The 239,586-nt window shown below is 52.2% G+C and overlaps 1 protein-coding gene across 6 annotated transcripts; it reads right to left on the bottom strand.

Moving 5' to 3' along the window:
* Positions 1-3,976: 3,976 nt before the first annotated feature.
* On the bottom strand, positions 3,977-136,646 carry CADM1 (cell adhesion molecule 1). Of its 6 annotated transcripts, XM_066203311.1 has the most exons (12): positions 136,526-136,646; positions 46,409-46,555; positions 45,375-45,527; positions 42,868-43,005; positions 41,033-41,188; positions 33,259-33,358; positions 30,580-30,752; positions 26,988-27,059; positions 18,168-18,200; positions 12,894-12,947; positions 4,506-4,637; positions 3,977-4,314 (listed from the first exon to the last, which is right to left on the bottom strand). In XM_066203311.1, exons 1-12 carry the CDS (start codon positions 136,626-136,628, stop codon positions 4,196-4,198), a joined length of 1,380 nt encoding a protein of 459 aa, XP_066059408.1. In that variant the 5' UTR covers positions 136,629-136,646; the 3' UTR covers positions 3,977-4,195. The 6 variants fall into 6 exon arrangements, with proteins under 6 accessions (XP_066059408.1, XP_066059409.1, XP_066059410.1 ...); XM_066203312.1 differs by lacking the exon at positions 12,894-12,947; XM_066203313.1 differs by lacking the exon at positions 26,988-27,059.
* Between the last annotated feature and the right edge of the window lie 102,940 nt (positions 136,647-239,586).

Raw genomic sequence — 239,586 nt, 5'->3', positions numbered from 1 at the left:
CGGCTGACTCTGGAAACAAGACAAGCCCAGTTCAAACCCTTAGTGGTCAGTGGACTGGAATTCTTTTCCCGGTTACACTAACTCAGATGTAAAATTTTAAAGCCAGGTGTTGGGCTTTAGATGGAATTCGGGCTTTCCCTTCACTGAAATGACACAGCCAGATGAAGCTGCTGGGACACAGCACTGGGGTGTCGCACGTGCCCCCGCCCGATCGATGCCACCTGGAGCAGGCGTTATCCCAGGCGGCACAGCACCAGCCGCTGCCTAGAAAATGGGATTGGATCTTCAGAAAAAGCTATTAGCCCCTTGTCAGGACCCTCTGATGAGAACTGACTGGCCAGCACAGATCGATGCTGCCAGCTCACGCCTCGTCCCTGCTCCCGTGTATTTCAATCACCCAGCCCAGGATCCAGGTACATGTTACCTGATGTGAGTTTAAGTGTCATTCATTGCTAATTACTTTAAGTGGCATAAGGTTTTTGGCAACTTCAGCCTAGCAGAACAGGCTGTAATTATACAAGTCAGACTCAGACACCCAGTTAAAATAATTCCTCACTGTATTTGCTTAAAAAGGGAAGAAAATTAAGAACTCTATTACTGACCTAATAAAATAATATTGCAATTAGGACCAAATGACTTCTGGAACTTGTGAAAATGTGAAATTCAGGGCAAAGATTACATTCTTATTTGAAGTAATGATGATTTTCTTCATTTTCATAAAGTCCTGGCAGTTTCCTCAGCTCTGTGTAATGGACCAGGCTCAGCAGCTGTTGGGGTCATGCCTGGGGAGACCATTTCTGCAGTTGGACACAGGATATAGGGGTCACTAAGTCTTGTTGCTCAACTGTTACTCTTCCCAGCTTTCCCCATTCTTTGTATCTCAGTCTCCGAGAAGTTAACGCAAAGGGTTTCATCAGGTACCTGGTCCTGCATGCTACAGGTACGGTTTCCTGCCACCTACTTGTAATGCCTGTGTATGGAGAGAAAAGGACTGGAGTGTTTAGATTCAATGGGAAGAAAAGCACCACTAAACAACCTTAAAACCCTGACAGACGTGGACCCCTGAGAGGATAAATTACAGACACCACAAGTGTGAGACACAATTAGTGCTGGCTTGAGGAGAAAAACCATCGTGATCTGGCATCGGGGGCCTGTGAGCTGCAAACCTCTTCTGCGCTGAAATAATTGCAATAGCCATGGAAACCATCAAAGCTGCTCTGCTCATTTCAGGTAAGAAAAGACCGAGCTGCTTTTTTGGCTCTGCCCTACGCTTTTTCCCTCAGTGTCGTGATTCCTCTCAGAAAAATGTTATTTGTGACATAACCACGAGATGCACCGAGTGCTCAAGAGCTGGGCAGTGGCCTTGGTCTGGCACACACACCCTGGTCCATGCAGCCCCTCCGGTGCCACGCACGCTGCTTCTGCACGGTTGTTCCTGGTGCGATCTCCTCAAAAAGCAATTGTCTTTCTCCTCATCCTTTGTGCAAAACATAAAAGATTAATGATTCTAATTTCAGTGCTGCAGCTGCCTCGCAGCCTGATTTGGGGGGCTGAGGTGGAGGGAAAGGCGGGAGGAGGAGCGCGCTGCCGCCGTCCACGGCTGCCCCAGGCTGAGCGGAGCCAAACGGATCCTTCCCAGCAGCACTGGCTCCTGGAGCTGGGTGTCCTGAGGCAAACAGACATCGTGTGTCACAACCTGGAAATGCCAAGTGTTTTAAGGACAGATGCCAAGAAATCTGCCAGCACCGGGACAGAACGGGAGACAAGAACGGGGTGAATGAGGTCACATATTTCAACACTCACCTTCCAAGGGAGGATTTAAATATTTGTCTGCTATTAAGAACTTGTGTGCTGACTTACCCCAGCTAGGGAAGGTTGGATTAGCAGTGTCAAATCAATTTTCTCCAAGGCATTACTTCTCAAAGAAAACAATTTAGCAATTATAAACAAGAAACTTATAAAATCTGCCCTATATTGTATGCAGCAGGTTCAATACATCGGGTTTAACTGCTTTTGTCCTAGGCAGTGCTGGGTGTGACCTGCTTGGCCTCAGCTCCTCCTGCCCATATTGCTGGTGGAGCTCCGATAGCGGACTCTCTAACAGCCAGGATAAAAAGTGCAAAACAAGATCTAGTTTCGTAACATTAACTTTTTTTTATTAAGAAGACAGATATTTTATAGTACTTCTTTTCCTTTGTAAAAATGGGATACATGAACCAATACAAAATGTGAATGGGAACAGATGGATATGTATTTTCTTACACTGTAACATCTTCCATGGACACCCTAAAACAGAACTGGCCTAAGGGGAAAAAAATAAAAAGGCCGGGTAAATAAAGAACAAGGTTGTTTATCATCAGTTCCGCGTTCTTCATTTGTGATCCTCCTTTAAACAAGGTTGTTCTTTCTTCACGCTTCAAAGTCCTAATGATCTAAAGCTGTACAAAGTAATACTCAACAATACATTTCAACAGTGCACTGTATACTGAAGAAAAAATACATAAACCGATATACAACTAAAATTAATAATCTCCTGTTTTTTTTTCTCCTGTTTTTATGTGGTTTTTTTTTTCCTTATTTTTCCAATGCGTGGGGCCGAAATTTTGCAATCTACCTGAGACGGAAAACACCAATCAAACACATGAACCTGAGACATGTCAACATTGTAAGTCAAAGTTACATCGGTAACACTGCACTACGGTACACTTCCAAACAAATATGGGCTGCTCAAGGCCAGGATGCCCGTCCCGTGCCGCCGCCGCCGGGACACGGAGCCCCCGGCTCCAACCTGGCTGCTTCTCACCACGATGGGGTTTGGCAATGGTGCAGAGGGCTCAGAAAAGAGCTGCGCTCGACAAAAGCTGCTCGGGGAAAAAAAAAAAAGGGTGTTTTTTCCTCCACGAGGTTCTGCTCGTGAAGAAGGGAAAGACGGAATACTGCTGGGGAACGGGCCCCGCTTGCTGTGCCCCGTTCCCAAAGGAATCCCACATTGTAATGGTTCTGCCAAAAAAACAGCAATTAAAAAACAAACAGACAAAAATGGCCCCCAACCCAACCCCCTAAAAAAATCCCCAAACCTGACACTAAGATTAATGCTTTCCTTAAATAAATCAGATACATTTGCCACATAAACTCAATAAAAAAAGTATCGCTCGAAATCCATGATTACTCACCAAAAAAAAAGTCAGCATACATAACTTTATACCGTCTTCCCGCTGCGGTTTGCTACCTGTCGCTTACAATTCTGATTGAGCCAGAGTCTCCTGTGCACCTATGGCTTTAGTGGTCATTAGCACGCTCGTTTCAACACAAATTCCCGCGTTTTACTCAGCAGGTAGAAAAAAAAGGCAGTTTTGTTCATCCAGCCGCCCTCCGGGTCTGGGCTCACACGTCAGAGGGGCTTCACCTGCTGCCCCCATGGCTGCCAAGCGGGGAGAGGATGAGGAGAAGCCCCCACACCCGGGAGGGCTCTGCCTGCCCAGCAAGGACCCTGCTCCTGCATCCCCACGGCCGAGCAGCGCCTCTGCCGAGCTCCAGCCCATTTCCCAGCCGCCACCATCGAAAGCACCTGAAACAGCCACAAAAGGGAGCTCGGGGGGTGTTATCCGAGCCCTGACGGCAACAGGGGAACGGGACATGGCCACACTGAACTGCAAACTACGCATCTAAAATGTGCTGGTTCTCCTCCGATGAGCTCGAGTTCTGAACGGAAACCGGTGAAGAGAAAAAAGGGGAAACATCTTCAGAGAAATGCACCTACTCCACGGGGTCCCAGCTGGCAACTCCAGAAACAGGAAAGGGGAAACGAAGAGCCACAGAAACCTGAAGGGAACTAACGCACAGAAGCCCCTCTTCTTCCCAGCCTCCCCCCGACCCGAACGAACAGAAATTAAACAAGGCACAGAATCTTCTGCAAATGACTTCACTAAACTAAATCCAAGCTGGACTTGGCCAAAAAAAGAAAACCCAAACGAACTGAGGTGTCGAACAGCAGAGTGTACTTTACGAGGAATATTTTTACACAGCAAATCCCAGACCATCCCGGCCTCACCGCTCTCCACCCATTTGCTTTTTTTTCCTTAAAAAAAAAAGACACAAGCTGGTTGCAACTTCCAAGATCACTGTCTTTGTAGCGTTTAAATAGGGCCAGTAGTAACCGTCCACGGTTGGACACCTCATGGGAACCAAGGCTGCTCTAGATGAAGTACTCTTTCTTTTCCTCGGAGTTGTTTTGTCCCCCCTCTGCGTTGATGATGGCTGTGTCTGCGTCGGCTGCATCATCTGCTCCTTTGGCTTCGTGAGTGAAGTATGTACCTGCAAGGGAAGCGGAGCTGCGTGACTCTTTGAGGGTCTTGGTGTGGTGCTGAGGAGGCGATTGACAAAGAAAACAAAAGTGCCACTGGGAGAGAAACTGGGGGGGGCTGTCCCACCAGACATGACAACACCATGACTGAGGGGACACATGTGCCTGGCCTTTCATCCTCCAGCTTTGGTCTCCGTCTTACCTTTATGTCTGGCAAAATATCGCCCTAAAATGATGAGCAGGCAAAGCATCGCAAAGACGACGACGGCCACGACGCCACCAACCACGGCATGGTCCACGCTCCGGATGGCCCCTTCCTCACCTGCGCGGGAATCTGTTGAGATCAGAAAAGGAATAAGAACTGGGGACTCATTACAATGCTCTCGGAAGGCTCTGGCTGCAGCTGCTCTCAGGATGGGAAGCGCTGCCCTCGGGCTCTCCAGAAGAGCAGGGGTGAAGCACGGAGCTAACTAGGCAGATGAGTTCGGGCAGAGGAGCTTTGTCCGGAGCCGAACTGATCTGGCCGCTTGACTCGCGAGGTGTTCTCCTCTAAAAGCAGCAGCACTATGACTACGCACGTGGGAGACAGCTGGGAGAGGGGAGGAAGGGCACATGGAGTCGTTGGTGGGGATCTATTTTGGGAAATTTCCCTATAGTGCTCCCCAAATCTCAGCCTTCCTGGCGGATGGGGCATGGAGAAGAGCAGTACAACACGGGAATATTAACCGTTAGCTCTGAGAAACGTCATTAACGAGTGCCCTCTTGAAAACATTTCAATCTCCCAAAACACTCCTTGCCCAAAACCCAACCCACCCAGCATGGAAAACGTATTTACAACCGTCCTCTGCTCCAACTGAACTGGGTTCCACCATGAACCCCCACCTTTACTGTTCAATGCAAGCCACAAGGACACAGCACTCCTGACCCAAAAGCTAACACCCAGTCTGAGGCCGACAGTAAGCAGTAACTGTACAGTGCCTCTGACTGCTTTACTGCGTTTATTTAACTCCTCACCACACAATTAGTTTCCTTTCAGAGGCGCCTCTCCCTCGGGACGCCGTCACCTGGGAGAGGGATGACTGATGTGGCGGAGGAACAGCTCCGGAATCAACCCCAGATGAGCTATGGCCATGTAAAATGAATGTATAGCAGTGTAAACAATTTTAATTTAAGAACGCAGCTACATCAACCCTTGCTGCAATCCTAATGGCAACTGAGATTTATAATGCAGTAAAAAACAATTATTCTCCCGCTGATTAATACATTAACATTTTGGAATAGAAGCTAAACCATTGTCTCTTTTTTTCAGTGAGTCAAGCGCGACACCTCTATTAAAATGATTTACCGGCCATACCTTACAATTTAAGCACAGCAGCAACAGAAACGGTAAAAATCTTTTAACTTTACATGATTTGTGAAGTCATATGTGAAGGATTTACCATTTAAATCTTTCACTACAAGAAGCACATGGCCCATAAATCTGCCCTGCCTGCGCCTGCCTGGACACCTCGGAGAAATGCGTTTTGCCAGGACGACTGAGAGAGCAAATGCAAGTCAATTTTTAAGAAAGATTTATCTCCGTCTCCCTCCAAAGAACAGAGCAAATCTCTGAAGCCTCCACCTCTAATAATATTTGAAGTTTATCGATCAAGCGTACAGATCTGTGACAGCTAAAGGTAATGGGGCTCTTTTGAGCCGAGACCTGATACAAAGCTTTCGAGCAGCAGCTGGGATTTACGCTTTCTATCGATATTTCCAATTCTGCTCCAAGATTAAGGACTGAAGGACCCAAGTAAATAACTCGGGACCAAGAGCACCATAAAGCGCCTCTTAATTAAAGCAATTTAAGAAAAAAATGCCCCTTTGAGTGACCTCTGAGAGCAGGGCCCCAGTGTGGGCAGGGAGATGCTGGGATGAGCTGGGGCATGGTGAGGGACACTGTGGAGACCCTTCTGGCAGCTTGGCTGATGAGGTAAGAACTGCAGCCAAAAAAGATTATTCCTCTGCAAACCAAAAGCCTTCACTGTCACATCCCTGAACTCCAAGCCACGGCACTGTGGTGACAGTGTGCCAAGGAATCCAAAAACAAAGCAAAGGGAGACCTTCTGTCTCATCTCCAGTGGGAACAGACCATGCTGTGATCACTTCCCAGCATCTGCTCTGTGGCGAGTGGCTGAACATCCCTGCATGCTGAGGGAAAGGTGTCCATGGACACTCACGGGGGGCTGAGCTGACCCCGTGCCCAGGCACAGGCTCTGCTGCTTGCCCAGGGTGGCAGCTGGGGAAAACCAGTCACACTGGGCATCCTGAGAGCTCCCAGTCCGACACAGCCTTCCCGCTGCTGCTCCCGCTCAGCTGATCTGGCCTCCGTGAACCTGCTCTCTGCAAAGCAACTAAACTGGCTCATTTGCTGCAGCAGCTGCTTTAGGCACGCTTCACTCTGTTTCTTTCTTATTTTTTTAGAAACTTTGCGTCCAGTTCCGCTCGGTTGCATTTGGAGCAGCCAGCAGCATCCCAGCCGGGGCGGATGAGTGCCTTGTTGACATCTGGAACAGCTGAGGGGCATAAACACGCTGAGTTACGGCTCTGTAATGTGCTTCCAGCAGGATTTTGCATCAAGAGGCATTTTTTCTTCATCATCATAAATTAAGGTTCTGGAAAGACGAAGCCGTGTGTTCGTGCTGGCGGCGGCAGCCTCCACACTGTCCCACCGACCACTGCCGCGGAGACGGGGCTGCGCCAGAGCCTCCTGCCTGACACATCCCTCATGTCATCCCTCCGACTGGCATCGTGCCAAGAGCAGGGGGACAGGGTTCCCCTGGAAGGGACTTTGGCTTAAAGCCTTGCCAGGTTTGCTCAGCAGAGTTTGTTAAGCGGGAGTTCCTCTGCTGAGATGCGCAGGGCCATTTTTCTCAATTGTTCCTCTTAAGGAAGATCCCTGCGAGGCGCCGGCCCCAAGTTCACACTGTTATACACGTGGCTAAATACATCTTCAAGCTAAATACATCTTTACACACGGCCTAAAACATTCCTCCTGCAGCATCTCCTCTCCTTGCCTCCAGCACCTCGTCAAATCCCGTGTGCTCCAGCACCAAGAGCTCTTCCTGCCAGCACGGCAAAGCCCAAATCCGCCGCCAGTGATTCCGACACTGCTCCCAGCAAACCTGTCTGTGTGCCACCAGCACAGGAACAGCCCCTCCACATCCTGTCCCTTGCTATTTCTTTGGTAATTAACAAAGTGTCAGGTCTATGGAACAAGGAATAATTCCCCAAAGCCAAGAAGAGACTTGACCTTAACAACCGGAATCTGCTTTAAATGCTGTCTCCAATTCACCCGAGCTATTCCTGCCTCCTATCTCTGATTAAACCAGAAATCACAACTTTATTGCTGAAGAGGGAACAGTCGAGATGGCAGGAACTGACAAAATGCCACATTATTCGCTAATCCTAATATGTTATTCTTCCTCAAGATTTGCTTTTCTCAGCACCAATTCAATTACAGATGCTACAAATCCTTCTGACATTTAATTCCCTCTTGTCAGGGCGCAGTAAATGTATACATGCAGAGCTTTCCCATTAGGATGTTAATATATATTGGAGCAAGCTGGATCCCGGCCTCTCCAGCGAATCATCAGGAATTTTCCTGTTAGGGTTTTGTTTTGGGTTTGCTTATGAGTTTTTGTGGGTGGGGCAGAAGGAGGGAGGGAAAGGCAGGGAAGGAGGAGACATCACAGCATGTTGTCACCAACATGCCCCCTCAGGGCTACTCTGCAGCTACGGCGCACCTTAGCTGAACCGTTTTTGGGTCGATGCTTTGCTTGGCACCAAAGCACCTTAAAGGAAAACTGCAGTGGTAATCGTACAATCCACTTGCCAGACCTGACCTCATGCAGGAAAAAAAAAAAAAATCAATTTGTCTTTCGAAGTGCTGTGCTGCTCCTCCAAGGGATTGGCACGGCTGAGCCCCACAACAGGGGATGCCAGGTTTCACGGGATGCAGTACTGGGCCCGTCTGCCCGTGGTGCAGATCACTGTACAGCAGCAGGAGTGCTCCAGACCATCTTCTAGGGTGGCCAGCAAAAGACTTGAAATTTATTTTTGCTGATTATTTTTACCAACTGCTCATGTAATCAACAAAATAGTGATTACACTGCTGGAATGGCAACCTTGAAGTTTTCCTTTAAACAAAAAGTGCGGCTCAGCAAACAGCACATAGACAGGAGAGAAAGGGGTTTGGGACTGGTTCCTGCTCATCACAGAATGAAGGAACTAATTCCAAAGGTCAGGAGCAGTACGGAGCAGATGCTGAGCTGGGGACTGTCCATCTAAGTATTGATAATCATCATCTGCGACTCACACCTGCAGCTTCTCAGCTATGGGGGCTCTTGAAAAGTGAATGTATTAATGATCTCTAACATTTCTGCCAATATAAGTGCTAAAACCAGCTTTCTGTGGGCTCTCAAGAAAAATACTGGTAAGAGCAGCACTCTGACAGTGGGTCAGTGCTTAGACTGAGGTTTAGCAGAGGGAAGACTTTTCTGCTCCCAGGTTCTCAGGGAAAAGCTTCCACTCCATTCCATTTTAATGAAGCTTTAAATATACATGTATCTACGAATATTCCACTCCTTTTGTCAGCAGCAGCATCTCGAGACTAAAAGCAAGACCGGGTTGGACCGGGCTGCCTGTATTTTAAATCTCCTTCCTACCCACACTAACAGCCTCAGACCTATTTGGGTCAAACCCCTCCAGGTTTACCTTCAGCGCTGCCCACGCTCTCACAGCGGGTCCCGCGGGGCTCGAAGCGGCGGCTTTGGGCTCACCTTGGTGACGGGAGCCCCCTGCACACACGAGCATCCTGGAGCGCCCGGAGGCAGCGGCTCCTTCCAGGGACCTCCTGCAGCCGGGACCAGCCGGCGCCGCCTCTCCACCGCCGCTGGCACGGCTCCTGACATTGCTGCTGCTGCAAACTGCTCCTTCCCTGCGTGCTCCAGCCCCCTCCAGCCGCTTACGGCTCTCCCTCGGCTCAGTGCCAGAGGTGTGCAGCAAAGGCAGCACTGGGAGATGCAGCCTGTCCTGCTGTGCGGTGGGAAAGCCCAGGCTGTACGGAACCCCTGCTGTGTGCTGCTCCTGCCTCCTGTCCTTCCCCCTCACCTCCCTCCAGCTTCACATTCTATAGCTCAACTGCAACGTTCTGGGGTATCTCTGGACAGCCCTGACCTTCCTCTATGCACATTTCTCCTGTAAAAGCAGAGAACAGGGGGAGATTTTTATGAAAATGTAGTTTAGACATTAATTTTGGCATATTGGGATTTATTGCTGCACTTGCACAAAAATTTACCTTCCGTTTCTGGGTGAAAATTGATGTCAAGCTCCTGACATTGGACAGTGTGGGCTGAACTTGTGGGCAGGAGCAAGCTTATACACACTGACCCCACCGACAGCTCCTGAGCTTCCCAGATGTGCAGTAACATCTGCATGACAGCAGGGGAAAGGAAACCTACACCAATGGCTTTGAAGAATTCCTAAACAAGTGATCTCTTCTAAATCTGACTACAGTTTAGTTTATTAAATGATTATCATATCAGTATGCCTGAAGATCCCACAGGTCATGATTTGGGTGCTTAATGGCCTTAAGTCACTCGAGCACTCCTGAAAACCTGGTGAGCCAATTATTCCTTTTCCCTGGAGGTAGGAAACATCAGGATTGCACTCCCAACTGAATCTGGGGTCAATTCTTTTGTGGAATAAAGTTTTTGGAATGATGGAGCAGCACTAGAGGTTGGACTTGGCAGGGAGTGCTGGTGGAAGAACAGGCTGTCGTTACTCCATGAACACTATAAACCACTTAGCCATGACATGGGACGAGAGAAATCACTGCCTGTCTATGACAGGATGAGCAATAATGTTATTCATTCCCACAGCGTGGCATGGAGCAGGCTACCCCTCCTCAAATTTATTGAGGGCCCGTTAAAGAGCAGCGTTAACCTGCCTGTCGTATCGTAATTGAATTTGGTCTAATTTAAACCAGAGAAATTTGAGGAGTTCATCCTCCTTCAATCAATAAGCTCCCCTTCAGAGACCCATTTCAAGATCGCTGCATAAAAAACAACGGGCTTTGTTTGAATGGGTGTGCTCACCCTGGAAGAGCTCAGAGCAGCACGGCTGCGTCCACAGACTCCTCTCTGGAGCAGGGAACCCCGCTCGCAGCCGATGGCATCGATCCACCAGCACCCCTCTGCAAAGGTGCTGATGGGGAACTGTTCCCTGTTTTACAGGAGGTGCTGATGCTCTGCAACAGAGCCAGGAGAGCTCAGGGAGTGCTGGGGCAGGTCCCGTGCTCAGAGCTCAGGGCAGTGTCTGTATGTGTGCGCCTGCACGCACAGGTGTGCACAGCACACACACAGACACGCTCAGGTCTGCCCTCGCCGTTCCCTGCAGGTGCTGCAGGAACCCCGCCTGCCGGACTGGAGTGAGGAACTGAGAGGTGCCAGGCCAGCCCTCTCCGTACCCTAAGGGCTCAGGATGTGAGGAACAAGAGGAGGATTGCAAGAGGCACGGACACACAGAGCTCGGCCGGGAAGAGCGAGGACGGCTCTGGACTCAGGCTACCTGGGTGGGAGGCAAGGGATGCATTACTTAATTGCACAGTCGGCAGAGCCTCGGTTGGAGCTGTGGGCGGGACAGATGTACCTGGAAGGAACAGCACACTGAGCAAACACGGCAGCAGCCCCCACGCCCCGGTCCCCCGTGGTTGTGGGCATGTGCCCTGCATCCCTCAGGGTGGTGCCCAGGACTCCCAGTGTCCGTTCCTGCTGCTCCCGATGGAGAGCTCAACTCCAGCACTCACCTGGACCACCCATCTGAGAGCCCCAATGTGCTGAACCTGGGCCAGAAATGTGACCTGGTTTGTTTCCCAGCAATCTGAGCAGAGGCTATGGGGCAGAGGCCACTCTGTTTGTAGCACAGAAGGGCCTGAGGCTTTCTCTAGTGCCTCCCCCATACCTGACCCCGTATGATCCTGACCACACCTGACCAGGAATGATCACCCTTTGGGCGGGCAGGAGTAACCTAAAGAGCAACAGGCAAAATTTTCAAATTCCTAGGGAAAAAATCAGTGGCCAAACCAGATGCTCCAAAAAGGGTGTTTGGCAGCACACAAGAGGTGCTTGCTGTGGGCAGCAGCTCTGCCTGAATTCTGTAAAGGTGGGGGAAATTTTGGCTTCCATTTCAGACTCAGAAAAAGGACTACACTGAGCTGTGTGTCCTGGGAAAAGGTGTGAGCCCCTCTGGGCAGCACAGGCTGGGGAGCAAACACCCATTCTGGGCAATTCCTTTGAGGAATTTTTTCAGGTTCTTCTTTTCATTCACCAAGAAGTGTATTTTTCCTTAAAAAAACAGAGCTTTAAAAAGTAAGAGAACTTACTAGAGCAAAACAATTTCCCCCATCCACTCAGGGATGCTCACCAGAGCCCTGGTGCATCTTACCTATGGGATCTGTCCAGGGCCTGCAATAACAATTGTTAGCATCGCTCAGTGTCAGAAAACATCCGGAATGAATCCATCATTTCTGCCCTCTTGGCCAAAGCACTCCTGTAGTGGCTTATGGGATGGGACGTTCCTGATTTGATCGGGTGAGAGGGAACCATTTGATGGAGTAAGATGAGGACTCGAGGGTTTTTTGGGGTACTTTTTTGCTCCGTGCTGAACCCCCGAGAGAAACAGCACCAGGCTCCAACCCCCCTGGGCTGTGCTCTTCCCAGGGGGACACATGGCTGTGGTCAGGACTGTGCACTCTGTGTTGGAGTGGTGGCACGCAGCCAGAGCCCAGCAGGTACCAGGAGTCTGCAGGGATGCTCTGCAAGGGGGGGGCAAAAAAAAAGAAGAAAAAAAAAAAAGGGTGCATTCCTATAGGAAAACATGAAGAACAGAGATTTAGGTTCGCACCACTGGTACAGGCTCTGCTCTGAATGCACCCAACTGCATCCACTGAAGATGCTGTTATGCTTTAATCTCAATCAGCACTAATTGGCAAGGACCAGCCATGAGGATGCATTTATGCCCCTTTCAGTTCAGTGTGGCTAAAAAGAGGCTTGAACCATTTACTTGGTTTGGCCTCACTGATGAAACAACCACCTCCTTTTTACCCCCAGTCTGATGTTGGTATGATGGGAAATCCCCGAGCAGCCAAGAGTTAGTGCTGGCCACCTGTTTTAAGGGGGGTTTCACACAACACGGCAGAGCCAAGTGTTTTACAAACAGAGATTCAACTCAACCGGTCTCCAAATCAGCGTTCAAAAAATCCCAGCCAGGAGGGAACCACAATGGTTGGCCTCGGTGCCCTGCACCTCCTGCCCCATGTCCGAGGATGCCACACAGAAATGGGTGCCAAAACCAAAAATTAAAAAAAAAAAAAAAAAAAAAAAAAGGAGAACCCCAACAGAAAGGAGCGCGCTTCCAAGCTGCGAGAGCGTGGGGGGGAATGGCTGCGCCACAGCGACTGCACAATGCAACATGGCCAGGATGCAGAAATCAGAGTGGAACCAGTGTCTAGCGAAGGAGAGCAGCGGGTTACCTACAGACTAGCCCTTACCTGAGAGATCCCCATAGTCCAGCTCCTCGGCCGAATTGGGCAACTGAGTAAAGCCTTACAAGTAAAAACAGACTCGTTTTTCTCTGCGTTTCTCAAGCGACAAAAAACAACACACTTAAAGAACTGAGGATGAATTTCTTGGGGGGGAAAAAGAGAATGCGTCAGTCACTTGCCACCGTCTGCCAGTGCGGGCAGAGCCATCGTGTGACACCAGTGCAATCGTGGCCTTCATTACAGACAGAAACGCTCCTCGCTCTACACTGCTGGCACACGAAACATGGCATTGAGACCAGTCATAACAGCATGCAGAGCCCCCCAGACTCTGCCTTTCGGCCGTCACGGGGACAATCTCCCAATTTAGTCCAGGCAGATTTTGGTCCTGCATACAGAGAGCAATGGAAAAACCTGCCTCCAATTTTGCACCCAATCCAATTAGTTTTGGTCACGGTGACAAGTCTGGACATTTATCGATGACAGGATACGAATACTGGCAGTGCATGTCATGGCCTGTTTGCAGGCTGCGGGCTGTGTCCTCTGCCAAACTATCCGACAAACCGGCTTTTTTTCATTTGCCCAAATGCGATGGATTTATGGGAAAAGCATCTGTTCTCAAAGCTATAAAACAATCAGGGAGGCACATGGCTGCGGCCACCACAGGCAGCCAGTGCTGTCTGTGAGGGCACTAGTGCTGCTTGCATTGGGAGTCTGAGGAAGTGCTGGGGTCTGCAGGCAGAGCATCCCCGGGGGTGGACATCTCAGCTCCAGTGACAGGGCAAACCTGTGCCAGGAGGCCACCCAGACTGACTGAAATGTGGGGTGGGGCAGTGTTACCCTGTGGGCTGCGACTTCCAGGACTCACTCTTGCTGCTGGCCACTGAGAGCAAATGCATAAGCAAAGAAAAAAAATTCCCATGAAAAGATCCCGCATCCCTGGGCACTGGGGAACCTGGGATTGTCAGCTCATGGACAGCTTCCAGAGCTGACTGTCTGTTAAATAGCCAAGCTGTGAGTGCAGTATGGTCAATGCGCAGACTTGGCCCCCACTGCAGAGCAGCAATATGTATATTTATATATATACACTGCTCTTTAAAAATGAAACTCATTTTCAGTGACTGGTTTTTAAATGCATCAAATCACCAGGAAGCTACGCTGGAATTACCTCCTGAAGTGGGAAGCCATTTAGATTAATAGCAGGAAATTTGCTTGTGTGCCACTCTCAGGTTTAAGGGAGCCCTTTTCAGATTTTCAGGGGCCTTCTTCCTATAAATGATCTGTAAATACTACAGTTGACTCACAGAAGCATTGGCCATGCAAGGCTGCACTTGGCAGAGGAGCCCTTCACAACTTTTCTCTCCCCAAAATTGCTTCTGTAGAGAGCTCCCTTTAAAGGAACTACATTTTCTCACTGATGAAAAAGGGCAATGTTGCATTTTTTATGAAGCAAAAAAAAAAAAAAAAAAAATCCTTTTCAGAATAAAATTTTCAACAATTCCACAATTCTGTTTCTCCCTGCACCTGGGACACTCACAAATGCCACCAGCCAGTGTTAGAACCTGTTGTGAGGCATTTAAATAGGTGGTAAATTACTTCTTGATTTTTCTCATTAAACTTTCATACTGGCTACTAAAGCCCCTTCTTTTCCCTTCTGAGGGGATGAACTCGAAGTCTGCCACTGCTCCTGTCAGAGAAATGAAAGGGAACTTTCCACTCTGCTCCATTTCCCTGGAAATGATAAATCCTTGGCAGGCAGAGCCGGCACAGCGAGCACGTCCTGCAGCTCAAGCAGGTGCCCACACGAGGACCAGGCACCCCGGCTATATTTAGGTTTCTGGGGTTCCCACGCTACATCCATTTTTTTAAGGAAAAGCCAATTTCTCTCCCATCTCAGGCCCTAAATAAGCAATTAGGGATTCCGTTTCATGCGCAGACCCGCAGCGCGCGCAGACGGCGCTGTGATGTTTTATTCAACCGCCCCAAGGACGGGAGCTGTAAAATACAGCGAGGAACGGGTTTACTATTAGCTGCACTTTTAAGTAGGGCATTTCCAAGAGGGAAGGAGGCAGTTGGACTGGCAGAGCTGCTTGCTGATGGCAATGCAGAAAGCTCTGAGGCTTTTTCCGTGGCACCTGGAGAGGTGTACGAGTGGCTGGTGCTCTGGTGCGGCCGGGCTTTGGCTTCAGCCAAGCAAAACTCCTTTTCAGGGACTGAACACTACCAGAAAAAGGAACAAGGGCGTAAAACAATAGTGCTACCTACTCTTGTACCGAACCTGCTAAGGCCACAATTAAAAATCCACACGGGCCTTCAGGGAAGAAATTTCCAGCCTGTAAAATAATTTACCTGCTGCATTATGGGCCAAGTATTTTCTTATCACTCTTCCTTTGTGATTGGGGTGTTTTCCTTTTTTAAACCTTCACTCCAGGCTTCCTGCTTTGCCAGCTTCAGAGGAGGCTTTTTCAAATGGCTCAGACCCCTACCTTTCCATGAGAATGGGCAGAAATTCTGCCTGTGCTGAGGCACCACAGCCTGGTTCTTGCCTTGCCAGGGGAGTGGGGAGCAGCCCTGAGCCCCCCATTGCTGGGCAGACAGATGGTCGGACACAGCCTCAAGCACAATGCCCTGTGTGGGCAGCACCCACATCCTGGGGAATCACTCTGAGCATTTAAAGCTCTCTGCTTACAACAGGGTAGGGGCAGAATTTGGAAAAAACAGGACACAAGGTCAGCGTGTCCGAGGTCACGGTCCTGCTTGCGTAGGGGGCAAATGTGAGCTGGGTGTCTCACCTGGGGGCTCCACAAAGGCCAGCACCTTGTAAGGGCCAAGCTCTCTGGCCACCGAGGGGCAACAGGGGCCAGGACATTAAAAACTGATTATGGTGGGGAGAGGGGCAGGGAGGAAAACTGAAAGGGCATGGCAGAAAAAGTGCTTTCTCCCCAGACCGAGTGGTGCAGACACTCCAGGCTGTCACACTCCCGGCTCCAAGTTCTGCCCGTATTCCAGCTCAAACAGCGGGACCTGCGACTCCAGCCCCACGGGCACCCTGACCCCACGGGGCACACCGAGAGGGAGGAGGGCTGAAGCTGGGAAACCCCAGCCTCGTGGGGTGCAGCGGAAGCACAAGCCTTCCTGCCGGCCATGACCATGCTGTTATTGGAGCTCTGGCAATGAACAGTGCAGAGAAAGGAGAAAGTGCATCAGAAAATTCACAGTTAAGCTCTCATTTTTCAACAAAAGAGTTAACAACGTTCGTGCGTTAGGTCACTCATGCATCGCTGCCGTCAACTCCATTCCGTGAGGAAACGGGAATGGCAGGGCCTTGGCTACTGCTGGGACATGCACACACACACAGGACTCCTTCCCCCCAGTCCTCTAGGATACACTCCAAAACTTTCAATGGCTCAAAACCCTCTTTCCCCGATTGAAGCATTGTGCTGGCTCCACACTGGCCTTACATTCCATTTTCTTTGCTAGCAAGCTCTTTTTTGGGTTGGTTTTTGGTTTTGTGTTTTTTTTTTTTTCTTTTTGTTTGTTTGGTTTCTTTTCTTTTTTCTTCCCCCAATTCATTTTAAATTGTTTTTGGAGAAAATCCATTTGGCTGTATTCATGCCCATGCATTTCTAGTCATTCACAGACATGCTCACTCCCATCGGACATCGGAAAGAACAAATGGCCAACATACAGAAACACCTGGTATACTCCATACACACTCCAGCAACACAAGCTTGGAAAGAAATCCAGAGTCTTCACGGGAAAAGCACCCCACAAGGACAAGCACGGGGGAATTCAGAACAAACTGGCTGGTTTTAAGGCAGGAAAGTTTGTGGCAGCTCGTTTGACTGGGATAGGTTGTCATTTCAGCTGGCCACCTCCCTGGCAGTGATCCTCCCCATGGAAGGGGGAAGTCCTCAAGTTAAAAACAGGCTTCCTATGGCTTCCTCAGAACAAAGAAAAAGAAGGAAAGACATCAGGAATTGCTTTTAAAAATGGGGCAAAGGCTCACCACGGAGCATCTTCCCAGTGTGTCCTCACTGCAGTGTTTAATACATGCCTACACTGAGCCTTTCCCCGATGCAGAGACACCTAGAAAGGATGTTGGGAGCTGTGCTATCATCAGGGCTACCCAAACTTTTTCAAATTTAGTGATCAACATCTAGCCACAAACAGGTAGCTACAAAATCAGCAATGTGGCTCCTGACATTTAACACACACAGGAAGATTGTCACGCAGACAAAACACAAGTGTGCCCCAAGATTTCTGATCTTTATGCCAAGTGGGAAAATGCACCCAGGTAGGTAAGTTATCTGTGATAAGAAGTGCAAGCCCCTCCACTTGATATGGCACTTTGCTACTGAATAATTGCTTCATTCAGTCCTGCCTCTGACCTCGCCCAAGAAATGCCTCCAGGGGAGCAGGCAGGAGAACGGGGTGCTCTGGGCGAGGGATTTCTGTCAGTAAAAACTCAATCAATTTATCAGAGTTAAAAGAAACTAGAACAGCGAAGTCCAACATGAATTAGCTGTAATTAAAAATTGTCAGAGGTTTCGGTTCTTCAGCTGAAAAGTAAGCTTGTGCCAAAAAACGGGATGCTCAACTTCCAGCCTGCAGTGTGTACGTAGGCTTGCTGGGGAATGGAGGAAGCTCAGGAAGCTGTCAAGCTGTTAGCTAGACTGCCTCGAGCAGACGAGAAGGGTTACTTTGCTAGACTGCTATGCTGAGAGGAAAGTGTTGCTGTTTGTTTTCCCAATCTCCTTCTGCAGTGTAATAACGCAAACTTCCCTGCCGACCTTGGAGGCGAGCGCTCCTCTGTGGAGCATCCCAGAATCCCCAGTGCTGCCCTATGCCAGCAGACCCACTGGATGCCCTGTCTTAGAAACTACCTCAAAATGCAAGAAAAATGCTCCAAAAGAAATCCCCACAAAAACCCCCAAAACAAACAAAAAAACACCCCCAACAGACCCAAACTTTTTCATGTGTAAAGCGACTTTCTCAGTCAATGGGTGGAGAGCCACTTGGTATTGCTTGGAACTGGACGCCACTTCCATGGGACTTGTGCTTGCCCGGCACCAGGATGATCAGCTGGGGAGCTCACAGCAGAAATGACAAGAGCAGACAGACTTTCCAGCCTTAGAACCCACGTTGTATTTATGAGATGAGTCCACCTGAAACACAGTTTTCCCTTGAAGACTCCAGTTCCCTTTCTGGCTTCCCCTTCCCAGGCTTGTCTTGCCACTCAGCAGCGCTGAGAAATAAGATAAACAGGAATGTGATACCAACCGTGAACTGCCGGTTCTGTCGTCGCCGTTGTGTCTACACACGGGAACAGAGGATTGGAGGAAGGGAAGAAACAGGAGGAACAGCATGCAAAAAAAGGGAAAATGGAAAAAATGGAACAGATAATATATGAGCAAGCTTTCAAAGAACATTGCGTGACAAGCAATAATAAAATGAAAGGCAAAAAGCATTTGAAGTGAGTTGCACTGTTTAGAAGACATGCCTCCAGTTCAAAAGCTATGAGCCTGAGGAAAACAGTAAATTTTTCTCTTTTTCCAGGTCCTTGCCAGAACAATTACTGGTGGTTGCAAAGTAAGGGGAACAGGAGACAGGAGAGAACACTGACACCAACGGTTTGGTTGGCGGGGACAAAACAGAAGCTCCAGAGCAGGATGAGGAGCTGAGGCTCGGCACGTCACTGTTACACACTCAAACACTGCCTCACTGGAGCACCCATGGCCAGGGAACTGTCTGCTCCTGCCTCTCCTCCAGCTTCCCAGCCACCACCTCCATGATGGACCGTTTTTTTCAGCATAAAATATGTTCTAGAACTGGCAACTGTGGACAAATATTACCAGTCCCTCTGCTGCAGCAGGTACCTGGTTGAACAGCTAAGGGTAATTAAAACACCCAGGATGTTTTTTTTGCTGGTTAGTTTGAAGCTGACTCTACTCCGTATGGACTACATCCCACTGGAAATTTCTTGGGGGGGCACTGCCTTGCCCATGGAGAGACGCTTTGTCTCTTCCAGGTGTTTGCAACAGGCAGTTTTAAAAGACTGACCCAAATCCGAAGGCTTTTTCTGACAGCTATTTCCTCCACACCAATAGGTCTAAACCAAATGCAACCACATTACCCAAATTTACTGGCTTATTCAGTTGTTGGAGGTGTCTACTCTCCATCTGGAGGGAGGTATTCCGTGGCAGGGGTCAGTGGCTGGGGCGGGCTGGCTCCTTAGGACGTGTCACAGAAATAAATCCCTGGAGCCAGGGGCCCAGCCCAGGTTTGGGCCGGCCCTGCCCGGCTGGAGGCAGGAATGTTTGGGTGAGTAACAGCGGAGGGAGCACACAGCAGTGCTGCACTGCCTGGCCCTGCACAGCAGCCTGGAGCTTGGGTTTTGCAGCAACGACAGACAATTCACAGCGGCGTTTCCCCTCGGTGACATGCTGGCAGACAACCCGGGGACGGGTCCCCTGTGTGGGCAGAGGCAGCAGTGGAAAAAGGAGGACCTGTTTCTTGGCAATTTAGCTGAGGACAGCCCAGGGCTGAATTCCTGAAGCAGCAGCAGAGACAAGAATCATACAAGGAATACACAATACTTACAGATACAAGGTCTACATGCTTTAATTATAGAAGGAAAACAAATAAACCCTGCACAGTTTAACAAACTGCACCAAGATTTGCATAACAGATTATCAAGCCGTCATTAGCCTGTTTCCACTGCCAACAGAGGCTGTTCTCATCTTGGCAACCAAATCTAAGGCATCCTCAAGGAGGCCAGCCCTTGTTCTCCTGTGGGAGCTCTGGGGGCTACAAGGGAAACCTTCCAAAGCCACCAAGGAGACCAAGAGCGGGGCTTTGTTTTGGTTTTGGGTAGCAATCCCCATTTGTTTTAACCAAGCAAATGATAGAAGGGGAAATGGTGGTGGAGGTGGGGGGAAAGCCATTGTTTTGAAGGGGTTGTTAAAACTGAGTATTAATTCCTGAGATAGCATCTTGGCATCTATAAATAGTCTCAATTTACTGTCTTCCTGAAATAGAAAAAGTTATGTCAGCTTTTACACTAAATAGAGAATCTGCTGGAAGCAAACTTGTATTGATGTGCTGGAAGAGATTATTAGTCAAGAAACAGTGCAAACTGGACAGTGCATCTCGCTTCCCCGTCCGGGGACAGAGACCGACAGGTTACACAAAATAAAGTTCTCAAGCGGTTGTAAGTGCGAACAAATATCCACGTCAAACAACATGTTGGCTGCAGCTGGAATGACAAAGTTATGATTAGCAAATGGTTTGGATGGTTGCAATAGGAAACACAGACCGGTTAAAGTTTAGAGTGAGCTTTTGGGGAGTCCTGTTCAGTCCCAGTCTCCTTTGGGAAGAAGGGCTGTACACACCGGTGCTCCGGAGGGAAAGACCCCGTGTCAAAGACATGAACGTGCTGACACTGGAGAGTGTCTGCAACATCACGTGGCAAAGGAGAGAAAACGGTCACTGGTGCTGTGGTACCAAACCAGTGCATCCCTGTAAATCCCTGTGTGCCCCGGCCCCGCCACTGCCACTCCTCACCCGGGAAGGGACATCCTGGCCCTGCAGGGCTGCTGCTCACACAATCCATAACTTCTGGCTGACTTGGAAGGTGCTTTCCTGAATCCTGGCTAGTTGCCGCCAGCTTCTGCTTTGCTTTCAAGAACAGCCAAACTTCCATGTCAGAGCAGGCACACAGCACCCCAGGGATCAGCCTTCTGCCCCATGTCCTACAACAAAAACCATCTCTTCTCCACAAATGCTGACCTACAAGAAGTCTTTGATGCACTCCTGACTTAACCAATGTTGACCAAAGCAAAGGAAAGGCTCTGCTATGACAAAAAAGCACTGTTCTGGTCCCAAGCCATCAACATGCAGAACAGCTACACAATCACCCAAGGCTGATAGCTATAATTTAAAATGGAAAGCTGGTGATGAAGAAAGGGCTGGTTTACCAGGTGCAGCGAAGCCAAGATACAGAAATCACATAACCAAACAGACTCAACTCAACGTGGGATTTTCTATCTTAATATCAAGGCTTCTCTTCCCAGTGCCAATCAGGAAGAGAACCAAACACGCTGTTCAGGAAAAGCAGAACAATGCCAAGGCCTTCCAAAATCTTCGTGTACAAAAGCTCCTCAGAGGCCTGGGTTATAGTTACAGAAGGCACCCTAGGGAGTAACTATTGGCTTCTACAAAGCTGCAAATTTCACTTTATGGGGATTTCTGTGTAGCACTGGCCGTAAGAAATAAATATCTGCCAGCTAAGACAACTCAGATGACACCCAAGCTCTAGGCACTCACCACCTCATTAGGCAGCTACACAAGGGCACACACACATATACACACACATATTTATAAAATTACTGCGTGGAGGCAGCTGGGCAACATTTCTCAGAGTTACGAGCTCCACCGCTGAGCCCCCTCGTTTTCTCAAATGGATTCTCTCCAACTTCAAACTGTTTGCAGAGTGTGACAGACCAGGCCCTTTAAACTCGGCCGTAATTAGTCCACAGTCTCAAACAGAACAAGCACGATGGAGGAATATTAAAACCCCAGCAGCAAAATTAAATTCCCCTGGTTGAATGCTGCAGCTGCAGTGCTGCAGCCTCGCAGGGGTACTCGGAGCTGGGGCTGAGGAGCACACACAGAATTACAGCAGCACATCCACAAAACAACAGCAAAACATGCTGCTGCCTTTTAAATTTGAAGAGGCTTTAGCAAGTATAGATATCCATTCAATATATTGCTTTTTAAATTGCCTTCTGAACTGAAACCAAAAGCCAATCTGATCCCTGACGCGTGGAGCTCTTATTCTTCCCGATTTTCCAGACTACTTCACATGTACTGACCGGGGCGAGTGTGAATTCCTGCACGTTGCTGCCTTTGCAGCAGCCTGAGGAACAGCGTGCAGCACTGCAAACTGCTTGGGTTCAGCTCCTTGGGGCTGATGAAAAGGCCTCCAAAACCCTTCCTTGGCATTCCCCTGGATCAAACTTCTGTGGGACACCAGCACAGATGACACATCCCACAGCAATGGGAAAGCTGAGGGATGATGGGGCTCAAACACCAGAGTGCAGTGGCACATCCATCCTCTCCCTCACCTCAGCCCTCCTCTCCCTCACCACATGCTTCCCAAGGATGGGTGGGGATCTCCTTTGTCCTCCAAAGCCCCCCGATCTGCTCCGTACAGTGCTCCAGCTTGGCGCTGAGTGCCCCGGTCCAGGCGTGCTGCAATGGGCCCTGGGGACAACTTGATTAGTGGACCAGATGTTTCACAAAAATCATCACAATCTGTATGGATGCTGTGTGTGACCGGAACAGAAATAGTCTGGAATTAGCACAGTGGCTCCAGCCATGCTTTTGCATGTTTCTCCATAGAGACTTGGGAGGATTTGGGTTTGACTTCAAGCCCAAGCTTGCACACACCCCACGCTTCTGCTCAGCAAGATGATGGTTTGTGCACAGCTTATGCTGTGTCACCAAAGGTAAAGCCACGTATGACAGGTCCTGCCTACTACTGGCTGGACGTGGGACTGAAAGACTGAATTTTGTTTCATTTTCTGTCCCAGGTCTGTCAGCTCTGCCTTGAGCCCCTTTAATGCGGACACATCCTGGATGAAAATGTCAGAAAGGCGTAGAATCATCTTTAAATTAACTTGACATTTTACCAGGGACAGGGAGAACCTTCAACAGAACGCAGAAGTTAAATAATAAATAATTTGGGGGAACAAATCCCTGGGCTGCGTCCCTGCACAGCGGCTTCAAGCACCTGAACATGAGACAGCTCGACAGCGGACTGGGAATGCCGAGAGCAAACTGGGAGCCCTGGCTGCTCCTGCTGACGTGCCCATCTCCTGTTGGCAGTGCGGGCACCTCCACAACCCCGGAAAAGCCAGAGACTGTAAGAGAGTCCAGACAGCTGAGCTGAAGCTGATCACTCTGAGCTGGCTGGGGAGAAAATGTGCTTTTATGATTAAATTCCATGTCAGCACCAGCAGCAGTCCCAGGCAGAAGTGGCCATACCTGAGCTGATGTCACGGTCCTGCCAGGACACAGAGCTTTGGGCACCCCCACGCTGCCTCTTTGCCTCCCACAAACCCACTGCAAGGAAATCTGACAAAAGGATGACTGGGACTGCATTCTTCCTGCCCATCAGCCACTGGGATTACTGCTGGAATAAACCCCCTGCAACTGCAGTTTTCACACCACCGCCTGTAATTAGGAAAGGACAAACTCCTACTGAGGATAAAATAATTTTTCTTGAGGAAGTTTTTTGGCACATGAAATGCTCTGAAAACCTGCAACACTATTTTAGCTCACAGAGTTCACATTTCCATGTGCTAATATTTCTGAAGCAGCTGGGGTGGCACAAAGGTGCTTCTCAGGAGACAGTGCCTGCCCCCGGGGTGACAGGAGAGTTCCACCATCATGTGCCCCTGCTCAAATGCTGATATTCCTACTCAGCATCAATTCTCAGCTCCTGCTGTGGAGCTCAAACCAAAGACAGCTTGCTCCTGCTTGTACAAATCCTGAGCCTCAGGAAGGAACTCGGCTGTTTCCACAGGATGGGCTCAGTGCTTTCCACATGTACTCACTGAGGAGGCTGGAGAATCTCTGGGAATTCCCAAGTGAAAAGCACTGCCTGCAATGTTACAGCCCCCTGAAATACACACACACACACACCTGCTACTCCGAGGGATCAGTGGGACTTAAAATATGCTCTAAATGGGCATTGCAGGGAGGACAGAGGGAGCCCCAGCCTGCTGCTGCAGAGGATGGAGAGCAGTGCCTTTGCAGAGTCAGCAGCATCCGCTGCAGGGCAACCTGCACGTGTCACCCCCAGGTCTTCACCAAAACTGCTGCCAAGACACCTGTGCCATTCCACCTGCGGAGAAAGCGTGGGAAATGCAAATGTGCACCTAGGAATGATGCTGTGGATCCTGGGAGGCAGGCAGCAGCAAGGAGGCTGGGAAAGGCAGGCGAACGCTCCGCGCCGTGCCCCGAGATGAGGCTGGGCTGTGATTAAGGACCTTTATTTCCCAGGAAACAACAGCTGCCCAAGCCCAGCATTTCAAGGAGCGACTCCAGGGTAATTCAAATGATGCTGCTTGCTCTGCTGTATCGTATTGTACATCTTAATGAAGAAAGCCACAAGGACAATTTAACTGATAAAAAAGGGCTCGGCAGCGATAACGGCTGAAACACCAAAGGATGGCCGGAATATCAATGCTGTTGGAGGATACATGGAAAAGATCAAGCTGTCACGCTGGAAATCTTTTCAAGCACCTACACTGAAGTGACAGAGGGAAAGCTCTAAAGGTCATGGTGTCTGGAAACTTCACCACCGCTCAGCTTGTCCTTCGCTGGAGAAAGCATCAGGTCAGCTTTCCAAGAGCTCCCCCAGAAACTCCCTGAACCAATAAATCAAAAGGACAACTCCAAGGGCAGAATTTTCTAGGGTCACCTGCTAGAAACTGCTTCAGTGCAGCCTCTCTCCCCATGTTTTATTCAATTAAAGCAAGACAACTGTTTTTCAGAACTATTCCATGGTTCCAGGGGACATGAACTAGGTCAGGGTTATACTAAAAGTAGGGGTCGAAAAGAAAAATAAAACTAATTTCAAGCCCACCTCATCCTAAGGATTGGATTCCACTGGGCTGGCTCCAGATGCCTGGATTGCCAGCAGCTCAGAGAACACCCCGTTGGCTCCCACCTCTCCTCTGCAGACAGGAAGAATGCTAGAGCATTTGGGTGAGGACGGGAATTAAGGTATCAGGTGTCTCTCCAGGCTTTGGAAAGTGTTCCAACACTACTCTGCTATGTAATTCTGGAGATTATGTTAATTTGATCTGATTTTTTTTCCAGCCACAAAGTCTCTTAAATACTGAAGGGCAGAAGTTGGTGTGGCTCCGTGCTCCTGAGCACTGACTGGAGAGGATACACATGCACATCTCTGCACGACTGAGGGAGGAGAAGCCTCGGCTGCTCTGGGTGGGAAAAGCACACTGAACACGGGCAGAGGATGGTAAGACACGTGTCAAGAGGACTCAGTGCCAGGGAAGAAAATAACAATTTCTCTTATCAGCATTAGCGAATCTTCTTCCGACAAATCACGAGCAGGAACTGCTGGAATCAGGGAGCAATATCACATTTTCATCACTTTTCCAGCCTCCCCAGCAGTTCAAAGCCAACACAGAAAAGCATCAAGAAGGCAATGGAGAGCCACTGGGTTCTGCCACCAGAGTCTGAGATCCTCCACCACTGCAAACAAAGGTGAGAGAACAACGCTGGACAGCCACATGCTCCTTACCCCAAAGGACCTCTGCCAGGTTGATGACACAGCCATTTCCAACTGCAAGAACCACCTCCCTCCCCTTCTTATTTTTAATATAAAAAAGCTGGAAAACTACATGAAGGAAAGCCCAAAGGCTACCGAGCATCCACAGATGAGCTGCAGCACTTGCAGCAGGACAGCAAACAACCAAACTGCTATTTACTGGGAAGAACCAACCACTACTGTGGCACCTGACACAGCAGGGGAGGACACGCGAGGACAGCACAGGCTTTGGGAGGCAGTGCTGGGGCAGTCCCTAAAGTGACAGGCTGGCAACAACCCGGTTCCCAGAAAAAGGACAATCATTAAGGTTTGCAGGCACCAAGATTAACTGAAGGGGTTATCCAAGCATCAAGACACATTGTTCCTTTTAGCCTTCCAAAATTCACTGAAAGCACGAGCATTTACCGTCAAAGAAAGAAACCTGTGAGCGTTTCCACGTACAGCCCGTGGGACACACACGGCCGAGCTTCTCTGCCAACAGCTCTTAGGGAGGCTTTGAGAAAGCTTCAAACCTCCTCTGAAACGAAAGCGGGTTAAGTCCAGAAATCAAAACCACGGAAGAAGGGAGAGTGGTCACGGCAGAGCACCCCGAGGTGGGTGTGTGGAGCTGGGGTTACCGGTAAGCACCTGCAGGAGGAAGCAGAGCACGGCGAGGGCTGGCAGGGCGATGGTGGCCGCCGGTGCGTGGTAAGGCACGTTGGGAGAGAGGCTTCGTGTCCGTGCCAGCGGGGCCTGCCCTGGGTGCAAAAACCTCGAAAGGAAAAGAAGCCACGAAACGCCCTGGGCAGGGTGGTGAGAGTCAGCTGAGCAGCGTCATAAAAGCAAATAAAACGTGAAGGCATTTACACAAGGGGTGGTTTTACAGCAACAGTAAACGTTGTGCCATTAGCTATTCAATGGTCCATCCTCACCTGCCGTTTGTCACCTCTGCCTCAAAAAAAAACCACCAAAAAAAACCCAAAAAAAAAAAAAAAAAAAAGAACACCACAAAAAGCAGCAAGCAAAAGCAAAAGCAGCGGTTGGAAAAGGAAAGGTCAGAGAAATGACAATGCGAATGGTTACAAATAAATCAGAAGGGTTTTCCTGATGAGTCAGGTCTGTGAGGAGGTATGAGGATGTGTCAGAGAGAGGTGTCATGATCTTGCTGGTTGTTTTTATTCATCTTTTCTCGCAAGACACGGAAAATCTCACAAGTGAAAGGCAGCTCCTCAAGAAGGGGCCTATGGATGGCATTCACTCAATAAAAACGACTGGTGGAATTCCCTTTTCTGGGAGAGTGAGGGAGAAGCTTATCACAGAGAAAGATCAACACCTTGGCATGAGAAAAAGCATCTTGAGTCACATCAGGCAAATCGAATTGCCGAAGACCAAACTTTCTATAAATTGCTCAGAAATTGATACTGACGGGAAGGAGGCTGAAACGACTGCCCGTGCTAAGGGAGCTCTAAGGCTGTTGGCACCCTGTGTTTAAAGTACCCAATGTTGGCCACCAGTAACTGAATTAATCACTTTTCCTACCATGACAATTCCCACATTTCAGGAACACCCACAGCAAGGACCGTCTGACACGTCGAACTGCCAGACCAGGGCTCCTGCTGTGGGTGGTTGTATTCGAGGGAAAAAAAAAAAATACTTCAAGTGATTGGTTTGTTGTTTTTCCCCAGGCTTCATGCTCTGCTTATATACATAAAAGACAATAAACATTCAGGACATTTCCAATGGTTATGAAGGTACCATACCTGTGATGGTGGTAGGGATGGTGGTGGTAGTGGTGGTGGTTGTTGTGGGAGGAGGGATAGTTGTGGGGGGATCTGGATAAAATATAAAAAGGAAAATAATAAAAAAGCAAATTAAGCAAAAAAACAAGCAGAACACAACAGCGGTCAATCGTGATCAGAGGAAAACAAGGATGCTAAGAAGCAGCGCGGGGGTTGGGGGCCTTTCCTTGGCTAAATCCCAGGGGAGAGCCCGGCAGCTGCAGGGACAGCGGGGCCAGGTCCCCCGCTCACGCTTACTCGGGCTGGAGAACCTGGCCCCAGCCTCTCCCCGCCCTTTCTGCCTTCTACAATGCTAAAAAAAATAAATAAAACCCAGCATAAATTAGTCAATGAGAGAGAGAAATGGAATGGGAGAGGCATAAGGAAAATAAACTGCACGATTTCCACAACAAAAAGACCGGTTTGCACATACAAGGAGAGACACGGTGGTGCTTCGGTGGTTGTCTACGGATACATTTGCAAACCCAGGTGGGAGGGTTGTGTGAGGGGCCCTGCTGTGCTTCACAGCCTGAACATTAACAGCACATGAACAGAGCTCACTGTCTTCCCAGGGCCGTGAACCTCACTGCTCTTCATCTATAAACACACGGCAGCAGGATGTTAAAAGCTACTTCAAAGATGGTAGGGAATACAGAGAAACGACAACATCATTGCTGAATATCAATTTCCAGGTATGAGGAATTCCACCAAGATCTTTTAATTAAAAAAAAAAAAAAAGTCAATGTTTTTCTGACAATTTCAGTTGCACACTCTTGTTTTTGCTACTAGGGCATCGTTAATGAGATGTTTCTCTCTGTGACCATTTCTCAGACGGACTGGACCTGTTGAGATTCAAACCCTGCTGCTCGTCACGGGATTGATGTTACACACAGGGACACATCCTTATCAAAACTATCGGGCAGGAGAAGGTAGATATGAGAAGATGTAAAAGAAAAAATATGTATCAATGCCCAGATGATCAAACTGAATGCACTAAGTAGTCAGAAAGACTTTGAACTACGGATTCATTCGGCAATAATAGAGCATGAAACCTTTCATGGGCTTTTGATTTTAGGTTTCCTCCGTAGCACGTCAGCTGTTCCTCACTAATACATCTGCTACTCTTTTATCTCTGAGCTAGCTCCCTTGGATCCCCTAATTAAGATATCTGAACTTTAATTATATACTGCACCTTTATTATACTCCATCCAACTTCCCAAGAGTTCAGGAACATCACCTCATAGCTCGCTGTGCTATGAGCGGTCACTGTCTTCCCTCTGCATCCCAAGGATCTCAGCCCCTGTGCTCCTCTCTTGCTCCTGACCCACACATCTCCCCAGGAGCAGTGGGGACCCTCCCAGCTGAGGCACAGCAGCTCTTGGGGAAGGGCCCCCAGACTCACACTGACCAGCCCAGGACTGGCTGTGCCATGGGCTCTTCCTCCATAAAAACAAACAAAAAAAAACAAAATAAAAAGAAAAAGCTGGAGTGCTGATGGAGCTGGAAGTTTCTAGAAATGTATCTGCCCATGCCCATGGGGAGGAAAAGCATAAAATGAATTTTAGAAATGAGCACGTTTCCAGTGTGTGTCAACGTGGTTATACATCCCCATCCCACGTGGGCAGCCGGGAAGGCTGGGCACAGCTCAGCTGCTGGAAGCCACGTCAAACCCCTGACCTGCAGAGATGTCCCTCTGGAATGCCTGAATGCTGCCTCTCCCAGGGCCGTGCCAGCCCCTGCTCCGTGTCTGTAGCCCCCCAGCTCCCACCCCAACGTGGCCTGGGGAGCTCCGCACCATGAGCAGCACAGAGGTGTAAGGGTTCCACCACTGAGTGGGGTGAGACCCCCATGCTGAACCTCCCCTCAGCGGCAGCTCCAGCTGGGCTCTGTACCGGGAGGCTTCAGCTGACAGCCACAGCCCAACCACTCCCTCCCCGCTCTGGACTTGTCCTTTTTAAATCAAGGGTTAAAAGGATTCCTTGTGCCGTCCAGAGTGGCAGAGCCTAGCAGGATGCTCCCAAAAGAGCTCAGATTGGAGATGGTGGGGTGTGTAAAAGCCTTCTCTGCCCACCAGCAGCCTTCCTCTACATGGGCAAACACATCTGCCAGATGCCTAAGCTGGAACCCACAGGTCTCCATCTCCTGGGAACCTGCATCTCCTTCCAAGTAATGCTATCTTGGGTCTGCTCCTGGGGATTTAATCCCAAGAGGAAGCAACCCCAAGGAAGTTCTGCGCTGTCTATTCCCACTCACATCCAAAATGCAGAGTAATTATGTGAGATTTCCCACGAGTTCTACACCTCAGGTCAGTAACGCTGGGAGGCTCCCCCAGCCCTGCCTTGGCCCAGGATGGGTGCACAGAACTAACCTGCCCCACAGCTGCTTTATGGCAGCAGCTTTCATCATTTTCATCTCATGGAGAGCTGCCTGTGTCCTATTCCAGCTGCTCTGCTCCCTGCAACATTCACTGTTTCTTTCAACACTGATGTAAACAAGTGGGGTTTTTATATTGTGAACATGCAAATTACCAATCATAAATGGGTATCTGACTTCATTTTCTGATCTGGAGTCTTGTGGAGTGAGAGGCACTAGAAAAACTACCTATATGATGGGGTACATGAGTTTTGTATAAGCTCAAAGCTGTCACCACCTTGAGTCCTTAGGTGAGTTTCTAAGACTGGGCTTAAAATCACTCCTGCAGAGGTGTCATTTGGAGAGGTATGGGAGGTTCTCCACTCTTTGACTGGATCAGAGCAACTACCAGAGAGCTCACACTGCAGAGCTTCAGGTGGCTGTTGCATGGAACAAACTTCAAACCAAGTTTCTGTCCCATCTGAGTGGAACCTGAGCATCGTTCAGGTCAGAAGGGACCAAGACCCACCAGGAACTCAGCCCAGCCACACATAACCGCCCTGAACAGAGGAAGTTTAAAGGAACAGCTCATCATTAAACTGGGGGATTGCTCTGCAAGTGCCTCCTGAATCTCCATTCCATGCAACACCTCACGGCAGGAGCATGAGGTTTACAGCAATGCCGAAGTAACCCAGAGGAAACAAAGAATTAAAGCAGGTACTTAACAGTGCTTTAAAAGATGCTGAGGCATGTTTTAGTGTCTGCCCAGCCACACAGACAGGCTGAAGGCATCTCATTTCTCCAGTTTATTTACTGGTTTGTAATTATCTGGGGATGCTGGCTGATTAACTTGCTAGTGAAAGGCTCAGAACCCCTCGGACCATAGTTCAGGCCGCTGGAGGTGTTACCAGAAGGACAAGGAGAACAGCACAGTTCTCCCCACACCCCTGCTCTGGCTTTTCCTTAGGCTTCACCTGGCAGCACGGGGTGGGAGCTCCGCAGAGCGGGGACAGGCTCTGTGCCCGATGCACACACCGAGAGCCCCAGCAGCACCCCAGAGCTCTCCCAGCCCCTACCCCAGCCCAGCACAGCCTCGGGGCGTCAGGAGCTGCCTGCAAATCTGGCATTGAGCAAATGTTAAGTTCTGTCACAGCTTTCCGAGCAGGGCATGTTGCAATTACGTGTAAACGAGTCTAGAAGAACGGTGGTTTTTCTCACGTACCGTATACAAACAGCATGTAATCCGCATGTGATTTCCCCACCGCGTTGGAAGCCTCACAGCGGTATGTACCATTATCTGTTTTGTTTAGGTTACTAATGAGAAGGTTTGAACCAGACACTACAACGTGTTGAGGCATCTCATCATCTACTCTTAACCACCTCATGTCCGTAGGCCTACAGAGGAGGGAGAAAAAGAAACAGTCACATTACTATTTTCCTATGGTCAAGATGGCATCTTCAAAAGTTCATCCACAGACAGAAAGCCCAAACCAAGAAAAACTGTAAAGAAACAACACATACTTTTTTGCACTACTCAAGCCCAGATGCTGTCGGGCTTCCTCAATTTAAATTTATTTTAACCCAACAGGAAACTGTATCCAGAGCTTAAATTTTCTGAAAACACTAATGCAAGCAGGAAGAAAGTTCATTAGTGGTTAATCATTCGCTTACTCAGCAAACCTGAAAGCTCTGAGGCTACAGACTCAGTGTTCATCCACGGGGTGCTCTGAGGGCAGAGCTGGACAGCAGAACAAGTAAGGTTTTGTCAAGTTTCAACCCTTCCACAAGCTGCCAGGGACCCGGTGACCTCAGCAGGGGCTGTGCCGTGCACCGAGGGATTCCAGCCCTTCTCCTGTCCCCCAGCCCGCCTGGCAGCCCCTTCCTGCACCCCACACTGAGGGAACCCACGTGGGCAGGGGGTCTGCACCATTCAGGGAATGAAATGAGCCTGGTTTGTTAGAGCTGGTAAAGACTGGAAGTGCTGAAGGGCTTTGGGAGGGGGGGATCTTTCGAGTTTGGGGGGTGTTTCTTGTCTATTATTATGATGTCTTTAAGCAGCAGTGAGGGGACAGATCAGCTCTTTCTCACCAAGAAAATTCCGGCATCCTTCAAGCCACTCAACTCCTCTTAAAGGGGAGTTTCCTGCAGCACAGCATTTCTCAGCCTGCCTGGCTCCAAGGCTGGCAATTGGGACTCCATGTTGCCAGAGGTATCCCATGGCTCAGGCCTTTTGTGCTGTGGAGTCCTCAGGTTTCCCAGCTGGTACATGACACAGCAGCCACTGCTCAGAGAAGTGTGTCCCTGGATGCCCCACAAGTGACCACTTCAGCATCTTCCCACTCCTGTCACAGTTTTAGGGGGATGTGTCTAATCTAACAAAATATCTGTATTAATACCAAATAGAAATTTCTCCTCTCTGGTCTTTTTTCCCCTCTGAGCTTCCTTCCCCCAATATTTATGTTGCCAAATTTTGCAGAGAAATTACTTTGCTTAACTGGAGAAACCTCCCCCTTCATCTAAAACCTCTGTAAAAGACTTCATGAAACCTCTTTGCCTTAAGAAGATGGAGCCAAACCCAGCTCATTATTTTACTGTGTGTTTTCTTAGCTTCGGGAGACCCAGGTGAAGTGACCTAGAGAAGCCAATTCCCAGCACATCACCAGCACCACGCATCGTGCAGCGGCAAGCTGCCAGGGAGATGTGTCTGTCCTATTTAACATGGGAATGTCTTACTCATAGCCTGCAAGGAAAAAATGTAGAGAAGCCTGATCATTAGATTCCCAGTTGAGAGCAAATGGGAGGCACTGCAGGTACCAGGGGAGCAGGAATGCAAAGGGGCTTGGCAGGCTCTGAGCAGGGAATAGCTACTAAACGGAATTCAGCAGGGACGTGCCAGCCTCCGATGCTCAGGGAAGGGATTGGCCTCGTGCCCAACAGAACAAACTTGGGAAGTGGGAATCAAGCAAGTACTATGGGAATCAAGAAAATACTGTGGAAGGGGATGTAGGCTACCAGGGAGGATGAGGGCAGCCTGAGCCTCCTCGGCGCTGGGTGCCCACAACACCGAGCTGGACGGGGTCCAGCTCCCCACGCCCCAGCTCTGGGCACACTGCCAAGGAGGCACTGACAGATCTCAGGGATGTTTGCAGAAATCTTATGGACATGATGAAAATAAAGAAGGATAGTAAATACTTGACAGCCATAAATCCAAGTGGAAGAGAAAGTATTTTGAAAAAAAAAATAAAGCCGACAAAACTTAAATTAGAACAGCAATGAAAGTGTGAGAAAATCTACCCTCCCTTGCCAGGATTTTCCTGATGCATAAATTTCTTCAACTGCCTAAGAAAGCCTCAAGGGCTTGGCAAGAAGAGGAGAGAAAATAAAACTGGTATTCTATAAAAACCACACGGGGCACCAAGGGGGAGGAAAACCATCACACAGTACGAGCAGAAGGATGGACTGCCTTACCTGGGGATCCATCCCACTTCCCCAGTGCTGCGGTGCCGGGTGGTGTCCACACACCGGCACCTCCTGGGGCCACAACTGCAGCCCCTGACCTTGCTTTTTCAGATTAACCAAACCCAAGATTAATTGCAGATAAATGCCACCCAAGCCATTCCCTGGGGGAAGAGGTGTCCAGCTGGGAGCCTTTCCCTTCTGCACCCAAAGGCTGCTGCACGGTAGCCTTGTGGAAATCCCTTGGCCGTTAGGTGCACAGGAATAAATGCAAATCAAACCAGATGTCTTCAGTGGTCAGCAGATGTTTGGGTGCAGGAAGCATCTCTCTCCTTCACTCTGGGACATCGTCTCCGCAGCAGAGAATGGCAACAGCAACAGTGGCCACGCACCGTCCCGTCACCTCCGGCCACCCTGGGCCATCCCTGGGAAGTGTCCAACTTACTGTGGCTTTCCAAAGGCTGTGCACGTCAGCTCCAGCGGCTCCCCTTCTCTCGTCAGGCCTTGCAAGGGGTAATTCTGAGAAACCCGCACTTGAGGCTTATCTGCAGGACACAAAACACGGCTCTGTGAGCCCCGGGTCGCCCCCGCGCTCCCCCTCGCCCGCCCGGTGCCGGCAGCAGCAGCAGGTGGGGCTGGCGGCACCACACATCCCCCGTGCTTCCCGGGAAGGGCCTCTTGCTGCACAGCTCATCCCCGAGCTCGCTCCAGCTAAAAGGAACTCATTTGCCTCCATGCTGAGGGGAAGCTGGAGAGACGCGTGGTGCCCAGAAGGGAAGGGTTTTGTGGTGTGCCGGCGATTCCTGCACCACGAGCGCCGGAGTCCGTGAGTGTCAACACGCTGGGCTGGACAAGAGATGCTCGTTAGAGACACAAACAGAGCCACAGCCACTGCTGCCTCTGCGTAAACAACAGGAGGCTGCATTTCGTCCAGACGAAGCGCCTCTAAATCCTACAATAAACAGAGAATTACAGCGTGGATAGTTAGGGAGCCAGCTCAAAAACACTTTAGTAAGACCCTGCAGGAAAAAAGGAGCCGAACCACAAACCTAGAGTCCACAATTAAAAAATTCATTACCTCCCATGACTGAAACAGAGATTAAAAACGCAATCTGAGCTGTAGCTAAAACATTATCAGCGCAGGAAATCAATTCAAGGCTACAAGTGCCATTAAGCCATAGATATTTTTCAGGAATTTACTCAACTGTAAGGAACAAAGGAATGAAAAAAAATCAGTATGCATAAAGGTTGAAACCATTTAAATGTTTCTATTTCCTTTGAGAGTAACTGCTACCCAAAATATTGGCTGGCTGCATTTTATTAACTGTGTTTAACTCATTAACATGCCTCCTATGGAATAATAGAGATTAGGAAAAAAAACCCGCGTGTCAGGATTTAACCAATTTAAACTCTCATAATTTTCAGTAATGGAATAAGCTACACAAGTAAATCCTCTCCCGAGATGACTCTACCACAACATTTCATCAACTAATCCCGGTTACAGATGCTTCCTGCAGCTCTGGAACCGGGGTCTCCTCGTGGGCTGGGCTGTGGGATGGCAGCGCTTTGAGGTGTCACTGGCTGAGGGGACAAGTCCCAATCCCACAGGAAATGGGGCAGCTTCGGTGTGCCTGGAAACGCACTCCAGCCCTGGAGTGGCAATAGCTCTGCACAAGGAGCACGGGAGGACAAGTTCACCCCGGTGTCACGCAGCAACTACATCACCCGCCACATCCTCGGCACTGCGCTCACCGCTCCCGTCCACAGTTCCCACCCCCACAGCCATCTGCTCCCCATTCCTGGTGTTCTTCGTGGCAGCACCACCAGCCCATGCCAGGAACATGGATGGTGCTTATATCCATGCTGTGGAAGGAGCGGGAAACCTTCCCAGCCCAGTTTACTCGGCGCACGGGGACTGAAACACCTTTTGCTGTTTGCCTCTCCCGCTGCATCCCCTTTCCATTAGGTGAGTTTAGTATTTCTAATGAGCTGTTTACTGATGACAATTACTTATGGAAATCAGGAGGAATACACCCAGGCTCACTGTATGAGAACAAACTGCCAACTCCATGAGCTCCCACCAAGCTGGGTGAGCCCTTCCACTGGCACTTTCCAGCCCCAAAGGCTTTATTAGATTGATGATGGCAGTGGACACATCCCTTTTGGACCCAGGCACTGCCGAGCTGTCACCCGGGACACGACTCTGGGTTTATCAGCACATGTGCCGGCACTGCTGAGGCCAAGAGCTTCCCAAGGGAGTTACCACAGCAAAGGGAATTACAGAGGCCACTTAGGAAAATGCACCTGAGCCTGAAGGATTCAGTGGGGTGGCTGGACACTCCAGAGAACCGGCTGGCAATGGGCTCATGGCATGCAAAAAAAAATTTCACTCAAGAATCTGGAGGGGCAGTGGTGCCTCTTTCCCTTTGTTTAAGGACGTGCCTTTTGACAACCTTAAATCCTACTTCCAGTGCTCACACCCTGCCTCACACCAAGTCAGTGTATTTCCTGCAGATTATGGACTCCGAGTGCAGGTCTGTGAAATGCCGAGCGCTGTGGGACCCCGAGCCCGGCTCCTGTGACATTTAGCAGCGCACACGGACAGCACTGATGGCTCCAAGGCTCGCTGCAGACGTCTGCCACCGCCCTGCCACGAGGGACACGTGCCAGCAGTGATGACTGTGCTCTGTGACGTGGGGGGATGACCACCTCGGATGGTAACGCAGCACACGAGGCAGGAAGTGGCAATTTTCAGTACCAAGTGCATTCCAGTACCCTGAAATCCTCAACTTGGAACTTCATAACACCACACCACTGGACTGCTACATAAAAATAAACACTTGCATCTGTGCACCCGAGGCCCTGCGTGCTCCATGGCAGCCAATTAGACCAAACAACCCACAGCTATTTCCTACTATGCCTCTTTCCAGCGGCTTAAAAAAAACAGCCTCGTAATTTAATAAGGCACCTTTATTAAGCTAAATTCATTCAAAAGCTCAGAGTGATATACAAGGTTAAATACCAGTCATCTAAAGGTTACACTGTAGCAGCAGCCAATTTGAAAAACTTATTACAAAGCCATTCTGCATTTGATGAGATTTCTCTCACAACAGGCACGGCAGGTGCCCGTGCACCAGGGCTGGGGCTGCAGCCCCCAGAGGGGCCATGCACCCCAAACCCCTCACGATGCCACAGGCCACTGAAGCCTGCACCCGTTGACTTTCACAGCTCTCAAGCTCCATGCTTGGGAACTTACCACACCACTCCAGTTATTCTGCATTTGTCCCAGTTCTTCCTTTTTTAGCTGCTCGCCCCATTTTTGTGCCATCAGCAAAGATTATTAACAGTCACTTTTTAAGAACTTCAAATGCTTCAACTGAACAGCATCAGGCCAAGCACCCAGGCCCCTGTGTTCCCTCTAAAAATACCAGCACTGCTGATTACTCCCTAATGACTATCCTTTGAGATCTGCCAGTTAGTGATTTCTTAATCCATTTAAACATGCACTTCATCGATAATGCTTAGATGTCATTAATCAGCCGAGATAAAACATTACACCGAGTTCGGGGCCTTACAAAAGCCTAAGCCTATTATTTCCACCCATTTCCTTTCATCAGGCCAGCCCAGGGTCTGAAGGCAGGCGAGCTCACTGCCCCACAGCCCGCACTGGGCACATTTGGCAAGCGCAGCTCCTCGTGTGCCCAGCGTGCCGCGGTGCGCCGGGGGCTCGGCCGTGGGACCCTCGCTGACCACCCCGCCAACAGCCCAGCCTTCCCAAAGCACACGCTCCCTGCTGAGGCTGGAAACAGCCAAAAGGCTTCTTCTTCCCAAGCGCTGGGAAAGCAGCACGTGGTGTTTTTGGCAGCGCCAGACCCCAGCCAAGAGAAGCCGGCAACACGGACTCTGCCAGAGATTCAGCCGAGCACGCTCTGGCCTCTGCCAGGCGAGGAGGTGCCGGGTCCAAGTTTAAAATCCGTTTTCTGATCGCTGCATGAATTGCTGACGCACCTCTTGGCAAACCTGACGCCAGATGGCATCCCCGGGAGCAGGATCCGCGGGCCAAGCCGTGTTCCTGCCTGCTCTAGGTAAATCCAGCCTCAGCGTTTCCCAGATAATGCTTTACACATCTCCCTGCAGGTGGGCATTGCTTCATCCAGCTCCTCATCCCTGCTCTTTTTTGTGCCCGAGAGAGCTGCTCAAAAAACTGACTTGTGGGAGTCTCTGCTCTCACTCAGGGAAGAGCAGGAAAAATGCGTTTTTCAATATTAAAAGAAGTCAGCAAAGTTAACGCTGATCCTCAGGTGTAAACAACAGCTACCTTTATTCCCAAATCCAGTGGGGCCGCTCATCAGGAATGCACTCTGCATCAGAGGCAGCCCAGCCTGGCAATCCCCTGCCTGCTCCTCACCTCTGACAAGGACGAGAGGCTGCACTGCTGATTTTCAGCCAAAATACAGAAATCTATTCAATAAATAGATCTCGTGTCTAAAATAAGGAATGAGCAGGACTGGCAGATCACAGCTTGTCTGGAAGAGCCTGTCAACCCCAAACACAACTCTGCAAAATTCACCCTTAACAAAAGCAATTTAATCATTTCGCTTGTTGCGGGAAAAGGAATGCCAGAGCCCGACAGGCATTTTGGGGATAAACACTTCTCTTTTAATATTTAAGCACACTCTGCTGCTTAATGCCTGCAAATGGCAGAACCCCGGCCACCCCACACGCTCCGTGCTCCCAACAACATTCCTCTGAGAAAATCTTATTAATGAGCTCACAAACGAGCACCCAACTGGGAAATGTCACAAACAAGAGTGGCTAATGCCCCAGAAAATCAAATAACTGAACACTCGGCTGATTGTGGTGCTTTTCATATTCACTAAAAGAAGAAAAATAGCTTTAAATCAAAGTTTCTGAAGGGGTCAACACCTCGCTGAACAAAACAACTCATTTATTCGCTTTTAGCGATCTCCAGATGATAAATTACATTGATGTTAATAACTTCACCGCAAACTATGCAATTAATATTTGTACTGGGCGGAAATGTAAGGATTAGTGGAGATGCGGCAGCAAACGTATGTGGCCGATTTTAAACGTAATTGGGCACAAGGAGTTCTCCTATCGCAACAGCAGAGGCTGCAACGAGACTCCACTGGGGCAGGCTTAAAAGGTACATGTGTAGGTATTACAAAAATGAACGCGCAGTTAATTATAACTTCAGAAGAGGACAAAAATCCAGCCCAGAGAAAAGGCCAAAATCCAGGCTCTGACGCTCGCTCCCAGAATCACGTAGTGACAGCGGCAAACGCACCACAAGGGCTCAACTCGCACGTCTCCCAGAATATCTGGTTCCATTCAGTTCCTTAATGATATTTTAATGCATTTTGTTGCTTCATTTCCTTTCTAAAATTACACCCAGTGCACTGGTCTCCCATCGCTCACTGACGGATCTGAGCCACAGAGAGAGCAGCAGACCTGGGGACATTTCCACTCCAGTGCCACGGACTGTGGCTGCCACAGCACAGGGGTGTTCCTCAGGCATGGAAGTGTTGTGGCCACTGTGAGTGCACAGCACTCTTGGTCCAACCCTGCTTTGCTTTTGAGGAGTGTTAGGGGAGGGTTTCACATGTTACACTGCTTCTTTGCAGAGACTTCTTTCCAGTAACACACCCTACAGCCATGTGAAAGCATTCACCTCAAACTTCACCACGGCCACGCCGTGCCAGGGTAGATATGCAACAACTGGCTTACTCCCTGAGTAGAGCAAGTTAACACCCAGCGTTGTTTTCTGTCTTTTATTTTTTTTTCTTGGAAAACAAACCCCACAACTTTTGAGCTGCATCTTGGAAAAAATATCTCCCTATTCCGAAATTTAGTCAGACAAAAAAATACCTCATTATCCGAACAGCCTCCATCCATCATCCTCCTGTCCTTCCCCAACACATTTCATGCTCCAGTTGGATACATTAAGTGCAGAGAAATACGACATCTGCTGAGAAAAACATTTTCTTGTGCCCCGCTGATGTTCTGAAAGGGCGGATCTGCTGTGCCTGTGAGGGGAACGGGCAGGATTTGTGGGGAGAGGACGTCAGAGCAGAGAGTGGAACACGCAGCCCAGGTAACTGACCTGCTGCAGGGAAAGCAGCTACATCCACATGGGGTGAGCAAGGAATTCTGAGTGTCACTGCAGCAGAGACCTGGGAGCTGGGTGCCTGCAAGGACACACCATGGACAGTGGCAGGCAGGGACAGGAGCTGGAGAAGCATCCTCTGCTGCACATTCCACAGCTACAATCAACGGAGAAGGTGTCAGAGCAGGAGCCTGGCTCCCCCCGGGGCCGAGCTCCTTGGGAGCACTGATGGAGACGCCTGTGTGCAAGGACAAGAGGCTCTTCCTCCTGCCCACACTCTCCCACTGGCCAACAAATCATCACCAGGAGAAGCTCAAGGGTAGGAGTTTGCTCTGAAATTGCCTTTTCTTTAAGCTAAAGCCCTGCAGCAGGTATGAAATGCAGGTGTCTGGCTACGCTCCAGCCCATCGAGTCCTGGAGCCACAAGGTCACAATGCAGGACAAGTTCTTGGGCCGGGGCTCCTCTCTGGCCATCTGCTGCTGCCCACTCAAGGAACAGACTGGGCTAACGGGGTCAAGTCCCCACATTGGAACATAATCACTTTTAACAAGCTCAGAGTTTAATTCAGAACATAAAACCAAGACAGTCTGAACTCTGTTCTCCTGCTCATCCCCATTCCCTCCCGAGGAGGCTCCGTGCCTCATTCCCACAAACAGCTCTGGAACAGCCCAAGGAGATGCAAAAATCAGCAATGAGGGCAGAAACCTGTGCAGGAGCTGAACAAAGAACTGTGATTTAGGGGTGCTTTGCCCTGATCACCTGGGCAACCCCTAAGGCTGCAAACCAAAGTGGCCGAGGAGAACAGATTTATTTGAGGAAGAAGAGAAAAAAATGTTAGCTTTTGTTTTTTTCCCCACGAAACAGTGGCTCTCTCCTATTCCATCAAATCCCCAGGATTCCAGAGAGACTTCTGAAAGGAAGCCTCAAGGTTGTCCAACGCCCTTTCAACCCAGCAAGTTCCAATCCCCTCACACAACAGGGTAGATGGCATTTTTTGCTCTTCTCCGTTAAGTATTTGATCAAGCCTCACAAAGGTGCTAATGTATTATTAAAGCTAATGGAGCTCTACAAGAAATGTTAATGGACATTAAGTTTGCATAAATGAATTACACATTAGCACAGTCACAAGAAATCTCGTATCTGTCAATTTAGGCAGTATCTGATCATTCCTGTTTTCCTCATTACAGGAACATTACTTCCCGCTAGTTTCAGAGATACGAGAATTGTAACCAAGATGTTCATAATGAAACTACATAATGAAGCAGATGAAATAAATTAATACAAAACTTCTCTCCTCCTTTCCGTGTTGAAGGGGCCCTGCAAAAACAAGGAGTTTGAATTGTCTCAGGGCTTGGTTTTCCAAGCACACAGCCTTGCTGTAGGGACCATCCCACTTTGCTTTTGGGAGATGTTTCAGAACACAGGGATGCATGTACACAGCTCCAAAATTTACACCAGGTGCATTTGGGACCACAGATATTTCCAGGCACCTGCTTGCTGCTGTCATGTACAGTGGAGCAGCTCCTAAGGGAAGTGAGATGCATTATTAACAACCAACATGTCAGGAACAGCACAGGAAATAGTCTGGCTTCAATCAGTGCTGCTACTACAGATTCCACAGAACTCCATATTCTGATGTACAAATCCAGTCCACGCTGTATGTTCGTAGTGCACAACACTGGGTTTCTCTTGCAGAATACCCAGTTTTTGCCAGTAAATCTGCCACGGTGGCCAGTTGCTTTGAAGAGGGACTAGAGAAGCACTTTTCAGAGATAAGGAGGTTGCTAGAAGAAAAACACTCAGATTTAATCTGTTCTGACAATTAAAAAGCCTGGCCAGAAACCTTTGATGCAAACGCTGTGTATAGAGACTTATTCCAACAGAGAACAAAGGTAAGTATTTATGGTATCACAGAGGGCTGGGAAAGTCGTGGCTTCACCCATGAAGTGTTACCTTACATTGTGATTATGATTTGAATGTAACAGGATATAACCCTCATCGACGCTGGAATTTTAACACGTAGGGAATGGCTCCTGAACTCCCCAGCACACAATTCTATATATTAAGAGAATTAAAGGTTCTGCTACTCACACATAACTTCCAGGTAACGCTGTGTCTGCAAGTCTTTGACCGCAGGGTGATCCACCAGGCAGATGACAGGGACCCCATCGTCCTCCCGCCCCACCTTCAGCAGGAGCTGGCTGGTCACCGTGTACATGTCGGACCACCGCTCCACCTCCGACTTGCCTGGGGCAGGGAACAGAGAGAGGGGACTGAGGACAGGGTGGAGCACCCTGCAGCCAGGCCACCTCCCTCCTGTCCACGTTCCCTTTGGACACCCATCCCGTCCTCCTCTCCGCCAGGTTCTGGCCAAGTGAAGTCCGCCCGATGTTACTGCAATGGTTAACGCCATCCCCGGATCCCCAAACTCTTCAGTCAATGAGCTACAAATCCCCTCCCACTCCTGAATCAACAATTAGCTACAAAAGTGATTTAACAGATTGAATTAATTAAAAGTAGGAAGGATAGGTGGGAGCATTCAGCAGTGCTCTGTTTGAGGGGGGGAGCCCAGCTCCGGACCGGCTGCCTGAGGGATGCTGTGATGGAAACGAGCAGGGAGACAAGACAAAACGAGACAAGACAAGACAGGAGAAAAAGGATTTTTCCAGGAACTCAGCAAGCACCTGCTGACAGCGCAGCTCCACTCTGATCTGTGCCTTTTTATTTAAGAATTCACAGGCAAAATGCTAAGAGTAACTTCTGTAGCAGAGTTTTTCCAGACACCAAATATTGCTGTATAATATATGAGAGTGAAACAGGTGACACACGCAGACACCCCTTGATATTTGGAGGAAAAGCTTTCCTCTGGGCAAAGCCACACATCCTGTCATTCACAAACTCACAGCCAAGTGTTTCAGTCTCTACTCCATTAAAAAAAATATCTGAAGACTGAGCAGGGGGTGAGGTGATATTACATGAAGCTCAGCATTCTTCCCAGAGAACTCAAAGCTGGGATTTGACTGCTAACACAAGAAAACTCAGTCAAGAAGCTGGACAGGTCAGGCAGAAAGGGACAAACACTTTGCCCCCTGGTACGGGGAGGGGAACCAGAACAGGATCATTATCTCCCTGTGCTGGCACTCAGCAGGGCACCACTTCACCAGGCAGCAGTTTTGCATCCCACCTGTATCAGCATCCTCCCAGCATGTGGCCTGCTCAAATGCTCTGAAGTGTTTGGCTTAAAGAGAGGATTTTATCCTGTCCTTGCAGGAGGGTGGGTTTGAAGTAATGAGTCTGGACTTCTGCAGAGAGTCCGTCAGCGTCTCAGACTGGGTAAAGCACAAAGGTGTTGTCAACCAAGCTCACATCTACATGCAGACTTAAACTAACAGCGTGTCACATGCAATCAGAGTCAGTGACTTGAATGTGCAAGTACTGGGAGCCACCAGACTTCAGGGAGTCGGAGAAACCCATCTTAGATGAATATTCAACTGAACGCAGGGAAAACGCTCTACAAACAAGGGAGCTAGACGTGAAGGTGAATTGCAAATCTTTACAGCCCGAAGCACAGACGATCCCTCTTGTACCTAAAACAGGGCAGAAAGCTACACAAGCCATGCAGAAATGAATTCAGTGCACAGCTCTGGGCTCCGCAAGGTCACCTGCAGTTACAGCAGGACTCCAGAACCCGGCACTCGAGGCTGGCAGGTAGGCAGAGGACCAAATGGAGTTCAGCCCCCTGCGTTAGGGAATAATCTGTCTGCCCACACAGTCCTTTGTTCCTCAGCTGGCGCTCAAAGAAGCTCACTGTACTTTTTTTTTCCTTTTTTTTCCCCCTTAAACTGGCAGCAGAGAACAAACACCCAGCGTTACATAAATCACTTCAGCTCCCTGAACAAAGCAAGGGACTGAGAGGACACATCTACCGGTTAGCTCCTTGTTGCCTTTGAACCATCTGATGGTGGTGGCTGGTCTGCTGGCCATGGCAGTGCAGTTCAGCTCGATCTCCTCTCCCTCCACGGCCGTCTCCTTCTCGATATCAATTACCAAATTGCGGGGTGGGACTGCAGTGGGAAACACAACACACACCGGATGAAAAAAACATCTTTTGATCACTAGCACAAGACAAAACCTTGAGGAAAACCTGCAAAATCTACTGAAGGAAACAAGCAACCAGGATTTATTTGATCTTTCAATCAATCGAACCCTTTGATAGGTGGTTTTGCAGTAATTGGAGTGAGCACTTTCACTCTCCACCTAATAATCACCGCAGTCTCACAAATTATTACTTATCAGGGTTGTAACTTTCTGTTCCCTCTCCTGAGCAGGCACCATTCCAGGGAGAGCCGCAGCCTCCTATGCTGCTTGGGTGTGTGCTGCTATTTAAAAATCCAGCTTGACTCCATGCACATTTCCTGACTTCTCTGACAAGGAGAGGAAACACAAAAGCTGACACTTGGCACTGCATTACTTACCAAGTCTCTAACCTCCACGGCAATTTTTCTCTCCTGCTGTTCAGCTCCAAGGCTCAGCCGTGAGCATGGAAGCAGGCCAGCAAACATCAACCTCATTTAAGACGCTCGAAAAGCCACTGAGCACAAGCCTGGAGTGGAACACCATCCCTTGGGAACAGCCCTGCCTCCCATCACACCCCCACAAACCACCCCAAAACCATCCCAAAGAGAGGAGGGAGCTGGCTCTGCACCCAGCCGCAAGTGCCATGTCCTTTGGGGTGGAGATCCGCTGCCCTGCCCAGGCACACATCTTCCCTAGATCAGGAGTCTCCCAAAACACAAAGCTGGAGGATGGTACCCAATAAAAAAATCACCCAGTAATCCTGAGAAACAGGCTGTAACATCAGGGGTAACAACCACCGCAGCACAGCCCAGAAATGGGACAAATGAGCTTAAAAATTAAGACACGGGAACAAGGGAATCTCCTTCCCATGAAAGCACCAGCAGCAAGGCAAAACCCAGGAAAAAGTGAACAGCGAGAGTTCTTATGGCAGAGTCACGGCTTCAGAAATTCCCAGAACTTTCAAAGGAAACTCAACTTTGCTCTGATCAATGTGATTAAGCAACTGCACAGTTCAGATGTGACTCACAGGTCTTCAAGCTAATGAAGAACAAATATGTATAAATACCATCCAGATGATCAAATGGACTAATTAGTCACTTGTGGCTTCTCTCTAAAAAGAACAGAATGGGCTACATATTTGAGACTTTCACATGTTCCAATTAAGCATGAATAAATCTACATATTGTGTCACAGAAGACATGGAAGTGCTGAAGCAAATGTGCAGCTCCCTCGGAACGCCGGCTGCAGAGGGGGACACCTCAGCACCTCCCTCTGCTCTCCCCAGCTGGCAGCATGAGAGGCAGGCCAGAAAAATCAGTCTTCGATAGAGCTTCAGATCTATCAAAGGCTGGGTGACGGCCACGAGATTTCTGGTGGGGAACAAGTTCCTGGGAGGACCAGCCAACGCCAACACGGAGTACCACTCCCCTGCCCTGGCTCATTAGTTCCCCTAATTAGGGAGCCAATAATAGAAAAGACAGGCAAGACAAGCCATCCCTGGCATCGCAGTGCCCAATCTATCCATGCAAGCACTAAGACCCCTCCTTCATCTTCTGCTAATAAATCTCCCTCACCCTTGCCTGCTTCCTGAGCTATGTTTGACCCCAGTACACAATGAAGGCGACAAGAAACCACCTCCTTTATGGATGTGGGGGAAAGGCAGCACACCCACTGCCATGCCACAAAGGCTTCTCAAAAACAAATGAAGCACAAGGCAAGAAAATAGACTTTTTCCTCAGTTCTAAAGCACGATTCATGCTTAAAAAAACTAACAAAAACCTGCATTATGTCTCCCACGTGAAAGATATGCAGTGCTGGCTTACAGGTGAATGAAATAAGCATTCTCATTTCAAACACCTTCTCAGCATTGCCAGCAGTGAAATTAAATCCAATGAACTGTTTTTGTCTGTGCACGATTAGAGGCAGGAGCTGGAAGAGCTTCCCATGCCTGTGAGCGCTGGAAAGTGCATGGAAACTTTGAAGGTGTTGATAACTGTAATAGCTGGAGTCAAACTGCTTACAAACATCACTTAACAACGTATAAAAACCTAAGACCCAAATCTCATTAAGCAGAAGAAGGAAGATTTAAACTAATCAGCAAGTGGGATCTCACATTAAGTCACCCTCCCCGATTCAGGTTCTCCCATTAAGAGAGCCTTAAAAGCTGCTGCTAATCGGCAGGAACCGCTCGAACAGAGGAGCTGCTGTCACTGCCAGCACGTCACTCAGGGTTCAAATCCTTGCTTTGAATCCCTCTCCAGGTGGCTGGAGCTCTCCCAGTGCCACACAGAACCCCATCCCACTGCCCCATGCGCCCAGGGACTGCAGGGATCCCCGTGGGCACCGCCCCACGTACCGAGCACCGTGATGGTGGTGTAGATCTCCTGGGGGGGGTCGGTGTAGAGCTGGCAGAAGTACCTCCCTTCATCAGAGATGGACACGTTCGTCAGGGACACTCGCAGCTCGCTGTTGGAAAAGTTCACCAGCTGGAACCTGCTGTCCTTCAGCGCTGTGGGGCAAGCACAGCCCGGGTGACTGCATGGAGAGAGGCAACGTCCCCTTCCCGCCACACCACAACCCCAAAGATCCTACAGACAGCAGCACATCGAGGTGAGCACCCCTGGGCTTCCATCCTGCTTCCTACCTTGAAGCTGGACCTATAAAATCTTTTGTTTCTCAGATCATTTTAAATAATCACCAGGCGCAGTTCCAAATCTTTGGACGTGGTTTCATTACCACGTGGCTTAGGGATGTGTAGGTAAAATGCTTATGGTGTCTACACAGCCCCATCACTGACTGTATGCATTCCTGGACAGCCGGAATGAGGAAGGAATTGGGAACAGTGGAATTTAAAGTTTGTTCCCTGTCCTGTTGTTTCCTGGGCAAGGAGTACAGCTGCGTCCCCACAGTGACACCGACACAGACCATTTAAAGTGTCCCACTGCAGCCACCATGGCACTGTCACCACAGGACAGATGTATCCATCAGACGTGCGGGTGATGAGAAATTTCAGTTTGGGTATAAAGCAGCAGAGATTGTCCTGAAATTTCCAGTTTTCGGTCTGAAGAGATTACCCCTGAGAACACTGCGCTGTCTTGATGTCGCCCTGTTCAATTTGTTTGTGTCAGCTAAATATTTGGCACTCAATTGCAATTCACCCTGAATTACAACAATCAATTCCCATTGCAAAGTAAGATGCTCTGACTTTTAGAGGGGACTGTGAAGTCTTCCATTAAGGAGAAGATTATGATTGTCTATCTCACCCAGCTCCACAGGACCAGCTGAACTGTAAATGCCCAGCATTGCACAAACAGGGGAGATCTCCGCAAATGCTGTGGCCTGAGCGCAAGGGAGGCCCAGGAGGAGTCACGGGAGGAACCACAAACTCACGTCTGAAATCTCTGAAGTAGATGGTCTGCCTGTTGGGGTTCAGCAGCTGGATCACCGAGTCGTCGCTGTTCTTGACGCGGCAGCTGATGGTGGCCACGTCCCCCTCCACCACCGTCACATCCTCCGTCACCAGGTTCTGACCATCGCCTGCAGGACAGAGCAAAGGCAGGACTCAGGGTCAGAAAGGGCACCGGTGGGTTTCACGTGGGAATGAAAAGTTCCACTGCCACCAAGGGAGGAACACCAGCCAGCGAGCCACTGACTCTGGGTCCCCCACCAGCTGCCAGAGGAGCAGTGAGAAGGAGCTCTGTGATGGGAATAAAGGAGGACTACTGCCCCACAGAGAAACACCCCAAATTCCCTTCCTCTCCCAACAGACACGTCAAATTACCTTGAAAGAACAACTCTCTGTAAGAACACTTATGCTTTGGAGCAGACAGACTTCAGGGAACCAGGCGTTACTCACTCTGTGTAATCAGTAGCTGCTATTAAAGTCCAGAGGCAGGGGGAAAAAAGGATCCCATGCAATTATGCCGTGGGAGCCTTGTAATCATTTACAGGTCATCACCCCGAAAACTCTCCTCCTAATGAATCCAAGCACAGCATCACCCTCACGCTGAGACATTCGACTGCAACACCAATGGACGCAGGGGATGGCAGTGGGAACTGTGCCCTGCATTTCAATTTTTCCATAACTCCTGGGAATCAGTGGGGGAGAAACATTGAGACTTTGATTGGCAATGTTCCAAACGAAGCCAGGATACCTGGGCACTTGGCCACGGGCTGGGTGGTCAGAGAATCCTCTGCTGCTCTACAGCTGCCTTTGTGTTCTTCTGACACGAGAAACACAAAAATGCAGGAAAAGGACAAAGCTTGCACACAGGAAATCTGGGAATCATATTTAAACCCCAGTTTTTCTCTCACCCTGCATCTTCTTCATTTTTCTTTCTTTCCAACTAGCCTTTATTATTTGACATCCCTTGGAAACAAATGTTTGACAAAAAGGTGCATTGTTTGGAAAGAGAAAGATTGATAAACCATCAGACTCCTCTCCACGCCTGATGGGCAGCGAGCTGAAGTCTGGGCACATTTTTCTGCCCTCTCAGTATAAATTTTAGATAGATTCCCCAGATTGATGAACTTTGAGGAGCAACAAGAAGATTTACTATCAAACAGTAACACCTGCATTGGAGCACAGACCCCCAGCCCTGCTCAAGAGGGGCAAAGAGCCTGTCCCTGGCATCAGCCTGGCTCCTGCTCCACACTCCGTGGATCAGGATGAAGCTGGTCCTGCTCAAAGCCCTCTGAGCAGAAGATGAGCATTCAGCCACCCCACCATGCTGTCAGCACCCTCAATGTGGTGTTCTTGAACCTTGGGGACACACGTTAATAGCTGGACTTGATAATCTTAGAGGGCTTTTCCAACCTAAATGATTCTGTTCTCAAATCCCAAACCACTGTGCAGACCCAAAGGCTGTCATAGCAGAGCCCTGCCCTGCCTGTGCCACGTGCTGCTGTGGAGGTGCCAGAGCAGCCCTGCACAGCCACAGCCAGGCCCCGGCATCAGTGAAATCAAACATCCCAAAAGTGGTTCAAGCAAAAATATTAAACATTACTAACTGCATCTGGGGAATAATTTTATCAAACCCATTCAAAACAAGGTTCTTGCACAAGGATCAGCTTGATATGTTCTCATAAACGCAATATTCCCTACAAATCATTAACAAAGCTATTAAGATTCGATTTCCATCTAAGCAATTATTGCCAGCATATTTTTTTTACATTTACTTTAAAAGACTCAATCCTATTTTCAATTCATTAAACTGTTCCTTGCGTTTACTGAATTTTACATCAGCTTAGAAGACTATTTGAATTAATAAGAATTACAGTAGAAGTAATTTAGAAATAAATTATTTGAAGTTCAAGCCACTGAAGCTTTTCACGCGGCGGTGCTGCTGCATTAAACCTGCCGATGGATGGCTGCAGAGTCCAGCACCTCGGCCTGGGCTGGCACCAGATCCCTCTGCACGAGGCTTTTATCCGGGTTAATGACGGGCAGGGAGCACGTAAGGACACGCTGAGCCCCTCCACGGCTCTCAGCGGCCGCAGCCTCCTGGGCTTTGCCTCTTTGTTCTTCATCAAAGGGCGTCTGACCGGCCGCCGTCTGCTCCGCTGACCCCAACGTGCCTCTGCCCAGCCAAGGCGAGCCCCCCTCCACATTCTGGGGCATCTACTCCTATCTGCTCACAGGACAGCTCTCTCCACCAGCAGCAGCAATTACAAGCTCTAAATTAAATAAAACTGCAACACAAAGCAGGAACTCTTCAGACCCATCCCCGTCCTCGACACCTCGGTAAGTTTCTCCATAAATATTTGCTCTCAGTGTGTACGTATTTTGAGGAGCGTTAAAGTACACACAGAGGATGACAACATTTTGGAACAGAAAAGGACAGGCTGGGGAGGGGAGAGGAAATTTATGGACTCAACAAGGACTCTCAGGAGCTAAGAGAAGCAAAGGAAAATTGCTGTTGAGAGCCAACATTAAATCCCTGGCAACGCTTTGGAGGGGCACAGCACAAGCAGATCCAACGGAGAGCCCCCGACAGAACAATGTGGGACGGATTTTCATCTATTACACGTGAAGGGACTGTGACAGCACCGTGTCCACGTATCAGACCAAAGCTTCTGTTGGGACTCCAACACGAGGGACAAATCCTCATCCCAGTGTGGGACGTGCTGGACAGACACCAGGACAGACGGACTCCAGGACTGGACCTGGAGCCTTGAAAATCTGGACCTGGAGTACAAAGGATTGCTCCAGAGGGAGTGGAACAGGAACAGCAAGGAAGCCACTTTCTGGGAGGGGTCTCTGGGTGAGCTCCTGTGTAACACATGCACCGGTGTTAACAAGCACAGGAAACAGCAAAATGGGTGTCTGCAGTGCCAGGAGGAGGGAAAATCCAATCTGTGCTTCCTTCATTACCCAAAGCAATTCTCCAGCCTCATTTACTGAATCTCCCTTCGCAAGGTGAAAAATGACACCTTGTTTTATACTTACTGGAAGAGGGGGTGAGGGGGGGACACAGTGCTTGAGGGACGCTTTGGCTGCAACCTACACAATTAATTTTTGCACTTGTCTTCCTGCCTTAGACCACTGCAGTCTCTCCTCTTAGGGCTGCAGACAGACAGAGACGAGTAAATTGTGTTTCAAACAAGTTCCCCCCAGCTGGACACAGCCCAGGGACCTTGGCTCATATGCAGCGGTCACATTTAAAATCAATTCTTTCTCCGCTTGTAGGACACCAGGCTAGAGGGAAGTGTCAGGGAGAGAACAGGAAAGATTAAAAATACGTGCTGGGGAGCATGGTTTTTCAATTCCTATGGAATTTCTAACTACAGGAGCCCCAGCGTGAGCTGCTGCACTGCTGGCTCAGTCTGCAGGATCCCGACACAAATGCTTTCCAGGGAAGAGGGGTTTTCATTACACCTGAACTATGTAAGCCCATAAACCTAAACAAAATTCCTCTTAATAGATTGAGTTAGAAGAAACAACTCACACAGATACACAAACTGTCCCTGTGCCCAAGGAAAAAAGCGACACAATGCTCCATCCCCAGAATTAACACAATTTGAATGTCAACATTGATCTATCAGTTTCAAGTACCTAAAAGGAACGTGGTGGTTAGAGCAGAGACAAGTGGGTTTATAAACACTGAGCATCCACCTCCCCAGAAGCTTTGTCTCTTTTGTGTTCCTTCTCTTCCCCGAGCTGAGCAGCTCCTCTGCTTTCTTACCCATCACTGAGAGCTTCATCTCTTCCCTTTAACACAAATATAACAATTGACTTTTCAGGAAGAGAACCAGAACCAGAGACTCTTGGTCATGGATCGGATACAGGAAAAAGGAGGGAACCCAGAGGCCATTTAACTACTCTGCAGAGCTGCTTCTAGGAGGGAGAGAAGAACTGCCAAGGCAGTGCTGGGAGAAGTCATTGGAACTGTGCATCCAGGCTCCAAGTCTTGAGAGACTGTTTTAAAAAGCTGCAGTTGTCACACTTGAACTTTGGAAGAGAACAGACAATCCACACTGATTGCGCTGGCATGGAAAGGGAATTGCTGCCGATGGAGTTAATTTCATGGCATCTTTTCACGGGCAACAGCTGGAGACCAGGCTGCCCACGAAGCACATGGACACACGTGTGCCCCTGCAGCAGGGCAGAGCTGCAGGGGAGGGAACAGGACGGGTCAGAATGCAACGCTCGTACAGCCCCACCAAAGCCAGCCGGGATTCCTCCACGGGTGCTCAAAGCACACCACGACAGAGGCGTTCTCACCCACTCACAGAAAGGTTCCTGAGAGAGGCTGGGGTGCAGGGAGGGCAGGAGAAGAGGCAGCTGCTGCTCCTTCCACTCGTGCACAGTTCCTAAGGGAAACCCTCTGAGGCCACGGAGCCTGGAGCCAGATGTGGCACCTCCGAGCAATTCTTCTGTCAGTGTGGCCCTCACCCCAAAGGAAAATGTTGTTTTCCACCAAGATTCTCAACTAACCTTTTTCAACAGCAACTTTCTCTTCTATTTAGATGTAATTACCAGCTTTGTGACCCTGAGTCAAGCCTCTCTGAGATTTTCCTGCATTCAAGTAGCTCTTATTCCCTCTTCAGCATCTTCTCCATGGCCAGTAACAGACTCAGCAACTCCAATTCCCAGGCAAAGAGCTCTTCAAAAAAAGTGATGGTGGCAAACAAATAGAATTCTAGAAAGATCTCCCTTTTGAGTTAGTTCTCTGCAGGTCTATCAGCTGCAATTCAGCACTGGGGAGTCTTGCCCATGAAAATTCCTGGCCGAGCACCAAGAGGAACAGGAACTTTCCAGCAAGGTGCAGCTGAGCCGAACAAGCAAATCTTGCTCAGTGATGATGGGAATGGGGTACGGCAGCTCCATGTCTCCCTCTGAGGCAGACACCACAGCAAATTGATACGGTAACGCTCACCTGGTACTTGGATTTTTACTTTCAGATTTAATGCATGTTATCCTTTCTTTATGCTGCAGCCAAGTTTAAGAGAACTGCTCTGAGGAAGGGCACTGCCAACAGACAGCTTTGCTGTGCCAGGTTTGGGATCCCCTGGTGATGCTCAAAAACCCCAGTTCCCATTGAGAAGAGGAAAAAAAAGGAGCGGTGGGAGGAATTAGCATTCACAGAAACTGCTCTCAAAACGTTGATTTCCTTGAGTCTCCCTGGCGCTGTCTGCAGGGACAGAGCTGCTCCTGCCGCCAGGATCTCATCCCTGTCACAGGCTGTGCTCAGCCCCAGCAGTCCCAGGGACCTCCTTCCCCTCCTTCTCAGCACAGATTTTCGCGAGCGAGCACTCTCGGCACCTTTCCGCAGCGCCCGCTCCTCTCCCCGCTCGCAGTCACACTTCCCCTGAATTACCCTCCACACTCGGAGAGAACGTGCAAGATGGTGCTAAAAATTACTTATTGTGAGGAGCAAGTTTACACTATGAAACAGCCACTTCAGAGAAATATACGGCAAATTCAAGCGAGTTGAGCACTGATATTAAATTTGTGGAGGAAAAAAATGCCACTGCCACCTTTATGGCTTTTCTGGCTTAAAGAGTAAGAATAAAAGATGACAATAGCTCCGAAATTACACTGGAGGCTGCACTGACTTTAAACATAGTGAATATCTATGCGATGCAATGGCATCAGGGAATTCTTTCCACCGGCTGAAACCAAAATGGTACAAGAACAAAAATCCTGTGCTATGCCCCAATTAAAATATTTCTTTGGATTTTAGGGACAAAAATTTTTTTTTTCCTGCCATGAAGGCCTCTGCAGCTGCAGCCAAAGCGTGTTTCAGACTGAAGCAGCTCCTTCGCCCTCCCCTCACCCTCCTGTTGCCGCCAATCGCCCCGTCTGCGCAGATTTATGATGTGTCACCTGTGCTGGGATTAGATGTCACCCTTGTCTTTCTATTACCCAGATATTGATAGATCAAACTCCCTGGCCATACGTCGCCTGTCCCTTCAAAGGTTACTGCTGGCGGACACCGAGGATCAATATCCATCTGCTCTGTCACTGACCACAGCGGGCTCGGCAGCCCGGCGAGGGAGAATTCGCAATGGCAGCACAGGGCGGCTGCTCTGCACAGCTCAGGCTTTTGTTCCACATTTCTCATATGTTTCTAAGAAACAGAAGCAGCTGGTCTCTGGCTTTGGCTCCAGCAGTTGATGGTCCATTGCCTAGGCAGTAAAAGGTCACTTACTAAAGACTGTCCTTCTCCCGTAAGGTCAGAGGTTTATCCAAGCGTCCCCCAAGGACACTGGCGTGAGCGGCTGCACCAGGGAGACAGAAAATCTTCTGTGGGAGGGTCTGAGAAGGGAAGGCTGCTGAGGACTCTCAGGGGGCTCTCAGGGGACACTGAGGGACAGAAGCGAGGAAGACAAAGGGCAGGAAAGGGCAAAGCTGTGAGCGGCCCCTCAGCAGAAACAGAGCCAGGTGCCCTTCCCTCGTGTTCCCCGTCACTGGCAGCCAACACCCGCCAAGGACACCACCCAAAATCCACCACTGCCATGCCCCAGCACCGCTTGGAAGCAGCATCGGCAAGGGAGAAGGCTTGACAACACCAGACAGTCCCAGCAGGCTGCTGCCTCCATTCAGTGTGTTTAAATAACGCTCAGTTAGCATCAACACACGTTTATTATTAATGGAGCCCTAATACAGAATTCCTTATCTGCATTTATCTTCCAGCTACATCACTACCAAGGACACCCACAGCTCAGATCCAAGGAAGGAGACCTTGATTAAACCCCAGTTTCACACACAGGTGGAATTTCCTTTCCCTGCCTTGACTTGCTCCATGGGGAGCTAAACCCTGATGAGGAGCAGGTCACTGCAGGTAAGAGGAGGAAGCACAGATCAAATACTCAGTTTTCACAACCAAAGAGCATGTTCTGTGCATTTCCCTGACCAGAACAACACCTCCTGCCTCACACTCCTTTCGGTCTCTGCCACAGGGGTAAAGCTGCAGCAGCCCCTGCCAAAACCTGAGCACAGGAGGAGAGAATTTACATGTTTGCAGGTTTGTCACCATCGTTGTCACCTCTGTTTTTGCCCTGCGGTGGCCAGCAGCTGCCACCTGCCTCGCACCGAGCACGGCACTGCTCACACCCCGAGCTGGCACGTGGATCTGTGCAGGGAGCTCCCCATCTGCTCTGTGCCCACCTTCCCCTCAGCACAGATCCCAGCTCCGGGGGTGTCAGTCGGGGACTGCGGATGGACAGGGACACAACGGGGGAACATCCTCGGCTTTGTCCTGCAGCAGGGAGCCCTTCCACGGACCCCACATTCCAGCCCCTCAGAGCCCCAGACACTCGCTGTCCCCTCCAAGCCCTCCGGGATGACGCCACTGCTACTAAAGTCTGCCCTGGTCCACACTGAATTCCTGGATCCGACGGCGCCTGCCCCGGTTGCACCCCAGAACACCAATTCCCATTAGTCAGAGCGACAGGGTTCCCAGTAACAAGGAATCCTGTTTCAAGTCAGATGATGGGTTTCATTTTACTCTAATGAGCAGATATGTCTTATATCCATACCTGTAACCCATTTCTTGCAGACTTTTTCACATCCTTTTTATTTTTTACTGTCAGTAGCATCTGTCACAACGTGCGGCTTAATAATCTCTTTTAAACCCAAGAAATCTGTATTTCCATAAAGCACCCACAATGAATTCTGATCAACATCAGCCTGGTCTCTTCCCTATAAAAAGGACCTCCTTTCAACTGCATGCATATTTAAGTCTGAAATCTTTAGCTTACCACTAAAATAAGCAAGAAATAAATGACAAAATCAATAACAAATGTGCAAACCGGTAGAAAATGTCCTCAAAGCAAAGGACCAACAAAGAATGCACGAGAATACCGAGGTTTTTTGGGGCATCCTGGCCTGTTCCCCCCTTGGCTCAGCATGCGGCCAGCCTTAAATCGCAGCACTGTCCTTGCCATGTCATAACAGGAGCAATTCTGTGAGCCTTTGACAAAACACCTGCCCAGCTGTTATCCCAAAACTGTGGTGTAAAAGCAGAAGGTGAAACATTTACCAGCTGCAATGACCAAGAGCTTGCACATGGGAGTGACCCGTTTGCTACCAGCCCATCGAACACTGAACACCCGAGGATGAGCCCTCCTCCAAAGATTAGGGCGAGTTTCTTTCACCTTCTGAAGTTAATTCCCGGTTTGCCACCAGGGGAGGAAGGCTGATCTCGCTTTCCATGAATTCCCAGCCTTTGGAGTGGCTCTGCTCACAGGTGTTACCTGTCCACTCTCCATCTCCCTGGGCAGGAGCGCAGATGAGGATGCCTCAGTCCAGGATTTTGCATCCCTGCTGTGCCCACAGTCATCTCCCTGCCCACCCACCACCTGTAGGGACTCCAAGCCACCAAGAAGGGCACTGCCTTTAGGGGTCTTTTCCTTCCCTTTCTGTTTTTTTTTTCAAGGCTGTCCCCCATTTCAATTTTTTTAGAGACGGCAGGCAAGATCTTTCCTCAAAGAACAACAGACCCCCACCAGCGACAGACGCTCCCCCCAAAACAGGTGAAAGAATCTCAGCAGCAACATTACAATCAAGGTGAGGACTCCTTACAATTTCTACTTCCCAGGAAGGATAAAAAGGTGTAAGAGAAGCCTTTAGTCTAGATCCTAGATCAGACATAATGATGAATGCTCACCTAAAGGGCAACATATTTGTAAGTTTTAAGTCTCTTGCAACACCAACTGTCCTGATTCATCCCCATGATAAAGGCAGCTCTGAGAGCTATTTTACCATATTTATTATTTTACAGAGGAGGAAGAAAAAACGTGGAATCAGCCCTCAATCTGCCACCCGTCGGATTTATGAATGTTAGTATAGGACCAGTGCTAATATCTTTAAACATTAATCTTCTCATAGCAGATCCTGCACGTCCCCCCTCAGCCTCCGCCGGGTGGCTTGTCCAGGCTTGGGGAAATAAAATGCATTTTGGTATTTTTTTTTTCCCTTCATCTATGGGATTTGTTTTGACTAAACCCATGAAAAGAAGAGAAAGGGCAGATGCTCCTGAACACATTCCTGCCTGCTGTCAGTGCTTTGCCAGCTGAGTGGAAGGCACAAAGCTCTGCTCCAGTGTTTATTTTTAAAGATGCAGCTTGCCTGATCCACACTCATTCCTCACGCCTTGTTTTCAATAGAGGCTCTGTTCTCTTTGCTGGCTGCCAGGACAAAGGCAGAGCTGGGAGGAAGGGAAGAGAAACCGTGTTGTGCACACGAAAATAAACCCTTGGGTCTATAAACCGCATTAGCCCAATCCCTCTCACTGCCTCTGCAGGTGCAGCAATAGGACTGGAAAGAGTATGACCAAAAAAATACAGCAATGAAGAGAGAGAAAACAACTCTGGATATGGTCCTCATCCCACCTTCCTCAAATCTGCACCCAAACCCCCTCAGACACCCGCCCCATCCCACAGCAGACACACCGAGCACAGCACTCCTCTCTCAGCAAGCTCTTTGTAAATTTTATCACTTATTTCTTAAAGTTGCAATTGCCTTTTAAAATTAGATTGTATTTAGTTCTTAATTAAATCGTCATCGTTCTACAAAACCCCACAGGCTTTGAGGTTTAGATTGTCATTTTAAACAAAAGTAAAATGGTAAATGCCTTTTCCATCCAACACCATTAGGTATAATTAAGCGATGGGTAAAGCATACATCGTGCTATAAATGTCATTTAGTTTTACAGTGAAACTCATCAACATTTATCAAAACACTGCCTCGAGAAAGAACGAGACAGCTCCAGAGAGTGACTTCCATTCGCTGCTGCCTTTGAAGCGTCTGCTCCGAGGGAGAGCTGCGGCAAGAAAAGCCTTCCCATTACATATTTTTATCTTTTGGGCTGAAATGTTCATTTTCTGCCACGTTCCCATATGTGGCAGGATGGGTGGAGTGCAGCCATCGTGCACCAATGTTTGGGAAGGGTGTCCTGGAGAGCCCCAAAGGCAGGGGTGGGATAATCTCCGGTAGAACGGAGCCCAGGGAATCACCAAAGCCCAAGGGGATTTATGGTGGGGGCAGGACGGTGCCAGTGCTCCTCCCTGGGGACAGCGTCCCTGTCACAGCACCGCGGGGCACTGGGCTGCCCAGCAGACTCACACCTGTCCCCACAGCCCTGTACCTCGGTCTTCTGCAGGTTGGAAGGCCGAGATAAATGGGATTTCATTCCTGCTTTCAGGTGAGGCGCCTCTGAGCCGCCACCAAAGGGATGTGAACTGTAAAGAAAGACAAACACCACCAGGCACCGCCGTGCCGCTTCTATTTTAAAATCTCAACATTTCCTGTGTTCTCCGGAGAAGCATTAAAACAGTCAAACTGAGCCCATTTAGGAGCAATTTTCAATTTACTGCTCCTCCTTGATCCCCACACGGCAAACACCAGCAGGCACCGGCTCCATCCACAGGGATCTGGGCACCCTGTTCCCTGTGCCTGCGCCGAGCCTGACGCCGCAGCTCCAGGCACCAGTCGGAAAAACAGATTCGAAATTGATGCTTCATCATTACCCATCATTAAAAAATTATGCTGTTGTACAATCTCAGAAGCAGCAAGGAGTGAACGCTGAATGCCTCTGCAAGTGTTATTAATTCTCCCTCCCCGCCGTGTTGCAGAGGGGTGGTTTTTTCGGGCGGTGAGGCTCTCTCCTCCTCCCTTCTCTTCCTCCTCCTGCTCTCCCCGCCGCCCCGAGCCCCCGGCATCTCGGCTGTGCCGCAGCCGCTCTCTGCTCCGACATCTCCTGCTCGCACCGTGTTGGCAAGGCAACGGGAGCTCCGGGGAGCGGGGAAGGGCTGCGGGTACCCGGCGGCGCCCCGAGCGGCCGGCACTGCCCCGGGCACGGCCCCGCCGCACGGCCGGACCCCCCGGGACCCCCCGGGACCCCCCGGGACCCCCGGGGCCGCCCCGGCACGGGGCTGGGCGCTGCTGCACCCAGGGACCACCGGCAGCATCCACGGGGAGCCGTCCGCAGCTCCCTCCGGACGCCGCGCACCAGTCACCGTCCGGGGCTGGCCACAACTCGGAAAATTCCCACCCCAGCCCTTTGGCTTGTGAGCTTGCCCTCGCTGCGTGCCTGTAGACCATGTGCTGCGAACAGCCGTGGCTACAAAGCAAAGGTGACACCAGACATGTGAGCTGTGCAGTGCTGGCCATCTTATAGAAAACCCCCCAAAACCAGTGGAAATACACAAGAAACTCATTCTTCCCCGATTTTTTTCCCCCCTTCTTGCTCTCAAGCAAGTATTTTCCACCTCTTATGCTCTCTCATGCCTGTGGGAAGCCCCTGCTGGCAGCCTGCACCGGGATGTCCTTAAGCTAAGATCAGGCCAGGCAGGGGGGACAGCAGGAGGACACACCGTGTGCTGCTCCTCTGCCACCTTTCCAGGCTCAGATGCAAATGAATTTTGGTCAGCACACACCTGCACTTCCCCTCAACAACACTCCTGTCCACAGGCAGTGTCAGAACTACCAGCAGGAAAACAAACTCCTGATCTCCAGCCCACTGCAGCGCCCTGAAGGAGAAGGGAGTGTGGATTTACAGGTGGAAGGAGCAGTACAGCCAGGGATTTCGGAAATGGACACTACATCCAGCACCGATCCTCCAGGTCACCTTGTTTGAAAACTGCAAATACAGAGAGGCCACTCCACCAAAAATCCGTCTTCTTAACTGCTTGAAACTAAATTTAAAATGCATGTATGCAGTGTTCCTCTCTGCTCGCTATTCTGAGCTTCTCCTTTGGCCTTATGATAAAAGAATGCAGGAAATTATAGCCAACCTTCCCCCAGCCCGGAAAAGGGAATTAATTACTGCAAGCACAAAGTCAGCGCTCTTCCAATAAACCAATGCAATCCATCCAGGCACTGAAAAGCAAGGAAAACATCCTGGGGGCTCGATACCTTGCTAGCCATTCACAGCATGCGCCGCCGTGGATATTGCAGAACAGCTGTGCCCGGGACTATCACAAAGCCAACATTATCTCTGCCATTATTAGAATTAAATAAAGCCTCTCCTCCTCGATGTGCCCAGGATTACAAACCACCTCAAACCCTGCAGGCTCTCACCACGCCTGGCCCCACGGTGGCTTTTCCGCTTTTAGCCAGGATTAGATGGACTGCAGTGATCAGTGACAAAGTTCCTCCCCGTGCCAAGCTGCCACCACCCCTCAGTGCCCCCCACAGCAGCTCTCTGGAACATTCTGAGGAGCCCAGTGTGGGCACACGGGAGGGATGTGGGGCTGGGGGGGATCACTGCTCACATCCCAACTCCGGCTTTTTCAACCCTGCCCTCCTGGGCACAAACCTGGGCAATACCCCCGGGAAAATCTGGAACACCTGCACTTTTTTGCTGCAGTTTTGGACAAGCCTGCTCTGTCGTGCCCACCAGGGAGCAGCTGGGCAGCGCAGGGCGGGTGACTCCCCAGGCCAAGGTGCTCAGTCACCCAGCACGAAGCTGGCACTGAGCGCTGCCGCAGGTGGAAGCGGGCGGAGCAGCCCATCACACACACACACAACCTCCCTTCTTTCTACTGCACACACAGGGAGTGTATTTCAAATAAAAACACACTCCAACCATCAAAGCCAGGCAGGCTCCAACCCTCCTGCTGCCATGTCACAGGAGACACGAGACCTTTTACAGATGTTGCCAACAGCAGCTGAAAATCTACCAGACATTTGCTTAGCATTTCTTGAAAGAACAGTTTCAATTAGACACATTCTTCACAGTTCTCTTCTCAAACCCCAACAGTTTGAAGAGATCTGCTTGTTTTTGCCAAGTTTTCGCGAACTGTAAGCCTGGCCCCCTCGCACTCAGCACATCAAGGGTAGGATATTTAAAACACGGCTCATTTTCAATGGAAATGCTCCACAATAAATAACCCAGCAGTGCTGTTGTGAAAATTTCAGATTTCAGCAGTTGACTTTTAATCAGGAGCTGAATTTGCACCTGAGAGCAAGAAAAATCCTCCCCTTAATCACTTGCATTTAAAACCACTTTATAAAACCTGCTCTAACTCAGAGCACGGTCCATCCAGAATACCCTTCCTTAAGCCCCAGCAACTACAACCTTCCAGTAAATGCTGCTCTCACCAAACTGGATGACACACCACGTTTTGGAGCTACAAATGAAGGACAATTCCTCATGGGTATTTTTCTAGCAAGGCACTGAAATGACAGTCTGGCTTTTAAAAGTGGTTTATAAACTTTGAAAGGGTTTTTGCTGAGGAGCCACTTGGGCAGATCCTGTAGTGAAGGGATTTTTTTTTTAATTTTTTCTTTTTTTTGCTAAACCTGCCAGGGCTCTGTGTTACTGAAAGGTTTGCAGGCAGGCAGCTACTCTGAGGCAGGGGTGTCATCAGCCACTGGAGTCAGGCAGTCACGGGGTTCTGCCTCTGGAGTTACACCAACACCTCACCCAGGCCCGAGCCCCAGCACCCTCCCTGCGAGCAGCACTCCTCCCTCAGCTCACCTCCTCAGGCTGCGCCTTGGAATCACTACCCTGGGATAACCACCCTGTGAATGGAATGTATTAAGCTCAGCTGATGACATGAAACACTCAAGTTTTGTGGAAAAATGCTTTGACACAGACACCATATGCTCAACACCCACAATGAGGCAGGTGACTTCAACCAGCAAAATTTCCTCTTCCTACTGCCTGTACTTAATTTGGGAGCAGCTCATCCTGCTCTCATACCCTGAGCACAGGGATCTTAAGCAGTGTGCAAGGGAACGGATCATGGAGCACAACAGGCTCTGCTCCAACTGGGGCTGAATCCTCCCTGTGGATACCCCGCGGCAGCCGCGCAGGGTGATGAACGGCTGTGGAGCTTGGGCTACTTAAGGGAACAAAACAAGCCATCTTGAATCTGAAGGTTTTATGGGTATGCAGTTTCATGTAATTTCCCAAAAAAACGAATTACATTCTGCTCATTAGCAAACGCCGCTGCACAAAGCGGAGGGCTCTGCAAGCGGATTACACACGGCAGCGCGGGGACAGCGGATAACGACTCCAGTCAAATTCTATTTTAATGTGCCCAAAGAAACAATAGCGCAATCAAACGGGGGGAGGGAATCAGAAAAGAAGGAAATTCATCTGCCGTACTCTTCCCTTCCATCCGAAATGCAATACAAGGAATTAAACTTGTCACTCTTGACTGAAAACCGCACAACAGAGTGGAACCACGTGCAGTTGCCCCTGGCACCAGTGAGCCCAGGAATCTGTCCTTGCACTGCCAACCAGAACGTTCGGGAGTGCTGGCTTGCAGGATGGGGAGCACTGGTTCCCTGGACCTTGCACCAACAGTTTTCTGGAGGGAATTTTCAAGTTTGCAATTGTTTATCCCAAACTGGCAGAGCCTTGTGGAGACACGAGGACACGCAATGTTATTACAGCACTGTACTGGTGCCGTGCCTCAGACTGAGTCACAGTCCACACTGCACCTGTCGTCTTACTCAAAATCCAAGGGACAACTGTTTCACTCAGGCTCAGAGGGTTTTTGTTTGTCTCTTAAACAAACACCAACAAAATGTTCTCTGATAGTTACCCACACAGACACGAACAGCCTGACTCCGGGCAGCCTCAGCAATAACTCACTGCAGAAGCCAAAGCGGTTCTTACTCAAACTTCCCTTCTCATTTGGAACCTACCAAGCTCTAGAGGAAATATTCAACATAAGGAAGCTTTGAAACACTCCAATACAAATCCCAGGTTTGTAAATAAACAGGAGCTCGGCCACGAGGACGGTCACCTGCCTGCATGACATGGTGCCTGTCACCAGCACCAGCCTGCACCCACTGTCCCACTGCTGCTCCCTAAAGACCCGCTGGGGTGGGCACCTTTGGGAACAAGCTCAGTCAGAGCAGCTCCTCCATCCCCTGCCACCCCACAGCTACTGAGGATGGTGCTGCTGGCCGAGGAAGCAGAACCTTCCGAAGCAGCAGGCAAGCGTTTTGCTAAGCTGAGACTCGCTCAGCTGAGAACACCACTTGCAGCACTTCTCTGGTCCAAAAAAGGCTCAGTTGCGCCTTGTCCCCAGCGCCAGGAATCAGTAATGGTGAAACCCCAAAGAGCCGCAGCTTCTCAGCCCTCTTCCCTCGCTGCCACCCCGCTCCCCCGGCCGGAGCCCGGTCACACTGCCAGAGCCAGAGGGAGCAGGGAATGTTCCCAATGGTGATCCCAATTAACAAGCCCACAGCTATTCACGTTCAAAGGCTTCGCAGCTTCCATTGAACGTTTCCCTTTTGTCTTCCTGTCCCTTCCCAAAGCGAGGGCTCATTACTGCTGCAGCCCCGGCTGTAATTGCTTGGGAATGCGGCTCTCGGCACAATACCCCAGAGAAGCTGCTTTATGAGGCTCCTCATGCTACTGAAGAATGCCATGAAAACCCCAATCCCAGATGTCTGGCTCCGAACCAGGGAACTTGGCCGGCCTGACGAGATTTCCATCGTGCTGCTGCAGCATCGCGCTTATGTAAGGGCGGCACTCACAAAGGGACAGTGTGGACCAGGGACTGCCCTGGGCCGGCTCTCCTCACAGGGAAACAGCTTTCACCTTTTACCTTTCGTGCTCTACACAGGACCCAGAGCGGAATTCAGCACCTGCACTTAAGTTTTGCCCAAGTGAGACCACGAAGGCACCTTCCGCCCACAGGGAATGAGCAGTCAGAGCATCTTAAAACAGGGCAGGGTCAAGAAACACCCCGCTGCCTGCCCAGAGTGGCCAGATGTGCCAAACTTGGGGCAATTTGGGCAGTGTGGATGGTCAGAGTCATGGGGCAGCCTGTCGGCTGTTCCTCACAGGAGACCAACACATTACAGCTAGGAAAAACACCTTATGTGTGAGCTCTTCAGCATCACAGAGGCAAAGTGACAACAATCTTCTTGGAACAGAGAAGCAGGTCAGAAACAGCCTCACAACTGTGGCAAGAGAATTACTTGTGCACGAACACATCCCTCCCCGGTAACGGGCAACCAAATGACACGGTGGAATTATCCACGTTAACAGCTCTCACGTGGCTTGGAGCATTTAGAGCAGGGTTTGGACCAAAGCCACATGCTCCAGTTTCTGCCTGAACTGGAAGGGATGACCAAGGGCAACGGGAGGCAGTATCACCAGAAAAACACTGATTTCTCTGCAGCAAATTGTCACCTGGTAAGAATCCTGCTCCTGCCAGGACAGCACCAGACTGACTGTGTCATTCACCCAGGAGAGTGCTGCCACAGGAGCTGCACTACCCGGGGTGTCTGCAGCCGCAGCACTTCGGTGCCAGCAGCACTCTAGGAACAGAAAATCAACACAGTGAAGCCTCTCAGAGAGACTGCCAAGCTCAGAAAGCCGGACCTCTGTGCAGCACCAGGAGCTTCCTCTGCACGCCCAGGATGCTTTGGCACACCTGGACACACACAACTGCTGTCCACCACTAAGAAAAGGATTTTTCTGAGTTCAGCCCATCTTGTGCTGCCATTATTTCTGTCACCAAACACAACCCATGTCAGACGTGCCGATGTGTCACAGGGACCATGTGCTACCTGCAATCACACGGGGCTCTCCAAACCATCACTCCCCAGCCCCAAAATGCACCTCCTCAGCAGCAGAGGAGGGAAAGCAGCTCACCTGGCGCAGGGGGCAAAGCCAACTTTCCCGAACCACTCCCCCTGTCCCACCAGGCAGGAGCACTGCAACCCTGCCAAGGACAGGGGAAAAGGAGAAAGTAGAATTGAGGTAGGGAATGTCCTTAGCCAGAGGCTCCAGACCACAGGAAATGCAGGTCGTTACTCATTGAAGACAACGCTGAACTTTCCTTGTTTGTCAGCTCGGGTCCTGCCGCCACATCCCCCAGGGGTTTACAGAGAGGAAGGTTTTCTGCGAGTGACACCCATGGCGTTTGACAGATTGTCCTTCTGCGAGAGGGAAATGGAGGATCGGGTTGCTAAAAGCATCAGCCTGCTTATCAATCTACGAGCAGCATCTTTAAAGGTCACAAGTGGGGAAAAAAATAAAAAATCAGCTACTCATTCTAATTCCTCGCAAACAGGAGCTCGTTTTTCACAAATCCACCCTGCCGTGCTCGGTAACGTGACCTTTCACTTACAAAGAGAACAGCCAATTTCTGACTCTCATGCGTTGCCCTCCCTTCTTTTCCATAAATTAAACACAGCCTTTGTACCTCCTAACAGGCTTTTCCAGCAGTCCCCTAAAGCTGCCACAGCTGTTTGGTTTTGGTCCTGCTGAGGGTCTGGAGCCCACTCAATGGGCAAATAGAGAAAAACAAAACTTCACTGAAAAATGGGTTCTGTCACCACAGGAGTGCTGGATGCCACTCCAATCCCCAACTCTGCCAACACTATCAGCGTGATATTGGCCTCTTAATGGGAATTTTTAATGGTACCTGGTATGTATGAAGACAATACAAAGCAAGGAAACTTGACAATAAGAACATGACCTGTCCTCTCCATTTCTCAACAGTTGCAAAAAAAACCAGATCAAAACTGGAGTCAAGTTGGAAGACATATGGAAGTGGAGCCAAGCACAACCTGGAGGGCTTGTGGAGCCCTCAGGGGAGATCACAACATGCCTTTCTTCAATCCTTGTCTGTTTTTAACTACTGCAGACTGCCAAACCCAAACCAGAAGCACCCCAAAGAGCCACTTTAGAGCTGGGGGTGCTGACCTGGGCTCCCACCCAAGGAGGCAAAGGAACAGAGTCATCACCTCCTACAACACAGTACACACCCACAAAGAGGTTTAACAGGATTTGCTTGAAAAGCCACGTATTTAACACAGTCGCTACATTTTGGCAGCAATAGATGTTGGCAATGGGAGGAGAGGTTGATCTTCAACTCCCGTACTTACTCATAAGAACCTTCATTGCTTGTGTGCTCTTTGCCCACTTGCCTGCACAGCTTCAACTCTCACAGGAGCAGAACCCACGACATTTACCACAGCTGCTCTGCAATTATCCCTGATTTCAATTATCTCAGCATTCTGATGCTGAAGGTATCTGAAATGTCAGCATGGGATTCCACCCACACCCACCGCTGCCCAGCTTCATTTTGGCCAGAAATGTTCCTGCATCTCCAGCCAGCCTGACAGCTCCTCCTGCCTGACAGATCAGCTTGAGAAGGGGCTCACGCTGTCCAAGAAACCATCCTCCAGCCTGGAGATGACCAAGGCTCCCGAGGTGTGAGATCACCTCCACCATCTCCGGGAAAGCTTTGTCCTGTCAGCGCATGCCAGGCTGGACAGCAGGAGAGCACCAGAAGTGAAGCTGCAGCTGTTCACCTCGCACGCGTGTAAGGCAGAGTGAAGGGAAAGACCATCCTGGTGCACCCAGATTGTGCCAACGAGCAGATTCTGTAAAAATACCCCGTATTCCTCCCATCACCAGGAATGGGAAGGTAGTAGCAGCCCTCCCTCGGCTCTGCTGGCGGAGGAGGGCGGTGAGTGGGTTCTGCTGAGCCATCAGGACCAACACCATTGGAGTGCTGATGAGCGACGCGGTTACAGCCCAAGGCAGCGCGTAAGGAGCTGTGGGAGGGGAACAGATACATTTGCATCGAGTTGTGGGAGCTCTTGAAGGGGATCTGGCAGATGACTGCGGTTCTCTCCACCCCCAGTCCTCTGGAGGTGAGTCAAAGATGAGTCAAGGGCTGCGGGCAGAGGGGAGCACGTAACGACCACGCCGGGCTGAGGCTGGCCAGCAACATCAGCATCCTCCCCAAGCCATTGAGCAGCCTCGTCTCCAGAGCTAATGCTGTTCCATACGTCCATGAATTATTGATCCCAGTTGCTCTATCAATTGCAGGAGGCAGAAGAGATCACAGGCAATGCACCCTGTACAAAAGCAATGCTGGAAAACTCAGTACAAAAGGAAAAGCCTCATTTTACAGATTTCAGTTTAGTTGTGCGTTGCCAGCAACTCCCTTCATCCATATCGTTATCACTGGTATTTTATATCGGCTCTCTGCTTTTAATCCTAACTTTGTGTGGAAAATATTTCTGAGAGCAGCCTTTGTTTGCCACCCACCACTGCAAGGCTGCTGCCAGCTCCCATAGCGGCACCGCCGACAGCATGTGCCAGATGAAGAGAATGGCACGTACCTGTCAGTCTTTGTCAGAGCAGCTATTTCTGGCTTAGGTTTACATGCACAGCCTCCTGCAAGCTGCTTGAAATCTCCATTTTATAGAGGGATCTGATGCTACCTGAATGCTGGCAGGTATCGGCACGCTGACGGTGAGCGGCCAGCACCGTGGGGTCCAGGCTCAGGTTGGAAAGGGCTGACTACAATACTCAGCTCACAGCTCATTTCTTCATAGATTTAATTAACTCAAAAGCCTTTTGCCTCCACACTTGCAAAAAAAAGCATTTTACATCTAAAACTAGGGATAACAAGGGTAGTAGGGCTAAATCTCCAATCAATGTACAGACGCCGCAACGCTTACGAAGAACTGATGAGAAACCAAATAAAAATGCTCTTTTGTGTTCATCAGCCTTGTTATGCTCCAGTGTTTCATCCTCTGTTGTGCTTCAGAGCTCCAGCACAGTGGTCTGTCCTGGGGAAGCCTTTTGGACCAGATCTTTTGATGTACCTTCCAGAAACATGGCCTTGAATGACTAAATACTGTATGGAGAAACACAACCACACCCCGATGCCTGCCCAGGGAAGGTCCAAGGACGAACGCCTTCCCCAGACAGTGCTCAGCTGCTGCTGAGGCACAGCCTACTCTGGCTACCAAAAAATAAAAACGGGAAAACACTAAAGATTTGGGAACCAGCCCTTTTGATGAAGGTGATATCCAGCACTGCAGTGTGCTCACCCTCACCCTCCCAGAATGATTCTCTTCTGAAGATAGAAACAGGCTCCTGTCTGCAATTGGAAACACTTTAAAACAGGCGGAGGCAAAGCTTGTTTTTGTGTTTAAGCACGTGCAAAGTGTGCATAAGGATTCAAACCTGGCTGAGACGCCTGTGTTACCAAACCAGGAAAAACTTCTCTCAGGACAAAGCTCCCCACCTCACAGAGCCATCACAACTTGTGCCCACCCCAGCGGGTTCTGCGGCTCACATGTGGCCCTGCAGGGCCCGATGTCAGCTCCTGTTTGGAGGAGGACTCCTGCACACAGATGCCTCATGCTTTCCAAAGTCCATTCCCAGCTGTGACACTTCCCAAAGCAGGACCTGGGGACACAGAGCGCGGCAGCCCTGGGACAGCTCAGCTGAGCACCAGTGCCAGGGACGCTGCCTTGGAGGTACCAACAGCCACATCCCACGGAGCAAACACAGTGTCATGAACAAGAGAGATGTCTCAAAGTCCATCCCCTCATATGCCCAAGGAGAGAAGTCATGCAGCTCATGGGTAACACTGGCACGGTCAGTAGAACTTGGGGTTGCTGCAATTTCCACTTAGGGAAGCCAAGTGCTTTCACAAAGTTCCCACCCTAGGAAAAGTAACCAGATTCTGGTTTTCCCAGTACAGTGATAATGCTCTGTTCCATTTGCACAAGAGCTACTTCTCTTCAGTAATGGCTACAAACTCTGATCCTTACCACAATCCGCCAGCTCACCCGCACCAGCATCATTTCAGGATGAAAGCTGCAAAGGTGAAAGAGTTTCCCAACTGAAATTGTCAGAGCAGCCTCGAAAATAGCATCACACTAAATCCCGCAGCCAGTGAAAAGCCTCAAAAGGCATTTGCTGCACGTGGATTCTTTGAATCCAGTGACTTCCCTTTTCATCCCCTCGAGTACACGGAGCAGTGAGAGAAAAGTCTTCCAAACGCAGTAAAATAAAGTTCAGAGGAAGGTGCTGAATGATTTTTAGCGCCCCAGTCAGACATTCCGACACTGGAGCTGGAACATCCTTTAAGTAATTGTAAGAATTCTTTCTCCCACCTTCCCTCAAAGGCTAGAGGCCGCTGCTGAGGGGTATGGCTGATCCCCTGGAGTACACACACAACTGCTCATCACATATGTGTTTTTTAAATTATATGACACCAGGAATGGCTGAAACCATTATACAGTACAGAAGGTGCTGCTGAAAGCCAGAAACTCCCTGGTTTCCATCTGGAGCAGAGCTTTAAGAGAGGCTGTTAAAGAACTAATCCACCTTTCTGCAGCAGTTGGGTATCTGGGACAGTGGCAGACTGGCAGCTGCGGGCTCTGCCACTGCCACATCCCCAGATGCCCAACTCCCGGAGCCGTTAATCCCAGGAACGTCAGCAACTCGCGCAGGGATGTTTTATGCTTCGCTCTATCCCAGCTGGGACTGCTCTTGCAGCCCTCAAGACCACAACTGTTTACAGGCTGGAAAAAGATTCATCTGCTGGTCTGAAACTGGAGGACAGCAACAACAAAGGACAGAAGACGAAGCCAGGGTGCTGCGGCTGAGGTGGGAGCGGGTGCTGAGAGCACCAGAAAGGCACGAGGGGAACACAGAGACTGCTGTGGCTCCCTGTTCCCTCCCGCAGGCAGGGAAGAGCCCACCAGGCAGCGGGACAGGGCACACGCTCAACGAATTATCAGGTCTGAGAGCATTCCTTCCCCTATGGAAGCCAAACACGGGATTCCAGGGTAAGATAACAGGGATCAGGGCATCCCCGGGGTGGGGGAACCATCCTCAGCACGGCACCCCCCAGCTGGGAATATCCCCGTGCACTGAGCGGCGTCAGGGAGCCTTTTATCAGGGATACGCCGGATAAAAGCTCTGCTTCTGTACGAGAGTGACCGAATCTACAGGGATATTCCGTGCAAATTGTCTGGTTAGAATAATAAATAGTGGCTTCGCCTTATAATGTCGGCCGCGCACAACACGTTCATTTGTGATCCGAGGCTCCGATTTAAGGGAGGAAGAAAGGATCCTCGCCTGCCTGGAGATAAACTTAAGTAAATAATGTTTGCCATCAACTCCAAATGAAGAATGACAGTTAAATTTTATAATCATCTTCACAGCTCCAGGACTTACTTTATATTTTCTCAGGCTCATGACCCAGGGGTTGTCATAGCAACTAGGAAATCCTACCTTATCAGCCTCTTACATTTACATTCCTTACGGCTGCTTCCCTTTATGAATTAAATCCATCACGGTCTTCTATTCTCCAAATAAGAAGTTCTTAGGATTATCTCGCAGAAACAAGGATCAAATGCTTTGATTGAAACACTATGCAAAAGCTAATTCACTGGTGGTTTTCTTTAAGGGAAGATTGACTGTGCTACAAATAAATGGCTCCCATCCAAGCGTGCAGTTGGCAGGCACTCGCAAAAAAAAGTTTAGAGAGCAAACACGGTTTCTGCAGCGTGTTCATGTCACTGGAGAATGTTTCTACATCTGGACACTAAGAAGGGCACCTGCTTGGCCAGGCACTCTCTCGTTTACAGAATGTAGCAAAGATTATTCACTGCTCCAGAGGAACAAATCTAAACATACCAAATACACGTGGCCAGCCAGCACGGGACAGATCCTGGGCACTGCTGAGAGCCCGGATACAACATGCACGCACCAAGAAACAAGAGGTGGCTGGCTTACAGACCCTGAGCCCATCAGCCTAGGGGTCTGTTCAAAGACAAGATGCTGCCAACAAACAGCAGAAAGTCCCATCACACACAGATATACGTATATCTATATCTATATCTATTGGGTGGGGGGCGAGACCATTTAACTGCTTAAATTTCCACATTCAACGGGCCCAGGTTCAGAGCCCAGCTCAGTATTCAGAGAGACCAGCAGCAACATCACTTGTCTCTGTCCTAAACAACACAGAAATAAAATAAACTTTAATTCCCAGAATGTTTTCCGCAGGAGTCTCTTGATTAACAGAACTCCTATAAACTGTAATGAATTTCAGAAAGGCAACTCTGCAGTTACAGACCTACAGGCATCAAGAGTTTAATTTACTTAATGTACTTTTTATTCATTACTGGTCCTCCACGAGAAGCTGATCACCAACTTGCAGAGTGCATTGCTTAATTATCCATGCTGCACTTCTTCAGATGAGAACTATCGGAGCTGCCTGTCAATACGGCGGGCGGGGATCGATTGATGCAGGCAGGGCCACGCCGCTGGAATGCCAAAGACCGGCAGCGGCCCCGTGGAGTCTGCACGGAGCAAAACAATCAGGAACTCATCTCACAGACTGAAAACCCTTTCTGTTCCCAGCGATGGTATCTGCTGCATTCACAGCTGCTGAGCAGAGCCCAGCACTCTTCTTCATGCGCCGTACGTCTCACTCAGTGCAAACAGCTCCTCAACACCTTGTCCGGGCAGCCTGCAGCCGGTGGTACCCGTGTTTTTGCTTTATCTCTGTCCTCCACACGGGGAGGACAACAGAAATGTGTGCTCCAGTCTCTGCCTGCTCCCTCAGTGCCCCAGGGAACAGGTCCTGAAGTCTCAGAATTGGTCCCTCAAGAGGTCTCCTCACCTACAGAGGACTGTGAGGCTGAGATTCAGAACAGCACACAATGTCAGCACACCTCAATGCCAGCAACTCAATAAACACAAACTACGGTTTCTTTGGCATCAGCAAACACAGACAAAATCTGCATTTCCAAGGAGTAAAGGCCCGAGGAAGCTCCAGGGCTGACCTAGGGGGCCATTCTGCAGAGATCTCCCCATCCAGACTGAAATGCTGCCCACCCTCACCAGCTGCAAGGTTTCATATCTCACCTCTTCCTTCCCAGCAGCAGCAGCAGCGATGCTGATTTCAGGGAGAACTGTGACAACCTGAAGGGTGGTTGAGGATCTGTGCCCTTGGAGTCACGTCCCAAGGACGATGCCCAAGGAGCTGAGATGTGGCAGTGTGAGCCTGGGACAGGAGAGACTGCTCAGCCGAGGGCAGGGCTGGATCTGCCGGTGGCAGCTCCATCGGCGCGCCTTCCCCAGATTATTCACAATCAGCGGATCAATAATTCATTATATAATGTGATAAAAGGTAATCCACTGTTTGAAGTCGAAGCTTAAACAAACTCCACTCAGTTACAGCACGACGAGGTCTCACTGAGCTCAAGATACCCAGCAAAAGGCAGGGAGAGGCAGTGGGAAGGGACAGATACATCCCTGCTCCAAAACCTCCTCATCTCCGCTGAACAGAAACCATTCACAGCTCCAAGTTAAGCCAGAAGCCCTTTGCAAAGGGATGTTAATTCAATATGAAGTAACATAAGTCAATATTCTTGTTTCCCCTTTCATCCTTACAGCCAATATAAACTAATACAAATGATAATGACATGGCACCCATGACCCCTTCAATACGCTGCTCATGTTGGCAGCTGGGTGTTGATTCTCCCCTTAAGCAGACAACTCAATTTGAGTGAAAATTAACTCTGGGGGAAGGAATACCTAAATTGTGCCAGTGTGGAGCTGCTGACATGCCCCAAACAGCAGCACCACGTGTAATGCCCCTTTCTGAGACTATACACTGGATTTTCAATGCCAACCAGATGCTTTGCTTGAGCAGCCAAGGCTGGAACTCAAGGACATAAAGCAGGGACACAAAGCTGATTCTGAGGGGATCGGATCAGCCTTGCTGTCATTTCTGGACCATTTGCCAAAGGTGTCAGAACTGGGAATATGAAAGGTGCTGAAGCAACCAGACCCTCAAGTCCCAGATTGTCAGAGGCGAACGCAGCCTGCGCTTCCCCTTGGGCTCCTCATCTGCCTCGGTGCATCAGGCAAACCTTAAAAAGGTAAACATCTGTACCAAAAAGGGTCTCTACATTCCCAAGCACCTCACAGGCACAGTAAGTGCCAATTGAGAGATGCATGTGAAAGGGAAAATCAAGCCTCCCACCTTTGCTGGCATCCTCCGAGCATCACAAATGCTTCAGCAAAGCTGGTGGCCGCAACAGGGGCTTGTTCTTTGCATAAAAGGCCACAACAGCACACAAGAAACCCTGCTGATAGTTAAAAGGCATAGATCCAAGGTCAGCCAGGCTGAGAGCCAAGGTTCCAGCAATAAACCGCCAGATCTGTTCTGAAGTGGGGAAAGCAAAAGACCTTTTAATTGCAGAGCTCTAGAAGTCTTCCATATTAATTTAATGTTCACCTTGAAAGGTGATCTGGCTGCAGACCCTCCGCAGAGCACAGAGGATGGGGGAGACCACTGGCAGCAAGGAGGAATGCTTCTCCCCGGTGTTTAATCACGTGATAATCAAGATTATAAGAGAAAGGCCACCAAATTGATGTCCCAAAGCCAGCCATCACGAAGACAGCATGCCCGAAGTTCCTGCAAGCCAGCTCATACCTTCACACCCTGCCCCATCCATTCCAAACATGAACATCAATCCCGCACCTGAGGATCTGTACGTTCTACAAAAATAGTTACCGTGGGAGAGGCTTTGTTCGTAAACTGAGTGAGAAAGTTCATTACATGATAAAAATTCCAACCGTGCCACCGGGATGTAAATTGCCTTCGTACCCAGAGCTGACATCTTAAACAGTTTAATTTAGGTACCGCTCTCAGCAGCGTTGGGTGTCTGCAACAGAAACAGATGCCTTGAATCATTTCAAAGTATGCTCCTGTCAGAAATGTCCTTTCTGACACCAAAATCAATTTCCTTCTCCTTTACTAACTACTTTTCCAAAAATAGAAGGGGAAAAGTTGCCTCATTTTATCTATTGTGAGCGGCACAAGACGTGCTTTAGGCTCCAAGGAGGAAGATGGCAGCGCGCGGCACGTGCGGCTGCGGTAATTAGTGCTATTTTGATAGAGCAACTGGCAACGAGAATGAACCTGATCCATCTTCATTATGGAGATCTATAAAACCTTTGACAAGCCCCGTGTAGAGGCAGACAGGCTGCTTCCTCGCAGCCACAGCGGCGTTCCCGCACGGGCGGTGGGTCCGCGGCGGCTCCGGCAGGGACACAGCTCCCCGCTCCCCCTCTTCACTTCACGGAGCTCATCCTGAGCAAACGGAATGCACGGGGCCGGAATGATTTTCCACTGATGGTCAGATGAACACCTCAGCAGTCCCCAAGACCTCGCTGTGCATATTTGAGCAGCTGTTGTAAATCACGGCTCTTCAGCAGGCTGCAAATCCAATTAAAACAAGAGGCACTGCTACCCAGCGATGTGCCGGGCACAAAAACATCCTTCCACCTCTAACAAGATGCACCAATGAAAGCCTTTCCTTGCTCTGCAGAAGGCTGGCTGCTGCCCTGTGGCTATGGAGCACAGGGATGGGGACAAGTGCCACCACTCCTCCACAGCTGCAGCCCAACACAAAACATCCCCCTGCGTGTGGGGATGGTGCTACACAGCACCACCAGCAGCCTCCCTGCTCTTCACATCTGAAACCTGCCCCATTACCGTCTTCCCACAAGTTCCCTCACCTCTGCTCCCACCTGGTCTAAGTCAATGGCTCTGACCACCTCCCAGGGAAAGCCCTTCAGCAGCTGGAATTGAAATTCACCAGGAATTTGGCTCGCTCAGTGCCAACCTGGCACCCAGACATCAGCAGGGCGACTTGGTGCCTTGGGAAAGCCACCCTCCTCTTAGGGGCAATGTGAGGCCAAACCCCACCTCGTCTCCCATGCTGGAAAATCTGCTCATGAGCCCCACAAAGAGCCAAGAGCCACAAACACCGAGGGTTTGGGTCGCACAGAAAACAAGGGAGGCTCCTAAAAATGACTTCCCTGAGAATGGCAGCACTGCCATCACTTCACAGGTTACTGGTGGACTTGGCAGTGCTAGGGAAATGGATGGAGTCAATGATCCTACAGGTCTTTTCCAATCTAAACAACTCCATACGATTCTGTGATACCGGCTTCAGGAAATGCTCACAGATCCTCAGCCCGTGGACAATGTGTCCGTTGCCAGCTGCCTCCTCCAGCAATTTAAAATGCTCCATTAGTTTGACTCCTGCCCAAACACACCAAAGTATTTCCAAGGCTGCTTCCCTGCAAACACGCTGTGCCAGGGTCTACAGCCAGAGTTCCTGCCGCACTCAGACGTGCAAACAGGGCAACGTTACCTAACAGCAATTTTTTTAAAGCGATACAAAGGAGAAATCTGCGAGGATTTGTGTTCCGAGAGGAAACGCGATGTGGAAAAACAAGCTCAAAACAAGTAAAGTGACAAAAACGCAGCCCGTAGCTCATATTCCTGACAAATGGCTTCCGAGGCTCGGAATTGCAGGATGGATCAGCTGGGTGAGGGCATCTGCATATCCCATTATCGCGGCCGGGAGAAGGGGCCTTGGGCAGCCACAGCGCTCGCCGTCATATTTTAAGTTTATTTTTCCTTGTCCGCCCGGCTCCCGCGGGGCAGGGGGGTAATGACGGCACTTCATCACCGGCCGTGGCGGGTGTTTACATCCATCCTGCCGGCGACAGCTGTGTCCCCGCGTCCCCAGCCGGCCCCGCCGGGCCGCGGATGGAGCGCCCCGCAGCCATCGCTCACCCAGCGCCTTCATTAACAAACTGCCCTTAATTACAGCCGTAATTGCGGAATTATTTCATAGCGGCAATTATTCTTCTCGGCCCAATCCGGGCTATTTAGGCAGGGCATTGTCTCCGAAAATGGCACCCGGCCAGCTCATCTACAGCCCAGGGTTCTCGTGGTGTGCGGCCCCAAAAGCAGCACCCTGGGATGGCAGCTCCAGGGGGAACGCTGCCGTGCCCGTGGGGGTCCAGCCTCAGCGTGGGACCCTCTGTGTGTTGGGGACAGTGTCCCACCACAGGTGACCACCCTGTGACCAGGGGGAACGAGGAACTGGCTCACGAAACCAGAGCAAAGAAAGGTCAAGAAGGGACAAGGCTCTTTGAAACCACAACTTGGAGCTTTCCTGCGTAACTGCTGGTTTTCAAAGTTCACCGTTTAAAGAATGATCCCAGATCATCTTGTAACAGCACAAGATCAAGACAAATGGGAGGTTTTCCTCCAAAAAAGACTACAGCTTTGTTAAAAACTTCTCATAGATCATCCTTGTAACAACTTTACAGCCAGGAAGCGAATCTATTTCGTTTTGATCATTTCAAATACTCCATTAACGAGAAAAATTGAGGCATATTAGTCAGTGATCTGAAATACTGAGAAAGCACAAGTTCAGGGTGAGGCTGTGAGCAATTCCCAGGTCTGACAAGTCGGGGGAAAGAACAGGGGATGATGAGGATGCACCAGTGGGAGAAACTGCCAGAGGCAGGGTTAGATGGGATACTGGGAAGAAATTCTTCCCTGTGAGGGTGCCGAGTGCCCAGGGCAGCTGTGGCTGCCCCATCCCTGGAAGTGTCCAAGGCCAGGCTGGACAGGGGTTGGAGCAACCTGGAACAGTGGCAGGGGGTTGGAATGATGTCTCAAGCCCCTTCCAACCCAACCCATTCTGTGATTCACTGCCTGAACCCTGCTGCAAAAGCCTCGGACTGGTCAGATTTGCTCAATTAATTCCACACTCCTCCTTGCTTCTGCTGCTTTCTAACATCTGAAGTAACTATGGCAGCTGCCAGCGAGCAGAGGAACACCCAGCATAGACAAATTCATGCAAAGTTTTCATGTAATAGAGGGGGAAAAAAAATCAAACAGCAAATCAACCTGCCATGACCTCAGCTCCTCTCAGCTTCCCGAGCCCTACACGCCAGCCGTGCTACAATGCATCTTTAATGCCTGACCTGGTTATGTATATGCAAATATTGGAACAGCACCATCTCCAGTGCCCTGGGTGTACCTGATCTGCAGACACAGGAGCTGGCTGCTGCTTTGGGTTTCCAGCCCATTGCGTTTCTCAGTCCCTCCTTGCTGTGCTGCCGCCAACGCCATCTCATCAGGCTGGAGATCCCCACAGAGAGATGTTTCTGCAGATTGAATGCTGGGGTTTGGGGGCTCTTTGAATCCGTGTAATTTTGGAAATTCTAGGGTAATTTCGGAAATTCTAGGGTAATTTGTTTGTCAATTTTATTAGAAGAGCAGAACACAGACCCGCCTCTGCTCAGGGCAGTTGGTACAAGAAGAACATTTCCCTGCAGAATCTCACACTTGGAAACTGCTGACGGAGGCAGAGGGGGAGCAGGTGACTCTGCGCTCACAGCCAGGCAGCCGAGCCACGGGAGGTGGCAGCTTGGCCAGTGCCACCCAAGCACCTTGGCCAGACAGGATGGAAAGTGCCATCACCCACAGGGTGAAACCCTGCAGCAAGCACAGGAGGGGCAGGTCGGACACACAGCCACCAACACGTGCTCTCCAAGAGCTCAGATATTCCAAATCACAAGACATTTATGACCACGGTGTGACTGCACTTCTCAGTCAAAGCAGAGACATTCAATAATCACCCAGAAAAGCACCATCTGTTATGCCTTATAGCTTAATTAAACTAAAATACGGAACTCCTTAATTCTCCCAGCTCATAAAGATAAAGGTCATCCCACAGCTTTACTGTCAGCTATCCTGTACAGAAAATGCAGGGGTTGGAATTTCTCTCACCCAGACATAAGTCAAACGTGGCACCATCCCCCCAACGCACACAAATATCATTCCAGCAGTGTGACAATGGACTGATGTGTGGCTGCTGGACTGACAGCCAGGGTGGACGGGCACAAGTCACTCCTTCAGTGCAAGGGGCCTGCCTGGCTGGACCAGGCCAGGGTGGGCACCCCCTCCCTGCCATCCAGACCCCTCCTCATCCTGGCCCCCAGCACCTGGGGAACACTGCTCCAAAGTGCTGCAACACCAGCACAAGGACTGCGCCCATCCACGAGATCCTGTCAAAGGCTTTTGCCCTGCTGTCCCATGGAAGTGCCCACAGAAGCAACACGGAAATCTGAAAGTGCCCAGCACCCCGGTGTGCCCCATCCTACAAGTCCTCCATACCAGGATGTCCCAGGCAGAGGTCCCTTAGAGAAAACCTCCAATACTGAAATGAGAACCAAACACTGAGCATCCAAACAGGCGCCAAGGCAGCAGTGGGATGGGAGGAAGTGACAGAGCCACTCACCAACTGGGGAGTGAAACAGGAACCGAAAGATTCCCTATGAAGAGGCCTTGGAGAAGCCACCCAAGCTCTGCTTTTTTTCTCTTCTGCATTCACATGCAGGGAGAAGGTAAACAAAACTGAATACAGAACGTGACTGAATGGATACAGCACAGCCCAGCCTCAGCCCCACGGCAGGCACTGCCGGTGCTCCTCCACCAGCTGGGTCCATGTCAATGGGAAATTCCAGCCCCTTCCCTGCCCTGAGGGCCTGCCCAGCCTGCCTGGTGTGCCACCATGGATATCAACCCTGCTGCTGTTTTCCTGTACCCTTGGTGGCCAATGACTCCACGCTCAAAGCTCCACTCTCCCCAAAGCTGACTCCCCAAACCTTCCTGCACCATTACTGCTCTCCTCGGAGAGATCCGCTTTGTCTTTCGGCACAAACCCCAGCAGAAGCCTCGCTAACGCAACCAAAATTCAATTATTGGCTTGTCAGCTTTCACGCGTTTCCTTGTCGAGGCCAGGGTATGAGGAACAGGGAATTAAAACCTGAGAGGCTCGGAGCCTTCAGGCTGCCAGAGCACCTCCAGGAGCAGGGCCATGTGCTGCAAGGAGAGGGAAGAGCTGCTCCTCCGAAAGACGAGGGCTAACAGAGACTGTTGTGTGACTGTGGGGGTTTTTCTTGCTTTCTGCTTCCTGTAGGTGGAGGCAAACTCCTTGCTGAAAAGAAGACAGACAGGAAAACAGCCGAGAGGTACCTGCAGCAGCTGCCAGAGAAGAGCCTGCACATCCCTCCTGCAGTGTGATGGCTCCTGCAGAGGAGCACTCTCACCATGTCACCTGCCCCCAAAACCAGCTCCCAGCCCTGGGATTTGTGCAGCCCCAGCCACGGTGCAACAGCCCCCACGGCTCCAAACTGTCCCCATGGGGTGGCTGCCCCACAGCACTCTCTGCAGAACACCCTGAATGCTGTTTTTGCCAGCCCGTGGGTCACCAAGGCGCCGGGGCAGGTGTCATTAACTTGCCCATCTTTTGCCTCCCTGAGGTTTTCCAGCTGCCCAGTCTGTGCAGGGGTGTTGTGCCCTCGCCCCCTGGCCCCTGGCACAGGCAGGTTTTCAGCAGCAGAGACATCCCATCCACCAGCCCCAACCTCCAGCTGCACCAGATCCTCAGCACCCTGCACAAGGGAGGGATGGCCAACAGAGCAGGCTCAGCCACAGGGATATTGCCAAATCCCTGGGATGGAAGGCTCCCTCCCCTCAGAGCCATTCAGCCGCCTGTGAGCACCACCACAGCCTCTAACGAGCTGCCTAACCTTGCCCCTCTTCTCCACCCAGGCTTTAAAATTTAAAGCTCCAGCCAGCTCAACATGAATAGATGAGCAAGAACATCACACTGCTCTCAGTGTAGGTGCAGTGCTTTATATCTTCATTAATATTTCAGTCTCTCCCATCTCCTCCTCCTCCTGCAACTGGCCTCATTTTATTTATATCTGCAGGATACCACTCTTACTTCTTCCAAGTTCTTGTTTGCTTGGAGGAAGGCTCCCTGCCGAGGGACTGCGCCTTCCCGGCACTGCCTCCGTGTTCTGGCACGGGGAGAACTCCAGCCCCAAGGCCCGGGCACCAACGTGGTGCCTCTGCCACCATATGGATCCCCACATTACTGCCAAGTAAGTGACATTTGGGGTGGCAGGAGCGGGGTGTGGGTCAGCCCAAACCCGAGGACAGATCCAGGTATCCAAGGTCATGCCCCACACATCGAGGCCGGTCAGATGGATGGCACAGCGGAGCTCTCTGAGCCCTGTGGTCAGTTGATACTTTTCTGGCTTGATTATGGAGAAATTAAATTATACAAATATTTCATTAAATATCTTTTTAAGCCTATTAATATTAATATCAATTCCGCCTCTTATGTGCCTGGCATTTAAAAACCCATTTTAAAATCTCAAACTAATTTAAGATTTACATCTAGAATACAAATCAGCGAGCAAGACTCCCCACTCTCTATTTTGCCTGGCACCCATATCTGCCCAGTTACTCTTAGATGTCACTCGGTGACACTCACAGAAGATGAATATTCAAGGCGTGCTCTCGCCTGCAAATGTTTTACAGCTTTCCGGCCACTGAATTTGTTTAAAGCTGCAATTATACCGAGCAGCCAGCCCCTGGAAGACCAAAGTATTCTGTTTGTCTGCACGTCACCACATCACTCGCACACTGATACGGTTTCAAATTAATAATCAGAATTCTGTGCTGAGGGAAATAAGTGGTGTTGCAGGCGCGGGTGAGTTTGCTTTCCTGTCAGATGGAACCTTGCAGGGAGGCAGCCAGAGATGCCACCACCTGCTCCCCATGCGATAGCCTCGCCTTTTCTCCTTCCCTACTGAACTGCCTCCGACTTACGGGTGTTCCATTTATTTATTCCAAGAGCCACTCTTTCTGCAACCATCTTGCACGACACACAGCTCCTTTCTAACCATCCAGAAGCCCGGGGAAAATGAAAAAAATTATCTTTTCTGAGCAGCCATCCAACAAATGAAAGGCGAACAGAAAATTAGCGTCGTTTAAACACTGGTACATCAAGGGGGACAACTGGGAGAGGCTTCTCATGCTGGCCAAGCTCTCTGAGCCCCTGCCCAGGTTCTCTCTGAGGTCAATCCTGCCTAGCTGGCACAAAAAAAGAAAGAGCTATTAGTGGCCCAGGCACTTCCCCTGACCCTTGTCTGTCCCACGGGTGCTCCAGGCACGGGTGAGGAGCATTCCCAGGGGAGCAGATGCTGAACAGTGCAAAACCCAGCAGGGTTATCTGAGTTCACGTCCTCTGGTGGCAGCCCATCCACGGCAATTCCTGTGGTGACAAATGATGATGGAAGAACGCTGCAGGCCACGTTTTCTGAAGACCACACCTGTACAGACCAGGAGGGGACTGCAGGGCGGTCACCCATCCTTAGGGACAGCACCTGGCTATTGCACAGGGAGGGAGCCTGCCCCAGGTGTGACCAAGAGATGCTCAGCACCGACCCACAGGGCTCAGTGTCAGCCCACAGCTGATGCTGCAGCCCCGCTCACTGGACAGGCAATGGGGAACCCCATGGGTCCCACATTTCCCCTGGTCTGGGGGCACTGCAGGGTGACTGAGCTGCTTCTCCCACCACGGCCCCGTATTTCAGACTTGGCTGCCTGGGAAGCCGCAGGCAGCTCTTGTGCTCAGACTTCCTCCCTTTTACCTCCGATGACTCACGAGCTTGTATCAAAATATTTTCTTTATAGCTGGCAAAATCTGAAGCCAAATTTTCCTTCCCTCTTACAAATGCAAGTGTAAGTGCTGCAGATGCAGTCAGGGAGCTGCTCCTCTCCCATCCAGCTTGCAAACCTAAAGGATCACACGACATATTCTGAAGGGCAACACCCAATTAACATCACACTAAATAAAACCTCCTTTCATGCAGAAAAAACGGCACATCAGCAAACCTATGGACCTCACACCAGCACTGCCTGGCTCACAGTCAAGGCAGAACACAAGCAGGAACGCTGTGGGAGAGGCTGGATCTGTACCCTGAGCTCGGTGCTGACCACGTCTACTGGCACTTTGGCAAAGGAGAAGGAGCCAGGCAGGAGAGCACGGAGCCAGCCCAGGGCTGAGGGAAGGAGCTTATTCCCATGAGCACTGCTGGCAATCCTTAAGACATGGCTCTGCAGGTTCATGCCAAGCCACTCTGGTTTCTGGATGTCCTTCCTGCAGCTCCTGTCCGTACCAGTTAGCCAAGAGACAGCAAAGGAAGGCCCTTCCCCGCATGATCTGTACCTTAAACCAAACATCGTTATCCTTTTGAACCAGAGACACGCAGCTAAAAGAGATACTGCTGGAGAGAAGACTCAGATAGCACTCTGCTATTTGCTTGATACAACAAGGGCTCCCCAGGGCCTGGTGACATCTCAGTGTGTGTGCCCTGCCCCAGAACCACCCTGAACTTCACCAATGCCGTCACCTACTGCGCCCAAAACACACGGGATGCCCCATCCCAGGTGAGAGGCAGCATCCCTGATGGAGCATCCCTGTCAGACTGCCACTGCACGCCCTGCCCCAAGCACCCTGTGAGATACACACGCCTGCTGCAGCGGCTGGACCCCACAGCTCCATTCTCATGGCAGGAAAGGCAAAACAAACCCCAGTGATCCTTATCTCCTGGATTATTTCTCCTCCCATCTAAATTACACAGCAACAAGAAGCTGCCGACGAGGTTCACCAACTGAGTTTCCTTTTATGGCACCAACAAGATCAGAAAACAATTCTCTGTCTCCTTGTCACGTTAAGTGTTTCAATATCCAACTCTGTGTTTCCAGTCTAAAAATTTATGAATTCAGTGAGCAGCCTGTGCAATATCTTCCCTTTCTATCCATCTACTAAGGAAAGAAATTACACTGGCCATTTGTCATGATCGTCATTCCGAAGATAAGTAACAACTGAAATAACTTTAACTTACCTTAAGACCTGCAGCTACCATAAAAAACAGCTGCATGTGCAGGTTCTGCCATGCTGTAATAAGAGATTACTTTAATTTGATTACTCAGAACAAAGGTAGTAGAGGACCTAAAAACCAGGGCCAATTTATCATACTGCAGAGCCACTGTTATGTTTGGCTCATGAACCTTATCAGTGTGTAGCTAAAAATCACATCAACTGTGTAAGAGAATAAACAGGACTTGTAATTTTCATCTGAACAGCACTGAGGAAATGTGATTTGGGTTGGGGAAACTCGAGTTTCATTCCCAACTGGAAACAGCACACACATCCCTTTGGTTTTGCAAGTAAAGGGCACAGGTACTTGTTTCTCATAAGTAAAAAGCAGAAGGGAATATGCAACGTGCTGTTATTTAAGAAGAAAATTGCTGGGAGCGTTTTTGCTCACCCAAAGAACCTGCTGGCATCTGGCACATCCCAGCCCACAGCACAAGGGCCACATTTGCCCCCTGGGCAGCTCAGCCGGGCTGTGCCCACGCTCTGCACCACGTGGAGCTGATGGCACTTGCACAGATGTGTTTGGGTCCAGGGCACACACGGGCAAGGTCAAGCGGCTCCAGGAGGAGGTAACGGGACAGCCAGTCTGGTTCTTCAGCTGCATGTTTAAGTCTAATAACAGAAACGCTCACCTGCCATCGGGCAGCATTTCAACACTCAAGAGGGCTTAATTTCACAAGCGATGGGGGTTAGCTAATCCTGGGATGTCACCAATCTCTCCTCATTAGATATGCACACCAACTGATGCGGGGTGAAGGGCTGGAGAACAAGGAACAACCAGGCAGCAGAGACAGGAGGAGCTGAGGGAGATGCCAGGGGTTTGCCAGACAGAGCCCCCAGCCAGATGGGGACAGAGCCCTCGGTTCATCAGGATCCCTTTGGAAAGGACCAGAGGGGACCAGAGCCACACTCATCATCTCCAGACACTCAGCTCCCCTTCCCAGCAGGACAAGGGGGGTTTGAGTGTCCCACCTCACACATCCCAGCCGTTTATCTGCCCACGCACAGGCGCAGTGGAAGCAGCTGGGATTTGTTCATTTGGAGCAGAGCCCACACCTATCAAGGGTCAATTAATCTGCTTGTCCAAATGCAGAGACAGGAGTTCAAATTAAATCTTGAGGCTCAACTGCCTTAAAAAATTCCTTCCCCCGAGGGCTCAGCTTCGAACAGCCATCACAACACAGCAAAATAATTAATCTCTGCTCAAACAGGGACTAAATGAGACTATGGGACTAAATGAGTTGGGGAATGTCTGAGGAGGGTTCTCGGAGGAGCAGCAAGGAGGACCAGCACGCACACAGTCTGTCAACACCGATGCTCACCAGTACCAGCTACGAAATTTCTCCAGATCAGTGGCTCCATCCTGCACCAAGAGATACAGAAAATCCACCTCTCTGAAGCACAAATAAGGCAGAAGGGCCAAGACAGGAAGAGAGCAGGGCGCAGCCCAGCAAGGGGAAACAGAGTCTCCAGATTGACTTCTGCAAAGGACTGAAGACATGCCATGCCGAGGGCTCACTTCATAAAAAACCCAGGCTTCTCTTCGGCATCACTTTGCAAAACTTCACATCTGAAGCAGAAACCAAGGGCAAAACTAATCAAAAGGATACGGATGCTACGCATGGAATGGGTAGGGTGGGGAGGGAAGGAGGGATGGGGGCTCTGCTCCCTGCTAAATTTAGTCTGATTTTCATCTGCCTTGAAAGTGTCAGCACTAGGCAAGGAATAAAACAAGGTTAAAGAATGTGAAGTTGAAAGCGGGTGTCTTCGTGTTTATCTACAAAAGCAGCACAACTTTTAAGAGCATCATCCCAAGCGAGCGCGACGCAACGCTCAGCCGCCAATTTGCATAGCAAACCAGCTCAGAGAGAGACTCTGCCAGCATGTCCACAGCCCACGGCCTCCCAAACACCCCCAGAACCCTCCTGTCCTCAGTGGAATCCTCCTGACACCCCCAGTGCAGCACAGTTTAACCGGAGCAGCTCCCCATCCGAGCAGGGTTTGGTCCGTGACCTCCCAGAACGGTGCAAAGGCACTAAAATAAACACCAAGAAAACAAACTGCTCCTCAGGTTGCCTTGGGACTTTTAGGAAATTCAAGGGACTTTTAAGTCCCTGTCACTGACTCACTGCAGGGCCTCCAGCACATCAGCACTGCAGAGCCAAGGAAACTCCAACAAGACTTGGAAGAGTTTCACTCTACAGCTTCTCCCAACTTTCGACAAGACTAGACTACATATGGCTACTATTTTCTTCGCAGCGTGTCTCATACCACCGCTTGAGAGAAACCCAAAAATCCCACATAAAATCTGTGGACAGGCTCTAAGTCGTGGTTAACCACCGAGGATCATCTCAGAAAGAAGTCTTGGGGGATTTGGCAAAGGAGGCGGAGAACCACCAGGAATCAAAACAGGCTTGTGATTCATCTGTGGCATATAACTGGCAAGAGGCACCACGTACAAGTGGAACAGTCCTGGAGCCTTAATGAGCTTGGCACAAGACAGGAATACCAGCACTTCTTTCCTGGGAAAAACGACACCAGCTACAATAAAGGTGCCCAAAATAAAGAGGCTCCCAGCGTTATTGATAAGTTCTACAAGTTTGTTAATAAAGGCTGCAAATTACCAGGCTGAAACCTGTCATTTACTAATCAAATTTAAGACTCATTTTCCTCCTACAGACACAAGATGAATTATTAATTCCTTCATATCACTGGTTGAGGAGCAGCCTCCAATACTGCAGAAGAAGAGATCTTGGAAGCTTCCCACCAGTAGCACTCGGGGGTAGTCACTGCAGCTGACACTGTGGTGAGCCTGGGGTCTGACAGGGTGGCACTGGGGGGTCCACGACATCAGTTTTCATTGGATGAAAATTTCACTTGGATTTATAGCCAGAATCCAATGCAAACATGAAGTGCCAAGAAGGAATTCCCCCACCTGTGTACTTTAACACTGCCAAGGATTTGGGAGTCATCAGGCTTTGGAGGCTGTTCTATTCCAGCCTCTAATGAGCATCCTGACATTGTAACACCAGGATTATCTACCCCACACAGATCTCCCTGAGCACTTCTGAGGAAAATGAAGGCAACTACTACCCAAGGATTTCCCACCAAATGGCACACAGAGGCACAGCTTTAACCAAGACTCTGCTGTGGCAAAGCCATCGGATCCTGACGTTCAGGGAAGCCCAAACCACGGCCTCGGCACCGGTGTTTGTTCCCAGCGTATTAGACAGAAAGTTCCATGCTAATGTGACATTTTACTATCGTGAAGAAAGCCCAATACTAAAATTAGAACATAAATCAGGCACAAATATTCTTCCAGACATGCAATCAAGTCGGCTTTCCACTCATCCTCCTTTATCCACCGGGGGGTCACAGTGAATTCCGTTCCGTATCCGTTTGCTGCGAGCGCAGCTCCCTCCGAGCCCCGGCGGAGGCGCCCAGGCAGCCACAGAACGCTGCAAACCACACCAGTTGGCTGCAGATAAAGCCAGTGATTAGAGAGCTTGGAAATATCCCTTTAAAATCGAGATTGGAAGATAAATCCTGCAGAGTCTGGGATATTTATCCCGACGCGTTCCAACCGCAAGGCACGCCGGGGAAGGAACGACTTTAAATGCAGCATCAGCTTGTAAAAACAACAGTGTTTGCCCCGGAAAGGCCAGGGCGAGCCCAGGGGCTGTTTGGTGAGCAGGAGGCAGCCTTGAGGACAGCCTGCACACAGAGAAATTAATCTTTCAACTAATCCAGTCAACCTGTGCCAAGCCCTATAAAGTATCATCCATTTGTGTCCAGATCCGCCCAGCCAGCGCGGCCGTGCCCGGATCTGACGACGGTGTCCACGCCAGGGGGAAAAGCCCACAAATCCAGCTGAAATTCCCTGGCTATCAGGGACAACCACCAAACCACATACAAACACAAACTTTGAATCAATATGCAACGAAATATAAGCAGGCCACCACAGGCCTTGCAAATTAAGCAGCACGTTCGCAGCGCATCACAACTCGGCGCATTAATAATTAGCATGTTCTTTGTTTCGAATTCAATGAATTTATATCATCCTTCAACACTGTTTAGCCAAAGCAAATAAAAAACAAGAAAATCACATTACTTTTTCCCATCCAAACAGAATGATCTGGATATTCACATTCAAATTTGCCATCGTGGATTAGCTGAAGGCAATTACTCGACTTGCTGAATTCTTTTACAATAATTTAAAAAGAGAACTCCAGTCTGTTCTAATAAGAAAAATGAAATCCCATTAGCTGCGTCTCCCATGTATATTAACATTTCTTTTGTTTAGAAAGGTTAATATCCCCCAAATAAAGGAGCACAGACTGCCTGTTAAAATAATTACATCATGACATTTCCAAAGGGTTGGCAGATAGACATGGCTTCCAGCAGACACAAACAAAATAAGAGGGCTTTTATAAAATTATCCAGACTTAAAGTATGGGAGGAATCAGTGTCTCTGGATGCTCCAACAGCTTTTGGGCAGTGGGACTTACCTAAAGGAAACACTTTCCAATCCCTGCTCCCATGATACGCAATCAGGGTCTCATCTAGTTCTGTGGTTTGGGGAGGTTGGACCTTCAGCAGGACACTCAAAAGCCCCAGCTCCACCCGTTTTCTATAAAACTGTTCAAGGGCAGAGAGAGCCAGGCTGAGCTCCTGCTCACTGGGGAACGGAGTCTGGGATCCCGTCAACACAGCAGAACTTCGGAGCAGCACGAGCCAAACACTTCATAGTCACAAACCCAGCAATATTTAAAACACTGTGACCCCAGGAATTCCTGGATGGAGGGGTCAGAGCCTGCGAGGCAGCTGAAGGCAGCGCCAGCCCCTCCTGGCTGATGCACAGCAGCACACCCCTGAGAAACCCCCTGCACATCCCTTCATCTGCAACTGGGAACGCTTCCTGGTCATCTTCCCACTACTTGTTTAACAAATTCCAGACGAAGAGAGCAAACAACCTCTCCACCTGCTCGCTTCTCACCTGTGATTAGACACTGGCACCAACCACGGAACCCTCCCCGTCCTCCTCCTCCCCGCTCCTGTAAGGGCACCCAGTGGATTTGCTTTGGGCCACCTCTAAAATCACATTTGGCTGTAACACCATTTGTGGCTTCTTGCAAAAATCAGCTCTCTTCATTGCATGAAATATTTGCATATTTTAAAGCGCTTGAAAAGCAACAAATGTTACAGCTTCCAAATGATTTTGGAACAAGCACATGTAATTAGCCCTGTCTAACAAATCTGCTCCCGACTGCGGTAGTAAACAAGTGAATTTAAGCCAAAACCTGTTTCAGAGACATCAAATGTCAAGGTCTGACTCCTGTTCTAACGCCCCAGCCGGAGCCTGGCAGGTAATACCTCCTTGGGGCTTATTTGCTTTGACTAAGCCGTTTTAGAGGATGAGACACCCTCAATGCTGCGGGTTCCTCGTGCAGTAAAACGCACCCTGGGGTTCCTGCAGCCTCCCACGGCAATTCCACTGTGGCTTGCATGGTACAAACGTGATTCCTGGGCTACAAAAACCACCCCAAAACTTCCCAAAGTGCCACCCCTTGCGCCGGGGCCGCCCTCCTCTTTGGGCTCCGGCACCAAGGCAGCAGCAAGCCGTGAGTACAGTGCTCTGAGTTAACTTATCCTGGCAAATTCTGGAAGTTCCTTAAACAAATCTGCTTATGATGACAGCAGTCAGCTAGGGATCTGAAGCCTGCCCTGTTTGTGAGCCCTGCAGTCAGGCTCCCACTCCCACGCGCAGCACCTCGGGTGGCAAAGCAGGGTGACAGAAGGTGGCCCACTCCCACACGCGGTGACAGCACGGCCTCCCACCTGCCACGGGTGTCTGTGCCCAACAGGGCGCGGAGATGAAGAGCTGCAGCTCCCCAGCCAAGCCCCAGCTCCAGCAGGCAGTGGGAATGCAGCTCTGAAACGAGACAACCTCCACGCTGGAGACACCCAAACAGCCACCACGAGACTGGCTCCTCATCCACAAGCAGCCAAAACTGCTCCACAGCTTCCTCCTGCAGGAGCCTGCAGGGAGAGGGGGCTCCCCTCAGCACGGCATTCGTGACACAGGCAGGAAACCAAGCCCTCTATCTCATTTAACCAAGGGGCTCCAGGGTGGGCAGAAACACTCTGCTCCCAGGGCAGGACGCTCTGGGAAAGGTCAGACCCAGCTCCAGGTGAGAAAAACTTCTCAAGGCAGTGCCAAACCCAAGCCTTGGGACAGAAGGTGACATGTGGGGCAAGAATCAGGACACCACCGTTGGCTCCCTCCCCTTTCTGCTCTGAAACGAGGAGACAAAATTGGTTTTTGGCAGAACCCTCTTCAACATGATTTCCGTGAGAGCATTGGACCACAATACTGCACAGTAAAGAGGTTTAATGCTGCTGATGAAAATCCATCTTTTGTTATTGCCTCTTCCATGGGCTGGGAATAAAGACTGCCTTCATCCCGAAAAGGTCATGTTTGCATTTCTGGTAAACACAACACTTTGTTTTTTTCCTCTCCACCCAATATGCTCAAGTGAGTCACATCTGGCTGACTTGTCAAAAGATAGTGAAAGTTTGAGGAAATGGTGTTCCACAGATGTTACTGCCTAAAAATAGCCTTGCCACAACTGATAACAATTTTCCAGCTCAGTGGCCAAATATTCTGCTCCAAGGCATGTATTGCCAATCGAGATTATTGCAGATGCCAAGTTCAGCAACTTGTTTCTTGTCCTGTAAAAACTTTTCTCTCCTACCATCTCCTGTCAGCACAACCACAGGAAATCATTGCAGGATTTCCACACTCCTACTGTTATATCACAGAACTGAGACCTATCTATCACAAATATAAATTCAACGCTGCTTAATCTTCATCTTCCAAAGGAATAATTTTCAAATCAGGTGCCTGTAATAAACAGTTGTTCTCTCACAAATTCATATGAAGAAAAGTGCAGATTTGGCATCTTGGGGTAGCATCTTTCCAAGCTGTGTCTTTAGCAGGGACACAGAGAAATAATCACATTAGAGTGTCAGCCAATAAATACCGGAGGAGCAAAGCACAGACAAAGCAATTTCTGCAAACTCTGCTCGGATTGCTTCTACAGTTATTGATAACAGAAGAACTGAATGCAAACGACGTCAGGCTGGCAAAAATAAGAAAAAAACATCTTCTGGAAAAAATTCTATAAAATGAATACCGATATCCCATTGCCATCTAAGTCAAAACTCTGCAGAGGATAAAGAAACTTCAAAAGCTGGTGCATTTACTGTTGAAAATTCTTTACATTCCATGACTAAATCACCAACGCCACGGAGGTATTTCCATCTCCGATTCTGCTGATGTTCACAAACCGAGCTGTGCTCGCGTGGTTCACGCTGTCAGCAGAACCCCGACTGAATGAACACCGTGTCATCCACGAGATAAAGTGTCCAAGAGGCAATTCACCAGGTCTTAAACAGGAAAGAGCGATGACCTCAATCCCCTTAGGAAGAATCTCTCCCTAAAATGCCTTCAAAAAGCGAGAAAAAAGGATTCTGCAGGAATCCATCATCTCTTCCTTAAGTAGCCAGCCTTATGTCTCGCCCACTGCACTCCTGGCCTTCAATTATTCAGCATTTAAACGGATCCCTGTCCTCTCTAACAGTGGCAGGACACCGGTGCCAGCGACACCCACTCTGTGTCCCTGCCCTGCCAGCAGCACAGAGCCAGAGCTGCAGTTAATAGCACAGCCCCCCAAAAGCCAACTTCGCTCCATCTGATTTTATTCTCAGGACAGCAAACATGCTCTGGATGGCACCACAGCCACCAAGATGACTGAAACCTAACCAGGGCGGACTTTACACTCAACACGATCCTTTCTGTTTGGTTTCCTGATTACTGCTTAAATTCAGAAGCCTAATAAACAGATGGAAAGAAGGTATTTGCTACGCCTTTCACAAGCACCACTTTAACTGATGGAACCAAGAAGATCTTTTTCCTCAGCGCTGCTGAAAGAAAACATAAAAGAATTTTAAAATCCCACAGCAGTTCCTTCCCTCCAGGGGAGATGGATATTTGATATTCTAAGTCCCCCTACGGCAGGACTGTAGGGAAAGAAGAAGGCAATGTTCTCAGGGGTGCTGCGTGTGCTGCAGGGCAGAGGGAAACACCCTGCAGCCCCAGCTCTGGGGTCAGCCCATCCAGGCATCCCGACAGGAAGGGAGGGATGGGAAAGGGGCAGGACCTGCTGCAAGTCCTCAGCAGACACTGCGGCAATCCTGATGGGATACTCTGCCTCCCACCCCAAAATCCTGATGGGATACTCTGCTTCCCACCCCAAAATCCTGATGGGATACTCTGCCTCCCACCCCAAAATCCTGATGGGATACTCTGCTTCCCGCCCCGTGGCCTCAGACGGACACTCAGCATTGTTGCTAAGATGTGGCAAAAGCTCAGAGGGTTTCTGGGAGGCTGTCTGCAAGTTAAAGAGAATTTAAGAGGCACGGAAGCAGCACTCATAGCTCCTGGGACACACGGGGACACCCTGGCATCCCAGCCAGCTCCCTGCAGCAGCTGCCCAGCTCCAGAGCTGCTCGTCCGCTGCGGGAGGCACGGGGACAACACGACCAGAACACGCCAGAAATAAACATCTCGCAGAGAAAGTTTTGTAACATCTCCTATGCCTGTCACATCCAAATGTTCTCTGCAGAGACAGATGGTCCAGGCTTCTATTAGCAATGAATAATGAGATGTGAAGTGGAAGGTGTGAGATGCTGCTTAACCTTGCTTCCCCCCAGCACCCTCAGTCCTGAACCGTGCAGCATTTGATATTTTTGTATTGTAAACCACCAAGAAACACCACAATAATCACAAGTTTGCCATGCACCGGTTGTTTCACTCCTTAAAAACAAACCTGTTCCTATTTTAGCCTTCCTCAAGACTGGCAAAGCTGAACCATCTGCCACGAAATCACACCAGAGCCAGGCACAAACCGAAGGAGGCACCCAGCGAGCATCCCTCTGTCCTGCCAAGCCACACCAGCACCTCCTCACACAAACTTATCCTGGATAAACAGGGGGTGCTGGACTTCACCACGGGCTGGGGGATGAGCTGAAGTCGTGAGCCATGGTGCCCCACGGTCCTGCTGGCTCCTGGGTCCCAGCCCTGCGGGGCTGTGCGGTGGGACAGACACTGTGCGCAGAGAGGGAACCTGGCAGGAGCTCAGAGCCAGGTGCTGCTCCCAGCTGGAGCTGGGCCCGCGCTGGGCGCTGCAGGCTCCCCGAGACACACAGAGACTGAGAACACTCCTCAGGCCCCTGAAAGGCAGCTGTGGAGCAGGGAAAACACAGCCCTCAGCACAGACAGCACGGGCCTGGCAAGCTGCAACAGGTGAGGCTGCAGCGTGGGATGTTCCTGCAGGTCCAGGGGAGTGGAACACCAAAACACACGGCTGAGGCAGTCCGGGCTGATGGAAAGGTCACTGCTGGCTGTGCCAGGAGCAGATCAGGCACTGACCTGAGCTCAGTGCCCCATTCACCCAGAGCTGCCCTCTCAAGCCCATCCCCACCGGAGGGGAGCAGCAGCTGCTCTGTTCATCCTCCACTCCTCGTGCTGGAGCAACGGAGCTTTTAGAAAGAATCATCTAAAACTATTTAAAACATTTTGTTCAAATTAATGGGCTATTTCACACAAAAGTGCATTCCCTAGAGCCGTGCGCATTTGCAAACGTGCTTGCTTAACCGGTTTTAGCAATTTGTAGACAAAAGTTTGGCAACATGATACACCCATCTGGGGAATACACATTATGTCTTACTTAGATAAACAGACATAATAGCTATTCTCTTTCCAGCACCTCTGCTACCGCTTGAACGGAGTAATACCCACATAGGGTTGCTACCTGCACAGGGAGGGAGGTCAGAGCAGACACGAGGGACCTGGTGTTTCATCCTTGAAGCGCAGAGAGGCTTCAGCAGAATTTCTGGGATCCCCAGAAACGCAGACACGGCTCTAAATAATCTAAGTTGCCTTCAAAATCCACTTATAATGATGCTGCCCACAGCATCCTCACTGCCCTTTCTCTCTCCGTGACAGTAATCCGCAGGGTCTGTTGTGTTTTGTCCTGTCTTCATCAAGAAGTGCTGGTGTACAGGAGCAAGTGGAATTTCTGCGGGAAACCAAAGGATTGCCTCGATTCCATCAGGGCACTGACACTGGTGAGAAGCTGCACAGGGAGTGCCCTTTGTCCAAGGAACTTTTCCTACTGGACAATTACAGCAAAATCGAAGGGGACATGGAATGAAGAGTCGACCTTGGGTTATAACTACACCATTAGCATCAGCACGTCTTGTTTCCTTCCCAAATGAGACGAGATATGAATCTGATGCCAATGAATGACCAGCAGGAGCTCCACACTGAAATCGGGACACACCGAGACTGGGGACTGTTCCTGCCTGAGCAACCTGCATCCCAAATTCTTACAAAACATTGGAACAAACAGATCTCGCATTCGTCTTCTCTGTCCAGACACACAAACACAATGTATGTGTGTCTGTGTGTGTTTGTGTGAGGGGAGGGAGGGCCCAGCAACTATAGCAAATCCTTTCTTCAGGGCACATAAAACCCTCTCGCAGGAGCAAGTGCTTTAAATCCAATTTGCCACAACAAACAAAGGCATGAAATGCTGTGTAACCCTCACGCAGGCATTTACATTCCTTATTGTTAATTTGAAAAGGGAAACCACATTTCTCCCGGGCAGATGAAGCCGAGGTCTCGTGATCTGAAGCTGAGATGCTCTGCCAGGAGGACGCTTCCTAAATGCTGCACTCAGTATTAATAGGTTTGGAAGCCTCACGGGATCAGAAGCAAAAATTAATCCAGTTTAACAAAGTCTGAGGGCACACCGTGCTGCTATAAACTCCTGGAAGTTCATCTGAAGGTAATCAATAACTTAACAAGGCCCCCCCTACCTGTTCCGTGTCAGAAACCGCAAAAACGCCAAACAAAATGATTTTTTCCCTGCAGTATCTTCACTGACACAATGCTGCAGAAATTTTATTTCCAGGTATTCGCCACTGAGATGCTCAGATCTGACCGGCCCTTTTCAAAGCAATCTCCCTGCTAAGGCACCTCCCTGTGCCTCACCCCCTTCCCACAAAGTCGCTCATGATTCAGGCAGATAATTTCTTTTTTAATCGGGACCCCAGCAGAAACTAAATTAACTCCTCAGGGCATCCAGTGGACGATGCCGCCCTGGAGAACTCACACCTGAGAGTTAAGGCTGTCAGATTTACTGGAATTTCATGAGAAGGTATTTACAGAAGGATCTGAATGCCCCCGATGGATGCAGGGACAAATCCCCATGAGGAGTGAGGGCTGGGAGAGGCAGAGACTGTGGCCTTTCACTGCTGGGGAATGAGAAGTGGCAGCCTGGTCAGGACCAGCAGTGGCCAGGCTCCCCACCGAGCCAAAATAAAACCAAAATTCTAAGCCACAATTTTAAGTGAAAAGTTAAGCCTGAACTCATTCCAGCTCCTCGAGTACAAAAGCCAAGCGAAAACCCCCAGGGAGCACAACCTGTGAGTGCACCCCGGACAGGAGATGCTGCATTCAGGATTCCAAGGTGGGAGGGGAGACAAGCATCCATCAATCCTGCCTGCCAGGGCACACGCCAGCCTTGGCACAGCCGGAGCATTCGCACACCCTCACCGGCCGAGGAGAAGCCCCCAGGCCCCAGGATCTGAGGCTCCTCCTGACACCCAGCTGCTGTTTTGACAATAGCTTTTTTTTCCACGAGACATTTGTCATTAACAAACTTTAGACAAGGTTAATGAAAGTTCTGTCACTTTAATGTCTCGCCTGCTTTAAATTACAGATGTCATCTGCCATGACTAAAGAAAGGGCACCGAGCAATAATACCATAAACTATCATCTCCAGGGACACACAGGTAATTGCATAGCTCATTAAAAAACTGTTTTAATTATTAATTGACCGTGTCAGAGTTGTCCTTTGAAGTCAGTTTTAATTTTTTTCCTTGCAAGCGCGATGGTTCCAAGCTGACCTACACAACTTTCTCCATCACCTCCAGGAACTGGAGGGAAGGCTTGGGACCTGGCTCACAGCACGGCGACTGTGGCTCGACAGCACAAGCGTGGCACACACTCAAACATTCCCAAATCACACGGGTAATGGTGCGAAATGAAAAGACTTGAGCAATGAAGTGAAAAAAAAACCATCCTAAATGTTGGCTGGCCACCAAACCTGAAAGAAGAAAAAAAAAAAAAATCTGAATGGCTGACAGGCCACAGACACAACAAAAAAAAATGCAGGAAGGCTTTTGGTAGTTCCTATGGCTGCAAAAACATCCGAGTCACCTTCTCCTGGGTGGCTCCAACTCTGTCCCAAGCTGTGGGCTGCACTGCGAGGTCCCTCCCACCTCAGTGACCCTGTGACAGGCACAGCAACAAGGATCAAAAATGGGCTGGAAAACTAAATTGGGAATCCACACAGCTGAATTAAAAGTTTCACCCAAGAGAGCTTATCCTGATGTTGCCACCCTGGGAGAGCCCCAGGGATCCAGGGAAGGTGTCTGGAAACACAAACACACAGAGGCAGCTCTGCAGGACGCTCGGCTCGTGGGTCAGTCGAAGCTGTAAGGAAATTAAACAGAAACCACCACCTCCATGAAAAAGACACCTGCACAAACCCTGTCTTAAATACAGAAAGAGAGCAAGACACAGAGCCAAGTTATCCCACAGAGGCCGTGCATCCAGGAGAACTCCAGGAGGGGAGAAATCCCAGGCGAACGCGTGTGTGGGTTGGGGTTTTTCAGCTTCTGTGTTGTTTTTTGCTAAACAGCCAAGTGAAAAAGCCCCAGAGAAAGCAGAATGAGCTCACAAGTCTCAGCAACCTACTGGGGCCTCTTGTCCTACAGCCCATGAGCTGATAGGAGATGTTTGTACTGCAGGGAGGACTCGAGCACAAAACCATGTTCTGCAACCCCTGGGATGAATCACAGCCACCTCGGCTACTCACCCATTCCCTGCACCTTACCTTCATCCTGATCTCACCCGGCATTCAACCCTGGGCAGCCACCTGGATCTCCATACCTGCCCAAGCAAGGGCAAATCAACTGAACGGGAATTTGGAAAGGAAAATCGCCTATTTTCAACGAAAAGGACCACAACAGAGAACGCAACCATGTTAACTCTTCCCTGCACTGTAATTCCCCCCCAAAGAGGAGCATTAGCAGAGAATTGAGTCTTTTGAGGACGGGAGTTTCACCCCAGCAGGTTTGGGGGGATTGTTTTTCGCAGAGGGAGCACAGTGAGCACACACCACCACTGAAACACTGACAGCAAAATGCCACGCGAGGCACTGGTCACAGCAGTGACCAACTTCTCTGAATCACAGCAACACCAGGGACTGCACAAGCAGGTAAAGATCAAAGTACAGGCATCACACGGTTCCTTAATTGCCAAGTGCCAGACTCAAAGAGTTTCAGCTCAAGATAAGAAAACACCTTGCCTGCAAGCACCAGGTAATTGCACACCTCAAGGAACGCTGCAGGAAAAGGGGTTTACAGTGGCAGTGCTGGCAAGTCCCACTGCTGCTCCTCTGAACCTCACACCGAGGCAGAATATACAGTTAACTGTTCATATTTGTCTTGGGCACCAATTAATTGTACAAGGAAGCCCTGTAACACAGCCACCTTGATGCCTTGGCCTTTTCAAACACGTCCTTTACACGTCAGGGATACAACTTATTTCTTTCTGGGCATAACCAGCAGACTCACCCTTCCCGTCCTGACTGCATTAAAGCAGCTCAGGAGAACACCCTGTGAGCCAACACTGAGATTACCAGAGGGCTGGGTCGGGTTCCTCCCTCTCCCAATTCCGTGTACCTAAGGCTGGGAATGCCAGCATCACCTCTCAGTCACCCCAAGGCACCAGCACAGAAAGTGTTTCCCAGCAATAACACAGCCAACCCAAACTCCCGAGCTGGAAGGAGCCTCACTTTGGAATGCCACCCATGTACATAAACTATCACAGATATCAACAGCTGCACAGCACAGAGCCACCCCCTGCAGCAGCTCCCAGGTACGTCTCCATGCAGTACAAATGTGAGGGGAACGGGAGGGTTTAATGGAAGCGATGTTTTTATCGCACAGCTCCATAAATCCGCATCCCACTGCCCCACCAGCTCCCTTCCTACCCGGCTCTTGCTCAAGCTATTTGCCAGTGTAATTGAATCCTTCTCCCAGACTCTTTATATTCCGCTCTGGTTTGGGGACAATGCTGCTGAAATACGTTTACCATCCATCTTTCTTAACGTGTTTAATCTAAATAGAAGACTCAAATCCAAGATTGTGCAGTTGATGGATAGCTCACCTTCTTCCACCAGCACGCCTTAAATGCCTCCTGCTATATTGCTCTCAGAAAGCTCACAGAAAACCTGCATTCGCAGGGATTCCAGCCTCTCCTGCCCAGTGAGTGATCATATATTCTTATTACAGTAGAGTACCATTAAAAATTGATAAGGTTCAAGGAGCTGCCACATGTAAGACAGAGATATGTGAACACACTTAGCAGACCCCCAGTGCCACACGAGAGTTTCACCAGTTCCAGGCTGCAGCACTGAACCCATCACTGCCTCAGGCACCCCCTCAGTACTGGCAGTGCTGCTTATTAGGGTGAGGGACCTTCAGCATCCCCCCAGCACTGAGGTGTGCTGGGCTGGCTGAAAAAAGGACAAAAATAAACCACAGGCAAAACCCATCCCGTTTACTCCTCAAATGGGGCAGACACAAACGTCCCTCCCACACTTGCCTCACACCAAAACACCACACGCCCCACGAAGTCCCAAGCAATTCCTAATGAAACTCCAAGCATGAAACCAGCAGAGGTAATAGCTCTGCTCTTCCTGTCGATGCCCTGTTATAACTGTGAGGGTGGTGAGGCCCTGGCACAGGCTGCCCCACCCCTGGAAGTGTCCAAGGCCAGCTTGGACGGGGCTTGGAGCAGCCTGGGACAGGGGAAGATGTCCCTGCCCATGGCAGGGGGTGTGGAATGAGATGAGCTTTCCAATCCTGTCCAGCCTGAATCATTGTGGGACTCTGTGTTTGATGTATTTAGATGCGCAGTTGGGATATTTGAAGGCATTACACTGGAACCAACGGGGTCTGTTACTGATGCCACACGGTGTGAGGAATGCACTCCTATGTACCCAATAAAATTCTGTATTAGAAGACTGACTTGGGCATAGTGGATAAAATGCCTGTGTTTTCCTGACTCTAAGGGGCTTGGAGTACTGCATTGTGGCAGCACTCACAGTGAGGGGAATGCAGCCCTGCAGTTCTCATTGTGCAGTGCTCCACGGAGCCGTGGGCTCCCAGATTTCACAAAAGCACATTTTCTGTGCTGCACAGAAAACTGCCTGCTCTTCCAACCACGGCAGCATCATCCCCCGGAGCAAACAGCTGGCAGCACTCCACATCCCATGGATTTTCTACATAATCTCTGCTTAATCCCAGCCACACCCTGTGCCCAGAATCCAGACATTACAGCCCTGGAGAACACGGGGGGGTCAGCCAGGGTCACTGCTGCCCTGCTCCCAGCATCCCCAGCCATCTGTTCAAGAGGTGCAAGTCTGCTTTCTGCCACAAACCGCCCGCCCTCCCTCTCTCAGGGCAGTGCTTCTCCATCCCTGAGCCAGCGCTGGGCCCTGCTTGGCTGCCCAGGGACCCTTCCCAGCCATTCCCACGTGCTGCCTCCATCTCCCAGATCCCACAGTCACACTGCCAGCGCAGGCAGCTGTGCCAAGGCAGCACCTCCCTGCCACCCTGAGCACACCTGGCAGCAGAGGGCTGTTGGATGGGGCCCAGCACAGCCAGGACACCTGCCAGCATCCCAGGGACTGACACCGAGCGACCTTTGCTGGTGCCCGAGGCTTGCTGGAGCTTTCCTGGAAAAGCTGGTTATGTTGAGTAAGAGGAACAGGAGTTTTGTAGGACAGACATCCCAGAGACTGTGCTGTGCCTCTTCCACACAAGCCAGCAAGGACCACCAGGAGGACAGGGATTACACGAAGTCGCAGAGTGATGGGATTCCCAAACCCTGGCAGAGTAAGGCAGAAGCAGGTCCTTCCCAGGGGAAGGAGAGAGAAAGCAGAAAAGGTGCAATAGTTAACTGAAACCATTTATATTTCTGGGAGCAAAGCTGACCCACCACTCTCATTCCTAAAAGCTCACCCTCACTTTCACAGCACAGAACAAAAATCTATGAGGTCAATGTCTCACATCAATTTTGCCACTCCTCCTCAGTCTATGAAATAGTTAATTATAGTTTTTCTCCTGGTTTAATGCAGGGAGAAGAGTCGACCGCTTCATTTAATAATTTAGCTGAAATGTGTCCACACAAGAACACGTTAATTTCTCATTCAGTTTTCAAATTGAATCAATGCAAAGGCTGCCAACAATACAGAGGCAGAAATGCAACCCCCCCTCACTGACTGCAGAGCAAAGTTCCTCGTCCTTTATGAATGACTTTTGTCTCCAGGCCTGCAAAAGAAATCAATGTACATCCCTGCCTGGAGACCGTGAACCCACCTGCGCCAGGCGGGAGTAATTGAGCGCAATTAGACACACAGTGCAGAGAATTCATCAAAAAGAACAAAAACAGAGACATTTCCCATTGGATTCCTCAGCTCCTTTCCAGGAGCACGCTGCCCACACCACAGCCCCATGCTCCACTGAGCCTCTGCTGCACCCACGTCCTCCACCAGCGTGGGATGGCAAAAATCAGTGGGTGTGTCTGGAGCTGGGGCTCCAGCCGAGCACTGAGATCCCAGCTGAGCACTGAGATCCCAGCCAAGCACTGAGATCCCAGGTGAACACCCAGATCCCAGCTGAACACCCAGATCCCTGCTGAACACCCAGACTCCAGCTGAACACTGACATTCCAGCTGAACACCCAGATCCCAGGTGAACACCCAGATCCCAGCTGAACACCCAGATCCCTGCTGAACACCCAGACTCCAGCTGAACACTGACATTCCAGCTGAACACCCAGATCCCAGGTGAACACCCAGATCCCAGCTGAGCACTGAGATCCCAGCCGAGCACTGAGATCCCAGCTGAACACCCAGATCCCTGCTGAACACCCAGACTCCAGCGGAACACTGACATTCCAACTGAACACCCAGATCCCAGCTGAGCACCCCAATCCCTGCTGAGCACCGAGGCTCCTCGATGCCCTTCACAGAGCTGTGCCACCCTCTGGCTCCTGCCACACGCCCCCATGGAACCCACAACGATGATCTTAGACTGAATGCTCTGCTGCAAACCTCACTGCTTCCCTGCACATTTTTTTTCCTAGAAAGATCTTTACCTACAACTCCTTGGTTCTAGAAGTCAAACTAATTTTGCCCCTTTCCTCACAGCTCCAGAGCTCCCTGGCTCTTCCTGGAGGCCAGGCATCAGCATGCTGGCACAGCCGCTCAGCTGCAAGGGGGAGCAGGAGGATAGTGTGAGGATTGTTTGCCAAGAGGTGCTCAGGCCGTGGCTGTGACACAGTTCTGGTGGCTGTGCCCAGCCTGTTCCGCTCCACACCATTCCATCCCCCCGGTGCCCCGGGTTCAGCAACTGTTTGTCACAACAGCTCCCACACACCCACACACTGCAGCCCTGACCCGACTGCCAACGACATTTTCTATTCAGAGGTGGTAGCTGTTAACTTGACTAACTTTGGATTGCATCCTTCAGAGGCAGCGACTGCGTCTTTTTAAAGCACCGTCACATATTTGGACACGGGCAGGAAAAGAGCCAGGTCAAAGCTAAGAATGGTTGCTTCCCAGGTCACACTTCCCTGGTTTTACCCCTCCATCTTCAGTTGAAAAAGCTCAAGACTAAAAATGGGCAGAGCACTAAAAGGAACAACCCTCAAAACCTCCTCTAAGTGCTGCCCCGTGTCCTCAGGATCTCCCAGGAGGTGGAAAACGAGTTATCCTTATGGTTTCACATCCTCACCTTCCCCAACAACACACCTGGCTCAAACAGGTCCAGGGTAAGGTGGATTTAAGGAGACAAAGGGCACTTGTGATGCCAACGCTCCTCTCCGCATAAATCTCTTCCCTTTTATACTAAAGGAACCCATTGACAGCAAATGCATTTTTCAATATTTCAGCCAAATATAGAATCGCAGTGAACTCGGTCATAAATTCCCCAGGAGGCAGAGGGCTGGCTGGGGAGGGGAGGGAAGCTGCTGTTACACAACAGCACCGGGATGCCCTACTTTCACACTTCCACAGGATCCTGCGCTGCCAACTCCTCCTGCCCCTGCCTGCGCCGCACCTGCCGCGGCCCCGGCCAGCGCCGCACGCCCCTGCGAGCAGAGCGCTTTCCCAGCAGCAGGAGCCAAGATCCCAGCAGTGTGCAGGAAGTGTGAGGGCACTCTCCTTGCTCAGAGCTGTCCCCAAGGCGCTGCAGGCTGCAGCCAAAAACAAACTCGGGCTGCGAATGAACCCAGGAGCAGTGAAGAGCCCGCGCGGAGCTGCTGCAGCTCCTGTTTGAAGTCACACGCTTCTCAAGGCAGAGAAGAGACAAGATGCTCCGAGAACAATACTGTTCCTTGCAGCCTCTTTTTAAGTCCGTCTCCAGAGGGAAAACTCGTGTTTGTTAAACCCCAACACATGTGAGAAGCCCCGACAAAGCAAATAAAGCCGCGGAGGTTTAAGTTGCAGGCAGGACTTTACGGTTTACGGGTCGCAGAGATCTGTACTTACTCAACTCCTCTTGTATTACCAACTGCAAGAGGAAAATGATCCTTAAGCTCTTAAGAAGGCAGAGGACAGGGAAATTGCTTAAGAGAGAAAGGAAGTGCTGAAGCACACGCTCTACAAATCAGTCCAGCCCTCATTTTATTCCCTGCAGGAAACCTAAGGGATAAACAGCAAGAAGATGCTGTTCCTCTGACTGTCCCAGCACACCAGGAAAAATCCCCTGCAGAGGGTTTTCTACAGCAGGCAAGTCTGCCCTGCCCTTGCTGGGCTGGCTGGCTCCAAACCTTGTCCCCAGTTTCCCACCTGCCCTGTGGGCCCTGATGAGGGGGGAGCCAGGAGCCAAGCAGCCTTTCCCCAGCGTGTGCCAGAGCTGTGCAGGACACACAGCCCACACACCCCTCAGTGCTGCCATGGCCACTGGCTCTCAGGGAAGCTCAAGCTGCACAAAGATCTTATTAGTGCTCTAAAGGATTGTATTAAGAATACATGAAATATGCAGAGAACGGCACTTCTGGATGCGGCTGCACTGTCTGGAGCACCTGCACAGGGAGATAACACAGGAGCAGCACCGGCTCTCTGTGCCAGCCTCCCTGTTTTTATCATCCTGGTTTGATGTTCAGGAGGCGGCCGAGCTCAAGGTGGTGTCACACCAGCACCCACCCTGAACTCCACTGCTGCTGGACCTGGCAACAAGGAGTCCTGGGGCAGCTCCACCTCACTGCCAACAGCCTCTCACCTGCTGCCAGGGGAAATCCTCTGCTCTGGGAAGTGTATTGCATCAGGCTGGGGTCAGCACAAATGAGCAAAAAGCACCGTAAGCTGCAGCACCCACTGAACAATACCCCAGGTGTGCAGAATCTTCTGTTCCATCTCACTGCCACGACACGGTACCCAGCCAGTGTCTCTGTGACAGATAATCAAATCTCTTGTCTACCTTTCCTTTATTAATCCTTGCTTAATCCTCTTTCACATTTTAGCTGCAGCTTTCATTAGGGAAAGTCTGATTTCTGAGAGACATCAAAAAGCATCACCTTGACACCTGTCACTCCACACCCCCGCAGAAACACCTTCCACGGAGCAGCAGTGCTGCAGCAAACCCAGGGCTCTGCTGTTCCCCTGTCCCCATCTGACACAGGGCTGAAATCCCCAAACCACAAATACCTGAGATATTTAAATAAAGAGGTCGAGTTGCCCCCCAGCTCCCAGCCCTGCTGTCTGAACCACAGGCTGAAGGGAAGGGTTTGCTCCTCCTTTGCCATGGACACCTGACAGCGCAGGGAACCCACGGGGAAACAGCAAAGTTTGAGCTTTAAATGGCTCTGGAGCTGAGTTCCTGCACACCAGGACGGGTGAGCAGGTAAACGCGCCCCAGCCCCGGTTCCCTCTCTGTTTTATTTTGTGGCACCTCCCCAGGCCTGGGGCTGTTCTCCCCCTGCAGCTGATCGTTCCTAATGTTGTCTTCCAGCCCACATTCTCCTCCTTTGCCATCCCGTTGTGAGGTCACGATACATTTGTGACAAGGTTTCCATGGCAACAGACTGATGACATAAACATAAGCCGAGGATTTCTCCGCAAAGCAGGAGGAGCGGGAGATGGGCTGCGAGGCAGCGGGCTGCTCCTCAAACAGCTCTCTCCAGTGAGAGCTGTGGGAATAGAGAACATTACTGGCAAAGTAAATTGCTTTTTGTGAAAGTGTTCTCTTTTTTTTTTTGAAGTTTGCCCCCGTGCGAAAGTCTCTAAGTCAGAACCTGCCCATTATTTTAATGTGCTGCTCGGTATTTAATAATCTTCTGCCTCAGACACCAGTCTGTTGCCATGGGAATGACAGCCGCACAAATACGGGATTAGGGCTATCAGGCAGGAGAAGAGAAATTATGAATAAGCAGTTATGTTCAATAATTAGCAACTCCGCGAAAAAGCCCCAAAATCATGAATTTAGATGGGAGCATTTATCTCCGTGTTTGAACACAAGCAGGCGGGTGCTGCTGCTCCAGAACGGGATTCCCACAGCACGCACGGCTCTGGGGCTGAGCGGGTCCTACCTGGGAACACAATTTATCTTGCTCCTGGTCCCGTTTTTCCCTTCTCCCTCTCTACACACCCCCCCACAGGTCTGGATTCTCCCGAGACAGGGAGGTGCCCAACACCTGCCCAAGCCACTGTCCCCATTCCTCTGGAATGCTGAGGCTGGGGGATGCAGCCTGGGTTCCCGAGCTCAGGAGGGCATTACTGGAGCAAGGAACATCTCCTGCACGTCCAGACCACTGTGCCCAGGCCAGGAGCTGCAGCTCACTGCAGCAAATTAAAGCTTTTAAGTCTATTTTTAAGAAAACGGGAAAAGCTTTCTGCTTTAATTGGAATTAGTTACAGCACTGCCGAATAGCCGACCCTGAATGGCACCTGCAGCAAAACCCGGTGTTATTTAACCAGCTTCACAGGCAAAAAGACACTGGGAGCATCTGTGCCCACAATGAGATGCCTCTGTTTTCCTGCAGTGTGCCCACGCCCCAGGAAAAGGAGGATCTTCCCCTCTGCACTCAGCTGCCTGGGGGTGGTGACAGGGCTGGTAAAATGCAGCACACCCAAACAAGGAGCTAAAGCCAGGGAAGGGTGTCCCACAGGACACTCTCCAAGGTTAAACGCCTTCCCCTAGCCAAAGGAGCAGGGGACTTGAGAGTGGACAAAGTCACTCGCAGCCAGGCTGCTGCAGCGAGCCCTGGGGGTGCTGCCTCCTCCTGCTCATCCCTGGGGGAGCCTCCCCACAACAGGCAGGGACTGAAAGCCAAAGGGAGCTGGTTCCTCTCCTCTGCCTGTGCTGGGGAGCACCAGGTTTGTGTCTGTGCCACAAAAACTCGTGCTCTTGGAGCTGGGAAAGGATCTCCTGCTCACCAGCCTGCACCTCCTATTCACCTGAGATACCTCCCTTTTTGCATATCCGTTGCTATTAAAATTCCTCTTCCAGCATGTAATTCCCTCTACTAGCTTTTCTTGCTTATTAGAGAAGACAAAAAAGTATTCTGAGCATCTGATCAGAGAGATCTCATTTTCTCCAGGCACTCCTCTGAATTTAATTCTAGATTAAGCATTATTTAAAAAAACAACAAACCACCCCTGCTGCCTCCTACCTCCTCACGCTCTCTTTCAACACGAGGTTGGAGAACACTCCCAAGCCCAGGAATCCAGCTGTATTTAAAAATTACTCCTTGAAGAGTTACACTCCTAAATATGCTACAGAAAATCAGAAACAGAAATCACAAGACAGGAAGGGCTGTTTGGGTTTTCCCCACAGTGTTGTGAGAGGAGTTCTAAGTCCTCCTTTCCTCACCCAAACAAGGGAACTCCAGAAAATCTCCAAAAGCTGTGGAAGCATCTTTTTTTAACCCATCATTTCTAGACTTACTAATGAAGCATCTCCTGGCTGACACCTGCCTGATCCGCTGTCCGAGCCCGAACCTGTCCCGTGCCAAACACCAGCGCTCAAATCCCACCTCTGAACGTGTTCACTTACCTAAAAAAAGCCAGGAAAACAAAATCAGCACAAATGTAGCAACTCGGATATAAAACCCTGGACAAAGACAAGTTTCAATCCAGGGAGGTGTTGACAGCTGCTCCTCCCGTTCCACAAATTCAGAAGAAAACACACAACCAAATAAAGCCTTGGCCAAGTAAAACCCCTGAAGAGGAGGAGAGGTTAATAAATGCTGAAACAACCTTTGAGGCCTTTTTATTTATACCTACATACATATGAGCACAGGGATTTGACGAATAATACTTCTCAAATCACTCCTACGATGTTAAACACTCCGGAGTATTAAACTTGCCCGTGCCTGAAGGAAATGGGTCAATTTTAATTCTTCAAACAATTCTTGGCGGCACAATAACTCATTCTTCAGGCTGCAGATAGTGAGCTGTGCTCTGGTGTGCTGGGTCCCAGCACAGCACAGGGAAGGGAGGCTGCACCCCCCAAAAAGGGGCCACCAGAGGAGCCTTTGCTGCCTTATCAGAAAAAAACAACAGAAAAATCCACTCAAAACCAAAAATAATGGAATTAGAGCCGTGGGAACTCTTGATTGCACAAAACAAAACAAACAAACCAAAAAACCAAAGACATTTGAACACCTGCCTTTGCCAACACATCTTGTCACTGCTGACAGTCACCTCCAGGAGCACAGCCCTGTGGCTGGTGACACTGAAACCTCCTCCCAGCAGGGAGGATCCCAGCTGAGCACTGAGATCTCGGCTCCAAAGCAGCAGCAGAGCCTCCGAGATGCTCCCAGGGCGGCACTCGGGTATCCCCAGCACCGGGAACGCCTCATTGCCACCTCCATTAGAGAGGCACACTTGACTGCTTGCCAAAAGGACAATTTTGGCAGGTGCCCACAGGTCAGTATTTCTCTTTTGGAGCTTTTCTTTTTGCTTTTGATTTTTTTTTTTTTTTTTGTATTTCCTCTGCAGCACCAACTGCAAACGCAGCGAAGTGCCACAGAGAGGGAAACCACCCGCTGCTCCAGCGAGCCCTGTGCACACAGAGATTAACGGGAATTACAGCAGATACAAGCAGCTGCCTGGAAAAAAGTATCCTCAAATATAATACTTGAAGGGCTCCACGTGTTGAGGTGGGCAAAAGGAGGAATGCAAGCGGGACAAGTGAAAACTACCCAACACTTTACACTGGGCAGCAGCAGGATGCTGCAAGAGCATTTCCACGGCCTCACACTCCCTTTCTTCATCTGTTTTGGACACTGGACACATTACAGCAGGACCCCAGCTCAGACCCCAAACCCTGCATCAGTACACCACCCCTCACACCATAATTACACACAGTAATTACGTACTTAATTGTTGCGCATTAATATCACCTCAGCCTACAATTACAGCTTATTCATGTAAACCTAATCAAGGAAAACCAGCATATTTGCATAAAAGTTGTAATGAAAAGTATAATGATTTCACTAACAAGACGTGGATAAGAACGCGTATCTGTGACAAACACTTTGTGTCAAGGAGAATAGAAAACGATTTTCTTTCCTGAAGATTATTTCAGGCCCATTTAACACAATCTGTACCACTCCGGTGATGTGCAGTATCTTACACACATCAAGTCATATCTCGATAATGTTCCTGACTTCAAATAAAATTTCATTACTATATTTAGTTCCAGGATGGCTGGAAACGGTTGCATTGTTAAACTTAATAAAAACTGGAATTTGTGGAGTATTAGGCAATCCTCAGTGCCAGTTTTCCTCCTCGTGGTTTGAGCGTGGCAGCAGCTCTACCCCAGCCCCCCCGTGCCGTCGTTTACATCCCAGCTTCATTCTCACCCATAAAACAAGCAATTAAGAACAAGTACAACTGCTCTGGAGTTCCCGAGGCCAGAGATAAAAATAAATTGGCTTTTATAAATTCACTTTTTGCAATGGTAAAACAAAAAAAAAAAACCCAGCCCTAATTATCAATAATTTGTTACCTCTAATTTCAGCAGCCAGGCTGACGGGCGTGTGCATCTGGATCCTTCCAAGCCCTGAGTGGGGTACAGGCACAGGAAGGCATCTCCTGGATAACCAAACTGCAGCAGAGGGGCCGAGCTTTCAGGGCACCGATCATCCTTAGCTCAGAGATGTGGCAACACTCGCTCCATCCCCAGATTCACCTTGCTCTAACAGCTCTGTGTGAAGTTTAAAGCCCTGGACTTAACGCTCTAATTTCAATTTTCTACGGAAACTTTATGGAGATCAGTTAGACCTGCTCAGCATCAGGAAAGGATCTTCAATTTCCCACTTCTTAAATGTTATTTCCTCTCCAATTACAACTTCTTGCATCTCATCTCATCTCATCTCCTCTGGTCATTATCAAGGTGGCTCCTTAGAAAACCACACTATCAAGGTAAGCAGAGAATTTCCAGAGCACAGATAAGAGACGAGGGAACGAGTTTGCTTTTGTGTACGTAATTTTGAAATCTATATTGCAAAGGCAGCAGCTGTACACAACATCTGGAAGCCTGCACTGCCTCAGAGTGCTTCTAGAACACGGAGGAATCGTGCCAGTCTCTCCAGTACAATCCCTGCGAGTTCAACGGGCTTTATTTGTCTCCTTGACAACGCGCAGCATGACTCAGTCATCGGCTCCCTGGTAATTAAGAATTTCATTTTGAGCAAGAGGTCAGGACAAGGGAGGCAGCGTGGCCGTCTCCAGGCGGGTGAGGCCGCAGCTGCCGCGGGCCCGGCGGCGCTCCCCAGCCAGCGCCAGCGCCGGGCCAGGGAAGGCAGACAGTCTGTGGGAGTGCATCCCGCACAGAGCTGCAGTTTAACGTTATCTATTGCTCCACCTGCCACTCTCTGTTTAAACACCGTGCCTCAGCCTGAGCACCGCCTGGAACAATCAGCACGAGCAGCTCCGCGGAACGGCGCGGGAGCGCGCTCGGGGATGGGAACGCCGTAAGCCACAGCAGAGAGAGAGCAACCAGCCTCCCAAAGGCTGCACCTTGGGCCAGCCCTCTGCCCCCGTGATTTTAGATGAAAACGGCCACGGGCATTGTCCAAAACCAACGCGGCACAGCATGGTGCCGACAGCAAGAAGAGCCCAATGCCAGTGATGATGCTGCTGGAACATGGAGGAATGCTGGCTATGGCAAGGCCAGCATTGCCTGCCCCTTTTCCCACGCCCTGGTCTAGGCCAGATCCCTGGATCCCCACCCTCGCTGGAGGCACAACTGGCTGTGGAGACCCAGAGCTCCCACCATATCCTGCTCCAGCAGCCACCACACCTCGCCCTGCTGCGGATTAAGCACTTTGCACCATCTGTGCTCCCCTCCTGTGTTTGTATTTTGCCCGTTACCTGTTATGAAACCGTGCGTATAATCTCACCATCAGTTCATCAAGGGAGAATTTAAACATGACACACCAGTAATTGAACTGCAGGAGGACCTGGCTAATTCGCGGCGGTGATTAAGAGCCACTGCAGACTAGCGAATTTTACAAGCGAGTGAACATGCAATAAAAATCTCGCTCATTTGTTTTGACAAGTGTCACTTCATATTAAAGGTACACTCCACCATGAACTCCAGTCTGGGAGCACAACTCTATTCCCAACATGGCCCCTCATTAAGTCCTAGACTCAGCAAAATGTTCTGCCATGTGCTCAGCAGTAACTGGGAGAGCTGGGAAAGCTGCAGGGACAGGGGGATCAGCCCCCGCCACCAAGGGCAGCCTGCCAAGTACCATGTGCAAACAAGACACCTTTTCCATTTCCCATTTCATTTTTCTGCTCTCTTGTCCTCGTCCTTTCGCTGTATTAGGTCAAAACCAGAGTCAGGGCTAGCAAAAAAATCCTTTGGTGCACGTTACCATTTCCCACAGAATGAGACCAAGGCTGAAACACAACTTTCACGGATTTATGAAACACGCCGGGAGCATTCTGCTGTGTTTCTCAGCTCCCAGTTAGTTACTCTGAAGTGGTTCATGCTGGTGAAGGACACAGGCAGGCACACTGATGTTCCAGCCTCAAGACAACACCAGAGTCAGACTCAGAGGAACAAAGTCACCTTCGGCACCCAGGAAACACAACCTCTGCAACCCACAGGAGGTTTGCAAGGACACCCCACGGGGCACAGGCTGGGGGGACAGGCTGCAGCTCCCTGCCAGCGCGGTGAGTGACTTGGTTTTCAATTGATTTACGCACCTGGCTAAAAGTCTTCAGAGCTCTCTCCCCGGCGCTGCAAGCTCCCTTTCTTGGGATCCTGGGGCCCATTTCCCAGCGTGCGTGTGGGAAGTGCCGGCGGAAGGAGCTGCAGCACTGGTGACTCAGCCGCAGCCTGGGGCAGGGCCGTGTGTTGGGATGCTCCTACTCAGCCCAAACAGGCGGGGAGCCACGAGCCAAGGAGCTCGCCCGTCACGATGCCGGCAGATGGGGCACAGACAGAACGCTGGAGTTGACATGGAAACATCTCCAACCAGGCCCACACCCCTGTACTTTTCATTTTTTTTATTCTAGGAAACTTTCCAGTTTCAAGAAACCAGGCTGCCCCAAATTGTACCTGTCAGTGCACACCCCCGAGGGTACTTCCACACAGGGCTGTTCACAGGCTCGCTGGGAAGAGCCACAAAGCAGCAGTCGAGCCCTCACATAGAAAATCTCTTCTCAAGCAGCGAGAGGAGCTTCAAAAAGCCAACTCAGTTTCCACTGAAAAGAAACTCATTCTATGCTCCTGCCTGAACAAATTGTACAGCTTTCCATCAGGCACTTTCATACCCGTGTACTCAACAACTTCAGAGATCATTTAAAAAGAAATATGTTACAGGAGCCCTGCCAACCACAAAAAGGTCTTGTGACTCAAAAAGATCAAATCTGAGAGGAAAAAAATACTTAAACATTTTTACACAAACCATTTGAAGTCAAAAGTTCAAAAATTAGTATTTTTACATGCCTGCTCACAGGCAGATGCCCTGAGGTTATTTTCTCAGCCTCTATCTCCAGCTATCTCCTTGTAACACTCCGCCTTCCGTGCTGTCTGCATCCAGGCAATTAACTTCAAAATTCCGCTACAGGCACGGGGTGCTTTGAAAATAAACAGGAGGATCTTTCAGAAACAGCCATGACTGAGCTAGGTGGGAAGAAGATGAGCTCCCAAACAGGCTCTGAGGTGAATATCCTCACTGCACAACCCAGGGCACCTGGAGGAGGCTGGCAGGTGCCCCAGAACAGCCCACCCGGGGCTCTGCATTCCTGGGCAGCGCCTCACCCAGCTGGGAAAGATGCCTGGCCTTGTACCAGCTCTATGGAAGCCCTGAGGATGAGGTGCAGGACGGGCCAAGGAAAGCTCTGTGCCACCCTCAGTGTGGGGACAGGGACATGTGTGGGCTGGGCAGCCGAGCTGCGCCAGGACAGGCCACGCTGACAGAGACAGCCCACAGCACTCACCCAGGAGATCATCCCAAGGGGCTCCAGGTGAAGTTGGGAAGCTCCTGCAGGGAGTTTTTCCGTGTCAGCAGGAATGCTGGACATGCCACACGCTCCCCGTGCTGGCACCAGCTGCTCTGGCCACATAAAAGGCACCGATCAGCTCCTGCAATAAATTCCTGCAGGACCACTCGTCCACCATAAAGCTCACGGTGCAAGGTTTAATGCTGCCATAATTTTTATGATCCAGGTTCACCAATGGCTGTACAGCCCAGTCTGAAATGGGATTAAACCTAATGGTTACAAAGCAGTTCCAGTGCCTGTATTCCGAGGCGCTGGCTTTGCAAAACCAGGAATTCCCTGTACCACAGCTTTGCTTTGCTGCCTTCCACCCACCTCAGCTTGTTCTAAGTCACCCCAGCAGCCAACAAACCCCTCCGCAGAGATTTTCTGATGCATTGAGCTCTGGGGCACCACCAGTCCCTTCATCTTTCTCCTTCCAAGCACATCCAAGCCCTGGAGAATCCCTCCCCACGAGGAAAGGCCTGAGGAGCACAGTGCCATGGAGGGCTCAGCCCAGCAGGGAAGGTGAGTGGTAAAAGGCTGCTACAAGGAGGGATGAGGCTGAAAATCCTGCATGTTCCTCACAAGATGAGACTGCCCAACAGCAAGTTTAAATTCCTTGGTTACACTTCAAAGCTAAAGCTGATACCCTTTCTATCCCAAATCCCAGGCTGCCCTATTTTGCATCTTATGTTTACATGGCACATGGCAACACTAAGTCTTGCAAAATATTCCGAATTGCTTTTGAAGGGGGGGAAATGAAAATAGAGGCAACCACCAGCAGGCTTAAGCCTGAGATCTGCCAGAAAATAATAATTAAAAAAAAAAAAAAGGATTAACCTTCTTTGCTGGTAATTTAAGAATATCAGTAATTGAAAAAAACAAAATCTCATTTTCAGCCTTTAAAGCAGGAAGAATAAAACTGTGCTGCTCTTACAGTATTTCTGTTGCTCGGTCCAGCAAACCCAGCCTTTCGGGCAGAGTCTGCAGTGGGGATCAACAGCTGATCCTTAATGAACCTTTCAGAGGCCTTTAGCTCCCTTCAGCAGGAGTTGGTGGGAAGGGTGGAAGGCGTCCGTCCATCCGTCCGTCTGTCTGTCCATCCTTCCGGCGGCTGCGCCGTGTGTGGGGGATCCTGCCAGGCAAAGGGGGATCCCGGCAGGAAAGGGGGGGATCCTGGCAGGCAATGGGGGATCCTGCCAGGAACCGGGGGGTCCTGCCAGGAACAGGGGGGATCCTGCCCAGCTATGGGGGATCCTGCCAGGCAAAGGGGGATTCTCCCAGGAAATGGGGTTTCCTGCCAGGCAAAGGGGGATTCTCCCAGGAAATGGGGTTTCCTGCCAGGCAAAGGGGGATTCTCCCAGGAAATGGGGTTTCCTGCCAGGCAAAGGGGGATTCTCCCAGGAAATAGGGTTTCCTGCCAGGCAGCGGGGCCGGCGCTGGCCCTTCCGCAGCAGCCACAGCCCAGCCTGGAAAGTTTTGCCTCGCTCCAGGCTCCCCATGAATTGCAAATCCTCAGGTTGCCACAGAAACTCTCAGGGTGCCACACAGCCATCAGGAAGCATCACGGTCATCTTTTCCATCTTGTTTGCTTTGCATCAGAGCACTTTAAACTCCCTGTGGCATTGGTGCTCGGCAGAACGATTCCCTCCACGCAGTTATTCCTGTGCAGTGTCCAAGCCGCAGTGATTAATCACTCCCGCTTCCTCGGCTGACATATCGAGGTGGGGAAACGACATCCTAAATGAGCAGAGCTGATTACCTGGGAAAGCAATTCTTCAAGATAGCACAGCTAACTAATAGCTCCATCTGCTACAAAAACACATTCCTGAGCCCCAGAGTGGTGGCAGGGTACAGCCAACAATTTTGTTGCAGCTGCCAGATTTGAAATTGTTTGTCACAAGTTGCCACGAAAACGTGGGCAGCTCTTCGTCCTTCCTCTCCCCGTGCCCTCGAAGAGCAGGGAATCTCAATCAGAAGGTGTGTGGGGACTTGTGACAGGGATGCTGAAGGTGAGACCTGGACTGAAGAAACAACCTGACATTGCGCGTTAAATGCTTTGCCAGAACCATCCTTTTTTTCACCTCTCTGATTGCAAGCAGGCTCAGTGAACGCCCAGTGGGTGCACAGGACGGGCTTCAGCCACAGCGTGACCTTAGCGAGGTTTACCAGTCCCTACCCCTTACAGGTGAACCCACATCGGAACAGGAGGACATCCCAAACCCCAGGTGATGCCCGTGCCCACAGCAGCCCGGCCACCGCCAGCAAACGGCACATCTCCGTCCCACCGAAGCTCTTTGAAATGCAAATTCGCCCCGGGAAAGCTCCACATGTCAGTTGTTTACATTTTTTTAAGTATGTGGGTACTACACTTGGCAACAATTGTTGCGAACGAGGCAATTAAGACCGAGGACCGCTGTCATCGTCAATTTCCGTGTCACTCCCATACAAACAACCAGCTGCCCAGGATTTGCTCGAACCTTTCGGCAGATTTTTCCCGAGGATCCTAATATTTGGGGTTCCTCCTCCTCCTGTTCTCAGCCCCTCCTGAAATCACAGCTTTAGGTACATTCAAATGGCTTAGCTGAAGCTTTAAGAAAGATAATTATTGGGAAACTCCACTGCCTGTAATCTGCATCCACCCATCTTCCTGCCCTGTCCAAAGCTCCTGGGAAAAGCCTGGCCACAAACGGAGCCACACTTGGAGGTTTGCTGCTCCAAGCAGGCACAGACCAAACCTCCCCACCAGAGGCAGCTGCCCCTGCTGGGACACCTGGCTGGCTTTTGATGGCTTCTGGTATTTCAACTCCAAAACGCCTTGTTCTCCTTGGCTCCACAGCACACCCATTTCCCTGATAGCCCTGCCGCGCTCCCATCATGTGTCAGCAGAAGCCAGGAGCTCTAAATTAGGACCATTTGAGTGATTTGCTGGCTGTGGTTTATTTATCACATTTGTGAAATAAGTAAATTACCATGGTATCCAGTGGAATAATAGAAGTTCAATCACTTAAGAAATCAGCCCATCAAACAGAGAACCACATGACCCTGATCTCAGATTTACAACCTGATTTAATAACCTGGTTGTGCTGGTTGCTCACATTCAAATCAGAACTGAAGGGTTATACACTTCTGTAATTAATACAGGAAAACAGTGAAGGCAAAAGCATTCTCCTAAAAATTACTTAGCTTTTACCTAAACATATCTGTTGTGTTTCCCTCTGCCTTGGAAGGAGGGAGAAAAATGCCTCAGGAGCAGAGATTTCATAATTTCATTCAAAAGTCACCACTCATGTGTTGTGCTGTTGACAGCTAATTAAGTTCTCCCAAGGTAAAATAAATGTAATGTTTTAAATCTGCTTCCTTGCTTTAAAAAAAAATCTTGACTGATATTTCACTCACTTATTATTAATCAAGGAAATACAATGAAACAGGGAATTTGAATTCGCTTCAGCCAGAATCCCAGCACCTTCTCCATCCTGTAAGTAGGTCACTAATCAGGTCTGGGTTTAATTTTGCTCAATTCTGTTTCTTGGCGCTGACAACGATCACCCTGGACACAAGTCCTGACTCGGCAGCTTCGGTGATTAGACAATAAACTCCATCTTGCTTTGTAAGGGCAAAACATGTGGGAAGCTGAGCAAAGGAGACGAAAACGCTGAGATGCGGCACCCACACCTCCTCAGCCCTACTCAGAGTGGCTTGGAGAGAAAGCCTTGGATCAGCGCTGCTCCAAGGGATGAGGCAAACCCCACCTGCACAGGCACCACACACGGCGGGGGGACAGACCTCCAGCTCACTGCAGCTCCCTGAAAGCCACGGCAAAGCAAAACCTGCTCCCCAAACCCTGCAAGAGACTCCTTCATCCTCTGGCCAACACCACCCCACACACGGGGCAGTGCCCAGAGCAGCCCTGCTGCCACCGGCCACACTGAACTCAACGCACGATTCAAGCACATAAACTATTGCAGCCGAAACCACTGGACACCTGAAAGCAGCTTTCCAAAGCATCATTTATCAGCTGGATCCGCCGGGTTGTTTTCAGAAACAGCGAGGAGAAAATCCACGGAGCCACATCCCGCTGTGGGAGCGCCGGGGCGTTATCCAGCGCCCTCACTGCAGCAAAGAGCCTTTCCCTCATCCCCCGAGAGGCCAGGGAGCCCGTATTTCAGGAATAATGGCCCATCCCTCCCCGCAGCCCTGACACACACGGGAGCGATGCCAGGAGCTGGGAGCTGCTCCCGGCTCAGGTGAGCAGCCTCTCCCAGCCCAGCGGGAGCCGGGATCGATCACCATCCACCTCCATCACTGCAAGGGCAAGCCCAGCTGAGTTATGGCATCACTTCTGCTCTGCCTCACCCAGGGCAGCACCACAGAAACCAGAGGAACCCAGGGTAACCCACACCCGGGGGGAAATGGAGCCTGTGCCAGGGACAGAGCACTGTCACAGAAAAACAAACCGTGTGGCACCTCGGGGTGATGAGGGCTCAGCTGACAGGAGCCACCAACGAGCCCCCCCTCTCTCTTCCCAAGCGACCTCATCCTCCAAACCTGCTGGGCCCAAGGGTAAACCCAGGCAAAGGGAGAGATGCAGCTTTGCCGGGGCGCTGCACTGCAAAACCTCCCGCAAACAAAAATAAACCTGTTTACTTTGCCAAACCAAAGGAACTTCATGTCCTCTTTGTGGCGAGTTATTCCAAGATGGTTTTCACACGAGGCTGCCAAGGAGAATGTGAGGTTTGTGGGCTGTGTGGAGGGGGGGTTTGGGTGCCTGGTGGAAGCGATTGGGCTGGAGGTTGTTTTTGAAGTTCTCTGATTTGCTCAGATTTCCCCTGAAGTGACCTACAAAAGCGAAGGGGAAGGGAAGAACTTGCGCTTATTTTCCTTAGTTTACTGCTGTCAAAGACACCTTAAAAGCTGTCGGGAGATATTTTTCCTCTCGTTTTCTTCCTCCGTGTTGTAAATTCAGGTCAGGCCTGCATTTGAAGATTATCAAAAGGCAAACTGGGGAAACTGTCTTGTCTGAAAAAGCAACAGGGGCTGCGTTTGATGTCCCGGGGGCTGCTCCGGCAGCATCGCCACCGGGAGGGCCCATTGTCCCAGCTCAGCTGAAACAACAGGATCCAGAGATCCGACCCAGCTCTTAACTGGGGACAGAGCACAGGCAGGGGACTGCTGCCAGCTATTCCAGACTGAGCCTGCTGGGGATCAGACACACACGGGCTCCCCACCTGCACCGAAAGCACCGGGAATGCCACAGGACACCCGGGCAGGGCTGGCATTCCCTGCATTCCAAGAACAACCCCCCGAGGATAACAACTGCCTCCCACTGAAATCAAGGTGCACCAGGCCAAATCAAACAGGGAGCGAGGACAAAATCCACTCACTTCCACAAAAAAAGGCACAAAATTGGAACGCAGACCGCTTTGGTACAAGTGTTGTGCCTCTCCAACACTGGGAATCTCACAGCTCCAGAGCCAGGAATCTCAGTTGTGCCGGCTCAATGATGTGCAGAGGACACTCCAGGCTGCCTTTCATGTTGTCTCCTGTGTGTTGGGGACAGAGGATGAGGGAATTCTTTACCCTGAAAATACTCAATTATTTTAATAGGATTACATTGGAGATTGACAATATTTAGAACAGTCCCTGGAATTTATTAGCCTGCCAGCACTCCAGATAAGTAATTTGAATGCAAAGATCTCTTAAACTTAAGTAACTAACTGGCAAAGAGCCAATTCCCACCCTCCATGGTTTTAGGCACAACACTAAGTTTTGGAAACGAGCTCCTGAACTCAGCAGTGAAACACCTCCCTCAGTCTCACACCCCAAACCTTCCACAGAGATCTCTTCTAATGGTGTTCTTGCCTGATTACAAACACAAGGGCAGAGGAGCTAAACCCCAGAGACTAATTCTCCTCTTCAAACATCTCACATTAAGAGCAAACCAAGTCATAAATTCACGGAACATGGAGTCCAAAACGACGCGGATGAATGTAGATCTTCTTCTGCACAAGAACACTGTGCAGCACAAAATGGCAGGGCATTGAGACCCGGAGCTGGCATTTTGGAGGGACATAATCATTTCTGTGAAGTCCCCAAAAGAATTCTTGGCTGTGAGGAGGTGGCATGCCCTGAGGGGCTGCTGGAAATGTCCCCTGCTGCATTCCCAGGGACAGGACTGAGTCACACACCTGGGGAGGGCTGCAAACCAGCACCTCTGCCTAACTGGGCTCCCAGCACAGCTCTGGGAAGGGGCTGCAGATGTGTCTGGGCTCAGAGTGGCCCTGGGGGGGAACAGGGTGCTGCAGCAGCCCAGCACAGCCTCGCTGCCTTCCCCTGCTGCAGCACAGCCACACACAGCACGGGTTATTTACTCGGGGGGAGGGCATTAATAAAAGAGTCATAACTGCTATTTACATAAAGCTTGACATACTCAAAGCCCTGTGCAAACATTAATCCTTAACAGCCCTCAGAGGAAGGTCAGAGTTATCCTCTCTCTGCCTCGAGGCAATCTCTGACTGTGCTGGCAGCGGCTCTGGCTGCCCCAGCTCAGCAGCCCAGGTGTGCTGCCACACCTGCCCAGCTCCCCTCGGACCCCCCATGTCAGGGACGCCCCAGAAGTGAGGAGACCATCCTGTCAGCAAGACTGGAATCGCTGCCAGAACACCCGAGTGCTTCCCGGTGCTGGGCTCTGGCAGGAAGGAGTCAGGGGAGGGGAACCCATGCATGTGGAAGGGGGAATCCATGCATGTGGGACTTGCAGCAAACCCACGCTGGCTTCCCCTCAGAGCCAGCCTGCAGCCCCCAGCACGTCCTTGCTGGAGGGTTTGCCACCAGCCCCGGCCACGAGCATCCAGAGCGACTGCACTGACAGAGCAGCTGGGGAGAAAAAGGAAGGCTCTAGAGGAGTTTGTCACTTTTGTCACAGCCATTCACCTTCAGTTTTTGCAGACAGGACTGGTCTGGTCTGAGGGCACGCACTCAGGAGGGGCTGCAGAGCAGCTGAAGGCCCCACAGCGATGCCCAGCCCCACTCATTCCTGCTCAGCTGCCCCACGGGATGGGTCCCCAGAGTCCCCTGCACATCACATCCCTGTCCCTGCAGTGGAGCCACAAGAGCCAGCACAGGGAGCCACACGTGGAGCTGCTGCTGCTGCCAGCGGCAGGGGCAAAGGACGGGTTACGAAAGGCAGTGGACACCAAAAAGTCAACTGAGGAGGAAACAAAAGGGCGCCTGGGGTAAAAGCACGGAAAAATCCATCAGCAGAGTTCAGCTGCCGGAGCCTGTCCGGGCACACAATCCTCTGCTGCTGTCCCTGGGGATCTGTGCAGCCTGGAGCAGCCACGGCTCACCCACCCCGACAGGGCACTGCTGCTGATCCACACGGAACAAACACACCTCAGGACTCCACACCTGCCACTTTCCACTCAGGAGGCTGTGCCCAAACATGCCAGCAGGTACCACATTTCCTTCCTTCCTGCCTTCCCTCAGTCCCAGCTGGAGCCCAGGCAGCCTTGCCTGCCTCCAGCAGGGAGCTGTCCCAGCAGTGCTGCAGCATCCCGGCTGCCAGCTCCTTCTGGGGCCTCTGCTGAGCTTTTCCCCTTGAAATTCAACTTCCTGGCACCCCAGGGGGCGAGATACAACTCGGATAGGGGAAAGCAGGCGCCCCTTCCAAAGGCTGCCACACTTCTGAAAAGGCAATTTAATGCTCGCTTTGTGTTCAAGCTGGGGGAACCAAACAGAGGAGAAGGAACGTGTACAGGCATTATCCTGCTGGCCAGCCACCAAAAAGGTAATTAAAAACCTCCCCCCCAAACAGGTGGGTCAACAAAACCCAGCGTTAATTCCTCGGATTACCAAGCCCATGTGTCTGAGCACGGGAGCCGTCCCGGCAAGTCCCGGGGATGTGAAAGCACATTTCTGTGCTCTGACACCTGAGAGAACGGCTGTGGATCCACCGGGAGCCTCCAGAGGGACACCAGGGGCCGGATGGGGCAGGGGAAGCACAGCCCAGGTGTGCTGGGGATGCTGCTGTGCACAGCTCACACTCCCCAGCGGGGCCCCAGGCCCAGCACAGCTGGTTATTTGGGCAGCAGAGGATGCTCAGAGCCTGCCTGGGTCTGGTTTGGGCAGCAGAGGATGCTCAGAGCCCCCCTGGGTCTGGTTTGGGCAGCAGAGGATGCTCAGAGCCTGCCTGGGTCTGGTTTGGGCAGCAGAGGATGCTCAGAGCCCCCCTGGGTCTGGTTTGGGCAGCAGAGGATGCTCAGAGCCCCCCTGGTCTGGTTTGGGCAGCAGAGGATGCTCAGAGCCCCCCTGGTCTGGTTTGGGCAGCAGAGGATGCTCAGAGACCCTTGGGTCTGGTTTGGGCAGCAGAGGATGCTCAGAGCCTGCCTGGGTCTGGTTTGGGCAGCAAAGGATGCTCAGAGCCCCCCTGGTCTGGTTTGGAAAGCAGAGGATGCTCAGAGACCCTTGGGTCTGGTTTGGGCAGCAGAGGATGCTCAGAGCCCCCCTGGTCTGGTTTGGGCAGCAGAGGATGCTCAGAGCTACCCTGGGTCTGGTTTGGGCAGCAGAGGATGCTCAGAGCTCCCCTGGTCTGGTTTGGGCAGCAGAGGATGCTCAGAGCCCCCCTGGTCTGGTTTGGGCAGCAGAGGATGCTCAGAGCCCCCCTGGTCTGGTTTGGGCAGCAGAGGATGCTCAGAGCCCCCCTGGTCTGGTTTGGGCAGCAGAGGATGCTCAGAGCTCCCCCGGGTGCACACCCAGAGCAGCAGTGCAAGGCTCAGGACACTGCTGGAGCCCAGCCTGGCACCAGGAGGGTTTTTTTTCTGCAGACCCTGCACCCACAGAAAAGAACAAACCCAGCTGGGCTGCAGTGCCAGAACCACTCCCCAGGAACAGAATCATCCCGAGCCCAGGACAGGAGCACCGTGATTTACAGCACAGGCAGGGCCATTACAGACCCCACTCGGAAGGAAAAGGTCCATTAAAAGATTGCTTTTAGTATGAAATTTCACCGGAGATACATTTTCTCTTGTCAAGGGCAACAAACTGCCCACGTAATTTCAGACCTCTGTAGTAAACATCCTAAAAATACAGACTTTTGCAGCAAATCACATTATCCTGAACGGGGTTTGCTGAATTCTGCTCCTCTCCCGGCTCAGGCTGGAGCTGGGAAGCCTCAGCAGAGCTGGTGAGCTCTGGCCTGGCCCCAGCAATCTGCACACACCTGCCGAAATCCCACTGAGCAATTTTACTGCACATGCCTCTGCAGCAAGGAAGGTTTAAACATAATAGTTGTAAAACTTAGAAATGCTAAAGTGCCAGGGCAGATGTGCACAGGCAAAGGCTGCCAGGAATGTCACCGGATTCCCTGCAAATGGAGGGCATTCAAAACCAAATTAGAAATTATCTAATAGTTCTGATCCTATCTCAGAAATAATCTCTTTCAGCCACCCTTCCATGATCTTGGGTGCTCATACCAGGAAGAATTTGATGGGGTTAGATGCATTTTTTTTTTTTTAAATGCAGAGGTGTATTCTGCTCCCAAAACAAGACCCAGGGAGGCTCTTTGGATCCTCTGCTGCCCAGTGCTAAAAACGAGTTCACAGCTGACATTAACCTTGCAAGTGTTTTGATAAACTCCTGCCGTTTTTTGAGAGGTCAGATTTGACAAATTTGTCAACAAGATCTCCTCTGAAAACAAAACACATCCTCATCTCCCACGTTTCCTCGAGAGGAAGCGGCGCATCAGAAGCAGCAAGGACAGACACACATCCCACAAGCTCAGCAGCACCTCTCAGGTTCAGGTGTCTTTATGTGAATATTCACCTATCCATCTGCTAAGGGATGTCCTGTTTTCCAATCAGGGAAACTTTGGAAGCTGTTACCTCCACTTAGGAAGGTCACAATGGCATTTAGAGCACAGGGACAGATCCCCAGCAAAGCCACAGAGCCTCTCACCAAAACCCGAGGGGCAGCCGAGGCCAAGGCTCTGCCGGCTCTCCCGAGGTAACCCAGGTTCCCTCAGACAACCTCTGCAAATGTCAGATCACCCACGAGTCACTGCCTGGCCTCTCCCTGAAGTGAAGCCAACAGCTTGGAAATCCTGCGTGCTCACACGATGCAGAATTCTGCCCCCCAACAGAGGAGCGGGGACGCTCTGCTCCTCACTCAGTTTATACCACAGCTGCCCAAGGCTGTGGATTCACTCAACACTCCATCCTGCCCTGAGTGAAGCCAGAGAGTGAAGCTACAAACAGTCCCAGCACAAGCCTTATGAAAAATACCTGCACAGAAATGCACATACATTAAGGCTACAGACCACTGGGTACCTGCCAAAAATGATGGAATACAGCAGAGTTTACTTATTTCTTCTTAATGGCTCCAACATTCCACCTGAAAAATGGGTCCTGGAGCTACATAATTGGGGATAAAAATTAAGCAACAGTTGCCATTTGTCACCGGAGAGGCTGATGGCACACATTGCTCACAGGATCACGCAGAGCACACCTGATCCCAAGGTCCCCGATGGCTGAGAGCCACGGGGTGCTGCAGAACCAAGGCCTAAACTGCGAGTCCAACACAACATCAGAGTACTGCAGACCAGTAAAAATGTCTTTATTGAACAGTGTGATTGAGCTGTGTTTTGCTTTCCACTCCTAACATCGCTCAAACATGTTTCAGCCACAGGCTCCTGCCTGACCATGACTCCTCTCAGAATGCATCACAGTTGGGCCTCAAATTTAAGGTAATTTCACGGTTTTACTGTGACACAGAAACAGGAACGGCCTGGGTATGAAGGGATCTTAAAGACCCTGTTGCAAACTCCTGCCATGGGCAGGGACACCTTCCACTAGACCAGGTTGCTCCAAGCCCTGCCTAATTGGGGTCTTGAACACTTCCAGGGATGTCCTTCCTCTCATCCCTCTTTTCTTGTGGCCAATGGGGCAAAACTTTTAAACCAGAACAAGCTCCTCCAGACACCCCTGTGACACCAACACCAGCAACAACCTGAAAATTCCCATCTCAGGAAGCATTGCCAAGCAGAGGGCAGCAGAAAGGTGCCCTGCTTAATGGTTGTCCCCCTACCCCACATGAGTGTAGGAAGCTTCCCCTGCACCTTCTTTCCCTCCCTGACCTCATGGCAATGCCAGAAAATAAAAAGAATCTTTTCTTTTTCCTGCTAAATCAATTCCCAGAGACTGCCACGAGGCCGTCGTCCCGTTATCCACAGCAGTGACGGGAGCCTTTCATTCCCGCTGCTTCAGCCCAGCTCTAAGTAAGACCTGCCACAAAGGAAGACAGTTTAACACCCTTTAATATGTAAACAAGTTTTTCAGGAAACTGGAGCAAAGAGAGAGGAAGAAAAACAGGTTTTATTTACAGATTTCCTGACGCTGTGAAGGCACATTTCCATTTCATTCCCATACAAACAGCTCTCTGCTGGGAAGTTCCGCCTTCATCTCCTCATTCACTTCTGTCGGTCCTCCCAAAGGAGGCAAGGAAGTATCTCAATCCTCACGCTTTTTTCCAATCACAAAGCAGCCCAAAATAAACACGAGAAGGCTCTGAACCAGTAAATATTCTTAAGTACTTGACACCCAGTTCCCTCTGAGAGCTGCACAGATTGCACATTCACAGAATGCCGGGATTCTTCGCACATTTTCCAGGCCACGTTTCCCAGAATTTACAGCTTCCTCCAAAATATTGTGCAACATATTACACCACCAGAATACGCAACTGCTTGGCTGGACACACAAGATTGGTTCGTTTTCTCTTTTCAATCTCTTTCAGGTGATGTTTCCGAATGTGATTTTTTTCAGCCAAACTACCAATACAACAAAACCATTCCCTAAATCCCCTGAAGAGTTTGAACCATCATCCCTTTCGCACCGAGCACCAACACTAGAGAAATTTTCTTCCGGGAGAGCGTTGGAAGCAAGTCCAATAAGCTGAAAGTCAATTTAATTCTTTCAAATTCAACTATCAGGGATCTCCAGCCTCACTGGGGAGAGAGAAAACCATATATATGTATATCGACACGTATCCATCGGCACACACAGAGCTGTGCCTCCCTGCCCTGGTTGCTCTGTCCCCAGATGTCACCCCAGTGGCCCAGGTGAGGTGGCCAGCGCCGCCAGCCACGCAGCACCGGCGCAGTTATGACCACAGAGCTATTCTGGTTTTATGCACAGACTTTACTACCACCTTATAAAAGAAGGATTTCCAGAAGGCAAATGGACCGACGTCTCAAAATAGAGTGTTTACATTAACGCTTGGCAAGCAGAGCCTGCAAACAGAGATGAATAGAGATAAGCTATAAAAAAACACCGTGGACGTTTACTTGCTGGAATAGGAGCTTGTAATCCAATTTCAGGTCCTTCTGCCAAGTGTTACACACAGCATCTTTGTGTGTGCGTGTGACGATTCCAGCCCCGTCCCCACCGGCCCTGGGCGAGGATCAGCCAAGGAGGAGAAGCGGCAATTCCGGCGGAACGCTCCATTAAAGCGCCGTTTGGACGGGAGACACGGGCTGGGGATATCCAAACACGCTGCCCTTCCATTCGTGCAGGCATTAAAAGATCGGGAAAGGACAATAAACGCTGCCTGAGAGGCACGGGGGATGCCGGAACGAGGGCGGAAAAACAAACCTTTCCGCACCTTTCTGATGTTAATGGAGAACAAACAGGCTCTGCCCGCATTTGGAGGCACACAGAGCCCCGCCGACCGAATTACTTCTAGGTAATTAAACGTGTCTGTTTGTTCCACACACAAGGCACAAAGTCACACAGAACAAGCCGATCTGAGCCAGCCCTCCCTGGCTGAACCAGAGCAGGATGCTCCTGGACCAGTGGGCACAACCCCACACCCACTGCCATGGGACCAGAGCGGGGGGGACTTCAGCCCCAGGTGCTGACTCCACCCTCCAGAACTTCGTATTCCTGAAAACTCTAAACAGCCCTGATTACACCGGGTTTTGGCGGTTCGAATGCAAGAAGTTTTGTTTTCAGAGCTCCTAATATCACCTGACATCCGGGAAGAATTCCTCTTCCGCTGGATTTTCGTTTGACACAACACAGCAAAGATCCCTAATTCAGTTAATCGCTCATCACATAAACAAAGAAACCTCTTGAGAGCCAGAGAGCAACACGCACATGTATTTGCAATGCATAAGAGGATATTTTTTTTTTTAAATGGTAACAATGCAATCTATTCAGTGTGAAGAGTCTGGGAGGCCAATTAAATACTTTGGGTTCCATAATTATAATTGCAGTAATGAATAAGAAGGAGCATTACAGCTCGCACAATGCAGTTCCTCCTCAAGTCAATGATTCAGTTCTTGTCTGCTTTCAACTAACCTTTTGTGTCTCTTCATATCAGATCTTGCAGATTACTTTGAGTAGAATAAAAATATCCCCAAATATCCCAGGTAATGTAATACACTTGGCATCCCTTGATTATGCCTACACACAGCCTACAGAAGGGATTATGCACTAAATGGATAACACTCATTTTGATTAATTTTAGACATTAGTGAGAATTCAGCGAGGCTCCAGCCACCAACTGAATGCCCCTGGCAAGCCTGTGATGACAGGGGAAAGCTGAAACTTGATTGCCTGGGGTTTTTTGAGGTTTTCTCCCCCTTTGGAAGAGCTTTTCCTGATCATCCTTTGCCTGGAAAGCGGCTTTGGTAAAGGACTCTGCTCCCTCATTTTCTTCCCGCAGCAGCTTTTATCCACCATGTGCCTGCAGAGATCAGCCTCGGGAAATTGAGGACTCAGTCCCAGAAAAGTTAACCCCAAACTGCCCCATTTCTACTCAGACAAGTAAGAAACACGTTTTGGTTGGTTGGGTTGGATGGTTTGGGTATTTTGCCAAACATTTTTAGGGCTCCCCCAGTCCGGATGCTCACTGTACTTTGGCTGCATTTTGAGAATCAGTCACCTCACAGAAACCCCTTAACTTCTGAGCATTTCCAAACACATGAGATAGGGGACTTCTCCCATAGAATTATCACATTTGGTGGAACCTTCCCCGTGATTTCTCACACAAAACAAAGCCTGAAGGGCCAAGGGTTAACACTGGGCTGCAGCTGCACAGGCACCAACCGCCCCCTTTGTCTCCAGAGAATGAAAACAAGAGATTTGAGCAAATCCAGCTTTATCAATTCAAAACTTCAGACACTGCCTGCAAGAGAGCAAAGCAACATCCTTCATAGATGCAGAGAGAAAGGGAAAAGTTAATTTTATTGATGGAAGACCCAAAAAAAGGCAGATCTTAATCTGGGGGAGTGAAAAATCTCCTGCTCTGCACAATAAATGGGACCTGGAGCACCAGACACTGCAGGGATTTATTACCTGAGGAGACAACAAAACTCACCTCCTCTCTGGGGTTAAAGCAAGATGCTTTTGGACTGTCGCTGCTCATCAGGAGCCACTCTGAGGATCTGATCACCAAGGAACACCCTGCACATCGCAGCGTATGCTGCTCGTGTACCACCAGGAGAACCAGCCCTCTGGAAAACCTTCTGAACCCAGTGCCTGCCTCCAGAAACTCACCTGGGCACCCTGCCCACCTGAGCACACCTTCCCTCACCCCCAGCCACCCTCGGCTTACTTCTCTCTGGTATTTTCCAGAGAAAGTCTGATTCAAAAAGCCAACCCTCGCCTGGCTGAGGATGGCACAGAGGCCAAAAGGAGCTCCTCAGGATCACTAATTACTCACTTACTGCCTTCTAACAGGGCAACTCACAGGACCTGTCATCAGGGCTGTAACGAGCCTCACCAAGAGCCCCACGTCTGCCTGTAATTAATACAGACCTGAACAGCCAGCGCTGCGCAGTCGGGTCTGAGTGTGCACGGCCACGAGTTGACATCTCCTGTTGACTGAATTAGAGCATCTTCTAATGAGGCTCGCTTCAAAATCATTTTACATCCATTTGCTCATGTCAGCATCAATGTATTCAGCATTATCTACCAATTAGTAAACCGGAAAACATTCTTTAGATAATCTGAAATCTCGCTAAAATATTCAACGTGTCATTCATTTACTACAAACTGCCCTATAAAAACAAATTACTGGAACCAGCTGTCACAAAGCAACAAGTGTCTCAGGACAAAGTGGTTTTTAAACCAAGGGCTTTCCAGGACACATGTGATGCACCGGTATTCTGTCTTCACCTCCAGCAGAACTGGTCACTCCAGCACTGCCCCGGTCCCCAGCGAGCGCGTGAAGCCACTACAGGCATCGATACCACCAGGAGGATGCAGAGCACTCTGTCTTGGAGCTCAGAAGGACATCCCAGGGATCAGGGGTGAGGGCTGGGAAGGGGTTCACCCTCTGGAAGGATCCAGTGTTTGGGGCTTTCACTTTCTGGCTCCTTGCATCAGTCCAGTGCCAAGGATGCATCACCACGACGGAGGCACGACCCGAACCAGGCACCTCCTGAGGCGTGCAGTCAGGGACGAGCTCCCGCGCCATTCCAGGCTTCCTCAGGACTCACAGGCTCAATGGGAAGGTGCTTTCTGCTAGGTCAGGCTGGCAGGGACCTCCAGCAGCTCTCCCTGTGCACGCCAAGCTGGGCGAGCAGCGCCAGGGCTGCAGCTCAGGTAGGGCTCGGTGCCAGCCCAGCACCAGCACCAGCCCAGCCGGGGCTGCTCCAGGATTCCCAACCCAGCAAACGCCCTGGCAGCAGCTTCCAGGCGGGATCATCCACCACCAGGGCAGGGCACGGCCTCAGCAGGGCGAGGCTCCCTCCCCACCACACCATCACACTCCTCACTGCCAGAGCCACCCCCAAATCGCCCCCCTCAGCGGCTCCACGTGGGGCCACACAAGTTAGGAAGAGGACTCTGCATGCCTTGGCAAACACAGGGCAAAACTGTTTCGTTGGGGGTTATTTTGGGTTTTTTTAACTCAAAAGAAGCAAAACCCCTTGGCTTTCCCCAAGTTTTCAGGTACAGGAAGGGTGGTTTGGAGGGTGGCTGTTTGTTTGTTTTTTTTTTTTTTAATCTCTTGAGCGTGGCAGAGCAGTAAATCTTGCATTATGCTCTGAAGACTGTCAGGTTTGGGCTTCATTTTGGTCTCAGATTAGACTCCTGAAGCAATGAATCTTCCATCACAGAGGCCATTACCAGCCCAGTTTTCCTTCATTCTGGACTGCTTTATCCCTGATTGTGTTATCAAACTCACTTCCAAACGCCTCAGCCGCGAGGGGCCCAGCAGAGCCACAGGCTTCCCCTGCACCAGGAGAGGTTGAGGTTGGATATTGGCAAAATTCCTTCCCTTAAAGGGTTGTCCAGCCCTGGCACAGGCTGCCTGGCAGGGGGGTCACCACCCCTGGAAGGATTTAAAAGCCGTGCGGATGTGGCACTTGGGGACATGATTTAGCGGAGGCCTTGGCAGTGCTGGGTTAATGGCTGGACTCGATGAACTTACAGGGCTTTTCTAACCTCAACGATTCCCCGATTCTAAATTACCATATGCAAATTGTGATCATTAAAAGGCATTTATAAAAATCAAGTAAAACAGCCCATGAATATTGAAAAACGCTTAAGTGTTAAGCTAAACGACAATTTTCAAAACACACGAAGGAAATCTGACCGTAACCAACCAGTCCCATGAAATACCATATCTATCATCAACTTTTTAATTACCAATTGATCAACATGTAGACAGTGTAATAGCTTACAGCTTTTAATTACTGAACTATCAAAATTCCAACCAAAAAAGGAACCTCCAGAGATGAAACTGTAATGCTTGATTATTCACTGCTACATAATGAATGATTTGTTTTTAAACAAGATGTCAAGTTCCTCATGTAATCCATCTGGATGTGTGACTCCGCAAAGCTCACACTGCCCATACTAAGTACTTGGGGCTCCCCTTCTCCCTTCCCTGCTGACCCCACGAGTGAAGGGTTTTTGGGGATTTCCCCCCCTTAAGGCAAAACAGTCCTGAACCAAGGGGCTGACAGACAAACCGACTGCCAAACTCGCTGCGGATCCCCGCCCGCCGCTCCAGCTCCCTCCAAGGGGACAGGCTTTGCCTGGAAGGGAACACAGGCTCCTTCCAACTTGCCTGTACTCCCGAGGAAGCGGCTCTAAAGCCAGAAACACATGCAGGGAGGGTGGGCACGGACGTGCTGCCTCTCTCTCCGCACGCACAGCGCTGCCGGAGGATCCGGGATGCAGCTCCCAGTTCCCACAGCCCGAGCCCAGCCAGCGCTGCGAGGATTTAAGCGCTGGCATTACACAGGGAAGCACACCGGGGTGGGGAGAGGCTTTTATCTCTGCCCTAAATTCAGCATCGAGCTGAACATCACATCCACAAATCCCCTCCACGCACAACACAACCGGCCTCTCCTCCCATGTTTTATCCTAATAACCGTTCCCACCTCGGAACTCCAAATCACCCGCACAAATCTCCCTCTCTGTGGGCAAAGATCCACAGGTTTGCAAGGCCGCGATCAAGGTTGCAGAGCCCTCCACAATCCTCACCCTTTGGAGGGGATTCTGCCAAATCCAGGCTTTTTGCGTTCAGAGAGACATTTCCCAGAAATACTCGCTCGCAAATTCAGGTTTCTGAGTAGCGATGTAAAACATCCTGGAAATAAGACTGTTAAACAAGGGCGGTTCAAGCAGAGCCTATCAGCCAATTAAAAAAAAAACCACCAGCAAATAACACATTTGTTCCTTCAGCCCAGCGGCAGCGATGAACACCCCTCAGCCTGAGCCCCTGGTGTATAACCCTACCGATGTTCCCTGTGCATATCAGCCCCGAATAGCTGTTGCACAGAACAGCGTCTGTTCCCACAAAAACAGGGAGCAAGAGCCTTTTATTTTCCCTCCATCACAGCCTCGGAACCCCAGTTGTTGCCAGCCAAACCCGGCAATATTTCCCCCATAAATTCACCCACTCCAGCCACATCTGGGCTTTGATTTCCACATGGAAACCACAAGCTCCTTCCTTGCACTTCCCTTGGGAAGCTGCTCGCACGCCGAGCTTGTACAGATTTCCACATAAGAAATTCAGTAATCAGTCCAGGAGCTGTAAGCACTTATGACAACAATATCTATCAACACTTAACCATATTTACAACTAAATCATGTAAATACCAGGCAGCTCTTCTTTTGCATGCTGATAATCTGGACAAATGAAGGCTGAAAAAAGCTGCTCCAAGAGGAGACCAGACAAACAAAACCACGTTGGGTGGGAAACAAGCAGCGACAGCACTCCAGGATCACTGACAGCACTGAGGACACGACGGCAGAGCCCCAGGGCCACCCTGCCTGGTACAGCCCTGAGCCCTCGGCCATCCACAGCACCTTCTCCTGCTTGGCCTTGTGCATTTTCTGTAAATACGTGTATATTTCGTGTCCGTTCTGTAAACATTTCAGCTATGGGATCGGTGTATTTCTCAGAAAAACAGGGACAAGCTGCTCCAACACCTACCCAGAGCTCTTCCCTCTCCATCTGCCTTTGCAATCCTTATAAATCCTAGGACCCAATTTAAAATTAAAAGATCCCAATTTCAGAGAGGCTTTTCTGTCCCCCTCCCTCACCCTCCCCCAAGATAGACCATTTTATTACACCCATTAAACTGACAAAAATGACTTTTCAGCTGGTTCGCTGAAATGCCGCTCCTACAGCAGTTTAGGCAAACACTCTCCCAGACCTTTATAAAGGAAAAGTGATTCCGTCTGTAATTGGATTTTTTGGCACAACAAAAATACCAAGTTATTAAAACTCTCACATGGCTTTGGATTGTGTCTTTAATGGACGCTGGCATCCTCAACTGCTACAAAGACATTTTACATAAAGCAACGAGGAGCTGCATTTCCAAAGGTTTCCCAGAGGATTCGGCGACAGTTTTCAGCCAGATTTGCTCTTTGGGCAGTGAAATCCAGAGGGAGAAGGGAACGATCCCACCTCTTTCCTCCACTATCCTCCTTGTCCATGCACACCCACCAACATCCACATTATTTCCAGCACAAAACCCCCACATCCCTCAGGATACGACTGGATTAGCCAGTCCACTGGGCTCTCCCTGGGAAGAAGCAAATGACCAGGCTGAAAATAGCTTATTAATCCTCATTTACTTCCTGCAGGAACGTTTCAGTCATTCCCTACCTTTGGACAGGATTTTTACACCCCCACAGAGCCCCATCACCCACAGAGAACTAATTTCATTTCCTTATCCTGCCTTGTCCAAAGAAGTCAGATTTAGAGGGGTGCTGTGCATGAGGGGAAGGAAAGGAAGAAAAGAGTGACTTGTGAATACAACAGGTTGTCCACAAGATATTTATTCTTGTAGGAACTGATAAAGAGTCATTCTGTAGGAAACACTGAAATCCCATTTAATGGGACTCTTGGTAAACCTCCCCCTTCCAAAACAGGGACGAGAACAAGAGATCCAGCCAACCTCAATGCAAAGCAGAGTATCCCAAACCCGACAGCTGGACCGACCTTCCTGAGCTGCATTCCACACACATCACGGCGTGTTAACACGAAAATTTTGGATCCAGGAACCTGCTAATGAGAGCCTGGAGGAGCGAGTTATCCTTGAACTGTGCATCCAAAATTCCCCCAGAGTGATTTAAGAGCCACAGCACTGGGCTTGCTGTAAACCCTCTGTTTACAAGGCTCCACGGATTCCTACAGAGCAGTAAGTGGTTTGCCTCCAAGTATTTCCTTTATTCCTCATCTCGGAGTGTCTCCCCTTTCCCTGGCGATGTCTGAAGGGAACACTGTTAATCTCCCGTCTATCCCACTTTAATCTCCACCCTTCCCAGGGAGAGAAGGAAGCTCTGCTCCTCGTGCTGAGGAAGCAATACCTGGCAGTTATGGATTCAGGGAGTTGATTAAACCTGTGCCTTCTGTTAAAGATTCTACGGAACGACTAAGGGTGTAAGACCTTTAAATCGAAGGAAAAGCAGTTTGTGTGGACAGAGCTCAGCAACCTCAGCGTGGGATTCGCTCTCGGTGGTTCTGCCTACTCGGGATGAGTAACATCTCCTTCGGAGCCACCCACGGAGCAGGAGCTGAGGAGAGCTGGTCTTTAACCGTGACAGGGCAAGAAAAGCCACGGCGTGTCGTGACCCTGCAGGCACAGAGGCTGAATGATGCGAGCCTTCATTCCAAGCAGCCTGTAAAATCACAGTGAACCAAGGGCAGGAAAGCGCCAAAGGAGAAATCACTCTCACATTTTATGCACCAAGAGAAATCTCCCCTGAGTCCACCCTCCAGCAGTGACTGTGGACAAGAAGCAGGAGCAGGTCACACAGGTCCTGCTTCACCCCAGCACGAGTCACTGCAAGCACCTACACGGGACAGGGGTGTCACAGTGCCCGACAGCCTGCTCTGTCCCAGACAGGGACCTGCACCGCCTCCCGCCCTCCAGGACAGGGATCCTCCTGCCAAACCACACGCTGCTTCTCCAGACTGCACAGCACGGCAACAAACGAGGGTGGCAAAGGAATGAATCTGCCTGGAGACCCGGAGCTGCTGTCAAGCCCACACCAAGACAAGTCTTCCCAAGGCAAGCAGGGCTCTGGCTTTGTTTGCTCCTGCTGCGCCCACCCTGGAAAAGCTGGCTGGCTCCGAGGAGCCCGAACAAACCACCCGTCCCCCGGCAGCTCCGCTTGACAAAGCTGACGGCCGACGGTGACAAGCACTCAGGGTTTGATGGTTGTCAACCAGCTTCCCCCAGCGCTGGGAGCCCAGTCAGGCTGTCACCAGGAAACGATAACGGGACCTCGGCACCGTTACCCCGTCAGCCACAGCCCTCCCCAGGGAGGCAGGCAGAGATCCCGGCACGACGGCTTTTGGAGAGCTGCTGACACCCAAACCAGCACAGCAGGCTTTCTGCTCAAAACAGCCTGTGAGTGCACGGCAGGGCCTGTCCTCAAACAGCTGAAAACAGCAACTAATTCCATACAGAGTGGGAAAAGCAGGAGGGGCAACCCTCGGGAGCTTCCCTGCTTCCACCAGGCTTCTAACATCACGTCTGCATTAGCCAACGCGAATGGAGACGTCAAAGAGGCAATGGGAGCACAGACAAATCCTTCCAACCATGTTTTCAAGCAAAACAACTTAGAATGAGAATGCAAAACAAACCCAGCTACAACAACAGCTCTCTAAACGTGGATATTTCAGGTTCTCATTACTGTGAAACCAGTCAGGATTAGCTGAACAATATGGAGCAATACAGGGTTTCTGCGAGCACGGCCACTGCAGCACTGCAGGTGACTGTCCAGAGCCTCTGGAGCACTGCCAGCGCTAAGGACTGGGGTGGGTGGGTGGATGGATGGATGGACACTTGCACCCAGCCAGCACAGAGACACCGCATGAAGAGCAGCCTTTGCAGCTGAGCCAGCAGCTCTCCCCCCGGTTTGACGCAGCTGGACCATTTCAACACCCCTCCACACACAAAGGGCAGCTGCTGCCCACAGTTACCCTGGGCCACACCAGGGCAGCAAGGTGGGAATGGCTTTGGAGAAAGTCACTGTGCTTCTCCAAGGTCAGGAATGTATTGGCATCACGGAGCACACCCCAGAGCAGCATCACTGTGATAAATGCATGAAGTGAGAGCGCTCTCTCTGCGGAATTAGGGACAGATGTGCCTCTGCTCGGCTACAAAACCAGGGCCGTGGGGGCACAGGGAGCCTTTATTTCTGTGTGTTAGCCCAGAGGCTACGCAGGAAGTTCCCTTTCCAGCCCAATTCTCACAGAGCCCGACTTTGCTGCAACCCCAGCTCCAAAGCTGAACACGAGTAATGTTGAAAGTGCTCTGCCAGGGAAGCTGCCAGGCAGCCTCATTTAAAAACAGGGAAGCGGCAACAAGCAGTTCCTCATGCTTGATCCGATTACTCTGATCTCTCTTTTGACGCTGCAGACTCAGACTCGTATTTCTATTGCTGCACGGGGGGAGAAGGGGAGGGAGGGAATGTCACTTTGCTGCTTCATATTTCTCTCTTCCTGTCACGCTTTGGAGAGGGGATAGACACTGCAGGAGCTGGACAGGAGCGGGGGTCTGGCACGCACCCACCCCGCAGATGAGGTGTCACACAGGCCAGGGGACCCCACTGGGTCCCCACCCACAGCACCAACACTCCCAGACCAGAACCAGGCCAGAGTGACCCCAGACCAGCCTCGCTGGAGCGTGCCAAGCCCCAGTACGGTCTCATGCTGTCCATGAAAAATTCCTCTCTATAAACCATTACTGCTCCAGCAAAAAGGTCTGTTTCTGTGTCAGACGTTGAGATCCCTCGGGTCCAAGAGTCGCCACATTTAGGATTAGCACCCAAGTGAAGGGAAGGCCCCCACTGCAGAGGTCCAGTCAGAGCCACTGGCTCCAGAGCCCTGCTGACAATGTAGGGAATGCAATGTCATTTCCATTCTGGAAGCAGACCTTGGAGGAGATCATAAATCACACTCAGGCACTCACTAACTGCTAAAAGAGGACACCACGAGACCAGAGAGGTTTATTCCGGACGTAACCTGAACCCAGGGGTTTATACACCCGACTCTCCAAGTCCGAGCACAACTTCAGGAGGTGACCCTGCAGGCAGCCTTGGCTCTGATGGCTCCTTGGCATCCCCCTGACCTGCAGGCAGAGATCTCCATCCCCCACGGCTGACACTGCTCAGCCAAGGGCTCCAGAAAATGGGACATTTCCTAGGGAAGGCTCAAGCCAGGAGTGTAACTGCTCGGGGCAAACTTCACAGCTGGGACTGGCAGAGGAGGAGAGTTTCTAACACAACTTTTTCCCCACTGCCAAATGCACACCTGGGCTTTAAAAAATACTGGCAGTCGTTTACTGTAAAGAGACTATTCCCCCTGCAATGCTGGCACCTGACTGGAACTGCCACTAAGAGGGGAGGGGGACCTGGGCTGTGTCATTTGGGCAGGACCCACAAACACGGGCAGGACCAAAGCAAACCCACCACAGACCTGCCAGGAGGCAGCACCTGCCTGTGAGACTGTCAGCAAACCGACAGCACCAAGGAGCTGCCAGCACTTCCAGGGACAAAAAAAAAAAAACCTAAAAAAGCAAAACTAAAGACATTTTCCACTTAAGCTACAGCCCACAAAAGTTTTATATCTCTGAGCAAAGAGATGTGCCTAAGAATCTCTTTGATCCTTCAGACTGGAACTTAATGGGGTATCAAATATTCTACTGATTCACCTTGAGAATTTGGTAAGGGCAGAGTCTTTGTAATGCTCAAGTTTTTAAACCACAGAAGAACACAGTAAACTAAAACCACACCACAGGGTAAAAATAGCCAGCCCAGCCCCACAGAGGGACATTGCTGGTCTAAAATAACCAGGAGTGGAGGGCAGCAAATATCCCTGGTATAACCCAGCCAAGCATTTTAAATGCGAGCAGCCACCAGCCCCATACTGCGGGTGAGCATTTGGTGTGGGCTCAGCATGGCTCCAAGAAAGCCCGAGAAGCAAATGTCCTTAGGGATTTGTATTCCTTGCCGGAATTTGGAATGGGTGAGAAAGACTGACACGAAACCCAGGTTTTCAGAGCCTCATCCAGCAGCACAGAGTGGTTTGTGGGGCTCCCCAACACCCAACTCAAGATGCGAGAGCCTGATGTGCAACGCAGCAGGAAAACCCCGAGGTTCAACAGGTAACGAGGACACCGGGAGGAAGAAAAACTGTTTTCACAACAGAAAAGGCCGACAGCAGGCGGGTGGTGGTCACACATGGGCAGGGCCATCAGAGGAGTCGCCTGCAGCCACAGTATCGCAGCTGGGGCTCACCCTTGCCCTTGCAAATTAAACACTGGAATAACTAAATCCAGCCCGTGGCTGAGCCACAAACGCCGGTTGATCTCGGCGGGGCAGGGCCGGGCACTGTGCGCACCCCAGCCCTCGGCTCACGGCGTTCCAACCACCGGAGCTGGGAGCAAAGCCTCGTGCAATTTCCCTTCCAACTGGCCTGCCACACATCCAAACCCACCCTTTTCCCCAGCACGCTGCCCTGAAGCGCCCGAGCCCACGCTGGGCGACCTTCAAAGCGTTTGTGGTGGAGCTCCCCAGGAACCGCAGCGGCAGCTGCTCTCTGCAGCGTGCAATTACATCCCGGGAAAGGAGACTGATTTATGGAACTTAAACAAGTACATACCACTCCTAATTACAACATTCCACCTAGGGTCTCTCCTTCATGGCAGGTTTCCACAGCGTCCCTTTATTTAGCGCCGGTGGGTTTGCACCTCACAATGTCCCCCGCAGCAACAAGCACAACTTATTTTTTTAAACACGTAGCATCCAATTTCTCAGCAGACACTGGCTGCGTGTCCAGCTTTGCTTGTGCTCTTAAACCACTGTGTTAAGTATTCACTTCCTGGCTCAGCTCCAGGGAAGGCTGCAGCCTCACGCTCTGCTCCTGGAGCCTGCTCAGATCTGGAGCTGCAGACAGGAGCCGAAATGTCTGGATACAGGAGGGAGCCCCTGCCTTCCTGACAGAAGTACCACCGACTGCTACCAAAACCCAGAAGAGGAACAGGTTGTCAAAACCCCTGTAACAAAGTCTGACAATAATCCCTAGAAAAACAGCCATTCAAGAGAAACATCCAGAAAACTCTGCCTACATGCAGGAAGGTGGGTTTGCTTTTTACCAGCAAATGTGTTCTGAGGAGCGCTTGGATGGTCCATTCAAACAGAGGGTCTATCCTGGCTGGAACACAGCTTTTTCTCCGGGTGGCCTCAGGCAGATGCAGGGTTAAGGAGCTGACCCATTTTCCACCCAGCAATAGGGCAGAGAGCTCACCGATGGCACAGACACGGCCCCACCGGTGCTGGCAGGGCCGGGGGAAGGCTCGCCAAGCGCCCGGCCGAGGAGCCAGCGCTGTTTGATTACAAAGCCTTCTTTATTTACACACCAGGAAAGACAGCGCAGGGCAAACAAAGGCGACGGCAGCGCAGCATCAGCAGAACGGCCGCTGATACGGCCGGGGGTCCCCGGGGCAGCGCGGCTCCTCTCCGGCCTCCTGTCACCAACAGCGGCCTCCCGTGCCAGGGGGATCCCGGCAGTGCCCGTCCTGGCAGCGTCCATCCCAGCAGCGTCCACCCCGGGGATGTCCATCCTGTCCTGCAGAAGGTGCTGACAGCCGCCCCCTCCTCCGAGCAGAGCACGCACGGAGCCCAGCCATCTCCTCGCCTTCCCATCCTCAGGAGCCTCCTTGGCAGTGGTTTCAAAGCAGATTGTCGTGCTTATAAACCTGGGCTCGACTGCCTACACGCAAGACAAATGAGCCCAAGCTGCAACCCAGATGGATCACTTTATTCCCCAGCCCCTTCCCCGCCGGTGTTTGCGTCGCATGCAGAGCGCAGCGCGTGTTGCTGAAGGCCAGGGACGAGCAGACTCGCCTCGCCTGCATGCAAAGGCTCCTTGGAAACTCACTCTGTGTTTACAAAGGAGCCTGGCTTAGCGCAGCCGCGCTGGGAGCGCTCCTGCCTTCACGGGGGGCTTCTCCCGGGCCGGTCCGGGGAGGGTAGACACGGAGCCTGCAGCCACAGCCACCCCCGGCCAGCCCCTCGCAGCTCCGTGCCACGGCCGGGTCGCAGCTCCACGCCAGCGCCGTCTCCAAACACCTCCTGTGGCTTCTGCTGGAAACTTGTTCTCCCTGAAGTGCCGAGTGCCAGCGCACACAGACTCTGAGCTCCAGCCTGGCGCTGCCCAAGGACCTCAGAGTGAGCTGAGAACAATCCTCAGCCCCCGCCCTGCTCACGGGGGCAGCGGGAGCTCCATCAACTGCAAAGCATCGGGAGCAGCTGGAGAGGAACCACGGAAACGCACGGATCCACCCGATCGCACAGGCTCATCCCAGGCTGCCGGCTCAGCTCTAACCAAGTCTCACTGCTGCCTATTGCTGCTCCAATCTCCTCCGTGAAAGGAGGCAGCAGAGCCCTCAGCCTCACTCCGCATCACGGGGTGCCACCACGGCGGTGACACAGCGCTGGCACCGCTGTGCCTCGGGTGGCAACCGTGCGGGAGACACAACGGCAGCACTCTGCGCTGGCGCTGCTGCCACTCGCTCATTCTGATTCTCTCTTCGCAGAGCACAGAAGCTAACCCTGATAGCTTGGAAAAGAGAGGGAATGGGGGGGAAAAAATGGAGAAAAAGGTCCTCAACTGTAAGAAAATTTTTGCCTAAACGCAGACGGTCTGGGATTTTATCCCGCGATTCACAATAGAGCACCACAACCACACAATATCTGTCTTCCACTAAAGCACCACCACCTCAGCTCACACCGGTGCACGGGTCAGGCACAGCCACTGCGAGCCGGCATCCAGCCCTGCTTTTGTTTCCCTTCAGCAGCTCTGCGATCCCACATCACAGTTCCACCCGTTGGCTGGGCAGCGTGGGGTCGATCACACTCTGGCCTCCAGTTACAAACTGCTCTTAGAGAATTCGAGACGAGCAAGACAGCAAAACAAAAGATGAACGCGGCCGTCCTGGAGCAGGGCTCCCATTCCCAATCTGGGCGTCTCTCAGCACCAGGGTCCCCAGGTCACAGCGGCGGGAGACTCACCAGGCAGCGAAAAACACCAAACACACGAGCAGCACCTTGAGACGAGACATCTGAGAAGCTACAACACACCGACCGCAGGAGCCCCGGGCGCGGGGGAGCCGGAGCGGAGCGTCTTCCCGGCTCGCAGCGCTAAGAGCGGCCGCCGTGGCTGCTTTCCCTCGCTCCGGCTCCCCGGAAACGGGCTCGGGGCTGCGGAGCGCCGGGACCGGGCACAGCCGCCCTTCGGGGCTGCCCGGCGGAACCGGGCGCAGCTGCGGAGCGCAGCCCTTGTCGGAGGCGGCGGGAGGGCACCAGCCCCGGCCCCGGGCACAGCGGGAACAAGCCCGGAACGGCCCCGGCGCTCTCCCCCCACCACCATCCCACCAAAAAGGCCGCCCGGGAAGAGCGGGGAAGGCATGGACATGTACACAGGCTGTGAATAAAGCTCTTTGTTCGCCGGGCTGGCGGCCCCTTCGTCCCCCCTTTCCTACGAGCGGGATTCAACAGATCGCTCAATGGCCTCTTGTTCTTCCCAAACATCCCGGACACAGCACCCGCTCCTGCGGCCGTGTGGCCCCGTGCCGCCCCACGGGCGTACTGGAAACGTGAACGGCTTTAACGGGAGATGCTCGAACCGAAGCCCTCGGACACGAGCGCAGGTCGCTGCTGCGGCTGCCGGGCTCGGCGGGGAGCGATGCCAGGCTGGCAGGGCGGCTCGCCCATCGCACCGGGGACACCGCACCCCGAGGCTGCCGCGGAGGGACCCAACCGGCCCCGCTCGGGGGGCCTCGTTAGCCTCAGTTTATTAGCGCCCGCTCCAGCCGCAGCGCCCGAGCCGCCCCGAGCGCGCCCGGCTGGGCGGGGGGCGCGGCTGCGGCAGGGGGCACCGGGGGAGAGAGCAGAGGAAGGCGAGAGAGAGGAGGGAAGGGAGGAAGAGGGAGAGGAAGAGGCAGAGCGAAGCGTCGCGCAAGTTCCACTCAGATTCCAACAGGTTCCCCGCTCCCGCAGGGGTGCAGCATCCCCGCGCCGCCGCAAACACCGGGGGGGCGGAGAGCGGGGGGGGGGGATAGAGGGGGCGCGCAAAGCAATTAGTTTTTAATTGCGGGGCCGCTGATGACCCCCCGGGCAGCGGGAGAAGCCGCTTCCATGGAAACCAAGAGCGGCTGCCCGCGCCACGCGCGGGTGAGCCCGCCCGCCGCCGCCGCCGCCGCCGCCGCCGGGGGCGCTTCCCCGGGACGGCCGCACGCTCCGGGCACGGCCCGGGGCCACGCAGGGCGGGCGGGCTCGCCCCGGACCCGCCGCAACCGGGCTACCCCGAGCGCCGCCGCGCCGCCCGAGCGCGAACACCCCATCCCCGCGCCGCCCGCCCCGGTGCCGCCCGCCCGCCCGCCGTCCTTCCTACCTCTGGGGATGATGGCGGCGGCGGAGAGGAGCAGCAGCAGCAGCGGGAGGAGCCCCGGGGCGCCGCTGCCCGCGGGGCCGCTGGGCTGGGCGCGACCCGCCATCGCCGGCACCTGCCTCGCTCTGCCACCGCCGCGCACCGCCCGCGGGAGATGGCGCGTCACGGGGCGGGGACGCGGCGACACGCCCCGCGCGCCGCCCCGCGCGGGCCGGGGGGCGCGGGCGGGACCCTGCGCGGCGGGCCCGACCCCCGGCGGGACGGGCGGGCAGCGCCGCGCCCGGCCCGCGCCTTTCACCCCGCGCCCGCCGTCCCGTGTCCCCCTCCCACCCCCCAAAGCATCCTCCTCCCGGGGCACCAGCCCAGCATCCCTCCTCCCGCCGTGCGCCCCCGCCAGCGCTCTCCGTCCCGGGAGGATGCCCCTCAGCACCCCCAGCGTGTGCTTCCCCCCAGGGTCTGTGCCCCCTCTCTGCCCCCGGGCGTCCTCCTGGCGGGGTCGCGTCCCCCCGGTGATGTCCCCGGAGCCGGGCCCCGCGCCGCTGGAGGCGGTGTTGAGTTGAGCCTCGGCGGCTCCGGGGCAGCGGAGGGGCCGGGGCCCACGAGCCCCCCGACGGCGGCGGCGATCGGGGCTCGCTAACCGCAGCCCGGCCACCAGCGCACCTTTTCTGCGGATTTCTCACCCACGCTACGGATTTAAAGGGAGGAAATTGACAAGTGAAGCCCCGGAATCGCCCCCTGCCGTCCCCCTGAGTGCTCAGTTGTACCGTAACACGCGGCAAACGGGGCGGCCGGGGTCACCGGGTGTCGCCCTGATTTTTTCAGCCTTCTGATGCTTACATTTTCTACCGGAGTTTTCTCACGCGCTGTAATACAAACAAAGAGTGATGTTTTGTAAATAATCCATTCCTTTCCAGAGGAAAGGACCAATTGATAGACTTCTAGGTTGACCAGTGGGGTCAGAGAGGTGTTAACCTCGTCTCCCAATCCCTGATCAAATTCCAAAGACTATATAAGTCGAGACCCCCCCCGCCCCCCCCCAAAAAAAAAAAAAAAAAAAAAAAAGCCTTTCTTTTTCGTTTCACAACCTGACGGGTAAGTGTAGGTTTTTTGGTGTCCTTCTGCTGACAACCGGGGAATTCTTCCCGCCCAGGAAGGATCCAAGGTTTGCCCCCACCCAGGACACCAGGAATGGAACCATAGAATCGCTGACAGTGGGTCCATGCAAGCGTTAATGGAGCAAATGCAGAGGATGTCAAATATTCCCAACCTTATTAATTAGGTTATTCCAAGTTAACCTGAGGCAGGTGAATTGTCAGTTCGACTTTATCATTCCAGTTTCTGCCAAGCTTGAGGTTAAAACCGCCTGGGGCAAGCACTGAGTCACACTGTGGGGCTGGAGAGAGCTTTCACCCTCTGGAATGTGAAACCAAGCTGGTTTCACACCCAAGAAAACCCCAAATGCTGCTGCCTGGGACTTGGTTTGGGGCATCACCCCTCCCTGTATCCCCACCTCCCCATGGCACTCTCTGTCTCCCGTGATGAAAAGCCTTTCTGCTCCACAGCCATGCCAAACATCTGCTTCCTGCTCAACAAGCAGAGTTTTGGGCCACCATAGCCATGACAATTGCATTACTAAGCCAGCTTCACCCAGTTAGTGAGAAAGCTCTTGTCTTGTGCTGGGACCCCAAATTCCCTCCTCTCCAGGAGGACTCCAGCCCCACTTAACACAGCAGAGCAGCTCCGCTGGCCGCTGTGCCATCCCATACCCAGGTATCCTGTGTACCTCTCCCTAATTACACAGTGCAGCCCCCCTGCAGGATATCACACACTGCGACCCGCTGCGGCTCACACATCAATTGAGACACAACCCGTATTAACTAAACAGGTTTATAATAATTCCAGCATTCTGAGGGTGAGGACAATAAGTAGTAGGAAATACAATTTGCATAATAAATATCAATATCACAACAGCTAAAGCAAACCATGACAAATTATCTGCTGGTAAATGGCCGGGAGATTATAGAATGCAAATTGCAAATCCTGAACTCTAGGAAATGACTTCCCTCACCTCCCGCGTCTCGTTCAGCAGACGGAGAGGGACTCGGGGTGGACTCAAACTGGCGATGTTCCTGCTGGAGACGTCTTAGTGCCTTCCATTATGCATCAACTTTAATTTCAAGAGGAAAGCGATTTCCTCTGTCCTGGAAGCTTAGCCTCAGATTATTTGTCACAGAGTGTTTAGCAGTGATGCCGCAGCAGCGCGAGGCCCGTTGGCAGTGATTGAAAGCTGTATTAAATCAAACCACCAGCAGGCAGGGACAGCACAGAGCCGGGAGTGGCAGTGGGAGCGCGGGCACAGGGGCTGGGGCACGAAGGACCACAGAGACTGACCTGAGCCACGAGCACGGGGCTGTAATCGAGGGTGTTACGGGATGAGGTCACCCCTGAGCCCTGCTGGCCGAGTGGACACTCACTTCTGAGACTCTCTTGTGCCAGGGATGCTGGAAAGCCCCGTGCCAGCGCTGGAGCATAAAGCTGTGGCCCAGGGAACACCAAAGGGCCAGCAAAGCCACTCCAGAACTTTGCATCAGGGTGAGGAGAGGGGCCAGGGACAGAGGAGAGCTCCCAGGACACTGCTCTGAGCTGCCGGCAGTGAGGGCTGAAGTGCTACATCCCCTGAAATCAAGCTATCCCCAGGCCACCAGCTGCAGCTGTAGTTATGCCCACACCAGAGATCAGCTTTCCTTGCCTTGACATGGGTCAAGAGCGGCAGGAATTCCTCCTGGGAGCCTCACCCGTGCCACTTGGAGACCCTTCCCATGTGTCATTCTGGCTCCCCCCGCTGTGGTTTAGCACATCTCAAAGACCAGATGGTGTTTTTGCATTTTAAACCAAATAAGCCATTGTTTGTTAATTCAGCCTTTAAATCAGAGCAGAAATGAACTTAAAAATGAGAATTCCAATCTGTGGTATAATTCCAGAGACAGAGCCAAGCCCCGCAGTTTCAGACACAGAGAGAAAGGCAGGAGAAGGATAAAGGCGGTTTGTGCTCTATTCCCCTGTGGCACAGCACAGGACAGTGCCTTGGACATGCTTGGAGTGGCATTTGGAAGCAGGATGAAGCCTTAGATCCATGGATGAGCTGCAGCTGCTGTCAACACACTGGGCCAGGGATTGGAGCAATCCTGGTGCAAACTGGTGCCAGTCCTGCCACTGCCACCATTGGGAACGGTTTTAGGGGACACAACATCACCCAAGGGGTGGCTAATTACAAATAACTGACACTAATTACTGCGGAAGAATTTATGGCAGAAGCCGTTTTCAGATGGGATTACAAAACCAGTGATCAATTAGTTCCCTGTCCTTGGTTTCACAGATGGACAAAGGGAGCCAAGGTGCTGTTCCCTACATCCAGGTAAGAGGGGAAAAAGAACCCAAAGCCACCCAAGTTTTCCCCCCTAGAAAGGGGCGATCCAGAACTCGTCCAGGAACAGCAGGAGCTGCCATTCCTGCCTGGTTCTTTGAGTCTCACACTAAAGGTGCTGCAGAGACCACGACCAAACCTCTTCGCCCACACCTGGCAGTGTTTGTTCTCTCACCATTTTCTGTCAAGAGAAATAAAACAGTTGTCGATCTTGGGGAAAGCGCCGGCTCTGAAATTTTCAAAGAGCTGCATGGAACTTTAGCCACACAATTCACATGAAAGCGGCGCGGGGCGAAATCCTGTGTAACTCTTTGAAAATGGAGGGGTTTTGTCAAAAGGAGTCTGCAGAAGAAATAATCAAGTTATAGCATTTCGGATTTAATGCCTCGCCTGAAATTCATCTGGGCGCTCGCCGGGTGTGCCGTGTCCCCTCCTCCTGTGGGACCCCCGGTGGGACACAGAGCCTCTCCTTGCTCCTGTCCCCAGCCTGGGGACTCTGGAGACGCCTCTTTAAAGATCAGGTAAAAGTGCACAGCCTGATTTCCAGGCTTTCATGTGCTGTGACAAAGTTGTCGTTGGCCACGCTCTCCCTCTATAAATTCAGGGTTTAGTTACAGCACAAATCGCTCCCAATATATTTTATTTATCTGCCTTCCACTGCAATGAGCAACAAATTTGTTCAAAGTTTCCAGAGGTAAAAGGGAAGCTGAAGCTCAGAGCTGTGCCAAGGACAGAGGGAACGTGGGGTTGTCCAGCTCCATCAGGGCTGGGCGCTCTGGGGGTTGGTGCCCAGTCCTGTCACCCAGAGCAGTGGCGTCACCTCTGTCCCACCCATGCTGCAATTGCCAGATTTTCACACAGAATCGGCAGAGCCTGCAAATTCACACAGAATCCAGCCCAATATCCACTGGATATTCCCATTAGCCCCTTTCCTGCAGGTGTGGGGGGCTGTTTTCAAATTTTCAGTTTTGTTTCTAGAGCTAAAAGATTCCATTTAATTATTTTTGAGCCACGAGTGTGACAATAAAACGCAAAAGTCTTTTGATTTTGGAGCAATCCTATTGAAGATCTGAGGGGCTGTCATCAGTGCAGCATCAGTCTTCATTATCTGATTCTTTTTTCAATTGGCTGAGCTTTACAGAGCACAGGGCTCTTTCAACAGGATGATAAAGGGGTATTTGAAATAAACAGAGAGAGTCCCCAGCCAGCGAGTACCTTGGATTGCTGCGGACTGTGACTTAATGCTAACTCCTGTGAACTCCGGCTTTTTATCTTTTAATAAAAAAGCCATACAGATGGGATTCTTTGCTCAACTAAAACCTTTGTTAAAAAGAAAAAAAAAAAAAAACAAACCCAAACCCTAAGGAACTACAGATACTAAAAGTATAAAAGTTCTCCCTGAGCAAAGTCTCTTGCGTGGATTTATTCAAGACCTCCCAAAAAATAGAACATTTCCATGGCACTGATGGCTGATGTGTTGCTGTCCCAGCCCTAAGGAGGAGTGGGCTGGCTCCAGCTCTGCTCACACCAAGCTGGGGCGAGAGACACTGCTCTGACTCGCCCTGATATGGGGCAGGGGTGTTTCCACCCCTGGGACACATGAGTTTCCCCAAAAGTCTCATTTTTGCCCCAGATCCAGCCTCGTGTTTTGGCACAAGGAGCTGCTATGACTGTGGCATTTAGTGCCTGATAAGGTGTGGGCTCCAAACACTCCCTTTCCTCTCATCTCCAACAAGCACCACCAGAAAGGTTAAAGCTCCCCAGTCTGCTGAAACAAGATGAAATATTTTCAGATGGTTTTAAAGAAACCCGATTATTCCCCAGTGTAAGGGTAAAGCAGGGCAAATCCAGCCAGCCTGGCTCCCCTGCCAGCCCAACCTTTTTACTGCTGGAGAATAAGGAGTAAGCTATAATTCAGATTTGTTAAAAAAACTTTTTAAACACGTATCTAATTGAGAAAGGAAAGGGACAAATCATTTTAAGCTCTTGCATCATCCTTCCTGCAGATGAGTCTCTAATGCACCCGCGCCATAAAACGCAGGAACTGTGCCCTCTGCATGTTGTCGTGACAAATTTCAAATCAAGAGGGTGCTTGAATGGGATTTATTACAATTGGAAGACAAGAAATGGTAATCTTTATGAGCCAATGACACAGAGCCTTATAATAGGAGAATGAAGTATCATTTTAAATGTAAAGCAAATTAGATTACTGGGGTCAAACCCTTCTACAGAGACATCATGTCTTCAGAGTGCCTCGTGCATTTGACATCCTCTTTTCAGGTTTCACATTAGCATTTAAGTGTTTTTTAAGTGTGTTTAATATTCTTATAGGAGAAAAGTGCCTGGAAAAGTCAAGACACTGAGATCACAGGGAGGGGAGGAAGGGAGACATCAAAATAAGTGCCAGGGAAGCCACAGCCCTGGGTGAGGAGGGCTCCAGCACCACTGACACTGGTTCAGCACAGCCCACTCATGGACTCAGCCTGTGTCCTACAGCAGAGCTGGGGTCAGCTCCACTCACCTTCCCAGCACACAGGTTTCAGTGCCAGCATCTGCTGGGAGCAGCCAGGGTCACTCTGGCACTGCCAGCCCAGCCCCACGCTCCAGACAGGCACCACAGCAAATTATTTGGGGTTTTTTGTTTGTTTGTTTTATATAACCTGCTGGGAGAAAAAGAAATCCCCCCTTTTGATCCCATCAAAGGCCATCTTCCTCAACATCTTCCCCACCACATGATGTCTCTTGGGTGTTGTCTGCCCCACCTAAATTCCCAAAAACCCAGCTCCATCCCAGTGGTGCTGTTTGACCCTGGGGTTTGGAAACACCCAAAAGGTGCAGAAGCAGCAATCACTGGTTCCCCAAATCACAGGACAGGGTTTGAGTCTGCTAAAACACTCTGCTCCTCACCTGCACAAAGTGAGCCTCGTAAAGTGACCTCTAAGGACATCAGCAAATCCGGTAAGACCATCCACTATAAACACACTGCCACCAGGAAAGGACTGGCTTTCCTTCTGGCACCTCACTCCTGCAAGAGGCAGCAGGACCGGAGCCAAAAAGTGAGGCTGAGATGATTACAGCAATGTGAATAAACACCTGAGCACACAATGCAAAACTGGGGCCATTCCTCTGATTTCAGAGACTTCACATCTTAATCATCTGTCAACACCACACGTACCCGAGCACGGTGCGGAGGAAAGGTCTCCCAGAAGGGATCCAAACGCCACACATGAAAGGAAGAGCCTTACTTAGCCTAGAGGGAATTTCAAATGAGGTTCAGCATTACTGCAGCTCTCTCTGTCAGGAGCAGTTAGGTTTTCACTGACTCCTTTTGTACCAGCCGAGCTCGCTTTGAAGAATTCGCAAACATCTTCACCTTCAGCTCCCATCTGCGCTCCGGCTCATTCCTGGCACGGTGAGAGAGCTCCAAAGGCTCAGCCAGGGCTGGGACCCAGCTGCAGCAGGTGCTGGGCAGCAAACAGGAGTTTACCACTCCCGCCCCAGAAAAGCTGCTCATCTCAGCAGACAAACACTGCTGGAGGGTGAGAGGAAGAAGAGGCCGGCCCTGGCACGCTGCTGGCCAGAGCTGACAGCCCAGGAGCATTCGTGGTGCTGCTCCAGGACACACACCAGGGTCATCAACCCCTCAAACCAGGACAAGGAGGTTCTGTTGGGACTCAGTGCCAATCTGTCCTCTCCTTTCCAGCTGCCCTCCTCCTCTCTGGGGAGCATCCTTGCTGTTCATCACCAGAGACAGGCTGTGGGCATCAGCACAGGCTGGGGACAGAGACAGTGGCTGCTACAGTCACACAACAAGCGGGGAAAATCTCAGTGTGCACTTCCCCTGAGGTGAAGTGCAAAGATCTCACAGGGGTGCTCACTAAAGGACCCTGAACTTATCTTCTTAAGCAAAGGGCTTTGCCTGACTGGGGATTTGGGAGGGCAGACAGGGGCAGGCTGATCTCCAAATGGACTTTGGGGGATAAAATGAGAGCTTTGCTTTCCAATGGGATTGCTGGGCTTGCCGGCCACCAGGCAGGATGCTGCAGACAGCGGCATTTGCCATTGCAAAGCTCCTGCCATTCCCTGAGCTGCACTGATGAGATCCAGAAGTCCCTGAGCACAGCCACCCTCTGCTCAGCATCCTCCGTGCCCTTCCTCCCCTGCTCAGCCTCCTCCGTGCCCTTCCTCCCCTGCTCAGCTCCCAGCAGCACACCAGGCTCCGTGCACGGAGCCACTCTACATAAACACACCACACACACACATACCCGGGGTTTCAAACATGCATCTTAGCCTGGTAATTGTGGGGCTTTTGTAAGCTTGTCTCAACTTGCCGACAGCTACAGAGGAAAACATAATTCGTTAACTCTATGCGAGTATTAAAGAACAAAGCTGGAACTCCCATACAATTATATTTTATCTCAGAGCAAGGTGAAATCATTAGATATTAGTGAAGTGCAGTGGCACAAAAATGATCTGTTAGCGGGGGTTCATTACATTGTATTTCCAGAGCCAGGAAGATCAATGTGTTCATGCATCATGAATTAGTCTCATGCCTTCGTCTTCTCTGCTCTCCGGAAACCCAACATGATCTATCGCCAACCATACATCATTGTTCCAGCATCGCGCAGCAATGACAAAGCTCCAGTTTCCACTTGTCACACTGACCAGCTGCATTTTTCTGCACAAGAGACAAAAAATGTCGAGGAGGAGGAAGAGGGTCATTTCTGGGCCAGGCTTCGCAGTAAATTTCAGCCCTTCAAACCTCTCCTGTTTCTGTAGATCCATCACTTTTATAATCTGTGCCCAAACTTGCTTTCCTTGCTTATATCCAAAGCCTGGAAGAGCTGAGGGAAATTGAAGGAATAAATCCATTAAGGGATTCTGCTGAGCGCCTTCCTGCTGGTGCAAAGCTCTGCCTCCTTGAGCGCATCCTCTGGGCTTGTGTCTGGAGCAGAGGGGTTCCCATCCCTCAATCCATTTGTCCTCTCCCCCTCTGAGTCAATAGGAAAATATCACTTTCCCAAACACCTGTCAGTGTGAGCTCTCTGGAAGAGCCTCCTCTTCTCTTTCATTGTTCTTCCCTCAGACAGCCAGATCAGGAGATGCTGCCTCCACCTTTGCTCACCACAGACCACGGCAAAATCCTCTTTTCCCTGCTGTCTAATCCAGTCAGAAGCTTGAGTGTTCCCTTTTCCCTCTTGGCCACAGAAACATCCATGGCTGCACGCTGCAATTAATGATGGAGAGACAGGCAGAGCATGGCAGCTGCGTGGCTTCTCCCAGGCTGGAGCAGCAGGACAGCCCATGCCTCTGACGTCCCCTCACCACCGCAGAGCACCTCGGAGATGTCACTGTCCCTATTTCACAGGGCACTGAGCTGGGGACCCATGTGTTCAGCCCCACAGAAATTAAGACAACACCTGGGTCTCCCTGCTCGTGAGCACCCAGGCAGAGCAGAGGGGCTGTGCCCTGCCCAGCTGGAGGGTGGCTGGGTGGGCAGGAGCTGCCTGGGCACTGCCAGCCCCACCACCCAGCCAGGCACACACGGGCACGCAGGGGCCAGGCTGCAGAGTTTGTTTTTTTAAACCCATTGATCAGCACTCTTTGAAACATGACAGTGTGCCAATACTTGCCTTGTTACGTGACAGATGACTGCACGGACCCAGGGCTAATGCTGCTCTCGCTCCTTATTATTCACTAATGCTCACAAAGCAGCTGACAGTGGGCTGAGCTCTTTAGGGCAAATCGTTTCTTTCCTGGCCTCGGACGCTTTCAAGGCGATGGATTCAGCCATGGCTGGTCCCTCACACTCCGTTTGGGTTTGCCTGAACACCTGCCCTCCCCAGCCGGAGGGAGCTGCCAAGCCTTCCGTGCCCTCTCCAGGGAATCCCAGGATCACTGAGGCTGGAAAAGCCCTCCAGGACCATCGAGTCCCAGCTGTGCCTGATGCCCACCTTGTCCCCAGCCCAGAGCTCTGAGTGCCACCCCCAGTCCTTCACTGGAGACCTGCAAGGATGGGCACTCCAGACCTCCCTGCCCACCCTTTCCATGGGGAAATTCCTGCTGCTGTCCATCCTGAGCCTCCCCTGGCCCAGCCTGAGGCCGTTCCCTCTCCTCCTGTCCCTGTTCCCTGGGAGCAGAGCCCGACCCCCCCAGCTGTCCCTCCTGTCAGGGACTTGTGCAGAGCCACAGGGTCCCCCCTGAGCTCCTTTTCTCCAGGCTGAGCCCCTTTCCATCTCGCTGTGCCAGAATTCCTTTCCCAGTCCTCCCTCCCAGCCCATCTCCCTGCCCGTGCCCAGCCCTCGCCTGGCCGGGGCTATTGACGGCGGCGGGCGGGGAGCCTTTCAGTGCCTCTTTGTTGGTTTTATACAACGACTGCTGCCAGAGCTATTTTCGCTTCCTCTCCCCGGCTTGCCCCCTCCATACAGCGCTGGGGCTCTTTTTTTTTTTTAATTTTTTTTTTTTTTTTTTTAAAATCGATGGGCTCAGATAGCGCCGTACTCAAAGTGACCTTTCGAATCCCAGCCGGAGCCAGGTCAGCTTAAATTGTGCTCTCTGCCCCCGCAGAACATGAAAGGCTTTTCATTCCTGGCTGAAGGGCCGGGGAAGAGCGCGGCTGGTGTGAGGACATCCACTGTGAGCCCGGGCCTGGCATGAACAATAATCCGTGCCTTCCTGCCCTCGGCGGCAGCGCCGCTCCGCCGTGACCGGCACCATTATCTGCTGCATCCTGATTTTTTGGCCACCCTGTTTCGGCGCTTGAGACATCCAGCTGAAATCCTGACACCTGAAAGCACGTGGAAATCCAGGCAAACCTGAATGCTGTCTCCACGGGGGGGTTGGCAAGCATCCCACCGAACATGCCTGGCAGGGAAGCGCAGCTCTGAAAGGCTCCGCGCCTTTGCAGGGCCCGCAATCAGCCAGGTATTTTGTCTGCTGGGGAAACCAGAAACCTCACTTTCGTGCCCTCCAGTCCGTAATTCTCACACACACCGCTACATTCTGGCATCTGCGGCACCACCGAGCCTCGCTCCATGAATTACACAAGCCAAATGGATTCCCTGTGCCCCCCGTTTCCAGGTTAGGTACTTTCCTCCAGCAAAGAGAAGGAACAGAGTGAGACATGCCATGCTCAGCACAGGCAGGAGCATCTCCTCTCACAGGGAAGCAGGAACAAATTGCTTCTATTTCTTGAAACCTCTTCCCAGGTGTACTTTGCCCTTTCCAGATGGAGAGGGGAGTCAGCCGGGCTCTAACAGTGCTCTGAATTCCCCTCCCTTACGGCACCACAGACAGCCCGTATCAAACACATCCAACCACAAAGGTGTTCCTTCCTGGAAATGGCCAAATACGCTCTGCCCAGGACGGGCTCCTGAGGGAGGGACATCTCAGGGCTCTGCTTTCCCCAGCCTTGTGCTGCCCCGTGTCTCTGGCACCCGGGCTGTGTGACTGCTCAGCATCATCCCCGCCCCTCCCTGGAAGCCGTGCCGGGCCAGCTCGTTAGCACTCCGGCATTAATCCACGGGCCAGAAATGCAGGGAGCACAATGGAAAACGAGCAGTGCTGTACTGATGCAGTTCGGGAAAAGCTGTTTGTTCTCTACAGTAAGCACCCTGCTCTCCCAGCAGAAATCCATCTTCGGCTGCTTGAAGTGATTTTTTCCCCCCATTTTATTTCAAGAAGATGCTCAGCATCTTTTAGCATTTTACTTGAAAATAAAGACCTCAATGGCCTTTCATACTCAGAGCTCAAATGAGTAGCTTGCTAATTATTTACTTGACCACTTAGGCTTCTAATATCTGCAAACAGGTTTCAATTTTCTCATTATTGGGAATTAGTCAAGAAGACACTGTGTCACTACAAAAAAATCAATGGCTTTGATCATATTTCCTTTGCCACTATTGGATGTTTACAATTTAAGCTGTATTAAATTACAATTGGCTTCAGAGGTCCAGATCTTATCTGGGCTGATTTGCTTGGTGAGTGGAGGGGTCGCACAGTTGAACTCAAGACTTGTTGGACTTGATCCCAGCCAGCTACTGATAAAGAAAACAAATGTTTTAAAGATAGGGAAAGGGTGGGGGGAAAGCTTATCTTTGGCAGGGCTGGTGAGTTGTGGGAGTATCCCCAGAGCTCGCCACGGCTGCAGTGAAGAGGAGCTCGGGGAGATGAGGTGGCTGCTCCTGCAGGGTGTCTGTCCCTGGGGGCAGAGGGACAAAGCCTCCCTGGAGCTGGGAACGTGGTTCCTGCACATCCCTCTCCTCGCACACCCTGACCCCCAACGGGGATCCTCCAGGTCGAGCAGAGGCCCCAGCAGCCAACCCCACCCTGCCCGGGTCCCCAGGGGGCCTGGGGCGACCCTTCCGTGTGAGAGTGACCAACCATCACTGCAGGCTCTGCAGTGGCATCACACAGAGATGCAAACCCTGCTCTGGACGTTTTATCCGATTCCAAACCCCCAGGGAACGCAGACCACAGCACAAGGTGCTGCAGGGCTCCATAAATATTTAAAAGAACAAAAACCAGTCTCGGTTTGACAGGGACCTGGCTCGCTGTGACTCGGCCCTCATCCTCTCCTTCGCCTGTGCTGGGATCCTGGCCACCCTGCACGTTTTAAATTAATGTCCATGACTGTCCTGCCTCCCTGGCAGCACCTTGGCTTCTCAGTGAGTCACAGCAGGCCACCGAGCAGGGACAAAGCCCTGCATGTGTATCTCACTCACCTCTCCAGCCTTTGTATGTGGCTTTGTCTCCACGGGCTTTTGTGGAGAGACATGCACGGGCTTCTCTTTCCTCTAGAGCCTCTTCACAGGCTGATTTGGACTGAAGGGTGGAGGAAACAAGCTCGTTTTTCTCGGGCATTGTGTTAAAAATACCTTCACCTCTGCAAGAAGCAGCTGCTGCTCCTCGCCGGCATCTTTCTCTTTCAGACCCCGGTGCCCGTGGTTAAAGGGACAAAAGCACAAGGATAAATTGAAGGGACAGTGCTGCAAGAGAGCTAAATATAAGTGCCCCAAGAGCAGTGTTTCCCAATTTGAGAGTTGTTTGCTGCTGGATTTCTACTCCCCTGACAAAAGGTCCCTTTCACAAGCCTCAAGAAAGCGGCAGCGAGCCCTGGGAGCACATGGCCAGAGGGGACGAGGACTGTGGCACACAATGGCTCTTCTCCCAAGTGCCAAAAACCAGACGCATTTCACTGCCCACGCCTGGGAACGCGGCTGCACAGCCCTAATGAGGCTCGGTGTGGGCTGGGTGGCCCTGAAAGAGCCCCGAGCCGGGGAGCAAGATGTGATCAGCAAACCCGAAACTTGAGGGATTTTAAGTGCTTTTGACTGGGCATTTTATTCCGGCGTAGGATGCATCCGAGAGATCTATTATGGCTGTCAGGCGAGGCTGGGGCTGCAGAGGAAGAGTTAAGTGATGCCCGGTGACACTTGCTGTAATCAGATTTTCACATTGTTTGAGGAGATACAGTTCCTGAGCTCCCCAGCTGTCCGGCCTCATAACCAAACACATCTCCCAGCACGGGCGGGACGCAGCTGTAACTGAATTCCCGAGGAGGCCACGGAGCCCAGGATCAGCCTGAGCAGACCCAGGAACAGCCCAGGGCAAGGCTAATGCTGTGATGGAAAACCGGGTCACCAGAGCTGCTCCCCTTCCCCTGTGCATCATCTGTCACCCAGCTCCACATGGACGTGGGGGAACGTTCTCCTCAGCCACCAGCTCACAGCCCAGGCAGGGGGTGAGCCCGGCTGCAGCCCTGGCACTGCACATCTCAGGCCAACAATTTAGGAAAAAAACCTCAAATCCCCAAGTCACACACAGGTTATTGGGGTTTTTCCTTTCTCTCTCCCGGACAAAGAGCTCACTGGAAAACAGGAGTTGTGAGAGACACGTTTGTGACACAACTTGTGCACACCTCAGAGCTTCACACCGACTGCAGGGTGAAGCCACCACTGAGCTGGTGCCTGTGCTCCACTGAATCTGGAGCCTGGGAGCACTGGGCAGCCCAGGGCGCCCGTGGGGATGGCCAGCAGTGACTGAGCCCTGGACACAAGGCACTGCACAAACACAGGAGTGCAGCCCAGAAAAGGACGGGGGCACACACAAGGATGCGCCAGTGGCTGGCAATACATCCCTGCTGGTGGTGCAATAAAGTACATAAAACCCTTATTTTTCTTAATTATTCCTGATATTTCACCTGACATGTTGTCAGCTTCCTCTGAGAGCAACGATAAATAGTGCTTCTCATCTCACACCCTCAGGGAAAGCTTGCTATTTATTCCTGTGATGGGCAAGACATCATGACTAATTAGGAAAAATGGGAGCCCGCTTGCACCCCAGCAGGAGAGGTGTCATCAGCGCCTGCTCTGGGGGAGACGGGCGGGTTTGGGCTGTGGACCTTCAGCAGCCGCCCCTGAGGCTTTTGACTGCTGCAGTTTTGGAGAGGGGAAGGGTGGAGAAGGGGTTCCTCCCTCCCCCAAGGATTGAAGTCGCAGAATTAATGGATATTCCATCAGGTAAGTGGTCGTAAGTGGGCAGATGCATTGTCAGACAGACTGCCCAAGAGATAAATTATTAAACTATGACGTTGGGGTGTCCCTCCATCCCCACTCAGCCCCTCACAGACCCAGCGAGTTCAGCCTCTGCACTCCCATCACAAATCCCAGCCAGCAGTGCCATTCCAGGGGTGGGAGGATTTACTCCTCCTCTTCCCCTGCCACCCCCCACACTCCCATCATAACCAGGTGACGGAGATCACGCTGTAGAGGACAACTGCAAATACTTCAGAAAAAAATCAGGAAAATTAACGCAGAAGTTCCTGTGACCACAGATAAGAGCAACATGTGCTGTAACTCCCAGATGTGCACTAAGCACTGGAGGCAAGGCAGCCTCATCCCTTCCCTTCTCCCTTCTTCCACCAGAGGTGGATTCATCCTAATGAGTGTCCTCAATGCACACACAGGGGTAAAACCCTGCTGTGGAGCAGAGACAAGGCTGGTGTTCACCAGAGCCAGTGCAGCTCCCTGGGGAGGGGGAAGGAGAGCCCCACACCCCCAGCCAGTCACAGCATCTGCACAGCAGCCGGGAGGGAGCTGGCAGAGCCTGTTCCCGGTGACATGCGGCGAGGGCCGGGCAGAGCTGGAGTCTTTATGTTGGGAAAACTAATGAGCACAAAACTCCTCTTGTCACTGTCGCGTCAGCGAGCGCCGGCGCGGATTGTCGCAGCCTGTTCCGCACTGTCATGTCGGGTGAGAGTTATTTGTTTGCAAATTCTACCTCTGGGCACCAGCCCCCTCTAAATAAGCTGTCAGAGGCAGCGGTGGGTGGGAGAGGTGCGTGGGGGAACCTCCTCACAAATCGATGTAAAATAAGAGATCGCACTCGGCAAATCTCTTCCCTGGGAGCCCAAGGCAGGTGCAGGCAGCCGTGGGGAGCAGCAAACCTGGAGCAGCATTCCAGCCCTGCCATGGGCCCAGCAGCACGAGCTGCACTGGATCCACTGGGAGAGCGCCAGCCCCAGCTATGGGGAAGAAACGGGGCACAGCAAACTCCTGCGTCAGTGCCTCATTTATCCGGGATTTGTCTTGGCTAATGTGCCAAGGCTGCCAGCTCTGCTGCCTTCCCACCCATCCTGCTCCGGGCTCCCGGCCATGCTCTGATGATCCAGAGCTCCGTGGGGATGAGCAGCTTCCCCCAGAGCCACGGGGCTGGGAGGGAGGGGAGGTGGATGGGACAGAGCTGGGGATGGGCAGGGGGGAAGGTGCAGTTCCATCCTCAGCCCCGTCTGCCCAAAAGCTCTGGTGCCAAAGAGCCGCCCCTTTCTGCCGGGCTCCGCAGGCTCCCGGGCACCCATCCAGGCGGGGAGCGGGAATGTCGCTCCTTCCAGCCGAGCTGAAAGCCAGCTCACACCCTCTCCCTCTTTTCTCACGTTCATTTTGGGCTCAGCGCTGCCTCCCATATGCCACCAACGTTCCCCATTCATAAAACCCCGCGCCTCGCTCACGTCTCTGTAGAGACACTGTTTATAGAAGGAGCCAGGCACCAGAGCCTGCCTGCCAAGCACATTCCAGAAACCAGGAAGACTCCAAGAGTTGTGAGAAAATATGGAAATGACGTCTTCTGGAGCGCAGGTGGGTGGAAGGTGGGAGATGCCCTCTGGGGCTCTGGCACCTCAAACTGGGCCAGCGTTGGCCCCGCTCATGACCAGCTCACTGCCTTCCCTCCTCAGGGGCCAGGAGGGGATTTGTCACCTCTGGCACAAAGTACCCAACCTGTGCTCAGAGCATCCCACGAGCAAAGCTCCTGGAGCCCTTAGAAGGTGAGGAAAAAGCTTCTTCCTTACGAAGGGGAGCAAAAAGAAAAAAAAAAAACAAACCCAGAAAATATTGGAACACCCAGACATTTCTTCACTCAGCAGGGACTGGTGGAATTCTGTTTGCAGATACAGTTTCTTACAGCAAGCCGGTAAATTAAATTAAAGCTATTTACTCTGTATTTACAGGCTTACATATAAATCTCAGAAAACATTTTAGCAAGAGAGGCAGGAGGAGGAAAAGCATTTTCTAGGCTGGATATAAACAAACAAGGCCACAAACCTCCTCAAAATTCCTTATTAGCTCAGGGAGAGGGGAGCTGGGGGTTGGAATGGTTGGAATAATGCAGAGCTAGGGAGAGCAGCATTCCTCATTTGCAGGTAACAGGAAAGAAAATACCACAGTGGTGCTGTGTAAGGGAAGAGCTCTCCTGATCCCACATCTCCTGCCTTCACTGACTGTGGCACCACCAAGGCGACCAGACCCATCCCAGAGCCAGTCCCAAGGGTTTAATGAGTCGGGAGCACATTTTCCACCTTCAAGGAACAATTAGCAGGCACCATCCATTTTAAGTTATTCTAAGTTGCATCTAAGGCTTCTCCTGGGTCATCCCCAAAATCTCCAAGGCAAAGTCTGAGGTTGCCACTCACTCACACCCTTTCCACCTCTGCCAAACCAAAGGAGAGGTGCTGTTAACAGCTCGAGCACTGTGGGATCCCCACACTCCCGATATGATTTTTCTTTCCAGACAGAGTCTGGCACTGCCGGTTACCAGGCAGGAAGGAGCTTGGCTCTGGCACTGTATGACCAATCTCTGCTGTCAAGGGGCACAAAGATACAACCAGAAACCCCACCCCGGGGTCAGGAAACTGAGCCACATACTCGGGGCATGAGGTAATGAGCTTAAAGCCACACATCTAAACATACAATTTGTAAATGATTAGCCCCATGTAATGAAGCTCTCTTTGCTGGTGAGGCATTAACCAGCGAATGTATGGCCTTCCTGACTCCAAGCAGCTCTTCTCTCCTGCATTCTTGGGTTTCCCAGGAAGTGTTTTTCAAGATGAAAAGCCCCATTTCAAAGCCACTGTTCCCAGGCTTCCCCTGCAGTGCAAGCAGGTGACCCCACGGCCACAGCACACAGTCAGCACCCCTCAGGTCACAGCATATCCCTTCTTCCAGAGACTGATTCCAGCACTGGAGCTGGATGAGGCCATATCAGAGCCAGCCCTTTTTGAGCTCTCCTTTCAGGTGTGATTCAAACCAGGGCAGCCAACTCCTCCTCTCCTCCCAGACCCCAGTGTACCTAACGCTGTGTCCAACACCTGCCCGGGGTTCCCTTACAGGACACCCGTGTCCATCCCATCTCCAGCTTTTCCAGCAAGAAACCTCACCACACCCCTGCTGTGAGCTCTGCCCCAAAATCCTCAGCCCCACCTCCCCCCTTGTTTTTTTTGTTCGAGTACAAACCGGGAGCTAAATCAATCCTTCCCAGCGCTGTGCACCGGGCCGCTTGCCATGCCCTGCTTTCCTTTGAACCTCACCTGCTCGGAAATAAAGAGCTTCAACTAATCTATAAAAATATTTTGGATGCTGTGTTCGGCAGCTCCGGGTTCCTGCTTTCTTCTTGTCCTCCCCGATTGACACAGGTGTCTAAGAATAGTTTACATTTGATCCAGGTATCATTAGTGATGATCTGGCAGGCGCTGCTGGAGCTCCGCCGCGTGCCCGGGGAGCCGGCGCCGCTTTCAACCTCCGGCTCTTTGTTGCGGAGCGCGGGCTCCGTGCGGGTTACGGAGCTGGGGCTGGCAGGGGATGTTTGCTAATCAGCCTGGTGGCTGCAGCCATCGGGCCTGCTGATAATCAGGCTCTGGCAGCTCTGTCTGCAGGCAGCTGTGGTGCCGCTGAATCTGCCACCGGCCGGGGCTGAGCTGCAGGCCCGGCAAAGTGGGCAATGCTGGAAGGATGGAGCTGTGGCTCCTCGCACCCAGAGCAGAGCTGGAAGTGCTGCAAGCGGGGAGAAAGGACGTGGGGATCAAAGGATTCCTCTTGCCCTGAGTGGGCCCTTCCCCAGAGGAAGGTGGAAGCAGAGGGAGCTGGCTGGCGGCTCCTGACCTACGGCACCGAGGCCATCGGCACCACAGACTTGGCACCCACGGCTTCCCTGGATGAGCTCAGCACATCCAGTAGCACTAAAGAGCTTGTTAAGCAATCCCTCGGCTTTCTGCTGACTTCTCCAGCCCTTCTAGATGGAGGCAGAGCTGGCACCCGTCCTGAAATCCCAGCGTCACTCTTGGCTCCCTGGGTAGGGCACCGTCAGCCCCGTGCCTGCTGCAGCTCCCTGCAGGAGGAAAACACCTGGACAAGCCCAGAGCCCTCTGTCTGCCACAGCCTGGGAGGGCAGCAAGGGACCAAGGGGACCAAGGGGACACCACACACGGCTCAGGGCTGATTCTCGTCACTTGTCCTGTGAGAGGGAGAGCAATGACCTCAACTCCTTCAACCCCAGGGGGAGAGGCGACCGCTCAGGCCCCATCACAGGCATTTCCAGCACGGACGGCTCAAGCAGGAGCACGAGAGGGAAGAAATTAATGTTTTTGCAGGAGACCAAGCAACAGGCTCAACAAGTCCCTGGATTTTCCCCTTCCCTGGAGCAGTGTGTGTGGAATGCTGTGTGTGAGGAGCAAGGGCCCCGCACCGAGCAGGCTGCTGGAGAGGTTGTAATCCAAGCTTAAGGACAAACAGCTGGTGATTAAACAGCAGATGGGAAGGAGGGAGAAGGGGACAGATTTCTTCCCCCTCCCCTGCTTTTTTTTTTTTAAAAATTTAATCCATTCCCCTCTCAGACAGAATGCAGAGGAGAGGAAACCCCCCAAACGCACTCTCCAAAGCAGAGGAAGGGTTTAATTTGCACAGATGTTCGGGAACAGAGAATTTCCCACAAAGTGTTACAGCCTTTGGGGAAAGCACACACTTAAAATAAACCCCTTCCTACCTCTTCCCAGACCAGAAGTCCCCAAAGCTGTAAATTCTTCCAGGGAGAAGACCAGGCAAGAATCTGGCCTGGCAAATAGTTTTGCCCCCAAAAGCCCAGCTATTCCAGCCCTGATGCCTCATCCTCCCAGGGATTTTCAACTTTTGAGAGAGTGCAGAAACCCCTTCCTCGGCATCCCAGATAAAAGGATCAGACTCTGAAAGAAGCAGGGTGCCATAAAACGAGAGCTGGATACTGCACTGCTGCTCTCCCCACAGCCCTTTGGGATGTCTCCCTGTGCAAGAACAGCAGGGAATAAAGCCAGGCATGGTTTTAGCTTGGGTTTTCTCCCTTGTCTGCAGAAAGAGCCCTCCTGTGCAAATGAGCACCATGATAAAGTATGCAAGACAGGCTTCCCTTTGGAAATGGGAGATTACAGCCGAGGGATCACAGGAACACATGCAGAATGCAAGGCTGCTGCTTCTTCCCCAATTATTGTGCACTCTCGGCTCTATTTTGTTGACCTCGCACATTTCAATCAGGCTCCAGCACATTCTGCCTTCACCTGCTCTGAATCAAAACCTGGAGGGCTCAGATCTCCCTGCAAAGGAACCCTTTGATAAGCTTGTTACGGATGCCAGGCAGCTCTGGTTCGGAGGGAGCTTTTGTACAACACCATTGCAAATTTATGTCGTCACCCGAGAAAGTTGCGGGATTTACTTGGCAGCGTGTGGGAAGGCAAGGGGGCTGAGACACTCCTGATTTGCTTCGGCAACAAAGGGCTGGAGAGGAGGAGAGCACTCCCCAGCAACCACGGCCAAGGGGAGAGCTGCTGAAGCAGGATCTAACAAAAAAACCTTAAAATCGAAACATAGAGGAATCGGGGCGCTCCGTGGAGGGTTAAAGCCAGAAACATATGGCACTGCCACCGCATTTGGGCTGTCAGGCAGCCAAGGATCACTGCGGCTGCTTTAAAGAAACACTCACCCCCGGCCAGGGTGCTCAGCACTGGGGCTCCAGGAGCTCTGTGGGGGCACCTCCTGGAGAACCTGACACTCCCAGCTCACCAGGTCAGACCTGCAGGCCCAACTCCCCCGCACCCACCGGGCACTTCAGTGAGCTTTGCCTCTCTGGAACCAATCTGTGCTCCCCACGGATGGCTCCGCACTCAGACACTTGAAAGGGAAGGGCTGAGGCTGTCTGGGTGCAGCCTAATTATAGCTGTGGGCTGCAGAGGCTCCAGACAAGCTCCATCCCGAGGGTTGGACCGTTCTGCTCGAGCACTCGGGGACTCTCCCACCTCTGCTGTGTCCCAGGCAAAGCCAGCTCATTTTTCACACACAAAATTGTTCTTGTCCATCTGCACAGCTCCACGGGCACCGGCCACTTTGTCCTGCTGCTTTTCATCTCTGTGCTAAAGCTTCCCTGATATTTCAAGCTGTTCCCCATGCCTTTCCTCAAGGTCTCTCCGAACACATCCCTCGCCTGGTGGCGGCAGATTCAAGAGGGAAACCGACCACACACCATTCCCTGCTTCATCCTCTCAAGGAAGGCAGCGTGGCACAGAGCTGGGTTCAAGAAACCATCAGACCATTCCACCCTGGTTTCCTTTCAAAGGCAGAAAATCCCACAAGGCGTTTTAAGCTCCTGGAACATCCCCTGTGCCCATCCCTGGCGGCACAGTGCAGTGTCCAGGACCCTCCCTCTCACCTCAGAGGGGCTGCAGTCCCGGGCATGTCCCCTTCCCTGCCCTCCACATCTCTCTCTTTCCCTCTGCATGGTAGAGTTTATTTTTGTGATGAAAGCCCAAGCTGGATTCTGTGTTTTTCCATGGTTGTGGCTGTTGGCTCACAGACTCTCCACAGCAGTGAGGGAATCCAGCCCCTCCGGCGCTGAGCAGAATAACCCAGCACATGCAAACTCCACAGGGTAATTGGAACCATTTGCTGCTGCCGCTCTGTGGAGGCACAGGGGCACCAGGAATGTTTTCCTTCTCCCCCAGGTTTGTCTCATGGAGCTCCAGCACCCGAGGCTGAAAGAATTTAGCAGAGTTCATGACCTCTACAGCCCCTAAACCCAGCAGTTCAGGCATTTTTGTGTTCTGAGTTGTCTCTTACCTGAAGGGACTCTCATGTCTTTCAACCCCCTGTTCAAAGAACTGCCAAATCCATTACTGAGCCAAACCCAGACTCCCTGCTTTGTGCAGTGAGTTATCCCTGGACTTGTTTGACAACCCCAGTGTTGGATTCGCACCTGGATGCTCTGGATGCAGCTAACACCCAATAGCCTGCAGGTAATTTGGCATCCTTGTCCTTGTCCCTAGTTCCGCCCCCACCCAGCCCGGTGACCAGGGCAGCCATCACCACCCTGCTCCTTTCTCTGCTCCCAAATCTGGGGGACAGCTCCTCATTTCCCGTGGCCATGGATGAGATGACAGTGTAGAAGCATCACCAGAGGTTCCAGCTGCCAGGCAGCACGGGGTTGTTTTGTGCAGCAGGAGCACGTTTCCAATCCAGGCAGGATGCTCTGACCCGGCACGCATTTTTCCAGATTTTCCGAACACAGCATTTCCTCTCCAGCCACACCACTGCCTCAGGGGAGCGGGCACAGCACAGGGAGGGAGCCTCAGAGCATCCATCCATCTGTCTGTACATCCATCCATCCATCCCTCCATCCATCTCTCCATCCATCCACCAGCGCTGGTGGCGAGAGCTAAAGGTTGTCCTGCGCCTCAGCCCCCGAGAGCAGATGGAGCCAAGGCAGGATTGTGTTATTTCTACTGTACTGCAGCAGAGCTGAACTGAAAACTGTAATAAACCTCTCCCAGAAGGTCCCTCAGCACAGAGCAGGGAGAAAGCAGCGCAGCACAAGGGAGCTTAAGGCAGCCGTGCTCCGGAAGGCGAGCCAAGCTCTGCAAAGCCAGGCCCTGGGCTCCGGATCACACACACTTCCACCAGGCTCCCTGTGATTTCCTGCTCTCTGCTGCTGCGAGGTGTAGGGCCAAACGAAGGAGGATAATTCAGCTATCGCTTCTCTTGGCCCTGCTGAATGGGCAGTATCGGGCTGCAGACACAATGAAAATCCTCAAACACGTGCAGAGCCAGAGACAATTAGTTCTTACTCCAAAATAACTTTGCCTCAGCCACAAATGAACGTGCCAAAGTGCCAGAATAAGTCTTGAACTTGCAGATGCCCCTGCATGAAATTTAAACCCGGCTTTCCCTGTTCTCTCCGCCCAAAAAACCCGCTCTGAGCACGAGAGAAGGCATTGCCAAAGCCAGGGATGCTTCAGTAAACGAGATGCAGGAGCCAGCGGATCGTTCCAAGTCCTCCCCCGAGAAAGCAAGCTGCTTGCAAACAGATTTGCAAGTAGTGAGGGGGATAAAAAAAAATAAAAATCTGCCAAGTTACTCATTCAGGAGACATTCAAAGCAGCCAAAGGACAAATCTCTCTACACTGTGCAACATGGTGCAAAAATCCCTGAGTATTTCATCAGAGGCGGATGTGTCAGAGCCATCAGCAGGGCAGCGCTGGAGCTCTCTGCCCAGGATGGTACAGGGGCTACATGGCAGAGTGGGGCTGGAAATGTGAGAAAGACCCCTGTCCTCTGTGCTCCTGCTGCCAACAAACCACCACCAGCTTCGCCCTCAGCAAACCTGCTCCAACCTGTGTCAGTGAACAGCCTCAGTTTTGTGGCAGTGCCTCCAAAGTCCTTGTCCAACCTCGGGAACACCTGAGCAAAGCAATCACTCCAGATGCAATCTGGATCGCCCTCCCGGCCTAAGGATGGGAGTTTATTAGGCTGCGGCCCACATCAGAGTTATTGTGCTGTGTTAAATTTATTGGTACTATCTCACCTCATTAAATGCTTAAATAGACCTGACAAGACAGAAAAATGGGACTTTAAAAAAAAGGAAAAAGAAAAAATGGGGAGGAAGCTGGTGTTCACATGCTTGGAGTCACCTCTAACGCAAGAGCCTCCGGAGCAGACAGGCAGGAACAAGGAGGGAAGGGATGTTCCACATCACCAGCACAGCTGACATGCTCCTTCCCAGGAAACCCCGAGAAAGCTCTGGCATCACTCCAAACTTCACTGCCCTCTCCAGCCAGAGCAGACGGTTGGGATGAGGAAGGAGAGAAGGGAGGAGACAGGATCCATCCCACCCGTGCTGTTAAGCTTGGCTCAGCCTGAGCAGCACGGGGCTCTGCTCTGCCCACCTCACACCAGCTTGGTTCTGGTTTAGGGGGGCAGCTCAGCATGAGGCCTGTGGGAGCCCATTGCCCCGTGCCAGGGCTCTGTTCTGCTGCCCTTGCTTCGTTAATTAACCACCGACTGTTAATTGTAGGAGGTATTTATTGCAGAGGAGAATCAGGTCCCGGGCAGTCAAGGGTCAGCGAGAGGTTCGGCTCCTCAGCGGGGATTTACACACAGCCCACACCTGCCGGGGGTGTCCGGGGGGCACCATCCCAAACCCCCGTGCACACACCGAGGTGACAGCCCCTCGCTGTGGCCAGACCCTGTCTGCATGTGCTGCTCCGGCTTTCCCAGCAAATCGTGGGCAAAGGGCCGGGGAACGAGGAGCTGTTATTTCCCCATTCCAGGGCTATTACAGCTACAGAGGGAGCAATGCCCACTGACTGAAGTAATGAAACTCTGCTCCCCAGCTGGGATCTGATCCTAAACAAGGAGTCAGGACAGGAATTCCGGCACCCTGAGGACTGCAAATGGCTGCAGGCATCACCAACCCCGCGGCGCAGAGCAGGACAGGCAGATGAAGTGCCCTGTCCTCATCGCAGGCACTTTGCGGCTGGAGGGAGCCATGAATTCCAAGTCGTGCATCCCCAGACAGTGCTCAGCCCGCTGGAGTCTCTTAAGGAAAAGATGCGCCTGAAATCTTAGGAGCAAGTTGTCACACAGGAGTTTTATCTGCCCTGGGAGAGCCATCGCTCACTGGAGCAGCCTCCGCAGTGCCCGTCCCTGTGCCAGGCCCCGGGAAACGCCAGCCTGGGCTCCTGCAAGGCTCCCTCACCGGCCAGGTGTGCTCCTCAAAGACCAAACATCTCCAGGTCCCGGGAGGAGCCATGCAAATCCCAGCTAATTGCTCTGGGGTGGCCTTTGGCGTTCCCCGGGTCACTCCCTGCCTTTCCAGCACACTTCAGAGTGGCTCCAGGCCAGCGTGTTCTGCTCCCGAAAGGAGAAAGGAGCTGCACTTGGGCACGGGCTGCTTTTCCCACAGAACTGCCTCATTCTCACAATGACAGGGAGATTATCTGAAGAGACCTTCGCTCTCATTTAACAAATTAAATGACTGGATTTTTCATGAGTTCAGCATCTGAAGTACTACGCTGTTTTTGAAAATCCTGGCTGTAAATGTCATCACGCTGGGCCCTTTAGAAAAACCAGACTGCAGGAGTGGCTGGGAACCTTTGAAACCCAAATCCTGCGCCGCTGAAGCGCTGACCCTAAATCGATCCTATTCAGGAGCAGACACCCATCTTTGGATGTGAAATTTACTCTCTGCCTTCATTTTTATTTAAAGTGGAAGCATTATAAAAGGAGGCAAATAATGAAAGAGCTGAGCATCCCTTTCCCCCTCGTTTCTGATCCAACAGCACCGAACAAATTTCACACAACCGGGTCCTGTATCCCACATCCTCCTTTTCCTTCTTGGAGCATCCATGGGCAGGTTCCCACCTTTCCCAGGACAGCTCCAAGGGCACGGAGCCAAGGCTGTCACACCCTTTATTAACACCATCACAGTCCCTGTGTAAAGTCAGAGCATGGCCACAGAGGATGCCCTTTCCTCTGGTGAGGCAGAGTTCTCCCTTCTCCCCTTAAAACAGGCTGGAAAACCTACCAAAGCTTGTTCCTCCCTATTCCATACCAAACAGAGCACATGGATCACACAGGAATGTTCACACGCCAGAGCTCAGGCCCTGCTCAGGAACTGCTGGTGTGGGCAGAAGGAAAACGCAAAATAAATATAGAAATAAATCCCTGGATAGAAGCCAGAGAGAGACCAGCCTGCCTCACATTCCAGTCTGTATTTCCAGCCCTGCAGAGGGTTGAAGGACCTCGGGCAGGGAGCAGTGTTAGGTGCACACATGTGCTGCCCAGCAGGTCCCAGCCCAGCAGGCTTTCCTCTGGTCTGGCTCCAGCTGCTGAACTTCCCCTTCCAGCAGGCTCAGACTGCAGCCCGGGGCTGGCACTGCTCACTTCTGCATTCCAAAGGGAGCTGCTCTCATCTCTGCTGTCTCCATGCCCTCAGCCAGGCCCAGGGAGCAGCTGATGAGGGGCCCACGAAGCAAACTGAGCCGTGCAGGAGAGCAGAGCCCTCACATCCCCTCCTGGCTTGGCCCAAGAGCTGTTGCAGCACCTCAGAGCCTCTCCAGCCTTGCTTGCAAAGCTGGAAGAACACCAAAGCTCAGCATCATTCCTGCTGTGGCAGCTCCAAAACCACCCTCAGTGGGGGGAAGGAGGATGCCGAGAGCCTCCCTGCCAGTGCTTCCCCTGGAGAGGCTCCCACAGCACAGCCCCAGCCCTCCCCCTGCCTCCACACCCACCAGCCACCCTTCACCGGGCACAGCATCGCACCAAAACTACACCCAAGGGCACAAACCCTCCTGTAAACCCACAAATTTGATATGCAGAGAGTGAATTCTTTAAATAGAGCCCTAAAAAGCAGCCTCATGCTGCAGGAAAAGGGGGAGTTCGGCGTATCGAACAATAATAGCAAGATATTATCAATGTAGAGCTGTGATTGTGCCATATAAAAAATAAAATACACACTGGTTAATCAAAGAACTACAGACACTTTTAAGTAATCCCAACTCTGGCTTTGCATAACTCCATATACCGCCAGCAGCACTCCTGTCGACCACAAGAGACCATCATATACATCAAAAATTCTCCTTTAAATTTATTTTCTGTAAAGATTGGTCTTTTGAACTGCAGTGGTGGAAGCTTAAGGGTACAAAAATTTGCCTTTTTTGTCTCTCTGTCTCGTGGAGGATGCTGATCTGTGGGGAAAGTGCTGCCACAAGCCTCTGTGCCTTGTCAAGATACCCGTCCTTTTCATGGATCACTTCTTTTATCAGCCACTTGATTAAGACATTAAAAGAAGGAAGGTGAAGGAAGGTTGTGCAGCAGGAAAAAGGCAGCAAGGAGCTTCCTCCCCCTTGAAGGCTGCATAAAAACTGCCTGCTGTCCTTCCAGGAGCTGAACTTACTGGGGAGCTGAAGCAGCATCCACCTCTGGAGCTGCCTCTCCTGCCCCTGGCTGGGGCAAAGAGCCACCAGGGCCAGGCAGAGGCACGGGGGCCAGGCAGAGGCACTGCAGAGGGAACAGCCCCCGGGCAGTGGCTGGGGGCTCTGGGGAGCTCCCAGGTGCAGCTGCAGGACCCCGGTACCCTTGGGATGTGGTTCCCTTGGGAGGGGAGCTGGCAGCAGGCTCCTTTGCAGGCACCTGGCAGCATGGAGGGCTCAGGTAACAAAGCTGCTGGTCCCTCCGCATTGCAATGGGAACAGGGGGTTACGATTTTATTGGCTAAAAGTGTCAAAAATAGTTATGGCCTCAAGGCACAAGCACGGCTGGCTGGAAGCCCTGGGGGTTGGAGGGTTTGAGCTCAGATGTGGGATCTTTCTCAGAGATAAAAGTGGGACATCACTGCCTCGACTTCCCTTAAATCCAGCTTTCTATGCAGTCCTCTTACATTGTCAAAGAAGTTCATAAAAGTTAAATTAAATACTTGCACTTCCCCTGTGAGACATCAAAGCCCTCCTTATTGTACCAGTGGGGACAGCAGAGGTGCAGGCAGAGCCAAGCCCAGCATTCAGGGGTGTGTTTGAGAACATGCACCAACACATGCCCGATATAAACATCGTGTGTAGCTGAGGCTTTCATGTGCTCTACAAAGCCTGGAGCACACAAATCCCTGCTCAGTCCCGGGCGTGGTACCAAAGGCTTGCTAAAAAAAATCTGTTTCAACTTTTTTGTGCAGAACATGTTTAGTCTGGACAAAGAGATGAAGCGATTTTCTTTCACAATGACTGGGAGGCAGAGGAAGGATTGCAGGAACATCAGGCCTCCCACCGGCTGTGAGCTGCCTCAGCACCCACCAGGAAAACCAGCCAGCCTGGAAAGCAGCAGCAGGATACCCTGGGAAGCCTTGCCTGGAAAACAAGCACTGAGCCAAGCCAGGACTGTGCTGAGGCTGCACAACCAGCCCCAAGTCAGAGCCAGGGATATTCTGTGCTGAGGGGCTGAGACCCTGGCACAGGTTCCCAGAGAAGCTGAGGCTGCCCCATCCATCCCTGGAAGTATCCAAGGCCGGGCTGGACAGGGCTTGGAGCAGGCTGGGATAGTGGAAGGTGTCCCTGTCCATATCAGGAGGTGGAACCAAACGATCTCCAAAGTCTCTTCCAAGCCAAGACCTTCTATGGCAGCGCCAGCAGCACTCCCCACTCCCAGCTCCCGTGGGGAGAGCGGGGAGAAGATCAGGGGCTGGCTTCATTTATGGAAATCTTGGCTCCAAGTCCCAGCAGAGGCTCCAGACTCCCCAGTGTAACCAGTGCATTAAGAGGGGAGGAGGCACATCCCTCCAAATGTATTTATTGCCTTTAATAATTCATCCTGGCAGACTCAGCCCGGATCGAGCGGGTCCCTCGGAAAGCAAAAGCCTTTCTGACTGCATGGATTGGGCTAATGTCTTCATAAAAGGTTCTCAGCCAGACCTCCTCTCCACATCAGCAGCACCAAAGGAAAACTAATAGCTCCAGCTGGCACTCGTTGAAAAGTCACTTAATATTTCACAATGCAGGGAGCTTTGTTTAATGGGACACGTTGTTTTTCCCTAAGCAGTTGGAAAACCCCTTGACATCATATTAATAATGTCAAGTTTTATTGGCACTCTGATTTGAAATGATATTAAACTTTTCAGACTGTCTCGACTGAAGTAGGAAGCTGTTACGATGCAGACAGTTTGGATAACTGGAAAAATAATGGGTCTTGTCAGCCACAGCTTCCAGACTGCAAGGAGATGCTGTGAAAATCAAGGAATGGGAATTCATTCTCTGCCCTGGGTAGGAGATGTGGTTTCTGACTGTGGACACTGGCTGGGCACGGGAGATGCCTTGGCCAAGGGAACAGGAGTCACTGCTGCAGCAGCTGGAGCGCAGCACAGCCGGTACCCAGAGCCTCCTTCCCAAGCCCTGCCCCTGAAGCAGAATTGCCTGAGGGGTTGGTTCTGCCCAGGAGGAGCTGGACATGCCCTGCAGGGCTCCGTTCCTTCCACACACCCCTGCAGCTTGCTCAGGCACCTCCTTCCCCGAGGCACAGCTCTGCTGAGCTGCCTGTGGTGGTGAGGAGCTGCACAGGGAAAAAATAAGTCACCTAAATGCACGATAAACTAGAAACTCTTGTATTATTTTCATAGACGTGTTTCCAGCTTGCCTGCTGTCAAATGACTCTTCATTACCAGTTTATTCTGGGCCACTGCCTTAAAGAAATGCAGTTTTGACAACCAAAGGCTGCTCGCTGCACCTGAAGGATGGGATTTTAAATTGCACCTTTTCTCTTGCATGACATGAAGCAGTGATATTGTAACTGGGTTTCTCAAGAGGCTGGAGCAGCCCCTCCCCAGGTCCAGTCTGCAGCCTCTGGAGCTGATGGGATTTACTTGGCTCCATTAAGACGGTGCAGAATGCGCTCTGGCTGCTGCATGTCAAACAGCTGCTCTGAGCAGGGGCTGAGCCTGTGCCCGGTGAGCTCACCCAGGGCATAAATCGTCCTTACACCACCCAACAGGCCACTCTGCTCCTCTGAACCTTCAGTACCTTCACCGGAGCTCAGACTGACTAAAACCAGCTCCGCCGCAAAGAGCGAGCAGACACACGGCCCTGCCCCAGAGGGAGCCTCCCTCTGCTCAAGTGCTTATCGACGAGTTCATTTTTACAAGGCTGTAATGAGCAATATTGCAATTACAGGTACGTTACAGATGCAGCTTGGGGGATGTGAACCCACCAGGAACTGCCCCGGGGAGCCCCCACCACCCAATTCCTGCCTTGCCCTGCCCTGCAGCCCTCCCCAGCCCCAGGGCAGCAGCACTGGTGTCCCCACATGCCCTGCACACGGCAGCCCCTGCTCTGGACACAGCAGCCCCTTGGCTGCCTCTCTGCTGGCAGTGGGTGGCTTGAAAAGGCGGCCTCTCGTTCTGATTATTTCCCACAACTGTGCTGTAAATCTCATTTCAATCACGGTTTTCCACTTTGCCAGGTGAATAGCCCTATTCTTGCTGACAGAATAGCCAAGGCAGAAACTCGAGCTATGCGTGGGTAATTTACAGGACAAGCTCAGCTTCACTCATGCAGATTCTGGCCTTTACTGTGTGTCAGATTTTATCAATTAACAATTAACAGGGTGAGGGACATCTCCTAAAACCCCTCTTTCCAGTGACGTCTATCCCAGAGCCCGGGGCAGTTTGCTGGCTGATGTGCTGCCCTTCCCACTGCAATGTCATCTGCTGCTCCCTGCGTCCCTCCCTTCCACTGCCACCTCCTCTGGGGACCACCAGCCCCACCGAGGCTGTGCCAGAGCCAGCACTGACCTCCCACGGTTATTGCAATTAGTCACAAGGTGTACGAGGACATGGACCTCAAGGCCAGTGGCCAAAGCCCCAGGAGCCCACGGTGTGTGGGTCTGGGCACATCAGGAGCACAAAATCCCGAGGGCAGAGGACGAAGCAGGCACTACCCAACGCTCTGTGCAGCTCTATAAAGGAGGGAGGCAGCAACTGCTCCCAGGGAGTTTGGGGCTGATAAGAGCAGCCTGATCAAGGTAAGGTCCCAGCTTACCTCTGGCATGCCATGGATCATGCATCTTCCTGTTAATTGGAATGCACTGTGGACTGCAGTGTCTCCAGGTTTATATATAGGCTCAGACACTATTGTTAGCAAATTTATACAGCCACACTCGCCGGCGCTGTGCTGCTCCAGAAATTAAACAAACTCGCTCTCAGTGGGAGAGTTATAAATAAGTGACTCGCCCACTCACAAGGCTGATCCTGCTCCTCTCCCAGGCAGCAGACACGGAGCTCCTCCAGCTCCTGCATGCAGGATTCAGCAGGAGGGTTATGTGGAGGTCTCTCTGGCTCCCAGCTGGGTACACAGGGGCTGCAGTGGGAGCATTGCCACCCCTCAGTTCTCCAGCTGGAGCAGAGGGAGGTGACAGTGGGTTATGTGATTCTGCCACTGCCACCCCCAAGTCCATCCTCCAGCTCCTCTAGGGGGGACAAGGTGGGCAGATCCACCAGCAGGAGCCTGCAAAAACCACAGGGATGAGCTGAGAGGAGTCAGCTCACCAGCACCAAAGCCACATCCATTACCAGCACAGTTCAGTGTAGCAGAGTGACACAAGAGAGAAGGGTTATTAAAAGTCTGAGGTTAAGAGAAATTACTGTTATTTGGTTTATTTAAAGCCTGTTAGATGTTGTTTATCAGGGCAGAAGTTAAAAGTTCGTATCAGGTTGCCAGAGGTGAAGAAGGGATTTTCCCAAGTGGCTGGTGAGGTTCAGCGCCCAAACCGCAGCACTTCCAAGAGTATTTCTGGAATGTCATTAACGTGCAGCCCCCGAAGGTCAGCCTGTGCTCAAATAGCTCAATTTCTGACACTAAACTCCATGTCACCGGTCTGTTTGGAAATCTTGACATATAATTTCAAATTAATCACTCCCCCAAAGCTCCACGTCTGCCATCAGCAGCTCCCTCTAACCTGCCCGTTTGTACATCAGACCAGGGAAACAAACATTTCTGGTTATGCAGATGAGGTTCTATTCTCCTGTGCGTGCAAAGTGGGGACGCAGTGATGAAAACATCATCTGAAATTAAACTGAGTGCAAATGAAAAGAATTTTGCAAGTGCTCTTTAAGTGCATGAAAATGTAACAGGGCCGAGGGCTGTTTGGCTTTAGAATGTAATAAAAATGCCTGACTTGCTGATTTTCATTCTACTTGTGTGTAAGGGGGATGAAAACATGCCTTAAAGAAGTTCCTACTGGGGGTGGATTTCTATTTTTACCCCCCACAGCAATATTAGAAAATGTTCCTAATTATCATTATCCTAAACAGAAGCATCGTTACTGGGGAGCCGTGTGCCACGAGCCAGGAGGGTTTGGAGAGGGAGAACAGCCCCATGCGGGTTCTTGGAGGAGTTCAGCTTGGGGTGAGTGTGGGGGCCGGCCAGCCCCAGCAGGACTGAGCACCCCTCGGTCACCCATGGGATTTGGGCATCCCAGGGTGTCCCCCCTGCCCGGGACAGCCGCGCTCCCCCTGCACGGGCCCAGCCACAGCGTCTGTTTCAAGAGCCCCCAACCTTTAATAACCATTTCTGCCGCTATCTGAACACTCCCTAATTCATCCCCTTCTGTCCCTGAAAATCTAAATCCTATTTAAGTTAATGCCCTTCATTTTCATTTATAAAGACAGATACAAAATAATTATTTCCTATCTCTGCTGTTTCCTTATCTTCTGTCCTAATAATTCCTCACTGTCTCCCTTTCATCATCTGTCTGCCGTACAAGAAACTTTTCTGTTAGTTAAAATATTCTGTGTGTTCGTTTTCCTCCTCTTTCATATCTCGCTGCTTCTCTCCCCACGTGCCCTGGCTCCCCCTTCCCCAGCCTGCCCCTGCTTTTCATGCTCACCCTTCGCACTGATTTTCACATCTCTGCTGTTTGCATTTCAGCTGGCAATCGCGTATGCAAATGCCGGCGTCCCACCTCTCCAGGCTCTGCTTTGATATCCCTGCCCTGCCTGGCTGAGGTGCTTTGCATCCGCATCCCCCGCTCCAAAGGACGGCCCCGTCCTCACCCCGATGAAAGCGGCGAGGCGAGTGGGAACAGACGTGTCTCCTGGTGACAATTTGATTAAAAGGAAATAAAGGTGTTTTGTGTGGGAGACCAGCCCTGCCAGCACCAGAAGAAAGATCCCCCGTCCTCCAGCAGCCAAGGGCATGGAGTTGTTGGGCACTCGCTGGTGCCAAGGAGTGTGGAAGGGATGGACCCGGCCAGGGGCCAGCAGAGCAGGCTCAGCACCCCCAAACCCTCTGTGCTGCCCTCGGCATCCCCAGAGCACCGGGGCTGCCCTTTGGGCTCAGCCCAACACCATCAGCAGTGATTTCCAGCGCCTGAGCATCCTCCTTGTCCTCCCGTCCCCACTTCCAGGGCAGCTCCAAGTGCCTTTCCCTGTGCGCAGTCTGTAGGCAGAGCCCATTGCAGTTGTGAGGCCAACACCCTCCAGACTCACAGCAATTACAAATATCAGCCCTGGTGAAGACAAATCACAACTCCAAGAGCCTCTCAATGAACACAGCGACCCCCCAGAGCTGCCTTTGGGGGTACCTGGCAAACCACCTTCCTTAAAATGCTTGTACTTGCTACGTCCCATCCCATGACACACTAATAAAAGCTTGTTGTGTGTGTCCATATACATTCATTAAACTCCTTTTCTCACCCTCAGCCTTCGGTGTAGCCTGTCTGGTCTTTTCTCTGCATGGAGAGTTTTCTCTCACTCTGCCTGGAGAGTGTTTGTGTGTTTGCAATCAAAAGAAATGGGAGCGTAAGTGTTCAGAAATTGACAGCAGAGCTCAGAGCAGCCGAGATGCCCAAGTGCATTTCTAACAGCATTCCCCGGGAATGGCTCCAGCCTCGCCTCTACCCTCACACTATGGAAAATGCTGCATCCTCAGCACCCCACCTGCCCTTTTCCAAAACTGCTCCAGCTTCCCAAAGATGTTAAAGTTGACTCAGAATCATTTAATCATGGCAGAGCTGTAGGGCCCCGGTAACAGCTCTCGGTAACCACGTAGCTCTGGCCAGAGAACAAAGAGCTCTGTCTAACGCTGTCTAGCACAGAGCCATCGCTTCTGATAAATAATTTTGACTAGTGACTCATCAGCAGCCTATGCAGGAAGTATATATTTAAACCTGTGCAGCTTAAACAATTGTTAAAGATGTCAGTTTATCATGCAGACAGTTTTTATTGAAAGAAGAAGGGAAAATATCATTTTTTAAATTAATGAGAGCAGACCTTATCTCAGCTGCTTTTACTACACTGTATTTTGGAAAATATTCTTTCATTGTTCACAATTGCTTCTCTTTGTTGGATCCACACGCCAGCAGCCACATTTCAAAAGGCTTTATAAACATTAACCAACAAAACCTCGGTGCCGGGAGCTGCAGAAGTAACAAGTGCAGAAAGAATAATTCACCTGCCTGAAGTTGTATTAAATCAAACCAAACTCATGAGCAGAACCAGCGTTTTGTCTGCCCTGTGGTAGCCCAAGCTGTTCGTGTGCTGCCACTCTGGTTTTCCTGCCCCAGACCCTGCAGGTCCCAGTGCCCTGCTGGGAGCACGGGCAGGGCCTGGGCCCCCTGCCCCGCTCAGGAGGGACCATTCCCCACATGTGTTACCCAGCAACTGGATTCTTTATTTTTTCAGCTGCTGTGTCAGACCTAGGGTCAAAGGTGGGCGCTTCCCCCTTCCCCCAAACTCCCTAAATCACTCCCGCTGCTCCACAGAGGACCTTGACAGTCCATGCGGCTCCAAGCATGCAGTTAGAGGCTTTGATGAGCTTTATTGCCCCGAGAGAGGGAGAGTGGCACCAGCACCTGGGCAGGACAACTGCTGCCCGTGGCTGCCCCAGGGGTCAGCGGGGATGGGATGAGGCGGCAGCAGGACACCAAAGGCAGCTCCGCACCCTCACAGGGAGCGGGCTGGGAGGGAAAAGCCAACCCCTGCACCATATGGGATTTTAAATTAATCCTGTCAGCTCGGCTAACGGGGCTGCCAACGTTACAGACAGCTCGCTGAAAGCTCCTGCTCGGCGCTGAAGGGCAGCAAGGCTCCTCCAGCTGCTGGCACTGCTGCCGGGCTGGATCCTGCAGCCCACAGCCCTCAGGGCCTCACTGAAGGGAGTGTCCATACCTCAGAGGTGTCCAGGAGCCTGACAGATCTCAAAAAATGAGACTCTGGCTTTGGAATGGCAACTGCTAAGAGGAGGCAATAAAAAGGCAATGGATGATCCATAAGGGGCAGAGTGGGACTTCTGTGCTGTCTCCTAGCACACAAGAACTGGGGCTTTCGATAAAATCAGACAGGAAGAACATCCAAGCAGATAAAAAGAAAAACTTCTCCAGCACAGTAATGAAGTTGCTGAAGTTATTGCCAGAGAAAATAAGGACAGGAGCCGAGCAGGACGCTGGAGGGGCTCCATGCTCACCCAGGCTCCCTGAAACACACGGTGAAATAATTCTGAGGAGCGTTTTAAACCTCAAATTTCATGCTGAAGAGCAGCTTGGACCATAGAGAGGCCGGGATGAAGCCTCAAGCACAGGGCAGATAATGACACATTTAATTATTTGACCTCGAGTTTTGTGACAGAAGCGGCTGCGGGAGCAGCACAAACGCTGCTGGAACCGCTCACGACGGACCCCGAGCAGCTGGAAGGGGAAGGGGCCGGCAGGTTTCGGACCCGCCCTCACCACCCACCCTGCGGACGGGGCAGCTCCTGCCCTCCCCTCCCGTCCCCTCCCCACCCCGGGAGCGGCTCAATCAAGCCCTGATGGACCAGCGTGACGCTGGCGCTGATGAAATCCGTGCAGCCGTGCGTGCTTGAGGGGCTGAGAGAACTCTTCAGCCAGGTCCCCGCTGCGCTCTTTTCAGGAGAGGTCCTTTTAACTCGCTGCTGTTCGCAGGCCATCGCGCTGATTTAAATGTTAACACGCTCTCCAGGATGCAGGCACCTCCCGCACGTCAGAGGAGCGGGGAATGACGGCGGCAGCGGCCGGAGAGGGCTGCGACGGGCCCGGGGACGGCATCCCGCAGCACCCCACAGCATCCTGCAGCACCCCACAGCATCCCGCAGCATCCCACAGCATCCCGCAGCACCCCACAGCATCCCACAGCATCCCACAGCATCCCACAGCATCCCGCAGCACCCCACAGCATCCCACAGCATCCCACAGCATCCCGCAGCATCCCGCAACATCCCACAGCATCCCGCAGCATCCCGCAACATCCCACAGCATCCCACAGCATCCCGCAGCATCCCGCAGCATCCCGCAGCATCCCGCAGCATCCCACAACATCCCGCAGCATCCCACAGCATCCCGCAGCATCCCGCAGCACCCCACAGCATCCCACAGCATCCCACAGCATCCCACAGCATCCCGCAGCACCCCACAGCATCCCACAGCATCCCACAGCATCCCACAGCATCCCGCAGCACCCCACAGCATCCCACAGCATCCCACAGCATCCCGCAGCATCCCGCAACATCCCACAGCATCCCGCAGCATCCCGCAACATCCCACAGCATCCCACAGCATCCCGCAGCATCCCGCAGCATCCCACAGCATCCCGCAGCATCCCGCAGCATCCCGCAGCATCCCACAACATCCCGCAGCATCCCACAGCATCCCGCAGCATCCCGCAGCACCCCACAGCATCCCACAGCATCCCACAGCATCCCACAGCATCCCGCAGCACCCCACAGCATCCCACAGCATCCCACAGCATCCCGCAGCATCCCGCAACATCCCACAGCATCCCGCAGCATCCCGCAACATCCCACAGCATCCCACAGCATCCCGCAGCATCCCGCAGCACCCCACAGCATCCCGCAGCATCCCACAGCATCCCACAGCATCCCGCAGCATCCCGCAGCATCCCGCAGCATCCCGCAGCGTCCCACAGCATCCCACAGAATCCCACAGCATCCCGCAGCATCCCGCAGCGTCCCACAGCATCCCACAGAATCCCACAGCATCCCGCGGGAAGCGCTCACTCCACCAGAGAAAGCGAGTTGCCAATTTCCTGTAAACAACGGCGATATTTACAAAACACCTCTCGCAAATTGCAACAGCGATCGGAAACAAAGGCGACAGGGAGAAAAAGCCACTCAGGAAACAGCCAGGAAATCGTCTGGGGAATATACTCGGAGATTTGCGAAAGCTTAAGCCTGGGACACAAATCCCTGTGCTTTGTCCGTGACAATAGGGGATAAAGGCTGCTGTAGCTGGCCCGGCTGTGATGGAGGGATGTGGCTGCTCAGGGCCAGCTGCAGAGATACGATCTGCCTGCCGGTGCCGGGGTTCACAGCCCTGACAGCGCCTGCAGGATCAGCGGCCGCGGATTTTCTGTGACAACGAAGGGAAAAGCCCCGGTGCGATGTAAGACAGGCTTTACCCAAAGGGACAAGGCTGTAAACCCTGCTTTGGCTCAGAGAACAGGGTTTGAAATAGGATAGAAAGGGGCAAATCCCGGTGTCGACAAGCAAGAGGAGGTCAGGAGCCGCCTGCTCTCGGCGGAGCTGGGATGTGCTCCCAGGAGCTGTTTGGAGACGGACACAGGGCACGAAGCTCTCAGGACAGGCAGGGATGGCCCTGCATGGACCTTGCCGTGGGAACAGCCCCACCACGAGGTGTCAGACTCGGAAACGGCCTTTTATTCCCTTCCCTGGCCACTTTTCTGTCCCCGGGATCCACTGAGCCACCCGGTGCACACCCTGCTCTGGTCCTGCCTGCCGGCAGTGGGCTGGCAGGACGAGGAGGGAGAGAGGAAGGTGTGTCACTGGAGCTCTGCAGCCTCCTCTCCAGGCAAGATTTCCCTGCCTCTTCCCTGCTGGTCCCTGCAGCAGCACAGAGTGCCTCTGAACAAGGCTCCCTGTTATCCATCAGAGGTGCTGCTGCCCATTCATGCTCCGCGGGAGCTCTGCCTCTCCACTAAATCCCTCAAGCCATCTCCAAATCACCTAATCTCCATCTCCTCCACCTCCCTCTCTTCAGTGACCTTCCTCCTCACAACAGTATCTGCAGGCTTCCAGATAACTCCCTCACATCCTTATCTGCAGGAGTAGTTCAGCTGCTGTCCTGGCACTGTGCTCACACAGCAGAAGGGACACGCAAGGCAAGCATCAGGAGGGTCCAGGCAGGGATGGAGGAGCAGCAGCGTTCCAGCTGCTCACCTGAACCCCCAGCAGCACCTTTGGTTTCACTCTGAGGACAACCTGCAGCACACCCAAAGGCCAAAGCCTCCCAGCAGAGGAGGCCTGGGCAGCGGTCACATCAGCCAGCAAGAACAGGGCTGTTACCATCCCCTTGTCATCCCCAGAGCTGGGTCACTCCCCCGGATCAGTGAGGAGTCCGAGGAGCAGGCAGACTGTCCCAGAACGTCCAGTGCTCCCCACACAACACACCCACTAACTCTGGTGGCCACTGCAGTGGCCCTGACACCTCCAAGGCTGCCAGCAGCTGATCTATTGCACTTGAAGCATGTGTGGTTTCCAAACCAGACGGAATTCCCCGGTCTCTTATAACCCTGCTCTCATTTCCAACAGCACAGAGCTTCCCTCAGAAGTTTCCCCACTGCAAACAGACCCTGTAAAGAAGCAGACGTTGGTGCTGCCACACTAACCAGGTGTGCTTGTGTTCCGGGGGTGGGAGGCGAGGGCTGGCTCCTCCCGAGGAGCTGGCGGGGTGCAGAGCAGGGGCTGCAGCACAGGGGTTACTCAGAAGTTGCACACAGCCTCTGTTCAGTGCTTCAGCCCGGCCTCTCTGCAGCTAATGAATGTTACAGGAGGAGAGGCTGGAGGGAAATGGAGCAGAAATGCAAGGCTGCCATCTCGGATATCGTCTGCCTCCCTCCAGACAGGCTCACACAGAGCCACAGCAGCAGCACCCCTGGGAGCAGAGGGCAAAGGGGGCCTGGGCAGGGTGGGCACAGGTGAGGGACACGTCCCAGCCTCCAAGCTGTGCCCACATCCACGGCCACGTGCGGAGGAATCCATTCCCAGTCACATTTGTGACTGAAAATCAGAATGACCCTGAACTTTCTGCTCACGCCGTGGGGAGGCAGAAGCCCAGCTCTCACCCTGGCCCAGGCACCCCCTGAGCCCTGTCTGAGCAGCTTTCCCATCCCACTGGGGCTGCACCCAAGGCTCTCCCTGCCCTCAGCACTTCCCGGCATGCAGCAAACTGCCAGAGCCAAAGCAGATTAAACGATGGGCTCAGGATCAGAGGGTATCTGAATGCTGTCCCCAAGCTGCTGCCCTGCTCCTCCAGCAGCTCACCCTCCTGCTGTCCCTGGTGTCCCTGCAGCTCCTCACCCAGGGCACGGCTTTCCGACAGGCAATCACAACATAGAGGCTCTGGCATTTTCTTAGAACACCTCAAATTGCTTTTTTTACACCTCACTGCTCGGTGCCAACCCCAATTCGTGTTATTTGTGCATTTGCTTAGAGAACATTATCTGATCGGTCACCCTGCGAGAGAGAGGCTGGGGAAGAGGCTGAGGCTTCTCCCTGTCATCAGAGCAGGTCGGGAACGAGGGAATCTCTGAAGATATGGTGTAAAGCAGCCTCCCCGTGCACTCGGGGTGGGTCTCGGCACAGGATGGCAGCAGGGTGATGGCCCAGGACAAGGGACAACGCCAGGGCTCCGTGTGTCTGCTGCTCCCAGCTGAGCAGGGGCCTCGACAGGAGAAAACAAACCGGGCACGTCTCTGTGCATTCCCTCTGCTGGCAGAAGCTGGAAAAGGCAACACCCAAAAGCCTCAGGAAGATGTTGGGACTTGTAAAATACACCCAAAAACGCCTGTATTCCCATCCCTCTCCATGGCAGAGCAGCTGCTCAGTGGGAACTGCCCCAGAGGAACGCGCAGTCTGGTCCCTCCCTCCAAGGGGGTGAGGGGGGCCAAGCACAGAGCCCAGCAAGCTCCATCCATGAAATCACATGGAACAGCCAGTGTGGCTCCCCAGCACGGAGTGAGGGTCCCTGGGCCACCCAACCCCTCCCTGTCCACTTCAAACCACCACCTATCAAACAGGCACCTTCTTGGGGAAAAGATGCCAGAGCCACTGCAATTAATAATTCTGTATTAGCCCATCCCTCCAAGCTGTTCCTGCCTCACCATCTGCATGTCCTGAAATGCGAGGTTTTAGTCATAAATGCCAGGCCTCGTTTTGGAAATTTATAAGCTGTTTTGCTTCCATTACCTGAACAGCTTCCAGCTACAGTATCCAGGCATTTTAATTCCCTCAACTCCACCATGAAATGGCACAAACTTCACAATACACGGCTCTGGTGTGACAGTCACTGAAGATTTCATCATCCCAAGGAATTTCCTCCTTCCTCTGACTAAAGCCAGGTATCCAGCAACTCAAACCTGGGCTGGGGCACACCCAGGCACGGGGACCTTCGCAGGAACATTTTGGGATCTGTGCTCAGGAAAACTGACTCGTTCCAACTCCCATATTGCAGCCACAACCCCTGATGCACCATCAATTAAGAGCAGCAATAATTACAAATGGAAAACTGCAGACCTCAGAGCAGATAATGTGTTGCCATTAGATTAAGTAGTCATAGAAATCAAAAATAAAACCTATACTTGGGCTAATTAAGCCCACTCACCATCTGATTAATAAGTGTTGTGATACCATGGAAAAGCACCAAAGAGCCATTGTAAGCAAACCAACACCACTGGGTGTCCATGTCACACTCCCTGGCAGAGGGATAATTGATTGCCCAGTGGCCATCAGAGCTCAGGCTCCTGCAGCAGCGTTTGGGGGGGAAATAAAAACAGTCTAAACCCTGCCCAGGGTCAGTCCCACACTCCTGACCTTGCTGACAGTGCTGAATCAACCCCCACATCCCCCTGAATAAATAATCCACTCGGTGGCTGTGGTTGTGCTCCCCAACGTCTCCAGGGCTCCTCGGTGTTTGCAATCAGGACCAGAAGGAGGGAACAGAAAGAATGATGAGATTTGCAGACGTGGCAGCACATCAGGGAAGTGCAGGATGGATAAGGATCATGAAACTGGAAATGTGATCCAGGGGAGCCCAGGACCTTTTAGGGCGCTGCCAGAAAAACCTGGAGGAACCTGGGGGTTCCTGATGGCCACAAACTGACCATGAGCCAAGAGCATCCCAGCAGGGATGACACACTCCCCAGGACACGGAGGAGCTGCGCTGTCCCCACGGTGCTGTCACGGCCCCAAGGCCACTGAGGGGGCCGAGCCTGGCCCAGGGCAGCTCCCCTGAAGGCTGTCCTCTGCTATCTCCTTTAAGCTCCATGTTCCCATGAAATCTGTTTATGGAAGATCCACGGAACAAAGATAAAAGGGGCATGACAGTGAATTTAATTAAATATTCGAGGATTTGGTTTGGCATTATTTACTCAGAAAGGACTCCAAGCTCTGGGTTCCAGGTTTGGTTGTTACTGTGGAAACCAGCTGAATGTGGATGTATAAAAAGAAAGGGCTCATCAATTAAATCATTTAAAAAGTGAAATGAAGCCTCGGGAAACACAACATGACAGGTTGTTCTGTATTGAGGAGTCTGTGCCCCCATGCTTTGCTCCAGGAGGACTCCAGGATCTCGAGCAGCAGTTCCTGATCACAGTTACAGGGGAACCAGTGGGCAATATGCTTCCCAAAAACCCGGTGCCAGTGGAGCAGGAGCTTGTAACCGGGCAAAGGTCCTGGCTGCAGAGCCCTCACCCTGACTCGCAGCCCCTGCCTGGCTCTGGATTCACTTCAGGATAGGTGTGGGTTTGTGTGTACCTGTTAAACACCCCCTGATCCCACCTGCCACCTCCCCTAACCTCTGCAAAGGGCTCCAAAACCTTCAGGTGCAAAGAGGTGCAAAACAGTGCAAAGCATTATTCAGCCCCCCCCCGCCAGGCTGCCGGGGGGGATTGGGAGCTAAACCAGCACTTGAAATGGCAAATCTGAGGAAATGCAGATGGAATTTGAGGTCAGCCCAGGATCTGCACCTCAGCAGTGAAGGAAAATCAGCAAGTGAGGGTTATCAGGAGCTGGGGGAGCCCCGTGCCACCCGTCACCGTCCCCTTGCAGCCTGGCAGCCCCCCATGCCATGGGAGGGAGGGCCACCACCCCTGTCCCCATGCCTGTCCCTGCCGGGGGGCTCAGCCCAGTCCTGCGGGGGGAGCAGGGAGGGACTGAGGAGCCTGTGGTGGCTCCCGGGGCACTGGGACAGCTGGGGTGGCCACCCCCACCTCTGCAAGCAGAGCCCCAGCAGCTGCTCAGGGCCCTTGTGCCCCGGAACATTCCCGTTCCCAGCAGGAATCCCGCAAATCCCGTTAGCTCCCGCACCTGCCGGGGAGGGCGGGTGGCTGCTGGGCTGCACGAGGGGAGATTTGTCTCACCTCGCGGAGCAACGATGTGCTCACAGGAGCTGAGGGCATGTTTGACAGCACCCATAAGGTTTTCTGTCACGCTGCCCAAAGGATCTTCCTTTGCTGTCCGAGCACCGCCATGATTTAACACCACCAGATGATGGATTTCCGTTTTCTTTCCTCCTGTTCCGCTCCCCGTCCTCACTCATCACAGCCCAGCCTGCCCAAGCGAGTTGTCCCATCTGTCACAGCAGGGTCAGATCCACAGCCCCCGGGCCCGGCTGTCACACGCCAAAGAGCAGCAGGGGGGACACAGCTGGCCTGGGCACCTCAGCTCCAGTGCCTTCCACCAGTCCAAAGGGAAGCTCAAATCCCTCAACACCTCCTTGTCAGGGGAAGCTGGGGCATGAAGTGCCCCCTTGGAAGGCGAGGAGCAGCCCAGAGCCCCGCAGCAGCACCCAGGGCACCCGTGGCACAGACAGCTCTCCCCCAGGAGCCCTCAGAGGAGGAGGAACTGGCAGCCAGGGCTCTTCATCGAACAGTTTAAACATTATTGATTTTTCCTACTGGCTGGCACCGAGGCCCAAACCCCAGGCAGTGCAGACATGATTAAAAAGCAGTCTCTCCTCAGACAACTAAGACACCATTCTCCTCCAGCGTGGAAGCAGCAGATGGAAACTCAAATGAGCTGCTGGGTCAGCTTTGTTCCCAGCCAGAGGAGACAAGGGGAGTGTTGCATCAGAGCATCCTCACCTGCCCCCTCCATACACAGGAGAAAGATGGAGAGGGTTTGCAGCTACACATGAGCAATCACAGCTCTCAGTCCTGTGCTGAAAAACTGCCCAGCACCACAGCACTAAAGCCAGAAACCCCCAAGCACCTTCTGACACACACTCTGCATCAGCAAACGACAAACCCTGAGCGAGGAGAGGAGGCGGAGATGTGCTAAAGGGATCAGGGGCTGCCCAGCCCCGGGCCCTGCCCCACCAGCTCAGTCCCCCTAAGTGTGACGGGCTCGACAGGGCTCAGGGAGGGATGAAGGGCTCCAAAGGGCTTTTCATGCTCCCCAGCAGGAGGGTCACGCTTCAGAATGTGCTTGCAAATGCCTGAGTCCCCTGGAGCTGCAGGAGCCTGAGCCAGCTCTTCTTGTTCTGCACTGCTCCTGCCCTGAGCACCCCTGCATGTGACACCTGAGGGAGCTGGAGGCCGGCAGCTCCCCCTCCACCTGGGAAATCTGGAACCCTCTGGAAGCCTCCTTTCCCTGCCAGAGGATCACCCACCTCCTTCCTGGGCAGCCTGCAGGGGAGGCCAGGACAGTGAAGCATTTCCCTTTGCTGGAAGACATGAACTCGCTCTAAACCCGGCGCAGTGCTGAGCGTGGCAGCAGCACCTGCAGAAATTGAAGATGTGCTTTAATGGCTTTGATATCGATCTGAAGACGGGGATTTTGCCTTTGACATTGGAGCACCAATGGGAAGAGGAAAAAGGCAGTTTGTGCCCCAAGGGGAGGCTCCTGAGCACCCTGAGCTGCTGCTCGTGGGCTCACAGGTACCACGACACACAGCACACCCAGCGCTGGCACACGAGAGCCGCGCAGGGCTGGGAAAAATCCCTACCCCCCTTTAGGGTCTACACCCCTGCAATGGCACCTCCTGAGCTCCACTCCTCAGCCAAGTCTCAGTGGAAAGCCCTCGACAACCATCCCAGCAGCAGCAGTGACCGGGCAGCCGAGCTCAGGCCTCGCTCCCCAAGCAGCAGAAGAACAAATCCTGAGTTTACAAAGCTGAACTCCAGCTCAATATCAAAACAGCCTCTGAGCTTCATGATACCCAAACACCAATGGAGAGGATTTAACGATCTCGTAGCTCTCCCCAGTAACCTGGAACTTCATGATAATTTTCTCTTTTCCCTTCCCCCAGCTTCCCTAAAGAGAACAAATGAGCCAAATGGACCAGCCTATCAGGAAATCTCGATGCACTTAAATAAGAAGGCAATTAAACACTTTAATAAGGTGAGGGGGGTGCAGGAAGGAAACAATAAAGTGAGCTTGGGATGACCTTAAAGTCTTCCACTATTGTGGCTCAGAAAGTTCCTGGCAAGTCTGGGTGACAATCAGCAGCAGTGCCCATCCCCTCAGGGAGCTCAGGGACGGCACATTTGGGCACAGAACCTTCCCCAAACTGACCGGCCCTGCCTGGTCCCTGCTGGCTGCTCACAGGCACTGTGTGCCCGTCGTTTGGCAGTGAGAAAAGCCAAGCCAGTGCCCAGATAATGCCCTCCCCGGACAGCAAAGCCAAGTCACAGACCTCCAGTGTCCCCAGAGGGTCCCCATAGCCACCCACCTCACGTATTGATGACAATAAATGCCTGCACTTCCACGGTACTTTAACAAGAGGACATCAAAGCCCTGGCAGGCTCAGAAGGCCCTGTGACACCCCTAACAAGTACATTTTTTAGTCTCAGTTTTATGGATGAGGAAATTGAGGCTTGGGAAGTGGAATGATTTGCCTGCACAACAGAGGAAAGGAAGAAAAGCTGGAAGGAAAAACACAGGAGCTGTGCCTCAACCCCTGCCGAGAGGAGCCCCCGGGGAGCCGCCTCCCTGCCGGGGCTGAGCTCAGACCACCCAGCCCCTCCTGGGGTCCACAGCCAGCACCGGGAGCTGAGCACTCCTGAGCACTCCGGATCCTCGTGCTGAGAGCCCGAGACACGGAGCAGAGGCCTCTGCGCAGCGATTACACGGCAAAAGGGCTTTAGCAAACAACCGCTGCACAAGGGTTATTTGTTCCTGCATCAGCCAAACACCGGGCTGGGGACCTGCAGGCAGCAGCTGCTGTTCTGTGCCATTTGAAGAGGCCCCCAAAGAGCAGGGCAGAGGAGGAGCTGCTCCTGCCCGGCGCCTGCTGCGTGTCCTGCCCAGCCAGGAGCACCCCTGGGTGCAGTGGGAGCAGGAGGGGAGGTGTTACTAAAGGCTGGGCAAGAGGAGGGCAGGACAGGGGTGAGCCAGGGCAGGGGGTGGCTGGGAGCAGCCCTGTCCCCCAGGTCTGGCTGTGCAGGGCAGAGCAGCCCGGCCCCTGCTGGAGCAGCCTCATTGACGAGCCTTGTCATCGTTCCTCAAGACTAATTTTTTTAAATTGCAAAATCTTACAGAGCTATTAACCTCAAAAGAGTTTAACATATGGCAGCGCGAGTCTCCCTCTTACCCTAATTATAAGGCTTGCAGTAATGGGGCTGTCTTTTAAGTTACAGCTGCTATGCTTTTGGCTTTTCACTAACATTACATCCTATTAAGGAGCTACATTTAATGCATGCAAATTGCCAGAACATCGAGTGCCTCGGACCAGCGAGGGGATGCATTTAAGCAACAGCAGCAATATCCCAGGGTCAGGCTCACCCTGCTGAGAGCTCCCTATGATCCATCAATCAAACTCCACTCATTAATTAACTAATTCATTAAGTATCTTCCTAGATGAAGGTTCTCCAAGGCGGAACATTGTGTTGACAGCGACGTCCTGTCAGCACTTAGCAGTACAAGCCCCCCTCCAAGCCCAGACACCCCAGGCTCAGGGTGGCCTCAGCAGTGCTCCCTGACCTCGGACCCAGGGAAAGAGCTGTACAATCTGCCCCACCTGGGCCAGGATACCCCAAAAGGGCTGGAAAAGGAGAGTAAACCCCGGGCGTTTTCTTCAGGCATAATGATAAAGTTTGCAAATAAAAAGAAATAGTAATTAGTTAATTAGTGACGAAGGGTTTGGAGAAGCAGGAAGGGCCCCCACTGGAGCCAAGGTCTTGCAGCCCAGCGGTGAAAGTGCTGCCACTTTCCTGCCACAGCCCAGAGCCGTGGTGGGCTCTGCTGGGAATGGCACGGCTCGGAGTGGGCCTGCCTGCAGCCTGGAAAGGTTCTCCCGGGGGAGTGTTGGGAAAGCCTGCCCAAGCAATGAATGGCATTTTCCTCCTGCATAAACAAACCCGCACCAGCGTGGGAGGGGAGCTGTGCACGTGTGGGTGCTCCCAAACACCCTGTGAGGGATGGGTGTTCTGGGACCCCACCCCGCTGTCACCTCCGGACCCCACCCCGCTGTCACCCCGGGTCCCCACCCCGCTGTCACCCCGGGTCCCCACCCCGCTGTCGCCCCCTGCCCTGGGCACCGCTGCCGCCCCTCCCTCAGCCCCCCGCGTTCCTGGGAACACGGCAACACCGCACCCTGGCTCCAGCCCAAGGACTAATTTACTTTCCCAAGGCTGGAGTTCAACCAGGCACATGAAAAGGGAGCGGGAGCCGCTGCCAACCCCCCGGTCTAGACAGGGGCTCCGGCCCGAGGCGTCGCCTCCCGGCGCTGCAGCTCCCGGGGCTGATGAAATCCAGCCACTCCGGCCGCCCCCGTCCCTTCCCCGCCGCGCTCCCACCCTCCCGTGGCCGGAGGAGAGGCGGCGTGTGGTAATGGTCACCTCTGCAGCAGCCCCTGCTCCCTGAAGAAAAGCCTCCTGGCTTCAGGGCCACAGGCTGTAATACTGAAAATGGCTGTAAATGTGAAAAATTGGCACATTGTGGTCCGACAAGACAATTTTTGAATTGCTGCATGCAGCTGTGCAGTTCTAGATGCGATGCTGCCTGCATCCTAAACTGGGAACTGGAGCCTCTGAGATTAAAAACCAGTCCTGGGTTGGAGTTTCCTTTGTGCTGGTCCGGAATAAGGAAGCTAAGTGACCCCAGAGCACAGATCACTGCAGGCTGAGGAGGGGGTGCTCAATTCTCACAACATCCCTGTTATTTGAAGAAGAGCAGCTTTTCTGTGCGGCCTTTCTGCCTGTGTGCTCTGAAGAGTCAAAATTCCAGAATAAATAAATTGTGGCAAGATGAGATGGTGAAAGAAAAGAAATTGGTATCTGGAGGAAGGGGAAAAACAAACCCTCATTTAACCAGCCATAAGGAACCACTTCACGCCTCGTTTCTCCCGGTGAGCAGGGAGCGGGGAGGGTTTGTGGATAATACCTGGAAGTCAGGCACCTTTCCTGAGCCACACTTTTGCTGTAATGTGCTTCTTCGGGGAAGCCAACAAGCCCGGCTCATTAAATTTTAGTGTGATCTTTGTAGCCCTCTGCACTGTTTGATTAAAATTTAATAACTGATTTTGGTGGCTTTTCCTGGAGTCTCGTCCATCCCACCGGCAGCCCTGGGCCACAGGTGGCTTTGGGGGGCTGCGGGGTAGGAGGTGGAGGGTTGGTTTGCAGCGTGCGGCTCAGGGAAAGGTTCTTCCCCCAGAAGGTGCTGGGCACTGCCCAGGCTCCTCAGGGGATGGTCCCAGCCCCGGGGCTGCCAGAGCTCCAGGAGCGTTTGGACACCGCTCCAGGGATGCCCAGGCTGGGGTTGCTGGGGTGTCTGTGCAGGGACAGGAGTTGGACTGGATGATCTCCCTTCCAACAGCGGAACTGGAACCACGACCGGAAAGCCTGGGCAGCCGAGTCCCGTCCCTCCCCGTGGTGAGCTGGAGCTCCTCAGAGCCAGGAGCCCGGCTGGGAGCAGCTCCAGCTGCATGGAAAGCCTCCCCGGGAAGCTCCAGCTGAACGAGCAGGGTTTTGCCGAGGTGTCTGTGTGTGCACTGAGATGAGGAATGGCCCGGAGCTGTTTGTCTCCGGAATGTAATGAAAGGCTTTGTTTATCGCAGTGTGAGCGCTGTGAGCTCGAGGTGTGGGATGAGCGAACGCAGCTCCCTCGGCATCCCGGGGCTCTGCTCACACACCCGGCGCTGCAGGCAGGGAATGCTCAGGGAAAACTCGGCCTGAGCTCCTTCAGGGACCCCCAGCGCTGACCCTGAGCCATGAGCCACCCTGTGCAGCTCCGGGTGAGGGGGCTCAGGCTCTGCAGTCGCCCTGAGTGCCCGAATCCCGGGAATGAGGGGTGTTCTGTGCACCCCGAGATCCCCTCGGGTGCCCTTTGTGGGCTGGCACTGTCCCTGTCCCAGTGTGGGATAATGCCACCCTCCAACCTTGCCACCCCCGTCCATGGCATGAGGGAACTCGCCGTGCTTTAGAGTGTTTCAGAAAAATGGGAATTAGTGAGTGCTACCACAGAGCCCTGGGGACAGCCTGGCACAGCCCCACACCTCCCCCAGGGCAGCACGGCTGGACCAGTCACCAAACTGGGAGCCTTTCACTTGACCTCCTTTTTGTGGAGCTACAGTGAACCTTTCTTCTCTTCCCCTCCTTTTTTTTTTTTTTCTTCGACCAAAAAAAAAAAAAAAAAAAAAAAAAAAAAAAAAAAAAAACTGAAGCCATTTCCAGTATTACAGCTTTTGCTGCATAAACCAGGGGGATTTTCTTCAGGGAGCAAAAAATTGATTCCAAGGTTTCCATTAAGTGACATTAGCACAGCACGGCCTCTTCCAAGGGCTGAGCTTGGCAGTGAATGTGTTGTAAGAGAAATGGGGTCTTTGCAAGACCCGACTTTGGTGGAATTGGGCTGCAACAGCCCCATTAAGCAGCTTTTACAGTGGGGCACCAGAGCTGGCCTCTGGGGAGGCTCTGCTGCCACTGGGATGGGTCTCTTTCCCTGTCCCTTTCCCTATTCCCTCTCCCTGTCCCTTTCCTTCTCCCTTTCCCATTCGCTGTCCCTATTCCCTGTCCCTTTCCCTGCCTGCGGGGCGGGCACTGGCAGGGAGGGCAGTGATTGACACCACAGTGATGATGACGAGGCTTCACCTTGGCACGGCAGTGATTGTGCCAGACAGAGCTGTTTAAATACCACCAGACAGAGTGTTACTCACAGGAAAACGAGGCCTTAAATGTCATTATTTGTGTCATTATTAATAGCCCCTAATTGTGTTCTCTAATCATCATGAAATTATGTTAATATTAATATTCACATCAAAACTGCCTAGGGAAGGAGGAGAACCTTTTTTTTTTTTTCTTAAGAACCAGCCCTACTCTGTGTCAATCCCCATTAACGGGAAACACTTGCCTGGTGTGCTGGAGACAGGGATCACTGCAGGGGATTCTCTGTGCCTGCCAGCCCTGGGGAAGGCCCTGCCTGCTGACATCCAGGGACCTCGGACACCCTTAGACCTCATCACTGTTCTGTGAGGAGCTCAGTTTCATCCAGGAGTGCTTCCAACAAATCTGCTGGAGGGAGGGAAGCCAGATTCTTTACTTACACTGGGAAATCTCAGAGCTGCAGGAATATCGCAACACTTTGTAGCAATACTGGCCTTTGGTACATGTTTTTGCTCTGCTGAGTTTATTCTTTTCATTGTGTTTTTGCCAGCATGAAAATCCACCCGAGAGAACAGCAACAGTGTGAGCCCACCAAAGAAACCTTTGGAAAAAGCCTTCCAAAGGCTTTTATTCATTAACTTCAATGATTGTTGCTGAAGAACTGAACTCTGGGATGCTGAGGACATTTGGCACCCTGGACCATCATTACAGTTATTTTATCAGCTCCCCAAGGGCCACATTGAAGCCTTTACCACTCCACAGCCCCATTCCCCAGGTGATGCCCACCTGCCACAAGCTGCAGCCTCTGCCCCCACCACCTCCTGTCCTGGCCATCCTGGACGAAGGACAAGGAACATTTTTTTTTTTTTCTGGAAAGAAATGGTAATCAGAAGAAATGGCTTTCTCTGCAATTTTCTCCATTTTCCAAGCAGCTCTACTTGTGAGTACCCAAAGGCCTGGCTTAATAAAACAGAGGTTTCAGAGTGGCAACTATTATACCTCGAGTTAAATATAACTCAGAGCTTGAAAATAACTCCAGAGCACACGCACAGGGAGCTGACAGGGGCATGGTTTGGAGAACAGCTCCAACAGGTCCTTCCTGGGCAGGAAAAGCACAGGAGCTTCCACTGCCTTCCCTGAGCAGCTGCGCTGCCAGGCCCGGCCCGGGCAGCTTCAAATCCCCCTTTCCCTGGGGCTGGGGGGAAGGAAGTTTGCGAAGGTGTTAAACACTTCCACGTGAATGATTTTTCCATAAAATATTAATGACGTAGATATAACCTAATTGAGTCCTTAGGGCAATAACCTCTGACAAAACGGCCCTGATTAGGAGATAATTGACTGTGTGGAATGGTGGTTAGAGCGCTTAATGTTGGCAAGGTCCATTATCTGGGGATAACGACCCCCTTCTGCCAGGTGCCAGGGCCAGCAGGGGGCTTTGGGGGGAATAAATCCTCCCTCACCTCTTCTGTGCAATACTTTAGAAATGATTCTGGAATCCTGTGACTGGATGGGGCTGGAAGGGTGACAGTCCTGGTTCTTGTCCTGGTCCTATGTGCCCGGGACAAACACAGAGTCCAGGAGATGGTGTTTTCCCAAAACCAAACCTTTTCCGTGCTCTCCCCCAGACCTGCACACATAGGGACGTTCAAGAAAGCATTAATATAAACCACCATTGACTTCAATTTATATTAATACACTGTGCAGTGAACTGAGGTGGCTGATTCACAATCCTCATCAGATTTCAGTGCGCCGGGTAAATCAGCTCCCCTGGTTCACTGTAGTTTAATTATAAGCAAATTGCAAGTGTATTAAGATAAATCGAATTAGAACCACTCTAATACTGAACAAAAACGCCCGCCGAGGAGTCTGTGGAAGTTTAACTACTCCACTTAGAGAGGTGACTTGGGACACATTGGCCTGGCCCGCGCTGACGCTGGGGCTGAGCAGGAGCTGGCTCCAAAGGCTGCTGCCGACTCGGGAGAGCAGCAGGAGCTCGGCCACGGAGTCCTGGCAGCTCCCTGGGTCCGGTCCTGTCCGTGAGGCCGCTGGACCTCGGGGCTGGCTGCTCTGGGAGCCAGGGAGCAGCGCCGGAGCAGCGAACGGGAGGTTGAAAGTAGGGGAGAGGAGGAGCTGGAGCAGACTGCTGCGGCACAAATTGGAAGCTGGGGTGGCTCTTTCTTCTTCTCCTTCTTTCTTCCCTCCCAGGGAAGTGTCATTTGTACAAATTGCCCGTCCGTGCCAGCTTGGGAGAGACCTCACAAGGGAAACCTGGAGCCTTCCCCTCTTTTCATGTGAGCGGATGCCCCTTTTATTTCCGAGCAAGGAGTAAGTGGAGAAGAAAGGAGCTCCTGTCAGCCACCGGGAGACAAATTGCTTCCTGCAGCCCGAGGTGCCTCCGCGGTAACAACCGCCCGCTCCGGAGGTGAGCCGAGGTGCCCCCAGCCTCTCCCCTCTCCCCGGCTCAGCTTTTAAACCGAGCCCCGGAGAAGTAACCAGCCCTCGCTTCCACTGTTATCAGGCCAGGATGATTTACGGGGCCGCTGCCGGGAGGCGCAGGGGCCGCGCAGCCGGGATGGGGCGACCCGGGATGCCCGGGGTTAAAGACACCGGCCGTGCCCCCGAGCGCTGCCTCCGCCGCTCCGACGGGCTCTCATCTCCCCGGGCGCTCTCCTCCCGAGGGCAGCCGGGCAGCAGGGCCGCCGGAGGGCTGCGAGCCATAAAGTTATTAAAACAGCGGAGGCAACAAAGCGGCGCGGCTTCCCCGCTGCTCTGACATTTCCAGAGGGTGAAAGGTAAAAACACGCTCTATAAAAACCCTGCCCGGGGTTTGCGGCTGCTGCCGGAGCTCTCGGAGCAGCTAATTAAACGGGAGGGGCAAAGCCACGGAGAAACTCGCGGCCGGCAAATCAAAGGGCAGCCCGGCCGGGAGCGGGGGCTGCGGGGAGGACACCCCTTTTCTCCTTTGAACCTCCTCTTCTGGGGAAAAGCGGCAGCGGGGCTTGGCGTCACCGGGCGGCTCCAGCCACAGCCCCTAATTTTCCCCCCGAAGTCGGAGCGTCGAGGCCGGGAGCCAAACCCCGGGGAAAAGCGCTGCTGATGGCAGCGCCGCACGGGCAAGGGGCGCGTTCCCATTCCCACACCCCATCCCGGTTCTGCTGGTTCCTGCCCCGCTTTGCCCGGGGCTCTGTGACCCCACCCGGGGGGACGGAGGCTCCTCCTGCCCCTCCGCACAGACACATCCCCGTGTGGGATTGATCTGTGCGAGCTGTCCGCCCGCCCCCCGCCGCTAATGGCCCCGTTAGTTAGCGAAAAGGGCTGCCCAAGTCAATTTATGATACGGAATAGTGAAAAACCAGCAAAATCAATAATTCTGCAGGGTCGGGGGTAGGCTGGGGGGGAGGGAGGGGGCCCAGGGGTGAGTTCAGGTAACCAGTGAGCTCAAACCCCCTGTTGCCGGCAGCCGGCCTCGCTCCGTCCCTGCTCGGCAGCATTCCATCGGGATGAGGTCGCCTGTGCTCGCTGCTCCCGGCCTGGACCAGCACAGCATCCCAGGCTGCTGCTCCCCCGCGGGGCTGCGCCACCCGCCACCTCCTCCGGGGAGGGAACGTGGTGCCCCCGCCACATCCCAGGGCTCGCATGGGGACGGGGCAGGAGTGGCAAGAGCCTCCCTGGGGCCGCCTGTGCTGGGAAGAGACAAATCTGATGGAAGTGGCTCAGCAGTGTCCCTGTCAAAGACATCCTGCAGCTGTGTGGAGGCTCGAGAGCCGGAGCCAGACAGGTTTGGATGAGTCAGGAGGTGGGAGTGCTCCATGGCAGGTGTGATGGAGGGTTTCCTGTTCTGGAAATCCGGGGAGGGATTTGTTCTTTTGAAGCTTGCTGGAGTTCAGGCAGGAGTTAATCTGGAGCAGCCAAATGCACCGGGCTGAGCACAGAGGGATCCCAAAGGTTCCCTCTGATCCATGATCCAAAACCACGAGCCCCCTGTGACACGGGCTGCTGTAAAGCCTCTTGCCAAGGATCTCTGTTCAGTGGTAATTCCTATTACAGCTGATTTCTACCATGTGGCTGCACAGCCCGTGGTTTGCAAGAGCTCCGGAGCACTGGCAGAGAGCAAAAAATGGGAGTTTGGAAAAATAACCACAGAATGGTGGATGTGGTTTTTTAACTTTCCTCATCAAATTATGGCAGCAAGAGGAATCTGAGGATGTCCTCCGTGCCCACCCTGGCTCACGGCCCCCCACCCATCCTCCCTCCCACCCAGCCTGTGCTTCAGGACACACACACACCTCCGCTCCATCTTCCCTGTCTCTCGCTGTTGTTTTTCCCCCAGTACAAATTTTGCATTTCTAGCCTGCTTGTCATATTTCCTACCGGATTGGGTGTTTAATTAAAATCATAATTAAAATTGATCTCCTCATTAGCATGCACCTGCTCTGCTGCTCGCGTCCTGGCATTTAATTATACGCTGAAGATGTCAAGTCTGACAGGCGAGAACGAGACCCCGGCCAGTAACCCCTGACAGGACTTCCCAGTGACAGCATCTGGACACTGGAGCCCATCTGCTGGAATGGCCTCCGTGCTGGACAGGGGCACGTGGGCTCTGCTGGAGCTGGGGGCTGGCAGCCCCCGGGGTCACTGGGGTCTGCACCCCAGCAGCCTGCACACCCACTCTGGGGATTTCTGGCATGGAAATATGTGGGGACAGTTTCCCCAGCTGGTTCAGACCTCTCTGTACTCCCCTCAGTGCCAGTGGTGAGACCCAAGCCTGCTCTCTTCTGGAGAGGCCCAGCGGCCCCGGTTGCTCTCCCTTCTGTGGGGAAAGCAAAGCTCCCCTCCCCTTGCCTTGAGGTGGCCATTAAGGGAATTATCCGAGTTCTTTCTGGTTCTGAAAGTGCATCTGCTCTTTTCCCCGTGTGCCAGGCAATAAAGCTGCCAAAAGGCATTTTTGGGGCTGTTATCTGCGAGGAGTTTTATTCCCCTGCACTTTGGAAGTCTCTCACTGATGGATGTGGGTTCAGTGGGATCTGTGAGGCAATGAAAGCTGACATCCAATGTATCCTCCAAATTTAAGGCTCTCCCCTATGGCTCCCTGGGGCCTCAGTGTGTTCGGAACCCAGGACCTGCCTCTCCTCCTGCTCTCAGCACTGGATGGGGCCTGGGCAGTGCTGGGCAGTGTCTCCAAACCCCAGCTCAGCCACTCTGAGTGCTGCAAGGGATGCTGCTCATCAGCAAAGGGGCTTCCAGTGAAGAGCAAAGAGGAGAAGCCCCTTCAATCCCCTCCTGGACAGCTGGCTCTTGTTCCTGGCCAGCCAGGAGCAGCAGTGACAAATGGCAATGCTCCACCTGTGTCAGGGACAGGCTGGGGGAACAACCCCTGCAGGTGGAGTTGCCCTTACCTTTTTATGGCTCCTTTTAGGACCAAGGCCATCAAATGCCACATGCAGAGACCTTTATGGGACTGGAGCTGAGGCGGGAGGTTTATTGCAGCTGAGCTCCCTCAGAGTTGGGGAATACTCCGAGTGCCAAAGTGGGGCAACGCCGTGGGTGCTGCAGAGTCACCTCTGCAGGAGCAAACTTCACATGTGGCCTGAGAGTGAAGCAGAAATGTTCCCAGCTGGCTGTAGGGACGTGAAGAGACCCTGGCAGTAACAAGCACTGCAGTGTAAACCCAGAGCTATCGAACCCCACCAGACCTGGCAGAGGCAGCTGTCTGACCACCCCTCAGAAGGACAGTGCAGCCCTTTCGGCACTCGAACGTTATGAAGAGAAATACACGAGCGTTAACAGCCTGACAGCACCGCAGCCTCCCATTGGGAACGTTATTTATGAGGCTGTATCACTGCCAATCCTGCTGGGAAAGGCCCTGCTGCACGGAAGGAGATGCGGGAAGGCTGCGGCGTGCCCGGGATGCAGCGGGGTCAGCCGTGGCAGCGGGGCCAGCACACGGGCTGGGGCCACAGCTCCAGCACTGCCTCAGCACAGCAGAGCAGGACTGTCCTGCCAGGCCCTGGGGTGCTGCATCTGGGCACCTTGGCCGTGATTTTAATGAGATTTTTGCATGAGTAATAATTCATCAGCCTGGAGCAGAGGCCAGGGAGAGCTGGAGTGTGGGCCCTTGCCAGGCTGTGCTGGGAGCAGGGCTGTGGCACAGGGAGCAGCCGGACACCCCCCGTGCTGCTCCTGGAACGGGCCCGGGGGAGAAATGGAGCCTAAAGAAACATTTGTCATTTGAGTTGTAATTACACAATTACGTAAATGCATGATATTAGTAGTCAAGAGCCTGGAGTTTTCACTAAAGAGTCCCTTAAGTAAATAAACATTTTGAAGCGATTACATTATTGGGATGAGATTTTTTTTAAAAATAAAATGTTGAGAATTGTGCAGGATGACACAAGAGGAAAGAGGGAAAACCAAACCCAAACCAGTGACTGTCAGGGCAGCAGGGGAGGGACACATCAGGCTCTGCAGTGGTGGCTCGTTTTTGAACTGCTGCTTCCAGAGACAGGCTCTGGGCACAAAGGCAGTGTGGATTAGAGGAGTGGAAAGACAATTCCATTTAATTCTAAGAGATACCACTGTGGAGAAGGCACATGAGGACGGCAGTTGCAATGGAAGTACAGAATATAAATAAATATATGTGTAAAAACAAACAAAAGCCCATTAAAACAAGCAAGAACCAAACCCAATCCCTGCATTACACTCAGTAATTAAATATTTATCAGAGCAGAGGAAGTAAAATCCATTTACTGCTTTGGGCCAGTTACAATCTTCCTTTTAAAAATCCTTTGCAATTAGTTCATTCCTCCCTGAGAGACGAGAGCACTGGAATAGTCTCCAGGTCCATCCTGAACAAACTGTGGAACATTTTCTCTCCTCATCTGTGTGTGTGCACCGGGGTTCCAAGGAACTTTGAGCAGCTCAGGCCTTCCTGCCGCATGCCCTGAGTGCAGGGTTACCGTGGAGCCTGCGAGGGGGAGGGATTGCCCTGGTGATTGCCATTAATCCTGCTGGGACCACCATGAGCATGGCTTCCTGCATCTCCTTTATCCTTGGGAAAGGCTCCAGAGCTGTGTCTGGACAAGACAAATTGATCCAAGCTCCTTCCAGTCGGATTTTGGGGCGAGGGCTGCCTTGGGTGCCCGTGTGATGCCATCTGGTTGAGGATTCCTGATTTAGGACACGGCTCTGCTCCTGTCCCTGCCACTGCCCATCCCTTGGGGACCCGAACCGCGGGATGTGCCTGCGCCCAGGTTCTGTGTCTGCCAGGGCTTTAAACAGCACAGGTGACAAGGGGCACGAGGTCCTGCTGGCACCAGGAGTGGGGGCCCAGCCTCGACCCCGGTGAGAGTTTCCCCTCCGTCCTCCACAACCCAGGACGCGACGTGCGCTTGTGGAATTTCACATTTGAGATAATTGCATTAAGGTAATTGCCACTGCAGCATTATTTCCCATTCCTGGGAGAGGCTGAGAGCAGGCTGAGTGCATTGTGTCTGCGTTAGCAGATTAATAATTACAGCCCTTCGGAGCAGCACTGGTTTGTATGGATTCACAGCTGCCGGATCATTACCCGGCACACTTGAAGACACCCTATAGGAGCACAACGCCGCGTGCTGCACAGTTTGCTTCCTCTGCTGCTGGGTCCTGCCTTTGCTACACTTTCATCAGACTCACAGCTTGTAAGAAATAGAAAACATTTACAACCTGAAGCAAGCCAGCTCTGGAGCCGCGTGGAGCCGTTGGGGATTCTCTGGCGAGTGCCTTGGGAAGGAAACGTTCTGTCCCTCAGAGGAAAACTTCACTCTTCCCAACACAGCCTGGTCCTTGGGAGGCTCTGGGTGCACGTGGGACTCGTCCCAGCCCACAGCGCTCCCCGTGACAAAGGAGATCTGTGGAGATCTTCCCCCACTGCAGAGCCACCGCCGCCTCTGCAGCAGCTCTGTTTGCTGCAAAATAATTTAGGAGAGGGAGCAGAAGGCTCCTGTGGCCTATTGAAAAAGATGAATAATTTAGGGAAGCTGGATGAAATTACAGAGCAGGATAACTCAGCCTCACAAAGAGGATAACACACAATCTCTAACAATCCCAGAGCATGAGGGAACAGCAGCTCTGTGTCCCACCTGGCAGAATTCACACCTGAACAGTGTGGCACAGGAACCAGGAAAACCGGGAGGAGGACACGGATAGTTCCCAGAGTGAACTGCTCTGTTTAGCTCTTCTTAGAGCGGTTTTATTTTATATCTTCTGATTAGAGCAAATTGAAAAATAAAAGCATTAATTGTGAACAGAAAGTTAGATTGATAAACTGATTACAGTTTTCACAGTCTGGGGTGTAAGAGGGCAAAGAGTTCACCTGAAAATAAAGAATTCTGTCCTCCCTAATGGTGTCTCCTTTGCGTATTGATCAATGTCTGTATGAAGCAAGCATCTCATTTAGGACACAAACAATATTGTATTTCTTCTGCACCTTGAGGGATTTCACAGGGAACTTTAGTGTGGATCAAGTGCCAGTGACTCAGAGGTGACACAGTCAGGACAGCAGACCAGGGAGAGGACATCAGTTATTTTGGCAGGTCAGTGAGTATGAGGATGGATCTGCACATCCATGCATCCATCCATGCATCCATGCATCCATGCATCCATGCATCCATGCATCCATCCATCCATCCATCCATCCATCCATCCATCCATCCATCTCTTCCTGGCCTGTTAGAAAAGAGCAGGGGCCTGGAGGGAGCCTGATTCCAGCATCCCCTGCTCCCAGCCCCTCAGGACAGGCTGTGCAGAACCCACCAGGCTGATCCCAACAGGCTGGCAAAGCTCAGGAAGCACCTGCTGGACACGTGGGGATCATGTGCTGCCCCTGCCCATCCCAGCCCAGCAGCAGCTGCACTCCCAGCTCCTCCTCTCCGGGGCAGCCGCCTCGCAGAGGGGCCTGGATCAAACCTAAGCTGGATAAGTCCCTGTCAGAGGCGCAGGGAGCCAGAGCAGCCTCATGGCTTGACCTCTGAACATTGGAAATTACATTCCAATCTCTCTACAACACCCAGCGGAGTACCAGGACTGAACACCTACAACCACTCGGCAGGGAAAGAGGATGACAGCTACATCTGTAATACCCAGCAGAGCAGAGGAGGCCGCTTCCTCTCGCTCTCTTCTTTCCCATTTTTACATATGCAATTACAGTGCCGAGCGTTATTTGGATTTGCCTCCGCAGCTGCTGCTGTCCTGCAGCGTGCTCCAGCCAAATTACATTTCAGAGATGACATTTCCACTCTCAGCAGCGCGGCCCGGCTCCCCTCGTAAGGGCGCGGAGAGGGACGCGATGGATTCAGCATTTGTTCTTCCGAACAGGAAGGGTTTGTTCTCCCCGGGCAGCGGCAGGGCCGGCTGCGGGGACCCGGCTGGCTCTGCCCTGCGGCTTTGTGGGGAGCCCGCCGGGACAGATCGCTCCCAGCTGGAGAGCCGGGTCAGCGGGAGCTGCGAAATAATGGGACCTAATCTGGCTGTTGAATTTATTAATTCCCATTTACACTTCTCTATCTCCTTCCCTGTCCATCAAGGCCGATTACAGCAAGCTCACTACCTCGGCAGCCCGATGCCCTCTAACCATTGCTGTACCATCACCAGATCCTTGTCAGCTTTTCCACAGCATTAGGCTAATGGTTGGATTCAATGGTCTTAAAGGTCTTTGCAGACCTAAACGATTCGATGATTTTAGAAATTATCATCTTTAGCAGAGCAGTCTGCCATCAAGGCACCTGTAGTGAGGGCTTTGCCGCGCTCATCACCGCCTTACCTTTCCCTGAAGCCACACTAATTGCTAACCCTGGGCAGGAAAAATGTATTTTCCTTACTGTCAAAATGACAACCTCTAAACAAATCCTAAATCCTGTTCTGTGCTTCCAGCAGTGTTTTATCTTTCCGCTGCTGTTCTCTTGAGATTTATGCCTCATGATCTGGAGGAACCTGCAGCATCCATCCCTACCTGTTTCTTGTCTATTTAAGTGGCAAGGGCTTGTCAAGGCACGGAAGTTTCATTGATTTACTGTAAGATGCGGGATCAGCCTGCTGCAGTGAATCCCTGGCTGTGCTCCCACTCGGAGAAGCTCCTCTTGGGTTGGCAGAGCCCAGCCAGGCACCAGGACCCGTGCACTGGAGAGGAGTGAGGGGGAAAGGGTTCGAGTTGGAGGGTCTGTGATTGTGCCTTCGGCTGAATCTCCAGAGCTGACCCTTGGAGAGGAACGGGGGATTGCCCTCGTCCTGTCCGCAGGCTCCGGGATGCTCCGGAGCAGAGGGACTGTGGGATAAGTGTGTGTTTGTTTGTTTTTACAGCCCGTTGCCGTGTTCAGGTGCACGGGCCCCATTAAAGGAGGAGCAGCCTGTAAATCGCTGCTGCAATGAAGGGTTATGTCTCCCTCGCTGCTGCATTTCATCCTGCACAATCAGGGAAGGGATTTGTCCTGGCACAGGTTCCCGCTCTGCTCTGGGAAATGAGAAGGGAATCGCATCCCTCTTGCTCTTTCCAGGATGGAAAAGGGGTCGTTTGGCCCTGGGAGCTCCGACCTTCCAAGAGCTGCCATGGAGCTCCAGCTGCACTTGGGGATGGATGGGGCAGCACTGGGATGTGCTGGGGATGGAGCATGTGGAGGAGCAGGGACAAGGCCCCGGGGATGGGTCTCATCCCCGAGCATGGAAGGGGTCAGGAATCCTGAGAACTTGTGCCAGTAAAAAATGATTGATGCAGTTATTCTCCAGGGTGTGTTGAGAGAGAAGATTTATCACGGTCCTGAAAAGGCAGAAGATGTGACAGGAGAGCTCCTGCTTGCTGGAAAGAGAGACATTTAAACCCTGAAATGCTCATGCAAGATGGATTTGATATTCCTGTGCCCCGGACAATCAGAATAGTGCCCCCCCTCATCCCTTCCCTTTTCCCCATGGCATCTTCCTTGGGGTCAGGGATGCACGAGGATCCTACGGCTGCTTCCAACCCTTCTCAGTGTCTGAAGTGCTGGAAGAAAATTACCCTGAGGTCCTCCAAGGAGAAATTTAAGCAGCAACTTGATCCTCTTTCTGTCAAACTTCCTGGGAAAACCCCGCCGTAGTTCAACAGGAGATAGATAAGGTGTATTATTGTCACCATTACACATAAACACCGCCAATCTCGTAAAATTCATCTGCTCCCAGTCCCGTGCCTGTGCAGGGAATGAATCAGGTTAGCAGCTACAGCCCTGGGCTCCCAGCAATCCTCCCGCTTCAAAAACATCAACAGAAAATTGGAAGGGAAATGTCAACTCAGTGAGTTCATTCTGAATCACGTTTGACGAAAGACTCTTTACAAACCTCTAAACCGCCTAAAGCCACTCACCTGAAAAAAAAATGTAACGTTCCTCACAGGAAAAGAACAATTAGCAATACAATTAGTTTTCTAAGAGGCAGCGATAAATAATTGAATTTTTTCTTTGACGGGGAGGGACGGCACTGACAGTGCTCAGCTCCTTGTATTGACGGCAGAGGAAACGGCCCATGAAAACCGGTCGTTTGCGGGGAATTTTGATCTATCAATTGCGAGCGAGGAGAACAAGAGAAGCATGAAAGAGCAGCTCGGCTGTCAGGCGGCAGCTGCAGCCTGGCGGGGCTGTGACACGGGCCGGCGGGATCCAGGAACGCTCCAGAGGCTGAGCACATCTGGCCGGACACCCCGTGCTCCTGCGGGTCTCCACAGCTGGCTCCCAGTGGCCGCGATGGACAAAGGGAGCTGGGGCCCCCTGAACCTGCTCCAAGTGGCCTTTGGCCAAACTACCAAGCTGGAACCAGCCCGGGAGGCTTCGTCCCAGCCCTGGGCCGGGCAGATGTTGGATCACAGCGCTGGGAGCGGTCACACACGGCTCCGGATGGGGATTCCACACGGGAGAGGAGAGAGAGATCCATCTCTGCCATGAAGAAATGAGCCGGGACCAGCAGGGCACTTTTCAGTTATGAATTTGTGATCAATACCCCGTTGCCATCGATTCCCTGCTCGCTGTAATGAACTGATTAAGGCCAGCACAGCTGATGCCTCTGGGCTGGTGGCTCTGGCCAGGCGCAGGGACAGCCAGTGGCTCTGCCAGCACTGCCAGGGCCACCAGCGGGCACGAGGCATGGTGGGACCCCCTGGCCACGTGTGGGTGACAGCCTCAGGCTTGGGTTACAGCCTACACGAGGGTCAGGGGGACTTCTGCCCCTGTCTCCCTCCAAACACGTGTTTCCTCCTGGCACATTCCAGGCAGGAGCCAGCCCTTCCAGACCTCACAGGGACAGACACGTGGAGAAAGGCCAATCTTTTCAGCATCTCTTGAGCTTGGGACCTTCTCCTCCTCTTTGTTAGTGCATTTGTACCTGCTCCCTCCTCTGCTTTTCCTCAGCTCCCATCCTTCCCTACTCCTTCCAAAAGAGGAGAGTGAAAAATAGGCCTTTTGCCCCCTTAACTGCTTTCCTGTGAAATTAGAACTCCCGTTGGCTGACCCTGCTGTGGCTGAATCTCAGCCTTTTCTCCATCAAATCCTTCCTGCAGAATTTATTGGGTGGTGCAGCATTACCCTCATAAAAAGGCAATAAATGGCCCTGTTTGCATTACACTCCATAATGGCTGTAACCTCGTGGCATTCTTGCAGAGCCGCCTTAGGAACAAAGGGGCAGAAAAGAAGGCTCCCAGAAATCTTTGGGATAATTACACTGCGGGAGTGCTGGAATCTTTAAAATCACTTTAAATCAAAGGAAACCCGGATTTTAAATCTGAGGTTAACAGCACTTGGGACACTTGCAAAACTCCTCAGCCTCAGCAGCTTGCAGCACCTTTGAATCCTGTCAGCCAGCATGGGATGGGGCTGTGAGGACAGGCAGCACTTCAGGGACGTGGGGATGCTGCTGCAGGTGGATCTCGGCGTCTCCAGGCTGGTGTGAAATGCACAGGAGTTTTTGTTCCTTGCTCTAAGGTGCCAGGAAAAGAAAGCTATTCTGGATCACAGTGGAACTGATTACTTGCAGGATGACCAGGAGAACCTTCCCAGCTCTTTGCCCAGTGCTGGTCTGCAGCTCGTCCTTCAGCCCGTGTCCCCGGGGCTGGCGTGGGGACCGCCACCACCTCCCGCTGTCCCCGGGGACTCCCCAGCAGGGCTGCCATCACCGGGAGCAGCAGCTCGGGTGCTCGGGCTCTTCCAGCTCTGCGAACACTCTGCTGTTTGCCCGACCTGGCAGCCTTTTACTGCTCTTTCAACGGCCCCTCCTAAACATTATGGCTCACTTAGAGTTTAGGAAGGCGGCACTCTGGAAATGCGGAGTTTGCTGTTTCGGCCAGGATGCGCATTACTTGCCCCTCGTTTCTTTATTGGCTAAAGCAGTTTTATCCTCTCCGTGGAGTTAAGTTATAAAGTGGAGATGTAAAGTCACATTAGAGGAAGAGTGAAAGAGGGCTGGAGTAAGGACAAGGGGGAGGAGGCAGATTTTGGGCTCTGCCGCAGAGGCCCCGCAGCCCTGCCAAGTGCCCTGAGCTGCTCCGCGGTGTCACCTCCTTCCTGCACGTGCCACAGGGGAGCAGGGACCCAGAGTGGTGACAGAGGGGACAGGGCTGTGCTCAGCCCCTGCCTGCTCACCTCAGGACAGGTAAAGTCAGCCCCTGCCAGCCCAAAGCTGCGTGAGAGCGGCCAGCACCAAACCCAGCACCGGGACTGGATTTCTCCCCGCCATCCCCGGGGCAGGGCTCCCATCCCGTAATTCACTGGGGTGTGGAAATGAAAACAAAGGGAGCATGAACACAGTGGCTCGCACTGCTCTGCGAGGCCGGTAATTGAAAACTCCTGACGCTAAACAGAAATGAAAATGTTAATGGCAAACACCCAGAGCAAATGTATTCCATATGCAGGGGATTGCCATAGGCTGACAAATACAAATGTTGCCATAGCCACAGGGGGAGCAAAGGCAGAGAGGCTGCTGCAGGAGGAAGGGGCTGCACTCCCTGCCCAGTACGGAGCAGCTCCCAGCTCCCATTCCTGCTGCTCTCCTGGCCAGGAGCAGCACCTGCAGCTCCCAGAGCTGCCATTGCCATCGCCATTCCCATTGCCATCACCATCACCATCACCATCGCCATCGCCATCGCCATCGCCATCGCCATTGCCATTCCCACTCCTCACCTACACACCCAGTGCTTGGGAAGAGGCTGGGACGTGGTGAGGAGCCCTGACCCTCAGCCCACTCAGAAGGGATGAGCTTTCCCCTCCGACCAAGCCCTTCCCAGGAGGGGAAAGGCCACTGGGAGCCACATCCATCATCAGGGGCACGGGAATGACTGCGCTGCCCGCGGGAGACACGCCATAAATCCATCCCGTAAGAGTTCCCAAGCTGGAACAGGAGGTACAGGCTAACGACTTAAGAATAATACACAGAAACCCAGCAAGAGCTCAGAATGCCTGGTGGAAGCCCAGGGGAAATTAGCCTAATGCTCGGCAAATGTTGGAGAGCGAGGGGATTACTCTTCCCCGGGGCCGCTGCTGCCGCCGAGAGAGTTTGCAACACTTTGTCATTTATGGCTGGAGCTCTTTATGGCTCTGGGGGTTTTCATAGCCAGAGTGGTTCCTCCCTGCATCCATCTTTGCTGTCATGGACAGGGAGGTTGGTGCTCAGGGCACCGACCCGGGGCCTGACAAACCTGGACTGGCTTCAAACCCGGCTCCTGGGCAGCTGTGCCACAAACCCACACAAAATCAGGGCCATGGCACCGAGGCCAGCCCTGCTCGCAGCCCCAAACCCAACCCTCGGGCTCACCTCATTTCTGGAGAGGCAGGTGAAGCTTTTTGAAACTCCTGGCGGATTTCCCTTTCTTCCCCATTTTTCCCCAGGCTTGCAGCCTGCCTCCAAAGCAGGCAATGTTCACACTCCTTGGGTTTCACCACGAGCATTCCTTCCAGCTCCATCTGTGAGCCTTAATTAGTGAATTTACTGACAGAAACTTTATTAATGCAGCATTTAGCTCTTCTGGCAGCATCTTGAGCCCTTCAGAGCCTCCTGTGCAGGGGAACACCGGCTCCCAGGGCCTCTGGGGGTTTTCCTGCCATGATTTCCCCTTCTGGGGGCCCAGGGGCACCCAGCCTGTCCTGCTGCCCTCCCCTCAGTGCCTGTTCGTGGGGTGTGTGGAGTGCACAGCTATCCAGGGAATGCACACACAGTGCTGGGAGCGGCAGAGGAGCCTGACAACACCTTGGCACCCCCTTCACCCACACTGTGAGCAAACCAGAGCCCAGCTCCGTGCTGGGACCGCACCCCCAGCCCCTTGCCCATGTGCCAGGCACAGCCAGAGCCCACCTCCTGCAGGACAGACCCCACCAGCAGCTCCCACAGGAGGCACAAGCCTGGATCCCGGCCACATCTTCCCTCTCCATTCCATTTCTTTTCTCCTTCTGGTTGTTATTTTTTTTTTCCTCAAAGACATTAACCAGATATAAAAAGTTAAATGTGAAGTCGAAACAATAAGGCATGGAAATAGCAGAAATAACTTAATTAAGTTTTTAAAGATTTCCATGCTTGAATAAATTAGCCTTCCTGCAAATGTCACAACAGGCAGAAAAAATGTGTAATCAATGGAGCACAATGTTACTTTGCTCTTTAGTTAAATGCAAGCCCCAGCAGTGTGTTCTCCAAGCTTCCCTCTCTTCCTCCACTCTCCCCACTGCATCTTCCCCTCGTGCTGAGCTGCTGTGGGGGAAAAGCTCCAGAAACACCAGCAGCAGCTTTTCCCTGTGCAGGCTGAGAGATTTCCTTTGCTCTGCTCCCCTGAAGCACCACGGGAAAGCACCAACAACCACTTCCATGCCCTGGTGACACAACTGAGAGGGAAGGGACACTCCTAATTTGTCAATTAGGCAAAAAAAGGGCAGAATCAGCAGGAATAATGTGTGTTTTTCACTGGAGAATGTGCCAAAACTTCTCAGAGTCAGCCAGGTCCCTGCCCATCCTGCTGCACAGAGAGAGCATCACTCCTAGGGATGGGAATTTACTGGGGAGGGTTTGAGGGAGAACAACCAGGACAGGCAGGGAGATGAAAACACTGACACAGGATGGAAGCAGAGGGAATTTTGGCTCACTTATTCTGGAAAGGAAAGACGAGGCGAGACATGCAAACAGCCTTCAAACATTTAAAGGAAAGCTCTGAAAAGGGAGAGAATAAACAGGTTTTCATGTCTGCTATGAGGATGACAAGGTAAACATAAACTGCAGCAAGGAGCATTCATGTTCCACATCAGAAAGGCGCCTGTGATGCCGAGGGGAGGCTGCGAGCAACTCCGCCGGCGCTGACGGCGCCGCTGGGACCGTCCCGGGCCAGACCTGGGACAGCAGCACGGGCAGCCCGGGGCTGCCAGGAGCAGGTCTGGTGGCATCAAGGAGCCCTGGAGCCAGGGACAGACTCTCTGACCTCCCGGGTTGATTGCCCAAGCCTCGGTTTTGCAATAACCATCGGAGTGCCGGAGGGAGGGGTGGGAGAGCCAGGGACAATCTGGGGATGGGTTAAACGGGTTAAACCCTTCTGCTGAGCCCACAGCTGCTGAGCCTGCCTCGCCTTTTCCTGTCAGGGCCGAGAACTGGCAACAATTCCAGACCAGCAGCTGGCCCGGGGCAGGCCTGTGTTCGGTGCAGGGCACCGTGTGGGCCTTAAACAATCTGTGCTCTTGGCTGCTCCAGCTGTGCCACCTCTGACCCCTCACACACCGGGGAGCTCCATGGCTGCCTCTCCCTCCCCAGGGCTGCACCTGCCACAGGGACACACAGGCAGCTCCCAGTCCCCTTGGATAGTGATGAGGGTGAGCAATTGAGCCGCACTCCGCTCCGCCAGGAGCTGAATCCCAGGCTGGGAGTGCCGCTGCCTGCCGTGTGACACGCACTTTATTAGAAAGTGAGCCATTGGAAAGTATTGGAAATTCTTCTAAGACCATTTTGATTGTCCTCGAGGAATCAGTGGCTGAGGCTGGAAGGCTGGGAGGACAAAGGCAGCTGCCAGATGAAAGTAAAGGGAAAGGATTTCTCCTCTGAATCATCATCCAATTAAATTATCAGCACAATAAAAGCGGACGGAGGGCAACCGGCTCCACTAATGGCTCTCACCAGCCGATCCCATTACTAGGCAGGGCCCTGAGGGGGACACTGGGGACATCCAGGAAGGCCCAGCAAGGCCGGGAGCCAGGCAGAGAGCACGAGCACTGGGTTATTGGTGCCCATCCCTTCAGACCTGAAACCTCCATCACCTGAGCCCACTGTCTCTGTGTCTACACCGTGGTGGAGCTGCAGGGGCAAGGCTGCACAGAATTGCTGGTTTTTCTCTTTTTTTTTTTGGCCCAAATAGTGTTTAATTTGACTGGAACTGAGCTTGCACAGGGCCACAGGAATCTTTGTTTAATTTGAAAGGAACAACCCTTGCTGCATTGGTTCCCATCTCTGATCACGAGGCCCATTTGGGGTTTAAAAACACATCCTGTGCGTGACTGGACACAGCCCTGCCACCGCAGGCACACAGTGAGGCGAATGTCCGAGCACTAAAGAGGATTTTATTTATGGTTCTTGATTCTTTGTTGAGCTAAAAGATTTGCAGTGACAGAACATTTCTTCCCGACTCTGCCCTTCGCTCCCTTCAAGGCTGCTGGAACATATATATGATCTGAAGAGGGAAGATGGATCTTCCCAGCCCTCACAGGTCGTTTACCAGCAAGACAAAAGCCTGGAAAGCTCCATGTGTTGGTTGAAGAGAAATCCTCCCTCCCCTTGCAAAATTTGGGATGGAGCATTGTTACTAATGACCTCCTTGGATCCGTGCCCAGGATGTGGAGATATCATCTCCTGCTCCCGGTAATAAGGTCACAACTGATCCTGAACAAATGGCAAAGTTATTTAATAATTATTTTGGAAGGTCTGCTCGTGACCTTTCAGCTCGTCAGGGTAAGTAGCACGAATTTATCACTGGTGCCACACGAAGGGGTTTGATTATTTGAGTTGTTTTTCCTGGCAGGAATTTGGTTTTCCCCCATTTTCTGAGCCATTCAAGGTGTGCACCAGCTGGGAATACCAATACAAATACGACTTCTGCCCATGGGGGGGTTTTCCTGGCATCGGGGGCATCCCTGAGAGGGAATCCAGCTCAGGGACTTATTCCCACACCTCAGTCAGGCAGCTGGGACCTCACTGGAGCCCGCAGCAGGTCCCTGTAACTCAGCATCCCAACAGCTGCTCTGCCAGGAATCGCTTCCCAGTGGACAAGGACGGGATTGGGATGGCAGGAGGTTTGCTGGAGACTGGGAGAGGTCGCATTCCCACTCCTCCAGGACCTCAGGAGCTGCTGCAGAGTCTCTGGCTTCTCCCTTCGGGGAAAGCTGCCCAAAGCCTCTTACAGCAGTGCCTGGAAGCGCCCCTTGGCTGTCCTGTTTGGATAACTGCTCGCAGGCAGCCTTGCCTTTCATTTCCTTAATCTTAAATTGCATCAAAAGGCAGAGATTAGAGGTAAAACCTCAATAAAAGACGGAACAAAAGCCTCTGCCCACATTGGATTCTCATACCCAGCTTTGCTGTGGTTTTGTTCTCCTCTTGTCTGACAGGCTGAGTAGCCAAACCTTAAAAAACTGAAAAACCCCCTAAGATTAAAACACTATTTAGAAAAGGCCATGCCAGTCTGAAATCACCTGTGGTTCATACATTAAACATCAAATGTACGCTAACTCTGAATTATGGTCATGAAAAGCAAATCCTTTAATACCGTTTTCTGTGTTACACGGGCTGGAGCTTAGCATTAAGAGTCCTGGTTTTTCTCGAGCCAGCCAGTGGAGCAGGACTTTCCCACCTGGAGTTATCCCTCTGCCCTCAGAGGTGTTGGAAAGTTCCCTCCCTGGGAAGGAGCATGGATGCAGGAGAGCAGGGAGCAGGAAAAGGAGCCTTGGCCCCGCTGCCAGCTCTCCCAGAGGTTTCCCAGAAGCCGTGGCAGCTGTCAGGGCCTCTCTGGCGGCTGGAGTGGATTTGCAGCGCCAAGGAGGTGATGCTCCTCTCCACTGTGAGTGAGCAAAACGGTGCCAGAAGGAGAGGAGAGGGGAGAGAGGAAAATTCCCGGCCCCCCACACGCACAGCCCTGGCCCTGATGCAGGAGCATCAATGCCCGGGGCTCTCCAGAGGCGGTGGATGCTCCTCACCCCTCCCTAGGAAAGCAGAGAGAGAGAGAGAGGGTCTGAGAGGGTCTGATTTGATGGGGCAAGGGCTGGCAGCAGTTTGATTTTGAGAGTGTACCAGCTTCATGTCACAGCTCCTCGTTGAAGGGTCGGGCTTACACTCAGCAGCTGACGGGCAGCAGAGCAGTGAATGACACATCCCCCAACCGCATTCTGTCCTAAAATAACCACAATTAAAGGCCAGCAGAGCCGCAGTGACAATAAACAGGAGTAAATCACAGTGTCAATGGCAGTTATCCCGCCAGACCTCCTCCCGGGTGACGGCACTTCCCAGAAAGTGGTGACTTAAAACGGAAAGGGGAGAGACCAATCCCCACACCGAGCCACCGGAATTACCCTCCTCGGACAGAGGAGCCAGTTCCTGCTTTTATTTCCAACTTCTCCCCAAAGTTGTCAGAACTAGTTCTGAATTTCTCTTCTGGTTATTTTTCTAGTTATTAACATGTAAAAAAAGCATCCCCATCCCTGTGCCACCGTCCATCCCTGTGCCACCGTCCATCCCTGTGCCACCTCCATCCCTGTGCCACCTCCATCCCCGTTCCATCCCCATCCCTGTGTATCCCCATCCCTGTGCCATCTCCATCCCTGTGCCACCTCCATCCCTGTGCCACCTCCATCCCTGTACCATCTCCATCCCTGTGCCACCTCCATCCCTGTGCCACCGTCCATCCCTGTGCCACCGTCCATCCCTGTGCCACCGTCCATCCCTGTGCCATCTCCATCCCTGTGTATCCCCATCCCTGTGCCACCTCCATCCCTGTGCCACCTCCAACCCTGTGCCATCTCCATCCCTGTGCCACCTCCATCCCTGTGCCACCTCCATCCCCGTTCCATCCCCATCCCTGTGTATCCCCATCCCTGTGCCATCTCCATCCCTGTGCCACCTCCATCCCTGTGCCACCGTCCATCCCTGTGCCACCTCCATCCCTGTGCCACCTCCATCCCTGTGCCACCTCCATCCCTGTGCCATCCCCATCCCTGTGCTGCTCCATCCCAGCCCCTTCCCTGCACTACAATTCAATTATCTCCTTCCCATCCGTTTCACCTTGAAGGCAGCACGGGCGCTCCCCAGCACGAGCCGTTTAGGGCTGCCATGGGCACAACAGGACAATTTTAACCTTCACTCAGCACATCGCTCCTCATACGTTACATTTCATAAGGTCTAAATGACCCGTGCATCCTCCTGGTACGTTTTCCCGTCTCCCAGGCACGGCTCCGGCTTTTTTTAACCCTCACTTTGGAGGACCCTCGCGTCTCCTCCCCAGGCGGGGACCTGGCTCCTCTCTGGCTCAGCGCTTCTGACTTTTTGTTTTGTCACCCCCGCTCTCCTCCTAATGAGCTGTTAATGATATGACCATTACCTATGCAAATTAAGAGAGTGGATTCGGAGGATGTTTTTTACCTGGAGAGAGCGGCTGCTCCCCAGCCTGAGAGATGATAAATCATGCTGGTGTTTTTATTAAACTGCCGCTCTTGGGGGACCTGGCTCTGCCCAAACCCCCCATCGAGCAATCAACACCTTCCTCGGGCAGGGGAGCGCCACATCCTCCTCTGCTTTAATTAGGCAAACAAATAAAGCGAGATGTCTAAATCCCCTCGGCGGCCAGAGCCTGCCCAGACGCGCCCGGCCCGGCTGAAACCCCCGCCTTTGGGAAGGGCCGGGACGCTCGGACAGGCACAGGGATACAGGGATGGACAGCCCAGGTGTAAAAAGGACCAGATCCACCCCGCGCTCACACTCCCCAAACCTCACAGCCCTGCGCTGGGGAGCCTCCGGGCCTCCCCCGGGCACAGAGCACAGAGCTGATGCCCAGGCACCTGCAGGAGGATTAAATCTCAGCTTTCATGGACCCTCGAGCCTGGCTGGGTGATGGGAATTTATCTCTAAAGTACTTATCCTTCCTTTTCTTTTTGCGGGCTTTAATTAAATATCTCTTTGTTTGAAGCAGCCACTGGTGGCCATGAGCTCTCCTGAGCTTTATCAGTGGCAGCAGGGAGATAACTGCCCACAATCTCCCCTGACCTTTCCTCAGCTCACAAGAAATGGCATAGGGTGCCTTCCTTCTTCTCTTCCCTATTATCTCCTGCTTTTTCTGCTCTCTGCCGCTTGCCAAGGGTTCCGAGAGCGACTGAGTCACTACCAGAAATATTAAGAAGAGACCCTAAAATATCCCTGGCAGTTTAACGGCCTGGGAAGCAGAAGGGCTTGTGTCTGCCTGGCCATCGTGAGCCATCACTGGGAGCAGCAGGGTCAGACTTTAACGAACTGTTGGGAATTAAACAGAAGGAGTGAAACTCAAAGGTGCCCGGTGGCTTGAACTGAGTTTAAAGCAACTGACCTTTGAAGAGAATGAAACAATTCTCTTCCTTAAGTGTTCAGGGTTTGTTTTTTATTTCCCCCTGTGCAGCCTGATGCTCCTGGGATGAGTGGCAGGAGTGACGCAGAGCTGGGGCTGGGTGCCGATGGACACAGCTGGTGATGCCCTCTGCTTCAGGGCCTCCAGGAGGATTTCTGGAGCTTTCCTGAAGCTGTGCCTGGCAGAGGGGCTGGCACAGGGACAGCCATGCTCTCCCCATAAAAGCATTCTGAGCTCTTCCTTTCTCCCGTGCCTTGCCAGCCCCAGCAACAAATGAAGAGCTAAAAGTGAGGCTGGTTCCAGGGAAGGCAGAGCAGGAGCTGCGCCACACCCAGCTCAGGGCACCTCGTGTGCTGAGCTCCATCTCATTCCAGCATGGAGAGCAGCACTGCACGTGTCCCCTGGTCCTTGGGGACCCAGACAGAGCAGCCCTGGTGCAGCTCCTGGCTTTGCTCCTGGCTTTGCTCCTGGATTTGCTCCAGGATTTGCTCTGGCACAGCCGGGGCTGGCTCCAGCAGGCTCCTGCCGAGGGTGAGGGAGGACAGCAGCTCCAGCTCTGCCACGTGTCCTGATGGCTCCTCCACGTCCCACAGGAGTCTGGGGATGACAAGGACACTGAGCAAAGTTGGGAAAACACGAACTTCCATTGAAGCTCTCCCTCAGCATGACGGGTATCGGCAGCGGCACAGTGAATAAATCCGTTTTAATGGAATTATCCATTTCAGTTCCCAACTTAATTGAGCTTTGGCCTGTACCTTAGCACGGCGGTGCCTCCCTGCATTAACCCCGTGGAGGCCGCAGAGTTCTACGGCCACTCACACTCAGCCAAGGGTTTGCTCGGGAGATACATGACAGGATTTACCCCGGATGGAAACCAGTGCTGCTGCTGGAGCTCCACAGCTGGGAACACCACACGTGTGCTGCTCCTCAAACTGACAAATTTCCTCCTCTCAGACAGAATCTTGTGCTCTCAGGGGCGGTGGAGCCCGAGGAAACCTGTCCAGCCCCTTCACAGGCAATCAAGGATGTGTGGTTTAATTAACTCACCCCAAATTCCTCCTCTCTCTCTCCCATTTCTGCTATTAATGTTTTTGTCCATCTGATAATGCTCCACTGCTAATTCTTTCTGGTTTTATAATGAATGATGCCGTGATAAAAGGAAGGTTGGCGGTGCTTCGGGCAGATTTCATTATCCATCTGAAGAGGTGACAGAGCCTCATTCCCTGCTTCCTCCCCCTGCACACCCCACCTTTCCTTGGCAGGCACCTGAGGAATCCTCCTGCCCCGCTCTGCTGCCCCGGGGCGCACAGGAAGGTCCCCCACCCCCAGGGAGGTGACAGCTCTGGCAAAGGACGTGCTGGCACTGCCAAGGCCGGCACACGGGGTCTGGCACAGCCAATAAATCCAATCTTTCCAAGGCTGCACACACACAGCAGCGCCGCCGTAAATCAGAACCGACTGGGAGCAAAACTTCCTCGGGGTGTAAATAAATCGCTGTTTGTGCAAAGTGCCTTGGGTGCCTGGAATACTGATCCAGCAGCAGGGGTCAGCTGGGAGCCAGCCACGACAGCCCACACCATCCCCTGCACCGGGGGCAGCTCCAGGGGGATTCTGAGAGGGAAAAACCAGGAGGGTTCACCAGGAGCGTGACCCTGACAAGGCACCTCCACTGTCCCTGCCAGCAGTGCCCAGGGGGACTCTGAGGGGTCCAGTCCTCCTGTCCCCACGGCCAGGAGGGTCCAGTCCCCTCCCCAGCCCCCTCCAGCCCCTGTCCCAGCCCAGCAACGTGTTTGTTTTCCTGCTGTAAAACCTGAATGGAAATGTCACGAGGACAATCACCATGGTGACATTTCAGCAGCTCCATACAGAGCCACGCAGGAAATGAATTTCAAAAATCCCTATTAAAAATGGAAGGGCAAAAACAATTTTCTGGGGGAAATTTGTTCTGAGAGAGCTTATAGAGTTGTTTTTTTTTTTTAAAGGAAAAGGTCTCCAGCAAAGAAAGTTTGAGGCGTGCTGCTTTTTGGGGACTTCAATTCCTCCTGAAAGAACAGACCTTTTCCAAGAGTGACTTTGCTGGATGATTTTTTAGTTCAGCAAATAAACTTTGTTGCACCATTTACCAATTTCTTTTTCCCAGCCCGGCTGCTGCTCCAGAGGATGATCCCAGCCCAGGGTTTATTCTCCAGCCAGCGCAGAGCTTGGCAAGGCCAGGAGAGAGGCGGGTGATTATTTCAGTCCCTGGTTCCTCTGACTGGCTGGTACAGCACAAAAGAATGCTAATGCTCGTGTCTTTATGAAAGCACTCGAGTTCATCAGCTTTGCAAAGAAGAGAAATTAAATCAAGATTTAATTGGGATATGCATGTTTTATTCATGGTACTATCCACAGGAGAAGCCAGACAGCTGAAGGTAAAGAGGAGGGGGGGGGTGGAAATCTTTTGAAAAGTTGTTTCTCTCTGATTAAATAGAGATAGTTTCCCACTTCAAAGGGAGGGCTCCTTTAATGTATTTTAAATGCTCCAGTGTGCCATTCGGCACAGCAGCCTGGCAGGGGCAGCGCTGGCCCCTTGCTCTGCTCCTCTCCACAGCCCCTGGAAGGAACCCAGTGCCCTGGGGTGCCTCCTCCAGCAGATTCTGTGGCACCGGGGATGACCTGAGGGTCTCAGCAAATGCTTGGTCCTGTCCTCTCACCTGTGCCCCGGCACAGGGTGGGGGTCCCGTGCTGCTCAGGGGACCAGACCCTGGGCAATGTGGACACTGGCAGCTTCTAGAAGGTGCCCAAGGAAGGAAAACCCCGCTGGAGTTTTCACATCCACCTTTGCAAGTTTGGTGGCTGGGAAGTGAATTGTTGCTGCCTCTTCTGTGGCTGCACCAGGGGGGGAGGATGGATCTCACTGCTGCAGGAAGCTTTCCTGTACTTCCCATGTTTTCATTTCTCTCCATTTCTAGGACAGCAACAGGTCCCAGCTCTGAGGTAGCTGATGCAAAAAGCTGTGTAGCTCCGGTGGGAACATTTCCAGCCCCCTTCAGGGCCCAGCACGTTCAGCCACCAGCTGAGGAGCAGTCTGTGGTGCTGATGCTCCTCGGGGGAAGCCGCAGACACTGTGAGAACAGCTCTGGTTTTCTGGTTACACTCCTGGCTGTCAGAGGAGAGGCAAAGGCAGCAGCAGGGCAGGGAGGGGATGAGGCTGAGAGCAGGAAGGTTTCCAGTCTGTGCTGGAAGCCTTTCCCTCTCCTGCCTCTCCCAGAGCCTGGGTACCGCACATCGAGGGACGGGAGAGCTGCGTCTTTCCCCGGGGAGGCCGCAGCAAGGCCACTGGAGCAGGGAGCGGGGAGCCAGGGAATGCAAAGGAGGAGAGAGGCCAAGGGGAGGATGGGTGCCACAAAAGCAAGGATTTAAGGACACCGGGAACTTCTGGTTGGCTTTTCAGATTGAAATGTGTATGCGAGGCACCGCAAGATAGTGGTTGTAAGGGAGGAGGGGATCTGGCAGCAGCACTCCTATCGCTCCTGGTGGGAATTTTTCTATAAAGGACCGATTGTTCAGCGACGGCGCATGACAAAAATACAATTGGAAAAGTGGGGGAGAAAAAAACATAAGGAAGAAAAGAAAATCTTCTCTGTAACTTGTGCCCTTCAGAAGCAGCCCCTGTCGCGTTCGGTGCCTGGCGGAGTCGCCGCTGCCTTGGGAGCCTCAGGTCTTTGTTAAGAAAAGGACACAAAGAGAAACACGAGTTCTCCCGAAGGCTCATTATTCAAACTGCTCCAGACCCGGCATTGCAAGTGCCGGTGACTTTGGAAGATGAACAATCTTATCTCCTGGGTGAAAAGGACCATTTGTTGTTCGCTGTCCGGGAGAGAAAGCCCACAAAAGGCACGGCACGGGAGGAAACTTGGAGAACATCTGAGCCAAACTTGCCAGGAGATGAGCAGAGGAGGGAGCGGTGCCAGTGATCGGCACAGGGATTCCCGGGAGAGGCACAGCCCAAATAAATCCCTGCCGGGACAGGATGGGAGCGGGAAGCACAGGGACCTCAAGGTCCATGTCCATGGCAGAAGATGGCCAAAGGAGGGAAGGAAAGCTGAGGAAAGAAAGTTCAAGGAGGGAAGGAAAGCTGAGGGAAGCTCGAGGAGGGAAGGAAAGCTGAGGGAAGCTCGGGCTGAGCATCCCCCCGCACTCCCCGGGGGCCAGAGCCCGGGCAGAGCCTGCGGTGTGTGCTGGCGGCCAGTCCTGGGCTGCCTGGGGACCTGCAGGCAACTGTTTGCCTTTGTCACTTATTTATTTTGCACACTGCAGCGCCAAGTCCCTGCTCAGCAGGGCGTGGAGAGGCTGGGGTTGTGGAGCTGCAGCTCTGCAGCCCGGGCCTGGGCAGAGGCTCATCCGGAGAGGCTTCGCACCCCTGTCCCCCTCCTGAGCAATCTCTTAATGATAAAAGTCTCCGTGGTTTGTAATTACCAGTTTGACAAGTTCATGAGTTGTCTGTTAATTATTATAATTAGCTCTGGCTGAGCGAGAACGCAGCAGTTCAACAACAATATTAACGATGGGAAAACTATTATTGAGAATGAACCACAGCGAGCATCCAGGATGGGCTGCCCCTGCTCTCCCTCGTGCTCAGCCCAGCCCCCAACTGCCCTGGAGAGTTCAAACCACTGGTTCTGCTCACAGGAAAGGGAAAGGGAACACAGAGTCACCCCGGGCTGCCCAAAGCTGGGTCAAGATTTGGGTAAAGGAAATCATGTGGCAAGGCTGCTGCAAAACCACAGAGGCTGGAAAGGGACAGACAGGAGCAACATCCCGACAGAGCAACATGAGAATTGGGCCCTGGGAATCTCTAACTCCTCTCTGTTTCACTCAAGATCCTGTGATTGAATTCCTGCACAAGCCTTTCCTCCTGGGAGCGCGTGGCAGGAGACGCAGGCCTGAGCAAATATCAGAGAACTCTCAATTTTGGGCACCCATAATTCGCTGAGAAGAACAGATTTGACTTCTCAAACACAGCGTGATCCCACCCAACAGAGCTCAGCTTCCGTCCTCTTTTCCAGTCCAAACGTACACAAAGTGTTTATCTGAAGTGTAGGAGCAAAGCTAAGTGGGAGCTGGGACCTTCTGTGGGAGGTGACAGGGACAGCCCAGCCTGGGATGCACCAGGAGCCCTGGAACCACGACAGAGCTTGGACACGCCACAAACCCTGCCCTGCCACGGCCTCTGCCACACGAGGAAAGAACCACGGCCAGGACCTGGTGACATTCAGGGCTCAAAAATCAGCCCCGGGTATCCCACGGGACCAGTTCCTTCCTTGGAGCCAGGGAAGCTCCCGGTTTCTTCCCTTTGCTGGGAAACTTCATTTGCTTTTCAGACAAGAGCTTCTGCACACCAAGAAACTCCATTTCAAATACTCACAATCTCAAATACAGATGCGGTTATTTATTTTTTTTAACAGTAAACAGGTTTTGAAGAAAAGATCAAAATCAGAGGGAAGCATTTTGAAGCTGTTGGGATGAAGCGCTCTGCTGTACATGATAGGAATTTCCTGGGAGTAATTTCTATTTGAGGGATTTACATTTGCTTTTACATCCTAAAAACAGAAAAGGGGGGGAAAAAAGGTTGAAGTCACAAGGATTTTGGTGGGGCAGCACAGGCATTTCCCACCTCCACGGGCTGAGGGATGTGGCAAGGGAAGGATCAGCTCCCACAGCTTCCCCTGGCCAAGCACTCAGCATTCCAGCCCTTCTCCCTGCCTCCCCGGCAGCATCTGTAATGCATCCATGGCATTCCCCAGGGAAAAGCTTCCTGCAAACACCTCGACCCTGCTGACAGAGCGGGGAAAAGGGCCCCGAGGAGCCAGAACACATTTCACACGTGGAAATGCAGAGGGGAGACGGGGCAGGGCGGGCTGTGCTCCTGCATGCCGAGGATCCATTTCCTTCCCAGGGAATTATTAAAGGTTTTGCACCCGGGAACAAATAATTTTAAGCAGAGGAATCCCTCTGGCTTTGTCCTTGCAGACAGACGAGAGGAGCAGGAGCCTCGGCGCTGGGTTCCTTCCCTCCCTCAGCCTTCTGGGAAGCTCCTTTGAACACTTACAACATCAGAGCACAGGGCCTGATTTGTTAGACAAGCCAGACTTTATTATTTTTTTAAAAGGGGGATATTATCTCCTGCCTCCAAAGGAAAGGGGAAGAGGAGAAAGCCACTGATACGGAGGGGGGTAGAGACAGACACAGAACCTCATTATTAAACAAAATAAATAAAATATACTAGCAGAAAATGTGTCTTGGCTTTATTACTATATTCTGTCCTCTAAATATTTCATTTCCAACTGATGCCCAAGCCAAATGGAAAATTTCAAGCAAAACTGTACTGCTTAGAATATGCTTAATTATTGATTCAGCCAGGAGGGAAAAAGAAGGGAAAAAACCAGAGGGGAAGAAAAGGCACTGAGCTAGTGCAGACTCCTTTTTAACCCCTGCAGCATCCCACCCTCCCTCCTGTGGAAGGGAGCTCTGCTGCCGTGCTGGGCCCCCTCCTGCAGGCGTTAGAGGAAGAAGAAAACACCTTGGTCATCGTTTTCCCCTGGCTTTTCCCTCCCTCCTGTATTTACCTGAAAGTCCTTTTTAACCAGTGTAGGTAATTTTGGAGGGTAAAGCCTGTGGTCATGAAGGAAAGCTAAAAAATGTGGACCTGGAAAAGCAGCCAGGAGCTGTTTGTAATTCACAACAAAATGTAATTCACCAAAACCCCATCAGCTCAGACTCTCCTTCCTTGCCTGCCTGTCGAAGCCACTGACTGTATCTGTTTTCCATCTCCTGCTCTGGAGAGCGATCCACCTTCCCATATCCAAACCTAATAAGCTGATTTCTCTGTGAGACACAGGCATTCTGCAGGCACAGGAGCTGCTCTAACCCTGGAATCAGCCTGGGCTGGAGTTTTCCTGCCTCCTGTCCCCCTGCTCTCAGGGATCCTTCAGCCCCCGTGCCCCCTGCCCTCTCTGGAGCCTGAGGGCTGCAGGGGGGCCCCAGCACCCCAAGGAGACCCCGGAATGGGGGGAGCATTGCTGGGGGGTCACACTCAGGGCCTTGTGGTGCCCAGGGGATGCCAAACCCATTGAGGGGGGCACATCCCACTACGAAGGGGGCCACACACTCAATTAGGAATTTCACTGAAGCTTCAAATTACAGTCCTATATTTTTTTTATTTTATTTTTTTTTAAGCAACGAAATTATGCCACATTATAGAGAAAGTGACAGGTAATTTGGGACACCGAGGATTTCTCGGGCTCTATAGTTAATGGGGAGTTTAGCACCAATTCCTCTGTAATTTGCACTTCTGAGAAACCACGTTATTATAAAGTCAGGAATCTCGGGCACGTTTGACTCCAAGATCTGCCAGGCTGACGATGACCAGGAACTGAGGAGGTCTGAGTCCACAGGTCACCCATTTCAATATCTGAGGCTGGGTGGCTTCCAAAAACGGCCGCTCCAACGGCGGAGCCGAAAATTGGAGGTGACATTCAGAAGTCTCTGAAAATTATAACCCTGACTTCCTCCTTGAAAAGCTTATCTGAATCCTGGCTTATCCTTTGATGAGGTTACTGAAAAAGCATTCTGCTCAGAGTACTTGAAAGATAACAGGCAATATATGTGAGCTGGTGCGCTCCTCCTGGGGGGAAACACTATCGAACTCCCGGAGCATGGGACACTAATTAAATGGCCTGAATCATGCTGGACACTCAGCTCCTGGGTGCTTTCTTTAACCCCTTCCCAGCCTTCCACACCTGGAGCAGATGGGCACGTCCCTGATGCTCCTGTGGTCAGGTGTGCTCCCAGGCATCCCACTCCATCCTGCTCCAGAGCCCTCTGTGGGGGACAGCAGCTTTCCCTGATCCCCAGCTGAGGAGAGAGCATCCCTAAGGAGTTCCCCAAACCTTCATTCCTGAAATAAATCCCGTCTGGAGAACCAGCTCACTTCGCTCCCCAGGAGATGTTGAGCCGGGCCTCTGCCTAACGCTGCCCATTGGTAAGGACGTGGCAACATTTAAATGTTCATGGAAATTGAGGCAAGTGCTTGAATTTCTTGGATGTTAAACCCACAGCTGTGAGCAGGGTCTTCCCAGGCTTCAGGAAGAAAGGGAACATGAGTAGAGACAAGAGGGAAAATGATTAATTCAGAAATGCTTAATGGCCTGACAAAGGGGCAGGGAAAAATGATCCTGCTCTGCTTTGGAAGGAAAATAACGAGGCTTCCTTTAAATCTTCTGCCCTCAGAGCAGCAGGCACAGCCACATGCCCAGGAAAATGGGCAGAACACCCTTGGTGGGCAGGACCCAGTGCCAGGGCCTGATCCCAGTCGCAGCCGCCCTCCTCTTCCTCCTGCCACAGACGGCCGTGGCTGCACCAGGATCTCCTGCTCTGCCTCCTCCCTGCTGAGCCTGTAGCCCAAAAAGCAGGAAAAAAAGAACAAAACTGCTTTAATGGCATAATTTATTTTGAAATGAGCTGTCTCTCCGTGCTGCCCCAGCCCCCAAACGCCAGTAATTGTTGGTTGGTTCCCTGCCATCTCCCCGCCAGCGCCTTCAGCGTCTCAGGCGCTGCTGCATGAGATTAGCGGGAAGCATTTGGAGTCCCTCACTTCAAAGGGATGGAAAACTGGAAATTTAACAGAATCTATTAAGCAGGTGAAGGAAAAATAGGCAAGTCCTGTTAAAAAGGATGGATCATTTCCCCTCTTTCTGGGGCAGGGGGTATGGCAGATGGGGAAAAAGCCCCAGCTTAAAGAGATACAAGGTCCAAAAGCCAAGATTTGGAAAGAGGAGGGAGAAGTGCCTGGGCTCCCTGCAGGAAGGGAGCAGAGCCCACCTGGGATGGGGTGGGAAGCCTTGGGTGGCCTGTGGTGAGTCTCTGGTGCCCTCCTGAGAGCAGCCCCACGTCCCACATCGGGTCCTGTGCGTCAATCAAGAGGGAGAGAGAAGAGAGAGATGAGAAAGGAGAAGGGAGAGATGAAGCGCTGGAACTGAAGAGTGGGGTGATGTTTTTCCAGCCGCCTGTGACACACCCCTGTGGTTAACAGCGCCCTGGGCACTTGCCCTGGCCTGGCTGTGCCCCGGGGCTGTGCCCAGCCCCTGGGACAGCAAAGCCCAGCAGCGCCAGGGGGAGCATCCAAAGGGCCTTCCTTGAAAACGCTGAGCGCTGTTTCCACAGCCCCTTAAACAGAATAATTCATTAGTCAGCTCAGAACAATCAATACCGCCGCCGACAATTTATACACCAGCTCTGTTTACCCAGCAGACCCTCTTTGATAATATTATTTATGATTCCAAATAACTCCATCGGTGTTCAATAGAGCTGGGAGGTACCTGGGGGACCGGGGCACAATCAAATTATGAAGACATATGGTTTACTCAGCGCTGGAAATGTTCAACTGCATTTCATTACTGCTCGTCCTGCCGCAGCACTTACACGGCCTCCTCCAGCTGGGCTGCTGAGTGGGAAGGCTTCTTCAGGGAGAGGCTCTGGCTCTGCTGATGGAGAGATGTGGCCGTAAAGGGAATTTTATTGTGCCTGCTCCTGCCTGCGCGCGGCTGAAGGACACGCCGAGCAGCTCAATGCACCCCCGGCCACGGCGGCAATTCCAGCCCGGCGTTGTGGGGCTGGCGGGGGCAGCTCCAGCCCGGAGTGATGTGTGAGAGGCACGGCACGCTCGGCAGCTCCTGCCCGGATTTATGGTCGATGCATGCACTGTGTAGTTTTTAATAAAGCGCCTCTGAAATGCCCACGGAGCGGCCAAATGCTGAGTCATTATTATCGACGGAGCAGCGCCCGAGCCCAGCCTGCGGGGGGGCACAGCCAGCGCTGCTCTGGGAACTCCAGTCCTCCCTGCAGAGGAGCAAGAATTAATCAGACAATGCATGATACGCAACAAATTAAAAAGATAAACCTTCCCGACAAAAGTGATCGGAGTGTAGAGATGCGGGCTGTGCCCGGAGCGAGCTGGGATTCCATTTCCGTTCCACAGAACTTGCACTGACCCCGGGCTGGATCCTGCCAGCCGGTTCTGCAGCCCCACTGGGGTGTTCAGGATGGAGCACTGCCCACCTGGAGGCCCTGGGCACAGGGAAACCAACACTTCACGCTTGTGAGTGTGTCCTGGAGGCTCCTCCTTGCACTGATCCTGCTCGTTCTGAATAGCCGGGACTCTAAAATAAAGTGATAACAGTTATCGCTGTGGAAATACAATCTCTGAGAAAATCCCACCAGACTAATAATTAAAACAGAAACTGAAGATTCTGTCAACCCTGGATTTCTTCTCGGGTTTCAGCTGTTTCTGCTACACAATTCCCTGTAGGAAAATCAGAATCTTCCTTCCACTGCGAACCCAGACACTTCAGGACCCATTTCTGTTCCCCTTGCAGCAGAATGGAGAAGTGAACAGTGACACTTCCCGTGGAACGGAAAGAAAAGACGTTCTCAACTCAGAAACAACAGGGGTTTCACTTCCACCTCCCCAGGCTGGCTGTGACGTGCATGAACTCCTGGCTTCTGCTGGGAGCATGTGAGACTGGGGAAGCTCCTGAGCGTGGGCAGGACAAACAAGACATTGCAGACCTCTCCCTACAGCTCCTGAGACAGAAAGATCTGGGATCAGAAGGGTCACAGGGTGTGTGGAGAGGGGTGAGGACGGGCTGCTGAGATGCTGAGCCCTCTGTCCATCTTTGTGGCTCTTCTGTGGTCTGGATGTAGAAGGTCCATGTCTGCCTTCCCCTGGGGATTCCAGAGCTGCAGGCAGTGGCAGAGAAGGGAAGAAGGCGTGCACATGTTCCTGGAGTCAGCCCTTGCCAGCTTGACTCCAGGAGGATGAACACACCTCCCTTCCACAGTCGCTGCCCTGCCCTTCAGTGCCTAGCCAGGCTCAGGTCTGAGGAGGCTTTTAGGCTGTGCACATCACGCTGCTTCTGTAGCCTAAAAGGAGGTGTTTGGATTTCTATATTTAGGTGTCCTCGCTTCCTTTCCTCCTTGACATTTATGAATTTTAGATGTCTTTCATGCTGGGCCTCTGAAGGGCATCCTGGAGATGGGCGTGGTGGCCCTGGCCCTGCATCCCCTGGTCCTGCAGGGACGTGCCTCTGGTCATCTGCTGGCCTGGCCAGGGCTTGCTCAGGGGCCACGGATCCTCTCCAGCCTTTAACTGGCCTGTGGGGCTGCTGCTCTCTATGCAGCTGCTGGAGGGAGGGAAGGGGAGGGAGAGATGTCTGGGAGCAGTGGAAAAAACCGAGATTACAAGGGATCAGGGAGCTGCTGTTAAAGTACATGGCAACTTACAGATGAAACAGGCAGCGGCTGCCGGGAGCTGAAGGCAAATTTGGCAGTGGGCTTGTGCAGGAGACTGTCATGGAATCAGCCTGGCTGGGATCTGGGTGGGATGGGGACCATGCAGACCCTTGTGCTGGCTGGTTGGGGTGGGGTACCACTAACCCGGCCAATGAACCTCACCACGACCCTAACCACTGCCTTAAACACTGCCTAAGCCGAACTCTAAGCCTAACTGCATCACCAGCGGTGGTTCAGATCAGGATGATGGAGGAGCAGCAATGCTGGAATTCTGCTGGGACCACTTGGCATGGCTTTTCCATCCCCAGGCTGGACATACGAGATGGAGAAAGGGGAGAGACCTCTGTCAGATCCTTTCCAAAAGCTCAGGGGACCGATGGCCGGACTGTGGCTCCATCCCTGCTCCCCATCCTCTGCCTCAGCAAAGGTGCAAGAGGCCCCTCATGCACAGGGGCAGGCAGAGAGCCAGCAGGGACTTTTCCATCCCCAACCTCCACGGAGACAGACACCTGTGTCCCTCCTCTCTGCCGGGCCGTTTTTAGCAGCCGTAATTATACCCTTTCAATCTATGTATAAATAACTGGAATTCCGGGTAAAATGTCGGGTGGCTTGATTTACATCCCCAGTGAGCCGATAAGGTTGCAACAAGGATAAATCACGGCAGAAGTGCACACTCAGAAGATCTCAGAGGAAGAGAGAGAAACTTCTGCCCCCCCGCTCTGCCATTACTCATGCTTGTTTGTAAAGTGGCCAGGATAGTTTTGGCATTAAACAAACATTGTGCGATTGCCCAAGCATTCCATCATTGTCCTAAGTGCCCATGGAGAGTTGCAGGAAGAAGGATCTTGTTTTTACTGCCTGCTTCTGTTTTCAGCCCACCAAAGACAGAGCTGTAGGGGAGGCTGCTGGGTGGGGGCTGCTCTCAGGGGTCCTGGCCCCACCACCCCACCGACCCCCTGGCCTCTCCACCTCAGGCTGGAATTTTTATAAGCAGCCATGCAGGACCCACTGAGAGGTGAGGAAGGTGCTTTGGTGCCCCCAAACCCGCAGCCCTGCAGTGTTAACTGCGGCTGCTGCAGCTCTGCCCAGCCGGCAGCGTGGCGGGGCTGCAGCGGGAGACAGACGAGTCCGTCCTGGAGGTTTTTCAAGTGGAGATTAACCACTGAGTAGGTTGTTTTTATTTAAGATGCCATATGTCTCTTCCCTCTAAATATCTCTTCCATCAGATACCGCTGTGATTCCCACTCTGCCTCCCAACCCTGCCTTTGAGACACTATTGCAAACACTTCATAAAACCCTGTTAGATCGGAGATGGGAAATGCTTTGAAGCTCCTTCTGCCCCCATCCCTGCAGACACTGGACGCGGCGCGTGCGCAGCCGCCCTGTCCACCCTGCAGTGTGGTCAGGGAGTGGACACTGCCCCCAGGCCGGGTCTGGGGCCCATTTGGCTCCCGTGACTCATTGGATTACGCTGCAAAATCCCTTCCCCGCCTGCGAAAGGGGATAGCAGCGTTATCCTCTTCCCCTGCTGTGAGCTTCAATATATCAAGGATTGTGAGGCACTTAGTGCTATGTAAATGGGAGACGTATCAGCTGTGCCTCAGATAAATGAATTTCACTTAGATTGATGGGTGTGAAGCACTTCCAAAATTAGGCCTATTCTTCTTAAATCAAACAGTTTCCCCAAGCCAGTTCAGCTCCATTGATGTAGAGGAAGTCATCAAGCTGCGATTCATCATCCAGCTCAATCACAGACCTTCAACACGCTGACCCACTCTGAGCTTCCTCCTCTTGGCAGGGGGAGAGGGGTTGGCCAGGCACAGGAGGAGCGGGACCCTTTTCCTCCATGCCTGGGTCATCCACAGCTTGGGCTGCAAACCTGTGCTCGTTCTGATCCTCACATCACACAGTCATTATGCCATTAAATGTTCTATAACATCACAAACGTCCTTTCATTCAGCCAGCGAAGAGTAAATCCCTCTTGTGCGTAGGAGCACCACCAAACTGCAGCTCGCTGAGTAAATCTGTAGTAAACCCACCCAGGTGTTTGTAGCAGCTTCCTCGCCTGCCTGGTGGGGCTGCCACCCATCCCAACCTCACGGGATGCTGGAGGGGAGCGGGTCTGCAGGCAGCCCATCCTCTCCAGGCTGGCAGTTCTCCTCCTCCCCGTGCCAAAGCCGAGCACCTCCTGCCTGCGAGGATCTGTCTGGTGTTTATGCGCAGAGCAGCTCAGCTCCCTCCAACTTTTTAACTGCAGATAATCAACAAAGCTGGGCAAATAATTTAGCGCGTATAATTTATTCTATGAATTTTGATTCTTTGCCCACAAGCAGCTTGTGCTTCTCACCAAGGTATTGGTGCTATGAAATTATGCAGGGGAGCTGCCGCCTTGGCCTGGGGCTGGCTCAGCCGGCTGGCAGAGAGCAGGACACCCTGAGCAGGCAGCGCTGGCCCGGGGCTTGTCCTCCATCAGGTGCCTCATCGTGTGGCATTTGTCCTGCTGGGGGCCTGGGAGGAATCCGAGCTGAGGGGGGACAGCAGGAACTGTCCCCACACACTGAGGACAGCGGTTCCCAGTCCCCAGTCCAGGATTAGACATCCAAGGGAGAGCTACAGCAACCCAGCAGCTGAGAAATCGTCAGAACGTGGTCGCATCATCCATATGTTTGTACCAAACTGCCCCACACTGACATTAAATGAGGCTAAATATCCCTGGGAGCAGCAGCAAGCACAGCTGTGCTGTTTTCCCCCGTTGGCAGCGGAAGGAGAGGCTGCTGCTGCCGCCGCCTCACGCGTGGCCACTGTGCCAGTGAGGAACCTGCCCGAAATTCCGCTGTGGGAGCCGCGAGGTGCTCTGCGGCTGCTCTGGGCCGTGTTTGCAGCGTGCCTCGTGTCTGTTGGGCCGGTCCCTGTGCCGGGCTCGTGCTCCTGTGGGTGCTGGCAGACACGGGGAGCCGTGGGGACACGGCCACGGCCACGGCCACACACGGGCAGCACGTGGCGCTGACGCTGTCCCCAACCTCTGCTCCGCTCCGGCCGCGCGTCCAGCAGCGCCTTGGCGTCTGACAGGCGCTGGGAGAGCTGACGCAAGTTTTCATTAACAGCTCCTCCGAGGTGGGAGTTAACGTGTTTGCTGAGAGAATGTGCGGCTGTAAATCACCCGCGGGCCCGTCCCCGTCCCTGGCTGTTTGCCACCGCCGGCGGCAGGGCGTGCACGCGGCTGTCACTCCGAGGATGCCCTCCATCCCCTTTCTTTATCTCCTAAACATTGCAATCTTGTCGTCTGCAGCAAGAGCTACAGCCCTTCAACTTAAATGTGCCTGCCAAGGAAAATGTTGATTTTTTGCCTCCACCTACCTTCAGATATCTGATTAATTCAATGCAAGGAGCAAGGAATTAAGTTGGGTTTTTTTAAAGCTGAATACAGAAACATTGATGTAGAAAACCACTGTGGCTGTTAGAGCTGCCTGGTGACTGAGACAGCCTTAGAATGCATTTTAGCTTGGCTTGGCATGCTGGCTTTGAGGAGCTAAATGGAGAAGTGAACTAATCCCAGGTCTTAATGAATAATGTTCAAATCCAACTTTCATTTTCCAGTGCGTCCATACATTCAAGAATGACTCACAAGGTGTTTGTTGTGTGGTGGAAGAATAGCCAAGCTGGGAAGGGTATTTTTATGTGTTTGTGAATCATTGTATATGATATTTTCCTCCACTGTGCCTCTCTGTCCTGGCAGTTTTCTGCAGAGAAATCCATTCAGCTGCACTGGAAATGTAGGCACTTTATAGAAAATCTTTAATAGCACCAGCACAAATGGATGGCTCTTATTTCCTCTCCGCAAAGTGGCGATTTGCAAAACCACTGCTAACAAATAGTTACCCTCCTTCCCCAAAACCATCAAATAAAGACCGATGGAGCCGCCTCCTGCCCCGATGGGTCGGGCAGAGCTCGGCACAGGGACAGGCACCTCGTGCCCCCTGGGTCTGCCAAGCCACACACGTCCATGGATGGGGACGTGGGGGTGATGTCCATGGATGGGGATGTGGGGGTGATGTCCATGGGTGGGGACATGGGGGTGATGTCCATGGATGGGGACGTGGGGGTGATGTCCATGGGTGGGACATGGGGGTGAGGTGGGATTGCACAGCCCTGGCTCCTGTCCCCAGGGCTGGCTGTGGGAGCAGTGGCTGCAGCGTGGAGCGGGGCTGGGTGAACACATGGCTGCACAGGTGCCGGTGTCTGTGCAGACACATATGGGAGAGACAGGGAACTGCACGGATCCCTTCCAACTAGCTCCGTCCTGGCTCCTGTGCCTGTTTGTTTTCTGGTACACTCGTCTTGCTGGAATTTTTAACATTTAATTAGTTGAGCCAGCTGCTTCTGCTTTGCAAAGGGCTGGGCAGTTCTGCCTGGTTTCAAAGGCGGGTTTCTTTGTTCCCAGGATCCATCCAGGCTCCTGTGGAGGCACAGAGCCCGGGTGCCCTGATCCCACCGCTGCTCCTCTGGGCACTGAGCTCCCATTGCTGGATCCAGGGATGTGCTGGGAGCTGGGGGCTCTGCAGGGTGCTGCCAGCCAGGGCTCCAGCCTGGTTGGGCTAACAGCAAAGCTCAGAGCTGCCATACATCCCCTCTCCATCCCTCTGCACTGAATTGGAGCTGAGAGCAACCTTCTGCTCCGCAGATTGCTGTCCTGTGGAAACGGGATGGAAACCAGAGGACTCATTGAGGAGGAGAAAGAGCCCCAGAGGCTCCGTGCCGAAGGGCTCCGAGCATTGCCACACTCCCTTCCTGAGCCGCCCTTCCTCACCCGGCCCTGGCAGAGCCCTCCCTCCTTCCCCAGTGCCCACCCAGCCCTGGAGGAGCACGGAGACACCGGCCCCATCCAGGCGCTGCAGGAGAGCCCGTGAGTTCGGGGATTGCAGCCTGATTATCGCCACTGCCCATGGAAGCACTTCTAAGGCGTTTGCCTGCAGAAAAAGTCAGAGCCCCTCAAATGTCAGGTGTCAGCAAAGCCTTTCTGCAGCCCCGGGCACGCTCCCCTCTCCCGCTTCCAGTGACACAAAGGCCCCTGCACGATTCTATTCAGCCCAGATACCATCTCCAGCCTTTAAAGCCGAGAGAATTTTGCCTGAAAATAGAGATGTGATCTTTATTCCGATCGTTCTAATCATTCCTTTTCCCCCCGGGAAATAAATTTTTAATTGTTCTTATTCTTCCACAGCACCTTTGAAGTGCTTTTGCATTCAAAGTCCAGGATAGAAGAATACTTTAAACTTTCCAATTTTCAGACCCTGCCAAACCCATCGCTTCTGACATAAACAAACAAAGCCCAAACATGTTTAATGAAACAGTTTCAGTTTTCAAAATGAACTATTTTGTTTTGATCAAAAAGCCATTTGTAGCTCCAATCCCGAAGACGTTTTCCCAAAATCCATTTAAGCCAGCTCTAAAAACCCCTTTGCAGAGAGAGGTGTGACGTAGGCTTGTTTGCCAGCCTGGATTCGCTTCCCCTCATTAGAGCTGCCAGAAGTGAGACCTGGCTTTTGGGGGGACGGAGACCTCCTGTGCTGGTCACAGGTGATTGCCCTGATAGGGGGGACAAAAGCAGAGCAAACAGCACCCAGGAAACAAAAAAGTGCATTTTCCCTCCTTTGGGAACAGTGGGGAACAAAATGCCGTTTTCTCCCGTGTCCCAGTCCTTGCATCTCTGACCCAGCGCAGGGATTTCGGTCCTGGCCGCACCTCCCGCCGCTGCCACATCCACCTCTGGGCTGGGGCCAACAGCCCTGCTCTAGATGAACTAAAAATTCATTTCCAGCAGGCGCTGCACCCGAAAGTGCTGCGCATGCAGTTGTTGCTGCCAGCGAGCTCATTAGCACAGCTCGCCCGGAGCCAGCGTGCCGGGGGAAGGAGCCCGGCTGCGGAGGGGACACCAACAGCTCCCACCCGCCCGGCCAGGGGACAGCAGCCACCTCCTGAGGTCGGGACACCCACACGAGGCTCTGCAGGGCGGTTCCCGGCCTCGGGAGGGGCTGAGCACGGGGCACCCGCAGAGAAGTGCAGCAAAAGTCGGGGGGTGTTTCTGTGGCAGCAAAGCTGTGACCTGTTCCGAGGAGCCAGAGCTGCCCCACGGCGAGGAGGAGCAGCCCCTCCCTGTCGCTGTCCCTCCATCCCTTCGAGGACCCGCAGCGTTTGCCCTGCACGAAGCCCCGGGGGATTTCCTTCAGAGTTCCGGCCGCGGGACAGGGAGTGATTCCTCCTCACCCATCCCACACCTCTGCTGATCCCTCGGCAATGTCCCCCCCGGCCCTGCCCCGGGGATGGCGGCACCCAAAGAGCCCCCGGCTCCCCCGGTGCCTGCGGCTGTGGCAGGGCCATGAGCATCACCCCCCGGCTCCCGGCACAGCCGTGAGCGCTGTCCCCTCAACCCCTCGGCTTCCCAAAGGCTACACGAGCTCAGTCCAAGGTGCTGCCTGAGGCTGGTCACTTTGTCGCTGCAGGGCTACACCCGGTTATCACTCCTCTGGCACTGCTGCCCTTCGAAGTGTCTCAATAAAAGCAGAAAAAGGAGCAGTAAAGTCGAGTGGAAACAAATCCAAGAGGGTTTGGCAGGTCTGACTTATGGGAAGAGATGAAGGAGCTGAGCACACAGGCCTGCGAGAGAGGACACGTGTTCCTCCTGTGCTCTCCATCCTGGAGCGGTCCCACGCTCCAGCTGTGGGGACAGCGGGATGAAACTGCAGGCACGGATGTTTCCAGCTGAACCCACCTCTCCCCAGGCAGACAAACAGGTTGCTTTGAGGGGTTTGAATTTCCTCCATCAGAGAGCGGCCGTGTGCCTTTCATACCGGGAGCCTTTAAACACTTTGGGAAGCAGTTCCAACGCGTTCTGTGGGCACAGGGAGATAACAGAGAGCTCTCAAGGAGCCCTCTCCGGCAGGGAAAGTTCAACCTTTGTGGTGCATCCTGCACTCCCCGGGGTCTGCGCCTCAGCATCCCACCCCCTCCTCATTCCCAAGGAGCTCAATTACTCTCAGCGCTTTCCTGTGGCTCCTCTCTGATGGAGCCCTCAGGGTTGAGAAGCAAAACTAGAGCAAAAGTCAACCCCAGCCCTCGCCACAAGACAGGCACAGGGCGTGCTCTGGCTCCTGCAAGAGGGGGAGCAGGCGGCTGCTCCTGCTCAGCGCCCACGGGCAGAAAGGCTCTGCCGAGCTATTTTTAGCCACAACGTTGCAGAACAAGAAGCAGCTCCAGGCAATTGTCTGTTTTCTTTCTATTTTTTCCCCTCCTTGTCTCTTTTCTCAGCTCTGTCCCCCGGGAGCCGGGGCAGAAGGGCTGTTTCGGGAGGAGGGGGCTCCGTTTCTGAGCACGGGCTGGGGACGTTCCAGCTGCCGCCCTGGGGCTGTACCTGGTGCCCTGCGGGATCGCGGCCACGGAGCAGCTGAACGGAGCTGTTTCTCTTTCCAGAGCACAGCAGAGGAGGGTGGTGTCTCAGACAGCCAGGAAAATCCACCCCCGTTCCTGCTCTGCCTTCGGAGGCAGCCGCAGGTGGAGGCGCTCAGGTGAAGGTCACCTGTGGGCTGGAATGTGAAAGCAGCCGGGGCCTCCCGGAGCATCCCCGAGCTGCTGAGGGGCTGTGGTGGGTTTTCAGGGAATTCGACTGCACTGTGCGATGCCAGCAGCAGTTCCGTGCCAGCTAATTGCATCCACATTATCTCTGGTCCAAAGAAAAGCCTGATTTGAGCCCCGTTTCTATGGGAAGTGGCATTGCTGATGCACAGCCCTGCACACGCTTTGTACAGCCTCAGACAGCACGGCTTGACATGAAACAAGCCTACACAAAAATAAATTGTATTGTATTTAAATATTCCTTAAGTCATTTTAATGTATTTAAGTCTTAATTCATCTTCTCAAAGTCCCTTTTCCCTACACTAATGTGATGTATTTGACAGAAAGATGAATGACGTTATTAAAGAGCCTCTCTGGCAAATTTCAGTAATAAAATCTCCCCTTCCCCCCCCGCCTCTCTCCTTTTCCACACACGCAGACCTCTGCTTCCTTCATCCTCACAGATTATTCCTGCTTGCTGAAAGGGACTCCAGAACATTTCCCGAATCCTCCCCACGGGGATCATTTACCCCATGTGCCCATGCCAAGGGATAGGGCCTGGCTGTGCTGTGCCGTGTGCCCTTGGTGAGAGGAACCTCCCACGTCCCCCAGTATCCAGATGCCCTCCTCATCCTCATCAGGACCCTCAGGCAGTCGGTGTGAGGGTGTCAGGGGCCACCCAGCCTGAGCCTGGCCTTCCTCCACATCATCCCCACACAGACACCTCCGAATTTACACCCTGCCTCCCCATTCCATCCTGATTTATTGTCTCCAGCACTCCGGAGAACTCACACACATTAATCATCCCAGCTTTTTAACCATCCCCCCCTAAATCATTTCTCACACTGGGAGCCACTTGGCCCCAGCCCCTGGATGTGCCTTCCCAGCTGGGATGGGTGAGCTCCGTGCCCCGTCCCCCCCAGCGCACCCATGGCTCTGCCACTGGATGGAGGGGGGTGACACAGGGGGAGCCTTGTGGGGTCCCAGCTGGGTGGGGAAGAAGGGGAATCCCTCTGTCAGTGTGATCCCAAGGGCTGCAGGGAGAACCCTTCGGCTCAGGCAAGGAAAAGGCAGCCTGGACCCCGAATTACTGTCGGGGTAAGCACAGCACAGGGGCAGCCTCGGCGGAGGGGATCTTGCCTGCTCCCCCCAGCTCGAGGCTGGAATGTCTCCCAGTGTCTCATGTTCCTGGTACGTGAGGGATTCTATTTCCCAGGCTTTCCCCTTTTCAAGTTTTGCCCTTTGCCCTGAACAGGAGGAATTTTACTAACTTTATCTTCCAAACCCCCGCGCACAGAAGAGAGGAGAATAAAAGAATGCCATGACCTCATCCATCTGACCCGAGCAGCAGAGGCAGCACACTGGAATGCTCCCACTTTTGCCCAGGATGTGTGGAGCGGCAGCCACAGAGCTGTCAGAGCCCTGCACTGGGGTTCCCAGCTGGGCTGGAGCCTGGGCGCAGCAGCTCATCCTGGGGGTCCTCCCCTGATGCCACAGCTCAGGGTGCCAGGGGGGAGAACAGATGGAAGGGGGGCTTGCACAAGCAACTCAGTGCCACAGAGGCATTTGGGGTGCCAGGCTGGAGGGCAGAGCCACGAGCTGCCCCACAGGATCCCCAGCGCTGAGAGAATTCCCGTGGGAGAGCAGGAGCCGCCGAGGCACCGGGTGACGCTGGGTGAGACCGAGGCCAGCCCCCCCGCAGGAGCACCTTGCCTGCAATAAAGACGAGATCTGCTGCTCTCTGGCTGTTTAGACTCTCCAAAGCTTCAGTGATCTACCTAGATTAGGCCTCAACAAGCTGAATTTCTGCTCCAGGTAGTGCAGCTGCTCCTTGCTGAATAAAACATGCGCTCACGCTGCTGCGCCCCGAAGACGAGCTCCGAGAAACCTTTTATTTCTCTCTCTATTCATGCACACGCTGACTTTTTTGGCAAACGCCTGCAAAGAGGGGCCCCGCTTGTTGTTCCTCTCAGGTGATTCCATGCAGGGAACGACGTGGCTGTTTTCCTTCCCGGGAGTGCTGAGCCACCAGTGGGTCCTGCTCGGCGCTGCCTTCCCGAGGGAAGCACTCCCAGCGTGGAGCCACACGGGGCTGGGATTGCTGCTGTCCCCAGGTGCTCCTCAGTCTCAGGGGAATGACAGGGATGGTGCCAGTGAGGCTGAGATGGGATGGCCAGAGCAGGGATGGGATGGATATTCCAGCTGTGCCCGTCTGTGTGTGCCAGGGGAGCAGCTCCGTGTTCTGGGCTGTGTTTGCACACCCACACCCCCGGGATAAACATTATCCCTTGTCCTCTGAACTTGCCAGGAGCCTGAAAGCCCCGTGCAGCTCTACAGCAAGAGAGAGCCTTTCCATAAACACGCTGAGATCTGTTTGGCATCTGCTCCCATAATGACACAGCAGCTCATTACAGCCTGTGACATCCCACTGTAAACAGAACACTGTGCAACCCTGTAATTTCGGGAGCTAGATCAGGTACTCATGTGCTTGCATAATCCAAAACATAGTGGCTTTCAAGCTGAGTTTTCCTTTTCTTTTTTCCTTTTTTTTTTTTTTTTTTTTTTTTTTTTTTTGCTGGCTTTCCGTGAATTCTCTTCTGGTTGACATGGTTACAGGATCCTGAGGATGGGGTAACAGGAGATACAAGGGTTTGGGTAGACTCAGAAACCCACTGATGCCTCCCGGAAAAGCAGGAAAGGCAGGAAAGGCAGGAAAATCAGGAAAAGAAGGAAAATCAGGCTTCTTTGAGACAATTCAGCTGCTTCTTCTTCCATGTTTCTCCCTCTGTTTCTTATTTCCAAACAGAGATTCACACGAAGACATCACTTTCTTTCCCAAAGCGTTCCACCCACTGCTGCCTCTTCCCTGCCCAATCTCATGATTCTGTGCTCGTGCCGTCACCATCACCTTCCTGTGACTCACTGCCCTGGCAGAGGAGACCCGGGTGGGGACAGAACTGGTGGTGGGAGTCAGGGCGTAACAAAAACCAGAGATGCAGGCAAAAACTGCTCCTAAATTGAATGCTTTTCACGGTTCTTCCAAGCAGTGTCTGCAGTACTCTGAGATTATTCTCTCCCAGGGGCCTTCATAAAAGCTGTAAATACTCCAAATAGCTTTCAAGGTTGGCCTTGTGACAGTTCAGTTCCCGAGAAAATTTATGCTAATGTGCTGCTCCGTCACCATCCGGGAGCCCTCGCTGCAGAGCGTTTGTGCCTTCCAAGGAAAGATTTCAGATCCTGGTGTTTTGCTAAAAGTTAAACACATCCAGGCTTTGAAGCTGAAATCACCTGGTAGTGGCTCCCTTCCACCATTTCCCATCTCCAGGATTTGTGTCAAGACTGCAAATCCAGTTTTGCAGGAGCTCTGAGTCCTGCTGGGGGTGGACGGGAGCGGGATGCTGTGCCATGGCTCGTGCCCCGCACACGCTGACCTCCAGCCTGCCGAACTCCGGTTGGGATCTGTTTTCATCAGCTTTCCCTTTCATATCCATGGAGTTGAGGCCGCACACCTCCAAGCCTTGCAGAAAGCAACAGAGACAAGGGAGTTCTGGAGGAGGGTCTGTGCTGGAAGAGGAGCAGGAGGGTGTCAATCCCGTGGCACTGGGGCTGGAGCACAGCCCCTCCAGAGGCAGCACAGCCGGGCTGGGGGATGACCTCAGGGGAGCGGTGGTGTCACCACACCAGGAGCTCCAGCCTGAGCCCAAAGCCTCAACCATCTTCCCTTCTGAGATGGGTTTGCAGCTCCCCTTGGTGGAGGGACAAGGGACAGCCTGCCCAGCACCGGGAAAAGGACTTTTGGGTTCCATGGGAAGAGAAGTCCTCACAGTCCTCCCCAGAAGCCATTTTACCCATCCAGAAGCTCACAGGGTTTGGGGATCCGTGGACCAGTCTCCAGGGTGGGATGCTGTGTACGGCTGTCTCGGTACAGTGGTTTCTGCAGCAATGGAATTCTTTCACCATGATGAACAACAGAAGTGCTGAGGTTGCACAGAATCCCAGTTCCCCCCGGAACCACTGCTGGGCTCAGCTCTGCAGCAGGGTCCTGTTAGGGGGCACCAGCTTCCTCTCGCCGTCTGGATTAGTGCTGAAATTCCTCTCTCCACCCTTCTGAAGTGTCCTTTGCCATCAGCCCCTGTTACTTTGATATTTGGCATCAGGATGTGCCAGGAACACGCTCCCATCGCTCTGCTGGGAGGAGGCACGGCCCACATCCATCAGAGCTGCCAGGGGAGGCTGGGATCCCCCAGGGACCCTGCTGAGGCTGTGGGTCTGGGGAGAGGGAGCACGTAAAGCTTCCCAGCAGAGGGAAAAGGCTCCAGCAGAGGAAAAGCCTCTTGTGAAGGTGCAGCTCTGTGGGAATAACAGCCCGTGCTCTGGGAACGCCTGTGCCCGGGGGGAGATCTGGCTGCAGCATCCCACCAGGGCCGGGCTCTGCTCTGGAGCAGACCCAGCAGTGCCCAGGATTAACAGATCTGCATTGATTTTTTGTTTAACTTCCCATTTATTACAGCGCTGTGGATAGAGATTAACTTCTGCTGTTTGGTATTTATTATTGCTTCACCTGCTTTCCAATGGCAACCCAAGGTAAATGAATAATGAACGGGGAGCTCTGCCTGGCTGTGCTGTGGCTCCGAGGAAGATCCCTGGGTTCTGGGATGCACCTTGGATCCCTGAGGCTCTCCCTGAGCCAACCCCTCACCTGGCAGGAGTCAGAGCGGGCCGGTGCCTCCCTCCCCGGGCAGATCATTAATAATCATTAATAATCATTAATATGCATGCCTGCCACGCGTCAGTCACGGGTGGAAGTGCTGATCCTGATTGATCAGGGATGCCTCGGCCGAGCTCCGCTGGGCCCTCACGTAACGAGTGCAACCCGCTGGAAAGAGAGGAATTACTCTTGACACTGGGATTATATCTCTGCCAACAGCATCAATATTCTATTAAAGATATGTGATAATATAACACTAATTGCCAATCGAGGGCCATTAAAGGCAGCCTACAAACAGCGCTTCGATCTCACCTTTCAGATTAAAAACACCGCAGTGATTTCCTGTTCCTCCTGCTTCATTCCTGTGTTTTCTGCCCATGCATAATGCAGCAATGCAAATTGCCAGCCAGTGCCCAGACAACTGCTGCCTTCCCCTGCCGTCCAAGGGTAAAGGATTCCTAAGCCTGGAAGGAGGCAGGGAGGACATAAATCATGTCCCCGAGCCAAGAGCAGGGTGGGGGGGAGGTTCTTTCCCGTTCCCATTTGGCCAAGGGCCTGAGGGCATCATCACAACTTGTGTGGGAAGAACCAGGAGCAGCCCAGCCCTGCCAAGGTCTGGTGATTCCTCACTGAGCCTTTGCCTCTGCCAGACCAGCAAATCCCCACCTCCATAAGGAGCACTCAGGGATTTACGGCCCCCTCTGTGCAAGGCACTGCAAGGCCGGGGTGTTTCTGGGGTAAGAACAGGCCGGTTTGGGTCTTCCAAGGCTTCAGGGCTTGGAGACATTGGCCTGAATTCAGAGGTGGTTTTGATTCCTTTACTTTTTCCTAAGGCTGTGCAGGGCAAACCGCCCACACCAGTGGTCACAAAGTCAATTTGAAACAAAGAGCATAAGCTCCCAAATCCTCATCCTGCAGGGGCAAAGCCGCCCCTGCCATCGAGCCCCAGTGCCCAAAGCCTCGGAATGTTTTGCGGAATGAGGGACTGAAAGACAAAACGAGGCTTTGGGGCATCCCTAGAGCCCCCTGGAGATGGATTCCTGGTGAGAAGAGCAAGAGCATTCCAGCCGAGGAGGGAACACTTTCCTGAGCAGAAGCAGGAATTAAACGTCCCTGTGCCCCCAGCTGCTGTCAACGGCCCGGTGGGGCTCAGCCATGCTCTGGGAGCACGGGGCTGAGGAGCTGCTGTGAAATAAATGTGCAGTGATGGAGCGGATGAACCTCCCTGGGCAGGACACAAGGGAGGCTCTGCCCACGCTGCCAACGCCTCTCCAGGGCGGCCTCAGCACCGGGAACTCCCTGAACATTCATTTCCAGAGGTGCCAGCCCTGCGTTATTGTAATGAGACACAGGAATATTCCCTCAGTTCTACCAGCTATAGATTGAAGCCACAAAGAGAAATTGTCTGAACCTCCATCTGATCAATCTTGTCAAAACATGTTCATTTAATCCCTAACAAATGAAAGGAAGATGTGTTTAAAATGTCATCCTTGGGGTCTGGGAGCCCCGTTCCTATAAATCAGTCAACCCAGGTAAACCGTGTTATTTAGGAGCTCTTTGACAGCAGACGTGCCAGAGACGTTTTTAAACTATGCACACAAGGTTTACATCACCTCAGACGTAAAATTATTCTCTTTTCCCCTTTCGTTTTACCTTTCCATGACTAAGTAGCAGCACGGGGAGGAGATGGATGGGCGGAGGTCACACAGGGACACACGTGGCTCGCAGGGAAGCGGTGCAGGCTGAGGACTGGCATCTCCCAGATGTGCCAGCAGGGATGGGAGACGTGTCAGGCACTGCCTGACTCAGCCTTCCCCTGGCTCAGCAGCCAGGTGTGCCCCGGGAGCAGCCCACGGACACACGGACACGCCGGGGTCACGCCGCCCCCGGAGCAGCAGCCGGGGAGAACACGGCTGCCCTCGCCCACAGCAAGGTCTCTGCTTTCCAGCAGGGGCAGCTCTCCAAAATCAGCAACCTGGGAACGTTTGCTGTGCCGCCTCCAGGAAGGATTGACCTCGCGGCCCTGCCACGGGCTGGGGGGAACCGGGAGCTGCAATTTTCTTTGCACGGCTGGGCGAGGAGCTTCACCTCCTGAGCCTGGTTTGGCTGCTGGGCTTGGTGCCCTGCAGCCTCGCCAGAGCTGAGCTGTGAGGCAGCCCTGATGCCCCTCCAGCTGCCCACAGCAACTCACAGCACACCCCACAGCAAGAGCCCGCAGGTGTGACTCCCAGGGGATCCGGGGCTCGGGCTGAGCTCTCTCGGGCCACCCCCCAATGTCCATTTAGCAGTAAAGATGTTTGACAGCTGTGACAATGGACAGGGATCAGTTGGGTTCTTTATTGGTCTTGAAGGTGCTTCTATTTAAAACAATTTGTTAGTCTCCCCATGATTTACTGCTGCGCTGGAAAATGGGGCTGAGTATTGATTCTTTGCCTTTTCTATCGCAAATGGGTGTAATGTTTTATAGTATGTCAGAATAATAGCAGTGGGCACTTTATCAATGTCAAATGTTAAAAATGATCAGCTATTGTGATGTAGGAGATTAAATATGAAAGCTTGATGGGTATATAAAAGCAAAATGGCAATAATAAAGGGATTTTTTATGTTCAACTCGTTGCTCTCCCGAATCTACCTGGGGAGCTATTAGAACCAATGCGCTGATCAGTGACACATCACCACGGGTTAAAGGATGGCAAAGTCCAGGCTTTGATTCCCGTGGAGCCTTTGTGTGGCCCAGCTGGTTTGGGGCCACAAGTTGAACCCTGCCCTTCCCTGCCAGGACTCTGCAGAGTTTTGTGCGCTGTGAGTTGTGCATAAACCCAAAGCTTGGAGCAGGAATGCCCATCAGGCATCCCAGAGCCTTCCTGTCCCCAGAGGGAGTGAGCCACCAGGAACACAGAGTTCCTGCATGGAGAACGGCAGACAGGACAGCCCAGGGTTTGTGCAGGGGGAGCTGAGGGACTGCGAGGCTGCAAAGCCTGAGGGGTTTGGGGCATGGTGCACACAGAGCCCTCTGTGATGAGCCCAAAGCAGACCAGAAAATTGCATGTTTCTCATTGTTCCCACACTCCTGTAATCCAGACGAGCAAATTAATTGCAGAGTCACTTAATGCATTGATTGGATGAGATGCAGGAGCTGATGCCAAGCAGTTGGCGAGGACACGACCCCGGGACCACAGCAGGATGCAGTTCCCACTAAAAGTGGTTGGCAGGATGTGAGCTACACCTACATGGGATTTTTAAACTCACAGTGCGAAGACCTTTCCATGAGGACATCTTCAAGACTAACTAGTTCTTACATTTTTAACATCTGAAGCACAAGCATCTGTGCCTTTGCTGTGCACCAAGCGCAGCCCGATGAGTGGAGCTGGTTTCAGCTGGCTGCTCCAGCAGCTGTGCCAGGGCCCGCTGAGCACAGAGAGGCAGAAGAAGCTGTTTCAAGAGCAGAGAAGAGCTTCCTGCAGCACAAGTGCAAGTTGGAAACCTCAAGAGGAGTCTGGACTCAGTGAGCAGGAAAGAGCCTCACCTCCATGCCCAACTCTGGGCTCACCTCGGGGCTTCCTCACTGCCCTGTGCTCTTGTCCAGAGACATTGCTGCAGGTCTGCCAGCAGCCACCTCTCTGCAGCCCTGTTATCTAATACTGCTAAAAATAATCCTCCCTCACTGCTCCTGCCCTCCCTGCAGCACTCAGACCTCCCCTCAGCACTCCCCAGTGCTCCCGGCACAGACCTTTTACAGCCACAGCAGGGCTCATTCCTGCCAGCCCGCTGCAAATCCTGCCCCTGGCAAACAGCTGGGCTGCCCTCGGCTCCTGGAAACATGGAGGGGATGCAGGGGGTGCCAGGGATGGGATATTGGGTGTCCCAGGGATGGGATGTTGGGTGTCCCGGGGATGGGATGCAGGGTGTTCCAGGGATGGGATATTGGGTGTCCCAGGGATGGGATATTGGGCTGTGCCATGGATGGGATGCAGGGTGTCCCAGGGATGGGATGCTGGGTGTCCCAGGGATGGGATGCAGGGTGTCCCAGGGTGGGATATTAGGTGTCCCAGGGATGGGATATTGGGCTGTGCCATGGATGGGATGCTGGCTGTGCCATGGATGGGATGCAGGGTGTGCCATGGATGGGATATTGGGCTGTGCCATGGATGGGATGCAGGGTGTCCCAGGGATGGGATGCAGGGTGTGCCATGGATGGGATGCTGGGTGTGCCAGGGACCGTTGCCACGGCAGCAGCTGTCAGCAGCAGCAGCGGGGTGGGGGTTTCAGTGCCGGTTTCTGGCAGGGTGACAGCTCTGTGGGCTGGCAGCTCAGCTCAGCTCCTGCGTCTCGGCCCAGGAGCGGAGCCAGCACGGCGCTGTCGCTGGCACGGCCGTGTGTGCTGCAGACAGAGAAGCTCCCTGAGCTCGTCCCGCCCGGCGCCCTGCAGGGAATCAGCTGCTGGGGCTGGGTTTGATCCGTCCCCCGAGGGCTCCTGCTCCCCACGTCAGACAAAACAGCCAGATAGAGGAGGGAAACATTCCAGAACTCCATCACTAGAGCCGGCTCCCCCTCGAATCATTAACAGTCTCACCAAGAAAGCACCAAAAAAAGCCTTATAATTCCTGAAGCCTGGACTCCAATTAATTTTTTTTTGAGTTGTCGTAAGCAAGAGGAAAAAAATCTGCACAGGCAGGACAAATGTTCTCCTAATTACCTAAACACTTTATTAACCAACGCTAATTAAAGCATTTCTTGGAGTCTGACAAATGTCTGGAATTACTCAATTTAGAAGTTAGTTTTGTCTCCTGTAATTTATACAGCAATGGAAAGTTGGGAGGGGGGGGGGAATATCTTTCAACTAATGTTTTTTTATTAAAGCTGACAGCAATAATTAGTTATTTGCTACTAATGGGGTGGCCCCTGGAGGGAAATTTGCTGAGATGGATGGCTTGGGTTCACGCCAGCAGTAATTGGTCTGAGCCTTGGTCAGGGGCTGGCAGGGCGTCCCGAATGCAGCCAGCACTGTGCTCCAGCCCTGCCTTCCATCCCTGCTCCCGGAGCCCCAGCAGCCCTGGAGATGGAGCCTGGCACAAGTGGCAGCAGGAAATGAGGCTGGAAGTTGGGAATCGCAGCTGGGAGTTTACAGGGAGCTCCCGTTTCTCTGGGAATGAGGGGTTTGTGCTGTACCACCCTGGTGGACAGCTGCTGGTGACTAGAAGGCACAATAAAACCTTCATCTGTTTTCTTCCAGAGAGTTTCTGCTTGTGTTTTTCAGGGGCCAGTGGGAAAAGTAATGGGCCTGGATGTAAAGCTGTGCCTGATAATGAGAGAGAAGAGAGAAGAGAAGAGAAGAGAAGAGAAGAGAAGAGAAGAGAAGAGAAGAGAAGAGAAGAGAAGAGAAGAGAAGAGAAGAGAAGAGAAGAGAAGAGAAGAGAAGAGAAGAGAAGAGAAGAGAAGAGAAGAGAAGAGAAGAGAAGAGAAGTTTAATGCTGAGCACTTACCAAGGGCTTTTACCTCGCTCTTTCTCATCTCTGGAGACAACTGACTGCACCTCCTTTTAAAAGTAGGTTTCTGGTTTCCACAGACACAGAAAAAGCCCCAATCACAGGAAACTAATGAGTTCTGCAGGTTCAGAAATCAGAATGCAAAGAAAGAGGATCCAGATTTTCTTTTCATCTCCTTTATTTTTTTTTTGAGCTTGACATATAAATTTGAATGCTCACGTTTCAATACCTTTTGTTTCTCATCTTTCCTATAAACTGCAAATGATCCAATTATAGAGCAAAAGGAACAGAGAAGGGGGAAAGCAGGAGGAAGAGAATAATCTATGGGGAAAGAAAGTAGCTGAGATGAAAAGCTAATGAAACAACAAATTCAAAGCACTGTGGACAAATTAAAAGTGGTTTGGAGCTGGACAGGGAGAGGAGGGCAAGGCAAGGATCCCTTGGCCTCCTGCAGCTCCACCTGGTCCAGGTTCCTTCCCTCTGGCTGACTCCTGAGCTGCCAGTGTGTTCCACCACACAGAGGGGCTGCCCTGGCCCCCAACCCCCTGATCCAGGGACGTCCTTCTGTGGGCTCAGCCAGATCTGCCGTGGGCAGCCAGGGGGATTCTCTGCAGCCTGGCATGGAGACATCTATTTTCCTCCTCTCTTTTTCCCCAGGAGGGAGAGGAGGAACGTGTCACAGGCTGAGAAGGGCGCTGAAACTGCGCCGGAGGAGATGAGGTGAGGTGGGGAGCCCTGAGGGGTTAATGCTGAGCTGTTCCCTGCAGGCACTGACACCAACCCCCTGGCTGCAGCCAGGGCTCGGTGTTGGAGCTGTGTAATGAGGTGTTTCACATTCCCGGCCTTGCTGGAACCACCACGGCTCCCAAATGTTCCAGTCTGGGTGTTTGCTGCGGGGTCTGGCCGTGCTGGCAGCGCCCAGAGGCCCCAGAGGCCCCGGAGCCCCCGGAGCACCTTTCCCACACACGATCTCATCCCAACACCTCCCATCCCACACCTGAGCCCCAAACCATCGGCACGGACCCGAAGGGACTGTCCCAGCCCATGGCATCCCTGCCACATTCCCGGGAAAGGAGCATCTCCCCTCCCTCCCCTGGCTCTGCACCCCCAGTCTTCCCAAAGGGACACGGGGAACAGACTCTGGGGGCTGCTCTGGACAAATGGATCTTTCCCATGGCCGAGCCCTGGGGGCTCCTGCATGAGCTACAGATCCCTGCATTCCCACCTGGGAAAGCTCCCAATTCCCATTTCTCTCCCTCTCCCTGGAAAATGCCCACGGTGGCAGCTGGAGCAAGAGCAGAGTCCGTGTGGGCAGCCCCCAGCAAAGCCCTGGCTGCATCCCTGCATTCCCAGTGGGAACGCCCCATTCCAGCTCCCTGCAGGCTCCCCCGTGCTGCAGAGCCCTGGGGACACCAAAAAAGCAACCCAGGAGCAAAAAACCCACTTTATTTTAAAGCTTTTAAGGGAATATTGTGAAGAATGGAAAGGGGTTTTGATCTTTCTTTTTTTCCCCAAACTCAAAAAAAAAGCTTTTAAAATAAATAGCTGACAATGTCTCTTATTTGAGTAATTCTTTGCCGGCAATAAATGTGTCACTCTAAAGTGCTTTATTTAGAAATAAAAAAATGTTTTTCTTTGTAGAGTGCTCCACGTTACAGCAAGGTACAGGCTGGGAATGAAATCCTCCTCCTCCCCTCGCTGCATCCCCCTCCCTGTGAGATACATTCATATATTCTCCTATAATCTGATCTAGGTTATAAAAATATAAAAAAAAAAATAGAGAGACATCTGGCTCTCCCACACATCTGACATTTCCCTTTATGCCTGGTTTAACTTTTTTATGACTGCCTGGGTTCGCTTCATTGGAGAATTTCTCTCTTCAAATGAGTTTCCTGTTTTATGCTGAAATTTTCCTTTAGACAAACCTGGTAATTTTTCAAGTTAAAATGTGTATGTTTTAAGCACTTAGGAAGTTTAAGGATCCGACTGACGGGGACATAAATCCCAGTTTATTCACTCTGGAGTCCCTGTGTCTAACTGATCCTTTTTAAAAAAAAAAAAAAAAAAAAAAAAAAAAAAAAAAAAAAAAAAAAAAAAAAAAAGAAAGAGGTAAGAATGAGCCGGGCATATTTTTTACTTGTTTTACAGTAGGAAAAAAAAAAAAAAGCCTCAAACTGTCAATCCAGTGAGTAATTTATTAGTGCCTGCTCACACTTCCCAGCCTTCCTGTGCAAATCCAGGGAAGGCAGCACTTCCTCACGCACTCACTGGTTTAACAGGAGATGAAAAGGGGCTGATGGGGTCTCCCTGCTTTGGGGCACGATGGGAGTGCCTGGGGAGTTCTGGCTCTGCCCGGGTCCCACAGCATCTCTCCCAACCTCCTCATCCTCCCTTCAGCTCCCTGTGGCTGTCTCGGGATGCGGGATCATGTCCTGGACACAGGCAGGACGTGCCCTGGGGTCCGGTAATGAGGAGGAGGGAAAGACACGATCAAAAAGGCAGGAAAACAAAGCGGAGCAGGGAAGGAAAAGCTGTCATGCCCTGCGGTGGTGTTGAACAGCGCCTGCAGGCGCCTGTGCCCGCGGGTGGGGCTTTGGGAGCGCGGGTGTCGCTGCCAGGACCCTGTGCCATGTCCCCAAGGACACTGGTGGCACGTGGGAATCGCCCTCTGGGCCCCCGCGGGGCGCGGGAGGGGACACCGAGCTCGGGGACTCTTTCAGGGCAGTGTCCCCAGGATGAGCCGCCTACAGCTCATTTCCGAAAGGCGCTGGGGAAAGGCAGAGAGGCAAAACTTCAGGCAAGAGCAGGAAGGCAGATATGGAGAGATCCCCTCCTCCTTCCCTGGCATTCCGACCCCCCCGGCACGGCCCCGTCCTCTGCACCGCCCCGACAGACCCCGGCGCTCCCCCGTCCATCCTGCGGCTGGAGCTGGAGACAATTCCATGGATGTTGGCTGCTGAGCTGCCTGCCAGCCCGTCAGCGCAGCAGTCAGCATCCCCTTCCCTCCAGCTAATTCCGCCCCTGGTTCCGGGGAAAAGCTCTGTGACAAACGCTCTTCCATCTCCACCCTCCGCTGGGAACAAGGGATATTTACTGCTGCGGGCGGGGAGGGCTCCTGCGTCCCTCTGGGGGCTCCTGTGTCCCCCTGCCCGCTGCAAAGTGGCCTTAGGAGAGAGCGGCGGGGGCCGGGGGGACGCAGCCCCAGCACAGGCTCAGCTTTCAGGTTCCATCCAAACGCCTAATTAAATTTTCAGAGCGCTAACTGCTCGGGATCCAACACAAATAGCTGCAGAAGCCAGAGGGAAAGCGGGGAAAGGATGGGGGGGGGGGGGGTCGGGGGCAGAAAGGAGGGAGAAACCTAAAACAAACAAATTAATTAAACAAATAAACAGGGAGAGAAATAACAAAGGGAAAGTAAACTAAAAGCAGCAGCAGCAGCCCTGGCCGCCAGAGCACTCATTAGCTGCGGGAGAGGAGGGAAGTGTCTCGCCGGCTGAGGCTGTCATCCTTCATCCTGACGAGCACTTAGGGAGTCGCGACCCCTTTCAGCATCGCCATACAGGCAATCAGCCCCTCGCATCGGTCACCGCCGCCCGCCGCATCCCCGCTCGCCGCAGGGAAGAGGGATATTATATCCCCGCAAAGCAGGGATGGGGAAGGCTGCCGCCCACGCCGCCCCCCTGCCCGCAGCTCAGGCCGGGGTGGGCAGGGACAGCGAGGGCCGGAGCCGCCGAGCCGCCACCCCGCCCGGTGCCCGCAGCGCGGGGGGTGCCCCGGCCCGGGGGGAGCACACGCCGAGCTGCCGGCGAGCACCGAGGCAGCTGGGTTTAACGGGAAAAAACCCGGTGCCGCCTGCCAAGAGGAGCCCGGGGCCGGTTTGGGGGCGGCTGCGAGCCCCGGCCCGGGGATGCGCGGAGCCGGGAGGGGAGCGGGGCTCCGCCGGGGGCTGTGCCCAGCTCCCCTCGGGCGCTGGGACAACCTGGAGCACGGCTAATGCTGCGGGAGCTCCGGGGCCGCTGCCCTGCGCCTCTGGCCCGCGCTGACCGCAGCGCATCCCAGCCTGGAGACGGGAGCGGCCGGCCCGGGGTGCCCGTGGCCAGAGCAGGAGGAGGACGCGGCAGTGCCGGGCTCGTTCCAGTCGGGCTCACCGCGACACGGAGCCAGCAGCGCCGCGCTTCCCTCTCCACGAAGCCGCAGCTCCGAACGCACCGAAACACGTCTGGGCTTCCTCTGCAAACACGGCTTGTTCCGCTGGACTGTTTGCTCCTCGTCAACACAGGGGAAATTTGTCCGGACGCTTCAACACCTCGAGAGCAAACAGTGCGGGGTTATTTAAGCAAAAAAAAAAAAGCAAACACTTCTTCCACCCAAACGTGGAGTTAAAAAAGACAAGGGAAGAAAGGGAGGTCCCTGTACCCTGTGAGAGGTGCAGAGCATCGGGTCCACCCTGGCAGTGCCGGGACAGACAGCTCCACGCTGGGGGAGCACACCGGCCTGGCTGGCTTTGACACAGTCGTGCCCCTTTTTGGGAGCCTCTGCTTTTATCCATGCCCTGCATGGGGTGTCGCAGCCTCTGGGCAGGGCCACCCCAAGGCGCCACAGGTTTGGAGCTACTGCTGCCACAGCTCAAACCTTTAGTTTTAATTTATTTCTTTCTCTACTTTCACTGAAAAGAAACCAAAGCTCTGTTTCGGTTTCCTCTGATTCCATAAAGGAATATCAGTTACACTG

This window comes from Chamaea fasciata, unplaced genomic scaffold, assembly GCF_029207755.1.
Source record: "Chamaea fasciata isolate MVZ Bird 193981 ecotype frontalis unplaced genomic scaffold, bChaFas1.0.hap1 SCAF_24, whole genome shotgun sequence".
Lineage (NCBI taxonomy): Eukaryota > Metazoa > Chordata > Aves > Passeriformes > Sylviidae > Chamaea > Chamaea fasciata.
The sequence above is the reverse complement of the archived record's forward strand: the minus strand, read 5'-3'. Positions and strand labels throughout refer to the sequence as shown.

Coding starts and splice junctions, on each gene's coding strand:
- CADM1 (XM_066203311.1), bottom strand. CDS start 136,628: ATGGCGGGTCGCGCCCAGCCCAGCGGCCCCGCGGGCAGCGGCGCCCCG. Junction 43,006..45,374: donor CACCACCATCACGGTGCTCG/GTACGTGGGGCG, acceptor TTCCCACTGCAG/TCCCACCCCGCAATTTGGTA. Junction 18,201..26,987: donor CATCCCTACCACCATCACAG/GTATGGTACCTT, acceptor TCCCGTGTGTAG/ACACAACGGCGACGACAGAA.